This window comes from Ylistrum balloti, unplaced genomic scaffold, assembly GCF_031769215.1.
Source record: "Ylistrum balloti isolate Yb309-2 unplaced genomic scaffold, AGI_CSIRO_Ybal_v1 Utg370332, whole genome shotgun sequence".
Classification (NCBI taxonomy): domain Eukaryota; kingdom Metazoa; phylum Mollusca; class Bivalvia; order Pectinida; family Pectinidae; genus Ylistrum; species Ylistrum balloti.
The window spans coordinates 359987-605209 of record NW_026782241.1 but is presented as its reverse complement, the minus strand read 5'-3'; the positions used below and the strand labels follow the sequence as shown (position 1 = coordinate 605209).

The 245223-nt window shown below is 35.0% G+C and overlaps 7 protein-coding genes and 1 long non-coding RNA gene across 14 annotated transcripts; 5 read left to right on the top strand and 3 right to left on the bottom strand.

The window, feature by feature from the left end:
- Nucleotides 1-4165: 4165 nt before the first annotated feature.
- LOC132553494 (GRB10-interacting GYF protein 2-like) lies at nt 4166-28284 on the bottom strand. 2 transcript variants are annotated; one of them, XM_060217741.1, is made up of 29 exons: nt 28233-28284; nt 27119-27180; nt 26054-26273; nt 25782-25902; nt 25437-25542; nt 24661-24815; nt 24201-24329; nt 23283-23374; nt 21734-22321; nt 21231-21309; nt 20189-20290; nt 19827-19891; nt 19492-19613; nt 18750-18911; nt 18089-18240; nt 17368-17465; nt 17088-17237; nt 16198-16358; nt 15586-15745; nt 14820-14924; nt 13489-13617; nt 12804-12892; nt 11575-11686; nt 11207-11412; nt 10800-10917; nt 10555-10654; nt 9115-9161; nt 8598-8720; nt 4166-8014 (listed from the first exon to the last, which is right to left on the bottom strand). In XM_060217741.1, the coding sequence occupies exons 2-29, from the start codon at nt 27148-27150 to the stop codon at nt 7814-7816; spliced, it is 3924 nt and encodes a 1307-aa protein (XP_060073724.1). In that variant the 5' UTR covers nt 27151-27180; nt 28233-28284; the 3' UTR covers nt 4166-7813. The 2 variants fall into 2 exon arrangements, with proteins under 2 accessions (XP_060073724.1, XP_060073725.1); XM_060217742.1 differs by having other exon boundaries at nt 16198-16355.
- A 7201-nt stretch (nt 28285-35485) lies between these two features.
- Nucleotides 35486-137082, bottom strand: LOC132553540 (activated Cdc42 kinase-like). Of its 6 annotated transcripts, none has more exons than XM_060217793.1 (19): nt 111207-111547; nt 98690-98738; nt 78960-79208; nt 69871-70092; nt 67127-67279; nt 65035-65226; nt 64104-64201; nt 62659-62785; nt 61941-62090; nt 61636-61742; nt 61310-61461; nt 60459-60629; nt 59599-59734; nt 58955-59075; nt 58444-58665; nt 54783-56452; nt 53973-54725; nt 40696-40747; nt 35486-39653 (listed from the first exon to the last, which is right to left on the bottom strand). In XM_060217793.1, the coding sequence occupies exons 3-19, from the start codon at nt 79182-79184 to the stop codon at nt 39438-39440; spliced, it is 4767 nt and encodes a 1588-aa protein (XP_060073776.1). In that variant the 5' UTR covers nt 79185-79208; nt 98690-98738; nt 111207-111547; the 3' UTR covers nt 35486-39437. The 6 variants fall into 6 exon arrangements, with proteins under 6 accessions (XP_060073776.1, XP_060073772.1, XP_060073773.1 ...); XM_060217789.1 differs by lacking the exon at nt 53973-54725 and adding an exon at nt 137066-137082 and having other exon boundaries at nt 39566-39653; nt 54943-56452; nt 111207-111454; XM_060217790.1 differs by lacking the exon at nt 53973-54725 and adding an exon at nt 132051-132066 and having other exon boundaries at nt 39566-39653; nt 54943-56452; nt 111207-111454.
- Nucleotides 137083-170648: 33566 nt separating this feature from the next.
- LOC132553503 (sushi, nidogen and EGF-like domain-containing protein 1) lies at nt 170649-181098 on the top strand. Its single transcript, XM_060217754.1, has 4 exons — nt 170649-170831; nt 172949-173242; nt 178123-178215; nt 180859-181098. The coding sequence occupies exons 1-4, from the start codon at nt 170649-170651 to the stop codon at nt 181096-181098; spliced, it is 810 nt and encodes a 269-aa protein (XP_060073737.1).
- Nucleotides 181099-182136: 1038 nt separating this feature from the next.
- LOC132553492 (uncharacterized) lies at nt 182137-185143 on the top strand. The gene is made up of 3 exons (XR_009554352.1): nt 182137-182226; nt 182590-182660; nt 185066-185143. It is a non-coding gene; the product is annotated as an uncharacterized LOC132553492 (long non-coding RNA).
- A 7963-nt stretch (nt 185144-193106) lies between these two features.
- On the top strand, nt 193107-200324 carry LOC132553502 (G-protein coupled receptor 157-like). Its single transcript, XM_060217753.1, has 5 exons — nt 193107-193506; nt 197236-197435; nt 197997-198131; nt 199523-199699; nt 200229-200324. The coding sequence occupies exons 1-5, from the start codon at nt 193107-193109 to the stop codon at nt 200322-200324; spliced, it is 1008 nt and encodes a 335-aa protein (XP_060073736.1).
- A 4348-nt stretch (nt 200325-204672) lies between these two features.
- LOC132553534 (G-protein coupled receptor 157-like) lies at nt 204673-210714 on the top strand. The gene is made up of 5 exons (XM_060217781.1): nt 204673-204991; nt 206371-206864; nt 207136-207335; nt 208495-208629; nt 209431-210714. Exons 2-5 carry the CDS (start codon nt 206441-206443, stop codon nt 209638-209640), a joined length of 969 nt encoding a protein of 322 aa, XP_060073764.1. The 5' UTR covers nt 204673-204991; nt 206371-206440; the 3' UTR covers nt 209641-210714.
- A 537-nt stretch (nt 210715-211251) lies between these two features.
- Nucleotides 211252-226483, bottom strand: LOC132553501 (sialin-like). The gene is made up of 12 exons (XM_060217751.1): nt 226356-226483; nt 220879-220967; nt 219386-219597; nt 218521-218754; nt 217945-218032; nt 214548-214643; nt 214059-214189; nt 212985-213134; nt 212615-212747; nt 211899-212049; nt 211681-211771; nt 211252-211473 (listed from the first exon to the last, which is right to left on the bottom strand). The coding sequence occupies exons 1-12, from the start codon at nt 226481-226483 to the stop codon at nt 211252-211254; spliced, it is 1725 nt and encodes a 574-aa protein (XP_060073734.1).
- Nucleotides 226484-232367: 5884 nt separating this feature from the next.
- On the top strand, nt 232368-244455 carry LOC132553500 (sialin-like). Its single transcript, XM_060217750.1, has 11 exons — nt 232368-232434; nt 234669-234880; nt 235769-236002; nt 236216-236303; nt 237567-237662; nt 238445-238575; nt 240434-240583; nt 241478-241610; nt 242306-242456; nt 243209-243299; nt 243916-244455. Exons 1-11 carry the CDS (start codon nt 232368-232370, stop codon nt 244453-244455), a joined length of 1893 nt encoding a protein of 630 aa, XP_060073733.1.
- The last annotated feature ends 768 nt before the right edge of the window (nt 244456-245223 follow it).

The window sequence follows — 245223 nt, the reverse complement described above, 5'->3', positions numbered from 1 at the left end:
TTTAGTATTAGTGTTGACTTTAGTTAATGGTTTTAATTCTTTATGTAAATATTAGTAGATTTTTTATGTACATTGATTAAGTCATATGACAGTGTGTCTCTTTAGTGTTACTTTCATGTTTTTGTGTTGTAATGAATTTGTGTGAATTTCCCTTGTTATTTAATAATTTAATATTTATTGAATGGTATATTTTCATTTCACTTAATTGGTTCACCACCAAGTAAATAATTTTCGTTATTAGAAATCCCTTCTGATTTCGGATATTTCTTTCTGTCATCTCCCAAATCTGATATTTATTGAATGGTATATTTTCATTTCACTTAATTGGTTCACCACCAAGTAAATAATTTTCATTGTGAGAAATCCTTTCTGAATAAGGATATTTCTTTCTATCACCTCTGAAATGTTTAGCATGAAAAAGACACAAGGACATAACAATTTCTTTTGTGCTTTTTTTGTGACATATAGTTGTCATTGTACTGTCATGCAACTGCTTTTTTCAATGTTCTTTGACTTTCATTTTAACTCCTAAAGATCAGTTGAAGATGAAATTATCATGTCCAGAAGTATACCATGTGTTTATGTTATAGTGTAAATCCAAAACTTATAGCATAATTTGAACTTCATTTCCTAAAACTTCTGTTAAATATGTTTAAGGTGTATCTGTAATATATCATTTTTATCAGTAGTGTAATTGTTTTAAGTCTGTGTAAACATGTACATATTTTGTATTAAACCAAGTTTTTTATTCATTACCTCGATGTAATGGATGAAACTCAACATATTTATCTTTTTTTTCTGTCTCCTAGTTTTATTATGGTCACCAGTAGATGTTTCACAAGAAAACAATTGAAAAAGACAGATTAATCATGCATGCAGACTTAAATAGAACCAATCATTGATCACCTCCAGTTTTGAATGAACCAATCATTGATCACCTCCAGTTTTGAATGAACCAATCATTGATCACTTCCTGTTTTGAATGGGACCAATCATTGATCACTTTCTGTTTTGAATGGAACCAATCACTGATCACCTCCTGTTTTGAATGGGAAGAATAATTTTGTATCTGAAGTTAGCTTCTTTGTCTAACTATGTTTCATATTACTGACACTAATTTTTAAAAATCACATATTTTTGAAATGACAAATGCTTGAAAAGCAAGTCCATCCTGCAAGTTTGGATCAAGTTTCAGATATCTTGATGGCTTTATTTTTTGGATTAGACCATCCAGGGGGCTACATTATATTTTTGGACTAGACACATTAAGGACTAGTGTTAACTCACTTTTTAAGGACTATTTTGTCCTGAAGGGTTTAAAATGATAACATAAATTCCCAATTGGATTCAAAATATCATGTTTGGTGATTTGACATTTCAGCATCCACAAATCAGCCATGTTTTTGGCTGTTGTGCATCTTTTTCCAAGTTCATCACATACAAAGTCAATTAAATTGCAAGCTGGCCTTGTGATTTTCTGTTGTTATATGACATTGTCTCCAAGAGACAACCATAGAGCATTGTTGTCCAACACTTTCATGTGTTATCGTAATATAATGTGTACAAGTTATTACTTCACCTAGGAAGTATATTAACTGGGACACACTGGATTCAGGAAGTTAGTTAAATGTTAACAATATGAGAGTTCAACTCAACAGTAATTCTGTACTTACATATAAGCATACATCATGATATAAAGTCCTTAATTTTTGAGGGGTTTCATTTTCAATGATTTTATGGGTACTCTTTTATCTACAAAATCAAGTGTCCTCAAAATAGTATTTTTTTTGAAAAACTATGAAAATCGAACCCCACAAAAATCATGATTTTACAGTAATTGTTCTCCTGAATATTGTAACTTGAAGTAGTAGTCAGGTTCTATTACATGCGAGTATATCTTGTGGAATCTATTGAGTATGGATGTCAATACTTAAAGTAAATTATTTGTTCCTGAAATGTTATATAAAAAAAGGTTAAATTTAGTTGCTTTTTGATAATCAGCATTTGCCTGCCTGTAAATCTCAGTTGTTTATGAGACTGTAAAGTCTGCCGTTTCTTGATATGTTGTTACCAGGTAACAAAGTATGCCTGACGTAGGTCTCTTAAAAATGTGTTAGTTTGCAGAGTAAGAGACATAATGCATGGGAACAGACATACTGGTATCACTTTTATTTAAAGCTTTTTGAATAATATATGGCTGGACATGCACGATTTTGTTCATTTTCGTTTTCGAGAACAAAGTCAGTTGTCTCCCCTTATTTTGAAATCGTAGTATGAGGATCTGTTTCCATGCAGCACAGTGTATCATGAAATAGCAGCTTGTTAAAGGGTTATACAATTCATACCCTTTACAACAGGGACTCAGTTCCCAACCTCATGGCCCATGTGAATACCTGTTATTGTAATACATGTACATCAATATGGACCTTGGGGTTGAGATTTGGTGCTAAATCCTTCGGTCTTCAAACTGTTTTAAGGTTAAGATTCTATTGCTACTCAACACTTATAAGCAATAATGGTAGACCTTACATAGGCTTTGTTAACTCCAAGAACAAGACACTTGTTGAATTAAATTAGCTGTTTAATCTGTACCATTTCATATTTTGTTATGACGATGCATCCTTTTCATTTACCATGAAATGTTGTGACCATACAGTCTCACAGTTGATGTTTAAATTATTGATTATGATAACTAATTCATACACAAGTTTTCCTGTACATATATTTTCTTACCTGGTTAGATGTTAGATAATTTATAAGTGTTCCATATCATTTTTATAAATCAATATCTGTCTTATTAATTGTTGCTTAAATTATGAATTACAGATTGTTTAGCTTAAATTTAAGCCTAGATAATTGGTATTTTCAGCTGTGTGTCAAATTTTTAGCATCACATTGAGAAAAAGAAATAAAGAGAAAAAAAATAATTCCGAATTTTGTTATTTTTGAATGATGCCACTATTACCAACTTACACGTAATAATATATGGAGGAATATATCAGAAGAGCAATGTCTGTCCACTAATGCCCTAATAGACACCGCTTATATCCTATAATGATAAGCCAATGCAGGTTTATTAATGCAAAATATTACATGCTTATTTTCAGGATAGGCTTATTTTTGAAGTCCGCTAGTTTTCAAGTTTTTAGGGTATACTATGTCATTTTATACCCCGTTAGTTTTGCTACATAGTGATTGGTTACTACATGTCTCCATAAGTCTAACTGTATTGTGATGAATGATGAATATAAAAAGTATAACTGTCCAAGGCTCTGTGGGGCATCTATCTGGCAAATAGAATAATCCCGTAAAATGTGCTGCAAGATTTGACGAGTAAGAAATCTGCATTGGTGTCTTGAAAAAAAAAGCAATAATTTAAGTGTTTTCAGAATAGTCCATAATTTTATAATACTGAGGTGGAAATGCAGGCATCAGTGTATCTATTTAATTCATGTTGGTAACTTTGTGTAATTTGAAGCGGAAAAAAATAATTCACAACGATAACCAAATCCAAAATTACGAATAATGGGTAAATGGACAAGAGTGATCTTTGAACTTTAACCTCTTGATGTTTGACCACCAGAATGTGAAGAACTTGATGGTGATGTGTTGGTGTAGATATGAACTTAACTGCCCAGGGGTTAACAAGTACAAGCTTTCAATGCATGCACACAAACATAATTACTATAATAACAAAGTGAATGGAGGAGGATAGAATCAACACGACAGTTGGTTATCTCTAGAACTTGGTAGTTAGTCCCATAGTGAAACATATTTCAAATAATCTGACACACCTCAACCAGAGATCTATAAAGCAAGTCCTTCACAGACTTGTTTATAATAAGTCTGGGCAGCAAAGACAACAAGTTCTCTACCTTAAAATATGTTTGTTATAATGAAGTATCCCACAGACCCCAAGGCAAACATTTACAGTCATTTCGTAATTAGATGTTGAGAAAATCGGCGGCAAGAAATACCAAGTAAATCATTAACATAAACATTAGGGCATTGTCAATTATTGATGAATGACATAGGAAACATATGTCACTGTAGGACCTTCAGGCATGATGAAACATCAGGGTCGGTCTATAAAACTTACAATAAAACACATTAATGAAACATAACAAGAAAAATAAACATGTAAAAATAAAAAGACAAAATTACCATTTTATGAATTTTTTATTTGTTTTCTCTCATTTTTTTTTTCATCTTTCACAGAAAAACAAGATATATGTTTGCTGTACACAAACATCTTTTCTTTTTCCACCTACTTAACTTTCTTTATGTAACACCCAAAGTGGTAATCACCATACTTAACAATTGAATTGTAACATTTTTATTGAGATACATTGTCAGAATTACCCAAACTTTTTGTGTTTAACAGTCCATTACTACCAGTGTGAAAATCTTTGGGTACCACCATAGTAAAGTTTAATGTTTCCACAAATTTTCGTAAGTCCCAGAATAAAATTTATCAGTATAGGACTCTGAACTTTGATGTAGAGTTTTAAAATATGAATCTTAAAATAAAAAACAAAATCTATCAAAATAAAATAATGATGAGAAATTAACGATGTTTGTAATCTACTATATTTAGGCCTTGGATCATTGATATATTGTTATGCAAGCTTGTTAAATGGGACTATACCACAACAAGAGATACTTGTCAATATCACAAAACTGAATGAATTGACAATTTTACACTGCAAAGAAAGAGGGAACTTTAAGTTCAACTCAATAAATTGCTTGTGTTTAACATATTTTTAAGATACTGATTGTGTTTATGAAAGTGAGGTCAGCTGATCAATTAGAATTTGTTATAAATACAACAAAACATTTGTGACATCACAAGACTGCTGTTATCGCAATACTAAATATACTGTATACACGATTTCTTATTCTAACAGCAGAAGGAAAACGCCAGCTACTCCATCACAATGACTCCTCCGTAACACCTTCCAACATACATTCATATATAATACTGATTACGTTCAAATGGATTTTAACATGGCACATCTTTAGGCTGTGGTTTGTACTAGTTACCAGCAAATTAAAAACTGAAGACATGTTTTTTAGTCCAAAAAAGAATAGGCTACATAAAACATTGAACTTGTGTAATGCATTTCTTTGCCCTAATCAAGAAAACATTCAGATTTCTGTTTCCAGTAAGTTACGCCAAAGGCCTAGCAAGAGTTATAAGCTTAATATCACAATTCTCTTTAGAGTATTATTGAATTTAGAAAAGGTAAAATAGCACACGTTTTAATTAGCACATGATCAAATCTATTGTAAGTTATGGTCCATTTACATAATGTTGTCTTTGAATTTCATAATACTTTCGTCAGGTAGGTACTAAACATTGAAGTTTTTATATCACAACCAGCTGGAACGTTGATGTGTTGATATTTTGACAACTAGACTGTCGCCTTCGTCAGACCATTGTATAGGGCAAAGATGCTTCACACTTATCATCTGTCTGATGAAGATGACAGGGTAGTCATTGAAATGTCATATATGTTTTTTTCTAAGTGGTTGTGATATATCAGGTAAGTACATCCATTCAGTTGTCTTTGAATTATCAAAGACAAATTGAAGTTCCAGGTCCAACCTTCCTTGATGTATCACGAAGTAATTACAGTCATAATATTGTTGGGGAAATATTCAATGGATCGGAACATCAAAGAACATAATACAAAGAAATGTAGGCAAAATAACAGATAAAATGGTACATTTTCCATATGGTTTGGTAGACATTTTGGCTGGTAAATCAGTACATGTATTTAAAAGTACCCAGGAGCTTCTTAATTTAACATTTCTCAAGTTTAAACTATTTTCATCATCGATCGTACATCGTAAATAATCACAACTTTTAATAAGAAATTTTGCAGGTTGTTTTATAATTCAATCAAGACTTCCAATCCTCTCATGTTGCGTACTTCATCCATAGTAAGAGAGAAACTGTCTTATGAATGGTGAGGGTGAGGGTTTATAAAATCATAGTAAATATATGTGTAAAGGTTATCATAGTTTACACTGATGCCAGCATCACAGAAATGGCCACCTCATCTATCGCCTTCATCTAAAAACATGTTTTTCCTATTGGGAAACAGGTTCCATAGCAGTCCAGATAAAAAAGTGCTTTACCTCTCTGTCAATTATGTAACCATTCCTTTGAAGGAGTGGACGAATCAGAACTTTGATATAATGTAACAATTTTCTGAGAATGTTTGCCCAATCATAATTTACACTAGATGATGATGCCACTTGTGACCCCAGTGTACTATTATCTGACCACAGTTCACATGTTGTAACATGTACCAAACCAAAGAAAAAACGCAGCTGTTAACTGTTACACCCCTAAAATGAATCTCACATTGAGTTTTAAAATTTTAAGTAATACAACAGAACTTGTGTGAACTGCTCTTTGTATCTTGCCTGTATTAAGTTTATCCATCTTACCAATTCCATATGAATTTTATGTAAAATCATCTAACAGTAAACGTGTTAAATGATATCTAGATGTCTTTGATTAAGCAACACAAAAAAGAGCTCTTATATAGCAATTTGACATCAATAATCGAAATCAAACTTCTCAACAATGCTTAAACTCAGGAAAATAAAGCTAGCTTATGTGTGTATACAGAAATTAAAACCGCCTTTAAGATTTATCACAGTAGATTCAAGTGTAAAAACCTAGATTCAGGCACTGATTTTTTTATGTTTATCAATATTTAGTTCAAAGCAGTATTTCAAAAAGGCCATGCATTATACTGACTTCAAATATATTTATACCTTGGTTAAATGAACTTATCAAACTTCAGTATCCACCTAACACTTGGTAGATTATAACATCAATATCATCTGTATCTTTGAAAAACAAAAGAAAACCTAACAATGATAGCACCTGCACAGAATCTGTAGAGTACAAAAATGGCTCAATATCCCTACAGTGCTAACCCTTAACTAATGTAGCCTTGACTTTTGACCTTCATCAATTACAGCCAGACCCATATCACAGGAAGCTCCGCCACTGTTTGTGACAGAGTATAAAAATAGATTTAAAACTTGATTGGCATCAACAAAGTTATGCATCTGCTTTTCATCAACTGTGGTTATTGAGATATATCTTAGATATATCAAATATTTTTATAGCAATGAAAACCTTAAAATTTTCTTTTCTGTAAAACTCCTTTTAAAAACCTAAAAGCAGATCTAATGTTATTTATTGAAACGATAATGCCAAAACATTAGAATCAGAAAAATGTTTGGATCTCAATACTGTTTCAGTGGTTATTTTTTTTCTTATAGAAATTCTTATTCATGAACTTGTATGATGATTTAATATTGAATTTATTCTGTAATTTTTCTCTCTCTCTCTTTGTTTTGCATGTTAAACTCCTTTATGTTTTAACATGCAGATTTGGAATCATCCATCACTGTAACAAGCACAAAGTCTTTTAAATCTCGTTAGATTTGGGAATGGGAGATAACTCCCGGCCTGCCAAACCTTCAGGAGTGCCATATTCAGCCAGGCTTATATGTGTACACTTTGTGGGGCAGTGGTACACTGTGGTTGATGGGGCACTGCTTCTTCTCAAAGAAGAGCCTATGGGGTATCACACAGGAAGCAATCAGCAGCAGATTGACTCAGAAGCTTTGTCAAACTGCCCTTCAACTCATCTTTAAGTTGTGTCCTTCACCTTTACGTTTGTACAACTCAGCAATCGTGACAACGTTTGATTGTATATCAGACAACCATACCCCATGATAAAAACAGTATATAAAAGTCACCATGACAAAACTGTCTATTCCATCACTTGTTGATGTTGTCAATTTCACCAATGTTTTTACGGGCTGGGTCAGCATGGACGGTGAAACCGAGAATACTACTGTCAATCTTGGTCATCTTCTTCTTCTTCTTGCCTTTGGCTTTCTGGGTCTCAAACTCGTTGACTTGGTTTGAAGGCTGTGACTGGCGGAAGTCACGGGCAGGAGCAGGCCCCCAAATACTGTCCTGAAATTCAAAGATAAAATTGTACATATGTAGATATTTAAAAAAAAGTCTTGTGTACAAGGAATTGCCTCCATTTGCCAGTATTTAATATCATCTTAGAATAAAACCATATTTAAACTTAAAACTGCTTGTAAAACATGCATATGTATGGCTGCAACAGATAACTGACGAATAATTATCTTTAATTAAATGAATATTAATGAACTATCTTTTACAACAGGAAACTGCAATCATCAAGTACCCTTAGTTTCCAATATAACCTCAAAATAATTTCCTTAAAATCTGAAAAATTAAAAGTATCTGGGTCAGAAATTGTTTCAACAAAGCCTTGATCAATTTTACATCAGTAATCGTCATAATTAAGTCTTAACACAAATCTTATGTCTAATTAAAGGTAGACTATTCCAATTTCAATTTATGCTAAAGGTAGAATATATCATTTTCAATACACACTAAATACACTAATATAACTGAAAATTACCCCCGATATCATCACTTTAAATTCCAATATGATAAAAATCCTTAAACACTTTTATGCTGAAAAATCTGATAAAAATCATGATTTTATATATGATGTACAAACCTCAGGTTGATGCTGTTGTTGGCGACTTTTGTTTCTGTTTTGGCTCCTTCGCTCCAAAAATTGTTTAGCAAAGTCAATGGATGCCTTGTTCTCTCCAAGATAAGATCGTACGTAATCATGCACCTGGTAAATGTAAAAAGTCAGTAGAAAACAACTTTATTCTAAAATCATTGCCTCAATGTTGTATTTAATTCATTATATCAAATAAAATGATCAGTTACAAAACTTTGTTCTATAATCAAGAAAACAAAATAAAGACATCAATGCCTCTTACTGGTCATGCATTACAAGCCGTAAACAAGAACTTCCTTTAGTCATGCATGACGGTTGTGAATGGGCCTTCTTTGATATTGGTCACAGATTACAAGTTATCAAATGGCTCCGAGAGATCTTTACACAAGAGTTTAATATCATTTACGAAGAGTACAAAGTAAAGAAAATGATGACAGTATATATTATATAAAACAATGTTTGATGTCATTTTTCATTCTTTATAAAAATACAAAACAAGAATTACCTCATATGGAGAATCCACTTCTTTCAAGAAGGAAATAAATGTTGGGACTGTAAATATAATAAGTTATATATATTATGTTGTTGTTAAAGTTGATTTAAAACATTAATGTTAAAGTTAGATGGTGATTAACGTCCCATCAACTGCTATGGTCATTTAAGGATGGCCTCCCTATATATCAGGTAAGTGTATGTGCTGAGTGCATAAGCTTGTTGGGGGTGGGGAGAAGGCAGTTGTGATATGTATCAAATAGAACTGACATTCATCAGACAGTACTTGCCATTGCTGGAATGGCATTATGATATTAAAACAAATGTAATAACTGTTTATGTTAATACAATCATGTCACCCCTCATTTGACAAGAGCATATTTCTCTTGCTCTTTACATAACATTGACCAGACTTTGACCAATAACCTTGACCTATGGTAATACAAAGTGACTCCCTATCTAAATCCAATTATCTTTGATTAATTATATCATGCAAATTATTTACAAGCTACAAGATATAAAATCTCACTACACATTTTCTTCATGATGTCATTACAAGATACTTACAATTTATCTGTTAATCCAGTGACTTGTCCATTTTAAATAGTAACAAATAATTTAAAATTTTACTTTGACCTGAATTTGACCTGACAACATATATATGTAAACAGGTGACTTTCAAGTAACATAAAAATATCTGAAAATGATCAAAAGTTATGACCCAGAAACACAATTATCAAAACTTGGAAGTTTCTGTACGGATGATGAATTTCCATCAGTTGTTAAATGTGACCTCTGACCCTTTTAACCTTAAATGATAACCCCCTTAGTTAAATGTAGAACTTGATGTTATGATACTATGAGATAACTAGGAACTAAATCTGTTGAGAGCTTCCTAAGATCTGGTATTGATTTTTAACAGGACAAACGGACAGACATAGGTAACACTATATGCCCTTCCAACATCACCCGTGCCATCATGAAAAATTCACTTATTTGACCCAAGACATGAAGGTTGCAGTAGCCTAATTATCTTACATGATTTTAATATAGTAATATCTGTTACAATTAAAAAGTTATGGCCATAACAAGACTTTAATGAAAACTTGGTACATATTTGATCATTCAGGGATCTCAAAATTATAACCAAGAAAAGATTTCAATATTAGGTCTACTAAAAGAATAATTTTAAGAAGAACCAGTATTAATACAAGAAGTCTCCCTTCATTCTAAGAGGAGACAATTCTAATCATAGACATGACAACCCATGTACCAAAGGACATCACACTAAAAACACATTGTTTTGACAATTGAATTGAAATAATGATATACCCTCAATTATGTTGTGATGCAATTTCCTTACTATACCCTATTCCATATGTCTAGTTTGACCAATTAAATTATTTTGGAATTCCCTCTAAATACAGTGGTAAAAGATCCAGTGTACACTTACTGTCTACTGATGTGGCCATATTCCTGAGCTCTCTCTCACACCACTGAGTAAAGTCGTCCCCCTTGGAAATGCTGCCCTGAAATAACTTCTGGACTGCCTCCTACATAAAGACACATTTCAAATACTTAGCACACACATATAATCATATATATTATTAGTTTATCATATATAAAATAGTTAAATTATAGTTATTATGTAATGAGTTTGAGAAATTTCAGTAAGAATTTAGTGACTGAGGTCTTTACCTCCTCTTTCTTCAACTTGGATGGCTTTGGTTTGCTAGTGGTATTAGCAATTGGTGCTGACACATTGGGTTGGCCTCCCTTCAGGGCAGGAAACTCAGCATTGTTTGTCTGCCCACCACTAAGAAATCAAAATATATACACTGACCTCTGCTACTCAATAAAACTTATCATCTATATTAAATCATTTGCTTTAATGTTTTGATTTTTCAATTTACAAAGAGTGAGAGAATTTTACAACACTAGATGTGATTATATTTTACAACAGGAAGGAATGAACACACAAAACTTTATACTGTTATGATAATCAGTTTATAAGATTCATGTCTCTATCACCATTATTTTGGTAAGAGACTGAAAGACATTTGAGTAATTTTTTTACATAAGACCAGATGAGGATATCTTTTTACCTGTTCCTGGAGGAGGCAGCAGGTGCACGTTTAGATGAGATGATAGCATCGTCCCAGAAGCCAAGAGAACCTGCCCCATTACTGGTACCACTGTTCTGTTGTGAACTTGTCTGAGCTCTTACAGCATTTCCCCATGCCCCCTCACTGGCCCAGTGTGAGGGGGAGGTAACTCCGCCCCAGACACTTGCTGCACCAAGTGTCAGGTTCTACAGGGTACAAGATAGCATGCCATTTCATTCAAAATATAGAAACAGAACTATATTTTAAATAATATTCAATTTTTTCAAAAGACACATGTCAAAGGAAAAAGCAAACTTTAACTTTTTCAGCGATAATACTTTCTAGCCTATACAGAAAAATCAATATACCTTTGTCTGATTCTGTTGAGTTTGTTGTCGTTCACTTTTACGTTCTGTCTCCTGTTGGGACTGTTCTTCCTGGATCTCCAACAGAGTTTTTCCATTACCCTGAATGGGGATTCTGTATATCCACAAGTAAAAAGATAATATATAATGTTACCAGAGTCAGTTATAACAATTACATTTTTACATGCTTAAGTTGACTCAAATTAAGTTTGACTCCAGGATAGAATCTTCAACATGAGGCCCAAGGGCCTTAACGATCACCTGAGTTACAATGCTGTCATTCTTCTTGTGAAATGTCATAATAAAAGCAAGACAACTTGAAAGTGTGCATGACATTATCTGCCATACAATCGACAATTTTGGTGCACCTTTGGTCATGGAAGGGTTTTTGTAAAATTTCAGTGAAATTGGTTCAGGTTTTTTTCGAGAAAGTCAAAAATGTTTTAAATTTATTGCGCACCATATTGGACAAAAGGCTATTTCAATTGGTCTTCATGACCTTGTCTCAGGTGACCTAGAAAAACTCTACACTGGATCAATTAACAACTAGGGCTGTAATGAGTACCCAAGTACCAATATACAGGTTGGGTTTGAGAGAAAATGGTGAAGTTCTGAGTAGTCAATTTTTCTGAACATTATTTAATTTTAGTCCATTGTTGTCATCATAACATTGTCTATTCATCCTGGAGGTATGGGACAATGCATCTATTTATCCAGTTAAGAGGCCAAGGATCTATTTATCCAGGAGGTGTGGGACCAAGGATCTATTTATCAAGGTGGTGTGGGACCAATGATCTATTTAACCAGGTGGTGTGGGACCAAGGATCTATTTATCAAGGTGGTGTGGGACCATGGATCTATTTATCTAGGTGTGGGACCAAGGATCTATTTACCCAGGTGGTGTGGGACCAAGGATCTATTTATCAAGGTGGTGTGGGACCATGGATCTATTTATCCAGGAGGTGTGGGATCAAGGATCTATTTATCCAGCAGGTGTGGGACCATGGATCTATTTATCCTGGTATTGATAAAAACCTTAAATTACAACTTTGGCTCTAGTAAATCTATTTCTGGTTACAGATCATATGGACCAGGAAAAAAATTCTATGCAAATCTTCCATACAATAAACATATACACAAATTCTTTGTCTCCCTGACAATAACATGAGAGGTCTGTCATTTGTTAACTATCTTCTATAGAGGTGATGTTGTTTAATAAAGGTGATACCCACACTTGACTAGACCAGGATTTCTGTTGTTGCTGCTGTAAATTCATCATCTGTTGACGTTGTGCCTCTGCTTTACGTTGTTGCATTTGCATCTGTGGAGAACATCAGTTAAAACCAATTGAAAAAGAACCTTTTCCATTATTAAAGAAGGGAGGAAAGAGAATGTCAAACAAATGTGTAACATGTCTAAATATTTCCCAGTTTATGTCTCTGATTTTCTGGCATTTCTCTGTAACAGACAATTTACCAACAAAGAGACAAATGGACTTTATTAAATGTGTAGAAGTTTTTGCCTTGATATGAACCAGGAAGTTTTGAAAGCCAATTTCTACACACAGGTGACTGAGGTGACTGGTGCATAATGCATATTTGCTAATTTTGTTTTTGTATTCATTATCCTTAAGTTGGTATAGAGATTTGTCTTTAAGAATCTCTTCCCAAGAATAAAACTTAGAAATGTTTTCATTTAGTATATTGTTTGGATGTAAATCACACCAAATTTCATTTCAGCGTGTCTGCAAACTAAGTGAAAGTTGAATTTTAAAAACTTATTCCAACAACAAATATTCAAGTGAAAAAAAAAGACAACTTTGTACCAACATTCATCCTGTATCATTAGATATTTCACATAATAAGCAAGATATTGCGATTATGTTTGCATATACTAGAAGACTGAAAATACACATACAGATTCTTGTTCATAGCGTTCCCTCTCTTCCTGTTCCTGAATTTCCAATAGGGACTGTGTTTTACTGGACACTCCGCTGGCCCCCATAGCATTTGTCTGCTGGTTTGCCCACTGGGCATGGGACGGTAACTAAACCAAAAAAAATAAAATAAAAATGCATTAGTTTAAAGTTGAATATTCACCTGATAACACATTCAATTGCAACTGGCACTATCTTTCCCATATAACTTATGTGTAGTTGAATTATTCTTCACGGTAATACTTTTTCAATGAGAACTACAATAGTAAAACTTCTACGGTTTAACACTCTGGAGCATGAAAGAGTGTTTAGTTTTATCTGGTCAGTTTGAGATAAACTCTGAAGAAAGACCAGAATATTAGTCATCATATTTATAGAACTATTGAATCCAACAAGTCTCTGATGTTACTATCAAAATTCAATGAATTTTTACTTATTAAAGCAAGATTCATATCAAATTTTTCAAGACACATGTAGTTAAGAAGAGTATGTTTCGAGAAATTCAGACAATACTACCATATCTTTCAAGATGTATTACTATTCACTTTCAAGGTTGCATAAAGAAAGACAGAACAGAAATAATGTAAGTGGAACTTTTGCTCGACCCACCTCTACCATAAACACCAGACCTGTATTTCGCTGGGTCTATATGTACTATGAAGAGTACCTGTGTTTGGCACAGTCTATCTATGCTATGAAGAGTACCTGTGTTTGGCACAGTCTACCTGTGCTATGAAGAGTACCTGTATTTTGCACAGTCTACCTGTGCTTTGAAGAGTACCTGTCTTTGGCACAGTCTACCTGTGCTATGAAGAGTACCTGTCTTTGGCACAGTCTACCTGTGCTATGAAGAGTACCTGTCTTTGGCACAGTCTACCTGTACTATAAAGAGTACCTGTCTTTGGCACAGTTTACCTGTGCTATGAAGAGTACCTGTCTCTGGGACAGTCTACCTGTGCTATGAAGAGTACCTGTCTTTGGCACAGTCTACCTGTGCTATGAAGAGTACCTGTCTTTGGCACAGTCTACCTGTACTATGAAGAGTACCTGTCTTTGGCACAGTCTACCTGTACTATGAAGAGTACCTGTCTTGGCACAGTCTACCTGTACTATGACGAGTACCAGTATTAAGCACAATTAACCTGTATGATGAAGAGTGCGTTTGTTTGGCACGGCCTACCTGTTCTATTAGAAATACCTGTATTTGGCACTGACTACCTGTTCAATTAGAAATACCTTTATTTGGCATGGCCTACCTGTTCTATTAGAAATACCTGTATTTAGCTAGATCTATCTGTGCTTTACAAAGTACCTGAATTTTTGCCAGTTGATCCTGCATTTTTGCCATCTGTTCCTGCTGAAGTTTGCGAAGTGCCTCTTGCTGTTTGTGCTGTAATTCTTGTTGTCTTTGTGCTTCCTACAACATACCACAAACCACGATCAATAGAAAGTAATGATGGAACATCAGTTAAAATTCATGATCGATTATCTGTTAAAATTGGATAAGCTTTCCGATGTAATTTATCATTTACACGTTCGGCTGACTGTATGTTCAGTACTCATCGAAAGTGAATGCATTCTTCATTGCAGTAATATTTTATTTTTTTTTTATTATAGTATCTTTAAGCTAAAGTACCGGACTTATCAAGAATTTGCAAATAATAAATATTATTGGTAATTAACATATTCATTATACATAACACCTATCAACATAACCGTGTTTCTGTAATATCTAGTAACATCTCATTGTTTCTGTAATATCTTGGTACTAACTTGTTGTTTATGAAGTAACAACCCCTTATTTCTGTAATATCTAGTAACAACACCTTGTTTCTGTAAAATCTATTAGAGTAACCAACCTGTTGTTTCTGTAATATCTATTTTAAACCATCTGTTGTTTCTGTAACATATGATAAACATGTTCATCCTGTAATATCCAGTAACCATCCTGTTGCTTCTAGTAACATATCTGTAGTTAATTGTTATATAGATGTTTCTATTAATATTTTATTAATACCAGTTTATTTCTGTAATATTTGTTAATACATTGGCTGTTCCTGTATTATCTAGTAACTAACCTGTCGTTTCTGTATTTCCAGCTGTTTCTGTTTTTCCATCTCTTCTTCCTCCTGTCGTTTTATCTCCTGCTGTCGCTGTATCTCTTGTTGGCGTATTAGTTCCTGTCGCTGTATTTCCTGCTGTCGTAAGTCTGCTTGCTGTCTTTGTAGCTCTTGCAGTCTATAAATAAGACGTAGTAAATAGATTTGTTATTTCTGACTTGTATTTCCTTAGACAATATAAAATTTGATGTTTTAAAAGCTAATTGATATGCCTTCTGGTTTCATTGCTATCATCCTGATTCTCATTTTGAAAATGTAACCTTACCTGGGTTATTTACATGATGGGTATCGTTGATGAAGCAGCTGACATTTTCTGAACATTTTCTGAACAATAAAGATTTTTATGAGAGTCTGAATGGCTGTATTATTACAACTTTGGTATTCTACTGTGTTATTTTGTTAACTCTCCAGTATTCCTTGTCACTCATGATTAAAGATGCATTTGTATCTTGATGACACCAGCTGTACATACTTAATAGCCTTATTCAATTAACAGATAATAAAAATCATTTCATGTTAGTAAACACAATTGTTAATTTCAACTATGTAGTCACCATAAACAGATCTCACCTCATTTCTTCTTCCCTTCTTCTTCTTAGTTCCTCTTCCTTCTGTCGTCTGATTTTGTCTTCCATTTGCCGTCTCTCTTCTTCTGCTTTTCTCCTTTGCATTTCTTTCTCTTCACGCATTTGTTTCTCAGCTTCTTCCTTCTGTCTCATTTCCTCTAACTTCTGTGACCAATTAATTGTTACAATGAAAACATCAACTCAGTTTGATACAAGTAATTATCTCTTATACTCCAGACTACCAACAGTATAACACAGTATAACACAGTATAACACAGAGACTTAATGTGTTTCTGACTTACTGTTTTTTCTGTGTTTCATGATTAGGATGCTGTGTTGTACAGTAATCAGCATTTCATTTCTCAGAATCATCATAAAAGCTCAAATACAAAAGAATCTTCTCCAGATTATTAAATAAGATCACCTATTTATGGGTGATAAAGGGGAATCATGCTGAAGTACCAGACAGGAAACTGTAACTCAAAAGAGAATGCTATTATTAATGTAAACATGAGGCTTGCAATTTAGAAGTCTCTCGGTGAGGTTTGAATATCCCATTTTACCATTATGAGGGTATATTTTTCCTATCCTGCTAAGTTTTGTATGTGTTGTTATCTTGATACTCGGTGGTAAACGTGTTTCTGCTATAAAAGGGGAATGATTAACTCTAGGGCAAGACAAACAGTGGATACACCTGCCAAGGACAAGAGAAATGACAGCCCTGGTGGTATTAAGAATTTGGCTGTTATCAAATCTACAAGGATTTGGCAATAAAATTCATTACAAGTTTACTTTCATGTGTCGAGTGCTCGCCAATGTACCAGGCATGCATTTAAAGTAGGATGTTGATATTTCATTTTAACAATCAAGGGAACAACAAGAATATTTCTTTACCTTCAATTCCATATATTTCTGTCTTTCTAATTCCATTCTCTCTTTCTCTCTTTGTATTTCTTCTTTTTGTAATCGGAGTTCTTCTTGTTTTCTGTGAAATAGTTCTGATCGTAGTTTTTCCTCCTCTTCTTTTTGGCGTTCATCCGTTTCCTACAGAAAAAAATGCACATAATGTTGATGGCTGCTTCAGTTTTACAATTGAATTCATCACTCACTAGGTTTATCGTTAAATGATTATTTCCAAAATATAACGATCCTTTAACATTTCCATAATAAATACCTTTCTCGCCTTCTCAAGTTGAGCTTCTAAGTCTGCTGCAGATATCACAGATTTTGGATCTAGGTCCCACACACTGCCTGTTCCTTGCGATAAAAGATCTGTAAAATTAAAGCAAAAGGAAGCCATTATACATTTGTTCAGGACGTTTATTTATCTTCTTTGGGCGATTGTTAATGGTCATACATTTTCATTTAAGCATTTTAAAGGTTTCAGCTGCATGTGTACTCAGAATAAATATTTCATTTGTTAAAGAATGTCTAAACAAAATATTCACAGGTGAAAAAATAAATATTTGATCTTAATGAGTTTAACCTTAATCTAGATAACAAAAATTTTAAATCTTTTTGAATATAATTCTCAGCATTAATAAGGTTTCAAGAAAGTGTGTCTCTCAAAAATTATCAAAGAACAAGGACAAGAAACTGTTCCCAGATGGAGGGATGGACACATTGTAGATTTTGCAATAAATAGCTTCATTACTAATATACAGGATTATTCTTGCCCTCCATATGGTAAGTAACTGCAAGCAGACTATGTAATTCTATTTTCAAAATCTCCGCTATAATTGTAATATTCAGTTTCAACAATAGAAGGAAAAAGTGATCAATGAGGACTTTTTAAATGGAGACCAAATAATCTGGGAGGCACATACACTAGAAGTTAAATCCAGCAATAAGAAACAGATTTTTTTAAGGTGTGCTGATGACCATTTTTGACATACCTTGAACAGCTGGGTTAACACTTCCCCAAATTGACCCATCATCTGTCTGTGGTGGTGACTTGGTGAGGTCGGCGGGCTGAGACATTGAGCGGTGAAATGTGTGGGACATTGGTCTAGGGGACTCACCACCCACCCGCTCTGTAGGGGGAGACCTGAAAAGTATTACAATAATATATATAATGTTATACAGTGTTATTATATAACAAAAATGGGTGGGACCATTTTGAAGCAACTTTTATAGGCCTTACATACAAGTACACCCCCTTCCCAAAGAAAATGTGAGGCCTTGGGGTCATGAAATTTATATCTTTGGAAAAAGACCCTTCCATTCATAAAAAAGAATTTGATTCTACTATATCTGGGCATTGAAATTGTTTATATTTAAGTCAATCTGGCCACTTTTGGTCCCACCTTTTCGGCCTTTGAGATGGGCAACATAAGTCAACAATTTTGGTTTGCCTTTTCCAATAGAAGGATTTTATAAAATAGCTTCCAAATTTGTTCAGGATTTTAAGAGCTTACTGGTTACAGACACAAAATGCTTGATGCGTGATCATGGAATAAGGACGATTGGAACAGGTAACTTTGAAACTTTGTCTCAGACTGTAATATATACTTGATACACAAACTCAGATTTAGTTAACAGAGTAACTATATATACCTTGGAGACAGTTTAGGGTCGGACTGGACCGCAGGCACAGGTAACATAGCAGACTGTTTGAGAAGGATCTGTGTCGCCAGCTGTTGCTGATGTAGAGGTGGGAGGTTTTTAAAGTCTTCATTTTCCTGTAATTGTGTCATCACCTGTTGCATCTGAAAGTGTCTATAACAAACAAAATGATGATATGTAAGCTGTTTTCTAAACTTCTTATAGATACATATTTATTATTGATTAAAACTTAATACAAATGAAAATGAAAAATTTCGGTGACATCAGTAAACTGAACTAAAAACCATCTTTTCGTATATAATTACTGGACTAAGTACCATCCGTTGGTGCATAGTTAAAGACCTGAGTATAATTTGTTGGCATATACTTACAAATCGGAGTACCATCTATTGGTGTATTACTCACTTGAGTACTATCTGTCTGTATAGTTACCCATCTGAATACCATCTTTTAGTGCATAGTTACTGACCTGAGTACTGTGTGTTGGTGTATAGTAAATAACCAGAGTACCATCTGTTAGTGTATAGTAACTAACTTGAGTACCATCTGTCAGTGTATAGTAACTAACCCGAGTACCATCGGTCAGTGTAAAGTAACTCACCTGAGTACCATCTGTTGATGTATAGTAACTCACCCGAGTACCATCTGTAGGTGTATAGTAACTAACTCGAGTACCATAGGTCGGTGTAAAGGAACTCACCAGAGTACCATCTGTTGGTGTATAGTAACTCACCTGAGTACCATCTGTTGATGCATCATATGTTGTTGTAAAGCATACTGATGCTGTAGACGTTTAATGTGGTCCTGTTGTTGTTGTGATGCCAGGTCAGGACTTGCTGGCCTCTGAGGGGAATTCTTAACCAAAAAAAATAACAAATCAGTGATTGTGAATCTCATTTATGGTAGCCAAAGCAAAATGCTTTTATTTTACTGTCTCAATGACTGGTATCTAAATCAAATTTGAGGCAATCAAGGTTACATATAACATAAAAAAACAACTAGAGAGCCAAAATTTAATCAAGCAACGCTCTGTTTTTTCATGTTGTCACTTTTCCACATAGTTCTTACCAATAATGGAGGAGGTGCTGAACCTGGCAAAAATGGAACTCTTCCCCATCTCTTTATTAATTCTCCTGAAATTACAACACTTCTTTCAGATAATTTGAATAACGTGTCAAAGTACTAAGAGTATTGTTAAAAATATGTTATCTCCCATCTTCTGAAAAACTGAAAAATTTAGAAAAAATTTTTTTGTTAATCATCAAGTATTGGAAATGACTATTTCGAAAATTTTCTACATCAAGATGTAAATGAATACAAATGATCATCTTTCACAGCAGTTAACCAAACCGTGGGACTATTTCCATTTTTATCTGATAATTCAGAAATACTAATAAATGACCAACTAAGTGAAGGAACATGTCAGATACCTAGCGGTGAATACCGGTCATCACATCCCCGCTTCACTTTAAGATTCATGGTGAAATAGCCAGCACTAAACCATTCTGCCATCTCACTTGAGGCAAAGGGACCTGGTCATGGAGAAACAAAAGATATTGTTAGATTCTGAAGTTTGATGTAAATTAAAACCTGGAAGCTATTTTTGTCTTTGTATTTCCCAATAGAATTACAGGTCAAAGTAGAGTTATTGCCATCATTGTCTGCTGCATGAGTGAAATATTTATTTGTGCACTTTAACTGCAGAATATTTCTGTATACTTTCTTGGAAGGACCCCTTAAAAATAATGAAAAGTCATTAGAATAGGGAAAATCTAAAATTTCTCTCATAGTATCAAAATTTCAGAAGGGATATTCTTTAGAAACCAAACAAAATGGGATACTTTTGAGGTATGATGGGATATTCTTTAGAAACCAAACAAAATGGGATACTTTTGAGGTATGATGGGATATTCTTTAGAAACCAAACAAAATGGGATACTTTTGAGGTATGATGGGATATTCTTTAGAAACCAAACAAAATGGGATACTTTTGAGGTATGATGGGATATTCTTTAGAAACCAAACAAAATGGGATACTTTTGAGGTATGATGGGATATTCTTTAGAAACCAAACAAAATGGGATACTTTTGAGGTATGATGGGATATTCTTTAGAAACCAAACAAAATGGGATACTTTTGAGGTATGATGGGATATTCTTTAGAAACCAAACAAAATGGGATACTTTTGAGGTATGATGGGATATTCTTAACCAAACAAAATGGGATACTTTTGAGGTATGATGGGATATTCTTTAGAAACCAAACAAAATGGGATACTTTTGAGGTATGATGGGATATTCTTTAGAAACCAAACAAAATGGGATACTTTTGAGGTATGATGGGATATTCTTTAGAAACCAAACAAAATGGGATACTTTTGAGGTTTGATGGGATATTCTTTAGAAATCTGATGATTCCTTTGACCTTTTTCAACTTGGAAAACATCAGATGATAAATTCTATGTAACCTACCTTGGACATCTCCTTGGGGATCTAAATAGAACCACTTTTTTGTATTTTCATCTTCTTGTGAACTTTCCTCTTCTTCCTCCTAAAAGTTTATCAATGACATTTACTCAAACTCACCATTCATTCCACATCATACTTAGAGAATCATTTTCCCTGATTTAAACAGTTTAATATCTAGGATCCTTGAATTTTTTTTTTCAATCTAAATTAAGTTTTTAAAAAATCATCATTTCAACTTGTCAACATCAAAATAAGAAAGTTGAAACTGAACCAATTTGTTTTATGAATGCAATTGTCTATTTCCAGCATAGACAGACTAAAACATGACAAAGACACACCTATATCTATCCCCACATTTCACTAAAACATGACAAAGGTAGTCCTACATCTGTATCCACTTCAGACTAAAACATGACAAGGACACACCTATATCTATCTCCACATCACACTAAAACATGACAAATCTATCTCCACGTCAGACAAAAATATTGAAAACTTAGTCCTACCTCCGCCTCGACATCAATTGCCTCCAGGACCATATTCTCTGCTTTCTCCTTCAGTCTATCTAGAGCTTCTTGCTCCATCTGGGATTCTTTCTTGGATGAGGATTTTTTTGTAGATTTGGTTTTAGATTCTGCAGCAGATGGAGCACTTTTTTGTTTTTGAGCACTACTTTGAGTTTCACTGGATACTATTTCAGCAGTTTTACTTTGTACTGAAGTTTGTTTCGTATCTGAAGTTGACCCTGTTGAGAGATTTGATGGTCTCTTATCGTCCAACACTTTACTATTTGGTCGCTCTACCTCCTGTGATGAAAGCTGTTGACTAGACTTGCCTTGCACATTTCTATCTTTATTGTCTTTATCAATTTGAGGTGATCTGTCTTTGTCTTCCTTCACAGATGTATCTGTCTCTTCATCATCTTTCCCATTATTATATCCACTTTCAGTGTCATTTTTGTCTTCCTTAGAATCATGTTTGTGTTGTGAATTTGTGGGTGAATCACGTAGTTTTAATCCTGGAGCAGCCTTTCTGTCCTGATTATCATCAGGATCGCCCTTTCCACCTCCTCTTGCCATACCTTTTAACTGCAACTGAATAATGAATGTGACATTTCAGAACACATAACAGTGATCAGTCAATGGTCGTAGAGTAGAAACTTTTAATACTTTTGTTGCTTTAGACAAACCATGAAAATGCAATGAACAAGTCTTCAAATTAAAGAATTGTTAGTATAGATCTGTCTTATCAATTAAGTTTTTACTCATAACTTAATGCATTTAGTATGGGAAAGTTTGGAACATGAAAGAAAGTTCCCACAAATCTTCGATGTTATCCAGTACAAGTTACAAAATAAACTTTTCATACCAGTTTTTGTTTATTTCCAGCAATTAAGGAATATTGGAAACATTTTAAAGTGGCATTCAAGGATTGTGTTGATTTTTCAAATTGTACATTGATCTCTATACACTGAACAAACTAGGTGGTGAATCTATGTGACAAATTCTTCTTTTAAGAAAGACCACTCTCCTCTTCCTCACCACCGCAATTCCATGAAAATGACTTACTGGTAATATGTAAAATAACATATACATAACACTACAACTATGGCTATTTCTCTATAATTATCACTTTAACATTTCACACAATCCTTTTAATTTTACAATTCCCTGATCTGTTGATTACTTTTATTTTTATTCAGAAAAAAATATCATTTATACACATCAGAAAATAATATCACCATGTCCATTGTTGTGGCCAACAATTGCTGCCATAATGTTATCAATTAATAGATGTGAGGCTTTTAACAGCACGAGAGACAAAAAAAAAAAAAAAAAAAAGCAGCTTGACCAGCTCTAGCTTTAGGGGTGATTTAATGAATATAGTATTTTTTAATTTTCCTTTATGCTTTAATATGATAGAAATAAGAAAGTTAAAGAAATCTCAAACCCTCCAGATAAAATGAAAGGTCTATGGATTCCCAATATGTACTGCATTTTACTGAAGCAGCTAGGCCTGCAACCATACTAATAGTAAAATGTCTCGAGTGTTCACCTTATTAAACACAAATGCTCCACTGGAATCAAATGTGCCAGGCTCCTCTACATCATCTGAGTCAGGCATACTCCATTCCGGTAAGTTTTCACCTGTGGCAGACAAAACATTCTATCATTACCTCGGTAATTTCCTTATATGGTTAAATGGTAAATTTTTGTAGAACAGATGATCCAATTGGCCGTTGCTTCAATGTTAATCAATGCTTTTCTTCAGTAAGTTTATATCTCTCAGAATTGACATTCAAATGGGATACAACCCTAATTAGTGACTAACTTTAAAACAAGCAAGTGTATCACACTCAGAAATAAATGTTATTTATCTAATGGTGCAATTCTTTTTTGGAATGGGTCAAGGTCATTTCATTCTGCAAGCTTTTGTCAGGTTTCATCTAAAGAACCTACCAGTTGAATACATAATTCTAGGTCCTTTAGTTAATCAGAAAGAGTCATTTGTGCGTTTTAGCCAATGTGATCACTGTTAACTTGAATATGGGTCAAGGTCATTTCTTTTCACAAACTGTTACGCTTCATCCTTTGATGTTTCAGGCAAATACGATGACCCTTTATATCATAATCACTGAGAGTTTATCAAACAATAAAATGGATGATATAAACTCACTGGATCCTTCAGGCCAGGTGAGCTTTATTGTAGATTAATGAATCAATGACATCTGATTTAGTGAAATTGCTTTAGATGAACAGATAGTGACGATTTGTATACAGGGAAACTTCTTAACAGTCCAATTTTGGCCAGTCTGTCCAGAGGACAAAAGAAAAAAGTTTAAAACTTTGTTTTCATATATATTATTGTGAAAATAACTGTGGGCTAATGTTTTCCCTTCCTTCAATAGCACAGGTCTATTTTTCTCTAAATCAAACCTGTTCATGTTCTAATGTTCAAGTGTATATACCCTACCTTCATCATCCCAGGATTCACTATTTCTGCTCCTCTGGTATGTCCTGCCCCCACGCTGTACTCCATTAGGACGAGAATCAAAACCTCCTCTCTCCCTGTTGCTCGGATCTCTCCAATTTCCTCGAGCACCTGAATTTAGCAAACAGTTTCTCTTTCTAAACAGTTTTCAACACTGCTAGAACAGAACTGTTCAATCATTTATAACTTGAACAGATTAAACTTCTAGGAAACCATCATAATAAGGAAAAAGACAATCATGTTTGAAGTGTTGATACATGGGGAAAGTATGTGTTTGCTGTTTCCTTATAAAGGCCATGAGGTCAATATCCCTGTAGATGTAAACATGTCAACATTCTGCAACAGTAATCACAATAACATTGTCATGCATTGATTATTGGCAAATATCAACAGTATTTTAACACAACGAACAAGAAGGCATTTCCTAAAGTGAACTGCTTACCCCATTTAGATGAGCCAGTTTTGCGCCAATCTCCATCCCCTTCTTCTTCTTCATCTCTACCTCTCCAATTATCTGTATTACTGACGGATCGTGTGAACTCGCGACGTGGCAAACCCGACTCATCATACCTGTTCTGGTAATTACGTTTACTCCCTCTACAAGAACAAAAATTCTCAAAAAGTTTTGAATTCTGTATGGATCAGAATGTTGTATCCCTTAAGAGTGTTCTGACAGAAACTAGTATACTGTTTCTCACAATTAGTCAATAAAACTGAAATTCAACAAGGCCTATTCAAGATGCATGTAAAGTGATAAATTAGATAGATGGGATATGACAAAAGCAAGGACAGACTACTAATGAAAGGTAAATTGAACAGCAAACATTTAGATGATAGAAACTTTACTCTGCTAACAAATGAACCAAATCTTCAGAGTCAAACAGACGAAACTATATTCTTATTCATTTGTGACTTAACACAAAATTTAATCGGTCAATGAACAATAACACAAAATTTAATTGGTCAATGAAAAGATTTGCAACAGTATAACCATGATATACCCACCACAATTAGGACCCATGATTGTTAAAGATGTCAATGACTCTAATATATCATGAAAATGACACCCGAAATGTTTGTGTCAACCTAGATGGTCATTGGATTCTGCAATTTACTAGTATTATACTGTATTATGTAAATTTACACCTGTTTTACTTTTTCACTATGTCGATGATAAACTGAATTTCTACTGGTCATTAACATTAACGAAGTACTTACACTTCTTCCCATCCATCTGTTCTAGAGGGACGACCATAACCTCCACCACCTGTTTCTTCATATGATGTCCCTCTTTGTAAGAACCCCCCTTCACCTCTTCCACGACCTAATATAAGAAACCGACACCAATTCAAATAAAACTGAAAATTATTCAATTTAAATTAGTTGCAGTTGAGGAAATTCCTGTGGTCACGTATGACACTATATTAATCTGATGAGTTGAGGAAATTCCTGTGGTCACGTATGACACTATATTAATCTAAGAAAAATTCAAACACTCTTCATTTTTTTCTCACATAATTTTAATAATGGACTTTAATCTACAACTAATACACTACTACCTACCCAAGCCTCTGCCTCTGCCCCGTTCCGGACCCATTCCTCGACCACCCCGTACACCAGGAGGCCCTCCACGTCCAAACATTCGTAAAACTGCCATACTGTTTACACTCTGTGATAAAAGTCTCTGTAAAAATAGATCAGAGATATTTGCTATTAAAAACAATACTACAATTTAAATTCCCTTTTCAGAGATAAACATGTAGTGATTTATGAAAGTACAGCAATTCATAAGGTAAATGAATTTCAATGGTGTTAGAAAAAATCACTTTAATTACCTGCTCTTCCTCAGACAGTGGTATTAACGCAAGGGGCTCTTGTGATTTTTCAACCATAACATAAGTCTGTCCTTCCAACTCTTCTGGTACCTTACTGTTTGGATTATATAGTGCTAGCATCTCCTCTCGACCATAACGATAATCTGCCAACTTGTATTTACCAAAGCCTGGCGAAGGCGGAGGAGTGCCCAAACTGTTTCCATCAGACAAAGCTCTGAGCCTAATAAAATGATAAGCAAAAATATTGCAAGTGGATGTAAAACTGTGTTTAGTTATGAAGAAAATGAGTCTATTGATATTCAAGTTTAAAGCAAGCAATCAACAGTAGATTTATTGTGATGAAAATATAAGCACTCAATTACAAATGGTAACAGACTCAGTTCAATTTTTGACTCATTAACTTGTGAAAGCTTAATTCAACTTAGAAAATTAGGTCACATTTTTCTACCTTTTAAAATATACCTATATAGGAAATGGGCTTAGCAAAAAAAAAAAAACAACCCATTTTTCAACGGTTTCAACCATCTTTTGATCTCATTTTGCATAATTTGAAATGGGGAGAGGGGGGAAAGAGAAATGCAAGTAACAGTTGGTAATTATTGTTCAACTCTATATTTAAGTAAAATGACACCTCCAACCATAAATAGTCCAAAACGAGGAAATCCCTTTTAATTCCAGCCATTGTCTATATTTAGCCAAAACATGACATTCCATGTAAATACATCTATAAGAAACTACAGAATATCCTTATGTTGGACCTTTGTAGAGAGGGCAACAGTCAGCCAGCATTTCAATGTTCTCATTAAAAGCTGATTCACAGGAAAAAGTAGCTCTTTGTTAATAAACCATGAACCAAAACAAAAACATGAAAAAATATCAAATCTATGATGAAGATCTTTATATATTTGAGGATGATCCATCCTTCTCTACTTCTCTAGAAATAGTGATCAGTTGATGATAGGATAAATGCCATTAAAAAATATATAAATTTGGTCAGTTCTATATACTTCTCATCAATGCTGGTATAAAACTCTCCACTATTGGCTGAAAGACATAGGTACTTACCATTCTGGACCAAACTTCAATGTATCTGCCATCTCTTTTCCTCTTTTGTAGTAGTTCTGATTCTGAAAAAGAAATGTGAAAATTTCATCACCATGGTTTATGATCAGAGAAAATACCCTATTTCAAATTAACACTTGACATTCTCATTAAGTTCTCAACCTTGCCCACAAGATTTTTCAGAGAAATGTTGTGAAAGATTTATATTGCTGATGTTTATAGTTAGGTCAAGTGAGAAAAAAATATATACAGCAGAAGCCAGTGATACACCAGCAAATACCAGTTTACAATAACATCCTTCTGGTAAAAGGAATTTTATCTAATAGCTTTCGTACTCCTACAATTGAGCTAGTATACTTATAAATAAAAACCAAACACATGTTGCCATGCTTTTACAGCATTCACAGATGTTGGTATAGTCTGATAGTTCACAAATCTACTACCAGAAACCAAATGGTGTGCAAGCCATGATATTGTCTCATTTGATAAGTATCATGTTGTGTCTGGGAATAAATGCCTGGGGTTTGAGGGATTAGGTTGAGCTGAAGAAACCATAAGGATTAATCAAGACAAATTTGTTCTCCGGAAAAAAATACATGTAACGCCAATCGGTAAAACAAAAGTTCGTTACAAACCAAACATTGTGTACTTAATTTTGGATCACAACACTGACTTTAACATATCAACACTGAAGATAAAAATGTTTAGGACATACGCTATGTTGCGATAGACATGCCTAAATTTGCAACACGTTGATAACTTTCTGAAGTTTCACGTTTCCTTCATTTCCTGAAATGAAGACATTCAAATTAAAACAAATATCATATTGATAATTCGTTTATACATAACCCCTAGAGATGAAGAATATGGTCGGTGTTGAAGATGAACTTCCGTGCGTAGGGTCATGTAAAATCAGCTCGAAATCTAAGAAAACATTGCGACACACAAACACGAGATCACTTGACGAAACGTGCATCGTGATTTGGCATACGGTGAACCTTCGGGACATTTTAGTTGCCCTGGCACGGCATAATGATAGAATGTGATGCTAAATAATGAAGATAAATATACGATTTAATAAATGGGTAAGCCTGTAAGCACATGCATGACAAGGTACCTGATTTTTTTGCAATGTTCAACAGCCTGAACACGAAAGCACAAAACCAATATGGCCGTGTTTGTGTATGTATCACGTGACCTTAAGGGAGGCCCCGTATACGGAAACGGAAATGCTTAGTGTAGCAGATAAAAATGTCGGATACAGACACTAAGAAAATAATTTTTAATCCAAAATGTCAAAAGAGCAACGTGAATTCGAGTAAATAGTTGGAAGACCACTTTCTTGTTTTCTTTTTATTTAGCGTCCTTTAATCGAAACACCAGTACTCAACATCTTATGAGAATGAAGGACACGTGCTTATAAAATGTTTCACTGAAGCGTGTTTTGTTTTTTGTATTTAATTTGTTTCATATATTTTGCAAGATTTTAACAAGACACGTATATCGATGGGTTTCATCATCATCATCATCATCATCATCATCATCATCATCATCATCATCATCATCATCATCATCATCATCATCATATTCTGTCAAACCGTTTGCTTTGGTTTATACAATTTTATCTGATTTTTACAAATAAGATAAAATTGTTGCTTAATATTGAATCGCCATGTATGAGTAAATCTAAAGTTAAATTATCACGAAAAGGTTGTAGTTTTCTTATTAATAGATTTGGATTCCGAGTGTATAAGGGGCAAACACAAGGACAGTGATAAGAGTTGCCTCTGTGTTACTTAGATTTGCTCTAGAGAGGTTGTAATAAAAAAGCTGGCACGGTTTCTCAAACGGAAATAAAGTATATATATTTATATATATTTAAACCTTATATATGACAGCATTTTTATTTAGTTTTTCTGTTTTAATCCTTTTAAATTAATTGAGAGTGGTCCCAGAGAGTTCCTGATACAAATATCTGTCATTCCACATTTTTTTTAGTTGATGGAGAAAAATTGCATTCGAAGGAGATACACTGGTGTTTTTGTGAGTGGAGACCATGTAAAAATGAACAGATTTATGTTTACACCTCATTTCACATCTCAAACAATCAACGATTTAATTGTTTCTTATTTTTAAGATTCTCGCATGAAACAAAATAGAAAAAAATACATTGGGGTCTCCCTTTAACCGTTAAGAAAAAGGACACGTCGACAGGAGTATTCGATCCAAGAACCTTTGGAGTTTAAGGCACGTGACAATCTTCTAGTGTTTTTTGATTGCTTTGAATTTACATTACTTGTCTCCTAGGCCCCCGGTATTACTGAAAAGTTACTTAAGTCACAGCCAGTTCATGTTACACCACTGTAATGGGGCTTTGCTGGTATTGTGACGGATGCCTGGCTCTATCTTGTAGGGTATTTACGACGGGACTCCGGACAGTAAGTTGTTTTTTAATTAGTGGGGTTAGAACGAAAATATCGGGAGAAATCCAATATGTTGTTATGCTTACACAAAGACTGATGGATTGGCTTCCAGTCTACGCGACTCCTCCCGTGAATGTACTGGGAGTGACGTTTGATGGCCTCCTTTTGAGGGGCGAAGACACGCCCACCATTCTCCCCTTGAGGTATTTCTCCTATGAGTTTCATAAAGTCGTCTGTGCGGATGTATGCTCATTTGAATATATGGTGCTGTTTTACTTAAAATTTAATGCAACTAATAAAACAACCTGCCGAGAGGTTTTCGTGTTTAAAATGACAAAATACAAACCATTATTTTCGGGAAAAAGTTGAAATATAGTTATTTCGGTTGCACTATTATATTACAGTGCCTTGAAAGGAATAGGTTTGAAACGCAGCGGTTAAGATTTTCCCTACTGTATATAGAGAATACAAAAGTGAGATAATAACACGTCTTCAAAAAGAAGCCAGGTGTGATTTTTGTGACAAGTTGGGTTTGTCACATGAACAAAGGGCCTTGAAATGGTGTTCACTTAATCGCTTAATACCTTATTTGGAAAATAAGATATGTATATATATCTATATGCGGGGCGAGTATATAGAAATAAAGAACTACACAATTGGAAAGGGGTTTTGGAGAGAAGGGTGATGGACTGGAGACTGTATTGCATATCGTAGGTAAGTGATCACGCCATTTATGTAAACGGTATGTATTTTTTTACATGCAGAATAACCTGACATAATCTCGTCTGCTGACAGGCCGTAATAGTGGACATTGAACCCGTTAGACAAATAAACAGAAAAAAAAAAACACAGATAAATAAAAAAAAAAGAAGCCAACTTTATATAAAGGAATGATTTGATTCGGACAATATAATCTAGACTTTGAATTATATTATGGAATTCATCACGTTCCCAAAATAGTTGTACAATATTTTCCATTTCAGTGTTTCAAATGTTGCAGAGAGGACAGAAAGTTCCCGAGCCTTAAACCAGATATCAGATACACCGGTAATCAAAAGAATCCTTTTTATTCCAACGAAATTTTGGTTTTATGCGTTTCAAACGCAAATAATTGTTAAATTTATTGAATTATTGAAGTCTCTTAGTAGTTTTTTCACATGAAAGCTCGAAAAAATAGTTGTCTTTTTTCCATACTTTCTCTCTAATTCAACTCACGTATGTTTATGATCTTGTGATCGTATTGTCTGTTTCGTCTTTTTTATTGCTTTCGTCCCGGAATCTGTCTGTCGTGCTGTTGGTATTTTTGTTGCGGCATAGATAAAAAAATGTTACACTAATTTTTTTTTTTAAATTGTGGATAGATTGTTGGAATGATTCCAAATGCTGTCATTACATACGAAAGAAACAACAGTCGCCTATAGGGACTAAGAATGCGCGAAATGTCACGCATTATGTTATGACGTCAAACATGACGCGCACACACGCAGTGACATTTCAGCAGCCACAGCAGAATTTTTCAAGATGACATCAATTTCCGGTCATGGGTCCCTAATATGTGGCAGGTGTTTGAACTATTTCCCAAACGTATCTATCATCAGCTGTGGAACAGGTAACTTTTGCGAGTCGAATCTTGAAAGCTTATCACAGTAGCATTCGCACATTCGCCGAGGAAATTGATGTCAACAAGCGTGTACATTTATTTAATTAATGTGACTACAGGCGCCATGCATTAAAACATCAAATATGAGAAAATCCAAATATTATATTGTACAAGTATTTTGTTAAACATCTATTGTTATTGTCTAAATCTGCCGGAATGATTTCAGAATCTTGCCAAATCCGACGTCATTTCGGAACTTCACTTCTAGTCAGCGCTTGATAGTAGTTAGGGCTAGATAGATCCGGCATAAGAAGCAATAATATCAAACACGTAATCACATCACCGGGTAATCTTGGATTGTAATTTGTCTTTCAAGCATAAGAGACGTGGGAGTAACAACGCTACACAATTGTAGAAAATAATACTACATTCATTTTAATGACTTGCGCGAACGCTGATATATAAGTCATCTGCCCAGTACTAGTATCGTCATTTTTACTCGATCAATGCGCGAAGCCGAACTTAGGACCGAGCTCTGATAGTGATCAAAAACATTTTTCGAAGTTTGAAATTTTACTGCCAATATCTGAAGATATGAAAATTCGCGAAAAAAAAACTTAAAATAATAATAATAATAAAGTGATGTTTCTTTTTACAGTTTACAACAAAATCTCTCTTTACATGTTCATTCCTTTTTTTGTCTGCGAGATAATGGAGTGCATTGAATTGCTATTTTGCACGATTTTCTTTTAATGTGTCAAGATTGACTGGGCCAAACGTCAACATAAACTTTGAAGGCGAATAGTTTTAGGTCAGTCAAAGCAATGTTGTTCGCCGAGTGCAGTGGAAGTAAGAGTTGTCTCTCTTTGCCCATCAATCGACATCTAATGTCTGATATTCTATTTAACGGAGACATTCCAAAATCTTTAAGGTCTCTGCCATTTTTATAATTTATCATGTTGTGACATTCTTTTCCTAAATTCCTCTAGCGCTCTTGCTCGCATTTAACTAGCACTTATTTCATACTTGGATGATTTCATAATTTGAAGATAATTATAAAAAAAAAATCCCCCAACTGTGTTGAATCTTTGAAAATCAATCACTTAATTCGACCTTATTGCAATCTTTTTCTATAGAACATTAATAGCTGTTTTACTGTGAATTCTTTTGAATTTCTGTATTATTTCTAGCGCTTTATATATACATATATATATATGTATATATTTCTTTTCTTTTCACAGTTATGGTTTTATGCAAGGCTTGCCATCGCAGATTACACCCATGTTGCGCTAAAGCAGTTTCCATAGCAACATGCGAAGACAAGATATGCAATTTTTGTAGAACAGTTCCTGCAATTTTACTTTGTCCCCTTTGTGGACAAGCTGATGGTACGTAATTCATTACCATGTAAAATGCGATTTTATAGCATTTACGATGAAGTGATCGTTATGGGATTCAGTACGTTAAGTTGCATTCGCGAAAACGGAATCAGAAATGTTGCTGAAATAAGCAGGTGGTATATTTGGCATCAGATGTTAAATCATAAACGTTCACTAACTCAAAAAACTGAAAGCCTTCAACACAAGACATATCAGTTGAACTAAATCATATGTCAGGGAACGAATACATCGTTAAAATCGTGACTTGTACAATACATTTTGTTTCCCTTTTTTATTTTCTGTAATGATTAGACAGTTTGAAATAATTTCTGACACCTTCTTGTTATTCTGCGTACATTTCGCATGCGTATGATAGCTGAAGTGCTCACAACTGCGTTTAGGTCTGCCACTGAGAAGTCGATACCTTGCTCTCTCTTACAGATGAGATGGACATGCTGGCTCTGTGTCAGAGATGTAGTTACCAACTCCATCACGAAGGCACGTCCATCCATACTGACCACACAATACCTCTTCCGACATGACTGACCATTGGTAGGTGTATATTGATCCGTCTGTTTTCAGTACAGGACGTGTGTCCCCACTACAGGGGTGTGAATCAACTCATCCGTGTCCTTGTTGCGGGGTGTCAATTCATCCGTGTCCTTGTTGCGGGGTGTGCATCAATTCATCCGTGTCCTTGTTGAGGGGTGTGAATCAACTCATCCGTGTCCTTGTTGCGGAGTGTGAATCAATTCATCCGTGTCCTTGTTGCGGGGTGTGAATAAATTCATCCGTGTCCTTGTTGCGGGGCCTGAATCAATTCATCCGTGTAGTTGCGGGATGTGAATCAATTCATCCGTGTCCTTGTTGTGGGGTGTGAATCAATTCAAGCGTGTCCTTGTTGAGGGGTGTGAATCAATTCATCCGTGTCCTTGTTGAGGGGTGTGAATCAATTCATCCGTGTCCTTGTCGAGGGGTGTGAATCAATGCATCCGTGTCCTTGTTGAGGGGTGTGAATCTATTCATCCGTGTCCTTGTTGCGGGGCACTACACAGGCATATCCATGTCGATGTGAATCAATTTATGCATGTATTCATTATATAAGGATGTGGCACAGTCTGGGTATCAACTCACGTGTCGTCATTACATGTTTTGATGTATGGTAATTTTTATGCCTGGCTTAAGGAGTTTTGATTCAAATGTATCGGAAATACCAAGGTTTGAAGGCAAGTCAGAGATGTGTGAGCATGTACAGGTGCTTGTCTGTGCAATTTTTAAAAGATAAAAAGTATTTGTAGTTTATGCCTTCAGATTGGAAAGTTTGGTAACATTTAACACATTTGTCAGAATTGAGAAAGTTTGATAGCTTATCTAAACAATATGTGCAGATTGCGGAGGCCCCAATTCAAATGTCATATTTTAGTCTGGATTAAAGAGGTTTTGCTGTAAGGAAGTGGCGGTTTAAAAAGGCATGGTTATGATATAATGAATATGACTGGACTGAAATAAATTGGATGTAATGTTCCTGGTTTGTAAATGTCTTGTATTGAAGTAGTCAAGTTGTTTGTATTAAGGAGGTTTAATATCTAGAATAACTACAACTGTAATATACTGTAAAACCATTTATTTTATTTGGGAAGTTATTTTCCTTGGGTACTCTTAATTCAGTAATTCATAAACATGTTCAAACTGTTTAAGTATTTAAAAAAAACCCATGAAAAGTAAGCCCCAGAAACGTGATTTTACAGTAATTCTGTCCAATTTGAAAAGCTTTCATTATAATCAAAGTGCCTAGATTAAAGAGGTTTTGATGTGATGTAACTGTTGAGGAATTTGGTAATAATGACTGTTTTCTTTACCTACAGGTGTTGACACCCAATCACTAAGCATACTGCTGGACAGCTATCAGTCACCTGTGCAATGTCATCATTATCTTTTTATTTTGTAACCAATTGGAGCCTCTTCCATAAATGTCTTTCTCTCCAAATGCTGGAGTACTTTCAGAACAGACCTATGCAGGACAGCTTTTATCAGACATGGTTTTGTTCACTTTGTGTGTAAGCATTTTTTTTTGCATGAATAATAAAAAGAAAATCTTGTACCAACGTGTGAAAAATGAGTTCTTAGATTAATACTAACATTAATAGGCTGGTATATGTGTCCAGGGGACTCTCAGACTATTAAGTCAATAGAGAGACAAGATAATCCAACATCTGGATTACATGGAGACTTGATAAGGATAACTTGTGGAATACCAAACACAAATATAGAACACTGGGTGTGAGATGATAGTGGGTGTGAGGAGATGACTGTGGGTGTGACAGATGATTTAGGTGTGAGGAGAAGACTGTGTGTGTGACGAGATGACTGCAGGTGTGACGAGATGACTGTAGGTGTGAGAGATGACTGTAGGTGTGACGAGATGACTGCAGGTGTGAAATATGACTGTGGGTTTGACAAGAAGACTGTAGGTGTGACAGATGTCTTTAGGTGTGACGAGATGACTGTGGGTGTGACAGATGTCTTTAGGTGTGACGAGATGACTGTGGGTGTGACAGATGTCTTTAGGTGTGAGGAGAAGACTGTGGGTGTGACGAGATGACTGCAGGTGTGACGAGATGACTAGGTGTGATGAGATGACTGCATGAGTGACGAGATGACTGTAGGTGTGACGAGATGACTGTAGGTGTGAGAGATGTCTGCAGGTGTGAGAGATGACTGCAGGTGTGAGATATGACTGTGGGTTTGACAAGAAGACTGTAGGTGTGACAGATGTCTTTAGGTGTGACAAGAAGACTGTAGGTGTGACAGATGTCTTTAGGTGTGACAAGAAGACTGTAGGTGTGACAGATGTCTTTAGGTGTGACAAGAAGACTGTAGGTGTGACAGATGTCTTTAGGTGTGACAAGATGACTGTGGGTGTAGGAAAAGATAAATAAATTTTCAACAAACAACACAAATCACATGATAACATAAACTGAAACATTTTAATGGAAGAGAACATTTTGTATTAGAAAGTAAATGCTACCTAACACGTATATAAAATGTATAGGATGAGAGAATTGGCATATGTGAAGGAGTTCTGGCTTACTTAAGCCTCTCCTTATATCTGTCTTAAATAGTATGGCACAACATCAGCTTGCATATTCTAACAGAGCCTGGTCATTGATAATGCACGGTGTGATCACTGTCAAATAAAAACAAAATAAAGCCAATCACAAGCAAAACTGTCACATCTATATCCCAGGGTGAGAAACATATATGTCACTTTTGTTTGAGCACTCTGTTTAGATATATAATATATACTACTGTATACCATAATATTATGTTTTTTACTATATACTAATGATCATAATAGTTATTAATAGATATTGCACTGAATATGAGGTTGTGATAATTCAATTGATTAAGTAAAGAAAAGGCATTTTGAAATATTGAAACACACATCTGGTTTTCCTGTCTGGTAGGGCGACAAAGCAATCACAACTTCAATAATAATATTATGGCTGTTTCATAGATAAAAGTTTTTGCACTTTTTCCCCCCATCACAAAAATTTCTATGATCTGTTGAGAAGAAAAGACTTCAGCCTTGTAAGTACAAAGCATGAACTATCTTATAGATTTATTACATGAAAACAAAATTTGTAATAAATATGTAATCTCACCATTGAACTTTAACAAGTTCAGTTTTACAAAATGTACATCTGTATTTCAAAAAATGATTTCTAAAACTTTGAAATCTGCTGAAAAATTAAAATTTGTATTCTTGTTCACTACATTTAATTGGTGATTCATATATACTGAAATAAACAACAAAATATACATTAAGTACACGTTAATATTACTCATATTATGCTCTTATATAAATAAATATAATTTCTGCAAAAGACGACGCCTTCTGGGCTTAGTGGTCATGTGATTGTATTGTAGCTTACTGCAGAGCAGTATCATTAGGAGAAAAATAGTACAACATATCAAATTCCTTTTTTAGCAGTGCATTGTTGAATCTGTTTTAGATAAACCAGTAAATTCTAAAACAGATGATTGTTAAATGCCTCAAATGCCTAAATCCCTCCTCCAAATATGGTAGCTATTTTTTTTTTAAATTTCGGACTGTTAAGAATATAGATAGTTTATATCAACTGAGATTTTGCTCAATGACAATATGAGAATGTAATAAAGAGTTCCAATCATGGATTTTTTAACCAAGTTTTGATTGGGATCATCAGAGGATTGTCTCCGACAAGTTTCATCTAAATCATTATCCTTTAAGAAGAAGCTGGTCATCTGAAAAGTTTACGTACGGCAGATGTCACACAGCGATCAGCGGCTCACAAAACACAACGGCTATAGGTCATCCTGAACTTTTGCATCAGGAGACTTAAAAGCAAGATACGTCAGTAGTAATATTATATTATGTACTTACATGTTACACTCTATATCGTATATACCAGATAACATTTTATCATTACATAAGTACACAATTTCTATGGTATCTTAAACAAATGTTCACTTTGTATATCTTACAACAGACCTGGCAAGTTAGATGCGTATCATATATTTGGTATATATATACCTGTGTCTAAAACACAGCCTATATTGAGGATTAATTTCTGTCATTGTCTGATTCATCCCAGTAATTAAGATTAACCCTCCATCCCTTGTTTTCTGCAAGTTTTATTTCAATGTACTTTCCATATTACTGTAAAAACTGTAAGGTGTTTCTTTAATTAGTAAAAAAAATGCTCTTCCATTATAACAGAAATAACTGAACATTTTCACAAAACTACATTGACTGTCAGATCAATAGTCGAAGAAACAGAGAACATGTAAACTCATTAACACAGAGACTAGGCTCAACATAACTAAAACAGTAGGTGACTGTTTACTGTATTAATGTATAAAGTTTTTTCAATTCAGTGAAAATGGTTCAATTCTTCTCTAAAGACTGTATTTCTGATGTATCTTTGCAATTTTTAGTCAAACCTCGAAAATGGCGAAAAAAGTAACTCCTCCACCTTAACAACTTATACAGTAAGGTTTAAATTGTCTCCAGGCCTTTCTTACAGGGGTATATTACAGATCGTTATGATTTTCCCTATATGCCTTTCTGATTCCATATATGAACACAGGTTCATAATGTAAAGTTTCTATCCAGTTGAAACATGTATACATGGTTTTTATAATTTGAAACATTTTTATGAAAAAGAAAACAAATTTGCATTGATTACATTTGCAAATAATATAAGCTCAAAATAACTGGAACAGAAGTTAAATTATTTTCTGATAAAGTTGCTGTAAATTTCAAACCAAAATACACTTCTAAGACAAGTCTATACATGTTTTATGGCAGTGTGGAAGCATTTTATATATTAATGATCACTAGTTTGTTTGTTTCATAATTAAATGTTGAAAAAATTGATCATACTAACCTGTACATGTAGAACACATGTAGCACCGACATTAACAGATGTATGAGTGTTCTTTAAAGAAAAAACATGTGACGAACATTCATCAGGTAGGTACGGACATTTTATATGACACCTGACGTAAGAATTCCACAGGCCTAAAAGACCCCTGTTTTATACACACAACTTCATTCTCCACAATCAACTCAACAACAAGTAAACCATTAAGTCCAATGAGTCTCTATAATGAGGTACAAACCAGATTGATAGCACTAGACTTTTACACGCGCAGAAATCAAATGATTTAACGGTGACTTCTGATCACTTTCTCCACACAATATATCAGTAAAGTAAAGCAACATATTTATTGATGGAAGATAAAAATCTACCGTGACCGAGCTCCAATATCCTATAAATACTTAAACAAAGAATTCCTCATATTCCTTGTTATCTCCCTTTGTGACATCAAAATTGAAGTCTTTGAAAGATTTACAGAATAAGTATACATGAGATGAAATTCTATACAACAAAACTGTTCTAGAACAGTAACAGAAAGACTTCTCCTTTCACTCAGATCTGGTGACATCATTTTCACATTATCAAGCTCTGTTAAAAAAGGATAAACAAGTATTGAGCGTGGCATCAAAGGTGACTTATATTTCTTACCTCTGATTACCAATGAATTCAATCAATGTAAGGTTTGGTCATCACATCAACAAAATACACAATAGTTGAAATTTAAACGAAAGAAGTTATCTCCAGAAAGGAAGAAATATCTTAGCACTCCTCCATAATAGGTATTAAAAGCGATGACATATTCCCCACAAAATGTCTCCTACACACTCGTCTTAAATATCTGTACACAAGTGAAGTTCTGCACTCATGTTTATATAATAGTAAAGAGTATGTGTAGAAAATCAAGGCTCCAATGGCGTCCTCAGTCTTCACCAGCATGATGACCTTTCACCACGGTGATGGGTGAGTGTCTACTCTGACCTACCCCTATGATAAGGAATGGTCTGATCCTGCATAGACACACCTGTACAATTGGACTAATTGAACTCGCCCATTATAACTCCAAGGAAAAGTCAAAATGCTGGGTCAGACTACTTGCACTAAAGCAGTCCTCATGTCCACAGAACATGACTGAGAAGTGACATGGTCTTTGAGAGTAGCAGCAAAAAATAATTCCATTCCTCATATTTCGATGAAATTTTTTTGTGATAAATGTAACACTTTTCAATAGGTGAACACAATATTAAAAATCTCATGCCAAAGTTTTTAGGATCACAATGTTATGATCCTGTCTACAGTAAAGCTTGATTTGTAGCTGGCTTCTCTCGTTTGAATTGCAAGGGAACACATTAAGTACAACTAAGAGTTGCTCCCCTTGTTGAATTTTGCCTTAGAATTGTCAATGTCATAACAGTGTGAATGTTAGCTTTAATAAACCAACACTGTTTCTGACTGGTGTTCTTCTGGTGTAGCTGGAGAAGTTCTGTCTATCCAGGATCACACGTCCACACATTCAGGACTAGGCAGCGGACTAGACAACATAAAGTTGGCAGCACGCTGCACGTCCCAGTCACAGGTCATCAGCGCTTCCTTGCAGAGGTGGACATCACCAAGCTGAGCACTGAGCAGCTGTTTCAGTTTCACATACTTGATGGCACGCTGGACATCCCATTTAGTCTCCTCCAAGGCAAACATACAGTCCTGGACTGTCACCTGTCAACACAAACAGCAAATTTACATCAAACTTGCTACAAAAATTGAACCACATAGACCATCTCTGTAAAATTGTGGAAATTTGATGCATCTGTTGACATTTGCCACCTTCCATACTGGCCTACAGTGAATACTTCAGTGTACCACAATCAAGTACCATTATTAAAAAAAACTGACTTACCTCCATTACCCATGAAAATGTTGTTTTCATTGAAACCTTAAAATAATTCTGTATACGATTACAAGTGACATTTCTATATGATCTGTCTCAGTCACAAATGTGGTGGGCAGATACTCGTAAGAAAGGCAGTACCAGTACACTACAAATTTTTCCCTCTGTTCTCCTGATAATGTTTGTCCACATATGCTTTGTATATGTAATCTGCATGCCTGATCAACAAGGAAAACAGTTGCAGCTTATTATCCGAAAGATATGGTACATTATACATGCTGGGAAAGTTACTGATAGGGAATGTTAAGGTTACATTGCCCTTAGATCTGACCTCAATCAATATGCTGTTGTCACACAGCATTTCACCTTTAATGTCAGTTGTTATGTTCATTTTCTTAAAAATTCTGTATAACTGCATAATATATTTAATAGTGACAATAAATTTGACAAGTGAGTTTAATTTCATCTATTTTTTTTAAAGATAAGGTGTTTCATGAATATACATGATGATATCTTACATCACTCCCGAATTCCCATAGAAATATGTGTTATAGAATAGAATAACTTGTCTCAATCCTGAATGCTGACACTTAACATTGTGTTTTGAGCTGTTGAGGGTATTCATATCTGTTATTGTATTAAACAATTATAACTTGTTTGTACACAAGTCATTGTAAAATACCAGTAGTGTTTGAATAATTTGTTGTTTAATTAAAGTGACACTTTTTAAGTCTTTTCATAGTTTGTACGAGAGATGTGAGGCAAAAGACTTGTAGTCGCTAAGCTGTTCACACCCTCATGAATCAAATAAAGAATTTGATCAAACACTGTATTGAAATGCTAATAGAGTTGGAAAGAAGTATAACTTACCTCGTTACCAAATACTTTCTGCATGGTGTCTATTTCCTCGCAGTTCTTCTCCCTGATGTAAAGGAAGCAGAGCAGGTCTATGTTACAAACATCCATGTATCTACAGTGACTAATAAGCCATAATCTACTTCTAGCTTCAAAAGTGATGACTAATTTTGTGAAATACAAGACTGTGATACCACACAAAACATGACAGAGCTATAACACACAGCGACAGATAAGAAACTTCCACGTTTTGTAGCAATCCTGAAAATACTAATATCAACTAATCAATGCTTATAAAAAAGTTAACCCCCTAATTATCTATTTTTCAAGGGGGAAAAAAAAAAGCAACTTTTACATATCAGAGAGTTGACTTTTTTGAGTCTCCAGATCCTCCGCCATTCTCCCCTCCCTAACAAAACATTTTTTATGGAATGAAAATTTACATATCATATATACAGGCTTTCAAACACATTTAAATATCCATTTCAATCAACTTACTAGTGCAGACTTATTAGAAAAAAAATACTGATTTATAAAAAAAAAAAAAAACCACATATATAGGGATGCTGACATAGTCTAAATGTTCAAACAGCAGATTGTTTAAAAAGGTATCAGAAGATGATACTACAAAAGTAAGTATTTTATATACTGAAAGGTCAAACCTGTACATCACCTAAACGACCAGTGTATTACCTTATATATCACCTAATACACCAGTGTATCACCCAATGGACCAGTGTATTACCCAATGGACCAGTGTATCACCCCATGGACCAGTGTATCACCTAATACACCAGTGTATCACCCAATGGACCAGTGTATCACCTAATACACCAGTGTATCACCCAATGGACCAGTGTATCACCCAATGGACCAGTGTATTATCTTATATATCACCTAATACATCAGTGTATCACCCAATGGACCAGTGTATTATCTTTTATATCACCTAATACACCAGTGTATCACCCAATGAACCAGTGTATCACCCAATGGACCAGTGTATTATCTTATATATCACCTAATACACCAGTGTATCACCCAATGGACCAGTGTATTATCTTATATATCACCTAATACACCAGTGTATCACCCAATGGACCAGTGTATCACCTTATATATCCCCTAATACACCAGTGTATCACCCAATGGACCAGTGTATTATCTTATATATCACCTAATACACCAGTGTATCATCCAATGGACCAGTGTATCACCAAATGGACCAGTGTATTACCCAATAGACCAGTGTATTATCTTATATATCACCTAATACACCAGTGTATCACCCAATGAACCAGTGTATCACCCAATGGACCAGTGTATTATCTTATATATCACCTAATACACCAGTGTATCACCCAATGGACCAGTGTATTATCTTATATATCACCTAATACACCAGTGTATCACCCAATGGACCAGTGTATCACCAAATGGACCAGTGTATTACCCAATAGACCAGTGTATCACCCAATGGACCAGTGTATTACCCAATGGACCAGTGTATCACCTTATATATCCCCTAATACACCAGTGTATCACCCAATGGACCAGTGTATCACCTAATGGACCAGTGAACTTAATTGACCAGTGTATTACCCAATGGACCACTGTATCACCCAATGGACCAGTGTATTACCCAATGGACCAGTGTATTACCCAATGGACCAGTGTATCACCCAATGGACCAGTGTATCACCTTATATATCCCCTAATAAACCAGTGTATTACCAAATGGACCATTGTATTACCCTATGGACCATTGTATTACCCAATGGACCAGTGTATCACCTAATGGACCAGTGTATCACCCAATGGACCAGTGTATCAACCTCCAGATCAGTGTATCACCCTACAGACCAGTGTATCACACTACAGACCAGTGTATCACCCTACAGATCAGTGTATCAACCTCCAGATCAGTGTATCACCCTACAGACCAGTGTATCACCCTACAGACCAGTGTATCACCCTACAGACCAGTGTATCACCCTACAGACCAGTGTATCACCCTACAGACCAGTGTATCACCCTACAGACCAGTGTATCACCCTACAGATCAGTGTATCACCTGGACCAGTATTACCCAATAGACCAGTGTATCACCCTAATGGACCAGTGTATCACCCTATGTATCACCCTACATACACCAGTGTATCACCCTACAGACCAGTGTATCACCCTAACAGACCAGTGTATTACCCAATGGACAGATCCAGTGTATTACCCTACATGGACCAGTGTATTACCACCCTACAATGACCAGTGTATCACCCTATATCCCCTAATAAACCAGTGTATTACCAAATGGACCAGTATATACCCTACAGACCAGTGTATCACCTAATGGACCAGTGTATCACCCAATGGACCAGTGTATCAACCTCCAGATCAGTGTATCACCCTACAGACCAGTGTATCACCCTACAGACCAGTGTATCACACTACAGACCAGTGTATCACCCTACAGATCAGTGTATCAACCTCCAGATCAGTGTATCACCCTACAGACCAGTGTATCACCCTACAGACCAGTGTATTACCCTACAGACCAGTGTATCACACTACACACCCTACAGACCAGTGTATCACACTACAGACCAGTGTATCACCCTACAGACCAGTGTATCACCCTACAGACCAGTGTATCACACTACAGACCAGTGTATCACCCTACAGACCAGTATATCACCCTACAGACCAGTGTATCACCCTACAGACCAGTGTATCACCCTACAGACCAGTGTATCACACTACAGACCAGTGTATTACCCAATGGACCAGTGTATTACCCTACAGACCAGTGTATCACCCTACAGACCAGTATATCACCCTACAGACCAGTGTATCACCATACAGACCAGTATATCACCCTACAGACCTACAGACCTACAGACCAGTGTATCACACTACAGACCAGTGTATCACCCTACAGACCAGTGTATCACACTACAGACCAGTGTATCAACCTCCAGATCAGTATATCAACCTCCAGATCAGTGTATCACACTAAACACCTGTGTACAATCCTATAGACCTATGGATAATCAAATAGACCAGTGTATAACCCATTGGATCAGTGTGTCATTTATCAGACCAGCGTATCAGCCAACAGACCTGTGTAAAACTATAAACCTGAAAACAAAAGCGCACGGAAGGGGAGATAATTACTTCTGGAGTGACAAGATTAGAGAAGGGAAAGCAGTCCGGATTGTGGTACTAAGTGTGTTGGGAAGGGGAGGTAATAATTTGTCCAATAATGCAGCAGAAGAAATATTGATTGATAAATGGAAGTGTGAAGGGGCAATCAAACCTACTGACAGTGTGATCAGGCAATGAAGCCTATTGACAAATATAAATAGGCAATTTTACATACTGACAATGTGCATAGGTAATCAAATCTACCGACAGTATAGATAGGCAATTTATCTATTGACAAGTATAAATAGACAACATTTAGATTTCCAGACAAGAGATAACGCTACAAGTTATAAACAAAAAAATAAAATCCCATACCACAGGTAAACAACCCACAGGTATGTATTTCCACTTTGATCACAGGTAAGCAAACCCCCCCACCCCCCTCCCCAACCCCATATTACAAGTATTCATCTCAAACTATATCACAGTTTAAGCATACCACCTATATCACAGGTAAGCATCCACATCCATACCAAAGGCATTCATCTTCACCTAAACCACAGGAAAGTAACCCCACTCACATCATGGGTAGGCAACTCAACCTATATCACAGGTAAGAAAAATCACTGACACCACAGGTAGGGAACCTCCACCTGAACCACAGGAAAGTAACCCAGTCACACCATGGGTAAGCAACTCAACCTATATTGCAGGTAGGGAACCCCTTCCACACCACTGATATACATCTCCATCTTATCACAGGTAAGCAAAACCATCCACACTGTGGGTAAGTATACCAACCTATATCACAGGTAAAGGAAAATCACCCATGCCACAGGTAAGCAACTGTATATGATCTCAGTTAAGCACTTGCACAATAATTACTTGTAAGCAAACCATGCCCGCAAAACAGGGAATCAAGCCCGCCCGAATCATAGGTAAGCGATTCCACCCACAACACAGGTAAGCAAAATTACCTACACCACAGGTAATCCAACCCACCTACAACACAGTAAAGCTAACCCACCCACACCATGGGTAATAAAACCCACCCACACCACAGGTAATCAAACTCATCCATAACACAGGTAATCCAACCCACCCACAACACAGTAAAGCTAACCCACCTACACCACGGGTAATCCAACCCACCCACAACACAGGTAATCCAACCCACCCACACCAGGGGTAATCAAACCCACCCACAACACAGTAAAGCTAACCCACCCACAGCACAGGTAAGAAAGCGCACCCAATCAACAGGTAAGAAAGCTCACCCACAGCACAGGTAAGAAAGCTCACCCAATCAACAGGTAAGAAAGCTCACCCACAGCACAGGTAAGAAAGCTCACCAAATCAGCAGGTAAGCAAACCTATCCACAAGTGTAAGAAGGCAATACAAGCTCACCCCATGCTTTGTTAGTTGGCTAGATGCCATATGCATCAGTAGATTTCATGGTTTACAGAGCTCGAATTTTTAATGTTAAGTTGCAGATTATCAAAGACTTTTCTAATGAAGTATGTGCCCACTATTTTACCATAACACCAAACAAAAATTATGATGACACAATGTATCATACTAACAGTTATGAATATTCATTCCCCATGAAAGAAGTGATTTAAAATCAATAATCAAACTTAGGTATGGAAATATAAGTGGGTAAGATCTATGAAAGCTGAAGACCAGTCATTTAATGCCTCAAAACAATATCAATTAAAAAAAAAAAAAAAATCAAGACCCTCCTTTCTGGTGTATAAACATTTCTTACCTACCATTATATCAAATATATTTCAAAATAAAAGACGAAAGGTGGAGATGAAGCAACAAGCTTGTCCATGTGCCTGACTATATGATATAGGGCTGTGTATTTTATGCCAGTGGATAGTTGTAAGTATGAGTTCAATGCAAGCACTCTCAATGCTGTATAATAACATAATACACAAATGATATTCTCATCTGCATGACATACGAAATAACACATCACTCTGGTAAACATGTAAAACTTCATACGATGTCACAAAACAGGGATACAACAAAGATCTTCTCTTCCTCCAAAACACAAAACACCATCATACCTCACAACACAGGGATACAACAAAGGTTTTCTCTTCCTCCAAAACACAAAACACCATCATACCTCACAAAACAGGGATACAACAAAGATTTTCTCTTCCTCCAAAACACAAAACACCATCATACCTCACAACACAGGGATACAACAAAGATTTTCTCTTCCTCCAAAACACAAAACACCATCATACCTCACAACACAGGGATACAACAAAGGTTTTCTCTTACTCCAAAACACAAAACACCATCATATCTCACAAAACAGGGATATGACAAAGATTTTCTCTTACTCCAAAACACAAAACACCATCATATCTCACAAAACAGGGATACAACAAAGATCTTCTCTTCCTCCAAAACACAAAACACCATCATACCTCACAACACAGGGATACGACAAAGATTTTCTCTTCCTCCAAAACACAAAACACCATCATACCTCACAACACAGGGATATGACAAAGATTTTCTCTTACTCCAAAACACAAAACACCATCATATCTCACAACACAGGGATACAACAAAGGTTTTCTCTTACTCCAAAACACAAAACACCATCATATCTCACAAAACAGGGATACAACAAAGGTTTTCTCTTACTCCAAAACACAAAACACTATCATACCTCACAACACAGGGATACGACAAAGATTTTCTCTTACTCCAAAACACAAAACACCATCATACCTCACAACACAGGGATATGACAAAGATTTTCTCTTACTCCAAAACACAAAACACCATCATATCTCACAACACAGGGATACAACAAAGGTTTTCTCTTACTCCAAAACACAAAACACCATCATACCTCACAACACAGGGATACGACAAAGATTTTCTCTTACTCAAAATCAATATCATACCTCACAACACAGGGATACAACAAAGACCTTCCCTTACTACAAAACACAAAACACTATCACACCTCATAATACAGTTATACAACACAGGTTTTTTCATACTCTTAAACATAAAACAATATGACACCTCACATTACAAACAGTTAATGTTAGTTGTGGTGTTGAAACATGTCATCATGCAGATTAACCTATGTATGGTTTGACTGACAAATCAGATGAAAAAGATGGTGCCAGACACATTCCAAACCATGAGAAAAGAGTGAATTTGAATATTTCGATAACTGCTACAGGTTTCATCACCCAGTAACTGTTAGGGTTTCATCACTCAATAATTGCTAAGGTTACATCACCCAATAAATGCTACAGGTTTCACCACTCCATAACTGCTACAGGTTTCATCACCCAATAATTGCTACAGGTTTCATCACCCAATAACTGCTACAGGTTTAATCCCCCAATAATTGCTACAGGTTTCATCACCCAATAACTGCTACAAGTTTCATCACCCAATAATTGCTACAGGTTTCATCACCCAATAATTGCTACAAGTTTCATCACCCAATAACTGCTACAGGTTTCATCACCCAATAATTGCTACAGGTTTCATCACCCAATAATTGCTACAGGTTTCATCACCCAATAATTGCTACAGGTTTCATCACCCAATAACTGCTACAGGTTTCATCACCCAATAATTGCTACAAGTTTCATCACCCAATAATTGCTACAGGTTTCATCACCCAATAACTGCTACAGGTTTCATCACCCAATAATTGCTACAGGTTTCATCACCCAATAACTGCTACAAGTTTAATTGCTACAGGTTTCATCACCCAATAATTGCTACAGGTTTCATCACCCAATAACTGCTACAGGTTTAATCCCCCAATAATTGCTACAGGTTTCATCACCCAATAACTGCTACAGGTTTCATCACCCAATAATTGCTACAAGTTTCATCACCCAATAACTGCTACAAGTTTCATCACCCAATAATTGCTACAGGTTTCATCACCCAATAATTGCTACAAGTTTCATCACCCAATAACTGCTACAGGTTTCATCACCCAATAACTGCTACAGGTTTCATCACCCAATAATTGCTACAAGTTTCATCACCCAATAACTGCTACAGGTTTCATCACCCAATAATTGCTACAAGTTTCATCACCCAATAATTGCTACAGGTTTAATCCCCCAATAATTGCTACAGGTTTCATCACCCAATAACTGCTACAGGTTTCATCACCCAATAATTGCTACAAGTTTCATCACCCAATAACTGCTACAGGTTTAATCCCCCAATAATTGCTACAGGTTTCATCACCCAATAATTGCTACAAGTTTCATCACCCAATAACTGCTACAGGTTTAATCCCCCAATAATTGCTACAAGTTTCATCACCCAATAACTGCTACAGGTTTCATCACCCAATAATTGCTACAAGTTTCATCACCCAATAACTGCTACAAGTTTCATCACCCAATAATTGCTACAGGTTTCATCACCCAATAATTGCTACAAGTTTCATCACCCAATAACTGCTACAGGTTTCACCACTCCATAATTGCTACAAGTTTCATCACCCAATAATTGCTACAGGTTTCATCACCCAATAACTGCTACAAGTTTAATCCCCCAATAATTGCTACAGGTTTCATCACCCAATAACTGCTACAGGTTTCATCATCCAATAACTGCTACAGTTTTCACCCCCAATAATTGCTACAGGTTTCATCATCCAATAACTACCACAGGTTTCATCGTTCGACAAGATTTCATCAATTGTTATCAGTTAATCACACCATTGTATAGAAGGAACTTTAGAATTCTATACAACATGAATTAATTCTCTTTTTTCTACAGATTTTTATCAATGTTTGACAACTTTCTAGACTGTGATGTAAGGAATTCCAAACCAGCTAGGTTATTGGTATTTCAACACGTTATGAAAAATATCAAACAATATCTAAAATAAAAAAGCAGCATTCTGTGAACAATATATAGTGTGTATTTATCGAATATAGCAAAGTATTCCTGGAGCCACATGTCGTGATCAGAATAATACAGGCAGAGCTGTTTCCAGCAGTGTCTTATCACAATGATTTTTAGCAGTACAATGGAGTTCTGACTTTCAATTAATGAAATACCATCAGTAGAATTTTTATTCAGGATTTTGCAATTAACGATAAATGAGAATCGCTGTTATGAATATGAATTTACTCTAAAGAACATGTAACTGATCAGTTTTGTCTACTGAAAGTTGATAAATTTAAGTCCTTCAAGTGAAATAAATTTTTCTAAAATTCTTTCTGTATCCACAGACACGAAAAAAATTATCCAGGTACAATACAATATGTTAGATAGATTAAAAAAACATATCAAAACACATACAAATGCCCCATATACACTTCATATTTCAATAGACTTGTTAATCCCGACACAAATCATGTAATTTTTCTAAAATATCTCAAACTCTGTCAGAACAACTTGTAATGAATCAGACAGGCTAGAATGGCTTGAGGTTGGTGTTTTCTAATGTGTTTTAACAATAGAAGTAAAAGATACAATCTGTGTTTATACTGCCATACAATATGTATATACAATGTACAAACAAAATAAAATAAACAAAAATTCAATATAAATAAACATGTGAACTAATTAAAAGAAAATTGAGGTAAAATAATATTAGTATAAATATTCTTTTTGTATATATAAATATATATATGTCTTCACAGGAATGGACTCTTTTGTCTCCAGAAAAAGAAAATCGTTGATAAATGATTTTGAAAAACACAAATTTTTTTTGTGTGAATGTATTTTAGTCTTAGCATGAAGATAATTTACTCAGTGTTGTGCAACACATATAACACCAGTGCTATATGGTGTGACATTAAACGTTCCTGTGTAGATCTGTTCTGAATATACACATATATATACTGTATATACAAAGTTAATGCCAAATTAACAAAAACAGTTACAGAACATGTAAATAAACTCATAACACAGGTTAGTAGATAAAAACTTAATAAAAATTTCAAACAGAATGGAGAAAAAAATTAAATAAGATAACGGCGAAAAGATCAGAAAGAAATAGAAGAGCACCATTCCAATGAACAAAGTATAAATAAAAATAAATAAAAACGAACAAAAGTCATTAATCAACAAAAACAAATTATTAATAAAATAAAGATATTGAAAAGAATGAAAAAAATAAAAAGTAAACAGAAAAGTACCTTATTTAACTTTTAAATTTTTTTTTAAAACAGCTAAATATCAAGACAGAAAACTGAAAGATAAAGAAACAGGTTGATGTTTTGATGACTTTCCAGATAAAGATAATCACCAAGACAAGAATAGATAATCTCCGGATTAAATTCACTAGGACTAAGTCAGATTATCTCTGGATTAAATTCACTAGGACTAAACGAGATTATCTATGGATTTAAAGCCACTAGGACTAAGAGAGATAATCATTGGATTAAAGTCACTAGGACTAAGAGAGATAATCTTTGGATTAAAAAGTCACTAGGACTAAGAAAGATAATCATTGGATTAAAAAGTCACTAGGACTAAGAGAGATAATCACTGGATTAAAAGTCACTAGAACTAAGAGAGATAATCACTGGATTAAAAGTCACTAGGACTAAGAAAGATAATCTCCAGATTAAAAGTCACTAGGACTAAGAGAGATAATCACTGGATTAAAAGTCACTAGGACTAAGAGAGATAATCTCCAGATTAAAAGTCACTAGGACTATGAGAGATAATTTTTAGATTCATTTATGACTAAGTTAGATAATTTCTGGAATAAAAGTCACTATGACTAGGAAAGACAATATCCGGATACACTGAAGACTAGATTAAATAATCTCCGGATTTACTCAGGACTAGGTTAGATAATCTGGATTAATATTCGCTAGGAAATCTCTTTGGATTAATGTTATCTACTACTGATTATACATCACAGCAAACAGCCGTCCTCAGGTCTGTACATCACCCTGGATATGCATAGTAACACCTAAGATACCCTTCACCAATTGTCAAATCTTCTACTTAAAATCTGGGACACCAACACCTAGGTATGTGTACTTATATAACTGCTACAGGTACAGAGGTACAAAGTCAGGTTTAAATGTCGGCCAAGGTCAAGGACTTCAGCTGAGTTGACGTTCATATCTTATAAAATACATGCTGGTTGTTTCAAATCAAAGTTCAAATAAGATATTCATTGTACTATGAATGTCAAGTGTATACATATGATTGCACTGTAATGTTGGTGTGTGATGCTCTTTTGTATGAGAAATAACAAAGTAACCTAACTATCCAGTAATAAGCCCACGCCTCATGATTAGCCCATCCCTACATTTTCTCACTGTTAAGTAGTCAGTGAAAAAATCATCAAATGCCAATTCATTTTTTTGATATAAAAACCAAAAAACAATCACCTGACAAGTTGGCCTGCCAGGCCTATTACAGGAAAAGTATGGTAATGTAGACATGTAATGATGTCATGTACAGGCAACTACAAGGTGGTGTTCTGTACATGGGAGTACATGGAAAAGTATAATATCACAAGTCATATTCAGTTTTCATTACCATATTGATTAAATGTGAGTTAAAGACCTGTCAAGTTTACCTTTCATTATATTGATTAAATATGAGTCAATATGACTCATTGTGTTCACTTTTCATTATCATTAAATATTATAATTATTGATTAAATGCGAGTCAATATTCATATGAGGAATAAAGGTAGACCAGTTGATTCAATCAATTCTGTAACCATATTTCAAATAAAACATTTACTGAAGTTTCGGCTTTCTTTATGTAGTATTAGACAAATATTTTTTCTTTTAATAGTATTTTAACATAAGTTAACATTAAATAAATCATTGATGTACTTAAGGACAGATAATGTGTATATATGTGTACAATGGCTCTCATTCCGACTTCAGGGTTACATACAAAATTTGTGTTTTTTTAATGTAGGTGTTACATATAATCATGTGATTCATTCCGGTTCTGTGAATATAAATGTCATAGATATATCTCGAGTATATGTTACACACTGGTTACATACAAGTGAACAGATGGGACAGACAGACAGAGAGACATCTGGTTTCTAATTATCTAATGCTATTATCTATCAGAGTCCATTTAGAACCAGTCACCTTTTGTCCACATTGTTTCCATTTTCTACATTTAGTGAATTGACAAATGAATATCCATAAAAAATATTTTTATGATACCAAACATTTTGATCTAACCAGCACAACCTGAGAATTTCATATATTATACAAATGGTCTTCCTTGTTGCCAAAAATATATTATAACGATACAACAGATGAGAATCTATGCTGGCGAAAGTTCTTTTCTTGAAAATATTTTTCAGTTTAAGCAGTGTCAGGAAATACTGAATAAAACTTTGTATGGTTCATATACAACATGACAGATATTCATTTAGTAACTCCTCTATGTTTACATAGAATACATGTACAGCTAGACAGAGTACTGACAAGACGGTATGAGTCAGCCCATGGCACATCATTGCTGTTACTCTCTGCTCAATAATTGTTATTCTGGGACTAGACAGACGAGTCTCATAACAGGATCTTAGTTCTAGAGGAAGGTTTCTCTAGCTAGCACAAATCTAACACATGTATGTGATGGGATGTTTACAGTTGGACAAAGTATGACAAAGGAATTTAGAAACATTGTCTATGGTCAAACATTAAAATACTTTTTTATCTAGATAAAAGAAATTTCATTAGACAAAAAATTCATCCAAACTGGAACATTAATAAGTTTGAGAGTTTTAATGATCTAAACCAAAAAGATGACAAACTTACAAAAACATGTTTGTAATTACAAAGAAAAGGAAAGATTTAGTCAAAATCATTTAATTAATTTGAATTTTTGGAAAGTACTGAAAGCCATTTATAAAAAAAATTAATATAGTGTACTCAGTCAACGTGAACATTAAACCTTAATCAGTATGATTATCATAAAAATACATGTTTAAGACAAATCTCAAAAGTCTTATTGTTATAAAACTTCTATAACAAGAAAAACAGAGACAATGCTATAAAGAAGGACATCTCGACAGCCAGGTAACATATTAATACAGAAAGGTGAGAAGGGAGCCAGAACTATAATTCTCAGGTAAAAACAGGAGAAAAACTCGTTAATTCGAAGAGCAAATCAAGATAAGTAACAGCATGCAATGTGCCAAGGGAGAAGACTCCGTAGCTAGATTTTACCATGCAGTTCTCCATGGTTACATTGTTCCAGCTATATCACATTCAATGTTAACCAGTGTGGATTATAACTATCTGAGCTTTAGTTAGAGCTAATTCCATGTGTACCAAAATACAACCCATATTTTCTTATAGACTTCCACAGCTTAACATCCATTGTAATAACAGGCTTCAGCAGTTTAACAACTTAAATTTCATCTTTCTTTTACAGAGATTATCATGGCATTATGTAAACAAATTTTGAAAATCTGATTTCTTAAAAATAACATACCAATGCTTTAGAAATATTTAACTGTTTACATTTTTCCTATGTAACATATGAATGATCTACACTGATCACTCTGTAAGCTTTACTTCACGTGCTTTAGGCTCATTATTATGGACTTTTGCCCTTTCAGCAGAAAAGAACTTGCTATCAGTAGATACTACGTTTACAATGGATGCTTTTGCTGCTCAGGTCAAACAAGGGGACGTAACTGAGGTTTACATACCTTACCTCTCTGTCTGTTCAAATGAAAATGGAAAAGTTTGTAGGTTGTCAACTAGGCAGAACTAAGAATGAAATGATATCTGAGTGTTCAACATTTATGAAACAAGGAAAATTCCTATCAAAAAGCAAAATTACTAAAAAATAGAAATTATGATAAACTCTGGTTAAATAAATGATCAGAAATAAGGGAACAACAACTGAAAGTTTTGATGAGAAACAAAATGTGTTTGTGGTACGCTATACCGAAGGCTGAGTTTAGCTGATAACCTGACCCTGCAACCTTGTACCATGCTGGTTCAAAGTAGCCATACCCAGGACGAGACTTTCTTAACAGCAGGTACCATGTAAAGTAGGTCACTGTGACTCTCTTTTTGGATGTACTATGCATTGTCCTGAGGATGTACAGTGTGAGGAATGGCATGTGACTAGGTGACTAGATAGACACACGCACATAACACCATACCTATCTAATGCAAAATCAAGCAAATCTTCGTAGCTCACGCCATCAGATGATTTGTAGTTAGCAAGCATGATGGGCGAGATTTCTTCCGAGCCTTCCCTATCTGAAATTCTCTCCCCTGCCAAGATTAAAGACTTGACCCAAAATGGATCATGGCGATTATAAAATCCTAATTGTTCCAAGTTAACGTTATGATTTAGACGGAACTTCACACGAGGGAATGTTGAGGAGCCTGATCGGCACATAGGAGTATTATGATTTTGAGAAGAATTTCTTCTGTGTATCACAGGACTAGAATCATTTTCAAATACACTATCATTTATATTATCATCGTCACTTTCTGAGGAATCATCACTTGTTTCATCTACATTTCGAGAGGGAGTTGGTAAAGGAGGGGCAGGGGGGAGGTCAGAAGGTCGCCCAAGGTCAGAAGGTCGTCCCTGTCGGGCCGGGACGGCAGGAGCCCATGCAACAGAAGAGGAGGAGGAGGTAGAGGTTACACGGACAGCAGCTGCTGATGACGGTGGCAAAACACAAGACGACTGAGCTGATAAGCGACCTTCCAAGTTATTGCCGCAGTCGTCAGCATCGTCCAGCAAGAGCGGGTACTTCCGCTCCCGAGGTTTATTTAAGGTCGCTGATCGTGTCGCGGAGGTCCTAGGTGGCAATGGAAGGGGGTTTTGAATTACGTTCCGGGGACCTTTGCCATCGCCACTTACACTGTAAGACCTAGGTGGGACAGCAGGGGGTCTAGATCTCCCAGGAAACCCTGCCACAGATGACTCCCTACAGGGAGGTACAACATTGTTACACCCATTTACACGACTATTTGGGGCTTCGTCCCCATTTAAAATTGAACTAGAATTAATGACATGCTGCACATGGTTGCTTCCAGAGTCAACACTCATAGAATGGTGTAACTGCGGTTTTCTATATGGTAATTTAGGAGGTCGATTTGGGGGTCGAGCATTACCTTGTCCCGCCCGGCCTCCACGAATTGGAATAGCTCCACCACGTAACATCCGCAAAGGGTTTGTATCCACTTCCTCATCATCACCGTTACTGGTGGGCATGCTCTTACCAGGAATCCCTTGGGGTTCACGTAAATTCCTATTTGGAGCAGGTTCACCCATGTCTCCCACAACACCACGCTGGTGGTCCAGAGAGCGCCGTATACGGCTCTCCCTAGCAAGCTTGTTCATTATTTCCCGAGGGGAAGGTTCACTGAACTCCTCGTCAAACAAGCTACTAGATTTAGAACTAGAGTCCCTTCGTGGAGCCTCATCTATGTGAAGTTCTTTTGTACTTGAGGAGTCAGTGCTATACTCTGTTGAGTCTGGTAAGTCAATCCGTAACACTTCATTATGTCGTTTAGGATCATCTGAGTCACTATAGTCTGAACTACGAACTGATGTCCTTTCCGACACCTCATCCCGATCCTCCTGTATCCGGAGAACATCTGAGCCACCACTGCGAGAACTATCTTTGCCAAAACTCTGGTTTGATGCGACACTATGACTTGACCCAAAACTTTCGTTGAGGTCCCACTGAAGGTCAGCCACAGCAGAGGTCACAGGGATCCGTGGGGGTGGTTGTTGTGGGCGAGGCACGGGATCTACACGATGAATCTCAGGCCTCTGTTTTGGTGAAGGGACGGGTGGCTCATATTTTTTTGGAATTTCAACACGGGGTTTAGGAACAGGACGAGGTGGAGAAGGTTCCACTTTTTCTATCGGATCAAGGTCAACAAATAATTCCACTTCCTCAGTACTGGCTAAAGGTACATTACTTCTAAAGCTATTTGTTACACCCCTCTTTGATTCCCATGATGGCCTGGAATCTGTAGAGGTTTTTGAGGTCTCCCATGATGGCTTAGTCTCAGACGTATTCCGAGAGGTCTCCCATGATGGTCTAGAATCAGAGGTGTTCCGAGATGTTTCCCAGGTTTGCTTAGATTCGGATGACGTTCTTGTTGATTCCCAGGAGTGTTTGGTATCTACCGGCTTTGTTGACTCCCAGGATGGTTTTGACTCTGACCTTGATTCCCATGACGGCCTCGCCTCAGGTACAGGGGCTGGATACTTGGGTCGTTCCTTCCTCTGGTCCTCTTTCACAGACCCACGCACCACTAAAATATTGTATGCTTCCTGAGCCTCTGGAGGAACATCCTCAGTGATCTCCCCTTTGTGAGCAATTTCTTCAGAAAAAGTTCGTTTACGCTCAAGTTTGGGGCTTCTCTTAAAAGAGTTCTTTAACTTGGAGATTAACTTGGGGGATTCTGACCCACTCTCTGAGTCGGAGCGCATCCTCTCAGGTCCTGTGGGTGAGGTGGGGGTCTCTGTTGTCTGGTTTTGTGATGAAACAACAGCACATTCATTAGCCAAAGCAATAGCATCATCCATCATTTTCTCCTCAGAAGCAGACATAGGTTTGACCTTTGCCTGTTTCCTTGGTTCTGGTTTAGGGGGTTCCTTCTTAATCTCCTGCAATAGAAATGCATTGTTAATCCTACATACCTTCTCTGTTAATAATTCTACAGTTCTTGATAAAAATTACGAAAAAAAAAGACACTTCTTGTTAAATTCCCTAAATACTAGATCTCAATGAACTTTCAAGAATTATACCACAATTCTGTTTCAATCTCCTGAATAATACCTCAGTTCTTGTTAAATTTCTGATTTGTACCACTTTTGTAAATTTCCTGAATATGAGCTCTCCTTGAACTCTGAACAAAATACTTTAATTCTTGTTTAATTTTTCGAAGTAGTACCATAGTTCTTGTTTAATTTCCAGGATAGTGCCACAGTTTTTGTTACAACTTCTCTAAACATTATCAAAGATCTCTCTATATTCTGTGAATGATACCAAAGTTCTGCAGAGTTTATTTCATACCTTAGTTTTTATTTCCTTTTTTTTCCCTGTATAAACTAATCTAACAAAGTCACTGATGTAAAAAATATTGTGTATGTAGTTCAGAAGAAGTACCTACCATCTAGGATGTCTCTTATTTCTGATTTCCGATTATGTATTTGTTATATAATATTGTACAGGTATCTCTTAATACAGGAGATACCTACATACTTTTTGTAAATATGCTCATTTTTATGATCCAATAAAGCGAAGTGCAATATATACATATACATACCCGTGTTGCATGTAGGATGTTTGGGAAGGAAGTTGCTACTCAACATGGGTTACTGTTGTACACATCTGGTTGTCATCACAACTTTTTATTTTTAAGAAGACAAGGAAGGGAATATTTGATAGCCAACATGGGTTACTGACATACAAGTTCCTTGTCATGTAATCATAAGCTTTAATTCTTTATAAGATATAGAAGGTAATAAATATGTCATAGCCAATTTGTTACCACGGTTACACATCTGGTTGTCATGGAATTATGATTTTTTACTGATAGAAAGACATGGAATAGAATACTTGAAAACCATCATGGATTGCAGGTGTACTAGTCCTGTTGTCATGTAATCAAATTTTTATTGCTAAGAAGACATGGAAGGGGATATTTCAACAGACAACATGGGTTATTGATGTACACATCTCACTCTGCAGATTAACTACAACTTTTCATAGCTTAAATTGGGATTAAGCAACTGCGTACCTATTCACATCCTTTTAAGGGGAAAGATAGATATGCTATCCAATGTGCTGCCAACTGTTATCATTATCATTACATTCTTAACGGCCTGTCAACACATAAAATGTCATTAGGGCCATCAACCGTTGAACCTTGATATACTCTATATGTAATGTTTTAAAACACCAATGAATGGTTAACATACATATGTTGATACCAACTCTAAGGCAGGGCCTATCGTCCGTGATGGTGATGAGAGTTCTTCTGAAAACTAGTATTTTTAGTAATAATATCATAAATACATTTGGAGATAGAAAAGGCTTCATTGCATGCAGAAAGTTTTGGATGCAAAGAAGCATTTGATTGCACATCATGCACCCTACGTTAATATGTGTACATCCCCTGGCGTGCACGAGTGTAATTGCTGCAAGATCGTGAATCCCGCACCCTAGAAGCAACACGGGTAATCAAGAAAATTTTAGTTCATTCAAGTAGATCGGAAGCAAAAGAGATTTTCCATTTATGTTATAATGTAGTTCTGTTTACGTATATTTTCATTGTTTCAGGAGTTTAATAGTGCATAAAAGTATAGAAAGAAAAAGTTGGTAGGAGGGCATGGCTGTTGAAAACTTAACATGTTGAAGATGAATTACAATGTATCATTGGTAGAACACAAATGAACCTTAAAACCAAATTACAACCACAAAGAAATGTGTAATCTCTGTGAAAAATCTAAGGTGCCTTCAAGCTTCAAAATGTTTTTACACTGAATACACAGGCTGATCAACTAAATTACTTATATCAGATATCAAATGACTTGAGTGGTACATAAGTTTGAATTTCTTAACAGCCTTGCCCTGTTGCCATGGTAACACTTACAGATCTAGGAGGTTGAGCAGGCAGTGGGGGTGGTGTGGTGTGTTTATACTCCTTCACAGACGGTGGAGAGATGGACCCACTACGGTCGTTGAAACTGTTGCGAAATTGAGAGTCAGGTGACGGGGTGGAGTCGGAAGGAGAAGACGCATCCAACTTAGCTTCCTTCTCATTTAAGGCCTTTAACACCTCATCCATAAACGAGCCACCGAAATCAAAGGAAGACTGAAACAAATACAGACATTAACATAAACATAGGAAACATTTTTCCAGCTCGGTATTCATATACCAAAAAGATTTTTCTATATCACAACAAGATAATTCCCTACATTTCAACAGGTCTAAGTTTTCTAGACTTTCGTTTATCTCAACTTAGAAAATTTTGTAATTGGGTGCGATACATGAAATCCTACTCACTACTTATATAGAACTTTTGCAACACCATCATGTTTTTAATATCTAATTCTCTATTACTATTTTCCTATCCCAAAAGTCAGGAATGTGTTCAACATACCCCAATATCGGGCATCTTAAAGTCTGCGAAGAGTGAATCATCCTCTATATCCTGGTAATGAGGGGTGCGGTCTCCATCCATCTCATCCTTGAAGGTGCTATCTATTGACTCTTGGCTTATCCTAAAATTCAACAACAAACACAATTAAATGAGTTATTTACTGTATAGCATTAAAACTACCAAAATACAGTCCTTTTTGAAAAACTTAAAAACAAAAGCGTGCAGTCAATTTATATAACTAATTTTAAGGATTTCAAGCTTGGCTGTAATTGTGTAGAGAAACAGACAATGTAGGTTTGCACTAGAATTAGTAATTGAGAAAAGATGTTGGCCTTGGTAATATATCACATCTGTTGGGTGATGATGTTGTACAAGTAGATTTCAATTTATCACTTGGATGAAGGAAGTGTTGATAAAAAATACATCTCTGTGCAACAATATCCGGCAATGCATTCTGAAGTTACTTCCCCTTTAATTTGTGAATGTTCAAGATGTCTATATTGTGGTTTCAAATTTCAAATCCACTTCTACAAGTACAGAAATTCAAAGTCCATTTACCACTCCACAGCACTTACACCATCATGAGATCAACCACTGGTGGATGTGCACGAGTCGAAAGTTGTCATTAATTATGTAATACTCACCAAGAGTGTCCAAGGCCATTTGTGCCGACGCCATTAGTACCGCCGTTCAGTGACAGACCTGCATGATCGCCGTCTGGACTATGTCGGTGAAGGCTGAAGGACGATAGCCTATCACCTATAACAGGAGAATTTGCACCTGTATAATTCAATGGGAAACACACTTTGCAAATATTTAACAATTCTTTGAAATGGTATCAAATGAAATTTCAAGTAAATGATAAATGTTTTGTTGATTTATCTACCAACCATTTCAGATTTTCTGTTACTTAATGAAAGAAGCTGGTAAAATATCTAGGAAAATGTTAGGTATAAATATAATGCAAAATCACATTTTTTCATGAGACTTTATTTTGGTGGTTTTTTAAAAAAAATATTACTTCATGGATACTTGATTTTGTGGATAAATAGCACTCAATAAATCTACTTCTACATATACTTATTTTTGATAAATAAATCTGTGCATTAAGAATACCTCCATATTAAATATTATAAATCTCCCACATAAATCAATTATTATACCACAATTATTTTACAGTAGTTCTTATCATCATTGGAAAACTATATTCCCAAGAAGTTAACAAAACAGGTTAAACAGGTATAATGTAATAAAAGGATAGTTTGTAACTTAGGTTCCAGGTAATCAATTAAGATATAATATAACCACTTTACAACTACCATCATTTTTGTAAAAGAGTAAATTAATATGAACTACAAATGTTTAGAAAAATACTTTTATACAATTATAGCCTTTTGATGAGGTTGATAATGGTTTTATTAACCTAAGAATAATATAAAAAATAATCATTTAATTAACATGAAGATGAATTATAATCAGGACTCAAGTTTGCTGTTTTACTCACCTGCACTACCACTGCCAACATTCACCGGCAGTTTATCATAGTTGTCGCCTATAAATGACACATCCCCGAACACCGCACCATCATAACCAATATGACCCGTGTGACGTAAGTCATTTTTTGGACCACTTATCATCTCTGCTCGTAATTTTCTACTCGAATTCCGCTTTGATTCTGGAACAATATTACAAATTTTAAAGTTCATGTCAATTTTAAAGTTCATGTCAATAGCATGCTTAAAAAGGAAGGAGGGCAAATTATGCATATTACACAGGTTTTTTATGGTATGTAAACCAGAAAATTGTCACTTCATCTGGTTTTATATTCATGTACTATTACAGCATTCAATATATCTTTTTCTGTGATAAATGTTTCAACTACTTCAGCCATACAGAGTGATTCAAATACCTAAACTGAAACAAAGAGGCCTATAGGGACTGTTATAATTACCAGGAAACATGAACAGTTTAGTAGAAATGTTTGTCTGTGTAAGTTATGGTAACCTGATCAAATTTCATTTTTTTTTTCATTCACAAAGCCATATATATCATCGTCTGGATGGAAATGGTTGAAATCAATTATTTTGTAAACATTGATAGTTTACATTCTAGCAAGATGCAGACAGGTCACATGACCTGTATAATTTTAAAAATTAACTTGTCTGTTGCACCTTTGCACACATTAATGCAATTCAATCAAATCAGTTTTACATTTCTTAACCCCAACACAACATTGAACCAACTTTGGGCTTCATGTTTTATCAAAATATATCTTTGCACGTAAATGGATTATTCGGGCAAATCTGAGAGGCTGATACACAATGATATCATCGTAGACAAAACAATAGTGCCTACCTTTTCTGGAGATAGAAGGCTTAGGCAGTGACGTGATGGGACTATCAGGTTTTGTCTCTGCTATTGGCGTACAATTCACAGGATCAAAGAAGCCAGCTTTACCACTATTTAAAACTCCCCGGCACAGGCCAAAGGAAGGTGCATTGGCTGGGCTAAAAAAGAAGAAAATACTTATCAGATGTACACATTTACATGCATGAAGAAAAGACAATGTCAGATCAATTTTATAGATTTTTTTCACATTTGTACATAGCAAATTTTGTCAAAAAAAAAAGGGGGAGGTTGGATGAGGAAATGATGATTTTGTTTGTGTACAGTAATCTTACCTCTTATCAATAACATAGATTATATCAGAAGACTTGTAGTAGAGGAAGTCCCTTGGTACAGTGACTTCTGGGAAATCTTTCAAGGCTTTCATCTGGACTGGTCGCATCTAAAACAGTAATTAATTACCATTAGTGACAAAATAACTGAACTTATAGTCATCTTTTGAAACTTTACTTTAAACATTTTTGTAAGCCTGTAATTAAGTTATATCTGTTGTCATTTTTGTTTTTTGGAAAGTGTAAGGACAAATCATTTGTGTTTCAGATATTTCAGTTTAATTAAAAGTTCAGCAGAGAATACTTACAAATGGTAACTGAGTAAAAATATCATTGAACGTCGGCCGCTTGGCGGTATCATGGTCCCAACATTTACACATAAGGTCATAGTATTCCTTTGGACAGAGGTCAGGTCGCTCAAGTCGTTGACCATTTGGTGTGTCAATGGCTTCCAGGATCTAAGAGGACAACAATAAAACAATCAAGTCAAGGGGAAAGGGAAGTGATGGATTATGTCAAGGGGACATAACTAATGAGAAAAGGAAATAACGATAATGTCAAGGGGTGATTATCAGGGAGGACAGGAAGTAATGATATAGTCAAGGGGAGTAAATCATGGAAAAGAAAAAGTGACAAAGAATTCAAGAGAGATAGACTTGGTAACAGGTTTTCTGTATCTGTGACTCTTCCTATTGCTTGGAGTTTGTTTTGTGTTCTAATGACAAGGAGACAATGATGAAATGATAAAATTAAAAGGAGAAAATCACAGATGATGACAAATCTAAGGGAGATAATCACGGTAAAAACAAACAAGAAAAACATAACTACATATCAAACCTTAAGGAGGAAATATATGATATTCCTTATTTTAACTGAACTTTTCTCAGCTGTTGTAAACATAATTAACTGAATGCAGATTAGATGAAGTCACAATAAATATTTCTTTATAGGTAAAAATCCCTCCATGATGATGCAAGTGAGCTCACGTTTCACATGTTTGAATGCATTTTGAATCTGTAAGTTTACCTGTTGACCAGTCATACTAGCCCAGGGCTGAAGGCCATAACTGAACAGTTCCCACATTGTCACACCAAATGCCCAAACATCACTGGCTGATGTAAACTTGAGATAATTGATACACTCTGGAGCACACCTGTAAAAGAATTATATGAATAGATTTAATCATCAATAAACCAGGAGAAAAACATATTTGATTATTGAAAGAAATTTTAATTATCACTGAAACATATGTGTTTAATTGGGGTATCAGAAACTCACCATGTTATAGATGGTGTTTAATTGGAGTATCAGAAACTCACCATGTTATAGATGGTGTATAGTTGGAGTATCAGAAACTCACCATGTTATAGATGGTGTATAGTTGGAGTATCAGAAACTCACCATGTTATAGGTAGTGTTTAGTTTGAGTATCAGAAACTCACCATGTTATAGGTGGTGTATAGTTGAAGTATCAGAAACTCTCCATGTTATAGGTAGTGTTTAATTGGGGTATCAGAAACTCACCATGTTATAGATGGTGTTTAATTGGAGTATCAGAAACTCACCATGTTATAGATGGTGTATAGTTGGAGTATCAGAAACTCACCATGTTATAGGTGGTGTATAGTTGGAGTATCAGAAACTCACCATGTTATAGGTAGTGTTTAGTTTGAGTATCAGAAACTCACCATGTTATAGGTGGTGTATAGTTGAAGTATCAGAAACTCTCCATGTTATAGGTAGTGTTTAGTTGGAGTATCAGAAACTCTCCATGTTATAGGTGGTGTATAGTTGGAGTATCAGAAACTCACCATGTTATAGGTGGTGTATAGTTGGAGTATCAGAAACTCACCATGTTATAGGTGGTGTATAGTTGGAGTATCAGAAACTCTCCATGTTATAGGTAGTGTTTAGTTGGAGTATCAGAAACTCTCCATGTTATAGGTGGTGTATAATTTGAGTATCAGAAACTCATGATGTTATAGGTGGTGTATAGTTGGAGTATCAGAAACTCACCATGTTATAGGTAGTGTTTAGTTTGAGTATCAGAAACTCACCATGTTATTGGTGGTGTATAGTTGGAGTATCAGAAACTCACCATGTTATAGGTAGTGTATAGTTGGGGAATCAGAAACTCTCCATGTTATAGATGGTGTATAGTTGGAGTATCAGAAACTCACCATGTTATAGGTAGTGTTTGGTTTGAGTATCAGAAACTCACCATGTTATAGATGGTGTTTAGTTGGAGTATCAGAAACTCACCATGTTATAGGTAGTGTTTAGTTGGAGTATCAGAAACTCACCATGCTATAGGTAGTGTGGTGTATAATTTGAGTATCAGAAACTCACCATGTTATAGATGCTGTATAATTTGAGTATCAGGAACTCACTATGTTATAGATGGTGTATAGTTGGAGTATCAGAAACTCACATGTTATAGATGTTGTATAGTTGGAGTATCAGAAACTCACCATGCTATAGGTAGTTTAAGGTTAATGCTGAAGTTGCTCTGGTAGTAATCCTTGCCCACACCTAGTGCTCGCGACAAACCAAAATCACTGATTTTGACCTAAAAAAGAAGTAAAAATAAATGTATTATGTAGTTATCTACACTAATCACATCTAATACTTTTATCATTAACTTTATAAATATGAAAAGTAAGGAGAAATATCAGAATTTCGATTTTGCTTCACATGATATCATGTTTATGAAACAAACTATCAGAAGTCTATATTACTTTATGTGTAGATTATGATAACAAACATAATCTGTATGTTGCATGAATTTTACATGAAATGATAAGTTAAGAGAGACATTTGAATGTTTGGAGAATGGAGATCTATAAAATGTCATTACTGAAAATATTTGTGAGAATTTTTGCTTCGTAAAATCATTCAAATTGTAATAGACAATATAATCATACATATTTCAGCGGTACCCTTGGTGAATTTCATGCTGCAAGTATTGCTCTTAAACATGATTGTACTAACTAAAGCGTTGATATGCTGTGACCTGCAGTCATTTTTGTGGATGTGCAAATTATCATTTCGCTGATATGCCAAAAAGTGATTATGCGGTAAAATCTATTGTGCCAAATTAAATATGTTCACAGTATACTAGTCAGACTTGTTAACTCTTGTTTGATATGGAGGAAAAGTACATTTTGAAGGATCAAGTCTTGATATATAGTTCATATTTAGAAACCAACCTCACTATTTATAGTTATTTTCTTCTGAAGAAAAAGGTATTTTTTGACAAATTAGGTTCTATGTATGATAATATTCAGTATAATTCCCATAACTTCTGGTGTTATACATCATCCTTATATAGGAGTAAGACAACAGACAACTAAGTCTCTAAAATCAACAATATTCTTAACTAGTGCTACTATATTTTGATACCTTATTTTTACTGAAGACCAGGATATTTCGGACGGCTAAGTCTCTATGTATTAATCGCTTATTCTCCAAGTAGGTCATGCCATCACATATCTGCTGGGCAAAGTCACAGAGACGAGGAAGGGGAAAGTCCAGTCGCAAGGCCTGTTCCTTCAGACACTCTAGCAATGACCGCATGGGAGCTAACTCTGTCACCTACAAACATAGCATCAGTTATGAGTGAGTGATGATACACATAGGTATAGAAAGAGATGGGAGTAAACTTGGGCACTTAAATGTGGTGGTTATTTCATCACAGCTATAGCTATATGATTGTGAGTTTCCTCGCATGGTAAGTTAGGAAAAGTAATTTCGAGCTGTTATGCAATAGTTGGAAAATCAATGAAATAGCTTAATGATTATGATGACAATATCCACACAACAGTTAATGTCATGACACAGTATCCACACAACTGTTGATGTCATGACAAAGTATCCACACAACAGTTAACGTCATGACACAGAATCTACACAACAGTTAACGTCATGACACAGTATCCACACAACAGTTAACGTCATGACACAGTATCCACACAACAGTTAACGTCATGACACAGTATCCACACAACAGTTAACGTCATGACACAGTATCAACAAAACAGTTAACATCATGACACAGTATCCACACAACAGTTGCTGTCATGACACAGTATCCACACAACAGTTGATGTCATGACACAGTACCCACACAACAGTTAACGTCATGACACAGTATCCACACAACAGTTAACGTCATGACACAGAATCTACACAACAGTTGCTGTCATGACACAGAATCTACACAACAGTTGATGTCATGACACAGTATCCACACAACAGTTGCTGTCATGACACAGAATCTACACAACAGTTGCTGTCATGACAAAGTATCCACACAACAGTTGATGTCATGACACAGTATCCACACAACAGTTGCTGTCATGACACAGTATCCACACAACAGTTAACGTCATGACACAGAATATACACAACAGTTAACAACATGACACAGTACCCACACAAAAGTTGATGTCATGACACAGTATCCACACAACAGTTAATGTCATGACACAGTATCCACACAACAGTTAATGTCATGACACAGTATCCACACAACAGTTAATGTCATGACACAGTATCCACACAACAGTTGATGTCATGACACAGTATCCACACAACAGTTGCTGTCATGACACAGTATCCACACAACAGTTAACGTCATGACACAGAATCTACACAACAGTTAACGACATGACACAGTATCCACACAACAGTTAACGTCATGACACAGTACCCACACAAAAGTTGATGTCATGACACAGTATCCACACAACAGTTAATGTCATGACACAGTATCCACACAACAGTTAATGTCATGACACAGTATCCACACAACAGTTAATGTCATGACACAGTATCCACACAACAGTTAACGTCATGACACAGTATCCACACAACAGTTGATGTCATGACAAAGTATCCACACAACAGTTGCTGTCATGACACAGTATCCACACAACAGTTGCTGTCATGACACAGTATCCACACAACAGTTAATGTCATGACACAGTATCCACACAACAGTTAACGTCATGACACAGTATCCACACAACAGTTGCTGTCATGACAAAGTATCCACACAACAGTTGCTGTCCTGACATAGTATCCACACAATAACTGATGTCATATGACACAATATCCACAAACAAGTTGTGGTTGTAAGACAGTATCCATACAAGCAAGGTCGTATGTTAAGAGTATCCACACAACAGTTGACATCATATGACAAAGTATTCACAAAAAATTTGATGTCATACGACACAGCATCTACACATGTTAAGGTCATAAGACAACAGCATCCTTGCAACAGTGGACAGCAATTTGAGGGAAAACAATTATATCTTACCTTTTTTTTTAAAAAAGCAAAATGATATACATGAACAAAACAGAGACTTAATCACAGTCATAGTTGAAAATGATTAATAAATTTCATCAGAACGTTGTCACAGTCATAGTTAAAATGATGATAAGTTTACAGGAACTTTATCAGTTTAAATAAGATGATAAAATTTTTTACCAGCATCATGGTGTTTTCTTTGTCAAGAACGACTCCAAACATGCGGACAATATTTTCATGGTCAATTGTCTGCATAATACCCGCTTCCTTGAGGAACTCTGTGGTTCCATTTTGTAGTCGCTCCTTGCTCAGGCATTTAATGGCAACTTGGACCTGAAAATTGTATCAATAATAAAGAACTATAACAGTACACAGAGAATCATCCATGTAGTGTAAAACCATACAATGTAATTAAGAAATTCAATTTTATATATAGTAGATAATATGAGCCTTTTTTTAATTCAAATACAAAATGAAATCTAAAAATTAAATTTGAATCTGAGGACACTTCACAACTTACAGTACAAAAGGTAATACAACAGCATAATAAATTGGAAAACATAGCAGATACCTTAGTTTAAAGTTGACTAAAAAATTTCTTATTTCCCTGACACAAATTGAACAAAGTAAAATTCATTTATTGCAGTTAAATAAGCAAAAAATCATTCTAATTGAATGTACCAGCAGTGTTTTGTGATAAAGGGACACCTGAGAACTAGTTTGTGTAAAAATGATGAATTATGCACAAAATGTTGTCGGAGAAAAGTCGAACTTGTTCAGAATTTTAGACCTTGTGCATCTGTCAGAATTTTTTATACATTAAAAATCTGTCAGATGTTATTACTTTCTTCCTTTGTATAAGTTGAGAAGACGACATGTCAAGACTTTTAATATCAATTTGTGAATCTAAAGGGTAATATTCCTACGGAAATTTGTGAATCTGTTATGAAATAGGAATTGAGAACCTCACAAAGGATAATATCAAGGTACTTTTTTGCTTTGTTCATTCACAATTTTCAAGTTCATTCTACTTTTGTTCGGCAATATATTTGTTGGACCAAAACAACATTATGGTAGAGAGCTTTGACATATTTTACATACCTATGCCATGCAAGACGGTACTAGTTACTGTATTTATCATCAAATAAGTCCCATCCCCTAGGGTAAAATTTTATTATTTGAGGTTTGGGGAGGGCGTGGATGTGAACTACTTTTAGGTTACTTTTTTTTAAATTGATGATTTGATGAAAATGAAAAAGGGGGCTTTTTATAGAACGTTTTTTTTTTATAAATATGGTTACATATTGATATTGAAGAGAGTCAGCTTTATTAAATCCATAAATTTTCAATTCTTTTACAAAGTAACTGGTGCTTACTTATCAAATTACTTCTCTCGTATGAAATTATCTGTACTTTTCAGGAACATTCATTTATCTTAAGGGATTTATCACCAAATTAATGCTTGAAAAATAAGCCTAGGCCAGTAAACAACACAGGGGGTTATCAACCCAAAAATACCTCTTAAGAATTCCTAATCTACAGGACTTAAACCCAAAACATATAGAATGTTCTAAAACCATCTAGAAGGTTAGAACTGGAAAACATAAGGGTAAACAGCAGGTTCTGTGACAGACAAGTCTGTCTTGTAAGAGTTCTCCTTGAGAGACAACCTGTCTTCAAATCTTTAACCTTCAGTCAGGTTTAGAATAATTATCTGCTTCAGGAAATCTAATTTTATTTATCATATTACACAGTTATTTCATATTCTACGTATTATGTATCATAGTTCATAAAGGAAATGTCAATGAAATAAACACTACATTTCCTTGTTGAAAAATAGGTCAATCTTAATTGATCATCAAATTGTAATATAACATACAGTTATACACTGCTGCACACACTCAAGTCTGTAAATTGTAACCATTGTAGAATGTCTCATATCCTGTACAATTGCTAATTTATTTTTTTGTGTGATTTTTTATTTTTACATGAATTTCAACTCTTGTGGGTTTGACAATATACTATTTATACACAGAATTAAGTGCCAATGTAATAGCAAATTTCCCGAAAAACACAAAATCACATGATTCTGCAAATATACATTTTATATAAGATTTACAGTCTAGTAATCTAAATTAGTGATAGGTTGTAGAATCTGATCGGGAGAGGAAATGAAAAAGAAGATTGTGTTCATCAAAGAGAAGATTGTGTTCATCAAAGAAAAGATTCTGTTCATCAAAGACAAGATTCTGTTCATCAAAGACAAGATTCTGTTTATCAAAAAACCAAGTTTTTATGCAAATATTCATGAAAATATTTTGCTCTTTAAATCTCAAAGTATGGACCTTTTGACTCCACTTTACATCACAGTTAAGATGAAATTCTGTGATGTTACGAGATTGTTCTATTTTTAATGAAACAACAGAATCCTGCAGATAATCACAGCTCTAGGGATGGCATTAAACGTGTTATGCATGTAATACTAGAAACTGCAAAACCGTCAAATGCCGAATTGATTTGGTACTTGCGGGAAAAATTTGCAGCATGTTCTGACTTTTACCAGTTCTGACTTTTTGACATTTTAGTTTGAAGTTAAAAACAAACATTTTCATTACTGAAGGGCAAATTTAACACTGAGTGAAAGTTATGGGTAAGCCATTTCACGAACATATCTAACTGTGCTAACTGCAGTTTCTGTATTTTACATTATTAAATTACATTTATTGATATTGTGCTAAAATTTGATTGCACCAAAATAAGTGTGCTTACAGTAAAGGACAGCCAGTATTATGTATAATTTACAAAGTCATCTCAAAATTTAGAATTCCTGAATATGTCCTTGTATTACAAATCTTCTACATTTTTATTTGATAAGGTTGTTGTTGATTGGACCCAGAAGGAAAAACAGTAATCAAAAGGCTCACTTTTTCACCAGTCTCTGTTGTCCAAACTCCTTGTTGTACAACACCAAACTCCCCTTCTCCAAGCGTTTTGTTGATCAGGATGGAGTCTGCAGGGATGATCTGTTTACTGGGGGGTCGCATGTATGAGGATAGCCTTGATGAAGACCTATTTGCTCTATTCTCCGGTGGAGATGGACTAAGTGATCTTCCGAGTCCATCACTACCAGTCTTGGACAGGATTGCCTGGGAGGAAAAAAAATCAACATTTTTAATTATCATTAATAAAGCCAATAAGATCAGAAGCAATAGGGAAAGATATACCCTTCACAACACAATTAAATACACCTAATCCACTAAGAGAATTACATTATTATAAAAAATACTTGATAATGTGTTCTTAATGTCACTAAGTGGTGAAAGATGAATAAAACAATAATATCACTGGAGAATTTCAAAAGGCTAAGCTAAAGGGTGTACCCATAATATCTTGCACTTTCTGAAGAATGGCAGAATGTACTAAACCCAAACACAGGTAAGTAAGCAAACTAATTGACACTTAAATCTTTACAAATTATGCAGAAATTATATTAATAGCAACATGCATAATTATCAGGAAATAATTATCTGCTGGCCAAGGCAGCTCACCATTTTATACTAATGCAAGTTGATTATTTCTAACCATGCACTCTGGCAATGACACAGAGATTGCATTACTCATCAGTACACATGTACCCAACATATTATATCTTCCTTATTCTGTCTCTAAGGCAACAAGATTCAACAAAGTTCAATAAATACCCATAGATAGGTAACCAGACTGTCTTTCATTGAGAGGTTTCCACAAAGTTCCATAAATACCCATAGAGAGGTAACCAGACTCTCCCTCCCTAAAGAGGTTTCCACAAAGATCTATTCATACCCATATATAGGTAGCCACTGTCCCTCCTTAAGTGGTTTCCACAAAGATTTATTAATACCTGTATATTTGTAAACCAGATCGTCCCTCCTTAAGAGGTTTCTACAAAAACCCATTAGTGTCCATAGATAGGTAACCAGACTTTCCTTCCTTAGATAGGTTTCTATGATGTTTATACCCATAGATAGGTAACCAGACTTTCCTTCCTTAGATAGGTTTCTATGATGTTTATACCCATAGAGAGGTAACCAGACTTTCCTTCCTTAGATAGGTTTCTACAATGTTTATACCCATAGATATGTAAACAGATTAAAGTGAGCCAAGGTTCTCAAATTTTGGTTTTGTCATTGTTATGAAAATTTGAATTAAAATTCTTTGTATTAAATGGTTATAACTCTGAAAATAATTAGTTGGCCATAACAAAACCAAAATCTGGCCTGTATGTTGTTAATATACAACTACAAACCAAGTACTTCTATATCCATTGAAGATTGTAAACAAAGAAGGAAACTCAAAGATGGTCGAAGGTAATGCTATTTGTCCCAAAGAAATGGTGTGGGCATAAAAACAGAATCCTCAGAATCACCAACCCTTATGTAACGTCAAACAGGCACAAATAAAAATGAGTGTAATATGCTTCCCAAACATGTGAAGTTTCTTAAAGACACCATATTATTTTTACTGAAGGGCAATCAGATATTTAGTTTTTATATTTCATACTGTTACGTGAAAATTCTATAAAGAAGACAGAAAAAATGAAGACATGTACCCACAAAAATGGCAGATATGTTTGTCTAGGATAACTTAAGCCTTCTCAAATAACTCTATCAACAGATGACTAAGTATGAATACATCAATATTTGTCAGTGTACCAGAGCCCATCCAACAGTAGGAGGCTACAGTTTTGTTCAGTAGTATATTGTATCAGAACATGATAGCCTCATCTCCTCAGCAGATGGCCGCCATTTGATATATTGCAGTCTGACACCATTTTGTTTATCGTTTTTGCCATTCTTTTCAAAATAATGGACATGTTAAATGAATCTTCCATGAGGACATGTAAAAGTGATATTTTATCTCTACCGGAGAGTCAAGAATCACATTCCTGATCTACCATAAAACACCTGACTGAGTAAACCAGCTGTGGTGTGTGTTTCAAGCAACCTTTTAAGTCTTTATTTTAAGTCCCAGTCTTCTCAATGGTTCATTTTTTCTTGTAATTGCCACTGTAGTTTTTTCACTTCAATTTATTTTGAAGGTATCAAAATCTAGTTTACACATTCTATTTGATCCTTGAAAATAGCAAAAACCGAGTCCATCAAAAATGACAACTTTCACAGAATACAGTCCCTAATTAGAGGAGGAATTAATTGTTCTCTTTATAAATTCTTATCAATCAAGTCCAAATAAGGCAAATAATCAATTTTGAAAAAAATTGTGGTCACGGTTGATTGCAAAACTTTGCGTTCAGTTGGTTTTACTCAAAGTTAAAGGATGGTTTGGTTAATTTCAAATCTAACACCATTAGTTATGGGAATGACCACAATTTACGAGTCAAACAGCATGAACTGAAGGATAATTTGAGGAAAATTGTTGTTCCAATCACTGTTCAAGGTTACTTCCAGCTCCCGCAAGTTTGATAGCTGATTTTGACGTTTTCTCATGTGTCGCCAAAGAATATTCTTAAGATGCTCTGTTGGTGACAAATCTTAAGTGATTTCTACGGTCAATCTAAATTCTAGATGTTATCATGCTGCAGAAAAGTTCTGCTGGACCAAAGACTGTGAACTTGGGTCCAATCATTGCAATTATTACGGTGATGTCACAACATAGGACTAGTGCAAGGATGCCATACTTGAATTCAACCTGTTGTGGACTGTTTGGTTCTAACATGATGCCCAAACAGTGTACATGTTGTCTCTACAGCACTTACAAATCAATGGCAAAAGTATATGATGGTCATTCCTTGCAGTTAATTTGCAAGATGGCCGCTTCAGGGACGACTACATCGGATGCTGACTCAGTTTGATTGAAACAACTTAAAAACGGATAAACTGTCGTAACACTGTAACCAAAATGCTGTGCCTCTCGACAAATGTGGCTCTCTCTGGATCAAGTCAATGGTATTGATCAATAGTAAGATTTGGTATATACCAAGTCCCGAGAATCTAAGAAACTGATGTCAGGTTGACTTATAATGACATTCAGGCTAGTTGTCGAAAACCTTGTGGAGACCTGTTCATATAAACTTTTATACTTAAGTTATTTAGTAATCTTCTTTGATTTTGTGATGTAAAACAATTCCCATTTTCATACATGGAAAAAAAATCCATCATTTTCTTTCCATTAGTGTCCAGGTGTTGGCTAAGAAACATGCTAACATTTCTTTCTGTTGAGGATATAACTATCTCGATGCTTTCTGGGTCAAAAGCAAGGCTTCATACAGGTATCTCCCTTATACAATAGTCAGAATATTAAGGAGAGATCAGTGATTTTTGGGTCTATTTGAGCACAGGACTCATTATTTTTCTGTGGGACTCATCAAAATTATGGCAACTTATTCTATCTCTTAGTAATGGAACTCATTCTGAACTCACTTGGAAAATTCCTAAAAAATTGCTAGATTAGACACATCATTATAAGACATAGAATAGTTCTCTAATGTAGTGTATGTAAGCTTACAATTTACTCTTATGTTGTTAGAATGTGCAAATATGGAAATAGGGTTATAAAATGAAAGGAACTATGTCAACAGGATAGATTTAAATTCCAGTCACATTTTCCCCATTTTTCTAAATTCTAACTTATCATCCTAGAATGTAGTGGAAAGAAATCTTTCTATAGTTAAAATGATATAATGCAGTCATAATGTTCGACTGAGTGACATCAAATGTATTCACAATATGATGAACATCTTTAATGAAAGTTTGCATAGAAAACAAACATTGTAAAGAATTTAAATAGCCTAAAAAAGTATATCACAGAGCCACTTACTTCAGTATACCTGATAGTTGAATTATAAAGCAATATATAAATACGAGATTTTTTCTTGCAACTAACAAAGTCTAACAAGTTCTTCATTCAAAATTCTGTAAAACCAAAGGGAAGCAAGTTTGATGATATAACAATGTGAAGGTCTGTGTTGTATTTATATGTGATAGTGACAATGTGAAGGTCTGTGTGGTATTTAGGTCTGTGTGGTATTTATATGTGATAGTGACAATGTGAAGGTCTGTGTGATATTTATATGTGATAGCGACAATGTGAAGGTCTGTGTGGTATTTATATGTGATAGTGACAATGTGAAGGTCTGTGTGGTATTTATATGTGATAGTGACAATGTGAAGGTCTGTGTGGTATTTATATGTGATAGTGACAATGTAAAGGCCTGTGTGGTATTTATATGTGATAGTGACAATGTGAAGGTCTGTGTGGTATTTATATGCGATAGTGACAATGTGAAGGTGTGTGTGGTATTTATATGTGATAGTGACAATGTGAAGGTCTGTGTGGTATTTATATGTGATAGTGACAATGTGAAGGTCTGTGTGGTATTTATATGTGATAGTGACAATGTGAAGGTCTGTGTGGTATTTATATGTGATAGTGACAATGTGAAGGTCTGTGTGATATTTATATGTGATAGTGACAATGTGAAGGTCTGTGTGGTATCTATATGTGATAGTGACAATGTGAAGGTCTGTGTGGTATTTATATGTGACAATGTAAAGGCCTGTGTGGTATTTATATGTGATAGTGACAATGTGAAGGTCTGTGTGGTATTTATATGTGATAGTGACAATGTGAAGGCCTGTGTGGTATTTATATGTGATAGTGACAATGTGAAGGTCTGTGTGGTATTTATATGTGATAGTGACAATGTGAAGGTCCGTGTGGTATTTATATGTGATAGTGACAATGTAAAGGCCTGTGTGGTATTTATATGTGATAGTGACAATGTGAAGGTGTGTGTGGTATTTATATGTAATAATGACAGTGTGAAGGTCTGTGTGGTATTTATATGTGATAGTGACAATGTAAAGGCCTGTGTGGTATTTATATGTGATAGTGACAATGTGAAGGTGTGTGTGGTATTTATATGTAATAATGACAGTGTGAGTGACCCTGTGTGGTATTTATATGTGATAGTGACAATGTGAAGGTGTGTGTGGTATTTATATGTAATAATGACAGTGTGACGGTCTGTGTGATATTTATATGTGTTGAGGTCAGCCGTGTTATATTCCACTCTTAACAATTTCACAAACATTAAATCATAGCAGGAAACTCAATCATAATAATCTGACAAACACAAAACAATCAAGTAGTCATTAATTAAGATACAAATTAATGTTAATTCATGAAAAGTTAAACAAAGAATTAAGTATAATAAAGATTTACCCGAGCTCGTGCTGCGATACCTCTCATCCTGACGGACACATATATCCTTTGTTAGCGTAGAGAGTGGTACACATATACAGTAAATCCCAAAGGAGGGTGTGCATATACTTCCCCACACCGTAAACAATCCACACTGAACATGTATTATACCGGGGCCAAGGTATTTATATTTCTGGGTTTAATCAGGCAATCATTCACAAAACCTGAGAAGACAACATCCGGTAACATCCCATATACAAACAAGAACACTGTGACTTGTCATGAACTATTTCAGTGTAAGACGATCACATGTACTGTAGTGCACACACTTACAACTATACAGAAATCATTTTCCACAAACAATTAAGGTAATTTTTGAGGGTGTGCCGTGATTTAAAATGATCCACGTCATGTTATTGTGACTGAGCACTGGAGAAATGGTCGACTGAACAGATTACACAAACAGGACCAGGTATTATTTTGGCACCACAGACTACATCAGAAATCTGTTTAAATTCCTTCCAACTGATGACATGTATGAGAGTATAAATCCTTTGTCAACACTGGAATATCTCTCTGAAATATATATTGCCTTACAGTTGAAAACAGCTCTAAACCTACATCAATATGTGCCCGGATAGCACAACAGTGTCCTCAAAAATCAATGAAATGATTTTCAGGAGTGGCTATGAGTAAAAGCATGCAGCGCTGCTACACGTGACACAGAGTTTAGCTAAGCAGCGTACATCCCACACAGCTACAGAAGATCAGTACACACGGAGTAGTCATACAGGGACACAATACCACAATACTACCCTGTATGTCAGACACTGACGCTACCCTGTGTTTTAAACACCAGGCTACTCCGTACGTCTGCAGTTAGGAGATATTGCTTTATATCTTTATACATCCTAATATCAAGTGAATGTGTCAATACTGTTATCCACCATTACACTGAGCTAATGACAACACAGACAGGTAAAAAGTGACCTTTCACGGGTCAATCCATTGGAGCATTAACAAACAGGTATATATCTCAGGTACCCATTATTAAAAGGGATTTTGGTTTCACTTCGACTTAAAATGACTAAGACAGACTACAAAACAAACATTTTACCTTTACATTTCATATTTAAATTACTTAAATGAAATCTATAAAGTTCATGAAGTACATTAATATACCATTAGCTGTCCCTGAGAGGGAGCGGATCATTAAAGGTCATTACTTCCCCCAGGCATATTTTGATGGCAATCTATCATCACTTTCAAGTGCTCATATATACCTACCTAAATAAACTGGCACGTAAGTTGATAATAAATCCAATTTAGACCATATCTATCATTTAGAATTCATATTTAAAAGTGAAACTAAAAGTAAGTCAAAGTTATAGATTTTAAAAGACAGTGTAAAACCTATTCCAAAAGTCCACAACCACCTGCTGCTTAACTTTAAAAACAAAAATAAAATGTCGTAATTTTAGAGACTGAATGTAAGGCAGGTATATGTCATGTATTAATCGAGTTCAAACCATACCTATCCCATATAACCTGAGTAATAATTTAAGACCAATCCTCCTGTTTAAAGTTAAAAAATAAGGTTTTCTCTTCTGAACATTATTTAAAAGTATCAACTTGGGGGGGGGGGGAGGAGGGGGAGGGAGAGATAGAACTCCTCAAAAATAAAATAACTGTCATTACTGTAAGGAAATTAAGGTTTTATTGAAGATAATAGTAGGTAGACACGTGCGTTGTTAGTGTCTGTTAAGGTATATAGAAGATATTTGTGTATGAATTCTTGTTGATACTAGAATAACATGATCAGCTAAGCGATGTAAGTTACAATATATTATTGATGTACTTTTACTTCACAATATCATTAGCATAATAATGTTTGTTAGACAATTACTTGTACTATCTTTACTTAGGATCACAGTAAACTATAGCTAATGTTCATGTTCTTCGCATACATTAGCTCTGTTTTTATGTTAGCATAATTTACCCTGATGTTCTTTGCTACAGGAACATACTTTACCATCCCTACAACTCTTAGTTCTGACACTTCAAACCACAATTACCTCAACAAAACACGGAGAGGATTAATATTACAACACATTTAATAGGCCGAGGGAACCACGATTAAAATTACAGCACATATACGCCTGTCCCATTGTAGTGCAGACTACAACATCTGTCGCTCTTACAATCTCAAAGCATTTTACCATACAATAAAAAACTTCTGATCGTACAAAATGGCTGTTGAAATCTTGATAAAATGTGTAATCTTGATCAAATCTTTGTCAACAGTAAATAAATCACACCGTAGATCAAAGGATCTCATTGGCTGTAGTGGTGCATTATGTTGGCTTTTAAATAGGTCGCTGTGATATGGATCAGTCTGTGGATGTATAAGTAAGATAGATTTTACTTGCGATGAATCAGCCTGGATTCTGATGTTGGTATTACGTTTTAGAAGACCACTATCTGGGTGGCTTGTGGTGTCAAGGACATAATTTTTTTTTTTTTTTTTAAATCACAACACTACTGTAACTATATAGGAGGGATTCACTTTTTAAAAATTTCAGTTTTATTTCTCTGGGAAGGACATCAGAATAAATCTGACGGATATAAAAAAATTATCAAATGTGTAACAATATGGTTGATTTAATGAAACAGCAGCAAAATTTGTCACAATGAACAAGCCTTGCATCAGCTATCCTTTTTTTGGAAACATTGTATTTGCAATTGAAGAGAAAGAATCTGAGAAATTGGCTGATCTGGGCTGAACTTGTTGTGGTCTTGATGAAGACACTTTACCCTAATTGCTCTGACAGAATGTGACAGACTTCCCATATCATTTTCAATGAGGTAGTCAATGGCTAATCAAGGAGACACCTCAAAAATGACCCATGACTGTTCATAGGGTGACAATTCCAATTGCAAACAACTTCAGATTTCAAAGATTTAAACAACCAGTGTTCCTTGAGCCATCATACAGAGATGACGATAAGTATAATATATGGAGCATTATATTTAATGCTCTGGATTTTGATGATGTGGATTTCTTAGAGTGCTGTTGGTATTTTTTGCTCGGATATTCCGTTTACTTCCAGGAGCTGAACACTAGTGGTTCTATACAGATAACATCTACATCAGTTAGTCAGTGCTATACCAAAGCTCTGTACAACATTTCTGAAGTTCTTTGGGGAGGAAATTTATCCTGATAAATCTATGATATGTATCTACATCAGATTGGGTATAGTTTTAGAGGATGGGAGTAGCTGTTTTACACTGTTAAGAATTTGAGCACCAGAACATGGATACCATCTATCAAAACTCAGTAGCTATAACTCGGCCTTGCCTGTCCAATCTGATACATAATATTTCAACATGGAAGGAATTTTAATTTTCTTCATAAACACACTTTTATCTATAAAGTTGATATCTTTCTAGTTTAAGTTGAGCTCAATTTAGTTGATGCACTAGCTGAATGGTTGGTTCCCTTATAAATTCCCCTTCCACTAATATTCTCAGTGATAAACAGCTGTTCACAATCCATACCCCTACAACATTTCCATAGGCTCCACCTGGGGTTATCTACGTATCAGTTCTTTAACACTTTTTGAGAAATTAATTTTCAAAGATTACATTCTGTAATTAAAAAGTGAATATTACACATTAAGATGTTTAATCTGAACAATGCTTCATTTCAGACCAAAACTTTGTGAGATTCAGTACTGATGTGAATGATAAACACTGCAGCTTGAAATCCCAGCACACTATGTGTTACATATTACAATGAAGGGGAGATAATCACCTTTTTCAGTCTGCCGAGAGCCCCCTGTGGACATTCTTTTTTGTAGTGTCTTTTAAGACGCCTCATCTCTGGTTTTGTCATTCCAATTCCGACTAGGTCATCCTCCTCCACATACTTGAGTTGAAGAATCGTGGTAATCTTTAGATCCGAGGACAGAGCACAGTAGTACTGGGATAGCTCTGCCTCCTCCAGGAAATCCAGGAGGTCCCGTGCTGTGGTTCCCATGGTGATGGGCTTGTAACCTCACAACTGAAAAAATGGGAAAATATATTTTAAGTAATACAAAGTTATAAGGTATAGCCAATAAAGTGGTGTGTTCAATGCTGTATATGTACATCACTTAACTGTGGCACCACAACTCTCTGCATATGTCCTTAGCTGAGATACATGCAGTCATTGCATATGGAAGACAGTGTGAGATAGGCATTGGTCTATATGGTTAGGCCTGGACGGTAGCCTTTAGTTGGACCCAGTCCTGTTTGCCACATTAGTAGTCTACAGAAATGTATCCATTAAGTAACATTATTATCTTACTAAAATTACCACCCTTCACTTAAGATGTAGAGCAGATAGAGGTAGAATTATCACTGCTCTGTGCGTCATTTTCTGACCAGGAATTTTTCTGTCATTACAAATACTATAACATATCCTGTTGACCTAAACACCGCATGTTCGTAGTACAAACCAGATTAACACACCATGCAAGTCCTCTAATGAATCAAAGTAAGTATTTTTTCAGTAACCACATCATCATGAATGTTGCTTTTATGATAAATTTCAATGACAGATCCATCTTAAGACAAGAATATTACAATTTTACATATGGCAAAGTCATCCAAAGACTTGTACAGGAGATATCTTAAACCATGTCTATGACAATGTTACGAATGACAATTATGTATGTAATTTTACAGATATTACATTGGGTAAATAATTTATTTTCAGACATATCTTTTACACGATTCTTTTGCAGTCCAAACCTATGTTTATATAAATAAAGAGACGCCATTTACAAGATTCAGTAGTTGGTGATGAGGTAACAACACTTGTCCCTTTGCCATATCAATTAACACAGATCTCTTGACCTGTTCTGACATGGCTGATGTTCTCTTTCCTGCTTAGCTTTTTCCTCAATCATACCAGTGCTAACTCCCTGATGTAAACTAGGTCAAAATAACAACCTTTTATTGCTTTTCTATGGTAACATCCTTTCTTATTACTGTAATGCTTTTTCACAAATAGTACACACTAACCTCTGTTTAAGCTCTTTCTAATACATCATTTTAAGCTCTTTAAGTCAAAATTTGTGCCCTGAGTCTTTCAAAGTTGAAATTTGTGCCCTGAGTCTTTCTAAGTTGTAATTTCTGCCCGGAGTCTTTCTCAGTTGAAATTTCTGCCCAGAGTCTTTCTAAGTTGAAATTTCTGCCCTGAGTCTTTCTAAGTTGTAATTTCTGCCCGGAGTCTTTCTAAGTTGTAATTTGTGCCCAGAGTCTTTCTAAGTTGAGATTTCCACCCTGAGCATTTCTAAACTGAGATTTCTACCCTTAGCCCTTCTAAGTTGAAATTGTTGCCTTGAGCCATTCTAAGCCCATTCCAAGCTCAGATTTCTGCCCTAAATACAATGTATTAAAATTATCTGGCCCTTTCTGACATCCTTAAGACCATCTTATTTTAGACATCCTCTCTGTTATCCAGTATCATGTCTATGTGGCTGACAGGGACACGTGGATTCTGTCAACTGAACTCTTCCATTCCACCACAATATCAACAAACTGCAAGCGATATACACACGCTATCAGGCATTATCTAATCTAACAATTTTAGACAGAGGGCAAAGTCTCTAAATGTTTCTAAGGCTAAAAACAAGCCAAACTTATCTGGTGCATTTATTTGCTTTTTAAAAGACACTGGCTATTTTGCAGTCTTAATCAAGTCTGTCAAATTACATTACCAGTCAATGATACTTCAAGGAAACTTTGCCAGTTATCAAAAACACTCATCTATAATCAAACAATCTTTCCTTTCTTTTTAATGTCTTTAATACGTATATAGATATATTCTAAATACAGTGGTATGCTATGATTGTAAGATGACTGGGAAAAGAGACTCATAACTACCCTTATGGAATATAGAACAGCTGTAACACCATGAAGGTAATCATTTATACAACAGTAATGTTAATTGTTCCTCGACATGTGTGGCACTCACTTCACAACTTACTATTGGAACTCAGACATACTAACATCAGCAAGCCGCTGCTTGCCTTGACAGAAAACAGGTCATACTGATTTCCCATAGCACCAGAGACAGTTACAGTCAGCAACATCTATATTACAACTCATTCTGCTATTGGGTCATGGTGTAAGGATATACAAAGATTAGCTGGAGCTGTCAGCTTCACTTTCATCACTAATACAAGGGGAAGTAACTCATCATGATAACTTATTTAAATGCTGGCAGAGCAAGATCATGAGATTGTGATGCATACGGAGACTGAATTTTAAACAAAATTTTTAATCTGTAATATGATAAGAATCATCATCACAGGATTCAAATTTGTTAGTTGTAAATGAAAAAACAATCTTAATCATAACTGCTGACTCATTAGAAGCTCTACAACTGTTTCACACCGGATAATTCAAACCAGCAAACACTACTAGTCAAATTTACACATCCAAGAGATGTTTACTGAAGTTTTCCTGTAGCCTGTAGACTTAACCTTCAGGAATTTAGTCATGATCAAGGGACATCACATCAGATGTCGTATAATTATACCCGAGGACATAACTTTTTGCAAGTATACAGATTTATTTTAATTCATGAAAAAGGAAACATTTTAATAAACACAAACAAAAGACATATAATTGTATAAGGGGACATAACTCTCTGGAAATTGCTAAAACAATGTTACAGCTACAACAATACTCCAGGAAAGTCAATAAACACTTAACTCGTTAAATCATCAACACCTGCAGAATTAGTGAGTAAACAGCTGGTACAGACCTTGTACCTAGCTTTTCTCCTAACCCTATATACCACATAGTCTCTGTACAATACCAATCCTCCTTACACCACATACTCACATGTGCTTTCAATGGAATGCTACCAAATGGTGCCCCAGGTGTTTTATATATAAGACTGGTGCACCAAGGCTTCTGATGAAAGAGATGAAGACATACAGCATTAGCTATGTAATTAGTGAGGTGCATTCTATTAAAAATAACACATTGACTGAGTGGCACCCAGAACCAGAGTCTAGCTCAGGGGAACCAGTAGAAATTTCTAACCCAAAAATGTACTGATGCAGAAAACTGTTTGAGAAAGATGTCAAGCAGATGATTTAGATATTTCGTGGTTAGTTTAATAATTTGTAATCATGACTGATCAAAGCTTTAGCAAGGGAAAAAGACAGTTTACAGTGGCGCAAGTCCTCATATAAGAAAACAGAAATTAGATGATATAACATGAGAATATTGAAAATCTCAATTTTTAAAATGTTAGAATTTGGATAAATTCAATTTCAGTCCTAAAAGTGTTCAGAGTGGACAAAATACAAATTTAGTCCTTTAAGCATACAGATTTGAGAGAATAGAAATTGTAATTCTTAGATTCCATGTGATTGGGGTTTGTATTATAAATAAAGTCATTCTGAGGATACCCGATTACAAGTGTGTAGAATTGAACCTCACATCCAAAATGAGGTGATATAATCAATAACGCAGTACCATTTTCTCCAGTAAGTTTTATAAATAAATTCTGAAGGCAAAATTCTAGCAAACACTATAGACTACTGGTATGCTGTTTGCAAAATTGTAATCTTTTATCTAATCTGATTAAGCTTCTCCTCCCAGGTGCTACTAACTGTACTCTAATCAATAAGAGAAGATCCCATAATCTGACTAGGAATCTTAACCACATAAATGGACTAGTATCCATAATCACATAATCTGACTAGGAATCTTAACCACATAAATGGACTAGTATCCATAATCACATAATCTGACTAGGAATCTTAACCACATAAATGGACTAGTATCCATAATCACATAATCTGACTAGGAATCTTAACCACATAAATTGACTAGTATCCATAATCACATAATCTGACTAGGAATCTTAACCACATAAATGGACTAGTATCCATAATCACATAATCTGACTAGGAATCTTAACCACATAAATGGACTAGTATCCATAATCACATAATCTGACTCACTGTTGGTAGAATGTTAGCCAACACAACCTCATGTGAAGATCCGAGGTGTGTGGTTTGACACTCCCTACCTGCGGAGGTAAGTGTTTCTCAGGAAGCTGAGAAAAGACCCATTCTGTGTGGTCATTGTAAAGTGTCCTAGGGCAAAATGTGTCATCTCCATTATTCTTAATGGCATGTGACTGGCCTCCTGTATGTTGTTCAGAGATGTAACCACCATCTACTCCAAGGAGACAAAACCTCTAAATGACCCTGTGGCTGAAGGGCCATACACTCAGCAAACATATAATGACTCGCATAAGCTGACTAGAATCCTCTTCTCTAAATATCCCAACAAGATTTCCTTGATATGATTGACTACTTTACTTGTTCTGATTATGTTGATAGCTAAGTTTCCCCTTCTGTATAATGTAGAGAAAGCATTCCCTGTATTAAAAAGATATCATCACCACAGCCGGTATAAACTGGGACAATATAGCAACATTTTATAAAAGATTGGGAGAAAAACCCTTATAATTTCTTCATTTTTGAAAATATCACACTTTTAGGCTAGAGGAAACAGCGCATAAAATATCACTGTAAACATTCAGGTGCATTACACAATGTAGCATGTAAAAACCCAGAAGTGTATTTTATAAAAGCCATCCTTAACTGTCAGAGCTCTGTATTCCCTTACACAGCTATTAATCTCCTATGACACTTCATTTACAATGGGTGAGACAGCACACCGATAATATGCAAGCTTGACAATTTTTTAGGAATGTAATTTAATAATCACATGCAATAATGTCTACAAATCTACAATGCACCATATCTAGACCATTTAAATCTGAAATTCTTCAAAGTGTAAGTTTTAAAAAATAATAATTTTTTTTGATGATTTGGGACATGGCATATATTAACTGTCAAGCTGGCTATGATTGAGGTTGTGTATTATTATGTAACTGTAGACTCCCCCAGGTAAACAACAGCTGTGCAAGGAATATTTCTTGGGCCCTGTCTCCTTTACTGACATCTTAATGAGTATTGTCTTGTTTTCTTAATTCTCTCGTAAAACATTATATTTACCGACAGTACTGGAAAGATAATATCCCAAAAGTGTATCTGACAGAGCTCTCTCACAACTAGACTTTCACACTTGACTATAGTGTTAAGAGAGATCAAATCTGAAATGAGATAAGGAGATCATTCTGTAACAACTACCTGAGAGATCACTTGAACTATGACAAATGTGCTCAGAGATCACATGTTCTGTTACAAATATCCTGAGAGATCACATGATCTGTTACAAATATCCTGAGAGATCACATGATCTGTAACAAATATCCTGAGAGATCACATGATCTGTAACAAATATCCTGAGAGATCACATGTTATGTTACAGATATCCTGAGAGATCACAAGTTATGTTACAAATATCCTGAGAGATCACATGTTCTGTTACAAATATCCTGAGAGATCACATGTTCTGTTACAAATATCCTGAGAGATCACATGTTATGTTACAAATATCCTGAGAGATCACATGTTCTGTTACAAATATCCTGAGAGATCACATGATCTGTAACAAATATCCTGAGAGATCACATGTTATGTTACAAATATCCTGAGAGATCACATGTTATGTTACAAATATCCTGAGAGATCACATGTTCTGTTACAAATATCCTGAGAGATCACATGTTATGTTACAAATATCCTGAGAGATCACATGTTCTGTTACAAATATCCTGAGAGATCACATGTTATGTTACAAATATCCTGAGAGATCACATGTTCTGTTACAAATATCCTGAGAGATCACATGATCTGTAACAAATATCCTGAGAGATCACATGTTCTGTTACAAATATCCTGAGAGATCACATGATCTGTAACAAATATCCTGAGAGATCACATGTTTTTAATATGATAAGTGCTCTTCTGTTCATCAGAATTTTCTTGCTATTCAGTAAAGGATCTGTCTATGACCATTCTGCTATAATAGTTCGTAAGTGTTCAAATTAAGTGATCTGAAAAAAAAGCTAGTTGCCACAGTGTCTTGTTCAATTAGAGATATTGGTAACTCATGAATACCAAAACAGAGAAGGTAAATGAATGGGGATTTGGCCCTATTTTTCTATTTCAAATACTGCAATATTTATATAAATCTGAGTTCCAACAAGAGATCCCAAAGGGATCTTGGCGCCCACCATTTGAGGATCTGTTTTCAGTTCTTGAAGATTTTTTTTTGTTTGTTACAGGTGTTGTAAATGTTCATGAACTGGTCTTCATTGAATGTACTCAAAGATGGTACAAGATATTTTTATTAAGCACCTATTAGCAAATATCATTTGAAAAAGATCCCAAAGTATTATTAGATAGCAGTCAGCTACAGGTGGACAATGGACAATATGCTTGTGCTGTATTACTGTCGACATCCAAGATGGCTGCCTGTGGGCCACCTTGATTTCAAATCAGTCCAAAAAAGGTACAATGCACAACTAGGGACCAAGGGAAACCAATATCTATGAAATATCAGAAGGATCCATCCTGGACTTCCTCAGATATAGCAGTAACAAGATTTTACTCTCAAAATCCAAGATGGCCACCTGTCAGCCATCTTGATTTCGGATCAGTCCAAAAAGGTATAATGCACAACTTGGAACCAAAGGGAACCAGCATATGAAATTTGAGAAAGATCCATCCAGTACTTTCCAAGAAATAGCAGTAACAAACTTTTACTTCCAAAATCCAAGATGGTTGCCTGTCAGCCATCTTGAATTTGAATCAGTCCAAAAAAGGTACAATGCACAACTAGGGACCAAAGGGAAACTGCATATGATATTTGAGGAAGATCCATCTAGTACTTTCTCAGAAATAGCGGTAACAAACTTTTACTTCCAAAATCCAAGATGGCCACCTGTCGGCCATCTTGAATTCGAATCAGTCCAAAAAAGGTACAATGCACAACTAGGGACCAAGGGGAAACTGCATATGAAATTTGAGAAAGATCCATCCAGTACTTTTCCAGAAATAGCGGTAACAAACTTTTACTTCCAAAATTCAAGATGGCCACCTGTCGGCCATCTTGAATGCGAATCAGTTCAAAAAAGGTACAATGCACAACTAGGGACCAAGGGGAACCTGCATATGAAATTTGAGAAAGATCCATCCAGTGCTTTTCCAGAAATAGCGGTAACAAGAATTGTTTACGGACGGACGGACGGAGGGACGGACCACGGACCACGGATGCAGGGCGATTTGAATAACCCACCATCTATTTGAATAGATGGTAGGCTAAAAAAGTTTATTGTATCTTTTTAACTCAAAGTTAATGATATGTACTCAACTAAATTAAAAATCAAATGCATGAATAGTAATACATTTATTTACTCAAGTTCATTTGTATTTCATCAAATAAAGAACTTAGTAAATTACATGCATATATTCCTGCAAAGCTTTTCTGTGAGGCAAATGTCACAAAGCCTTACACAGTAAGTAAATTAATAATTGGTTTCTTTGCATCAAATATTAATGCAGTAATGTCTGGGCCCTACTCTGATGTGCGTTTTACTAGACAATTTTTTGTACACGTGCACTGCCTGATCTGTCTAACTATCCTATGTATGTACCAGTAAACCTATGTTTCAGTCTGATTTCACAAATGAAACTGAGAAAAAATCTAAAAAAAATTCGACTTTGGACTTGTATAAAATGTTGTGTTGTGCTGTACACTTGAATTCACTGCTATGATGTTGTACTGTACTTTTGGACTTGTATACAATGCTATGATGTTGTACTGTACTTTTGGACTTGTATACAATGCTATGATGTTGTACTGTACTTTTGGACTTGTATACAATGCTATGATGTTATACTGTACTTTTGGACTTGTATACAATGCTATGATGCCTCACTGTACTTTTGGACTTGTATACAATGCTATGATCGTGTACTGTACTTTTGGACTTGTATACAATGCTATGATGTTATACTGTACTTTTGGACTTGTATACAATGCTATGATGTTATACTGTACTTTTGGACTTGTATACAATGCTATGATGCCTCACTGTACTTTTGGACTTGTATACAATGCTATGATCGTGTACTGTACTTTTGGACTTGTATACAATGCTATGATGTTATACTGTACTTTTGGACTTGTATACAATGCTATGATGTTGTCCTGTATTTTTGAACTTGTTTACAATGCTATGATGCTGCACTGTACTTTTGAACTTGTTTACAATGCTATGATGCTGCACTGTACTTTTGAACTTGTTTACAATGCTATGATGCTGCACTGTACTTTTGAACTAAAATCAAACACTTTTATGCAATTCTAACCTTGCATCATTTACCAGTCAATGAAGTACAGCATCAGATACATGGCATCTGAATTTGCTGGACTGTGTTATAAGGTTACTAGCTGGGCTGATATTTGGCACTTGTTTCGTGTATAAACCTTTCACTAGTGGGACAGTTGTTGTAATTACACTATTGATCCAGTAGTTGTTACAGAGATCAAACTTCTAGGTTACAGACATCAGTGTTAGAGGAATACAAATGGTTCACAGAAACATTCATGGTAAAAGAAAACATTTCACTAAAATGCAACCACCCTTACTTTAACCAGTTACAAGGCACTAATTGGGCTGGTGTTTTATGATGCACTGGCCCCAGTACAGCTACAATATACAAGCTGCCCAAGTCTAAACATTTCCAAAAAATGCATCAGATCTGCAATTACTGTATAATCCAAAATAATCATGCTGCACCTGACAGGCCAAAGAAAAAAAAATCACAGACAGGAGAAAACAACACTGAAATAACAAACTACAGGTCTCAATAAATTGGTCAAATTTATAAACCCAGTTAAAATTTGCAAACATATAACTCGTTATAATGGTTAATGTTTTTCTTACCTGGGGTAAGATCAGTTGTATACGATGTCAGTCATGACCAACCATCTGATTGCGATGGCTACCAGGTAAGTTAGTTAACATTTTAACCATTGCAATGATTGGTTCATGTTTGACCTTTTAACCTGGTTTAAGATCAGTTGTGAACATTGTTTGTCCCAGCTGTTCACCTGATTATAACTGTTACTTTAGTTAACATCTTAATTGTTACCATGGTTCAATTTAGTTAACATTTTAACTGTTGCAATGGTTGGTTCTTGTTTGACCTTTTAACCTCTTGTATAACCTCAGCTATGTACCTTGTTAGTGCCAGCTGTTTACCAGATTATAACAGCTACTTTAGTTAACATTTAAACTGATACAACTGGTTAAGTTTGACCTTTTAACCAGAGGTTTAAATATCGTTGGTTTACCTTGTTAGCTGCTTTTACCCGTTGAATTGTCTTTTTATTCTCCCAGTGTAAGTACTGTTCTGACTTCCAATACAGTATCCACCAATGTAATTTCCACGTAGTTAAACAGGAAGACAACCTCCACACAATAATCTATGAACTTCTTAATTATCATCACAAAATGTACCATGATTTGACAAAAAATACACTCTTGATCATGAAAACAAATCAAACATAAAATGTTTGCTTCAACTACAAAAAACAAGCCACTCAAGCAATCTTTTATATCCTGGGGAAGGTTTATGTAGGACAAATTCCAAACTGATTACACAAAAAGAACAGTTTACGTAAGACAGTGTTACTGTTAACCATGAAACAACTTCAGTTCTTTAATTCACAGTTAAGAATTGAAAGCTACCACCTTCACGAGATATAAAGATTGTATTAGGTAAATGAAATGATTACTGATTTGATTCTTCCAAGAAATAATGTAATTTAAACTTACAATATGCAATAATATAAAGCAAATCATAGTTGATGAATAATTCTATGTTAAATCACATATTGTTCTAATACTAAATGTAATTCTGAATTGACTTTTTCTTCCTTTTTTTTTCAATTTGGCCATCATTGCACTCCAGTTGTATGACTTAAAGAAACAGAAATTTCTGTTGTAGCAGTTGAAGATAACATAAAAAAATAAAAAAAATTGTAGTAGTCTAATGTTCTTTTCTGAAGCTACACATCTGCATGGTGATATTAATTCTAAATTTCAGGTTGCTAACTTCAAGCCATCTAAGGTGAGAGAATGCATCAATAGAACTTCTTCTTATCTGTCCGCACCTTCTTTTTTTACTGCATCTTAAAAAGTTGTTAAGGAAAACTTTCAAACCAAACTAACACCAAACTTTGGTGTAAGAGAGATTTTGTACATCAAAACTTTAATATGTACCAAAAATGTACAAAGAAACCAAACAGATACCAAGCCTCGGCATAGCATAGAAGTCCCAGCTCAGATATTATGCAATGTCCTAGCTTGGTATATCAAACAATTCCTACATAAAGACCAGTATTACAACCAAAGAAAGCATGCCTTTCTGCTCAGTACCTGATAGCGTCAATGATACAATTGTTCAATTTCAACATATGTTCTATCGTATTGTATTTTGGATTCTTGACATGCCCAGTGATAATGATATAGCTGTGTACTGTACTTGTATACTTTGGAGTATGTTTGCGATGCATAACAATGATGGCTGGATTGATATTAGAGCCAGTAGCTCTATCTGCAACGTAAGTGTTACTATGCTATGCTGATGTGTACAAATTGTAAGTCTGTACACAGAATCCAGACAGACAGTTATGGACATTCCGTCATCAAAACAGCCTTAACACTAGACATGCGTATTAGTAGTTCTCCTCTGAATTGGTTAAAGATACTAGGGAGTCTAGGCAAATTCATTTCAGTTTTGGAGCTTATTCTGATGTTTCTCTCCATGCCTTTGAATATTTAAACATGCAGACTTAGGACTAAATTTATTTAGAAAAAGGTAGAAATTTCCAGTTTCGGGGTTCACTCTGATGTTTCTCTCTATGCCTTTAAACATTTAAACATGCCGACTTAGGACTAAATTTATTTAGAAAAAGGTAGAAATTTCCAGTTTCGGGGTTCACTCTGATGTTTCTCTCTATGCCTTTAAACAATTAAACATACCGACTTCGAACTAAACCTATTTAGAAGAAGGTTGCAATCCACACAGTAAAAAATCCCATCCACTACTGTAAGTTTAATCTCATATTGTAAGACAGCCCAGTCCTTGCTTATTGACCTAACCAGGCTAATTAACACACAATAAATATCAGAGGTTGGTAACGAGCTGAGATAATGAGAATCAAATGTCAAACTGATAAGAATTTCGGATACACTAATTAATTCATTAACCTAATCATTATAAAAATATAAAAAAAACTTTTGCCTGATATGGGTATAAGTACATGGATTATGAGCGACATTTTACATATCACTCGGAGATCAAAGCCATGGTATCTGGCTTTAACTGGCTTTAAACCCAAAGAGAATTTCTAGACTTTCTTGCTTATTTTATCCCAACGAAATCCAGATTAATTATCCCTAGCTAGCTGAAAGTGAAGAAAAAATCTTCTTGATAAATGAACAGTATATAGCATTGATTGACAATTAACCTTAGTAAACCCTGTTGATATTTTCTGCATTGTCTTTGAAGAATTCTATCTTACAAAAAGAAAGGGGGGAAAAAGTGCCACAAATTGCTAGGATATCAGTGTTTCAGGAATAAAAAACCTAAGCAACAGACATTGATAGAAAAGTGACCTATACATCACTCCAGACTTACTTCAAACTGTCAAAGGAGGCAAACTGAACAGCCCATGATGATAGACAAGTGTGCATCAATCACTTAGTGCAGTGTTGACCTTGACCTTTCCAATAGTTCCAAGTATATGCATGGCTATATATAACTGGACATCAATCAAAAAAATCTATCGACTGTTCGACTGTTCGGAATTGTTCTGACAGACTGGCTGTTATCATTGACAAATACCCAACAAATGCCTGTTACAACATACAAAATAGACATTGTCACTGACAGTCTGTTACTAGGGAACAAAATCAGATATTGGAAAAAATTTTCATCTGTTTTGTACAGTAAGGGACAATTAAATGTCTGCCACACTGTATCCATCCATAACATCTATTGATGATGAGCATTCAGAAATGGTTTCTTTATCTACAGAAAATATATCATGTATTCCCATTATACAGATTCTAAGGAACATTTTTTCTTTGACACTATTTCTTATAATTGAAATCTGATATTCTATATTTGGAAATTTTACAAAATCAAAATAAATATTTTGAGACTTTTTATCTAAAACTGATGAAATTGTAATAAAACAAAATGACTTGTTTGTGTCAAGGGTTAAATGAGAGAAAGTCAAATTTATCTTTCTGAGATAAATCATTTACAGTTTCATTTTTTGTATTTGCATGATATTATGCATAATGAGTCAGAGATGGGGATCAAAACCTAGAGCCTTGATATTTATCTCACATTCCTGGTACCAGCTGGTCCAGCTCAGTACCAGTCCACATGTCACCATCTCTACACAGATGTTTCTATACATACCCTTGGTATTCTGAAGATTAAGACAGGTCCTAATGAGATCCATATGAGTTTCCTGTCAGAATATAACATCTATATAATCCAACCTGGTGTTGCTCAAAAATGTTTGCATTCCTAGATCATTTAGATTTTTCGAAAATTTGATGAAAAAGTTTTTAGGCGATATAAATTTCACACATCACTCTTTTTAACTACAGAAAAAAGAATAGTAATAGTGACCCATGATATAGTCATTATGAAACAAACTCATGTGAGAGGTTAGCAAACTTTATGCAAAGAGGGCCAACACACTACCTCTGACTGTCAAGTAGTGGACTTCCCAATATATCATCTGTAAAGGAGACATACCACCACATCTTGTAGAGGGAGGTTTATAACAACTATACCAATTGTTGCTGAGAGACAGTATAGTTTAATCTTATACTCAGGCAGATGTTTAATACCTAACAACTACAAAACCTTATTAGCTTGGACAGTCAAAATACATTATGAAAAAGGGTTTGCTGACACCAAACACCAAATCCCTGGAGACAAGTGATATAAGACAAATTTAGAAAAGGTAGGCAAGTTTATCAAGTAACACCAAGTCCACCCCAAATTTATCTATAAAATGAAGTTGAAATATTTCATGTGTCAAAAAGGTTCAGGAGACTGTGTGACAGTTAGAGTTTTCCATGGAAGTGCTCCGTCTCCAGACAAATCAAGTTCATGTTTACAAACTAATTAATGTCAGTTTAGTTTAGAGGAAATGATCTCAGAAAGTTACCACATGAACAACTCTGGCAACAAGTTACTATAAAAACAGGGGGTCACTACACTCAAGTAAACAAAACCTACATTACCTCATGTGAGAAAGTCTTGGTTTCATCTTAACATTAATAGGTATATCATATGTATGCGTTACCTGTTAATTTATTATTCTTGTTAAATTATAACAAAAGAAAATTTACAAAAAAGATATTTGCAGTTTTCATACCTAATTTAAAAAAATGAATTAGCAAGTTAAAATATTCCATGCACTTCTGGTCTGCTTGAGGCACACGGTAACCTAACCATGCTTGTCATTATCTATCAGAAAGCAGTGCTACCATCCTATAATTATAATATTGTAGGACTAATCTGATATATCTATGTTTGTAGTATTTACTTTTTAAACAAATTTTTGCCAAGGATGTCAATCTGATTATTTCCATTGCATTTTGCTATACTCTCTGACCAGCCCCGACCTTGTAAACTTTTCCTAGTCCCCTTTCCTGCTCTCTGACCAGCCTGGACCTTGTAAACTTTTCCTAGTCCCCTTTCCTGCTCTCTGACCAGCCTGGACCTTGTAAACTTTTCCTAGTCCCCTTTCCTGCTCTCTGACCAGCCCCGACCTTGTAACATTTTCCTTGCCCTTTTGTCTGCTCTCTGATCACCTTTGACATTGTAGCATTTCCCTAGCCCCCTCACCTACTAACTGACCAGCTTGACCTTGTAAAATACCTCTTAGTCCCTTTGCTTGCTCTCTTATTGGCCTTGACCTTGTAAACCTTTTCCCTAGACTAGTCTTAGCCTAGTAGCTCTATGTTTTCCTGTCCCGTCAGTCAATCATATATTTCCTTCTTTTCTGCCTTGCCTGATAATTAATTTTTTTCTGGTTTTCTATTAGATACTTTACCCTCTTTTTTCAATTCCTTTATTTGGCTATGTACCTTGACCTCTGAACTCTTTCTAAAGTCCAATAAGAGGTTGAATGAATTGAAGCCTTTCATGATGTTATTGTGTTAACCTTTGACTTGATGAACTCCACCTAGCACCATGTCAGCCATGTGTAAAAATCTGTTTTATAGGGACTTCCCTCAGCGAATTGATAAGACCTTTCATGTGTTATTCTGGAGTCTGACAGTGATACAAACAAATGCCACCTGTCTGAGACAGTGTTTGGGTAGTTACTCTTTCACCATACATGACCTTATTTTTTCCTTCACAATGCAGACTAAGTGCTCACCTTAGCAACAACAATATTCTCACCTCAAGCACTGTTCGCATATCCAGATGATAATCCAATTTTTATGCAGATATTTCCTACATCATTTCAACAGATGAGTATCTGAACATTTAGTTGACACCACTCTTGACCACTACATATTCAGATAAGTACACATCTGCCTTGACCCATCACTGACCTCAAATATTACCTATAGCATACAGACAATACTAGTTTGTTAACATTCCACAGTGACCAACAAAAGTACAAATGTCATCTCGCACCTCCTATTTTGTGTATCAGCTACAGGTAAGTGGTCAGAACTGGCCACAGGTAGTCTTGGACAACTGACCAGGCTGCCTTAACAACAGCTGGTCATCACTCTGCCTGTGTGTATATTAATTTCAAATTATGAGATACCATCAATCCTTTTCGAAAATGGCTGTAACTATATTTTTAAGCAGATCTTTACAATAAAATGAATACATCTGGACATCAATTAAGTTAATTCATGGGTAATATAGCAGCACTAAACCTTAGTTCTACTTGACTAATTAAATCAGAGTATATCAAAGTGAAAAAAATGTCAGACTTTTTTAAAAAAAAAAAATTCTAATAATTAACAATACGTTTAATCATATCTTTATCCCTCCTCATCATCTCTATTCTACCCTCAGTCACATACTCAAATCAAATAAAAATGTGAGGAGGATTGGGCCAAAACCAAGGATACAGCACACAACATGGTATAGACACACAATGTCAATGCCAGACACAGATCACCTCTGCAAACTTACATTCCACCACGCGTGTCAATATTACCAACTTTTCTGGCACTCAAAAATCACCATGCAACATCTGGATTACAAACTGGTTTTAGTAGGATCATCTTAATTTATTAATTAATATTTTAGAGAAATTCAATTTATTTTTTTCATCAGACCTAACTCACATCCAATGGTATAATATGTGAATATACCAAATTGTTTTTTCAATGCCGTAATACTTTATATTTTACCTTTTATTTATTTACTTTATCAATACATGTACTTTGAGATAAACTTGTAAGTACCACGATCAATATCTTAACATGCTACCCAACTGTGACTGAACTGCTTACACAAACATGAAATTCTCCCCTTGAAACTCATTTCAGATTTGTTTGACAAGTACAGATAACACATGATCCTTGTGACTCACCTGTCTTCCTTAATTATTACTTACCTGTGAGTCACTCTCCCCTTGTACCTGCATGTACCTGTTTTGCACATGCATCTCCTATACAGAGGAGCATACCTTGATATCTAAAACTTTGTCATGCATCTAGAAGTATGTGCATTTTCAGATTTAATTGACTTCAAAAAGGATAACTTTGAAATAAGGATATTGCTGTGCAACAATATCAGATCATTATTTAAAATCCTAATACAAAAGGCTGTAATGAACTATTAAGCTACTTTATATACCATATTACGTTGAAATATGTCAAGCCATGCATGAGGAGTAGTTTTTTTTTTCAAAGTTATGTAATTGTACCCACATCTTCTACTAGACCTAAATGCAAACAACTACCATGAGGGATAAGCATGCCTCATTAATTAATCATTTCTATCCAGTTTGGTCCCATCTTCTGTCCTTTAGAGCCCTTTGCTATGCCCTTCAGAGCTATCATCCTTTGCCCTTTAGAGCACCATCCTCTGCCCTATTGAGCCCCATCCTCTGCCCTTTAGAGCCCCATCCTCTGCCCTTCAGAGTGTCATCCTCTGCCCCTTAGAGCACCCTCCTGTGCCCTTAGAGCACCATCCTATGCCCTTTAGAGCCCCATCCTCTGAACTTCAGAGTGTCATCCTCTGCCCCTTAGAGCACCCTCCTCTGCCCTCAGAGCACCATGCTACCTTATAACCCTATTCAGACCAATCCTACTCTTAATCATTGTTCCCACCCTGGTACCCTTATTGAGTCTAATCCTACTCTTACTAACCTTACCTTACCATAGAGAGAATGACACTCATCTGCCCTTCCCTCTGTCCCCATTGCACCATAGCACATTCGTTTGCCCTACCTTGCCGCCCCTATCAGTCTTCATCCTAACCTTCTGCCCCTAATTGGCACCTGTCCAGGGCCTTTTTTTCTCTAACTTTTGGAATGGGAAACTAATTGGTTTGAATTTGGGAAAAAAGTGTGATCAAATATCAAATTTGGAAACATAATGAAACACAAACATATTAAATCTAAGCACTGAAGGAAATACACAACTATCTGAACACAGGGCTGACTGTCAACAAATTGTATATTGAAGAGTACCATCCTGTGTGTTTTGCTATTATTAAGGGAATTTGAATGCTTAAGTTTGGCTAACATAAAGATTATACCATTGGGAATAGGGCCCAGTCTGTCAAAAATCCTGCAGAAAAAAAAACTCTGCTGTCCTACCCCTTTTGGGCCCCATTCTTTGAAAAAGAGATTCAGAAACATTTTATTTTTATATTTAAAGAGGATCCCTGTTGTAGACAGACATATTTTACCTGCTGCGGATAGCAAGTATTTAAGATATCCATTTATAATGTATTTGTCTTCTGAACTTTAGGTCCACAGCAACAAATATATGTAGCTGATCATTTAAGTCTCTGGGAAGCTTAATGTTCTATCATTAATTCAAAAGAATTTCAGTATCAAAAGCCTGCAATACAACTGACTGCTAAAAATAAAATGTTACGTCATTCTAATTTTTTATTTTAGAAACTGCACGTAAAGTTTTGGAATGGTGGTGTTTAGGTTTGCTAAGTTACCAGCCAGATTAGTATTACAGCAAGGTGTTGAAGTGCTTCTATTCATGTATATTTATGGCGTGCAACTAAGTGGCCAAATGGCAGATTGTTTGAGAAAATGTTCACCATAATTATCCCTAGGATTGTTGCCTTAACAACTACTGCAACATGTCCTATTGATGTGTTACAAACTCCACCTGCAATAACCCAAGGCAGCCAACACATAACCTGACTCAAAGTCCTAGTGTGGACTTATTATAGAACTAAAGCCAAAGGAAAATTTCATCATAATATAAAATAAGCTCTGGAGTCAACACCCCTCTTCACAGGGTGGGCTTATTACAGGAATAAAGCCAAGGAACCAACTCATTTAGTGGATGGGATTATTTCAAATAGAAGACAATAAAACCTTGGACAAAAGTATAACGTGATGCTAAGACAACATGTGGGCTTGTTATAGCATAATAAGCTAAGGAGTTAACTCATAACCCCTGACATAAAGTTATAGGGTGGGCTTATTAGAGAACTAAAGTCCAGGGAACAAATTATAACACTCATCAGATTTCATGGGTGGGCTTATTACAGAACAATGGTTCATCAACACACATGGGCTTATTGTCTGATAAATACTATTAAGACATTATTTTGCTTCCAATGATGATGTCTGGCTTTACTGTGATTAAATGACACCACATCAGCAGTTACAAATCTCCTACACAAGAGAAGAATAATGCAATTTAAAGCCAACATTTCTCACACCCTTCTAATTCTCCAAAGGTGTTTATAGCTTTATAATTAAAAGAAAGTCGGTCAGCCAGAGAAGCTGAAATGATTAAACATAATAACAAAAAATGCCCCGCATTTAAACGAAACCATATTCAGAGCATGGATGGAGCTCATCATTACAGAAAGATCTAACACAGATTTGTTAATTTGAAATCTTTTCCTCTATCATAACATAATTTTTAACGAAATTCTACATTTAAAGGACTTCGTGAGAAAGTTCTTGTAGCTTGGTCACTGCCAAAGTATGAAGAAGAAGCTGACAAGGTAAATCCAATGACCCCTTCCACATGAGTGATCCTAAGTTCATCTGTCACTAACAGGCTCCACACGAGTGATTTCACATTCCTAAACGATTATAGCTATACAAAAACATTTAACTTCTGGGAAAAAAAGCTTGCAGGATATTCGATATCAACAATTTCTGTAAAATTATTTACATCTCTTCACTAAAACTGGCCGAACTTTTGTAGTGGGAACTCCAACATCTACAAGAATACTCTGACATCTTGGGCTACATGACCACTGCAGGGATACTCTGCTTGACCACCGATAAGCCTCTATCTCTATATCTGACAATAAGCTTGTGTCTAGGCCCATAAGCACCATATATATTGCTTTTCAGTAGAACTACCAACAAATACTAGTTTTTCTCTAGGAAGACAAACGAGCCAGACAGAGATTAGTTAGAATGGTCACAGTAGCGTCTGGTCCAGCCCTAACTAAAAATTATATTAAATCTTTTTTTTTCCCAATTTTCTTTGACAGGTAACTGTGACCAATAAGCACTGTCTTCAGCATACCAAGGTGCCAAAGCAACTGCAAGCTGACAATGCTTGCACCACTTTGATATTTCCTATCAGTCTGGTTAGCTTTGCATGAAGAAATCATTTTTCCCTAGCAATTCCTCGTTGCTTCTGTGCTTGGTATTTGTTTTAATTAAAAGAAATGAAAAATCACCAAAAGTTTTAAAATAATGTAATTGATTAGAATCCCTACCGTAAAGTCTGTTTACAACTGTTATCTGTCCCTTCGATGATGAAGCAGTAGAATGATGGTCTCAGGTCAGACCTCCAATAAATACTAACAATATTCTCAGTAGTATACGTGACATGTCAAAATACTATAGTACACAAATTTAGGATCATGTTTCAGCACATTCCTACAGTGTCATCTTCTTTCATCAAAATCAGAAACCATATCAGAATATTCTATAAACGAAATTTTTACACATTTCTTTGCTTCCGGTCTGAAATTGTATATATTTTATGATTTTTAAATTTCTTCTTTTTTTTCTTCTCAATTTGATATAAATTCTCAGCACTGTAAATAGATGATAATATTACAAAGGGTGCATACACTGTTAACACAAGCAATAAAAGCACACTTGATTCATAAGAAGGACATCCTTAAGAAGGATAATTTTTTTCTCATAAAATATTAATTCAAAATCTGGTTGCAATAAAATATTGTTTTGGCTTTAATTTGATAAGAATTAAAGAAATTCAGATTTACTGCTGAGCTGAAGTGCCTTTCTTACCTTTCTGAAGTTATTTTAATCCCAGGATCAGCATTATAAGAGAGTCACCCTGTAAAACATAACACATACATGAATTAGTCTCTAGCACATGTAAATTATCAAACATCTCAAAATTTTTCATTAGAAATATGTATAAAATGTAGACAATGTCAAAAGTACACCCATCTAAATTTTAGAGAAATTTATATTTATTTTTACAAATACAAAATGTAGTCAATTCTGATAAAGAACCTAACAAGTGAACAGATCCCTTGCAGAACAATACTGTTTTATTCATCAAACTGCAAACGTCGGGGTGAAAAATAGAATATCAGTCATTGTCACTACTAAAGAACCTAAAATACTTTCTTTCTCACTCTCTATTAGAATGAACCAGTTCAACATTTACCAAGCAATCTAATTTTTGTTAAGTAAAAATGTAAGACTATGTTGATGTTTTTTTGCTGTGTTTATCATCCGAGAACAGCCATTATCATTTGAGGTGAGGTCTCCTAGTAGTAGCTGGTGGCTACTTCACTGAACAACATACCAGAGGTCCACCACATGCCATTCACAGCAATTAGGGTGTAAAGTGTTCTGTCTAATACTGGTTTGTTTCTCAGTTTCCTGATAAACATCTACCACCACAAGTATAGATCGTCATTCCACACTCTTCAGATCTTCAGTTGAAATTATGTAGAGCAAGACACTAATCAACTGAACTATCCCCCCCCACCCCCCCACCAAGATAATAGTTGAAAATAAAGACTTTTTTTACAGTATAAAGTCTCATTTTAAAGCATCATATGCATTGTCTGCTACTTACAACTCTACCATATTTATCCAGCTTTAACCCCATGTTTGACAATAAGCTCCTCCATTAATATATTGCCAGTTTATTGTCCTGCAGTAAGCCAACCCCATGACTTTATATGTTGACACCCACAGCTTGTACTTCAGGACAAAAACAATTTTTTTTCCATCAAGATTCCTTCAGGCTAATTAAATTTAAGTACATCTGAAACAGTGATGAAAGGGTGATGTATTCGTTAACTTTGTTAAATCTGTTTTTACAAAATATGAAAAATCTGTTATTCCAACATCAAACTAATTTTCTTCATGGTTAAAAATATTGGGATGTCTGTATATTTTGAACAAGTAAAAAAAAAGTTGGAACATCTGCAGAAACGCAGAGATTCCAAAATGTCTAGACTAGCTACTCCCTCTAAAACATTGAACTGGCAAGGGAGATCTTATGATTTTAGACTGTTTGACAAGTTTGATTATAATATTCAAACTCAGGGGTAATACTAATTACATAAAAATAATTCAAATGAAAAATTGTTTTAAATTTTTTTTTAACTTGTTTGTTAAAGTCTAAACCAGGACGTGGAGACTGTTGTTTTACCTAGATATAAACAGTGATACTCTGCTGGTGCTTTGTCTGACACATCTCTCTAGTTACCTTCCATTTGAAACAGAGACTACAAGAAGCCTGGAGAGTCAATCTGATTTAGTTATAACAGCCCTTATAACATGTCAGTAGTATTTTTCCACCATCAATCTAACACCAGGTACAATTGAATATTTTTGGTTTACAATCACCTTATATCTTTATATGTGAACCAGATTTACACAATTTCCCTGATAATAATCTCAGTAATAAACTGATAATGAAAATGCTCACCAGTTGATCAATTCAACAAGAACACCAAACTAATCCTGATCAAAGTTACATAGTGTTTATTTGACATAAATGAGGTCCATCAAGATTAATTATAGTCATCAGACTTTTCAGACATTTACTACTATGTCTATGTCTGCAAGGCCAACATCAGGATTAATTATAGCCATCAGACGTTTCGGACATTTACTACCCAGTCTCAGCATCAATATGATAACTACAGCCATTAGACTTTCCGAATGTTTACTACCCTGTCCATGGTAGGACCACCATCTGTTACATAACAAGACATGTGTATGAGTGGGTGTGTTAACACTTCCTGGGTACACTAGCTGACTCAACATTGCTTCAAACAGCTGGACCAATCTGTGGTTATCAATCTCACACTGAGTCCGTCATCTTATCTTAATAGGATGGGGACATGGAAAAAGAGTTGGTTCCCAATGAGATGGGGACAGAGTAAAGACAGGAGTTGGATTCCAATGGGATGGGGACAGAGTAAAAACAGGAGTTGAATCACAATTGGAGGGGGGACAAGGTAAAGACAGGAGTTGGATCCTAATGTGACAGAGTAAAGAGAGGAGTAGGATCTCAATGGGAAGAGGGGTAGGGTAAAAACAGTTTGATCTCAATAACAGGTTTATTCTTGAGGAAAAATAAAGGGTCAATCTTGAATCAATATCATGGGTTATTATTGAGGAAAAATGAAGGCCAATCTTGAATCAATATCATGGGTCATTCTTCAACTGATATCATTGTTAATGGGTTAATGATATAAGTAAGTAATGAGGGTTCTTTTGCTGTAAATAAAAACTGATTATTTGAGTGCTTCACAGTTAAGATAATATGGTATTTAATGGATCTATATTGCACAGTAATGGAAATTTAATTGAAATCCTATCAAGTTTCCCTATTTTTTTTTAAAGTTCAAAAGTAGTTTCTTCATGAAAATATCAAAGTATCATGTTGTTTTAAATTGGCTTTAAAATCTATCTGACAGCACTTCTAACAACAGTGTCGATTTACTGTATTTTTCCCCCTTTTCAACCCTTATTTTCATGTTTAGCTTAGTTGACAAGTTGAAATGAAGTCCATTATCAACAGAATACAAAATACATTGTTGGCCAACTGGTCCCATTCATAAGTATAGATAGCTGCTAACAATGGCCCTCTAATTCAGATATATCAGGTTTCTCCTTCATATATACATTCACACATTCTATCTAAGTGGGTCAAAGCATGGCTAAGTCCCAGGGTTAATTGACCTCGACCATATATGGTAGTGAAGGCAGTCCATTCCTCAGTGTAAATTAACCATCTCCTACCTCATGAGGTCTGTAGGTATTAAATCTAATCCATTCCTCAGTGTAAATTAACCGAAGCCAAACTCTTCATTCAGACAGATAGACAAACTTACAAATCCTACTACAACTGAATAGTAATTAATTCCTCAGTAAAAACAGACCAGCTTAACCTCATTGCTGTATAAATGGTAGGGATAGAGAAGATACAAAAGATTATAGAAAATTATTCCAACTTCCATCCTATCATCAAAACAGTTTGTTTGAATCTGTTAGCAGTCTACACCAGCTGTTACTGAGATAGGACAGTCTAAACCATCCCTTACTGGGATTGGACAGTCTAAACAAATCCTTTCTGAGATTGGACAGTCTAAACCATCCCTTTCTGAGATTGGACAGTCTAAACCATCCCTTACTGAGATCAGAGAGTCTAAACCATCCCTTACTGAGATGGGACAGTCCTAACCATCCCTTACTGAGATCAGAGAGTCTAAACCATCCCTTACTGAGATGGGACAGTCCTAACCATCCCTTGCTGAGATCAGACAGTCTAAACCATCCCTTACTGAAATCAGACAGTCTAAACCATCCCTTACTGAGATCAGACAGTCTAAACCATCCCTTACTGAGATGGGACAGTCCTAACCATCCCTTACTGAAATCAGACAGTCTAAACCATCCCTTACTGAGATCAGACAGTCTAAAACAACCCTTACTGAGATCAGACAGTCTAAACCATCCCTTACATGATCTTTACTGAGATAGGACAATGTGTTAGGACATTGTAAGTGAATTATCAATAGAAAACCCACAACAAGCATTCTACCAAACAGTAACCAACAACCAATATTAATGTATCTAAACCTCAGATTTAAGATTTTTTTTGAACACTCAATATCAAAACCTTTTTACCCATTTTGACCAACAAAAACTCTAAGGAAACATCCAATGTATACCAGCAAGGGGAAAACGTCTTCAAACTGTATTGTTTTAAGATATAAAGTAGATATCATTCAAGCTCTGCTTTGATAGGAAAATAAAAAAGAAAAAACACCCAAAAAACATCTGTACAAACTTTATGTAAACATAGTACTAGAGCATTTGGACCAATGTACTAGAGCATTTGGACCAATTAAAACAATCAAATCCCTCAAGCAGTGGAAATTGATACTGTTTAGAGAATGGAAAAAGGGACATCATCATATGATATATCCTGCCAACACATTCTTTAGCCTTATCAAACAAGCCAAATTATTCCAGACATCAGAATCACCCTCATATTCTCTATTCTGTTCATCAAGTCATGCATACTACCACAAGTTCTCAGTTCTAGTAATGTCATGGTTAGCACTAGGAACTGTTAAGGATCTAATTTTGGGAAAAAATGAATCCTGATAGAAACACTCAAATTATTATCTGCCATCCTAAACTAAAAGTGTTTAAATGAGATGTTGACATCAATCTAGACTGACAGTTGCTTATTAGTGATCTGATCTGCCAGTCAACTTTTTAAATGGACCATTTCCTTTCCTAATAGTAGGTTGTGTTGTCTGAGCCATATATTTCAATACAACTATAATTATGTACCAGACTTTTATTTATTTTGCAACAGTTCAAATGTCATTACCCCCAGACAATACTGAGAATTGGTAAGGTTAATAACATGAATCAGACAAATGACAGCTTCAAAATCATAAGGAGTCATAGGCCTATGGCACGAGGACCTAGTACTGATCAGTAAAAAGCATTGTCTAATCTAAAGAGCAAAAATTCTGTGCAAAAACTCCATACACAAGGGGGCACTAAAAATTTTACTACATTTAAATCTACCATCCAAAACGGTATAGATCAAAGGGCAATAACTCTGTAAACAGAGGGACATTGAAAAACTTCTAATACATTAAGATTCACCTTTCAAAACATGAAAAAAGGGCCATAACTCTGCATAAGGTACATAATAAATGGCAATAACTCTGTAAATAAAAGGGCACTTGCATCTTTAAGTTTAGAGTACATGAAACTCCACCATTCAAAAAGTACTACAAAACTACTGGGTATGGCTATTTCCTCTTTCTCTACTGACCTTAACTTTTCATATTAACCTTGAACATTTTTAGTCATTTTTCTAGAAAGTATTATTTAAGTCATTTCCATTCTTCTATCACACTTAAAGATGAAGAAAATAGAGTATAACTGAAACAATCAGTGAATGCTCCCCGAAAACATCTTCACTGGACACAAAATACACTAAGGGCAATAATTTTCTAATTGAAAGGTTCCAGGTCCTGACTTTGGTACATTCTATATCCTCTTAGTATGAACAATGTATACACCAAGTGTCATTATCCTAGTTTAAATGAAAGCAAAGTTATGCTCAGACATAAAATATTATCAAAGGACAAAAAGTCTGTAATTGTGGGCTTGGCAGCCCCAACTTTGTTGCACTTCACTCTGCCCTAGTATGACCAATGCACACGTCAAGGTCCATTATTTCAATTTAGAAGAAAGCAGAGTTGTGTTCCAGACACAAAATTTTAACAAAGGGCAATAACTCTGTAATTAAACAAGCAAAGACAATTGTACACTGCACACTACCTTAGTATAAACAATGTATACACTAACTTTCTTAATCCAAGTTTAAATGCAAGCAAAGTAAAATAATGCTGCAGACACAAAACATTAATAAAGGGAAATAACTCTGTAATTGAAGAGTCGTGGGCCCTGAATTTGGTACACTGTACACTTTCCTAGTATGACATATATATACACCAAGTATCATGACCCTTGCTTATCTGATGGTAAATTTATGCCCCAGAAATGACAGGTCAGATTGACAAAGTGGCAAATATATGCTCCACAGAAATATTTTGGAGAAATTTAACAGCAAAATAAACTTTATTTTTAAAAATGTGTTATCACAAACCATATTTTATTGCTAATTATAATTTAACACAATATAAGTTGTCAGTTAATGATCTGTAAGATAAATGATATAAACAATGTGAATTTTTACATAATTTGTTCTTTATAAAAATAGACAGAAAAAAAGAAACCCACTCACTGTAGAAGTTATGACTTTTAGTAATAAAAAGATGACTTTAACTGACAAGCACAGCTGAGCTCTAATTATGGAGAAATGAGTACAGGGACGGAACGTGTTTATAGACAGAAGATTAGAAAGTATTGGCCAACATTCCTGTGTGTACATTTTGAATGCTGTGTAGTTCATTAGTATGAGTAGACACACAAAGTGATATTCTATGAATAAAACAGCAGCTGTCTATCATTCTTCCAACAATTACAGGGTAGACTTGGTATAAAATTGTTTCCAGCAAAATTAAATACAGAGCACCTGTATCAACATCACTAAACTTATTTGTCACTTACTTCCCTTATCTTTGAATGATCATCCTGTATTGAAAGAGATGTCAAGTTGTTTTCAATGCCATGCCCATATAAGGTGATGTCTAATTAAATTCAGAGTCATGCAATATCAAATAGAGATATACAAGCAGTACATGAACTTGTTTTTCCAGTCCATAACATATTGAGTACTGAAGATTTTTGTTCAGTTTGAGAAGTTTAAAAATCAATTTTGCTCAAAATACTTAATTTGTGACAACCAAAAAAGAAGAAAAATAACTTTTACACGGTTTTCTTTAATCAATCGGCTGTAGGAAGTAAAATGTGTAACTTTTTAAGGAAAGTAGGCTTACCTACAGATAAGGCCTTACTCATGTCCCATAAACCTTCCACAAAATACATGTATGGTGCCAGACACCACTTCTCTACACCATTATTATGAATTAATGTACATGTAGAGGACAACTATATATTGCAGGAATATGTATAGGGGTCTTACTTAAGTGTTGATATGATAAGAAATTCATAAACAAACTAGGTCAATATTACATTCTTACAAGGTTTAGCAAATTTCACGTCACATTAGCCCAAGTGCAAGATTCTATTTATCATACATTTCTGAAAAATAAGTGAAAACTCAAATTCATTTCTCTATAGGACTTATTTCAATGTGGATGGTATGTTTTTCACCACCAAGACAATCATGTCACATCATCAATATTTCACTTGTTCATGATATATCACAAAAGTCTTAGTATGACATGGCTGAATGATATATACAACAGGCTGGTCATGTGATAAACATACTATGAATGAGAGATATATGTAATATCACTAACATGAACTTAACATATGTTTACAGTAGACAGACAAAATTTATTGATCAACTTTAATACATTTCTTACAAGAACAAATTACCTATACCCAAATGATTAAACGTAAAATTCAATTAACAAAAATATAGAGCTCCAATTTACCACTAGAATATAGAAATACCTCTTTTCGTGTATATATTATTAGCCCTATCCTACAGGTCGACAGTTTACCAACCTTGACAGCCAGTAAGTATCCTTGTGTCCCTGCAGTGTGTTTATAGATCCTTGTATGTATGTTATGTTAAATTGAATCACCACAGCACCAACTAAACGTTACACCAGATATTGTCGCCTGTATAAAGTCATACACATTAAAAGTCTATACATGCTGTAGTGCATTATCATATTATGTAAATACAGGAGTGTACTACCTATATACCTTCCATAGCTGTCCTAGATCTGTGTGTTTATACCTCAGACATCACAATACTACGTGCGTCTCTTGGTATATACATGCAGTAGGTCAGATTAGCTGGAAGTTGTAATGCACTTACCCGATTAGGTACCGACCTGTATGTGCAATGGCTGACAGATCAGTGGAGTGTGGAAGCTATTTATTATCCAGTCTACACAATTAAGTACTAGTTAACTTAAGTGGTCTACACAAGGTCTAGTTAACTTGACATGATCTACACAAAGCTTAGCTAACAGTATGTATATTAAACTTTACATGAATAACATAAGGTCTAGTTAGCTTTACATGGTCTACAAAAGACCTAGTTAACTTAACATGGTCTAGTTAGCTTTACATGGTCTATACAAGACCTAGTTAACTTAACATGGTTTACATGAGGTCCAGTTAGCTTTACATGGTCTACACAAGGCCTAGTTAACTTAACATGGTTTACATGAGGTCTTAAGTTAGCTTTACATGGTCTACACAAGACCTAGCTAACTTAGCATGGTTTACATGAGGTCTAGTTAGCTTTACATGGTCTATACAAGACCTAGTTAACTTAACATGGTTTACATGAGGTCCAGTTAGCTTTACATGGTCTACACAAGGCCTAGTTAACTTAACATGGTTTACATGAGGTCTTAAGTTAGCTTTACATGGTCTACACAAGACCTAGCTAACTTAGCATGGTTTACATGAGGTCTAGTTAGCTTTACATGGTCTACACAGGACCTAGTTAACTTAACATGGTCTACATGAGGTCTTAAGTTAGCTTTACATGGTCTACACAAGACCTAGCTAACTTAACATGGTTTACACAAGGTCTTAAGTTAGCTTTTCATGGTCTACACAAGGCCCAGTTAACTTAACATGGTTTACACAAGGTCTTAAGTTAGCATTACCATGTCTACACAAGACCTAGTTAACTTTACATGGTTTACATGAGGTCAAGTTAACTTTTCATGGTCTACACATGCTCCAGGTAAATTTACATGGTCTACACAAGACCTAGTTAACTTAACATGGTTTATATGATGCCTAGATTTACATAAGCCCTGTTTTACTTGGTTGGCTTACTCTAAGGCTACAAGACAGACTGACAGCATCTGATGATGAAATGTGCGTCACTGTATACTTGGAATAAGGTTTCATAATCATCTCACAATAAGTCCATCTCTTGTTATAAGCCCATCCACAAATACAGGATTTTCAGCAATATCACAAATGATGTTTTCTTCTGTTTAACAAGCCTATTCCCCTACTTTAAGTTAGAGGTAATGTTCATACATCCTAGACTTACAGGATAACACAGTCAGAAGTCAGCCGTCTCAGTGAGACACTTTTAACTCATCAACCATAGACCTCTAAACACAAGGCAATTGACCTTGAACTAAAGAAGGTAATTGAACTTATATCTTGTATATGTGTAGTTGTGTTATACCCCTGCTGTTCATCTCTGCCTAAGTAATAGTGCAGGTTTACTCCTTACCACTTCCATTTACTTTTCTGGCCTTCATGTACTGGGGCTTTTTTCCTTCTTGAAATATGCCAGATCTTCTTTGCAACGATGGAAACCTCATTTCCTGTGAGAACTTATTATGATTATGTATGTACATGTACCAAGAAAGAATAGAGTGCCAGCATGAAGTAACATTTACTTTCCTAATTAGAAAGTGTTTGAGGAACTATGATGACAATGTCTTTTAGACATGATAAACTTAATGAGAAATACAGAAGTGACACACCATTGCTTTGTATCTTGTCTCTTGACTTCATGTCATTTGAAATTATGCTTTCATTGGTGTATTTAGATAACTAGTCTCAATAGTGTATTAAGATATCTGATCTCACTGGTGAATTTATATTGCTAGTCTCAATAGTGTATTAAGATATCTGATCTCACTGGTGTATTTATATTGTTAGTCTCAATAATGTATATAGATATCTAGTGCAATTGGCTTTCAGATATATCTTATTTCATTTGAACATATCAAGTCTTGTTGGTGTATTCAAGTCTTGTTGGTGTATTTAGATATCAAGTCTTGTTAATGTATTTACATATCAAGTCTTGTTAATGTATTTAGATATAAAGCCTTGCTGGTGTATTTAGATATAAAGCCTTGCTGGTATATTTAAGCCTTGCTGGTGTATTTATATATTTAGTCTTGTTGGTTTTATTAAGATATCTCATTGATGTACTTGGATATCTAGTCTCATTTGTACGTTTTGACTTTGGGTATCTGGTCAGGATATCTGTGACTGTTTGTCTGGAAAGACTGAAGCAGGAAATGACAACACAAATGAACTCTACCACAAAGCTGCTGGATTACAAGGTCAGAGGATTAAGGTAAAAGAGAAAATGCCCAGTACTTTATAGGACAACAATGTGGTTGAAGTACAAGGTCAGAGGATTAAGGTGAAAGTGAAAATGTCTAGAACTTTATATGTAGATTTTGTTTATATATAGATCATATATGCGGCACCTATAAAACACACTTATCCTCAGGCAGTGTATAAATCCACTGTGACACAATCCCTCAGATACACAAAGCACAAGTCCACTTGTTCATTCATACAGGTAGAATTAACACCTGTGAGATGAATGTCACACCTTTCTAATGTCTTGGTAGTCTAAAAATTTAGAGGGCTGAATAGATGTGGTTTTGTGAACTGATGAAAGGCTGTAAACATGTAAGGGTTTTCTGTTTGCCACCACTATAAAAAAAGCCTCAATAACTACCAAGTAGTCCCTCTTGATTCCCTTACCAGGTCCTCCCTAAATACTAGACCTCTCCTTCATAGTTGATGAATCTTTACCCTAGACTGGCATCTACCCCTTATCCCTGGCTTTATCAGTTGGCTGTGCACCTTGTTTTTGTACCTTATTTCCGCCAACACATCCTGATTACACAAGAGTACTGGGTAACATGTTTTATCACTTCATACAAACTAATATAAACAGGGCCAGAATCTGTTCCTGTCTACTTCTATAACCGCACCTACTGATACTAATCTTGGCACGGTTTTTTAGGTTGATATGCAGTTACACATACCATTAAGATAGTCCATTCAACACAATATTCATATGTAGCATCTGTGTTCTTGTCAATATTGAGTCAGGTCAAAGGAGGTAAATATCAGCTGATTAATTAGACTATCTAATTAGTATCCTGTTACGATGATAAAATTCCATAATCTAATTAAGCTTAATATTGTTTGAGTTTAGGACACAAAATCAAGCAATTTCTGTTTCCTGTTTTCATAGTTTCCACTTCTGCAACAAAAACAGCTAACAACTATAAATTTCCACCGGGTGGCAATTTTCATAAGCCAGAAAAACACTGATATAACTGAAGAACAATAATTTATGATTTAATCTATTCTTCATGATATTTAGATAACTTGCATTCGTTGAACAAATTCTTGGAGTTTTTCTCATACCTGGACAATCCATCTTGCACTTGATTAACTTTTCTCTTTCCACACACATTTCATGAACAAAGTCACAAAAAATCTTACATCATGAAAATTGTATAAGCCATTTTTTCTGCGTCTGACAAGTACCTAGCTAGCTTGCTGTTACCATATCGAGCCAGAAAGACATATGCTGGGAAGTAAACATTTGATGGACAGATTACACAAAGCAACCTATGCAGTTAAATTTCTGCAGGATCCTAAACCGAAGCCTGGGAAATCTTTTTGAAATTTTCTAGATATTGTATATAAAAGACGTTCAAATGGTTTGCTAGCTGTTTTTGAGATCTCCCCACAGATACAGGGTATTAAGTCTCCTGCCATGTTTAATGGGCCAGAGATGAGAGTAGAAATGCTTATTTTTAATAACAACCATACTCCAGCTCTTCATCCTGTTTTCCACATTACAAACCACAACTGGAGAACTTGCCACCAGTCACACACAATAAGGGTGTAGTTTGTGCCTACACATCACATGAGTTGGCTGGGTGTATGTTGACTGTTTAAGTCATATCAATAATTTGTTATAAAAGAGATTTTTCACAGAAGTTTTATGGAGTCAGATTACATTATGTATAGCATCTGACAGCTGTAGGTTATAATCCTGATGGGCTAGATCCTGGCAAGCAGTTCCCAAGAAAATGTCACTATTTGACAGACAGACTTGGGAGTTTTAGAACTCCCCTCCTCACAACCCCAGGTATCTGTAGATTATGCAATAAGGTGAGGGGTTAATCCATTTATGTAACTTGGTCCTGGATCGAGGAAAGAATGGGGGATTATATTCTCTGTGTATCAAAGACTCCCACCCACAAAACAACATCTTTATGTCCTGAAAACGTAAACCTCTGTATGCATCCTGTCTGGAAAAAAAGGATTTTTTTTTCTGAAATCATATCCTGTCTGGAAAAAAGGGATTTTTTTTTTTTTTTGAAATCAAGTATTATTCTCACTGAAACCCACTGATAATCTGGCTATTTTGAAAGCATTTCATTTAGCAGTTAGACTCAGGCCCCTGTCTCTATAACATTAAATTATAAATGAAATTGAGGTTTAAACCGTTAGTTTCCCAGTTAAGTTTGATTCCAACATAAGTGTGAAACTAGAAGATAAACAAATGGAAAATAAAACTAAGCAATTCTGTATAAAATCTTTGGTGCTGACAGTAGCCAGTCTTCTTGGAATTGGCAAAGCTTTACTTTAAATAACTTTTACATCACAGAAATTATTAGAATTTCCCAGTTACAAGTTCTTAATGGAATATACATGTAGTTTTTCAAGTCAAGCACATATATATTAATTGAATGTTCTAGCTGGCATTGGCCTGATGGGGAGACCAATTGTTTCCCGATCTTGTACTGTACCTGAAGTCTACTAAAGAAACCTCTGTGGTGATATGTGGTGTTACAGATGCTGTCAGTTTACATACCACAAGTCTACTCACCTCAAAGTTCACCTCCACAATCTTCTGTAATCCCTGTAGATCAAACAGTAGTATCACTTCTGTTACAGCCAAACTACACACTGGGTTAACCAGTTATCCCTCGTTATATCTCCTCTTCCATCCAGTACCCACCAAATAATCCACAGAAAAAATTCACAAAATATTTCAGCAGTGTAAGATGCACTAATGTAATCCCATAGTTCATTCACTGACTTCCAAATCTCTGATCATCATCAATCACATACAGCCTGTAAACACAGAAAGGAAGATTCACCTGACTTTTTGAATGAAATTGATTTAAATTGACTGCTACAAATGAGAAGCTTGAATGCTACACTGACAGTGTTCTGTGAGGGAGGGTCTGCGTGGGGACAAAGATCTCCTCTGTACCAACACCAGTAATAAGATACTTCCCTTGGTTTATCTCAGACCAGCATGAGGCTCTCAGCGGGGGAGTTCCAACATATACACAGTTCGCTCAAACTGTCATTAGTTATCAAAAGGATGCTCTCTAATCATGTAAAATAATAAAATAATGTGAGGCATCCAAGGGGAAATGTCTTATGATATTTGTTTTGGGTCCTTTGAAATGGTAGCTTTGAAAACCTGAGAAAGTGTTTTTAATTGTTTCTCTTACAACTTCAAATACGAAATAAGTTACGAGAAAATGCCAGTTAAAGAAACATTAATAATTATCAATTGGCTAAAAAGTACAAGATATGATATACAAGGAAATAGAAAAAAATATATACTATGATGCCTCTGAATTTAGGTACCATAATTACTCAAGAGGACTCTGTCAAGGGGACAATACATTACATGTACCTATGACTCAAAGACAAAGCAGCATTTAATTGTGATTTTAATGAACATATTAATCAGAGGAGGCTTATTACCAAACATGGGCTTATTACTAGTCATAATGTCCATACAGTTAGCCTTACAAAAGCCAAGAGCAGCTGTTCTTCAATTAAAGGACAAATATATGTAATGTTAAAATTGTTCTGCCATACAGATGAGTGTAAATCAAATGCTATAAATTAGATATCACATGGTATGATGGTAGTAATTGTGTGAACATTAATTTCTTTTAAAATTAAAGATGTCACATGTCTAATTTTTGTAACCTACAATGAGTTATAAAGGTCTCAGCCTATCTTACCTACATGACTGTCGGCCTGGTAAAGTATACTACAGGTAAACGTCAGGTAAAGGTGAGACAAAATACCTGTATATTTACCTGTGGCCTTACACTTGACAAAAACTTCTTAAAGAAAATTGTAAACTGTATCTCATGCTCCTTTTTATGCTATTTTGAAATCACTCTCCTCTATATTATATCTAGAAAAGTCAACCTTAATGATAGCCTTTAGTCACTGTAGCATACATATGTACTTCCCATCACTTTCTTCAGTCAAGCATAAATCTGTAAATTAAACCACAAAAATGTTTAAAATGACAAGATATTCACACCAAATTACAGCAATAGATCCTTTATTTGTTTGATTTTAGCTGTAATAGATATGTACTAATAAAAACATGAAAAATCTTATCCCATCATATACAGAATTACCTCCCTTGTTTGAACTGTTCAAACTTTTGGCCTTGTATTGAGAATGTGACTTCTGTCCCCAGAGTGGGTATGACAGATAGCTATAACAACATAATAACTATCAAAAGGAATATGGAAAAATCCTGGGAAAATAAATCAGGACATCACAAGTATAAAGTTTTTAACAGGGGAGAACGTATGCAAATCAGTGGTGAAAAATGTATTATAAATACCCCTGGAACATACAAATGTACGATTACTGCTATTATGAGAAAAACAGCATGAACTCCTTAAGGTCACTGTGAGGCAAATAAAGTAAACAGATGAGGATAGCTCTGTCTATAGACAATGGTAGTGGAAGATTCTATTGATTTCATTCCATTAGCTTTTATTCTTTACCAATAATTTCAACATTTTCCATCAAGTTTCCAGGTCTGTAAGTTAATAAAGTTTTGAACAGTGGGGGAGGTCAGTGATGAAAAAATGTATTATAAATACCCATGGAACACACAATTATTGCTATTATGAGAAAAACAGAACGAACTCCCTAGGGTTGCTGTGAGGCAAATAAAGTAAACAGATGAGGATAGACAACAGCAGCAGAAAATTCTATTACTTTCATTCCATTAGCTTTTATTTTTTACCAATTTTACAACATTTTCCCATCAAGTTTCCAGGTCTGTAAGTTAGTTTGAATATTTCCGTGAAACCATTTCAATATTTCAAATCTATTTGTAAAGACTGCACTATTACTCAGTGTTATGATTTCACCACGAAATAACTGATTTTACGATTCATTATGAACAATTAAAATCTCTTAAGGAGGAACATTCCCCTATCTTCATTATTTCTGGAGACACCTTTGGGAAAGAATTTTGAAAAATCAGGAATCGCTTCTTGTCACAACTGACAACATTTTATGGGAAGCTAGATCAGTGATTGTATAAAGGCACCAACCTTCATCACAGTCGGGATGTTAACTGCCAATTAGATAATTGGTAGAACTGAATTATTGAAGCAGACATGATCTTAGACTAGAGTGTGTGGTAATCATGTTTCCTGGGGGAAGGGGCACCATAGGAATGGCATCACACTCTGAGGGGCTGGGGATGGTTGGAGAGATGACACTCAGAGATTTTATCAACACTATCAGATAGGAAAACTCATCTTCTATAGATCTGCTTCCTCATTAGCCTTAGGAAGGAAGAAGTAGATGGATGATAATAGAGAGGACTAAACAAATGATAGTCACGACTCCAAGGGAAAGCACGAGAGGGAAGGGGAGAGAGGAGGGTAGAGGAGGGGAGAGGGGAGAAGAATGGAGAGTAAGGGAGAGGGGAAGGAAAGGAAATAAAGGACAACTGAAAAAGAGGAAAGGAGAATGGGCAACAAGGGAGAGGGGAGGGAATGCAAATGAAGAATAAGAGGGAAAGGCAACGAAATGGGACAGATAAGGTATGAAGGAATAGGGGGGCATGGTGAGGAGGAGAAAATTGGGGTGGGGGTTTTGGGGGTGGGGCAAGAGAAGGGGATAAGGAGAAAGGGGGCTAAGAGTGAGGAAAGGAGAATGAGGGGCAAGAGAGAAGGGAGTGAAAGAGGACGGAGGGCATTAGAGAAGGATTGGAAGGAGAATGGAGGGCAGTAAAGAAGAAAAGGAAGGAGAATGGAGGACAGTAAAGAAGTGAAAGGAAGGAGAATGGAGGGCAGTAAAGAAGAGAAGGAAGGAGAATGGAGGGTTGTAAAGAAGAGAAGGAAGGAGAATGGAGGGCAGTAAAGAAAAGAAGGAAGGAGAATGGAGGGCAGTAAAAAGAGAAGGAAGGAGAATGGAAGACAGTAAAGAAGAGAAGGAAGGAGAATGGAGGGCGGTAAAGAAGAGAAGGAAGGAGAATGGAGGGCAGTAAAGAAAAGAAGGAAGGAGAATGGAGGGCAGTAAAAAGAGAAGGAAGGAGAATGGAAGACAGTAAAGAAGAGAAGGAAGGAGAATGGAGGGCGGTAAAGAAGAGAAGGAAGGAGAATAGAAGACAGTAAAGAAGAGAAGGAAGGAGAATGGAGGACAAAGGAGATAGGACGGAAGAGTATTGGTAGGAATGAAGACAGGAAAGTGGGGTTGGTGGAGATGGAAAAGCAATAAAAAGGTAACTGATTTTTTAACAATGACAAATCACCAGGATGGGAGAAAATTAGAGCACTGATACGTGGACTGGTGCTGAAGGATAGATAGTAGGGAGAAAATGAATGATTCCTTACAGGAAATTGGAGGGAGAGGCAGAATGACCTTATCCTGGTAATCTGTTCTCCTTACCACCACTATCATCCACAATGATGTAATACTATATTACTATATCATAAAGCCTTTTTCATCCATTTCCACAAAACAAGTGAAACAGCATAATTAATCATTGTCACAAATTGTAGTGTAAATGAGTCATAGAACACATATTCTGGCCTTATTAGATACTCATGTATGCCTCTCTCTCTCCAATAGACAGTGACACAAGGTAAATCAATGCACCTTACACTTTACGAAAGTGTTTCGTTTTCAATTCTTTTATTTGTGTTAGTTCATAGCTTGGATAATACAAGCTAACTAGGTAACCTTATATAAAAAGCTTACCAAATTGTCAGAATTTTAAAACTATTCATACCTGCACTGTACCTTTGACTCTTGGCTACTGCAGCTAAACCTGGTTTGTAGTTGTTCAAATTTAAAGTTATTCATATTGGCATTGTACCAACAGTATTTTACAGTAATATTCATAGTAATTTAACTGATTTCAATTACTTTGTACCCTGCCAGTCAACATGGCTGAATATCTCAACCTTCCACCTACTAAGTTGTGATGGCTATTGTAAATCAGCGTAAACAGATTGGATTGATGTTGCCCTCATGGTTCAATAGAGGCAAACATGACAGAGATTTTACAATATTCTGCCTACGAAAAGTAGGCATGACTCAGCTTGTGTATCATAAGCATTTAATTCTTCATAAAGTGGTTCCGAAAATTGTATTATAAACATTTGTGCCGTAGTTATCTCGCAACAAGTGCAGGGGCCAACATCAAATTATACTTCTTACACAAAGTCAGAGGGTGGGCTTGTTTTACGATAAAGAAATGGCACAAATTCATTATTTTTCTGAGCATTTATAGATGTGAACGGGCTTATTTACCAAGCAAGGACTTATTGTTGTGCAACTACAGCATTCAATCACTTTAATATTACCAATTAATATGATATGAATTATCTGATAATCATTTTCATTTAAACTTTTTAAAGTCTTTTAAATGAAATGGTCTTTGTGTTTATTTTTACATCATCGTTTAGCACATTTATGCTGTTAGACCACAAAATGACATAAAAAGACAATGATACCAATCAATAGAAATAGCAGATTTCAGAATATTAGACAGCATACTCTGGGTGATGATGACAAATCAGAGAAGCTGTCCTAACGTATCACCTCAAAGAGAAGGGATTCTTAGTGGTGCTTGGTGGAACACATGGAACCATTCTGTTATTGTATCTGTGGGTTTATCAGCGATGCCCAGGTCTTCTAATTCCGAACTCATTGGCAAATTGTTTATTCATGGACTTCCACTGGTAATGTAATAACATAATTATTTACATTAGAGAGAATTCTACCAGCACCTTTATGTTCCTGACACACACAGATGTGGGATATTTATCAGCTAGCCTTCAGTCATTCCAAGTTAAATCTACATACCGTTACTTCAATCTTAGAGCAATTCATTAGGACTTCTGGGACCTTTTATATTTCTGTATTATCCACTTGTTCATACCTCCCTTCTCCAGTTACCACAAATCTAGCTGTCCTGAAAACACATGCCTTTACTATTGTGATTGTTAAACAAGGCTTCCACTAATGCTCTTCTTTCCCAACTAACTTGTACTAGTTGACCTTGTCATAAAAAACATCCAGGCTATCTAACTATCATTGATTAATTTGGAAGTCCCACTAAACATACCATCACTCATCTGGTTGTCAAATTAGTTTGTCCCCACTAACCTCGTTGTCCCAATATCATACCAATACAAACCTGGTTGACCCAATATCATACCAACTCTAACCTGGTTGTCCCACTATCATACCAGCACTAATCTGGTTGTCCCAATATCCTACCAACACTAACCTGGTTGTCCCATTATCATATGAGCGTCCCACTTATTTGCCATCAATACCAATGCATTTTGGTTGACAAATCCTGTCACCACTAATCAGATTGTCCTTCTAATGTAAGTAATCTGACTGTCCCACTTATCCTACCACCACTTACTCTCTCTCATTAAAGTCTGTCACCACTCTACAGCCTCAGCTATAATCATAATACTGACATTGCTTATCTACACAACACTGATCTTACTATCAAACAAGGTATTAGCAGACAGACCTTGGGTAAGAAAGACATTTGTAAGAAAAGCTGATATTTAAACATTCAACAAAATCATCTTTATTGAGAAGGAATGTGGCTTGAAGCTTACTTGTAAAAGGTAGCTATATGATCTACTGAGAAGTGACATGGAAGGTTTATCTTCTTGGAAGAAAGGTGGCTGGATTATCTCCCAGGAATTAACTGTATACATGAAGGTATTTCTTTACAGATTTCAAGTACACTAACCACAACCAGAAAACTAACTCATCTTAAATGTCAGCACTACACCTTTTGTCTATAGTAGACCTGATCCATTGCTGCAATAGTATGGTAACATAAGTTTTTATTTGGCCAAGTGATATTGAGAATGTACACAAGATCCTGCAGAGATCTTGGTGCCCACATTTTTAAAAGTTGGATTTTTTTTTTTTTTTTTTGCTCTTCATTATTGAGAATTTTTTAAATTCTTAGTAACAAATAGTGATAATCAACATTAATAGTCAAATCCAAGATGGTTGTCTTTCCTAATCAACCAAAAATTAAAATGAACCAACATGGCCTATTTACAGAACTACAGTAAAACCGACCTTGCAGAGTGAAATATCAGGTCATGACCTGCTAAAACAAGGGTGAAAGGTCAAAACAGGTTAATGTGTGGAATGACCTTTTTTACATCATTTTCTATATTAGTGTTTTGCTAAAACAAGGAGTATAAAACATGTACATAAATAAATCACTTTGTATTAGTAGTTATACACAGTGCTTTATACATAACATCTTTATTATATCTCAAATTCATAATTCTTGAAGCTACAACGAGCAATTTGTGAACTATTCATTATCCCAGAATGTAAAAACAGACCTATGTCATTGTCTAGTTCCAATCTCCAAGCATCTGTTCCTAGATTTCTATTACAAATATATATACCATTCTTTTAACAAATAGCACTTTGATTAAGAAACCTGAGACTGTTACAGCAGGTAGGAAACATCATTGTCTTTGTTCTGTTATACCTGGTTCTAATCACATATTAAAAATAGCCATTAGAAATCTTGTCAGAAAGCTAAGAAACTTCAGAGAAACAGTGTTAAGTATATGTTGTTCACAGCTATAATGGTAAAGATATGTTGTATGGCCAAGCATGGCCTTTTGCGTTTTCAGACCCATCATGGTAGGGATGCACAATAGGTGTATGGTTATGTTGTATGGCCTTAGTGTTTTCAGGCCTATTGTGGTAAGAATATGTTGTATGGCCTTAATGTTTTCAGGCCTATTGTGGTAAGAATATGTTGTATGGCCTTAATGTTTTCAGGCCTATTGTGGTAAGAATATGTTGTATGGCCTTAATGTTTTCAGGCCTATTGTATAAGAATATGTTGTATGGCCTTGTGTGTTTTCAGGCCTATTGTGGTAAGAATGTGTTGTATGGCCTTAGTGTTTTCAGGCCTATTGTGGTAAGAATATGTTGTATGACCTCATGTGTTTTCAGGCCTATTGTGGTAAGAATATGTTGTATGGCCTTAATGTTTTCAGGCCTATTGTGGTAAGAATGTGTTGTATGGCCTCATGTATTTTCAGGCCTATTGTGGTAAGACTGTGTTGTATGGCCTTGTGTGTTTTCAGGCCTATTGTGGTAAGAATGTGTTGTATGGCCTCATGTATTTTCAGGCCTATTGTGGTAAGAATGTGTTGTATGGACTCATGTGTTTTCAGGCCTATTGTGGTAAGAATGTGTTGTATGGCCTCATGTATTTTCAGGCCTATTGTGGTAAGAATGTGTTGTATGGACTCATGTGTTTTCAGGCCTATTGTGGTAAGAATATGTTGTATGACCTTAGTGTTTTCAGGCCTATTGTGGTAAGAATATGTTGTATGACCTCATGTGTTTTCAGGCCTATTGTGGTAAGATTGTGTTGTATGGCCTTAATGTTTTCAGGCCTATTGTATAAGAATGTGTTGTATGGCCTCATGTGTTTTCAGGCCTATTGTGGTAAGAATGTGTTGTATGGCCTCATGTGTTTTCAGGCCTATTGTGGTAATAATGTGTTGTATGGCCTCATGTGTTTTCAGGCCTATTGTGGTAAGAATGTGTTGTATGGCCTCATGTATTTTCAGGCCTATTGTGGTAAGAATGTGTTGTATGGCCTCATGTATTTTCAGGCCTATTGTGGTAAGAATGTGTTGTATGGACTCATGTGTTTTCAGGCCTATTGTGGTAAGAATATGTTGTATGGCCTTAATGTTTTCAGGCCTATTGTATAAGAATGTGTTGTATGGACTCATGTGTTTTCAGGCCTATTGTGGTAAGAATATGTTGTATGACCTTAGTGTTTTCAGGCCTATTGTGGTAAGAATGTGTTGTATGGACTCATGTGTTTTCAGGCCTATTGTGGTAAGAATATGTTGTATGGCCTTAATGTTTTCAGGCCTATTGTATAAGAATATGTTGTATGGCCTCATGTATTTTCAGGCCTATTGTGGTAAGAATATGTTGTATGACCTTAGTGTTTTCAGGCCTATTGTGGTAAGAATATGTTGTATGACCTCATGTGTTTTCAGGCCTATTGTGGTAAGATTGTGTTGTATGGCCTTAATGTTTTCAGGCCTATTGTATAAGAATGTGTTGTATGGCCTCATGTGTTTTCAGGCCTATTGTGGTAAGAATGTGTTGTATGGCCTCATGTGTTTTCAGGCCTATTGTGGTAATAATGTGTTGTATGGCCTCATGTGTTTTCAGGCCTATTGTGGTAAGAATGTGTTGTATGGCCTCAGGTGCTTTCAGGCCTATTGTGGTAAAGAGATGTAGCTCACACCTATAGTGGTAAGGATACTTTGTATGGCCACAGCATGGCCTTATTGTGTTTTCAGACCTATGGTGGTAAGGATGTGTTATAGGTGTATGGTTATGTTGTATGGTCTTAGTGTTTTCAGGCCTATTGTGGTAAAGATATGTTGTATGGCCACAGCATAGCCTCTGTGTTTTCAGACCTATGGTGGTACAGAGCTGGAGGAAGTGAAAAATAATTACATTTCCATTGATAGAGCTGGTGTCTAACACAAGCCGGACTGATTGACAGCTGAGAGAGGTTTTGATGCTGGTGTACAAACTATATATAGACTCCCTTATACAGACACAGGGCTATACGTAATTCATGGCTGATAGTGTGGAGCTCTGGTACAAATTTGGATACAAATTAAAAACCTTTTAGAGTTACAAAAAAGTTACTTCAGGCTTATAAATGTTTTTCTTCATGAGAATATTATATTGTAAGCTGTTTAAGCGGTTCCAGTCTTTCAACTTTACTGTTGTCTGTTTACACTATATTTCAGGGAATTTTATTGATAAAGTATTAAAACTCCATTTAAACGAAAAATTGGTTTTTATTGTAAAATAGTGAAGGCATATTAATGGCACCATCCTTTCCATCATGCCATTTCAATATTTTACTTCAAAAACTAAAAGAAAAAAATCTTGAAGACTTATCAGTGAAGCAGTATATCCCTGACTTTGCTGATAGGGATGTCCTACAGACAGGAACCTGGCACCTAGCCTTTAACCAATGGCTGGGGATGCCTCTGTGATATCACCATGGTTACTACACAATCAGTCTTCTATCAGTTTTGGGCCAATGATTCATGCATGCCATTTGAAATTAATATAGAACTGGAATTTGAGTGAAATTTCAAATGAAGAATTTATGCTTATCAACATGATGGTTCAATTTTCAACCAGATAAGAGCTGGAAATTGGGATGCAATGGTTCAGAAAGTGCAGGCTACTACTTGTTTTTATGTCAAAATTCATTTTGTCTGAATCATGGTGCATGTATATTTATCCTAGCAAGGCTGTAATCTATCTCCATTCCAACAGAATTGCTTTTTTCACCCCTTTACCTCATAATAAATTAGCTTTTTGTATATTATACATAGTCAATGTTTTCTTATGCACAGGAATGTCTATAAAGCAACATAAAATGAACAAAGAGAAATAATGTAACTATATAGATAGGCTAGGAATGGACGAAATCTAAGTTATCCCCGAGTAGGCTGTGATTCATCAATGAATGAGCTGTGGTAATGTTCATCAGTAATTGAGCTATTATAACAATTATCTGTGAGTGAGCTGTTTATCCCTGAGCGAGCAGTAGTAATGTCTATTGATGACTGAGCTTATGTACTAGTGAGCTGTAATGCTTATCATTGAGTTAGCTGTGATGTTGATCAGTGAGTGAGCTATAGTACTATTTATCCTTGAGTGAGCTGTGGTAATGGTAATCGATGATTGGGCTCAGGTATTGTACAAGTGAGCAGTAATGTTTATCATTGAGTTACCTGTGATGTTGATCAGTGAGTGAGCTGTGGTAATATTTATCCCAGATTGAGTGGTGGCTATGTTTATCTGTGAGTGAGCTGTAATGTTTAATCCTGAGTGAGCTGTGGTAATATTTATCCCAGATTGAGTGGTGGTTATGTTTATCTGTGAGTGAGCTGTAATGTTTAATCCTGAGTGAGCTGTGGTAATATTTATCCCAGATTGAGTAGTGGTAATGTTTATCTGTGAGTGAGCTATAGTGATGTCTGTTAGTGAGTGAACTGTGATAATGTATATCAGTGAGTGAGCTGTAATGTTTCTCACTGAGTGAGCTGTTGTAATATTTATCTCAGATTGAGTGGTAGTAATGTTTACCTGTGAGTGAGCTATAGTGATATCTGTTAGTGAGTGAGCTGTGATAATGTTTATCTGTGTGTGAGCTGTGGTAATGTTTATCTGTGAGTGAGCTGTGGTAATGCTTATCAGTGAGTTAGCTGTAATGTTGATCAGTGAGTGAGTTGTGGTAATATTTATCCCAGATTGAGTGGTGGTCATGTTTATCTGTAAGTGAGCTATAGTGATGTCTGCTAGTGAGTCAGCTGTAGTAATGTATATCTGTGAGTAGTGGTAATGTTTATCTGTGAGTGAGCTGTAATGTTTAATCCTGAGTGAGCTGTGGTAATGTTTATCCCGAATTGAGTAGTGGTAATGAGGATGTAAAATGCAGTTAACCTTGTCTCCTTTCCTTACTTTTTCCAGATACAGACAGAGGATGTCCATTTCCATCATAACTGTTTTCTACACAAGTGAGGAAAAACAGAAATTTTGAGTCTCTTTAGTGATAGCACAAAAACCATATATCATACAAACTTTTACTTGTATAATGTGATTTCAGCTACATGTAGTAAGAGTGACTACACAGCTGACATTGAAACTTCCATACAACAAAATAGTTCTGCTGGAGCCAAACAAATTATCCCACAGTCAAATCATACCTGACGATTCCAGTGTATGAACAAGGGCAGCTGGCAGTATTCCCACTTTCAATAAATCAAATTCACTATCTTGAAGTTTGATTCATTATCATATTAAATCAATATTTCTGGTATAAATCAATACTCAACAGAGTGAAGAAGATGTTCCAACTTAAACACTAGAATTTATTCATACTCCAGGCAAACGAAAGCAGGATTAAAGTTGAAGTACACAGACCTAATAATTACAGAAACCACTACTAATGTCGTAATTCTATTATCTGTCAGCAGTGATAGGGTGCCACTAAACCTGCACCCAAACATCAAACTCTACAAGCCTGAATGAAGCATATCAACATATCAACTATATGTGCCAAACATCCATACAAATAAATAATGCAACATCCATAAAAATAAACAGACAACCAGTGGCAAGAACCTTGATGTTATTGTTTGCTGCTACTTCATCACAGACTGACTAAAGTTAGACAGGTGATTGGGTCGTGCAGTAGTAACACACTCGCCTTTCACCTCAGGGTTTAATTCCTTGAGTGGGCGTGAAAACGTATCAGAGTCACCTGCCAGACCATGGGTACTCTGGTTTCCTCCCAAAGTAGGACCCTTTGCCAACAAAAGCGCATGATTGATATAAGTTAGAATAACTTGTTTCACAATTGTTATCAAATTAAGTTTAATTTTGATATATAGTTAGACAATGTTTAACTAGATTTTTAAAGATTAAGATTGACTTCAACTATTCAGGCATCACTGATTAAATCATTACAAAATTTGAATATCTATATGTAAAATACGTATGTAAATGATAATTAATAAAAATGAATAATTGATTAAGACTTCATTAAACCTGAGTGTTCACTAAAGTCAATAGAAAGTTTGAAACAGGAAATATGTATAAAACAATTAAAAAATTCAACAACAATAATTTTCGAACACGTTTCAATGAAAACCCAAAACACAGCTCCATTAACCATCTCGACATAGCTGCATCGGACAGCAATGGCCCTGTCCAACACAGCATTGATTATTGAGGTTTTCTCTACACAGGACTAGGGGACTGGCTTAAGGCCCAATTTAACGTGAGATAAAGTCAGACCCTGGAATCAATAGCATGATATCTCTCACATCATTAGTCGTCTAATCAATTTCTTTGGTAACAATAGGCCTCCAGGTCAAAGAGTCAAATGTTGTAAGCATGACACCACAGAAAATGTCATTCAGACATCATGATGAGATAACCACTGATGAATTCTTAATTTCATTTCAGTTATAATTACCGTTACTTTAGTATGCCATAAAGTTATGGTAAGTATTACATCATGAGAATTGGTTTTACATGAAAAAGTTCTTTGAAAGCAAAAACAATTATCTAGAAACCCCAAATAAAATTGTATCATACATTATTTTGATCTTTTCAAAAGGAAAGGAAAAGAAAACAATGACTAGATCTGGGTTGAACTTGACCTTAAACTCCATGACATCTACTACAATACCAGTGTAGGTCACAGTGACCCTGCAGTAAAATCCTACGGGCACCAACATTGACGTAGTCACATCATTAGGATACAACATTAGCAGTCAGGAATGTTGATTCATAATTAAGTCTTCAGTGACAATTGATTAATCATCGGGGATGTGAAAATATTACCATAGCCAGGAGATCCCACCATATGTTGTTGTGTAGTGGGTATAACACTAAATAAAGGATGAATGGCCGCCAGACAGATGCTTCATTCTAACAATGGACAATATTATTGTTATCTCTTTACAGCTGTAAAATGGATAAAATCATTTCTTTTTAGCCTTGAACAAACCCTGAAGTTTTGATCATCAAAACAGTGTGGCTGTTTGAGTGAAGAGGTTTGGTAGGTGGGGTTGGTAGAGGGATAGAAGGGGAAGAGGCGGCTCATGGGAGTGGCAGTAAGGTAGAGTGAGGAGGAGTGGAGAAGGTGTTATAAACACACAGGATTACAAAATATATGTCGAACAAGGACGTAATATTATCTGATCCTGTGGGTTCTAACAGAATCTGATATGTCAATTTATAACTGGAGGGTAACATTAGCTTGATTCAATATCCTGGAGTAAAAACTTATGTGGCAATTATTGTTTTACAACAAGGTACAACGCAGATCAGAATTGGTTAACCCTTTGAATTCTGGTTAAATCAATAAGACTTCTGATTTTCTCATCTTAACAATCTTCTTCATTATGCAATAATCTGATTAGTTAAACATGATCCAATTTAAATCATTTTAAGGCATTAATGACTTTCATCAAAAGTAAATATTTCCTTTATCATATATAGCTTAGGTACATTTGAAATTCTGCAAGTATTGGCAGGCATCAGTTAGGAAGATTTAGGATCTAAAACCAATTTAAATCCCATCAGGAGAAGAACCTCTATCAGTAAAGTATTAAGACATTCCTCTACCATTTCCCTACCTCACTATCACTTATTCATTAATGTAACAGACAGCAACAGTCCAAGTCGCTTACTGAACTCATACTACCATACTGTACTAAGGAATAGCAGAATGTTCTCTTCAGCCCTGAGAATCTTGAGAATGAAAATATCTCATTCTGTGATATCCTTTTTTTTTCTTTTAAAGATGCTACTTGTAGTTTCAATGAATAATTTCAGAAAAAAGAGAAAGAAATAAAACAATTGAAGCTAAGTCTGTTTTCTTTTTTTTTTTTTTTTTTACAAATTTTAAATTGCACTAAAGTACACAAAAAGATGTGGTATTGCCACTGTAAGAAAAATAGAAATATTACACATCAAGTATAACTTTTGTTGAAGGAAATGAAAAGGAGGAAGGAAATATGTATATGACGCATTCTAAAAAAAAAAATTGAAAAAATAAAACAATGTCAATAGATGTTCCATTTATATATTTTTTTCCCTATGACTCTTAAGTTACGTTATCTTTTCAATAACGTAGGGACCTCAAGTCAACTTATAATAAGGATAGGTTTTCAGGTACACAGGTGCATTGATTTAAGGTATATTCTGTATTAGTGTGATATTACATACAATACATTATGTCAACACTTCAAATGGTATCAATATCTTTACCCCTGAATCAGGGTACAAACCCACTCCTCCAAAAACATATCAGTGAAATGTGAAATCTAGGATTTGCTTTCCGGATTTTCATGCACTCTTCTAACACAATTAGTAGAAGATTTGAGTGAGACAATTCGATAACTGCAAGGTTACTCTCATCAGGCAAAAGCCAGTGTGAAGCATACTTGCACTGGCGTAAGTAGTGTACGAGTAGGTAAGAATGGAATCAATGAATTTTTTGGCTGTGCTATAATATGTTCAGTAAGTTCAAAAATTGTTTATCATCTCATCACACTAATTTCAACCTTAGTGTACATAGGATAATAGTACAGTTGATCAAATCCTTACCATCTCGTCTTACTATTTTTGACCTTAAGAGTACATAGGATTATAGTACAGCTGAAAAAAATCGGTTGATTTCACATGCTGTGTATTATAAGCCTGAATATGCCTCACACAAGTCATTTGTCTGACAAAGTTGACCATGTCGTCATCGAAATGTCACACTTAAATCTTCTACTGGTTGTGTTATAAGAGCTTTCTTTCTTTTGATATTATAAACCTGAAGAAAATGTTCGGAAATCTATATCAATATACTGTTAGAAGTACACAGTACATTATCCTAACACCACGGGGATCATAATTATAGTACTGGTTTATGTATAACTGATAGATACCAAATTTAAAGGACTGTATTACATAGTGTTTCTTCTCAACATTAGTTGGATACAGTACAATGTAAAGCTAAGATATATCTGATCCCAGTACAATCCTATTGGTATTGTCACACTATCTCATATTAACATTCTGACTACAATGGAATTTAGATCTGGACTGTATCTGATTGTCTAGCAGAGCATTTTGATATGTAAGTGTAGTAGATGTACCACAATGAAAGGGTCAGAGGTTAAACTCTAACAAATCCTTAAACAAAATTTGTATAGCCTGTTATTTATTACACAATTACTGACCTTTTTCAAGTGTTTATTAACCCTAGAAGATGATATATACATAGTCTTGCTTCTTCTTTAGATGATGATATTTCTGGCCACGGAAAATATCATCTTCCAAGATTGATCAGTCCATATATTCACTTGAAAACAGGACAATTATTGTTTAATATATGATGACAGTCTGCACTTTTGATTGGTCAGAAACTGCAGCACAGATTACTAGTTTGTTATATTCACCTGTGAAATGTCGGACAGGATTTGGGGCAATTCTAATCACTTCATGTGCACAGATTTCAGTGCAGCTATCACAGACCCATAAGACGTGTTTTGTCTATGCAGCATGTAGAGAAAATTAACTAAGATTAGTAAGAATATATAATACTTCCTGTTCATATATTGTCCCCTGGACATTCCTACAAAAGCTTATACATTAATGACAAAAAAACAAAATGTATTGAGTTGAACAAATCTTAGCAAAGTCAGTTAATATATACTTTATAGATAGCCCCTTATTGTCTACATGATCTGGTCCAAGCAAAAACATGTCTTTTATTGAGGTATAAGGAGTTTTATATCCTTGTAATATCTAATGGTTAGTGCAGTAGTTAGTTAAACCTATCAACCCAGTCTCAAGTTAGAGAAGCTCCTTGACGAACACTAAGGAGATTTTATGGTCGTAACCATGATCTTATTGAGAGATATATGATCTTTCCATCATTCAATATGAAACAAATGTGTTTGATTCTCTTTTAAGTATGCTTGCTGGTCTTTCTGTTAAGTGCTGATATTTTGGCCAATACTCGTAATGCGGTTATCATCAATGAAACAGATGATGCCCAACCCCCCACGACCACCTGTCCCAAGACCTTGTATTTTTTCAAGTCTTTATGTAAATTTCCTGTGATAAATATTTTGTCCTTGTTTCATTGATTGTAAGTTTAACCAGTAAGTTCTAATTTCTGTATTGTTTCTGGTCCACCACCATCCTATATGTAAAACATTTAACAGTTAAAAGTTCACCTGTCGACAAATCCCATCCCCTAAACACACACAATAGTTTTACCCTAATTTAGTTTTTCCCACACTTGTATGCACTTGAATGGATGACAAGTAGATCACACCTTCAGACCTTGAATTTCATGTCTGCATACCTGAACACAAGATCTACCTGTCCGTGGTATGCATTTACCTGCATGATTGGCCAGAAATGATTACAATTTAACAAGTTGTCTACCGGGGAAATCAGCCTCACCTGCATCATGAGAACAACAAACAAACCCTAATATACCTTAAACACACCTAAAACCATAACCTTTCCCTTTAAAATATGCAAGTATAAAATTCCACTTTTTTTTTTTAATTCAAAAAATTTTTTTTTTAATATTTCAAATAAAACTCCTTCAAATAATGGCATCTTTCTTCATTTCTGACTAAATTTAAATGCTCTACTTTAGCATTGGACAATCCATCTAAACACTCCGTTACATTTGTTTAGGTTTCACCTGAACAGAAAGTTCAACACTTTCAGAAATGTACTGTTTGTGTAGTGACTTAGTGTAAACTTAGTAATATTTAACTTGACAAACTTGCAGTCCATTTCACAGGATATCAATTCATATCAGTAGTGTTTAAATTGGCTAGGAGTACTTTGATTTAAAGTAGATATTTTTCTTGTAAACATTCCTTTACAAATATCAAACGTTTCAGGATTTACAATCAAACACCGACTGTCCTGTAAAGTGGAAAATAAGTACTGACTATATGAAAGCCCAATATAAAATCTATATAAAAAGAAACTACAAGTAGAAAACCGATATTCCACTATCAATTACACCGTCAATACAATTAAGGTAGTTTTTTCACATCCTCACCAGATCTTACAAACCTTGTTGAGATAACCATGGAGTAAAATTCTGTACTTAATCATATCCTTCTCATGAGAACAGATCCTAATTCAATGCCCTAACTAATACTTATATTAGGAAGGTGTCCCCAATACCTGAATCAGCTGTCCGTAAATCAACCTCCACAGGTGAGGTTATGATTCGGTCAATATTTACCTATGTTACCTGTGTCCTTACCTGACCTCTATTGTCCTGGAGTGTAACTAATGCACTGTGCACTTTTACTTAACCATTCACAGGTAAAACATATGTATATTATATAAATTACCTCCACAGGACAAACATATAGAGCTCAAAGATGACAAACTACAATTAATTGGTACCACATCTACAAGTAAACAGAAGATGTAGCAATATATCTAGTAAACCTTGTGTCACCTATAATACCGTACTATGCCTAGTAAACCCCTTGTGTCACCTACAATAATGCACGATGTCTAGTAAACCTCTTGTGTTACCTATTATACCGTACTATGTCTAGTAAACCCTTGTGTCACCTTTAATACTGTACAATGTCTAGTAAACCTCTTGTGTCACCTTTAATACTGTACTATGTCTAGTAAACCTCTTGTGTCACCTTTAATACTGTACTATGTCTAGTAAATCCCTTGTGCCACCTATAATACCATACTCGGTCTAGTAAACGTCTGTGTGTTACCTATAATACCGTACTATGTCTAGTAAACCTCTTGTGTCACCTATTATACCGTACTATGTCTAGTAAACCCTTGTGTCACCTTTAATACAGTACTATATCTAGTAAATCCCTTGTGTCACCTATAATACCATACTCGGTCTAGTAAACCTCTTGTGTCACCTATAATAACGTACTATGTCTAGTGAACTGCTTGTGTTACCTATAATACCGTACTATGTCTAGTAAACCTCTTGTGTCACCTATAATACCGTACTCGGTCTAGTAAACCCCTTATGTCACCTATAATACCGTACTATGTCTAGTAAACCTCTTGTGTCACCCATAAAACCATACAATGTCTAGTAAACCCCTTGAGTAACCTATAACTTTGTACTTTCTCTCATAAGCCCATGTATAACATCCTATTTTTAGTAAATGCCTTTCAGTAACATTATATTGAAACATCAATGAGATCAATTCTTTTCAGGAATATATGAAATTCAACATAAAAACTGTAATATGGCCATTTTATTTACAAGATGCCAAAATTCTGACTGTACATAAGTTTACCACACCTATACCTCTGCCTGGCATGCACCATATCAGCTCTAAAAGCACCATATCAGTCCAGCTTGTGCTTATCAGCTTTACTTTAAAACTAGCACATTTACCTTCATGCTCCAATAATCATAGAGTTTCTATTTTGTCTATTGATATTTGTTTAAAGTAGAAATAAAGTGAAATTGAACTTGTTTTATATTTGTTGTCATTTCTATTTTCATATTTACTAATTCAACGAGAGTGCCGTGGACACAATATATGCTGCCACAAAATATCAAGATCAAGACTGGTCCTTTTAATCCACTTCCAGCACATCCATCCATTGTAGTAGGAAGTTTCGTGAAAATCTGATCATTAGTTTAGGAGGAGTTGCGTTCACAAAGCTCCACTAAGAGCAAGCTATAGATACAAAGTTGAAAATGGCATAAATCTTACAAAAATCAAAGAACTCTAAAATCGCCCCTTCATGCACATCTACCAATTGTAAGTAGTAACATTGAGCAAGTTTCGTGAAAATCTGATGATTAGTTTAGGAGGAGTTGTGTTCACAAGAAATGGACGTACAGACAGACTGACGGAGAAGATGACACCAATATATGACCACCTCCGGCAGCGTATAAAAATGTAATGTATGTTAAAATCTGTAAATATATGTTAAAATACAAGCCTTTGTATATTCTCTCCTTCTATTTTATATTGACTAACCCATATCTGACCGGAGTTCTAAGGATCCTACCAGAAAGACTATGGAAATGGTTACGTGACAACCTCAGTAGCATAATCCACACAGATTTGGAACTATCTTCCAGCTTTGTGATCAACATGGAGTGCTTCTGTTCCAATAGATGATACCTACATAACTAATGCAGTAAGTTACTCGAACTGCATTTGTCCTTGTATCCACATTTAACATCTGACCAAAGCTATGAAGATCCAGGGCTTCTTCTTGAACAAGGATATAACATTTCTTGGTACTCCTTCTGAAACTGCCATTTCCGTCTTTACATAATGCAGAGTTATCTGCTTTTGTGACCAGGCATTGATCGTTATTTCATTTGTTTAACGTCACAAATTTGTGAGAAAACAATATATTTTACTTACAGAAATGAATGACTTATTTAACAATCAATACCTACTGGTAAGAGTAGATAATGCTGCATTGCCAGAAGAAGGAATAGATATGTGGGTGCAGGGACATGATAACATAGAGCAGAGGTCCATTCCAAGATAAATACGGTAACATGTATTATGCCCTTAATGCATCCTGTGCATATAAGGATTCCAAAGACATGTAGTTACCAGATAATACACTATAGATTGGATATAGTTGAGACCCTGATCCTAGTGCATATAAAGCACTCACTCTACTTCTCGACATGACAGATATTAAACACAAGTAGTGATATAAAGTCACAATAACTCAAGCTTTACAATCAGCTGTGTTATAAATATATATTCACATTTACCTACAGAATTAAAAAAATAATGCATGCCCCTAAACAACATTGATGGAAACTCAACAAAAAATATCAATGTGAAATCGAAGAAATGGAATAAAAACCAAACTCAAGTCTAACCAAAGTTTGAAATTTAGTAAATATAAACATAATTGGTGAAATAATTAAGATCCATGATTACTGATGTTTCAGCCCAGCTAACTTAAGGTAACTAACTGTACACATGGATAATTACAGGTGTTCATTAGACACCAGCAACTTTCTGGTAACTACAGTAGTTCTTTGTACACAGGTATAATTACAGATGTTCATTATACACAGGCAACTGAGCAGTTATAAATACACAGGTAACTTAAGTAATTCATTATATACAGGTAACTAAACTATTCATAATGATCAAGACACTGTTATTCATTTTACAAATGTAACCTTATAGTTGTTCACTGTACACAGGTACTGGACAGGTGTCCTTTATATAAAGGTTATGGTTTTGGCAGTTGTTCATTATAAACAGGTAAGTAGCTGTCATTTTTAATTTGTCTTTTTATACAGGTATGAATCCTGATGGTGCTGATGACATTTACCTACCGGACAGAGGAAGCCAACTTTCATACACTTTTTCAACATAAGACATTACAAATTTTATTTTAAAATATTACTGAAATAAAACATAGGTAGGATGTGAGAGATTACATAAGTGATAGACATATCAAGCCCCAGGAACCATTCTATTAGTTCTATATACAGAATATGACCTTTCTTTATTCATGGGACAAATGATGATCAAGTGAAACATGTCTATTTTATAGCACCCTGTTACAATAATATATTTAATAACTCCTATTCTAATATATTATTCTGTCATCATCGTATATGGGATCACATCAACATAACAATTTCATTTTATATTGTACAAAATTTTTTAAATTCTCCATGAAATAAGGAGAAAGATGATCAGAACATTATACATATTGCACATATAACAGACTGTCACACAGTCTACAAACTACAAACCTGAAAACTGTAGCTTGTTGTTGAATTTTTAAATTCTCTGTCGGCCCATCTGTTATATATTCCTTGCTGTGAGACTGTAAAAGGCTGTCAGGTTCTCCGCCACTAGGTTTTCACACAGACACCCAATAAGTTCCCCTCCAGTGACTTTGTCCCTCCACACTTGTCTAACAATCACTGACACTTACTGTCCTGCCCTATATCCCACAAATGGTCTTTTTGTTCTCGGACTGAAGACTCGTACAAGGAAGCAAAAGCATGCTAGTATGGTTCATCACTATGGCCACCTCCCCAGCACCCATAAAATCAATACTCTACGGCAGCAATGACTAACAACTCCATCAGTGGCCAGTCACCTTGACATTGATATCACACAGTCTAACAATAACTTTCTCTAGTTATCTTAAATTTAACCTCATAAATGAAACTGTAAAACACAGAAATCTCTATGAAGTACTTGTAACTATATTTATCCTGCGATAAAACCAGGGATCAATTATACCAATTCTGACTCCACGTCAGGGAAGTCAGGGGTGGGCATGTTACAGGACGGCAAACCCAAGGGTCCAACATACAATTTCTCCATGTCAGGGAAGTCAGGGGTGGGCATGCTACAGGACAGCAAACCCAAGGGTCCAACACACAATATGTGACTCAAAGTCAGGGAAGTCAGGGGTGGGCATGTTACAGGACAGCAAACCCAAGGGTCCAACAAACAATTTCTCCATGTCAGGGAAGTCAGGGGTTGGCATGTTACAGGACAGCAAACCCAAGGGTCCAATATACCAATTCTGACTCCATGTCAGGGAAGTCAGGGGTGGGCATGTTACAGGGCAGCAAACCCAAGGGTCCAACACACAATATGTGACTCAAAGTCAGGGAAGTCAGGGGGTGGGCATATTACAGGATGGCGAATCAAGAGTTCAATATACCAATTCTGACTTGAAGTCAGGGGTGGGATAATTACAGGACTTTACGTCAGAGGTAGCCCCATTACAGAACCATAAGCCCACAGGTCCAACATGTAAATCATGACTCAAAGACAAGCTTGGGCTTCTTTATAGAATAAAATCCCTAGGTTCCAACATACCAAAAGGACAACAAAAGAAATCATATTTGTATGTATTTCTGTAAAAGTTGAGAGTACAATTCATCTTATTAGCATCGCCAGTGGGAATTTCCCTTTAGTCAAATGGTTATAGGTCTGCCCAGAAGATAAATGGTAGATGATTAAAACCCCAGCAAGGTATTTTTCACTACTCCTCCTTTTTACAGATTTGGTGTAGATGACCTCTCTAACTGTATAATCTATAGGAGATTCAGATGCTTCCTTGGAGAAATTGAACATGGTTGCTTTTTTTCTAAGTGTCAAAAGATTTTGTGAAAGAAGGGGTAGTGCAGAAGTTGAGAGTACAGGTCACCTTACCGACCTCTGCAAGTGGGAATATCCATTCAGTCATGTGGTAGAGTGTCCTGACTAGAGATGGTAGGGTCATGAAAGATCTATGTAATATCAGAATTCCTACTGCTTATTACTTAAATAATATGCACTTGTCACCCTGTATTGTGGATGACAGTCTGAAGTTCATGTAAAGTATAAAAAATATTTTTCAATAGCGTGCCACATGTTGTCCCCATATGAAAAGGCTTGATGCAGTTTGATACTTCGATTGTGCGGTGGTTTCAGAAGTTATGTAATACTTATCCCCTGCAATAAAAGCCTTTTTTTTATAAAAGATATTTTGAGAAAAAACAAGATCTAGCAGACATTTAAAGTGGTCCATGTCACTACCACGCTACTGTTGAAGTGCTCAAACACAGACATCAGACATGTTAATCAAATATTCCATCAATTGATTTTTCTTGTAAATTATACGCTGATAGCGATCTTTGAGGCAATAGTTTTGTAGACATATGAATAAACCTAAGGCCTGTAGCACTAGACTACATAATAAGGACATTACAGTTCTATTGATATGCAAATGAGCATTTGTACTGTATCCAAACAAATTCTTCATTACAGCAGACTCTGAGACCATTAGAACAAAACAAATTAATATTTCTAATAAATGGAAAATTAACATTAAGCAAACAAAGGTTCGCTATCTGACTAAGTGGAACATATAGTACTGTATATTTCATGCTTACAAGAAAAGAAACTTAATATATTGACAAAAAGTCCAACAGGTCTTAAGTGTTGCCCAAGAGCCAGGCATCAGCTAATAATAAATGAACAGAGAGGTTACAATACCCCATTTGGGACAGTGTGTTGGCCTTCATTACCTCAGGTGATCCGAGACGTGTGGGTTCTCTACAAATGGCAGTTTCTGATTCTAAGGAAGCAGAGAAACAAACCAGCTAATGCTGTGACATAGTGTTGTCCTTGTGAAAGACATTCTGCCTCATTTACTCTGGAAGGTTTATGCTGTTGGCTGTTGTAGCCCCATTTACTACTAGAGTACTGACACACCTCAGGAAGGGCCCCTCCTTTGTGTTGCACTATTAACCAGAGTGTTTCATTGATATTGAATTTTTGTTTATTGTTTTAAAGATCAATAAATAATTTCAAATCTGACATCCACCTTTGACCTTGTGACCTTAATCTGTGGTTCATTTGATTTCAGTTAATAAGGCTTCATTATTTCATAACAAAATGTCAGTTATGCTTCATTACATCTTAAGTACATATTATCCAGTCACATTCAGAATTAATCTATTTTTTCACTGTAAATGGCCATTTCTATTCATAGTAATGGTGACCTTGACCTTTAAATATGAAAAACAGTGGAGAGATAGCACTTCCTGTGAAGAAGCAATGGAGAACGCCTGCACATAAACATTGCAGATATTTTGCAGAAACTGATTTCTATTTGTAGAACAAATTATCCTGACCTTTGACCTCAAATAAAAAAATTCCCTCCCACGCCAACACTTCATTGGAAGAAGTATGAGGCTCAACAGGCAGACAGACAGATGGACTATAGAGCTGTAGCAACATTGATGTGGAGCACTGACAAGGAAACCTCATCTCAAAATGACCCTGGCTGTTCATGGGATGATAAAACCAACAAACATATAATCAAAAGGTTGTGGCCTAGAGTACCTGTACCACTCATGTTTTACTAACTGTTATTGAAGATATATCTTACCTTTGTGACATATCATGTATCATTACAAAAATATCAAATGATATAATATTGTATGCCACCATAAAAGTTAAATAGTTGCATTTCATTCCTTAAGTAAAACATCAAAGGGACTGGAAACTTCATTGATTCCTATCACTCCATTCCTTTTTTAAATGAAGAAAATAAAAGCTGAAGTGTTCCTATTCTGTTAAGCGACATATGGCTTGGCCAAGATAATACACATTTCACTAACAGGATCTAAGATGAGAAACAGCCCAGAAATACAAATTTTGGTATACGCATTCATCACAATTAAGTGCAATGATGACTGTTGATGAGAACAGTTGCTAGAAATAGAAAAGAAAAGAAATTGAGGTCACTGTGACCTAAATTTGGTCAGAACAACTTGGATGATATATAGGACATTATAAGCTAAACTAATGTAAAAAGAGAAAAACAGTAATGTGAAAGAAGAAGGTCTAAAGAATCCCTTGTTCAAGTTATAATACAGTATATATAATAATTACCATAACCTTATTATGCATATCTTCCATTAATTCCCATTCATTTGTATATATTATAAATGAAAAAGAGAGCCCAATAAACCACTTGTTATACCTACTCACGATCAGAAATACATCCTTTTTTATTGATGGCACTGAATTGGATGGCCGTTTTCAACTAGTCATGGTGACATGCCACATTAGCAAGGCGGTATTCTCTATTTATAGCTATGATTTTGGTTCCTTTTCATAGTGGGTTTACTACTTTTATTCCCATTTGTTGTTGTTGCGTTGGCCGTGTTTTTTTCGCCCCATTTCCTCCGTCCATGTTCAGACATGTGGCTGTGAGTTTACGTTGTTTTTTTTATCTATTTCCTTTGTGTTTTGTGCTGATTTGCTGTTTGTTACGTGTTGCTTTTGTTTTATTTTACAATCTCTTCACAAATTTTCAGCATTTTTACTTTTCAGCAATTGAACTAAAGTATCATTATTATTTCTTCTGTTCTTTGGGTCTCTGTTGCAGACTGATTATAATGACTAGGTATGGTCTTTGCCATGGCACTGTGGATGAGTGCAGTCATTTTTATAGTGAATCCCACCTATTCTGTGTATCCCCAGTGCTGTCTTGTTCAGAGGAGAGGCCCTATGATGTTTGTTTACCTGATTCTCCCTCTGGCTACATCTATATGTCCTTTACACTGGACTGAAGGGTAAATCTTCTGAGAATCCCGTGTCTGCGCCTGCACTACAAATTGGTTTATCTTTTGAGCAGTTTCTGCTCAACGTCTTACCCTAATCCTGGAGTTAATTCTGTGTTTGCACAGGGTTTCATGGGACAACAAAACCAGCATGTAAGTGTTTGGGGGCTCACAATCCTAGCAGTTACAGTGCCAACCCATACATGCCTGGGTCTGCTTCCGGAGGGAGTGCCAGTTTTCCTTCGGCTTTTGGTCAAGGATCAAAGGCCGAGGATTCAATCCTCAGTTTGGCCAATCCTCAGGTCACTCCAAACCCATGGGTTCTTCTTCCTACCCTCAGGGGTTTGGATTTGGGCCCTTCCAATTCCCTTATTGGAATCCTTGGGGCATTGTTTCTCCCTCTTAGTAGAAATACAGTGGTTTGTTGGTTATCCCTCTCCATGGTGGATCATGTGGTCAGGGATCTTGCCACATCCGGGGCTTCTGGTGAGGACAGACCACCTTTACTGACTTCTGACTACTGACTACTGAGATCTTTAGCTTCAATTTCTGATGACCTTTTTTTCTCTCACAGTTGATGGCTGTTCCCCCCATCTGTTAGTTAGTAGAATGTGTTGCATCCCACGTTGTCTGTTCATGGGCGATTTTTGTTGTACAAATTTTCTTGTAAGTCCAAATGTAATACTTACCATATATTTATTGAGTCCTTCCTTCTTTTAGTTTCAATATTCTTGCCTCCCCTTTCCTCTCTATCCTGTGCTTTCCTCTGTGGCATTAGTGATAGAGAAGAATGTATTTCCAGTCTTGAGTAGGTATGAAGGCAGATAGAGGGGCTCCCTACGGGGGTTAATTGGGCTCTCTTTTTTGTTTATATTATATACAAATACACGAGAATTAGTTGAAGATATGCATACTTAAGTTATGTAAGTATTATATCATGAAAATTTGTTTAAAAAAAAAACTCAAGTTTCTGTCACTCAGCTGAGGGAGCATGCTCCTTTGGCAAGAGCAGTTGTTTACCATGCCAGAGACTAAAGTGCAATTCCTGTTGGGGCACTCGAAAGGAATATTTTTAACATTACTTAAAGTAACAGTGGATTTCATGAGTACAAGCCATTTAGCAACAAAATTAACAGCCAACAAAAGTATTTTTTTGAAAAGGCCACAAAAATATGAGCCCAACAAATATATATGTGATTTCACAGAAACCACAAGGTTATCAATATGGAACCATTAACCATTATTGGGTAACTATGTACGGTCCGAAATTGATTAACTACAAAGATGTAGCAAGATTCTTTAAAATTTAATGCAGTTACAGATATCTACAGTTCTGTAGTCCATTGTTATCTTTTGTCCTTGAAATTATCCCAGTTATTCAACATCAGACATAAATCTGTAATCAATGTCTGTATGATTACGTGTTGCTAACACTTCACGAGGCCTACAGATCTGATATGGCAAGATTTTTGCTGATTATGCTGATAAAGAGCCACCTACACACTCAATGTCAATCTAAACCAAAAGAATCAAATTTTTTCTTGTGTTTAATGAATTCATAACATTTTTCACGGAATGAAAAAAAAAAACAAAAAAAAAAAGAACAAGTAAAACTATAAACTTTATTCATCTTACAACAATAGCAAAACAAGTTATTTCAACTTATACTAATCACTCTTGTTGGCCCGGATGTAAGCACACGAGGGGTCTTATTGTGGGAGGAAACCGTAGTACCCGTGGAAAACTCACGTGGTCGGGCAGGTGACCCCATACCTTTCCACATCCGTTCCAGGAGTCAAACCCTGGATGCCTAGGAGAAAGGCGAGTGTGTTAACGCTGCACCACCCAGCCACCCCATGAACAAGTAACAGCTATGTAAATCAAAAGTTGATTGTTTTAAATAGGGTTAGAAGTCTGATCAAATCAAAACTTTAGGCAACACAAAACTGTTACTTAGTTCTTCAAGAAATCTTGAAAAATAAAAAGTAGATCGAGTGAGCAAGAGAATTTTTTTGTTTTTCAAATAATATTCATTTTAAGATTTCAAGAGGCAAAGATAATTCATCATAGTCAGAAAACAGGTTATTTATCGTAAAAATCTATCTAGATCCTTTGAAAAACTCAATATGTAACAAATCAATGCATATTTCATGTATCTGCAAAAAAGCCATTTGCAGACATTTGAAATTACTATTGAATATCTGGAGCTACCAGCAATGACAACAATAAAAATAGTTATATGATACAGACAGTGCTGCCTGGTGCTAGATATAGGGCGTCTGACTGATGACGTGGACATGATTGGGATCTGGTTTATCTGTAGTAACTCTTGTCTGATACCTACCCTATAATTATCTCCCTTTACATAAAATTCCTTAGACTGTCATTATAAAAGGCAGCCTTATAAGTGCCAACTCATGGTTACAGACACATCTATATCATTTACAGTCCTGCAGAATATCTCTATCCTCAAACACCAGTCACAAAATCACACAAATGACTAGCAAGTATTGAAGTTCTAATGTAACTATCTTCAGAAAACTTTATCACAGCTCCTGGAAAGTTGACTTCAATATTTCATAGTGATGAAATTCTAACCCTTCTTCCTGTAGAATAATTCATCGCAATTGACATAAGGATTGAACATTGAAATAGCTATGCAATACATATCTAAGACATTTACCCAGTTAGATTATTGTCTTTCTGAATACTTCACCAGATTATTCCCAATTTTGTTAAGGAAAAGACATATCTGTCTTGCTTGCATGGAGAAATTCAAGACAGCTTATAAATATACATAATCATTCTGAAAAAAAAAACCCAAAAAACCCAAACCCTCACATGTTATAGGATCACATCATGGGATAAGGCATTACTTTTGTAAGACACTTCACTGATATCAATGATAGCATAATGTAAATAGTTGTCTATTTCACAGAAAGAAATTATGTGGGACAAAACAACCAATTGTACTTCTGTGTTGTATACTAAGTTTAGTACTCCTAAATGCTTTTGCTGAACTTCTAATGTAACAATCAGTTGAGATATCTGTCTACATTGCACAGAAGTAACTGATTCCATCAACCTCATTCAATCACACCACCTATATAGATCTTGTGTGTACATACAAATCTACACATATCAATTCTATTAATAGACCTTTGATAACATTTAAGATGCAGTGGTTTCATTGTTAACTAAACTTTCATTAACTGACTTGCACCTGAACCAGCCAGGCTTTTATACCTCAGTTAGTAGAGAGTTAGCCTACATAACCTCAGGTGAAAATCCTAGTTATGATGTGGTTCAACACTCCCTATCCAAGGCCTATCCAGAGCCTATAGAGGGCTATCCAATGCCTATCCAGAGCCTATCGAGGGCTATCCAGGGCCTATTCAGGACTATCCAAGGCCTATCCAGGGCCTATCTAGGACTATCCAAGGCCTATTCAGGGCCTATCTAGGACTATCAAAGGCCTATCCAGGGCCTATCCAGGGCTATCCAGGGCCTATCCATGGCTATCCAGGAGCTATCCAAGACCTATCCATGGCTATCCATGGCTATCCAGGAGCTATCCAGGGCCTATCCAGGGCTATCAAGGGCTATCCAGGACTATCCAAGGCCTATCCAGGGCCTATCCATGGCTATCCAGGAGCTATCCAGGGCCTATCCAGGGCTATCAAGGGCTATCCAGGGGCTATCCAGGGCCTATCCAGGACTATCCAAGTCCTATCCAGGACCTATCCAGGGCTCTATCGTTGTGGTTCTGCCCTTTGGTAAGACACTTTACTCTAATTGTTGAAGAGGCTTGTGATGGGCCTTCCATATGCTGTTCAATACCACAAGGAGATCCCACCCTGGCTGTTCCCATGGTGATAAACCCAACAAACAAATGTACCTGCCTTTAAAGACCCATTTCTTATATTTGTCATGATTTCCTTTAAAAGTGAATATACTTTATTCAATGACCATTTGTATGAAATAAACGAAGTTAATGTTTCTTAAAGCAATTATGTTTTAAAATGAACTTGAATTACAGGTAACATTTTGAACTTTTTGGTGGTCAAGCTTTTGAATTAAGGTTTAACTATCATTCTCTGTATTCTATCTTAGACTAATGGATAAAAATTAAGGAATTCAATTAAGGATGAAATCTTTTTATCATTTTGGCCATGGCCATATGAAAAATTTCAGTTGTATAGAAAAACAGGTCTGAAGTATGGTGTCTCCTTCAGTTAACTGATTTGTCTCATTTAATGTAACATACCTGTAGTATCAAACAGACAAATACAAATTTACATTGATCTCAAGACAGTGTTTAAAGAAATGGAAATTTATCAGACACATAGCCGCAGACTGTTTAGATAAATCTGTCCCTGCAAACCACAGGTATGTCAGTGATTGTATGTCTGCATACATAACACTCCAACATGTCACACCTTGTATGATAACGATTTTTTTTTTTTTTTTCAAAATGATTTAAAATAAAGTTTTACACTTGTTACAATTATAAATCTATATAAAACACAACCCACTCATAGAATTTACTACGTCACACATAAGTATGACCTTGTAGAAAACATAAAAATCTTTGTGAACATTTGCACACCCTTTAAGACTGTTGTAAATGTCTATCTGTTACAACGCCTCCAGTGTCCATGTTAAATCAAATCTAAATTGGTTGTGATGTATGAGTCAGTTGATATCCTGATCCTTGTGGCATGTTTGTAATCAAACATCTACACTACACCAAAATACTTCTAATGTTTAAAGATTTTATGGGCAAAATGTATTCAACAATTCAAAAATGTCTATTATAACAATGATGTAATCTGTCTGCCATGTTTACTTCATTCAAATAATAGCACAGTTCAGAATATACAAATATATTTAACATTCTTATAAAATCATCTGATGAAATTTATGAAATATATTGAATTAAAAGGCCTATATACACCTCCACATCTGTCATTTCTTTTAATCAATCTTGATTTTCATTATTCACTTCCTCTGTTTCCATATAGACCCTTAATAGCACTGATGTGTCTAAGGACAAAACAGCTGTATGATTCAGTTTTATTCATTATTTGGCTCAATTGAATCTGATTCTGAATTTGTATTGAAGTATTGAATGGTGCTATTCACTTTTGTGTCTTTCTTACAATCATTGAGATGCACACCTACATGGTTCCTGTAACATAATCACTCAACCATGTCGACCAATTGATGAATTTGTTCTACTGACCCTCCAAAATAGAGACAGACAGCCTATATTTCTATAAATCTATCTATACATTAAGAAAGAGGCCCATGGGGCCTTAACAGTCACCTGAATATAATGACCTATAACAATAGTAGCAGTAGAAGTGGAAACCGTTATCAAATTATCTGAGCAATAAAGGCATACTCTTCCTCATATTAAATTCCCAAAAAAATATCAGGTGTTGTCCTGGTAAACCATAGTCATGTTCAGGGCTCTCGATCTGCCAGATTTGGGGCCGATATTTGGCCCCATTCCCAATGCAATATTGTATCTTTTCTTCCCAATTAAGACCCCAAGTTTTCCCAATTCTAAGGAAAACACCATTATTTTTCCCAATTCTAAGGGCCCCGGGCCCCAGTCCCAAAATGGGGTGTGAGAGCTCTGATGTTACAAAATGGCCGCCATGACTGCCATTGAACCTTTGACAATACCAAAAACATTATAAGCTTCCGTTTCTTAACATCTTCACCAATTTTCTATTCAATTGCACCAAATGAACTGATCAAGTTTTAAATGTGTTTTTAAAGATGGTAGTCATGGCAGCCATATTGGATTCAGACCAACCCAAAAAATAAGAATACATGGTCAGAACTATCTCAGGAATTCTTCCAGCTGAATCCAACCAATAGAACTTCAGTATACATGTACTTTAGTATTAAATATGAAAAGTTTACATATGGCGCACACCAAATGACGACAGACAAAGCATAAGTGCTATAGGTAATCCTAACCCTTTGGGTCAGATGATTTAAAAAGCTCACCTTTATGGTTTCAGTCATAAACTTGAATTGGTCTCTCAATTCTTCTGGACTGCTAGCTTATTAATATCCTCTTGTCTGTTGACCTATTATTTCAGATACTGAAACAAAAATGAAGTAGAATCATGTACTACAAGAAGACATTCATCATCCTCGCTCTGACTTAATTATTGTACATATTAAGTTATGTTTCTCTTTACCATGCTTTGTAAAGGAGAAATAAACTGAAATGAGTCTTGAATCAAAATTTATCTCTTTCAGTTAGAACAAAATTCTCTCTTGTTATACACAAAGTACAGCACACTTTTATGACAGAGCAAATCAATGATGATAATAAAGTTATGTAAGATTTATAACACGGAAAAAGAGAACTTGCTAATAAAAGTTCACCTTGTTTATTATTTACTTTCATATATCTTACAAAGGATGTAAAAATAAGATGGGGTCTATCATAAGGATATGAAGCCTATCATATCAAGATTTTGGGCTCAAGCAAAGGCTTTGGAAGTTTACGATCCCAAATTTTTTAAAAACACCAGACTACAAAATCGAGGCTCGACATTCTTCGATAACAACAAAAGAAGTGCAAAGGCAACAGGATATAAAATCTAACAAATAATCACGGAAATCCAGTTGAACAGGTAAATGTGTGGTGCATTGGTTTTGTGGATATTGCACTAATTCTAAAATTGGCACCCAAAATCTAAATTCCAAATCAGACATGAAAAATGAAGTGACCTTTCTGACCATATCAGATTAGCATGGGTAATCTTTTTCCAACAAAAGACCCCTGGTGCGATGCAATCTTAGCCAGCAAGATTCAGTCATCAACATAAGTTGATATAACTTCTTGTTTTTATAACTGTTTTAAATAATTAATATTAGTAATTACCAAAACAAGGGCCATCAGAGACAGTTATGCTCACCGAATAGTAAAGAATTTAAGTATGAAAAATAACAAAAGGCAATCAGAGAGTTAGGATTCCTGTGCACTGCCCTCCTTTTCCTTAATATCTCTCTATCTATAAAGTTTCATGTTGATACCTCTTATAGTTTTAGTGTAATGCTCCAGACAAAATTTAACTATGAAAAATTACCAAGGGCAATAACTCCTTAATCATGTAAAAGAGAGTGATGGTTCTTATGCAATGTCCTTTTCCTTATAGATATCTATCTACCTATACAGTTTCATGTTGATACCTCTTATAATTTTAGTGCCCTGGACAAAATTTCAGTATGAAAAATAACAAAGGACAATAACTCCTAAATTATGCAAAATAGGGTGATGGTTCTGGTGCACTGCACTTCTGCTTGTTGAGATCTATCTACCTTTGAAGTTTTATGTTGACATCTCGTATAGTTTTTGTGTTATGCACCAGACAAAATTATGACAGGGGACAAAGCAGCAATTATATGCTCTCTCTTCAGGGCAATAAAAAACTCCATACAAGCCTGGCACATGCAGCAGTGTCACCACACAAATTTTGTGATTATTATTCAATTATACAGAACAAAAACAGAAGAAAACAATCACCAACTGTTCTGCACTTTGCAATTAAAATAATGTCCTGTGTAAATTCCCAACTACACACGCTACTGCTAATTGTAGCCGATGCTGTCACCTGCCAGGTATTCCAGGTCGCAGCCAGGTATGAATGCCTACCTGTAATCAGCCCTTAGACACAAATAAACCTGCAGTGCAGCTGCAGATAATGGGCATCATACAAGTTTACCAAGGTCATGGTTTCATCTCAATAGCAAGACATTGTCAGGGAGAGTAATGGATGTTTTATGATATTCATTCAAGTAGTGAAATTCATTTATATTTAATGATCAGGTAAAAATAACATCGCAAAAGCGATCAATCAAATTTATAGAGGCCATAGTCTCACAAAGAGCAATAAAATACTTTGTTATTCAAGTTGAATCAATTTTACACCCAATGTAAGATAAAGCATATTATTCTATATCCGTGCAGATTTCTTTATAAATCTGAACAGTTACCTAACAAAGAAAATGTTTATAGAAGTTTAAAATGCTCTTGATTATGAACAAAGCAGATCATGACTTACTATACTTTTTCATTTTGTTCAAGACACATTCAAATTACTCAAAAATATGTTGACCAATGGAAATGGCAGTTTTTAGTGACTGTTAAAAAAATTCCTGATTCTCTGATAAGATGTAGATGTAGAAGTCCAGAAGCATAACTTTTATAGCTTTGCATGACAAAATATATTTTTTACCAAAACACAAAAAATAGAAACTTTGCAAATAACAGATTTGCATTGAGTATGTATAGCCTTTTTCGTATTAGATACCAGTGTGTCAAGTATAGATAGACTAGACCATATTTATTCTACAAGAATTAAGCCCACAGGCCAACACTAACTTAACATTAAAGATAAATTATATTACTTACAGAACAATACAAAAGTTAAGAAGATTTGTTGATAATTGTGCTGAGCAGCAATAATTCTGAACTGGCTATTTAGTATTACAGTGGAACCCACTTAATGACACGCCTGTTAATGTCACTTTCCTGTTAATATCACATTTCTTTTTAGTATTATCAGCCTTTTCTCAGACATTAAAATTTATGATTATTTCCAAATTTTTATCAATTGTTATTGTTTTTAATTGCTTTAATAAATGTAGGTTAAAATGTCATAAATAACAGATCGTTTCTTTTTATTAAATAAAATAGAAATATTATATGAAAAGGATAAAGATAAACATTATCCTGAATGTCTTAATATCAAAATTCATACAAGTAAATTATCATTTATTCACAAATGAATTTACAAGCTTTTCAAGAGGTAAATTACAAGTGAAAGATAACTAATATTGTTTTTCACGAAAACAACATCCTGCTTCAAAACAAATCACAAATGTCAAACAGAAAGGTTTTTGTAATAAAATAATGCAGACTTTCAAACATATTGCGTTTCTGAATAGATTTTGTTCAAAATAACAAAGCTCTACCAGTAGTTCTTTATTTCAAAGCCAATAAGAGAGCAAACTAACCTGAGTATTTCTGTTCACATGGATATTGTTTCGATCAATATCCTGTACAGGTAATGGCCGAGTTGGTCAAATCTGAGATAACACACACACATATTTTATGTTGCATTGCATGACCCATCTCATTAAGGTATATATTTGTCGGTGGAATCATTCCTCAGAACGTATACATCACCAAGCATCCAATCATGCATGAATTTTACTTGGGTTAAGTCCACACCCCATAACTTATATCATATTTGACAGGTGTACTTTTCAATTGCCTTATCACTGATAATACTCTTGAAACCGTAGTTGTTAGATCAGTGTCCCCAATTACCCCTGATTGAGGGTAAAAAAAAACCCCAAAATTGGCAAAAATCAGAACTTAAACCCCTGGTTTTTAATGGACTCCCTTATATAAAAGAAAAAAAAAAGAAATTTATAACTGACACCACCTTCCCCTGGTTTTAAAATCCCAGGGGACTGTTAGATACATTATCAAACCATGTAGGTATCAGAAGTGATCAAGTAATTCTCATTCACATGTCTCTTCCTAAGACAGGCTACAAGCTCTAAATTTTGTTAAGGAATACTCTCTACATTTTTCTACTACCAGCTTATCAGACATATCCAAGAGACCAGAATTTCTAGACTTAATCTGATTTATAATTATATATTCTAGAGACTAGAGCCAATCTACCTTCTTCTTTGTTCTGATATATTTTGTCTTCATTCTTTTCATTACTTACTTTTACTGCCCTCTTCTTTTGTCATCTTTTAATTTCAGACAAATAATTAAATCATCCTGATCTTCATCATCATCCTCATTCTTTTTGTTATCTTTCTCCTCTTTAATATATTCATTTTGTCATCCTTCCCTTGAAAAAATGTTGACAGTCCTTCATCCCATTGTGTTTTTTTTTTCTTTTTCAGCTTTAAATATATGGTCATTTTCTCTTACTAATGCAGAAAAAATCAAAGAATTTTCAACATATGACATGAATGTTAATATGTCTAATCAAGGTCATCATTTCAACCAATTTCATAACATTTAGTTCCAACATGCTACTGACCAAATGGTTACTTAGACGTGGTCTGAAGTAAAAATGTATAAACATTTTTTTGAGGGTTTCTGTTTTTGTGGATAGAATAAAATCACATTGAAAAATAAGTTTATATTAGAGAGAAAAATATAGTTTTTCCTATGACTTTGGTGAAATATGCTAGCCTTTTGCTTTTCAACTCTTGGTGAGAGCACAAAAGTTTGAAACATCAAAAAAATTCCTCTAGAGTCTTGTAACCTTGGTAAAATACTAGCCAAAATGTGCCACTCAGCTAGAGAGAACTTCTATTTAGCTGGACTGGTTGAGCAGTGGAATAGTAAACCAGAGGACCTGGATTTGAGTCCTAGCAGAGGCCATAAAATAAATAATGACTTCTGTTACATTGGCACCCATGTAGGGATACAGAATAACATTTAGCCATGCCCCATATGTGATGTAACCCCTGAAAACTTGACAAGACATTTCCTTGATGAAAGTACAAACTCTAAAAAGCCCCACCTATGTAATATACGCAGATACTTCTTTGGGACTGTTAATAGTAAAAATGTTTATACTTGCATAATGTGCACACCAAAACCAAATTCAATCAAAGTTTAACTTCTGGAGCCAAGAATTCAATCTCAGAATGTTCTGCTAACAAGTCAGACCAACGATGATAAGTCCAATACTTGAAAGTATTCTCTTTAAAATTTGTTTTCATTTGCTGACTTTTAATAACCTTCTATTTAATTACAGGTACAATACAACTGAAGAAAAAAAGTCTAAGGTTTGTGCATTTCATTTTTGTTTTCTTTGACATCAGATACTTAATCTCTATCATTCACTTTCTTCTCCAATTAACCCACTACTATTGATCTTATGTATACAAGCACCTGTCTTCACACTAGGCTTAATCAATAGTGTTCAGTGTTGAAATCACAGGAACAAGTCATTATCTACCTATTAATGACCAATCTAGGTAATTACAATCTTCGCAAGTTAAGTTTTCTGTCATGTCTTGCTGAAATATCATGTGCGCACCAGCTGACACAAATTGAGGCCCCAAATCTGTATATGCAAGAAATCTGTATACAGTGCACGGAATTGAATCACACAAATTGTACTGTAGACATGCATATGTGTATCGTCAAAAACAGAAAGGTGCATGCACTTCAACGCTTTATCCTGATTCTGCATGATACTGACTCGGATCACATTGATATATACAGCAATTACCTTATATTTTATGGTTGTTCATAAATTCAATCATCAAATCTGTACCTGATAATACCAACAATCTATTCTGTAGCTACATAATGTTTAATATCCGCCACTTCGGATATTTATTTTCTTTAAAACAAAAACAAAAAAATGCACATTACGTGGGTTTTTAAGTTACTATAGCCACAATATACTGCTTGGCTTGGGAGAACTTCTATTTAGTCCAACTGGATGTGCGTTGGACTAGTAAGCCAGTAGCCTTGGTTTGAATCTCAGTATAACCATTGACAAAAATAATGACCTCTGTTTAACCTTGAAACAAACTTGAGATGTATTTTCATCCCAAAATGGTATGTTTTGACTTCTCCAAAGTCTGATTAGTTTTAGATTAAGGTGTGACACCCAATTTGTTCTTGACACTTTGCCATCTTATCTTGTAATATTTGGCAGCTGAAGGTGTTAGTATATAATATCAATGTATACATTGACTGACATACAGACAGATTGAGTACAAATCTAAAGTCTCCTCGGACTGGAACTAACAGTAACAAGTAATCAAACAGCTGATAATAAACCTCTTCACATGTGTTATATAGATTTCTTGTTCTTGTGTAGATTGGTCATTAAAGTAATAAAACCTTAGTGATAATAGATAGTATACTACAGTCCTAAACCTCTAATACTGTAATAGTGACATACCCTGGGCCTATTGGTTATAGAAGTCGTTGAAAAGGAGAAGTTGACACTGGACAGACAGAGGGAGTGAGCACCAGACCCTGTGCTTCAGCTACAGCCATTATGACAAAAATAAAAGAGCAACATATTTGCTGACTTTTTGAATTCCTGTGGAAGACATGCAACGATTAAAAATTTCAAATCCCAGAAAAAGATTAATTGATCATATTGATAAACTAACATCTGATGACAAGATGACTTTAAGCTGCTATTTCTCTTTAACCAACTACATTGTTGAAATTATGAATAATTGAAAATATCTGTTCAAGATTTATATCACTTCTTAAAACTCCAGTTTTTTACAAGATTCTAAATATCTACAAAATCACATGTAATTTATCTCATATTCTTTAAACACTCTCCTTTAACATGTATAATATCTTGATTAACAATATATTTTGCAGGTAATGTATTTAAGGAATGAATTAGATCAAAATGATATCATTTGAACATTTTTTGTTTCTTGTATTGTGTAAATATCATGAAAAGTTAAAAGCTAAGGAAGGCTATTATGCACTTGAAATGAACATACCCCAATATAATTTATCAAACAGCACTGCAGAATCTCTTTTTTAAATCCTAGGTCCACATGGGCTTGAAATTGAGTAGCATTTTCCTTTAAAGGCAGATTCATGATCTGCATACGCCTGGAATTGTTCCAACATACATTTTTATCAACTTGCACCATATTTCATTCACCATTACCACACAAATCAATAACAAATTTGTTTACAGGATATTTTTTCCTATTTTCTAGCTAAAAGTCCAGTTATTGGAGATGGTATAACAAACCATTGCCAGGCTTCTGTCTCCATCTCTCTCCAGTTTCTAAATTATCTTTATCAATCTTGGCAGCGATCAGTTATAATATCTAGGAGGCTACAATATTTTTTTGTTATTCTGGAAAACTGAAAGTATATGATATGAAGTTTTCACACATTAAATGTGCTACTGTTTAGCAACTACATCCAATACATGTATATTAGGGAGTGCAATAGCTGTGGTTTGACGCTCCCTGCATAGGCAGTTTGTTTTCCTCAGGAAGCTGAAAAATGGACCAGCCTGTACTGATGGGATTGTGTCCTTGGGGAAGATGTTTCACCTTAACCCTTTCGGCGCCATAGGCAACTAAAGTTGACATGCAGACAGGCCACCGTAGGCGACTTTGGTTGACAAAGTTAATATCTTTATTTCAGTAATGCTGCCATTGTTTTTGGATATTTTCCGGAACATATTTGGCGCTGAGCTGTACATTGTGAGAGATAACTGGCGCCAAAAGGGTTAATTGCTAAGGATGGCATACAGTGGGCCTCCCATAAGTTGTTCAGAGAGGCAGCTAAAACCACCCTCAAAATGATCCTAGCTGTTCCCCAGGCTTCAAACCCAGCAAACAAATCTACCCTGTTTATCTATTAGCCTGTAAATTAACTAATCAGTGAAATAATGTTCTACTAATTAACAAAGAATATTCTATCAGAGATTTACCTACAGTAACCATAGAAACAATAGTAATGGTTAACGAGTCAAAGAAGTGAGTCCAGTCTACAAGGATACGTCAGACTCACCTTTTATTATTGTAGTGATTATAGTCAAGTCAATATAAAGGGGATGTAGATATAGACCAATCACTTTAATGGCTGTACTCTGTTTGATTAAAGCATCAATATATGCAACTTCCACTAAAAAATCAAAAAGCAAAATAATCTGTTTATATTATCAATATAGTGAAAATTATCTGAGAAATACTCAAGACAATATCATGCTTTTGTAATAATATGAAAGCTTTTGAATTTCATTCTCTGAAAAGATGGCACCACTTATGATTGTTGGGAAGTCGAAGTCTATTTTGTTGAGAGGTTGGTATTTGTTGTAAACACATATCTACATTCTACCTGTGATATATGACATCATGAAAATGTGCTCAACATAAGGGAAATCGCATGTTACTTATAAATGTGCTTCCTATTCCTATACATTTGAGTATTTGCAGACTGGTTAAAAGGTTATTCATGACCGTCTTCTGAACTTCTTATAACATTGGTTTGTATTCAGTGGGATCCATTTTCATGAAACTTAATATAATATTTGTTTGTATTTTCATTTGTTCTGATATCTCCACAAAGTATTTTTTTGATAATACCACTCAGCATGAATATGCTTTATTGTTATATTAACACAATTATCAAGTTGAAGTCTTCTCCTAACTTTGTAAATGTAGTAAATTTGTCAAACGATATATATATCGGGGCTTATATAATTAAACTTAAGTGTGAACATTCTAGTCAGAATATGAATAAATTGGTAAAATGATACGCAGAATTGTTTTGTGAAAATTTGATAATCCACAAATCGTTTTCTACTTTAAATTTTTTTTATGACATATATTATTCATGATTCAAGCAAGTACAAAGTTCAAACTTTCTATTTTATCATGTTTTCTGGCCTTAATAATGCTGTATCTTTAGAACAACAATTAGCACTACTTCAGGTTCTATCCTCAAAAATAAGTTGACCACATTGGGCATCAGATACCTTTAAATTACCTCACTATCAACTACAGCAACTTTTCTGCACATGGAAATTCCGTTAATTGAGTTAATTCATAATCACCAATCCCTTTCAAATCTATAATTAAATCCCCACAAACTTATCTTTATGTAGGTGATCAGATACCATATTTATTTTACCTTTGCTGAAATTTATTTTTAGATGAAACAGGTGTTATGCTTACAACCACTTTGTGTTTGTGACTCATAACTCCCAGTGCGTACTGCCATTACAGTTCACAAGGGTGTGATGTTCTCGGGGAGCCACCTGATAACAACTCTGCATCATCAACACATAAAATATATTTCCAACTGTAGTCCTAGCTAGTTACTCTACCACTATGGATCTTTATGTCAGTCATTCTGAACTAAAGAGAAGTCTACACATCTCATCTTTTCCCTGTGTGGATGGACAAAACAGCTGTATCATAATTTGGTTGTCTTGGTTCTAACCTTTTAACATCTACCTGTTCTATAGTCTCTATTTACCATTTAAGTCCTCGGAGCATTATAGTGCCGTGAAATAAGTGAAATAAGGTTTCAGCATAATACTTGAAAATCCCCTCTAGCTGGTAGTGGTTGGTAACTACATCACAGAACAACATACAGGAGGCAGGTGCCATGCTATCAACAACTATTAAAAATCTCTCACAAGGACACAACAACAACATCACAGCAGGCTTTGTGGTCTCAGCTTTCTGAGAAACACAAACAAATTAGTAAAGTTAGAACCACACACCTTGGATCTTCTGATTTTAGTCTGATGATCTCCCATTATATACTAAAAATAAAAAACTTTGACAAGTTACCCAATTAATATCTAAATATGGTCTAATGAAATGATCAATTATCAATATAAATCAACAGTTATCTGCATAAGATACAACTTCCTAAAGGACGGGCTTTATTCGACAGAATTCCAAGTCTGATATCGGCACCACACTTCTAATGACAAAATCCATATTATTTCAGCTCTTTTTGTGTTGAATGAATAACCCTAAAGTACAATGGCGCTAATTCCACCTTGTGTGTATTGATTCTATTGACACTTTCGTAGATTCACAATTTATCATTATGCTAATTTATCCCATTTAAGCAAGTCTATAGTATTTTTTCTCTCAGCATGAAAGCTAAATAGTGCTGTCCCATGTACACTTTGATGTCAGCCAATCCTCAGAGGCTCAGTTTATTTGCTTTAGGAAAATTATATTACATCATTTGGGAAATCACCTTAAAAAATGCAATTAAACTGAAACTTTTGTGTTTTTATAATTTCTCATTTAGAGACCTTATCACACCTTTTATCCCAAGTCATATATAGCCATAAATCCAATTCTCTACAAAGAAAAAAAGCCCTGAAGATCCATAAATGACCTAGTTTTATGTCATAAATTGTCAGAATGTCAGGTAACAAATTCAGGTACTAGAAAAGCTATAGTATAGTATATTGTATCTCATAGTTTCTACAACTGTAGAATTACAGAATATATTGAGATATCTGAAAAGCTACAAGTATATTTGAAAATAATGTAATATAATTGATCATCTCATTGCCTGCAAGTACATGTTCATATGTCTAAACATAAAAATCTGAGATATACCTTTCTTAAAGTTTCAAGTGTTTTGATATAAATGGTGCACATATACAGGTTTGCAGCTTCTAGAAAAATGTGGACATTAAACAGAAACATGAGAAATTCATTTTTTATGATGTGAATTTTAAGTTTAACCTCATATAATTGTAGGAAAATTAAATTGTAAAAAGTGAAGTAAGGTAGCTGACACTTAATTTTCCACATCACCAATTACACCTTCAAGGGACACACATGGTAAGTCATACAGGCAGAAAGATGTAAAGGTGAAGTTACCTCCCTTTCATTCATTTGTGCATATTTTTCTGATCGTAAACAGCACAACAGTTAAATGAGATTATCAATGTAAATTAATTTCTGACACATTGGCGGCATTTTTCTTATCACCATAAAGAGTTGCGAGATTTACAATGAACTTCTAATAAGTACAGGTAGTTTGAACACACAATTTTTTTTAATGAACATTATAATGATAGTTCAGACCTTTCGAATCTTGTCTTACTATTGATAGGGATATAGGACATTGTAATAATAGCTCCATGTTGGCATTCACAGTGATTGTAAACGCTGCTGGTAGCAGGTTGTAAATGACCAATATAAGCAACTAATATTGCCAAGTATACGCATATATGTAACTTTGATATTTGGGATTTTTTTCCCGTCTTTTTCTGCTCTCACACTGTACTAAGTTTGAGGCTCCAACTCCGCTCCATAGCATGTGATTGGTATACAGAGTATGGAATGTTAGCATATTTGTTTCCAAAGAACAACATATCTACTGTAAATTTGAGTGTATAATGCACACTTTTTTTGGCAAAAACTGTCACGTCAAAAAGGGGGTGCATAATATTCACAGGAACATGCCATTCTATGAGTTATCATTCTGAAGTTCTCTGTTCGCCATATTGGATTACCTCCCTTCACTTAGTTATATTTAGAGTCATCGGTCATATATGATAAATTTGAGATAAAAATAAGAAAGAATAAAATGAATTCTGAACGTTTTAATGCAATTCATTATTTTATATATATATATATATATATATATATAAACAACTTACGATTGAAGCAGTTCAGGCAGTGAAGTTACTTTTCACTAAAAAGTCAGCGATTATTATCGTTACTTTTTACTATTGGTACACTTAATTAAACAACTAATATCTATATTTAACCAAACATGCATCAGACAAAAAGTTTCCAAAAGGAATAACCTTTTACTGCCTTTTATTTTCTTTTTTCTTCCCCCTGAACATGAAAAGAGAATATTTAATGGTTTCCTCTTTAGCATCATATATATGTCACAAGTTTGTCTGAATATCTGTTTTTTTCACAAGTGAAAAAATAAAGAGATATTCCCTTATACAAGTGAAATAAGTATAATATTGTGAAACTGTTAGATTTTTTTAATTACATTTAAAAAAAAAATCAAATGAAAGAAAGAAAAGGCTGATCCAAACAACCCTGTTCAAAAGACGTCTTGAAATATCAGCATGTTCTTTACCACCAGATAGTTTTAAGTTACACTTGATAACAAGACGATGCTTGAAAAGACTGATTTATGTAGTATTCCACACTTTTATGCTGTTATCAGGTAAGAACTGAATACGAAACAGTTTTTATATACCCTATTAGTAAAGAACACATACACACCAGAATTCCTTGATGGAAAACCTACTTTAACAACATTCACTACATTTTGGCAAACTTCCTTGCCATGGACAGGGAATTACCACATGCAAATATCTGCATATATTACTCCTAAAAATGGTCACAGGACTCTCATATAAAGTTATCCTGCAACATGATGGACGCAGATATTATATACAATACCCTATTCAATTCATAATAGTCTCTTACTACAAATACAATGTCTTTTGAAAATGATTATGTTCCTGCTCCATTTTGATTTTGAATGAACACTGACATATTCTATCGATCTTGATATTTGGAAATATCCATTTCTATTAATAGCATTAAGAGCATGTCTGTTTCAATTCAGTTGGGGCTTAGAGTATTGTCAATTGAAGTTTAGTTGGGTATGAGTATAATCTTAACTCTGCCAGTCTGTATGTAAACATAATCTATCGTAACCAAGATCGATATCAGAGATTTCTTTGGCAGACCTTCCAGATTGATACAGAACATTTGGAATGAGGCATCAGCGCTATCCTCTACAAGTCAGAGTGGAGATGATGCCACAAGTCCGCAAGAGTCCAACAGCTTGGAAAAAAATCCTATGCCCCATTCTGAGAGCATTCCGAAACTGAATTGCCTCAATGTTTATCCATGGTTTAGGCATACATTGAATAGTAGGGACGGTATTAAGTGCGATGTTTGCCTGCAGGCAAAACCCCATTCACAATAAATGAAGGTTGCAATAACTATCAGAACTCCACACTTTTACACCACCAAACTTCAAAAATGATAATGTGTTAAAAGTCACAGTTGAGATAAAATATTGACAAACAAAACAGAAAAGCACAGGATGAAAAAAATATATTCACATATTGTTCAAATACGTACAGTGTACATGATGTGTAAACGGGATATTGCAGCTGATGTTTTTGCAAATTTAATGGAACTTCAGCAATTAAATGGAGTGAAGCACAACCATGTGTACAAGAGGCCACAGGTTATAGTAGAGTTTGAAGAATGTATTGAGTATGTTCTGGGAAAGCAATACATGAACAAGTTAAATAAAAGTGATTTTATTGGTATTGTGATTGATGAGCCGTGTGATATTAACGTTGAAATGAAACTTGCAGTTTATATGAGATATACAGAGAATGATAAAGCTTATACTTCTATTGGGAATGATAAAGTTACTGAATGCACAGCAGCTGGTATTGAAGCAGCAATTCTTGATTTTCTCATAAGGGAATAACAGGGGAGGATATTGAAAAGTTGTTGGGTGTAGGAATTGATGGCGCCTCATGACAGGCAGTCTCAATGGACTTAAAAACTTAAAGAAGGTACTCATAGTTCTTTTAGGTTCATCGTGTAGCACATAGGTTTAACTTGTCTGTATCTCAGGCAGTAAAAGACATAGCATATTGTCATGAATTTCACATTTGAATACAAAATCTTTACAGGATCTGTTCTGATTCATCAGTCAGGTATGATAAGTTGTGGGAACTTCAGATTTTATTGCATGGAAAATCACACCCGATCAATGAACACACATCAGTATGGTAGTTATCAGTAGAATCAGTTGTTAAAATGCACAGCTATGATTCAATTTACATGTCACTTGATGACAAAAGTCCGAAAGCCTTCAGACTTTTTCAAGTTCTTGGTTACCAGTCTGTTCCTCCTGCTGACTGCTTTGTTGATAGATATTTTGACAGAGATAGGTATGTCGAGTCTTAACTATTCAGAAAGATTCTGTAAACTTATCATACATTATACATAGTGTGCAGTTAACTAATGACAAGAAGAACAGGTCAAACAAAGTCAAGAGGTCTTGTACAGCATTGGGCCTGGGCCTCAACCAGGTCAAAGGTCAAAGTACAACTTGATATTGTTGAAAATAATCAACAGAGACAGATTCACAGATCTCAGAGAGTTATACATAAATAAATCGATCAGTAACCTTGATGACAGATTTCAAGATGAAAACTTGAACATCTTAATGTGTTTCAACACTCTTCTGAACCCTAATAACTACCCTGCAAATGCAAATGATCTTTAAGGTTATGACAATGACCAACTTACAGAGCTTTGTGACCATTACTCGGGCAAACTTGATAGAGATAAGGCAGTATCTCAATTTGCCCAATCTAAACACTATTCAGTAATAATTACCAAGCTTTAGTATGTATATATATAGTACCTACAGCCATCTTGGTGTCCCAAATTTTTAGTCATATAGAACCTCTCTCAACTTTGACAAGTTTGTCAAACTTCTGATAAATGACTGGAGTAATATTTATCCAGACTATGTGACACTGGGCAAGATTGCCCTCATTATCTCAGTGTCTTCTACTCCCAATGAGAAAGGATTCTCTGTTTAAAATTTCATCAAAAACAAAGTCAGAAACTGGTTAAATCCTGAAAGATTGAACATTAAATTGATAGGTCCAAATATAGATGAGTTGGACTTTGCTTAATCTGCCAAACTGTTCAGAAACATCGAAGAGATTGCAGCACTGTTACAGAATGAAATAAACCTTTACTACAGTTGGCCAGCCAATGTTGATTACATTGTTATGAACTGAAGTGATGAGATGACTGAGATTGTAATCAACAAATCATCAACATGTTCAATCTTAAGTTATCATGATTCAATTTTTGTACAATATTTTCATATGTGTTAAAGTGAAGACTTGCAATCACTCAGATTTAGAAGAGTGTACTGTAATGAGTGCGCTTAATGAAAGACAAACATCGAAAACAGCTGTTGTAATGTATCCGAAAAAAATTGAAAGTTCTCAGTTCTGTTTTAAACTTGAATATCAATGAATAAAGCAAATCATGTTTTATGACTGAAACTAAATATAATTATTTATTAGCAAAAACATCAATGTTAAATATGTGGATTCCCATTTTTTCTTCATGAACTCCCAAGATTTTTGGCTGACAGTTCCTTGGACCTCCAGTTTTAAAACGAGAGTTAAATCCCTGAGTGAACAGAAAGCGCTACTCTTGTTTGCCAAAACTATGAAAATTATATCATCACTGGAAAAATTATGTAAGACTTCTAATATCATCGCTGTAGTTTTTATCAAATTGATAAATTCCTATCTTTCACTGGCAAAAATGTAATAAATATCATTAATTGCCATGTAATGCAAATCAAATGAATCATTCACTGATTTAATCATTTTCAGTCTTAAAAAAATAATTATATAAAATAATATGTATAAAAAAAAGAGCCAAGAAAAAAATCCTTGGCTCTACATTCTGTCTTAAGTTTAAGATTATTCAAAACATTTTAAAATACTTCAAGAGCAACCTGGAATTTCAGCAAATTTAAGGAAAACAAAAAAATTCCTGAGAAGGTCAGAGGTCAGGGGCCAGGGATCAACAATTTGGAGTGGTACACAGCTGCAGGCATGATACAGATAAAACACCAGATATGCTTTTGAAAATCTGCCAGATTCTGTCCCTCAATATATGAAAGAAGTCAGATATGATGTTCCTGCTTCAAAATCATTATCTTCATTCAGATTTAAGAGTATAAAATGTGCTGTTTATAGATGTGGTCCATTACCTGTGGTGGAATATGTGCCGGCTTCTGTAGTTACCATAAAATATCACTACCTGGATGTTAATTTATGCTGCACTACAGTACAGCAGCATTCAATGGTAGTTGGGAATCCTTAGAAAAAAGAAGACAAATATTGTAACTATTGTATTCATACTTGGTTATCGATATGACAAGTACTAAACTACAATCTGTATCTATTACTGTCCAGTAGAATTACAAATGCACATTATTCTTATCCCGTAATAAGCCCACCTCCTTATCAAAGGGAGCTAATCAGGTAATATGTGCTGGTCCCCTGGGCTTATTACAGAATAAACGTGGTATGATGTGACCCTCTACCCATAATTAATACAATGAAAAGCCTAATCATGATGCTGCTTTACTTTACCTTTAAGTCGATAACGATCATTTTTCACATTTTCAGTTTGTCTACATCAGATACAGTAGAATTATATTTGCAAAGATCTGTTTAGTTAATTCTTTTTCAGATCTTATTTACAGTCAGGGACATTTTAGGACATACCAGGTTTTGGTAGTGAAGGAAAGCCTGACTTCCTGTAGAAAAAACACCAACCTGCAGCCTGAACCTGGAGACTGCTCCATGTAGCCTCAAACCTATGACCCAGAGGTGAAGGACTATATACATGTAGATAGTGATACAGGTGGTCTGAAGCCTAAACCAATTGGCCTCCATTTTTGAGGAGCTCAAATTTCATGGTTTTACAAAAATACTTGTATTTGTTACCACTTGATTTTGCGGATAAATTTCACACTGGAAATATGATTCATGTAAATTTCTATCTGTTTTTCATTTGGTGGATATTTAAATTCATGGATTAAAAGTAACCATGAAGTCAACAGAAATAAAACCTCACAAAAATTGATAACCTTACAGTACTTTAAATATATTTATCTTCTTTCTAATTAAACTGACATTTTGTTGAAGATGTGCACTGCATCCATTCAATATGTAAGGAAGGATATTGCCACAAAACTATACTTCAAAAGAAATTATAGGATTTATTTAAACTTTTTGGGAATGCATTTTTTTCAATAATTTGAATTTTTGACCCGTTTAGTTTCCTAGTTTGACATGTACAAGTCCAATGATTTCTCCTTGTAAACTATGTCTACAGATTGTTTGAAGCATTCCTTGTACTCGTTCAGGCATGATGTAGTAAAAAAACAAGCCTGGTATCTGAATACACAATGGGAGGGTAACTTACAGACACAGTATCAATTTTCTACTCTGCTTATATCTGACTACCGGTTTGTTTATCTTGTCTACTGTTATGGAACAAGCATTGGAATTCCTGACACACATTCCCACCTTTAAGATCATGTACAATTTTAACCTCAATTTGTATCCTTAGTCAGGAAATGAAAACTTTCCTTCTTAAACAGAAAAAAAATTAAGAGCCTTATGGACAAGCACCTGTCACAGAGCCAATGCAACTCTGAAAGTAATGTTTTATAAACTATCAGATTAGAATCTAAGAAGTATAAGAAGAGTTTTTTTTTATTTTGATGGTTATTCTTATTTTAAAACAATTCAGTGATTGGGGGATGAATATTCTTGGTCAACAATGTGTTTAAGCCATGCAATATAGAGCTGTTCTTTGATTCTTCTCATGTTTTTTCATTAAATTCAAGAATAATGATGCGCAATCATTATTTTGTTTCAAAACAAATAATTTGATTCAAACAAACCATTTTGTTTTAACATAATTAAATTTCTAAGGTTCTTTTACACTTAATTTTTACTTATTCCATGGTACCGGTAAAAAGAAGTCGCTTGGCTTTTGTCACTTGGCTAGTGTCACCTGGCTATTAGATAAGTATTTAGTTATTTATTTGTTTTGTTACTACAAACTTCACCACAGATCTCCCAATGGCAATGACCTCAATATCTTCTCACTGGCGATAGATACAGATTCTCCGGTTCTTTATTGCCTATACAATATTTCTTGTTTATAAAACTTGTACGCTATCACTGATCCCAGCTGGAAGGTGGAAACTTCATAAGATTCCAAGGATCTTCCTCTGAATCCACCTGAATGCCAGTTTATCAAGAAATGTTCTTATCACACACACTGGGTATAAAAAAGATAACAGGACCTGTTCTCATCATTGAATCTAGAGCTGAAACTTATCCCTGTTGAATGAAGCTCCAATGATAAGACAGAAGAACAGTCCATCATGTAAATTCTAATTCTGGCAACTTACCATTTCTATGTGTCATCAATCAGTACAGAATACACACTACACAGGTAGTCTAGTACCTAACAAAGACACAGGTAGTCTAGTACCTTACCAAGACACGGGTAGTCTAGTACCTAACCAAGACACAGGTAGTCTAGTACCTTACCAAGACACGGGTAGTCTAGTACCTAACCAAGACACAGGTAGTCTAGTACCTTACCAAGACACAGGTAGTCTGATACCTAACCAGGATACAGGTAGTCTGATACCTAACCAGGATACAGGTAGTCTGATACCTAACCAGGATACAGGTAGTCTGATACCTAACCAAGACATGGGTAGTCTGGTACCTAACCAATATACAGAATCTGGAACCTGGTGCTTAATGTAAGTAATCCAGATACAATACACAGGTAATGTGGAATATTACCTTATCAAAGCACAGTACACAGGTAATGTGGTATATTACCTTATCAAGGTACAGTACACAGGTAATGTAGTATATTACCTTATCAAGGTACAGTACACAGGTAATGTAGTACACAACCCAATCACAGTACAGTACACAGGTAATGTAGTACACTACCCAATCACAGTACAGTACACAGGTAATGTGGTACAATACCCAATCAAGGTACATTATACAGGTAATGTGGTACACTACCCAATCACAGTACAGTACACAGGTAAAGTGGTACATTACCCAATCAAGGTACATTATACATGATATGTGGTTACTAATCAAGGCAAAATATCAACACAGGTAGTATGGAACTTAATCCAGTATAAAGGTACTCTGGTACCTAATGTGTAATACACAGGCAAGTGGAACCTAATCCTGGTACAATACAAAGGTAATTTGGTGGTATATAATCCAGGAACAGTACATCTATGGTGTCTAGTTTACAGGTAATCTGGAACCTAATCCTGGCACATTACACAGGTAATATGGTACCTAAGAAATGTATAATATTAACACTGGTAGTCTAGAACTGAATCCAACACACAGGTAATGTGGTACCTAAGAAAGGTATAATATATGCAGTATTTATGTAAATACATGTATTAATGCACTTATGGATTTTAATGGCAAACAAGAACCTCCTACAATGGATTCACTTAAATTAAATCCATTCTGTCTATCACTTTTAAAAGAATTAGCAGCTTTAAATACACAACGAAAATCAAAACACAAGTTTGCATTTGATGATCCTAATGATGAAAATACACTTTAAGATTTGAACAATGTAATTGTAGCTGCACATATAAGGCATTATCCCAAATCTGGTCTTCACATTTCCTGCATACAAAAGTAACTAGTCGTCTTGCTTGAAAACAAACCCAACCCACATGTTATCCAGTCTTTTCCAAAAAAAAAAAAAAATATATTAATTAATCATGCTTCAGTATTACATTCATTCAGATTGCCAAGTGATGAGGATAGAATATAGACTTCTCTCATTTAAATAGGCATCATTGCTAGCTCGACTAGTTGTTCAAAAAAATCTTGACGAAAGGTTCTTATTACCATTCTCAGTGTTATCAAATCAGGACCACTGTTTTCAGTGTGGTTTGTCTGAGAAGTGGAATTAGTGGTGTGTGAACTTCAAAGACCTTCTGATTAATTTCCCCTTAATACATTGATTTTTCCAAACTAAAGGAACATATTCATTCTCTAATCATGAACAGTCTGGTTAAACTTCAACAGGAAATAAGACATATATTGGCCATGTCTAACACATAAACCCACCAGAATTGGAAATCAAGGACGCAACAGCGTCTTCATCAGCTGCTTATATTATTTTACCTCCTACAATTAAACCAACTGGGACAGATATCTACCAACTGCTGCAAGTGTGTTGATTTGGATTTCCTGAATTTGAATTTCCATTTCTGGATAACTGCTCTCGCTTCACATTCTATAATTTACACATGCAACAGTTGATTCCATATTCAAGGGTTCATTTTTCCACCCAATATAAAAAAATTGTTAAGCAATATGTCAACTGCTGACAGCTAACCTCACACTCAAGATTGTTTCAGAGTTTTCTTGTTCTTACAATAATCTCATTGGAAAATATTTTATGCCTATCGTGCAATGATTCTTTGAATGTGTTTGTTGCTGTTATTAAGAGAATTTCAGTGCATCTTCGATGAAGCAGAAGACACTTACCCTCCTGAACATCTGGTCTATTCTCCTTTACTATTTTATGAGTCTCGGTGTAAATCTTTCTTTTTCTGTATATCATATTTGTCAAAGTTTTGTGGACTTAAGATTTTTTTTATTAAAATTACGTTGAATGACGTGTCAGTATTTTCTTCGTCGTTTTTCTGGTTGCGTCGTATGAAAGACACTGCCGTTGTCAGAGAGAAAACACCTAACTGGCAATTCTAAGAGTCAAGGATATATGGCAAACATGTAGACAGGGACTTATATATAAGTGCGAAATGTAACTAACCAACCAATAATTCGTGTCGTGGTTCACTGATTAGGATGGTCGTTGCATGTCAAGGTGTTATATACGACAGTTTTGCCTTGCGACGCACATTGTCACATTGTTTTGAGTGAAAGTTTAGGTTGAATGGCATGCGACACCAGCACGGTCCGAGTATAAACAATAACACAATTTGTCATGCATGAACAAACAACAAACGGTAACTAATACCTACCTTCGACCGGGCGTCCGCACGCACGTGGAAATTCACTGAAATTTTTTTTTCTGGAAAGCTATCCAAAGAAAGATAACTCTAGTGTAAATTAAACTCGACCATCGAATTATAAAGAATCATTGCCATTTCATTATTTGCGAATTTTATAAATCATATATTATTTCCACCATCATAAAAATATTCATCAAAAATTATTCGAAGTAAAAGAGAGAAAAATCACGCTTTTGGACTTTATAAAAAAACCTTTCAATAATTAGAGTTGCAGTACTTGTGGTGCCCTTCTAGGATTAGACAGTGATGTTCAGTGTGAAACATCGAGGCGACAGACTCTCTGAAGAAAATCGAAATTTCTCGAAAGATATGTCCGAATTCATATTAGGTGTTGTTTACTATCATTGTCCTGTCTTTACAATGTTTATCGTATCTCGATGCTGTTTGTCTTGTCCCTATTTCCAAATGGTTGCATTTTTCAATGCCGACTTCCATTACTCCGCAATCAGAGATCAATCCAGTCACAAAATATGCTTGTAGTTGTTCCCTGTCCTCTGGAGTTGAATTGACCTTGGTATCGTCTTTTGAAAGTTTTGTGGTACAGTTACACATATTCTGGAGGTCATTGATGTAGACAAGAATTACTGTCTGCCCAAAATACTTCATTCTAGGGGTCCCAGAAGGGAGTATTTTGGGCTTACAGTTAAAAGTGGCGGTGATTATGAAGCAGGAAAATCTCAATTTGTATTTTTTTTGAGAGAGAGAGAGAGAGAGAGAGAGAGAGAGAGAGAGAGAGAGAGAGAGAGAGAGAGAGAGAGAGAGAGAGAGAGAGAGAGAGAGAGAGAGAGAGAGAGAGAGAGAGAGAGAGAGAGAGAGAGAGAGAGAGAGAGAGAGAGAGAGAGAGAGAGAGAGAGAGAGAGAGAGAGAGAGAGAGAGAGAGAGAGAGAGAGAGAGAGAGAGAGAGAGAGAGAGAGAGAGAGAGAGAGAGAGAGAGAGAGAGAGAGAGAGAGAGAGAGAGAGAGAGAGAGAGAGAGAGAGAGAGAGAGAGAGAGAGAGAGAGAGAGAGAGAGAGAGAGAGAGAGAGAGAGAGAGAGAGAGAGAGAGAGAGAGAGAGAGAGAGAGAGAGAGAGAGAGAGAGAGAGAGAGAGAGAGAGAGAGAGAGAGAGAGAGAGAGAGAGAGAGAGAGAGAGAGAGAGAGAGAGAGAGAGAGAGAGAGAGAGAGAGAGAGAGAGAGAGAGAGAGAGAGAGAGGAATATTCCTTAAATCATTGTCGTTTGGATTGTTTAGTTTAAATATTGCCGTCGACAGTTGCTGAAGTGAAATTTGAGCTAAATAGGTGTCGCGTTAATCTTAAAGAGCCAGACCCACTCCGTTATAGATATTTTTTCATATTTTATTGACTGGAAATATTGTTGTATTCTAATAGATAATATATAAATACAGACTTGAATAAAGTTTCGAACTTGAAATTGAGAGGGTACCGGAGATATAGGTGCCGGAATTAGTCTCGTTAATCAACACGAGGATATAAATATTGACGAGGAAAAGTCACGTGATACGTTCAGACGCGGTAAGAACCAAAAGAAAAATGGAGGAAGATGTGAGTAGTACGTCCATGTGACATCGCTTGTAATGAGATTTTACCGATAAATGCAATCAATACTCTAAATATCCTGTATGGAAATCATCTAATGTATGTATTGATCACATCTTTCAATGCTTAGATATGGCACAAAAACGTACAGATTACGAGAAAAACCAGATTAATTGCAAAGAGGCTCTAAAAACACGTTTTCTTCCCCGCTTCCCTCGCACGCTTTCTGCCATATTGGAAGACGGCAGATTTATAGACAGTTCTTTGCACGTGCGTATAAGGTCAGGACTTCCCGCATAATTATAAATTAGCACTGAGTCGTTTCGAATTCTTTTTTAAAACTATTTATTACGTTAGATTGGTAGCGATTTACTTTAAAGTTGCGGTATTACAGGGTTAGTTTATACTTTATTGGAGACACCCATTTCCAACCATTGAGTAATATCTCTTTAATGATTACATCAGAAAATGATTTACTAATAAATGAACGGGATAAAACAAGATATTACGAAGATGGATGTATCTGTATTAAAGGAGCGGATACAGGCGAAATGGAGGATGAGACGGGAAGATGGGGATAGAAAGTAACAAGATGTAGAACATAACTGATATTAGATATACGTGTAGTGTATTGATATATGTTCTTAGAGATTACAAGATTTATTAAAGAAATGGTAGAGAAGCATGTGGCATGGAAAAGTTGTAGAATGACGACACGACTGTCTGATGAAGTGTCAAAATGGTTATTCAATAAAATATTTCTCCCACCATTCACAGCCGTGTTTCCCGTTTTAGCCGCGAAAAAATCAGCATATCACCCCGCTACCCTCAGAGGGTGTGACAGAGAAATCTCCAACCAGAGTGGTGATTTTTTTTTTTTTTTTGTTGATGTCTTACCCAAGGCTCTCCAACCCGAGTGGTGTCTTTTTGTTGTTGTTGTCCAACCCGAGGCTCTGCCGAGGGTTAGACTACAAACAAATCACCCCTCGGGTTGGAAATTTCTCTGTCACACCCTTAGGGTAGGGAAAGATTCTATTAGTCACCACACGGCTCCCGTACGAACAGGCAATAAACTATGTCACTACAAGGCTCCCGTATGAACAGACAATACATTATGTCACTACACAGCTCTGGTGAAAACAGGCAATAAAACTGCCAGTACGCGGATCCCGTACGAACAGATAATAAAATGACACAACGCTATGGCAACTGGATAGAAAAAGTGACGTGCAACATTTAAGCACAACTCGGTAAAAATAAGCAGTATTAAAGGTTGTCATGCTTTAGAGTTACATCCGAAACATAGAGAACGTTGGCTGTCATCTTTGTTTCCATAACTGTTTCCATGTAAGTTAATAAACGTGATTTGCGAAAACAGAGACCAGACAATTCTACTTTTTCAGCATCGAAAAGGGACATTTTCGTAGCGAAAGAACAGATTGAAGAGGATGGCCGTTGTACTGTTTCCGATATAATTCGTTTGACTGACATAGTAACATACCAACCATTTATTTGAATGTTAACGATTCTTCGTGTACAATGGATCCCATTTGCTAAAATATCAGCAACAAGCCAAAGGTTTGAATGGTGCTAAAATATTTTAAAATGTGGCCATTTATCTGTGTATATAAAAACTTTCTGAGTACCAAAAGAGCATAAACGATAATCAATGGCTAAATGGGGAAAAAATAAGGCCAGTGCTTGGTAAATGTATAAAACTCCAGAGGTCAACTTTGTGTGATATCTTTTTCCAATTCTGCAAGAAAGGGGAAGTTATAAATTTTAAAGCAAAACAAAAAAAAAACAAAAAAACAAAAAAAAAACAAAAACAAAAACAAAAACAAAAAAAAGCAAAATAAAACCAAAAATTAATTAATTAATTAATTAATAAGAAAAATAAAGAAAAACATCAAGGTTTATCACAGCAAATAATTCATCCCAAAGAAGTAACACTTTACATGGCGTTTGTGAAACAAGCAAAGTGATTGAAAGACAAATTGACCACCAGACCATTCGCCAGTTTCTGTGACATTTTTTTGATTCCATTGCTGAATAAAACACTCTCTGGAGTAAAAGTTAACGTCAGGTAAACACATACGTAACATCAAACACTGTCAGTTTCAATAGTCTTCATTTTCAGTCAATGTTGCAAAGTAAATGGAATACATGGTCAGTGTCTTAAGACTTAAGTTGCATTTCGGCTTGGGCCACAAAGACAGAAATGTCCTTCTTCACCCTCGCCAAATTTTACATAGTTGATATTTTAAAGATTCTGGCCATATGTTCGCTATATATATTTTGCAATGGGTTATCTAGGCTGTTGCTGATCCACAGATGATCCGCCTTAACACTCTATTTCCAATGATAGACATGTTGTATAACGTTCTCTTTCGATAAAATATTTCATCTTTCCAGGTCGCATATAACTCCCTAATTTCTATGGTAAATCTTGTGTTCTCCTCACGGTATCATCGCCCAGTGTGACCAGTAACGCAACAACTTTTCTATTGGATTCTGTAACATCGAAAAGTGAGGTTGATATTTTTATCAAGAAGTTTGTTTTAAAAGTTGACTAGATTAAAGTAGTTAAAGAGAGCAGTTCGAAAAATATATTTCAGCACAATACACGCATAATTTATATTCAGTACGGAGTTCTCAGAAACAGAGAGAATATATCAATTCATTAGGGAGTCATCGAAAATTGATTCAGTATCACCAATTAGCAGGGCGTCATCAGAAATTACTCAATATAGTAAGTCAGTAGGGAGTATCAGAAATAACTCAATATAGTGAGTCAGTAGGGACTATCAGAAACTACTCAATATAGTGAGTCAGTAGAGAGTATCAGAAAGGACTCAATAAAGTGAGTCAGTAGAGAGTATCAGAAAGGAATCAGTATATTAAGTCAGTAGGGAATATAAGAAACTACTCAATATAGTGAGTCAGTAGGGAGTATCAGAAAGTACTCAATATAGTGAGTCAGTAGGGAGTATCAGAAATTACTCAATATAGTCAGTAGGGAGTATCAGAAAGTACTCAATATAGTGAGTCAGTAGGGAGTATCAGAAATTACTCAATATAGTTAGTAGGGAGTATTAGAAAGTATTCAATATAGTGAGTTAGTAGGGAGTATCAGAAATTACTCAATATAGTGAGTTAGTAGAGATTATCAGAAAGGACTCAATATAGTGAGTCAGTAGGGATCAAATGTTGTTTAAGACCAAATTTGAAGTAATTAATTTGATTAATAAATAGAGCCTATACTCATTATAGAAATCTGTCTAACGTGCAATGGCGTCATGGCCAGTCTGTTTTCAACAATACAATGTGGGTTGGTTAAACATTTTCCTGATCCAAGTGATAACATATCGGTATGATGACAACAGATTAAACAAATACATACATATAGGGAAAATATTATAATGATGTCAAACATAATGAATAATGATATTTTCAAAACAAGACATAGACAAGGCATTTTCTTTCAGTGATAAGCAAAACTTTAAAATCTTTTTCAATGTGTGGGTTGATGTAAAATGTGTTTGGTTCTTAAACTAGATTTGTATCTGTTCTGTACAAGCCTTATATACCGCATTCTTAATGAGTGATAAACAAAATTTTTTAAAAAGATTAAAGATAAATAACGCGGTGTTTTGAAACACTTCCTTGTAGAATCAGTAGTGTAGGATACCCTTATGGCCATGGACGTTTTTGTAGTCCTACTGACTGTCTGCCTTAGTGGTGTGGTCTGTTTAACCTTGGATGACCTTTACCCATACGATATAACATCAGATGACCAACTACTATATCGAAATGATGACGGCAGTTCTTCCGAAATCCTGTTTTCGTTTCCGTTTTACAACAACAGTCGGTCTTCAGCATTCGTAAGTACACCAGTATATATGCTGACTATCGGTTTTCCTCCATTCGTAGAAAAGCAAATATCAGAATGATTTACAGATCATTCCAATACGGCCGTTAGTACGCCGTAGTTGGCATTCAATAATAGGCGATGCTTGAACATGAATTGACACCGAATTCCGACAACTGTTGTCCGATAGCACCGTCAACACTTAACTCAAAAAAGATACTTGAATACGAGTTTTAATGGAATTATGTTGTTCCTGCACCTCCCCATCTAGATTTTTGTCATCAGATGTCTTAAACGCTTAAGAAAAGATTCTCAGCAGGGAACCTTTAGTTGAATCCCAGTTCCTAGTTCCGTTTATGAAAAAAAAGAAACTTGGAACCAGATCCTGGTTCCGTATAAAAAAGTCGAGTTCACATGGTCTTATCTTAATTCGGGACAGGAATCGAACCCACAACCTTTCACACAAAAATTAAGACTAACTTCCTTAAACGGAACCGGGAACCATATCCCAGTTCCGTTTAACATTAAAGGGAACAGAAATTCGAGTTTGAGTTCTCTTTATAACGACTATTGGAATCATAATTTTTATCTCAAAGGTTGTAGATTTGATTCCTGTACCGAATTAAAATGATAGCATTCATATTGGACCTCTCGTTTTGTCAACATATAAGTGTTTCTTAAACGGAACTAGGATCTGGTTCCCAGTTCCGTTTAAGACAAAACGGAACTTGAGTTTGAGTGCTAGTTCCGTAGAAGACCTATTCCTTTACAAAAGCTATGGTAGTCTTAATTTCTATCTGAAAGGTTGTACGTTCGATATCTGTACCGAATTAAAATGATATCCTGCGAATTGAACCTTTCGTTTTGTCAACATATACGTTTTTCTGAAATGAAACTAGGATCTGGTCCCCACATGTTTTTCTTAAATGGCACTAGGATATGGTTTCCAGATGTTTTCCTTAAACGGAATAAGAATATGGTTTCTAGATGTTTTGTTTTTCTGAAATGAAACTAGGATCTGGTCCCCACATGTTTTTCTTAAATGGCACTAGGATATGGTTTCCAGATGTTTTCCTTAAACGGAATAAGAATATGGTTTCTAGATGGTTTTTTTTCCTGAAATGAAACTAGGATCTGGTCCCCACATGTTTAACTTAAATGGCACTAGGATATGGTTTCCAGATGTTTTCCTTCAACGGAATAAGAATATGGTTTCTAGATGGGTTTTTTTTCTGAAATGAAACTAGGATCTTGTCCCCACATGTTTTTCTTAAATGGCACTAGGATATGGTTTCCAGATGTTTTCCTTCAACGGAATAAGAATATGGTTTCTAGATGTTTTGTTTTTTCTGAAATGAAACTAGGATCTTGTCCCCACATGTTTTTCTTAAATGGCACTAGGATATGGTTTCCAGATGTTTTCCTTCAACGGAATAAGAATCTGGTTTCTAGATGTTTTGTTTTTCTGAAATGAAACTAGGATCTGGTCCCCACATGTTTTTCTTAAATGGCACTAGGATATGGTTTCCAGATGTTTCCCTTTGAACGGAATAAGAATCTGGTTTCTAGATTTTTTTTTCTGAAGTGAAACTAGGATCTGGTCCCCACATGTTTTTCTTAAATGACACTAGGATATGGTTTCTAGATGTTTCCCTTTGAACGGAATAAGAATCTGGTTTCTAGATTTTTTTTTTCTGAAATGAAACTAGGATCTGGTCCCCACATGTTTTTCTTAAATGACACTAGGATATGGTTTCTAGATGTTTCCCTTTGAACGGAATAAGAATCTGGTTTCTAGATTTTTTTTCTGAAATGAAACTAGGATCTGGTCCCCACATGTTTTTTTAAATGGCACTAGGATCTGGTTTCTAGATGTTTTTCCTTAAACGGAATAAGAATCTTGTTTCCAGAAGTTTTCCTTAAACGTAATAAGGGTCTGGTTTCCAGAGGTTTTTCTTTAAACGGAATAAGGATCTGGTTCTCAGATGTTTTCCTTGAACGGAATAAGAATCTGGTTCCCAGATGTTTTTCCTTGAACGGAATAAGAATCTCATTCCCAACATCCGTATGACGCAGTTTAGTTCACTATTTGACACTCTTGTATCTTTATTTTGTTTGCCTTTTACTTCAAATGTCTTGTACAATTTGCAAATGGTGAGACAGGTGGAGAGCGTATTGCACTGGCCTCTCACAAATATGATGAAGCGAATTACGCAGTGTAATTTCAACTAAGTGATCACGTGGGTCTTATCCGGGTTCTCAGATTTCTTTATATGGGAATCTAATGCGTAGTTTAACACAAAGGTGTGCTTTTTTGTGATAATCTATCGGTATTAAAACACTGAAAAAGATAGACACATAAAGGAAATTTTATTATGATGCATCCGCGATGTGTTGTTAGACGTCAATATCAAATGTCGTGCTTTTGTTCCTTTATTGCATTAGTACGTGTTCTATACAAGCCATATACACCGCATTCTTTATGAATGATAAAAAAAGATAAAAGATAGATAACGCGGTGTTTTAAAACACTTCCTTGTAGAATCAGTAGTGTAGGATACCCTCATGGCCATGGACGTTTTTGTAGTCCTGCTGACTGTCTGCCTTAGTGGTGTGGTCAGTTTAACCTTGGATGACCTTTACCCTTACAATGTAACATCAGATGACCAACTACTACATCGAAATGATGACGGCAGTTCTTCCGAAATCCTGTTTTCGTTTCCGTTTTACAACAACAGTCGGTCTTCAGCATTCGTAAGTACACTAGTATATATGCTGACTATCGGTTTTCCTCCATTCATAGAAAAGCAAATATCAGAATGATTTACAGATCCTTCAAATACGGCCGTTAGTACGATAGACCCGTCAACACTGAACTCAAAAAAAAAAAAACTTGAATAGCAACTGTACTAGTTCCGTATAAAAAAAGCCGAGTGCACATGGCCTTATCTTAATTTGGGACAGGAATCGAACCCACAACCTTTCACACAGAAATTAAGACTTACCACCTGAAACGGAACTGGGATTCAGATCCCAGTCCCATTTAACAATAAACGGTATGAGACCGATTCTCTTTAATAACGGCATATAGAGGCTGTAGGTTTGATTCCTGTACCGAATTAAGATTATAGCATGCGAATTAGCCTTTCGTTTTGTCAACATATACATATACGCTTTTCTTAAACGGAATTAGGATCTGGCTCCCAGTTCCGTTTAAGGTAGCCGTACTGACTGTCTGCCTCACATGCGTGCTCAGTTTAACCTTTGATGACCTTTACCCATTCAATGTAACATCACATGATCAACAAAACTTCAGAACACGCAGTCTAATTTTAACTACGTGATCACGTGGGTCTTATCCGGGTACTCAGATTTAATCATATAGGAATCCAGTGCGCAATTTAACACAGCGAAGTGCTTGTTTATGACTACCTACATTAAACTGTTCTCTCGAAAAAGTGTTAAATATTTTCTACATTCAATCTTGAAATAAGAATATGCTTCAACTTAAAGAGTGTCGCCAAATCACCGGATTTCGTCAGGTCAAACTGATACTGGACATATCAGGATATGCTTCACTCGTTAAAATGCTAAGATCACGTGATATAATTATTCGGTTTGTTTTGAATTTAAGTTATGATAGCTATTCAGTAAAATCGAATGTAAGGTTTTTACCCTTGACAAGCTTCTGGCCTGTCTTACCTTTCAAATAGTTCGTAAATGGTGCATTTTGCCCCATTGCAGGGCTTTAAAAGGCAACTAAAATTGGGGGATTTTCTTTACTTTTCTAACCAAAAATTTTCTTTCTAATGTCTCTCTTAACACTGCCCCGGTATTGGCCATTGTTCGCCCTTGTGAGGAAAGGTTTAGGTTCTGTCCCCTAGCCGAGACCTTCAAATGGTAGTTACTACTACTCCCTGCTTTATGTTCAGCATTTTGGTTGTTAGTAGCATGTTACCGGCCAGGGTGTCCTGCTTGGTGCCTTCAGCAGTACACATCAGTGTGGTAACTTCAGTTCCATACTATTACCAAAACATCGCTGCCTCTTACAAACAGTCGACGCATACGCTTACCTCGCTTCATACAGAGAGACTATTTAAATAGCCATGCTGTTGATAGGACGTTAAACGATACATAATCAAAACGAACTAAGATCCCTGTTTTGTATGGTATGGTCAGATGTAGAGACTGGCGACTCTGTTTGAGACGTTTCTTTTGATTGGTGCTTGATGCTTATACCTAAAAAGGAAGTCCACAAATTGAAGTGTCAATTTTGTTAATGTGTAATTGAGAGAAAGCTGTGTGAAACATATAGGTGTTGTGATAAATTCTCCAGGAAAAAAACACCGATGCGGACATTTACTGTAATATACTGCCACTGCAAGTTTGCTTCGAACGAAATATTCCTACAAACTTATTTGGCCGTTGAAAATTGACTGTTTAAGATTGACTTTTGGAGATCGGCCGTTGAAGATCGACCGAAGCTTGACTGTTTATGATTGACCAATGAAGATTGACCATTAAAGATTGACCGTTGAAGTTTGACCTTTAAGATTGACCCTTTAAGATTGACGGTTAGAGATTGAATGATCGTTGAAGATTGGCCGTTAAAGATTGACTGTTTAATATTGACTGTTTAATATTGACTGTTTAATACCGGCCGTTGAAAACTAACTGTTAAGGATTGACCTTTGGAATCTGACTGTTTAAAATTGACCGTTAAAATTGACTGTTTAAGACTGACCGCTTAGGATTTACCTCGGAAGATTTCATTCTGAACGGAATCGAGATTTATTTGGCTTTTCAAAGTTTCATGATTTATGTAAACTAATGTGAATAAAAAACAAATATATTTAATTGTTGTTTTGCAGGTGAACACTAATGGTGATATAACATTTGGTAATTCGTTAAGTCAGTATCGTCCATCTGCTTTCCCACTGCCTGGTAACTACGTGATGGTTGCCGTCTTCTGGACTGATATTATTACATATACCGTCGGAGAAATCTGGTACAAACTAAGTTCAAACCAAGATCTCCTGGACCGAGCAACATCGGACGTACGATCAGCATTTACAGATCAAACTGATTTTAGTTCGTCCTTGGTATTTGTTGTTACCTGGAATGAAGTACCGTATTACGGAGCGTCAGGAGATAACCTACTCCTGGTATGTATTTCATATGGTGTAATTATTCCACTGGTATAAACATATTCTGTTTCCACTTATTTTTATTTCTTTTTCCCCATTTCAAGCTATACTGCGATATGTACATGACATTTTTTGTTTTTGTAATGCTTGATTTGCAGTATCTCGTGCTATATTCTATAGTACATAGTTTTTCAAATACACAATTACTTCGATCGAAATTATCAATTTATATCGGAGGTTCACGTGAAACGCAGGTACAGATGAATATTAAAGATAAAGGTAAAGATAATATCACCATGTATTTAAGAATTAAAAGTTTATTTTGTTTATTTCATGATCTGATAAAGCCATTGAAAGGAAAGGAAAAATTATTAACTCGAATGTGTATACAAGGAATAATACATAATGTCACTGTATAATTTACATTATTTACAACGTCACTGTATAATATACATTATTCGTAATGTCGTTAGTAATACTATACAAGCTTGTAATTCATTATGTCACTGTATACTGTACAGACTAGTAATTCATTATGTCACTGTATACTGTACAGACTAGTAATTCATTATGTCACTGTATACTGTACAGACTAGTAATTCATTATGTCACTGTATACTGTACAGACTAGTAATCCATAATGTCACTGTATACTGTACAGACTAGTAATTCATTATGTCACTGTATACTGTACAGACTTGTAATTCATTATGTCACTGTATACTGTACAGACTAGTAATTCATTATGTCACTGTATACTGTACAGACTAGTAATTCATTATGTCACTGTATACTGTACAGACTAGTAATTCATTATGTCACTGTATACTGTACAGACTAGTAATTCATTATGTCACTGTATACTGTACAGACTTGTAATTCATTATGTCACTGTATACTGTACAGACTTGTAATTCATTATGTCACTGTATACTGTATAGACCTGTAATTCATTATGTCACTGTATACTGTACAGACTAGTAATTCATTATGTCACTGTATACTGTACAGACTAGTAATTCATGATGTCACTGTATACTGTACAGACTAGTAATTCATTATGTCACTGTATACTGTACAGACTAGTAATTCATTATGTCACTGTATACTGTACAGACTAGTAATTCATTATGTCACTGTATACTGTACATGTAATTCATTATGTCACTGTATACTGTACAGACCTGTAATTCATTATGTCACTGTATACTGTACAGACTAGTAATTCATTATGTCACTGTATACTGTACAGACTAGTAATTCATTATGTCACTGTATACTGTATATACCTGTAATTCATTATGTCACTGTATACTGTACAGACATGTAATTCATTATGTCATTGTATACTGTACAGACCTGTAATTCATTATGTCATTGTATACTGTACAGACTAGTAATTCATTATGTCACTGTATACTGTACAGACTAGTAATTCATGATGTCACTGTATACTGTACAGACTTAATTCATTGTCATGTCACAGACTGTAATTCATTATGTCACTGTATACTGTACAGACTAGTAATTCATTATGTCACTGTATACTGTACAGACTTAATTCATTATGTCACTGTATACTGTACAGACTAGTAATTCATTATGTCACTGTATACTGTACAGACCTGTAATTCATTATGTCAGGCTGTCATTGTATACTGTACAGACTAGTAATTCATTATGTCACTGTATACTGTACAGACTAGTAATTCATTGTCACTGTATACTGTACAGACCTGTAATTCATTATGTCACTGTATACTGTACAGACCTGTAATTCATTATGTCACTGTATACTGTACAGACCTGTAATTCATTATGTCACTGTATACTGTACAGACCTGTAATTCATTATGTAATTCATTAATTCATTATGTCACTGTATACTGTACAGACTTGTAATTCATTATGTCACTGTATACTGTACAGAATTCATTATGTCACTGTAATTCATTATGTCACTGTATACTGTACAGACTTGTAATTCATTATGTCACTAATTCATTAATTCATTATGTCACTGTATACTGTACAGACTAGTAATTCATTATGTCACTGTATACTGTACAGACTAGTAATTCATTATGTCACTGTATACTGTACAGACTAGTAATTCATTATGTCACTGTATACTGTACAGACTAGTAATTCATTATGTCACTGTATACTGTACAGACTAGTAATTCATTATGTCACTGTATACTGTTCAGACCTGTAATTCATTATGTCACTGTATAGTGTACAGACTAGTAATTCATTGTCACTGTATACTGTACAGACCTGTAATTCATTATGTCACTGTATACTGTACAGACCTGTAATTCATTATGTCACTGTATACTGTACAGACCTGTAATTCATTATGTCACTGTATACTGTATAGACTAGTAATTCATTATGTCACTGTATACTGTACAGACCTGTAATTCATTATGTCACTGTATACTGTACAGACTAGTAATTCATTATGTCACTGTATACTGTACAGACTAGTAATTCATTATGTCACTGTATACTGTACAGACTAGTAATTCATTATGTCACTGTATACTGTACAGACTAGTAATTCATTATGTCACTGTATACTGTATAGACTTGTAATTCATTATGTCACTGTATACTGTAAGACTTAATTCATTATGTCACTGTATACTGTACAGACTAGTAATTCATTATGTCACTGTATACTGTACAGACTAGTAATTCATTATGTCACTGTATACTGTACAGACTTGTAATTCATTATGTCACTGTATACTGTACAGACTAGTAATTCATTATGTCACTGTATACTGTACAGACTAGTAATTCATTATGTCACTGTATACTGTACAGACTAGTAATTCATTATGTCACTGTATACTGTACAGACTAGTAATTCATTATGTCATTGTATACTGTACAGACCTGTAATTCATTATGTCACTGTATACTGTACAGACTTGTAATTCATTATGTCACTGTATACTACTGTAATTCATTATGTCACTGTATACTGTAATTAATTCATTATGTCACTGTATACTGTACAGACTAGTAATTCATTATGTCACTGTATACTGTACAGACTAGTAATTCATGATGTCACTGTATACTGTACAGACTAGTAATTCATTATGTCACTGTATACTGTACAGACTAGTAATTCATGATGTCACTGTATACTGTACAGACTAGTAATTCATTATGTCACTGTATACTGTACAGACCTGTAATTCATTATGTCACTGTATACTGTACAGACCTGTAATTCATTATGTCACTGTATACTGTACAGACTAGTAATTCATTATGTCACTGTATACTGTACAGACTAGTAATTCATTATGTCACTGTATACTGTATATACCTGTAATTCATTATGTCACTGTATACTGTACAGACATGTAATTCATTATGTCATTGTATACTGTACAGACCTGTAATTCATTATGTCATTGTATACTGTACAGACTAGTAATTCATTATGTCACTGTATACTGTACAGACTAGTAATTCATGATGTCACTGTATACTGTACAGACTAGTAATTCATTATGTCACTGTATACTGTACAGACTAGTAATTCATTATGTCACTGTATACTGTACAGACTTGTAATTCATTATGTCACTGTATACTGTACAGACTAGTAATTCATTATGTCACTGTATACTGTACAGACCTGTAATTCATTGTGTCACTGTATACTGTCCAGGCTAGTAATTCATTATGTCATTGTATACTGTACAGACTAGTAATTCATTATGTCACTGTATACTGTACAGACTAGTAATTCATTGTCACTGTATACTGTACAGACCTGTAATTCATTATGTCACTGTATACTGTACAGACCTGTAATTCATTATGTCACTGTATACTGTACAGACCTGTAATTCATTATGTCACTGTATACTGTACAGACTAGTAATTCATTATGTCACTGTATACTGTACAGACCTGTAATTCATTATGTCACTGTATACTGTACAGACTTGTAATTCATTATGTCACTGTATACTGTACAGACCTGTAATTCATTATGTCACTGTATACTGTTCAGACCTGTAATTCATTATGTCACTGTATACTGTACAGACTTGTAATTCATTATGTCACTGTATACTGTACAGACCTGTAATTCATTATGTCACTGTATACTGTACAGACTAGTAATTCATTATGTCACTGTATACTGTACAGACTAGTAATTCATTATGTCACTGTATACTGTACAGACTAGTAATTCATTATGTCACTGTATACTGTACAGACTAGTAATTCATTGTCACTGTATACTGTACAGACTAGTAATTCATTATGTCACTGTATACTGTTCAGACCTGTAATTCATTATGTCACTGTATAGTGTACAGACTAGTAATTCATTGTCACTGTATACTGTACAGACCTGTAATTCATTATGTCACTGTATACTGTACAGACCTGTAATTCATTATGTCACTGTATACTGTACAGACCTGTAATTCATTATGTCACTGTATACTGTATAGACTAGTAATTCATTATGTCACTGTATACTGTACAGACCTGTAATTCATTATGTCACTGTATACTGTACAGACTAGTAATTCATTATGTCACTGTATACTGTACAGACTAGTAATCCATTATGTCACTGTATACTGTACAGACTAGTAATTCATTATGTCACTGTATACTGTACAGACTAGTAATTCATTATGTCACTGTATACTGTATAGACTTGTAATTCATTATGTCACTGTATACTGTATAGACTAGTAATTCATTATGTCACTGTATACTGTACAGACCTGTAATTCATTATGTCACTGTATACTGTACAGACCTGTAATTCATTATGTCACTGTATACTGTACAGACTTGACTTGTAATTTCATCTTGAATTTGTCATCTTTTTTTTTTACTTACAGAGAAACACTTTCCAAATTGTACTTACCACTGACGGCACTAAATCATTTGTGATGTTCCATTACTACAGACTAGACTGGGCGAATGGTGCTTTGGTAAGGCTGACTTATTTCACTTATTAGAACATTGTTGTATTGAATTTCAAAAATACAAATACTTTAAATAAAAGCAAAATGTTTGTTATATTATTTTTATCAATACAAACAATAAATGAATATCAGGAATTAAAACAAAATGATTCTTGCATCAAATTTAGTGGATACAACAGACAATAATTGAATATTATGAATGAAGACAAAATTATTGTTGTATCAAATTTTATAATTACTTTTAAATGCAATAATTTGTATATATATTTTAGATATAAAAGACCTTTGCTTTTAAAGGATACATTTTATTACTGTATAGGACATATGTAATTGCTTTATATGGTTTTAATAACTGTTTTTGGTTTTTCATGACGTTATTGGGTTTTTAATAACTGTACTTGGTTTTTCATGACGTTATTGGGTATTTAATAACTGTACTTGGTTTTTCATGACGTTATTGGGTATTTCATTATTTTGTTGTGTGTTCTATCGCTTTTTTATGTTTGCCTATATTTTTATAGAAACATATCCATTAAACAATTCACACACAGTGCGACACATCCTCCTGTACAGTGTCCGTTACGTTAAAATCATCATCAGCATTGTAATCGATTTATCATCATTATCATTGTTCAACACACACCAGCATACTCTTTCACACACACCATTGCACATACACATTCAATAATTTGACATGTTTTACATCAGCACTCTATATTCATAGACATAGATGAGAGAGAGAGGGGGAGAGAGAGAGAGAGAGAGAGAGAGAGAGAGAGAGAGAGAGAGAGAGAGAGATCCTGGACAAGAGCATATATATCTTACATATTAATAATTAGAATTGTATATCAGTTGTGTTGCATGTCTGATTCTCATTTGTGCTGATAAAGCTTTCTTTATTCAAGGAATATGGAATAAAAGTGCATCTAAAAGTATTTCAAACTTTGTAAAAAGTTCTGACAATTCCACATGATATGAACCATTGTTTCTTGTGTTAATTAACAAAGGGGACAGAGTGGGCTGGTGGATAACCCTATTTTATAAAAGTAAAAAATTGGTTGTCAAGATATGATAATCTATTCTATATTGAAACTACTGTAATATAGTATCTCTGAAAGGGGTCCATTAGATATCTATTCATTTGAAATTATGAAATTGGGCCATTTCTTCCCATTAGTTTCAACCATTCGAAATAATATATTTCTTTATCATAAGATGGTACAAATTTTTGATATTTTCATTATTTTTTTTTTAGAAAAAAATCATTGTTACCAAGTATTAGCGGATATTCGATTGTTTTTTTTTTTTTTCAAGATAGACCCCCATCTTTTTTTTTTTTTTTTTTCAGATAGTAGACCATGATATTTCAGAAAATTTGTGTTGACTTGATATATTTGGATAAATTCTTTAAAAGTATAGAATGTATGAGTATCAATGTCTTTAATTAAGTCATTTATTATAGTTAACTCTTTACTGTGCATTGTCTTGTAAAATACAGGCTTTCCCCAACAGTCAAATTTGTATTATACCATGACTAAGTTTTCTAAATAAACTTTTCCTGCATTTTCCTAACCCCATTCCAAAAATTAATCTTGTCCAAGCCAGGAAGACATTTTTCCAAAACTTGTTTTTACATTTTTTGACATACTTAATTGTATTTAATGTCATAATTGATTCGATATTCAAAGGTGGGTTGATGAAAATTATTTTTCTTTTTTTTTTTACTTTTTTTTTCATTAAGTTTTATGGTCGCCATAGTGATCTCATTGAGAAATACTCTATTTCTTTGTGTGATATGGAGCTGGACGTGTTTAATGAGCATTTGTTTGCGTGTTGGTCCGCTGTTGTATACATTGTTCTCATTTGAGGACGTGACATTACTTACTTGAATTGACTAAAGTCTACATCGTCGATGAAGCAGAAGACGCTTAATCTTCCGGAACACCTGGTCTTATTCTCCTTGTACTTTTTCAGGAGTCTCCATTTAAATATTTCTTTTGTTTATTTTTTGCCCTTTGTCCATCTGTATTTATTTATTTGCTTAATTACGCATTTTAATTGCTTCATCGGATATCTTATTGCTTCATTTTTGATTGGGTATTTTATGACCTTATTAGGCATTTGTAATGACTTTATTGGGAATACTATGGTTTTATATGGTACATTATTATTCTATTGGACGTTTTATAACTTTATCTGTTATTCCATTGCTGAATTGAATTTTTGTTTCATTTCTTTCCTTTTTTCTTTTGCTTAAATCGTATTCTATTGCTTTATTGTTTCGTTTTGGGGTTTTTTCCTCTTGTTTATTTTTTTTCTTTATTTGGCATTTTAATGACTTTAATGTTTATTCTGTTGCTTTGTTGTGTGTATATTTTGTTGCCTTTATTGAGTATTGTATTGCTTTGTTGAGTATTGTATGACTATATTGGATATCTTTATTGCTCTTTTTTGTTATTCTATTGCGTTATTGTGCATTTCTTTTTGTTAGTTGGCATTTTAATGACTGTCTTGGGTATTGTATATATTTATTGGGTATATTTTTATTGCTTTAGAGGGCATTTTATTTCTTTATTTTGTACTTTTTCATAGCTCCAGACTAGATAGGTGGAAAATAGTGTTGTATCAATACAATGATTTTGCTTTTAGGTTGGGTTTAACGCTGGGGATGGAGTCAACAGTTACACCGTTAATGGTTCCATGTCTGATGATATCGTCAACCTAGTTAACAGATCTAATACAGGTGTTCCTGGCAAGTTCCTCTTCCGCGTTGACGGAGTCGAAATACAACCGGCTGGTCAAAATATCACTAGTAGGTATCGCCACAAGATCTTCAAATGGGATATCTGTTGTAGAAAATCTGTAAAACGAGTTAATCGATGGAAGTGATTAAACAACAGATAGATATATTGTTCAATTTATGATAATTTATCATGATCCGTTACATCAATCTATCATTTTAATAGGTTAGTATTTTAACCTTTATCAGGAAAAAAACCGATGTAAAGTTAATCATTGATTGTTCATAAAGTCCTTGCTTTCTGGCTGAACTGTTGATAAAATGGCCGTTTAAAACCAATTTTGAATGTAATATGCAGAAATAAAGATGTTCATTTTGCGAATCCACTTTCATGATAATTTTAGAATCAGTCGTTCATATAAGACATTTAAGAACTTTATAGGGTCTTTCGCAGGATCAATATATGGGATGTATACTGTATCTGCAGTTTGGTATAATATTTCTAATTATTAGTAAATTGATGATGATGTGAAAATTTAATTACATTATTTACAATGATCTTATTACAGTTACTACAATATTTGTCTTTTAAAAAGTCTTAATTAGAAGGAAATGTACAATGTCGAATTTGTTTCGAGATGAACCAATTATATTGCAATATACTGTACATGAAATATGTCTCTATATAACAATATAACAATGACCTTATGTACTATTGTATATTATATCTAACCTGCAATAACCTATGCTTTGCAATACGCTACTTTGCATTTATGACCTAGTGATATTCACGTGATTTATCGTTATCGTTCATTTGTTTTTTTAAACATATATGTTAGTTTGATATTGACCCTGCATGTCATTTTATTCCCACCAAAATTTTCTCATTGGCTACTGATATAAGGTAGGTAGTCTATTTCTGTATTTCTGTCTATATTGACGACACTGTCACAACTACAAGGCGAACAGTAAGGTAGGTAGTCTTTTTCTGTATTTCTGCTCATATTGACGATATTTATAATGTATATCTATATGAAGATAGATAAAAAAAAACCTCAAACCATAACAACGCATTTTATTCTATATTTCGTAAAGCAATTATTACAACAATAAAATATCGATACAACTTTTAATCTATATTTAATTTCACAGTTATTTTTATGTTAATTGTGACGTCAGATAATTTTACTGTTAATGAAATATGTTTATTACACATCTTCTCTGTTAAAAAGTTTGTTTCCGGTTAAGTGGGAATCTGGATTCAAAATTTCCTGATGGTAAGATATACGTTCATATATATTACACGTGACCAACGATAAAATATTGAACATGTCACAATAAGGCGCCATCAAGGATGTCCATATGAAAGAAATAACCAAGAATTTTTTTACATTATGACATATTTGGGAATAAGATACACTATACATATTAACGGGGCTTGGTCCCATTCCATGAGATTTAATCCTTGTAATAAATTGTAATATATTTTGATGAATGATAATTGAATATCATAATTTAACCAATCGTTGGCATATTTTGAATGTTGGTATAACATCACGAAAAATATTGAACTTAGTAAAGAAAACCAACCAAAACTTCAGGTAAAATGGCTTTTGTTATGAAATATTATGTTTTATTAGAAATCTGAAGAGCACAAACGATTCCACATCAAGTCAGCTCTTAAGAGAAGACCGATTCGTCATCAAGTCTGGTAAGTGAACATAAGAGTAAGTTCTACACGTGTATTTAATTACAAGTGCATGAATTCTGTTTTATGGCATATACAACACCTAATTAAACAATTATTTTATCATAAGGCCAGGTATATAAAACATGCTTGTCCAATATTTGAAAAGTAATTAAAAAAATAATATACACATCATTTGACAATTTACGGGATTCAGAAAGTTTACGAGAAAACTTCTGTCTTAATTGTTATGTAACGTTAAAGCACACTCAAGCTTAGTGGTATGTATTAAGAAACACCAGATGGGGATATCGCAACTAATGATAGTCAATGAAAGTGGGTCCCTCTGAAGATAAAAATCAGAAATTCAGAAAGCCGTCACAAAAATCTCACACTTGATCGATCTGCATACTCAAAATGTACAGGTGTATTGCACGTGTTTACAGGTAAACTGCGTTGTTACACGTAATGCGCACTTGTGATGACGCCATATCTTAAGTAGAATGCATATGTGTGTAGGCATTCGAGGACTCGCTGTGCAGTCTGAATTTGAAGTGTATATAGTAAATACCGACCTCACACGGAAACGTCTGAAGTATCTTCCGATAACAACTGACACTGACACATATTTACAAAGAGTGTATTTTAACAGCTTTTACATAAATACCAATGCACGATCTCTTCTTGAGCATTTCTCAGATAAGTTAGTTTTCACTACATCGATAAAAAGAAAGAAAAATGAGACTTTGAGGTTATCTTTGTAAGAAGGGCAACAACTACCAAACGATGTCAATTTTCCATTTTTTCTGGGCCCAAAATTAATACGAATATCTCTCTACATTATGTGATAGAACTCGCCATCGATTTTTTAAAATATATATTTAACCAGGGTTACATATTTAGACAATGTCTGGTTTACAATATGGCCCTGCAACAATAGATATATACAAGCATGATAACAATTAAAGATGATAGTATAGCAATGCAATATAGTACTTGTATCACAGTCATGTTACTTACAATATTGTGGTTATCATAAAAATTTTAATGTAATTTATTTTTGAACACTTGCATAATCAATTGATTTCATCCAGTTCAAACACGCACTATCATAACACACATTGTTGTTACTGTACTGATGTGAAATAGAGACTAAATATACACTATAGATTATTATAAATATGCTACACATTATTTATATGGGATTTAAATGACATAGATCAAGACCAAAACAGAAATAAAGAATTACCGTAACAATTATCTTTATTTTTAAAGTCTTTGTTGCCCGACAACACATAAGGGAATAACATAAAACAAACTGAAAGAGAAAAGACAATTTAATGCTTAAAGTCTTAAATGGTTATATTATCACTAAATATTAATACGGTAAATTATATTCTATGATAATAGACTATCATCTTTCAGATAACCTAGAATTTTATAAATCTCAACAGTTTTAAAAAGGGACTTTAGACTTCTAACGTTGTGATAAAAACTTTATCGAGTAGACAGAAGGTCAATGCAGTCCAATAAAAATGTTTAACGGTGAATGACTCATCACATTGCGATACGAAAGTTTAAGGCAAGTTCATGAATGTTTTACGAATGAAAATATTTTCGATATGTCTATTGCTAAGATTTTGTAGTACAGAAAGAAAATCTGAATAGATAACAGCTCTAATTACTTTGTTTGTTTAAATATGTTCAAGGGCGAGGTAGATAGCTCGCGCTTCCGCCGCGAATATTGAGGCGTTGTTCAGTAGCCGGCATCCATAGGCTTCATCTTGTGCAACCATGGCCGCGGCAACCTTTTCATTACCTTTTGAACCACCAGTATATAAATGTAGAAATGTTTTATATTCTAACTGCAATTTCGAGATTGATGACCGAAATGTGCAACTGTCTGGGTCTAGTCAACTGCAGGTGAATTCAAGGCCCCAAAGAGCTGATTAGACAACCAGCGTACACGTTAAGTTTCCAGTTCAATTCTTTTAAGTTCCCACTTTAGGGTAGCTATGTCCGTCACGTAAAATGATAAGGACCGTCTTGTTCTGGTTTACCTCCAGAAACAACACAGATATTAACTTAACTTGTGTATTAAAAAATCCAAATATCATCATATACAGTGTAGGAGGTGTATTACGTCCAGTTTCTCATCCAGGCTCACATCAGACTGGTATGCCTATTTAAGACCTACAAAATGTGACATACATGTATGCACGACAATAAAGTAAAAACATCATTACAGAAAGGATACAAATATAATATATACACATAATCGAGTTTATCATATGTAGATAGAGTGTTACATTCCTATCCATCCTTCGAGAAGAGGTTCCGAAGGGATAATTGAAGTATCCGTTATTTACAGTAATAGAGAAGATTTTTCATATGCATGAATGACATTATTGTACTTTTGATACTTCCAGACATGGCAAGACAAATGATACGAATGATTAACAATGAATGTGGAAACCGGGACTGTGTGGTGCATTCGTTGATGTGAATAACTGGACAACGTCGTGTTGTAATTTGGTTGTAATGATTTACATGTAATTAAAGATTATACAATCGATTGTACAATGGCATTTCCTGTTTTTCTTTGTCACGGTTTCTTGTAAGTCTTCAATGGGTGAAGAACATTTTGACATTTATTCGATCACTTGGGATTTTCTTCAGTTGCCTCTCAGATTTTGAAATAATTTCCTTAGCATCACCGAAGAGTTCTAGAAGAACGAAACAGCTGTATGATGCAGCATCTCTATGACAAGCCTTAGAAGGACGAAACAGCTGTATGATGCAGCATCTCTATGACAAGTCTTAGAAGGACGAATAAACTGTATGATAGAGTATATCTATGACAAGTCTTAGAAGGACGTAACAGCTGTATGATGCAGTATTTCTGACAAGTCCAAGAAGGACGAAACAGCTGTATGATGCAGTATTTCTGACAGGTCCTAGAAGGACGTAACAGCTGTATGATGTAGTATTTCTGACAAGTCCAAGAAGAACGAAACAGCTGTATGATGCAGTATTTTCTGACAAGTCCTAGAAAGACGTAACAGCTGTATGATATAGTCTAATTCATTATTGAGCACTACAGTATCTAATTTTAAAACATAATTGTGATATCATCAATTGTTCTTTTTCACTTGGAACGAGCATGTTACCTGTATGTCCTATATGGTACACGTGGCAGTTTTATAAATGTTTCTTTTATTGGACTGTCACTTAAAATGACAGATACAGGTAACTCTTGTATCTTTCTATTGTACTAATCAGAATACAATAAGATTAGTACGAAAAAAAAAATTATAATTACCAGTAGATAACCTTGTTAACTTGGTACTGTCAAAACGAAAATATTATCATTTGATAAGTTATATCCAAATCATTCCTACAACAGAAAAAAATTGTAGTGTGCCAGCTGAAAAAATGCACCAATAAAACCATAATTATATATTAGAAGATTTTGACATGAGTGACACGTGAAAAAACCATTATTTCCAAAAAAAAGACATATTTTCAGCATTCATGTTTTCATCTTTTTCACAAAACACTTTCACTGTTTTATGAAAATGATGGAAATGCTTCCTTATGTTAAATAAAATGCACCGTTTCATTTAAGAGCGAATTTTTACTAAATCATTGTGTTGGTTGTGAAAGAGAAGTTTCCTAGTAGATTAAAGTATATATGAACTCGCGCTGTGAAGCCCTTGATTCTTTGAATATAGCATATTGTTTTAAAGGGAAACGCCCCTTTTCTCTAAGCAATGAAAATGAGCCTATATTAATCGTTTGTTTTGTGTCCATTATAACAAAAAAAATTCAGTTAATTAAAAAACTCATTTAACTGGAGAATATCCCTATCGACATATTCTGACCACCACCTAATTTGTAGTTGTTTCGTTAAAGATAGCATCTGTTCCAATAATAATTCATTACTTAAGAACACAAATAGTTTTTTAATTGTAAGCTTGGAAAGAGGATATCCTGCTTCACTGTCGGAGGAGGCGATGAAAATACAATCACAGAATTGAACTTAGCAGACTAAAATTATGCCCTGTGCAGTTCACTATTTTGATTTTAATCATCACATACAACACAGATAAGGTAAAAACACGTGCTGTTACTTTTGACTGTGTGATGATTAACGTTGATTAGTTGAACGCAAGGAGGCCATGTCGTCGTAGAAATTTCAGATGGCGAACTTTGGTAAATGTTCATATAAAGTCTGTTGTCCAGGACCAAGTTTATGGAATCGTTATTAAAAAATATATGTTTTTTTTATTTTGATACAAAGGAAGTCCGTGTTTAAAGATGAAAATAAGCATTAAACTATACACACAATATACTATATACAGTTTTAAACTTATCTCCGCAACACATTTTTTTTTTGCACAATTGCTATTCTTTCGTTTGTGTTTAATCAATTACGATTTAAGTGTAGAGTAGACAGACATCTGATGCTGGAAACACAGCAGCGGATCTAGGATATCGGAAAGTGGAGGGCAAAAATAGTTTAATCTCAGAATATTCACGATTCTGCTGTTTGATTTACACGTGAATAGTATCCAGTCTTAACGTGCAACCTCTTCCGATCCATCACTGACACGTCAGTTCTTCTTACAACCAGAATAAGTACGACACAATAACCATAAGAATGCATTAGAATACAAAACGAAACAGAACCAATCAGCTTGGTTATCTAACGTAAAATGTCTATGTCTATTCGGCTCAGTAGCTTATATTTCATTTAAAGTTCTTAATTAATATTGGTGTCTTCATGCTGTAGAAAGGCAATATTTGAAATTAAAGCATCGAACAGATCCATTTTACACCACAATACAGTAATTAAATACGATAATGGTACAATCATCAAATTCTCTGTGTTCACTATCTTGTATCTTCAGAACTAACTGTTTCACGTTTTTCGGTGAAATGTTGATATCGTGTTAATCGTATTATATGTCCACAAAGTGACACCACAGTAAAACGATATTATTTATATCAATTGTGTGTGTGTTGTACACTTCAAGTTACATCTCTTTGTTATTCCTATATCCATAGTCGCGTCCCAATGTCCAGTTTGACCAATCTATTTATTCGGGAAATTCCTCTCAAATTTGCGCTTATAACATCACGTGACATTTTTGAAAAAGAGACAGTTCATTTGTATACACGAACATGTGATAACTCAAATAATTTATCATTTTGAAAAAAAACATAAATTAGGATTAAAGGCACCTAGATCAGGTTAGTTTAAGCAAAAGGCCAAATGGGCCTGTATCTCTCACCTGGTGTAAATATACCATCCAAATAACATGCCTCTAGGTCTTTCAGTTTATGAGTAGAAATTGTATAACGGTTTTAACAATTTTGACCCTTGTGACCTTGAATAGTAGTCAAGGTAATTTGTTTTCGCAACTGTTGTCGGGTTTTATCCTGGGCACATACCAGCCAAATATCATGCCTCTAGGCCTTTCAGGTCATGAGAAATAGTCGTTTAAATGTTTTAACAAATCTGACCCCGGTAACTTTAAATATAGGTCAAGGTCATTTCTTTTCGCAACTTTGTAAGGCTCCATCCTAGTAACATACAAGCCAAATATAAAAACATTTGGTCAATTGGTTATTGAAAAGTTTCTTAAAGGAAAAAGTTGACGCATGAAGCCGGACCACGGACGCTGCGTCACAGCATAGCTCATTTGGCCCTTTGGGCCAGGTGAGCTAACGAGGTTTAGTGAGTGTTGAAACTTCACCATTATTGTTCTGACAGGGGAACCACCTGTCTCAACCTTCAAGCGATAGAAGGAAATCAGATAGTGGTAAAATGCGCGAATATATCTTCAGAGCTGTAGAAACTACTTATTAACATCCATTGACGGCGGAATCTCATATAAATTTATCACCGCACTGTTTTGAAATTGACGTTCAAAACTTCAATTGGGACACTATAGACTTCCGCAATATCTACAAGAAACAGCGATCAGTTTGCAACAATATTACAAATCAATATTCAGTTGAACGTAGAACGCATTCTTAAAATTTTGTTTTGTTTAGGGACGTTCTGCAGCTGAAGTCATTTATGGCGATACCGTATCTCATCAAACTGAAAAGGAGTTGTAATTCTGTATCAATACTAAACAAATGAGTTGTTTAGCAAATTATAGTGTATCATGCACATCACTTGTAGATGATATAACATTAATGATAAAGGAGCTGTAGCAAACATATTGTCATAGAAAGAACATCATAAAACCTACCATATCTGAACTCCATATATCAGATCACAATAGCATTAACACATTTTCATCTACTTACGATTTACTTACCTTTGTATGTATGATTATATGTTGATCTAAATATAGTTTACATCCACACGGTTTCAATGGTACATACGTATGCTGTTAGACTGTTTAAACAATGATATGAGATACTGCAATCAGGAAGTTTAAGAGTTGTCAACATCACGATAGGCTGATAACTCCTATTAATCTATATCAATAGAAATATTGTCAAATTGATATGGCTGATATGTTACAGGTACGTATTTGTTTTATTTACATATACTTCAGAGAAAACTTTACCTTAATTGTATATCTTATCAATGTGTTCACTGAAAGTATAATTTTAAGTCAACACTACACCATTCGACACGATTATTATCGTTTATAACAAGACAATTCTACGACTTAAAGTCCCCGATGACCCACTGCCTCACCAAGGTGAACCCATCGCCACACCCTAAGTATGAAGTTCCAGTGACAAGAAGTGTAGGATATAGAGCTCGGACAAACCTTGCATTTTATGTAGGTCAAAGGTCAAAATAGTGCTCAGAGTGACCTACCTTTGTTAAACGATACACAGTCTAAAGACGGTGAACCCATATCTCAAGTAAGTAATGCCGATGATACTTATGTAGAAGATAGAGCCCAGTCCCGATACCGGAAAATCACATAAACGGATAGACACAACGCAATACTATAATCCCCCCCTGCCCCATTCCCCCCCCCCCCCCCAACCTCCGGTTCCCATTGGGGGACTAAATAATACAATAAACATCATCGTAATTCTTACTCTACACCAATAAAACGCAGAGAATTTATGATACAAAGGAAAAAATATTCTGAAAGCATAGAATTACTTCAAATAACGGTTTGATTTTATACCCAATGCATTGAAATACTTCAAACAAATAAATTAATTATCCTTAACGCCTTAAAATACAACCAGTAGATTAAAGATTTATAAAAAAAACAATGGAATAAAACAACCAAAGGAAATATGTAAACCCAAATCAATGAAATTCTAACATATGAAAGATTAATACTAGACATCTGGGTTACTACAAAGTAAAGATTTGTCCGGAAAAAATATACAAAAGATGTACACGTGAATAACACGAATTACTAAAATACTGCAAAGGAAGACAGGAATGAAAAGAAAAGATTGATACTTGTTAGAAACGACTATGGATTTTGGGATCTTTCATTAAGGTATACTTGATAGTATTTCGTTGGAACGTAAAATACAACACCGACGCCAATAAACATTTAACAACTTATATAATAAATCAACAAATTCAAGATACAAACTTCACAATAGGAGATAGACCGATCACATGCCTTTCCCTACTCACAGTGAGTGGATGTCACTTCCCTATGGCAGCGTCCTTACTTTCGGATCGTGATCACACTGGGTCACACCGCTCGCGTTCGGGCTCTCGCGGTCATGGTGTACACACACAGAGTCAAAGTTCACTCGTACACCCACTGGTTAAACACTTAAACAACACATGAGGTCTTTGTTTTCTTCATTATTGTGTCACGAACAGTCTTCTTCTCTCACCATCTTCCCGCCTCCTCAACCCAATCCAATCGTCCGAACCCCTCGGACTTCTTCCCGATAACAGTGCCTCAAGTCAACTCGGCCCACAATCCTTTAAGGGCGCACGACACTAAATTTTTACAAGCACAAATAAATTATATTTATTCTGACAATACTGATAAAACACTGAAAACCAAAAAAAAAAATTTATATCGAAACGAATTAAATATTTCAAATTGGAGATTTATACTGATACGCCAGAAAGTCTGCTAAAACAAATCAAAGATTGATACCGAAACCAATGAAATATTACAAGGTGAATAAAACCGCAGGTTCTGAAAAGTTGTGTTTGCGTTATTGTCGATAATTAAATTTCTTACATGGATCAACGGAAACCCAATGGATGTTATGTTCTCAAAAAGAGAACCGAGCAAGAATCGAAAACACACTAAACTTCATTACACAGACAGTTAGATAATTGCCCAATTAAGTCTTGCTGATTTCTGTGCATTTTTCTCACCTATCAATATTTTTTTAAATTTTCAGTAATGAATTCATCGATTTGAGTAAAACAAATCCTAAATATCGATCTGAAATGTAAACGCCACAGATTTGGGGAGAAGAGATGCAACAATCTAGAAATGGAGGAAAAACATGAAAGCATCATGTTTATTGTACTGTTTTGTGGTAAGCTGTTTCTGGTTGTGAAACTATGACGTGCGACATATTTAACATCTCTTGTTACCTGTCAGATTCATTTAAGTAATCCTAAATTCATCATTTAGATGCATTTTCTTGTTCTTCCTCGTTTATCTGTGTAGAGGTATCTTCAAGCATTCCTCTATACACCTAGTAAAGAAGCAAAATATGCGAGTAAACCAACCGAATCATAGAATATCTTATTCTGTATTTCCTAGATTGATAAACTTCATTGGCGCCATATGATATAGGTAGGATATTTTCATCCCCATTGCTTCCTGTTCTTTCTTTTTTGTTGATGTAACAATCACAATGAAAACACAAACAGCCAGTATAAAATTCATGTTTAATCAGCTATATAATTCATACCTATATTTAGATATTGATAAGATAATTCACCCAATTGTTATTACGTTTAAATTCAATATATATATAATATTTAAATAGTACACATGTAGGAAATTTACAATCTAGCAGCATGATTAATCTGCTATTCGTAACAACGACGGGACTAACAGAATGAAGGTTACAGGTAGATCGACCTGATTGGCTCTTAAAATGTAAGTAACATGGAAAATGGCAACTTCAGAACTTTTTTGTCTTGTGAATAATCACAATTGAAAATTTATTTGAATATCTTACCTGGAGGTAAATTTTAAAGTATCGGTTATGTGAGATGTATTTAATTTGACGTTGTAGTTTGCTATGATTTGTCTAAGGTGCTTCTGAACGTATTAGGGAAGAAACTTGGACATTATCAACGAAACAATAGTTCTTATAGTGTTACTCCATTTATAATCTAGAGGTATATCGACAGATCCTTCCTTTTAAATTTGTATTACGGTGAGATTGAACCTACAATCTCTACACTTACCGTAAATTACATACATATCATATTTGTGTCGACCAGGAAACAAGGTGTTAAAACACAAGGTTTGTCAAGATTAATGATGTCCTAAACTCAAACATGAAGTCAACAACAGACACCCTCATTGGCGATATGTACAAAACATATTGCAAAGGGTTGTCTTTTTCGATGATACAAATTTTCTCGGTTTTACTAAAATCATAAAGCAAGAAGTCATGAAACAGACTGGTTTTCTCTGAGTTTATGTTCAAGGTATGTTCTTCGAAAATAGTGAAAAATTATATCCCTTTAATAAAATACGTTATGTACAAGACATGTGCTGTACAAAAATATCAAGAAAACACCAACATTGCAACATAATCATAATTCAAACTAAAATTCCATAAAACTAGGGCAAAATATAAACAAAAGAAATATTTACATGGAGACTCCTGAAAAAGTACAAGGAAAATAAGACCAGATGTTTCGCCATATAAACCTTAGTCAACCCAAGTAAGCAATGTCACGTTCTCCAATGAGAACAAGGTATACAACAATGGCACCAACAGGCAAACTAACGAGCATCAAATACGTCAAGCTTCATGCTACACAAAGAAATAGAATCTTTTTAATTAACATTATGGCGACCATAAAACTTCCCCATAATAAGTTAATGTTTGGTTGTGGTTGTAACATTACAACGTCCTTGAGGTGATACCGGAAGAATAGATAACGAGATATTATTAAATGCATGTTTTTGTAACTTATTTTCTTTATGATTAACTAAGCACTCAAAATAACAGAACCTGACATTAGAACATGCACTTGATTAATTCCTTTAACCTATCCAACAAACAGTATTCAAATTGCAAGCGCTCCATTTTTTGACACTTTATGGCCGGCAAAGAATACTAGAAAATGCTGATTCACTTGAAACGCTGAAAACGTTTTTCAATAGTGAATCGATACAGAAACCATAATTTTATCTAATCTATTTTTCAGCACACGATGTGAAAGGCATCGGTAACGAACCAAAAAAGAACAACCAACGATAAAGAAAATACAATATTGTTGGTGCTGTTAATTCAGTAATCATGTCTTCTGACCTAGAAACAACAACGTCTATAATTACATTTGTCAGTGCGTTACTCTCTGTTCTAAGCGGCTTCGCCATTCTGTGGTCGTACCGACAGTTTCCAGAGACACAGAACTACACAAGATACCTCCTGGTCTGTCTCACAGTTGCCGACATATCTACGGCATTTGGTAATTTTATTAGTACATTTAGGTGGTTTAGCATTGGAATCACGGACGGAAAAACCGATGCTTACTGTGCAGCCCAAAGTTTCATTACAACGACTTCAACTTTGAGTTCGTTTTTCTGGACGACAGCCATAGCAATTTACCTGTTCTGTGCAGTCGTATTGCGCATCAACATTGCTGAGAAACGCCGCGCACAGGTTCTCATGACAATTATTCCTGTACTTGTTCCAGGTAAATTTTTCATATCCGGGGTGATTTTAATTCCCATTTCACTTTTGTTAATTGTATAGATAAAATGACATTGTTTCCCTTATATATAGTGTTTGCTTGTACCAGTTGATTCGCTATCCCTTGGTTGTTCCGGATCTTTCAACAACTTGGGTCATTCAAGGACGTCGTCCATTATATTCAAGCTGCAAACTTGTGGTGAATGCTTGTGTTTTTAAAGGCTGTGGTATAATTGATTTGGTTGTATATTGTATCTCTGTTACAGAAAGACTGTGAAATCACTGAAGCTTTCAGTGAATTCGTGAAATCCCTAATTCACTTAGTAATTTCACGAAATCACTAAAATCTTAAGGAATTTCCTGTAATTACTGGAATAATGCTTCAGTTATTTCACGAAATCCCTGACTGTCCTTGGCGTTAAATAATAGCTAAATAAATGTATTCAAAATGTTTTTTATGTACATTTATACGTTTATGATCGTCCTCCCTACATTGTATCTGTAAACACATTACATATGTTGACAAATTAGACTACTGTGGCACCTGCTATTACAAAGTATGTTATTTGTGTACTTTTTTCATTACTCGTACATCTTCCTCATCGAAAGCTGTATAATGTAGATAATATCCTCCTTACAATGTCTGTATACACATTACTTATTTGGACAAGTGGCATCTACTATTACAAAGTCTGTTTGTTTTATAGCACTTGCACCTGTTTGTCTGACACTGTTTCTTGCTTTTGCTGCAACCACAACAAAAGAATTCCTGTCTACCAGAAGTTGTAGATTTAAAAGCCTGACGAAGTGTGGTTGTACTTTCCATGTTAACATTATAGTCATTCAATAGTCGCTGTGGACAGAGATCGAACTGATTCCTGGCATACTTAACTTTCAAAACGTCAGCTTTCAACGCAATTATATACGTCGTTTTCATCCCGATCAACAATTACTCCAAGGATATTTCTAGGGTGGCCTCTACCTCTGTCCACCATGGGAATGGACACGGCAACATTATCTATAGCTTCATCTGTCTTTATGTCAGTACGGGAGCGCTTCACCATCCTTTCTCCCAGGAATAGCTGAGCCGCTCACGCTGATGGGTGATATCTTAAAGCCGTCTGTCAAAGGAATAAGAAGTGAACGGGGGTTCAGTGGTGATAGTGGTCGAAGGAGGTAGTTCAGTAGTGGTAGTGGTCGAAGGAGGTGGTTCAGTGGTGGTAGTGGTCGGAGGCGGTGGTTCAGTGGTGGTAGTGGTCGAAGGCGGTGGTTCAGTGGTGGTAGTGGTCGAAGGCGGTGGTTCAGTGGTGGTAGGGATCGATGAGTCAGCTCTGGTCGGAAGTGGTGGGCGATGGAGGGTCCGAAGATCATCTGCAGACTGAAGGCTGTCGAGGATATCAGGGGGAAACTAGATGATGTCAAGCCGAGTCTCCAAACATGGTCTTGTATGGTGTTTGTATGCCTGCATGATGGGTACAGTTCCTCTTTTGTTGAACAAATTTGAGTCCCACTGTCCAGTCCTCGGTGTTGTTGTCACTCACCCAGGTTCAAGAATATCTTTAATGTCGCTATTTGCTCGTTCAACAGAGCCTTGGCTTTGGAGGTGTCTAGGATTGCCATGAACCATGATGAGTTCAGGCCACAACTTTTTGAGCTCCGCGATGCTGTGAATTCTGAGCCGTTGTCGCTCTGAAGGATGGCAGGTGCACCGACGAGGAGAAAAATGTCCAGCAGTTTAAAGGCGACTTCTGTTGCTCTCTTGGAAGATATTGGTCCAGATGACAAATTTTGTGAGGTGGCACTGGTAAACAATGATCCACTTGAACTGGCCTTGTGGTGAAAGACTGCATGTGAATAAGATCCACTTGAGCTCGAGAGTTAAATTACCTTGACAAAATAGGTAACAACAACACATGTAGTCTTTGGACGTTTCCGCTGCTCTTGACACACAATACAGTAGGACTTAAACAGTTCACGTTGTGATGTTGGCGTACTTCTGCCCAAGATGTTTCAGCATCCTATCATGACCGCCATGGCCCGTAGCAATCTGGGCTTTGCTGACGATGTCGTATGTGTTTCTAAGGTAGCATAGTACGTAGGGCGTTCTTCTTGTGATTTCCTCTTTTTAATCAGTTTTTCAACATCAACTGAAGAACTCCATACTTTTTCAAAGTATAGTAGTGATGACTGACTTGATGGTGGAAATTTCAGCTGCATCTTTTATATTCTCAATGGCCTTGAAGTAAACTTCTTTGGGAATAAGTGTCTTTTGACACTGAGAGTATTTGTCAAATAACTTCGCCTAAATTCCGTCTCAAAGATAGGTGTGCCATTATGATGAACATAGAAGAGAGGAGTAACCCATTCTGACTTCCACACGTATTATATAGCCAGCAAGTATTAATTGATCTGCTTTAATCTTTGACCACTGGACCTTAATTGCTAGATCACATGCCTTGTCATTATTATTCAAAGTGAGATCAAAGCAGTGAAAGGATTCTGCTTAAACCAAGTTTAATAATCTAACTGTAACATATGTTAAACCAAGTTTAATAAAAGTTTTCAGTGAACTTCTGTTTCACAATTTCCCTAAAAAAGGTCCAGTAAATATGTTTAATGCAACACTACGTTTTTCAGTAATTACAGGAAAAAGATGTTAGTGATTTCGTGAAATTACTAAATGAATTCGGGATTTCACGAATTCACTGAAAGTTTCAGTGATTTCATGAAATCCCTGATTTTACAATCTTACTGTAACATATCGACAGGGAATGTTTTGGACGGCCTCAAGATGTATGCTAGTCGAGTGCATGTGTTGCTTGTGTATTTTTCTGGAAGTCTGTGGCATGTTCGTGCTTCTGTACTTGTAAAAGGATGGAAGTGATACCGACTTCATAGTGCTCCTCACCGCAGTACACTGACGCAGACAAACATCACGACACCCCTCGTCTCTCCAAAATGTCGAACGTTGTGCATGATAGCAACTACTGTTAAACACTTTGGCATGTCTTGGCCAGATGACAGAACTCACAATTTATGAATTTATGATCACATTTGTTAAATATTTTGGCTGTTCATTTCGGGATTTAGTATCCTGGTATCCATGACTGACTAACGGTTTTACAGTACCATCACCTGGTAAAATTCCCACAGAGTCACTTCAAAAATGCCAACCAGTCCATTCGATCATTCAATATTGAGCGAGAAGTGGGGAGGACAAAGTAACATTTAGATAACTATAGTATGTAACAAAGAGGTAGTATCAAGAGAGACATTAGGGGGGGGGGGGGGGACGGGAAATGGTATCTAAAGTTTATTCGCCATTTAATATTATACTGTGAGAGTACCAGGTACAATTTTCATACCCTATCAGCCATGTACTTGAGGATTATGATTGGGGTAGTATAGGATAGATAAACTGTGTTGGTTGTTAAAGGAGATAACGGTACTGATTTCTTTACCTAAACGTCATTTTCGTGAATTGTCTCTCTATCTATCAAAAACTATGAGACATTAAAATATGATTTTACATCATCATGGATAAATTCGGTCCTAAGCATATTTATCAGAACGAGCGCAAATTTTTGCATTGACATACAGCAAGCATATTCTTATTCTGTTCATGCACATGACTGTGTTGAACTAAAACATTTTAATCAGTTGTTAAATGGATGTGATATTGTACTTTAGTATTTATCGTGGTTTAAATTTCATGACTATATTTGTATCGTAGTGACAATCACAAGTGTTGCTTTGGCTTACGATGTCCTTGGCGAGGACGATTATAATGGAAGTGGACCCTGGTGCTGGATAAAACAAAACGCAAGTCACCAGATCATGTGGAAGCTTGTAACCGGCAAGGCCTGGGAGGGAACGACGTATATCATTACGTTGGTTATATATGTCCTGTTAAAGTTCTTCAAATGGAGAGAGGTAAGTGGTGTAATGCAATGCATTTGATCTCAGCCCGACAGAGTGGATTCTCTGGCTCATTAAACAACATTGGGAGTAACCCCGAGTGCTGAAATATCCTCTAAGAGAAATGGTTAAATAATTTGTTTCTTTAAATCACCTTTCATAAGATGAAGTTACCAGATCATAATAAAACTGATGCCATTCCCCCATTTCTGACTTAGGTAAGAAACAGAGTATTCCCCTGCTTTCAGAGAGCTGGAAATAGATAGCAGGGTTTCTTAATTGTATTACTTAACGTCATATTAAATGTTATGGTTATAAAACTCGCAGGAAAGTGTTTTTGCAGTCATGTCAAAATGTGACGTCGCACCAATGCAAGACATATATTCCCCGAAGTTAACAGAAAACAAAACAGCAATCTGTCCTAGTGAAAGAGATGTTATCTAAATGGAAAGAATACCAAAGGATAATTAAAGGTGAAAATACCGGTATTATATTAATCAAAATATTTTGCAAATGTATCGCCTTGCTGGGTGTCTTTTAACCATTGTTGATTTCATTTTCACTCTAATTTATCAGAATCGTCGAAGTAACAGACAGTTTAGGTGGAGTAATACGGATCCCCGTTTACGGGACGCTGACAGCATCTTTGAGATATCCTGGTTGTTTCTACTCGTTGCGCGGATTTGGGGGACATTAAGGTTTACTTTACAGGTATAAATTTCTAAGGCATATAAGCGAGTAACATCATTTGGAGAATGTGTTACACGTGGTTGGGTGTCCACAGGTCATGTGACTCACTGGAACTGACACAATGTACAGATAACACAAGATTCGGCGTATAAGGACATGATATGAAGTGTACAACAAACTATTTTCTAAAATATAATTAAAAGATACAATAACACGTTAAATTTCAGATTTTTTTACCACCTGACAGTATATATCCTTCTGTGTATAACAGTTTATAACTAACTCTTGAAGCAAACAAATTTATCGCGCCACGTTAGAGATGTTTAAAGTGTGCATAGGCTATATCAGTAAACATACAGGAGAGAGTTCAACCATTAGACAGATATGCTTTTTGTTTTTAAATGTTCAATATTATTATAGTTTCACAAAGAAAAAGAGCCCAGAAGAAATAACATAATTTCATCGCCCTTATCATACCAATGCATTTTGTTATGCAAGTGTTACCTCTGTTGAAGAATAATGAAAAAATATTTTCTACCTTAAAGATATTAAAACATATCTTTCACTTTACAATAATTGACAACTGTAACCTCGATTTGATATATCTATCATTATAAATTGTACTACAGTACAAAATAATACTGAAATGTCAACGGAATCATAATTCAAACTCAATTCGAGTAAATGAGGACATAATATGAACAAAGGAAAAAAGTACACGGAGAAAAAGTAATTAAATTAAGATCGGGTTTTTCATAAGAATAAACGTTGTGTTTCATCGCCAAAACTCGACATGTCAATCTTGGCCAATCCAAGTAAGTAATTTAATGTTTTCTCATGAGAATAAGGTAGACAACAATGGGACAGCAAAGCACAACAATGAACATTTAAAACTGCTTAACTTCAACAATAATATTCTCCACGAGATCACTCTGAAGACAGTAAAGCATCCCCTTAATTTTCCTCAACTGTATCTCTCATTACCATGAAATGTGAGTTTTGTCAGTTGTCGAAATCTTCCAATAAAATTATGTATCGGGAGAAATTTGACAGGCCCACCCTAAAATCCGAACCAAGTATCGAGTCTGGTGAAGAGGGAAAAGGAATTCCTGTACTGGAAACTAACACTAAGCAAAAATACCTGAATTTCTAATCAACTTCAATATGTAAACACCATTGGTTTGGAAAGCAGGAGTATGGCTTTCCAGAAATGGAAATTTCACAAAAGGTCCAAATAGGGATGTTGAAAACATCACGCTTGTCATACAAGCTAGTGTTAAGCTTAACTTGTTGGTCATTAATTAAAATGAAGAATTATAAAAGATTCGCAAGGGAATAAAACTGGGGAAGCCATCAACATGATATGCAAGTAAAAACAAATTGTATATCTGTATCATTTTCATTACTTGCAGACAGCCAACATCAGCCTTGGTACCGGTATGAGTAACGCATTTCTTTATATGCAGTGTATCGGGGACAGCTCACAAGCTTTCTGGAATTTTCTCTTCTTTTTTACACTCGATTCGGAACTGCGGACGCGGGCTTGTCCAGGAAGATGTCGCTCAAGAAGAGATCGCGAAAGAGATCTGGTGAATAGGTTTCTTGTTGAAGACCTGACTGACTATTAATCCTTTTATATACATTGGGAATGATAGTAAAAATACGCGACTTTTACTTTGAAATTAGACACGATGTTATAGTACTTAAAATTATACTTGTAGATTTTGCTTCATTAATTATGACAATAAAGATAGCTGGTTTATATAATTTGAGAAGCTGCCTGATTCAGTGGTGCCAACTAAGGACCATGCCATGGTGCATTTTCATAAAAATGCTGTGTCATTGATACATTAGACTGATATCCCTCCGGCTCCATTATACAGGCATGAGCTGTTTTCTCTTGGTTTCTTTGTCCTTTTTCATAAGTAAATCTCTCATTTGGTCATATTTTTTATTTTGGATTACATTTTGGTATTTTCTTATTTTCTACTTCCTTGAGCATTCATTGTTGTGTACTAGTCTTCATGGCTGGCTTGAGGGGAAATTACGTTTAAGAGAAAATACAAATGTTGCTTTCTAGGATTATAGGACACCAGTAAATATGCTTATTCCTTGCAGAACAACAGAGCGTTTAGGACCGCAGAACAAGCATGGCAGAGTTTAGGACCACAGAACAAGCATGGCAGAGAGTTTAAGACCACAGAACAAGTATGACAGAGAGTTTAGGACCACATAACAAGCATGGCAGAGAGTTTAGGACCACAGAACAAGCATGACAGAGAGTTTAGGACCACATAACAAGCATGGCAGAGAGTTTAGGACCACATAATAAGCATGGCAGAGAGTTTAGGACCACATAACAAGCATGGCAGAGAGTTTAGGACCATTTATGTAATACATCTTACTGGTTATTATTTCGTTTTATCTGTTGTTTACTGATGTATTTATTTCATCACGCCTCTGATAATAATAAGGTATTTACCACTGTTACGTGATATTCTGAAGGTAAGCTGTACTAAGGGTACCTGTTGTCTTTACTGCACGGTTGTGAGATTTTTCATTCTTACCTTCCTTTCATCTCACTGTCTTACGTTTATCCTTCATGTTGAACGACCGTCCAAGTGTGCACGGTTATGGGTTCTATCTTCAAGTCATGACACACCAGGCTTGCTTATAATTCAGCATTGGATGATATACGTCGAGTAATTAGGCCGTTGTTAGTAGTATGTCACTTGGACATTCGCCGTAGTCAGCTCAAGATATTTTACTATAACTGCAAAAGAAAGCGTCCGATGGTATCGTCATCATCCGTAGACACCAGCTTCATTTTGTAACAATAAAAAAGGGCTGGATAGTACTATTATGGATAACCAGACAATATTTCATAATGTTTTGAACTACTTGTAGAATACTAGTATTGATATTATTACCTAACTCCCACCTTCCAACACTTGGCACTTTCAGTGTAAAATTTTGCGGATTATATATTTTGACTCTTAACTCGTAATTTTGTTCATCATAAAAACGACATTCAATTCTTCTGTTATATCTGTGTATTGGCGATTCAAACCGATAATCTTTATATCAGTCCAAATTAAAATTACTTTTCATTTTTAAATTGACGAAGGATATTTTATTTTCTATTTACTTAACGTTTAAAAAAGCAGTCAGAATAGCAATTTGGCTTAAGTTGGAAGGATCTTTTACATATATAGTAAAAAATGAATTTAAAATCTCTATGTCTCGAAATTAAATTCATGAAGCATTGTTCAGAATAGACTGTTAACATAATTTTCAAATTCACCTGAAAAGAGAATTGAAATATTGTTGTCTTCGAAGATCATAAAAGAGCTTTCAGTAATCTATGAATAGATCAATATGTTTACTGTTTTTACGACGATATTTATTGGTTTCCCAACCAAATTCTTTATACAGTAAAGTATTATAAGATGTGCCTAGCAATAATACATGCAGCTATTATCTTAATTGATTCAGTTAAGTAATAAGATTTATTACTACAGTTAGCCCATTAAGCATCTGTAAATTCTAGGATTGGTATAATGACAGCGTTATTATTATTTTCCCTAATTCATATTTTTAACTTCGTTGAATGCTGACACGTTTGTATGATTTGTCATAAATATTGATGTGTTAATGCTATGATCGAACAGCAATAAAATTATTTATCTATAAGATGTCTCAAAAGCACAACTGAAAGATACTAGGTGGTTTTTTTTTCTAAAATGAAAAAAAAAGATTTTGTTTTGTTTATGTTAAACTCAACACTCCAATCATCAGCCCACAATTGGATATTTTCTGAATCATAGTAAGTTGCCAGTTATTGAAGTTTCACTATTATCTATCACTACATATAGAAATGTATCATGACGTAATTGGTTGAAATATTCGTAAATTATTTTAAAATAGAATCGACCAAGGACCGATAACCGACCTCTGGTGGACCTCTGAGTAACCATTTTTTAATTAAGGAAAACACACATCATGACAAATTTTAGCTTACTATGAGATTAATAAATCTAAATCAGTTTAGTATTATTTACCATGGCATTGTGATTGCAGTCATATTGTTAGCGTATTGGTAGCGGCATTTTATATTAAAAAAAAAAACGTGAAATAGAGACTTTTTCTGTCTTGATACAAGATTATGACATTATCATGCCAGCCTTATATTTAATATATGAAATAAATGTTGACTTACAATCACTGAAATGATAAACTGTCGCAATGCTGATTATGTTGTGTTACCAGAACGAATGTTTAAGTACTAATGAATTCTTTATCGCAGGACAAATTCTCTACGTCAAAAATCAGTTTTATTACCTGATTTGATAGTTTCGTGGTTATTAGGAAAATTACCATTTCGTGGACATTTAATGCCGTTACCCAATAAAAATGTTTTCTCTTGTAATTCGAATCCCTCATATGTTCATCATTTGGGTTAAAGGGTCACGTACCATTTTACTTCCAGAATCATGATATTTTAACGGATTACACTTCGGTAGTCATGATGAAATACCCACGTAATGAAATTGATGTGCATATTATTTGTGATTTTAAACCTGAAGTCGATATGTAATAATGGAAATTTGTACATAAAGATCTTAATTGATAACCATTTGGTTCAACACTGGGTGTATGCATCATTTCTGAGGTATTTGATTACATATGCACACAACAAATCACGCGTGTGTAAACGATGGCTTCTCAGAGTGAGTAATGAAGATGTAAACACATGTCCGCTTAACCATGGAACAGTTTAGAGATAGTTGGTAACAGATTGAGAAATATCGCATTAAAAAGCATGCTTACACTAAATTTTGTTACATATGAAGACTCATGAATAATGAATATCTTAAACAAGATGATTGCTTTGGTCTAAGAAGAGGAGAGCAGGGGTCATCCTAAGAGTTAATCACGTAATGAGTATTTGAATGAGCAAATGATGAATATAAAACATTCTATAATAAAATCCTACTGTCAAGAATACTTGATATGAAACTGTTGTTGCGAAGTGTACAACTCTTCATGAAAAAGTAGTAGATTATGATGATGACCTAAATTCCAATAGATCATATTTAAGGCTGACTTAACAGATGTCCAGGATGTAATATTTAATTTGAGTTCCCATGTCATTTAATCCCTGGTAGTCATAGCCATGAAATACACTAATGCAGAATACGTATGATACGTTTAAGTGTTAAATAGCGTTAAATTAGTGTCGTCAATATGTGAGTAAACGATGAGAACGCAAATTATTAGCCAATGAAATATGTCATAAATTGTTCTTGTTAACACAGCCACTTAAAACAGGATGCACTTAAAAAGATGCAAATGTATATACGTACATGCTGAAGCCTGTAATAAAACAGAGATAAGGTCCTTTTCTTTAAACAAGACTTTATAACATAGGGTAGTTTTAAAATGACATCACGCTCACGCTTAAGGAAAAATGCGGTCGAAATGTTCTGAAAAATAAACAAAAATAATAATTAAGCGTCGAGTATGAACATCCTTGTGCGTAAGCAAACAATATCACGGCTCTGTTAAACGACTGTGGTATGTCAGGGCCTGACTTCATGAGACAAAGACTTTCTCATGGGGGCGAACGCTCAACTGCAGGCCAAAAGTGAGGCATTGTCAATAAAGACTTTACAGAAAACGATAAATTTGTAGAAAGAAAAATAAAATCCCATATTTCAATTATAAACAGATGTAATATAGGGGACAAATTTAAAGTGGTTTCGCGAAAAATTTAATTGGACAAAAATGACATTCTGGATGGACTCTGGAATAGTATTATGACATAATTGGAGGTTTGAATGATATGCCCATTCAATTTCTCAAAATTTATTTACCCTTAAAAATCGAGAAAATAACATCTAATAATAATAATGTACCCAATTTCAATATATCGTCCTCATATGGTATCAAGTAATGCAAGTTGATGAAAATTATTATGGTCGTCATAGTGATCTCATTGAGAAATATTCTACATTTTGATGTGATATGAAGCTTGAGATCTTTGGTGCTTTTGGTTCAATTGTTGTGTAACTTGGTCTCATTTGAGTTGCTCTGATTGACCAAGATTTACATTGCTGATGTCATCGATGAAGCATATGACGCTTACCCTTTTTCAGAATAAGTATTGAATAAGTATTTCGTTTGCTCATAGTCTGCCTTATTCTTATTCAACTTGAGTTTGGATTATAATTACGTTCACATGTTGGTATGTTCTTGTTCGTGGTCAATATTTGATTTTCATTGAAGTAGATTGTAGGGCATGTTTATGACCTAATAGTCTTATTGTTGCAGGGTGTTGAGATGTGTCTGCATATAAATTCTAAATCTAATCTAAACGTTCATATAACGCGAAGAGAATTACCCTAGAGAAACACATTTTAATGATAAATGTTCCGGATATAATAATGAATTATGCGAGGATCATGGACTCTATTTATAATTTCATTGCGCAAGCGCACTAGATTTTCGTCCTGAAGTACAGATCCGTTTATCAGGATATTGTGAAATGACCAAGGAATATATTGTTCTAGTATGAGAGAAGAGCGGTGTTCGAGCATTTATTCGAATGTTGGTGGTCAGATTGTTAAATGCATCTCATCGGCACACCCTTTCATAAGAAACGGAGTTCCACACCAGAAATCTGTATGACAATGAACGTGATCTCATATAGTGATTAAATGTGTGCGTGTTATTACGTAAGAAGTTCATTCGCGTGTGTTTAAAGGACAAGACAGGAAGTAAGAGGGCGGACTTGTCAACCAGAAACATACATTTAACGGACATGGAGATGGTATATCATCATTACTATAACAGTGGATTTAGTACATAGATCGGGTATTGTAAGTATCATATTTTATACTGTAAGGTGCTGATGTATTATAGGTTGAAGTTACAGGAATATTTTTGCTTATTTGCTTTCCTACTAAGTTTTGTTTCTTCCTACTAGATTTCTTAAAATGGTATAGCTTACAGCCTGATATGTATTATAAATATATGGTGATTATCAGAAGTCATCGACAGATTATTTTCTTTGTTAAAGTTACTTATTCATGAAATAATTGAGAGCATTTCTTGTTACTTAAATTTCTATTTACATATTTCTGATCCTATTGCTGCAGACATTTCCCCGATAATTAGGTGAACTTTGATCAAATGCGTACATTAATGGCGACACCAAAAAGTCTGCACTGCCTTAAATACGATGACCGGAATATGTGAAACTGTATCTTTATTCCTTATTTGTTTTGGCAGTTTTCTTACTGTCACATTTAGCTTTAAAAACGATTCTGTCGGAGTAATGTAACTGATGGGACTATGTAAACAATTTTAGAATGCATAGCCGTTTGGGTTTCCATCATCATCTGTAGACATCTAAGGACGTATTCTCCAGGCATGCGAGATGAGCTCATGTGTCCTGTGTGTTTTCGGTAGACTATGACATGATCGTGATAGTAGATAGTAGATAGTAGCATTTTATAGTGCTACCACACTGAATTATACTGCCATAGGTAATAAGCAGGACATCCCACCCAGTTTCCAGGCAATGGGCTAACCAGTGGTTGCACCACTGCGTCCAGCAGAGAGTTGTTACTATCATTGTAAAGACAGGAGGCAGAACCTGAATCCTTCTTCACAGGAAAACATCACAACCCTCAAAAACGTGTAGCAGTGTCACAGGAGACATTATTACAAGTTCCCCCTTTACTCTGGTAAAAGGTCCCTTTTCGGAAAGTGTATTGGAAGTCTGTGGGATGAACTCCGCAAAAGACTTAACGTATCTTGCAATATACGACAAACAAGGTCCTTCCTATCTATCAGACTGACTGCCTCCCCAATGTGTAAAAAGGATCATGCAAAGGAAGGTTTCGGTAGACATCACTTGTTCTGTAGAATATAGTCGTTTACCTTAGGTTTACTCCTAACATCCTCGATTTTTTTCCAAGTTTTGATAACTCTTCCTCGTTCACATTGTTTAGGGAAATATGAGCTGTTTAAACATAAAATCTTGTACAATAAGCATCTTTTCCTATTTCACTTGTGCATCATTAGCACAATAAAGCTATAATTGTCTCTAAGAAATATGGACAATACCCGAAATGTTATGTATAAATCAATATTTCATCCCTGTGGTTGAGTAACGACGTGACTATCATCCTGTTTTTACTTGTTCACTTACTTGCATGGATCTATTATTCATGAATTTTTGTTTCGTTTTCAGGATTCGGTCCTGTAAAATTAGGTATCTTCTTCCAATGCTTAACCCAAAGTGGATCTAGATAGAGCGAGCTATGGCCGAAGCAGCATATTTACAAATGTCACGTGACTTACGTATATCAACATGCACTATAACGTGCATTAGTGGGTTACTCTCCGTAATGAGCGGTCTCGCCATTCTGTGGGCGTACCGACAGGTTCCACAATCACGGAACTACACAAGATATCTTCTGGTCTGTCTTACTGTAGCAGACATCTTTACGGCATTTGGTAATTTTATCAGTACATTTAGATTTTTCGGAATGGAACAGAGTCGACCAAACAACGATGCTTACTGTACAGCCCAGAGTTTCATTACAACGACTTCATCATTGAGTTCGTTTTTCTGGACGACAGCTATAGCAATATACTTGTACTATGCAGTCGTATTGCGCATCAACATTGCTGAGAAACGCAGCGCACAGGTTCTCATGACAGTTATTCCCATACTTATTCCAGGTAAAATTAAGTATAACACTTTAATTCATAATATCAACCCATTTAGTAATAAAGACGTCTTGAAATCTCTATATTTGCTGAACCACTGTTTGCAGACATTCATAAATAACAAAATTAGTAAAATTTGAACTAAAGCGGGGTCATCATTGGGTGTAGACAATTTATAAAGATCTATCATAGAAGATTGGTTTGCTGATACTAGACACATTTATAATGATGACTACTACTGATGGAGGAAAATGTATTTTAATAGAACATATTTTTTCTTCAGTAACCATCACAGGTATTGCTTTGGGGTACGGTGTCCTCGGGGAGGACGTTTCGTCAGGGAGTGGACCCTGGTGCTGGATCAGAAATGATGTAAACAATCAAGTCATGTGGAAACTTGTTACTGGCAAGGCCTGGGAGGGAATGACGTACATCATCACAGTGGTTATATATGTCCTGCTAAAGTTCTTCAAATGGAGAAAAGTAAGTAAACATTGGTGTGTTTGAAAGGCATGATAGAGACAACTAAGATAACAACACCATTTAAGTAAGATTTAATCTATTGGTGTTACCAGGTTCATATATTGTCGACGCTCTTTGTCAACATTTACCAACTGCAGAAACCGTTTCTCACTTAACTGAAAAGTAACAAAAACAAATAACAAGAAAATACGAACATGTCAACGTCATCATAATCCGAACTGATATTCAATAAAACCAGAACAAAATATGAACAAAAGAATAATTTATACGCCATGTAAATCTAGGTCAATCCGAGTAAGTAATGCTCCGTTCTCAAATTAGAAGGTATATAATATTATATAAATATATCTCAATGCGGATAAGTTTTAAGTTGCCATATAAGAATGTTTGTTTTTCTCGCAACCCACTGACATTATAATGTGTAAAAAAAAAAAGTCTGTAAAGCAAGGCAACTTAAAAACAAATTAAACAGTCGCATGGAGACTCGTGTGGAAAAATTATGATTAAATTTTACAGAATCTTCTACTCAATCAACAACTACTATATATGTTTTCAAAAGACCTTGTGAAAAGCTCACTTTCCTTAATTGCCTCCTAGGATTAGCATTTAGGCTCATACCGTCACTGACGAACCCTACATGGAAGGACGAAAAAGCTATGTGATGCACTTTAGTTCACTGTTTGGCTCTAATGTTACTTATCTAATTTTCTACTAAATCTTGCCATTTTTGTGTTTTTGTTTTGTACAATGTTCGATTAATTTTGTAACTTTCACGTGTCTGGTATTTTGAAAAGAACGCCAAGTGCATGTGTATATAAACCTTTTGTAATGAGCTAATGATGGTGGCAAGCCCCACCCAATACTCCATCATAGTAATATAATATAAACCCTGACTTACTTAAATCTGTCGATAATGAAGGTCCCTAACTCTTTGTTGCTTTGCTGATGTCATTAGTTTAGCAGCACAAATCTTAATAGCTTTGAATTAAGAAATGAGATATGTTCAACATCTAATTAACATTTAGTTTTGCCTGTGTTTGGAGAAGTTTAAAAAGTAAACATAATAAGCTCAGTTAGACAACGTTGATTTATTTCATTTTGTGAGGTTTTTTTACATGTCCATTCATTGATCGATTATGCGATGACCTATATCCTTCAGAATCGCCGAAGTTGCAGACAATTTAGATGGAGCAATTCGCATCGCTGTCTCCAGGACTCAGACAACATATTTGAGATATCATGGCTTTTTCTACTCCTTGCGCGGATTTGGGGGACCATGAGATTCATTTTTGAGGTAATATATATAATGATTTGATTCTAATATAATATTGTACAAACTTAACATGTATGCCTTCCAGTCAATTTTGCTAGATGCTTGTAATTTCATTGGGGTTAATTCTATCTTCATATGACCCAGATACCTGACCCTTGGTGAACATACTCTAGACAAGAGAGGCAGTTGTGTGTGACTCTGTTAAACCAGTGACCATTTCATTTTGGTGGCTATTTTTGTTGTTCAGACAAATAATTCTGATAGCACCGTTTTGTTCCTTATATTAGACCAAATCTATGTATTCATTTTTCATCAAAATTGGGCATTTGAATTGAACTCCCCGCTGCGGGTATCAAACAAACATGATCATCAATATTCACACAAAGTTCCATTTCAATCTGACCGACGCTTTTCGAGTTATAGTCTGTTACATTCTACCTAGTCACGGACTCTGGCAGCCACCATATTTTATGTCGAAAAAAGAATAACTCAAATCCGCATAGCCATCTACTCTCATGAAAACACTCGCTTGAATTTTTCGAGAAATGTGTTGGACAAAGCTCGGCGGGCGAATAAACATCATAATAGTAAGAAGAAACAGGATAAAAAATTGTTTTGGGGACTATGATTATGAGAAAATAATTCTACAGCCCCTACTTAAATTGCCTTATTACCATACTCGTCCTATTTCATACTTTATTATTTCAATGGTTTAACTTATTATATTTTTGTATTATAGCAACACATGTGCAATTATATCGAAATATCTTTAATCTCTTGATTTCATGTGTCTTAATTAAGTCGTATGATAATTATTTGCAGCTAGCCCAGATCAGACTAGATCCAAGTGTGTTCAACGCATTTCTTTACTTGCAATGCATTGGGGATAGTTCACAAGCCTTCTGGAATTTTCTCTTCTTCTATACATTCGATCCGGACATGCGTCAGCTAGTTTGTCCACCAAGATGTTGTGTACGCGGAGGTTACACTAGTGTTACAGTTCCAAAAGAAATTTGCCTGGAAGCGTTATGACATCCATTGTACTGAATCTAGCGATAAACTGTTTATTCGAACCGGTACACTTAACGATATGTCATCTAAAATCAACATGTTTCATATTCCCTGTCTTCAAAAAAATCTTGACATACCGTTATAAACTTTTGATGGAAGCCATGTTTTCCATTTGTTACTCATCTTAATTGCATCATTTTCTGTGTTATAATTTGCAATTGGTACAGAAAGAATGGTGAGAAGGTAGAACAGAAAAAAAATCTGAAAGGATTTAAAATCTTGACATTGGTACACTTTTTCGTCTCTATATGTATAAAAAAATGTCCTAACTCACCACTTCATAACTTATGAGTCTGTAAAACAAGATATGTCTCTTAGCAAAATATACAATCAATACAAATGGAAAAAGAAAAGACATAAAAAAATCGTGCTTCAAATCTGAAGTATAAGCTCTATTTTCCGAAGTGTCACGAAACTTCTAATTTATATGAAAATAGATAGTGTAAAAAGTTGCCATACATAATATGCAGGTGTCCTAATGTAAGAACACTTCGATGCAAGTACAGAAAATAAATAACAACGCTAACATTTATTGATAAGTATACTATATGTTAAACTCATAGAACAGCGTCAAGTTCAACGGAGCAGTTTCGAAGCAGTAGGTGCTACCGCTACGACATCATTGACAACGTCAACGACATCAAATATTTCCAAAATCATATTATTTATTTAAACATTTATGTATTTTTTGTATATAATGTATCATTTCATCTTCATGGCTGTCATGTATCTACATTTAAACAATATCATATTATATTTAAGTATGTAGGTAAACATCTGTGATTTACACAGTGAAAGGAGTATCACTTCGTGATTGAAGTGCGAATATTTTTATCCAAGCAAATTATACATATGGAAAATCTTACATTGGTTTTCAAGTCTTATCTGTTACATTTAGAATCTTGTTTTCTTCCCTTATCGAAGAGCATCAAAGATTGAATAAAGCAAATTCTTGTATAAATGGTTGAGTTTTGCTGACTTTGGTCTAAGGGGCTTTGCAAATATAGATAATAAAGTTAAATCTTTAAAATCCTATATAGTTGTATTTTCAGTTTGAATGATTCTATTTCCACCAAATCTGAATTGAAACGTCCTTGAAAGGAGTTGGTTTTTCAAATAGAGCTTCTGCACTCTCTGGAGACAGAACTCCAGGAACTCCATTTCTTTTCTTAATATTTGTCACTTGTTTTCTTATTTGCAATTGAACTTTCTTTCAATGCATTTTTACTATTTCTCATCTTCACCTCTCGCCTTCATATGACTCTTGAGGTGACGAGAAGAATCATCTATATCTATATTTGGTTTGACTTTGTCTTAATAAAATTGACAGCTCCTCTGTGTAATAATAACTAAAATGGAATTGTCTCTTGAATCAAAACCGCCACCGCGAAGCCATCAAGTGTTTTTATTTTTGTTGATTTTACAAATGAACAAAATGAAATTAATTTCGTATATATGTTTGAGCTGGTCTTAAACTTAGTAAAGAGGCAATGAATACTTTTAATACAACTAAATGTAAAGTAACTATATTTCTTGTGTTGTTGTTGCTATGGCATTACCATTAATTCCTTCTTAGACTCCTTCATTATTACCAACGTTCCTTTTGATATTGTCTGTTTTTTGTGTCTCCACACCGACATTGGTGTCAATCACAATGCCATTTTGTTGGTCGACATTTTGATCACGAGCCCAAGATTCAATTTCGCCTGATACAAACAGTCCAAATATTAAAGCTCCGAACAAGTCCAATGCAGCACAAACGTAGAATACCATTCTCCACTCCTCAGATGTGTCCTGTTGATGATAAATAGATGTCATTACTTGAGATTACTTTAGATATTATCCGTTATTCAAATAAGTATTTTTAGATCCACTGGAAATACAACAGTGCTGCAAAAGGCAGGTAAGATGAAAAAAAAAGAAAAGAAATTATTTCGGGTTTTTCTACTATATAAATATCGTATTTTGCTGACTACGTTGTTACAACTAAGTCGTATTTACGTTTGGGGTGAGGGCTCCTACTGCGATCGGTGCTATCATTCCTGGTACAGTGGCTGCAGTGTTCGTTATTCCATACAATATACCACCAAATCTGAAATACAAAACATTTCCCTGACTTCATCAACATCATCAGTAATAAAATAACCGATACAGATGGCCAAATTAAACTGAAGCTAGAAACAATTTGACCTAAAACGGAACCAATTTCCGAAACTTACTTCGGTGCAAAATCAATACTGTTAACGACGTATCCAGCCCTGCAAAGTCCTGTGAAGAAGACGGCAACAGACAAAAAAATCACGGCCATATCCCGATTCTCACAAGTGGAGAATCCGGTAGCCACAGAAAAAATTCCCGCTCCAAGAAACGCTACAAAACAATATAAACAATAAATGGTTAGTATCACAAAGGCATTTCAGTGAAATATTTCCATTCATCGATCAATTATCATTTTTAAAATCTCTGAAAAAATTACTTCTGAATCTTAAAGCAGGAACTTATAAAGTTCTTTGAATATAAGCAAATGGTATATTTTGGAAACAATGAGTTCGTTTGGATTTCTGATCTACAACCCTAAAAAGCAACGTAATACCTGCTGATGCATAATATGAACAACCAAGGGAAAACAAAAAGTTAAACTCAAAATAGATGTAATGAGGTGAATTCGAGGACTAAACGTCAACCAGCACTGCCTACTACTTTATATATTGTAGAAAGCGACTTCTATCTAAAAGAGTTCGTCACAACTTTAACATCAAATTCTGTTGGACATTGTCGATTATTTATTTTGTGATTTGAAGACAATGTATCATCAATATATATTCTGGTTAGCTCTTCGGAAAAGGTCAACCTAAAGAGGAGAACAGAACATGACTTTAGGTGGTAACAACAGTAATTTTGGAGGTTTTTTGTCAATAAGAGTTATACCCCCTACCTGACACTTGGTACATACGCCTCGTGGCTGCAGTGGAGAGGATCTTGTGAGATCTTAATATATCAGAGGTTTGTCCAGCTAGCAAACCAGCCATAGCTCTACAGAAATAAGGAACTGCGGACAACGCACCGTTCTGTAAAAATACACCTGCAATGTTTTTTATTGAAAATATCACATAACCTCAGTTTTGGTTTAAAAAAAATCAAATGTTTACTTAAATTGCTTTTGACGCTTCGTCATTTCACAACTTTATAAAGTATTACGTTCTATAACTTCAGTAAATTATTCGTGTGTATATGTATACATTTGCGTGCTGTTTAACCAGAATACTTGCTCACATTTGTTTGTGTTTTCATTTTCAATGACTTACTTGTTTGATGTCAAATTTAAGAACTGCCTTCATAAATGCCGGAAGACTGGTGAGAAGTGTGTAATTGGTCCAATTACTACATACGTGAGCTGTAAGACACGCCCACACTGCACGTGACTTTACCATGTCTCTCCAAGGCACTTTAGCTGTCTGTAAAACAATTTCATATTTAGCTGATGGGAATGAAAGGAAAGGTAAATATACAGTAGAAACGTACATAACAGTATGTCGATAGTCGACAGAATTTTAAGCACGATGAAAGTGAGTGAAATTTTCCTGTGAGAAAACCCGTTACCCCGTCAATTCTTTCAGAAGAAATAAGAGTACATATCTATCTGGAAAATTATATGATCACCTCCAGGTACAAAATGGACATTTCCATACTCAAATAGAAAAACATTGAACAAATGAGAGATATTGACTATGCAAATAAGTCTGAAAAAGGAAGTCGATTATTAGGTAAAAATGATAAAAAAATGATATTAAAAATGCATTTATCCATCATTACCTTGACTAATGTGTTGTACTCAGTAATGTTTACAGTGTAACGGGTCTATCATTACCCTGACTGTTGTGTTGTACCCAGTAATGTTTACAGTGTAACGGGTCTATCATTACCCTGACTGTTGTGTTGTACCCAGTAATGTTTACAGTGTAACGGGTCTATCATTACCCTGACTGTTGTGTTGTACTCAGTAATGTTTACAGTGTAACGGGTCTATCATTACCCTGACTGTTGTGTTGTACTCAGTAATGTTTACAGTGTAACGGGTCCACCATTACCCTGACTGTTGTGTTGTACTCAGTAATGTTTACAGTGTAACGGGTCCATCATTACCCTGACTGTTGTGTTGTACTCAGTAATGTTTACAGTGTAACGGTTCCATCATTACCCTGACTGTTGTGTTGTACCCAGTAATGTTTACAGTGTAACGGTTCCATCATTACCCTGACTGTTGTGTTGTACTCAGTAATGTTTACAGTGTAACTTTGATACGGGTCCATCATTACCCTGACTGTTGTGTTGTACTCAGTAATGTATACAGTGTAACTTTGATACGGGTCCATGATTACCCTGACTGTTGTGTTGTACTCGATATGAGACACAATGTACTCTCGTTCTACAGCTGAAATCCGTCTGTGTTCCTGTGGCGAGTCTGCCACCATAAAAAACCACAACAGGACCCAGAGAAACGTCATACCACCTAAAAATATCAGCTATAATTGAGTGCAATTGAATAAATAAATCTAGTCAATTCAAGAATATTGATTAAATGATAAAATAGCCTTAATGTCTATGCTAACAATTATCAGTTTTCCATGCAGTGATAATTACTTTGTGTCATTGAAATGATAAAAAAATATCATACATGTAATTTACAGTTTAAGAATTAAGAACATTAACATTAGAGACCTACATTGGCGTTGAAAAGAGCACTATATAGTTACGATTACTGAAGCGACACTTTCATTAAAATGTTTAAAAATTGATAATTGAATTAAAACACTGACAAAGACTATATCTATAACTTATACTATACTAGACGCAAAAACATATCTCACCTGTCACGTAGAAGATTGATCCCCATCCGTTATCGAAGCCGTAGTCGCATAACACTCCAGATAACGAAAAGGTAGCGACATTTCCAACCATTGTACCTATACAAGGCAATTTGTAATGCATTGTGTTAACATTTGTTTTTCGACATTAGAACGTCTTATTTCCTACATGTATGAACATTTGAAGATGTTTGGTATTTTAGAATGCAGTGACATAATCATTTTGTAAAAACTCAAAAAATAACAACAAAACTGACATTAATGCACCTTATCAGAACAGAACTGACCACAACGGACTTTATCAAAACAAAACGGAAAACAATGGACTTTAACACAACAGAACTGACAACAATGGACTTCAACACAACAGAACTGACAACAATGGACTGCTTCGTCATAACAGAACTTACAACAATGAACTTTATCAGAATAGAACTTGTACAATGGACTTTAACACAAGAGAACTGACAACAATGGACTTTAACACAAGAGAACTGACAACAATGGACTTTAACACAAGAGAACTGACAACAATGGACTTTAACACAATAGAACTGACAACAATGGACTTTAACACAACAGAACTGACAACAATGGACTTTAGCACAAGAGAACTGACTTGTACAATGGACTTTAACACAATAGAACTGGCAACAATGGACTTTAACACAACAGAACTGACAACAATGGACTGCTTCGTCATAACAGAACTGACAACAATGGACTTTAGCACAAGAGAACTGACTTGTACAATGGACTTTAACACAAGAGAACTGACAACAATGGACTTTAACACAACAGAACTGACAACAATGGACTTCAACACAACAGAACTGACAACAATGGACTTCAACACAACAGAACTGACAACAATGGACTGCTTCGTCATAACAGAACTTACAACAATGAACTTTATCAGAATAGAACTTGTACAATGGACTTTAACACAAGAGAACTGACAACAATGGACTTTAACACAAGAGAACTGACAACAATGGACTTTAACACAAGAGAACTGACAACAATGGACTTTAACACAATAGAACTGACAACAATGGACTTTAACACAACAGAACTGACAACAATGGACTTAAACACAAGAGAACTGACAACAATGGACTTTAACACAATAGAACTGACAACAATGGACTTTAACACAACAGAACTGACAACAATGGACTGCTTCGTCATAACAGAACTGACAACAATGGACTTTAGCACAAGAGAACTGACTTGTACAATGGACTTTAACACAAGAGAACTGACAACAATGGACTTTAACACAACAGAACTGACAACAATGGACTTTATCAGAACAGAACTTGTACAATGGACTTTAACACAATAGAACTGGCAAGAATGGACTTTAACACAAGAGAACTGACAACAATGGACTTCAACACAACAGAACTGACAACAATGGACTTTAACACAATAGAACTGACAACAATGGACTTTAACACAACAGAACTGACAACAATGGACTTTAACACAACAGAACTGACAACAATGGACTGCTTCGTCATAACAGAACTGACAACAATGAACTTTATCAGAATAGAACTTGTACAATGGACTTTAACACAAGAGAACTGACAACAATGGACTTTAGCACAAGAGAACTGACAACAATGGACTTTAACACAAGAGAACTGACAACAATGGACTTTAACACAATAGAACTGACAACAATGGACTTTAACACAACAGAACTGACAACAATGGACTTTAGCACAAGAGAACTGACTTGTACAATGGACTTTAACACAATAGAACTGGCAACAATGGACTTTAACACAACAGAACTGACAACAATGGACTGCTTCGTCATAACAGAACTGACAACAATGGACTTTAGCACAAGAGAACTGACTTGTACAATGGACTTTAACACAAGAGAACTGACAACAATGGACTTTAACACAACAGAACTGACAACAATGGACTTCAACACAACAGAACTGACAACAATGGACTTCAACACAACAGAACTGACAACAATGGACTGCTTCGTCATAACAGAACTTACAACAATGAACTTTATCAGAATAGAACTTGTACAATGGACTTTAACACAAGAGAACTGACAACAATGGACTTTAACACAAGAGAACTGACAACAATGGACTTTAACACAAGAGAACTGACAACAATGGACTTTAACACAATAGAACTGACAACAATGGACTTTAACACAACAGAACTGACAACAATGGACTTAAACACAAGAGAACTGACAACAATGGACTTTAACACAATAGAACTGACAACAATGGACTTTAACACAACAGAACTGACAACAATGGACTGCTTCGTCATAACAGAACTGACAACAATGGACTTTAGCACAAGAGAACTGACTTGTACAATGGACTTTAACACAAGAGAACTGACAACAATGGACTTTAACACAACAGAACTGACAACAATGGACTTTATCAGAACAGAACTTGTACAATGGACTTTAACACAATAGAACTGGCAAGAATGGACTTTAACACAAGAGAACTGACAACAATGGACTTCAACACAACAGAACTGACAACAATGGACTTTAACACAATAGAACTGACAACAATGGACTTTAACACAACAGAACTGACAACAATGGACTTTAACACAACAGAACTGACAACAATGGACTGCTTCGTCATAACAGAACTGACAACAATGAACTTTATCAGAATAGAACTTGTACAATGGACTTTAACACAAGAGAACTGACAATAATGGACTTTAGCACAAGAGAACTGACAACAATGGACTTTAACACAAGAGAACTGACAACAATGGACTTTAACACAAGAGAACTGACAACAATGGACTTTATCAGAACAGAACTTGTACAATGGACTTTAACACAATAGAACTGGCAAGAATGGACTTTAACACAAGAGAACTGACAACAATGGACTGCTTCGTCATAACAGAACTTAAAACAATGGACTTTAACACAAGAGAACTGACAACAATGGACTTTAACACAAGAGAACTGACAACAATGGACTTTAACACAATAGAACTGGCAAGAATGGACGTCATCATATCATAACCGACAACAATTGATTTCATCATTACAAAACGACAACAATGAGCTTTATCACAACAACCTAGCCACTATTTGAATCAATTATAATGTGCCTTGCTGGTTAATGCAAACCTTTGAAACATAAAGTCCACCAGCAATGAGTACAGTGTCTAGCAGAGAAAACAATATTATTAAGGACACATATTAATTGTCTAAATGAACTTGTCTTGGTATCGTCTGGGATACTTGGTAGCCGAAGACGTGTTCTTAATACAGTATTAGAAAACAATACAAGATACATATTGCAACATGTGAGACAAGTATGCCTTTCAATAACACCTGGAGGGAGGGAAGAGCGTAATACTGACTTACCTAAATAAGCTACGGAAACTAGTTTGCTGCGTTCTAAAGGCGGTGCCCATCTCCCCAATATTGACTGCATTGCTGGAAAAGATACACCCTGCAAAAGATGTACCTATAAGTGATCTTGTCAGTTTTTAATAGTCGATGATTGCTTGTAGTAGCAAGTAACAACATCACAGAAAATCATTCCAGAGGCTCGCCGTCTGCTTTCCACCGTAATTATAAAGCATTTTATCCAAGAACACAATCCTAACAGAATTGTTTTGAACAATTGGATTTTACATTACAAAAATGTAAGATGTTATTTATCATATAATCCGTATTTCTGGAAACTTCTTGCGGCGCTAAAGACATGTTTTTCTCTACTGTGACAATCATGTGACGTCATCAAGACGAAGTTTTATTATTCACGTATATTCGTGATATGATCGTTTGACATAAGACAACTGGCCGGTTATGTAATAACTTCCACTTAAGGATAAGTCATAGACAGCTTAAGTGCAACTGGAGGACTGGCAAGGTTTTTCTTTTTATCCAGAGACATTCTGTTCATCTTTGCCTTGTGTGTAGTTTTTTTAAACTTACTGTGACGAGGCCAAGCAATACGCGTAAGACGTAGACAAGTAGCATTGATGTTCTGGCACAAACTGGCGTGAGAAGTGTACAAAAGGAGGCAATCAACAAGGCATACCCCAGCACGCGCCTCCCACCAAACCTATCAGAGAACCAGCCACCGATGATCTGGGTACAAATGTATCCATAGAAAAAGGACGCCAACATAGTCGATCGAATGTTTTTATCCCAGTCAAACTCAGCATGCTGTTTCGTGTAACCAAGAATAGACAGAAACATCAATATGCAATATTCCTTTAATGTAATAAAACATATTTGAAATGTTTGTCTTCCTATTTTCATGGCTTAAATACATTGTGATGTCATACATGTTAGTATACATTGTACAATTGTCATAGCAGTCAGAACGTATTTTCTGAACTAATCTGTCTGATGTAAAAGGGATTCTGTTTATTGCTATCTGTCTAATATGAGTTATCGATAATAAACATTTTCTAAATAATAATAAACATCACCTGTACCTCTGAATACAATCGTGAAGATGGCAGTGTCAAATGTCGAGGTCCTTTATAATTTACTCTCAACGGTTATAACCGCCATAAGATAAAAACCATAAAGATTTTCTTTTTCCTTGACCTTACTGTCAAATGTCCAAAAATGAATGGGTAAACACACATGTGCTGTCCCGAAAACATTGCGAGTTCCGAATCATTTTGGATATCAGGATTTCGGTAAGATGTTGTCCTTTGACCTCTATCTAACCAATGTACCACCACTACGTCAATAAAATAACGACAAAATATCAAAAAACTTATTTCTATAACAAAACATCTGTTCGGGCCAAATCAATCATGATTTGCTTTGATGAAGGATTTACCTCATCACTTCGGACGTTTGCAGCCTCTTCAACACATATGCCGACATCTGACTGGTTAACCAGTATGGACCCATTAGTGGGGACATCCGAAGATTTTACCATACAAACAATGGCCACGCTGAAGTTCACGCGGACGGCGTATACACAAACAAACCCGAGAAAGGCGATGTAAGCCAGCAGCCATCTCTGAGAACAAATGCATGGGACAGCTGCTGAAAATAAACGAGTTCGTGGATCATTTACAAACACTATAAACAATGTTTGGTAAATGATAAAACGAATTCCTATCATAGACCTGGGGATTGACTGAAGGTGGTCGATTTTTCATTTTGCACTTCTGAATGATGTTATCGTAAAATTCTCAATAGGAATAGGCCAACATGTAAAGCCTGTGAAAGCCGTTCTCGGTAGAAAACAGAAAACAACAGAATACTCACACTAAATTGAGTGTAAAAACATACATATATGAAACCAGGTATCTGCATAACAGTATGAGGATGGCTTGGAATTATGATAAACATGAGTACTTATCATAGTGATCACTAATTTCTGATTTTAAAGATTAAAGAGGTTAACATGAATGTCTTTCTGGTATTCAGACTTGATCTTGCGGCCGGTACAGCCAAATTGTCCATACATTTACCAGTCTGTGTCTGTCCTTCCCAGACAGTTGACAATACCACCAAGACTTGCGGCAATAATGATACAAGAACCAGAATTAAATAAAAGCGATTATTATCAATGATGAAACCCTGAACTAACCTCAATAATGACTTAATCACTTTGTTCTTATTTCACTCTGAAAAAAACTTTTATATGGACATAGAATATTATAGTGGTGATTCTGTCCTATCTCAAGTGCATTTTTACGTTTCGTTTTCTCATTAGTCTCAATACTTAATTCTGTACTTAAAGATATTGTTATGTAATCACTATATCAAATTATAGATCAAGAAGAAAGGACGTTCTCCCAATGTGTTACCATCATATATACATATCATAGGAGAGATATATTGATTAAATATTTTCGGGCTGTATCATTGACTAGAAACGTTTTCCTGCGCCAGATGTTTACAGGTGAAAATTGACAACACCACTTATATATATATATAGAAACAATAACATGGCAAATAAAGTCGTATGAAATCGCTGCTAACGTTTTCCGGTCTTGTAACCATCTTCATGGCCGAAAAAAGGTTAGCGGTGATTTCATACCATTTTATTGGCCATTAATGTTGATTTTCTATATATATGCTACACAAAGTTTTTATCTTTTTTGAATTATATATATATATCTATACCTGATACAGACTACTGTGTCTGAACAAATGGCGCCTATTTCACTAGCTTAAATACGGAACATTAACTACTGTAGCACTGAATAAGATGCCTGGAATCAAACAGAACATGACTCCTGTTATCCTGATGTATCACTCCCACAAAATAATTGATGTTGGTATATTTTTATCATATCATTTGATCAGTAATCTTACCTGTTTTCGTTCTTGGTAGATTTTCAGATCGATTTCCATGTTGATATTTAGGTAAAAAGTCTGTGCGCTCATCGATACGGTTCATTTTCCTACACACATGAAATGTTTTAAGTATTAAAGTACATTTTATCTATCGAATCTGTTTGTTATACGGTCTCTGATTCGTGCGATCCTTGACACGTATACAAAGTATGCCAACATAAGTGTGACGACAACATCACGGTTAATGGTTTTATATAGTAGTTTAACATTTTTTTGGAAATCATTAAGCAGGCGAAAGGCTTGAGAGACAGCCTATGTTAAATATAGTAATACATAGGTATATCACTGGTATGGTCGAATTTATTAGCACTCTTTCTGGTAGTACCTGGACAGCTTCAGTATATGATGTTCGCTAAAATATCAGCCTCCTGCAGTAAAGTACTGTCACACTGCCATCTAGGTCGTTAGAAATCGATATCAGTTGCATGACTTGTTTCTATATTGAATAAATACTGCTTATTTTTGATAAGATCGCGTTTGTGCAATAAAAACAGATCAGCGTCCCTGAGTGGTAAAAAACAGAAATAAAAGTCGCACGTTTAAAAAACAGTACACTACTCAAATAAACGTATTGTTACACCGTTGATGAACCGTTTTATTCTACACATAGAGAAGAGTTAAAATTAATTTAGCGAAATCCTTCAGTTATAATTCAACGTTAATCATGTAAATAAATATAATTGCTTTCAGCATGTTAGGAAAGTTATCAATACTTTCATTTACCTTTAAAAAGAATTCCTATAAAATGTCATCGTATAGTGAACAGATAATAAACAGGTGTTTTTTTATCTTTTACACATTCAGGTAACAGTGCATACATAGCCCACCTCGTACTAGTACAGAGTACACATAACCTCTCTTATACCGGTACAGTGTACACATAACCTCTCTTATACCGGTACAGTGTACACATAACCTCTCTTATACCGGTACAGTGTACACATAACCTCCATTATACCGGTAAAGTGTATACATAACCTCCCAATAACCGGTACAGTGTACACATAACCTCTCTTATACCGGTACAATGTACACATAACCTCCCTTAGACTTGTTAAGTGTACTCAGATATTTCAATTGCGAAAATAGAATCTTATTGTCCAGCCAACGGCCTTGTAATGTCGTAAGTACATGTAATTTAACAAGTCGGAGACGCACATTTCTTGCTGTATCATCATTAATAACTCTTGTTCCACAGTCACGGTGAATAAGTAGTCCATGATATTATAACTTACATTCCTGTCTGCTGTATATTATAAAAATAAACTTCGGTATTCAATGATGAAAAAAGGACCCAAGGATGCGCATTCCTCTAACATTATAATAAATGACCCTGGTTCCGTAAAAAAAGGTTGAAAAAAGGACCCGAATATATCATAACGAACATTCTCTGCATTAATAACGAACAAATAACAGAACATAAACAATATCGGCCTACTTGCTCTCCTGGTTGGGTAATTACCGCTTTATACCTAAAACAAAACTCATTAGAACATATAGATATTTGAAATATATTTTTGTCCAATCGACCTCATGGAACTATTTTAATGTGTTTTCATATTCATATGGTCTGTTAATTCCTCCTTTCATGGTAACTCTTTATTTCTGTTGATAAATCCTTAACACGATATTCAATGTTAATATTTCTTTTATCACTATTGTATACTTTTCATTTACACAGATTACTACAATGATAAGTTAGGTGAAAAGTCAATATGTAGGTCAACAAAGGTCACAGGTCAAATAATCAATATCAATTAATATTGTATCTTTTCATTAGCACATCTTACTGCAATTTAAATTTATGCCAAAATTGCCTCAAAGATCAATGTTTGGAGCCAAGAAAGTTAGGCCGATTCCATCTTTATCGTTGATATTTGACGTCGGCTTCATTCTTTTGTTTCGATGTCGATAAATCCTATGTAATATTTGCGAGGAATGTCAATTATAGTTGATATATCAACACTCCACTATTTTTCTCCGAATGTATCCGTTCTGCAATAACTCCACAGTGACTTTTTTGCATCTAACTTTTTTTTCCGTTTCCCTGACTTTACATTCGCTGTATTCCTTAGATATTTTGTAACCACCCAAAATATATTACGGTATCATATTTTACTTATACTTTGACGTAAGATGCAAAGTCATTTTCTTTTTACTCTTTTAACACGCCGCCATTTCGTGATCAAATACATTGTATGTGTCAAAATATATACCGTTGTCCTGTTAACCGTATTTCTAGCAAAGCTCTGTCATATAATAGAGCAAAAGGCATTAATAGCATTCATTGAAAATTTTCTACGATGAAATTAAAAAATTGCTTGTTTACATTTAATATTGCATAAAGTCATTAACAAGTCATCCATACTATTAAACGCTTTAATGGCAATATCTTCTTGGTTAAATTAATGACATAACACACGGCTTTGGATAGGATTGTACATCAAGACAGTCATAATTGATGAAAACTTTAATGTTTCAAGAATGTCGTTAAACGATGTTAGTGAGAAAACATCAAAGTTATTAGTTTGTCCACAGTAGCAATATATGCTATATAGGATTATAACACATACAGAAACATATCGATATGTATGTAAAATGTTGACTTAAATTAAAAATTCATGAAACGAAGGCAAGATATGAAATTTACACGCAAACCGTTGAAAAAATGAAAAAAAAAATCAATGATCTACTTAAATTATTTACACGTAAGAAATACAGGGTATATTCATATATACACAAGGTACGAGATCTCCTAAATGATAAATACATATCAATAAAATTTGCCTGAAATATATTTCCCCAGATATTTGTTATATACCTGTAAGATATGCGATCTCCATAACATATACATAATGATAAAAGATAGTTTATTAAAGTGTCACATGTTGATCGACAGTAAAATAATAGTAACAGTTGTAAAATATACAAGTAAAAGCGATCAATATCTAGCCATAATTGTTTGATTTATGAGACACTGAAATTCTTAATACATTTTAAAATTATTCTATTTTTACACTGGGTCTTAGAGTAACACATATTATTGCAAATATTGAATCCTATGATAGAAATAGATATTTTAATGATAAAAGAAAGTAAGTAGTAGACTACTGTAAGCATCTAAGTGTATTCAGCGATTCGAATGGTAGTGGAGCTGCATAATTGAAAATATCAGTTAAACAGTAACTAAACAATTACGAGACAACCGTAAATAGAAAAAAAATATCCTTAATAGAAGTACACTATATCTAATGTAAAGATCCATTAATATTTTGAAGAACTTTGGGATGGTTGTAACATTGCTGAGGAAGAACTTTGGGATGGTTGTAACATCGCTGAGGAAGAACTTTGGGATGGTTGTAACATTGCTGAGGAAGAACTTTTACAAAAACCACAAACTTGAACCTAGACGTGTTATCATTATTCTATCCTTTCAGGTGCCGGATGGGAGAAAATGTGTATAGACCATATTTGTAATGATAACATTGAGACGCGAATTTTGATTGGCCGACCAAACATCGGTTGTTGCTAAGGCTACTGAGCACACAAATGAAGCGATTGAAACGTGTTGGATTGAAGACGAATGGTTACTACCTAACTGATGTAATACTTTATCTTGTATCTCGATGAGTTATCTCAAATGTTAGAGAGATTGTTGTTTGCCGGGATGTTATAAATGTCCGGCCTACCCTACTACATATCACATGTATCGATCTACAGATCTATGTCAGATACGTCTCTAACTACTAGGCTTATTATTCTATGTAATGAACTTGATATGACCTTAAGATGCGTCGGAACACCAAATACATCATCATTCGTTTGTCTTCTTGTATATACATATATTCTGTAGTAACTGTTTGTTTAATTATTTTATATATTTGACCTTAATACAACCAGGTCAAGGTAATTGATTCAAACAATACGGTTTTCAGCTAATGCCCATAATATTGTTGAGAAATGTTTAATATTTAAATGTTTTTTAAGACATATGAAGAAGTAGTTTCAAATCTATATCCAAATACATTGCTGTTTCAAAAACCTTATCCTTCTCTACTTTCACTGTAATCTAATTCTAGTGTGATAAGATTTAATGAAGGTTCCAATTTCTGATATACATTGGAATACTTCTATACCATTTGACGATTACCGGTAAAAGCATATTCAAAGCGAACATAAGTACATGACTTAGACATGTAGCATAACATTTAGTGGAGATACAAAAAAAATAAATTTTATTTTTAAATTCAAGTACAAGCGATTCATCTCAATCCAAACTGCAGTATGCATTAAAACATGCTATCAAGTGACAATCTAAAAGATAAAAAAACTGTCAAGGATAATTAATTGGGCCATATGATTGCTGAATGTCGCTTGAAAGTCAAACCAGTGACATTGTAACCTGCTGAAATATTAAGGTAAACCATTGAAAATTGATTTCAGCTATCAAATACATAAATGACTTGAAATGTGTTCGTACTCTAAGATTCATTCAAAAACTGATTGGCGAAATACCAGGTTAAAAAAAAAATATCCAGACATACGATCTCAAATTTGTTCATCTGAAATGATCGACATGTGTATCGGACATGTGACTGCAGTTAAGTTTCTGACGACATCACTAAATCACTGAGACGCTTGAGTTGGATTAGTGTGACCCAGAAGTACACATGTATTACATAAAATCAGCATATGAAAGGAAATGACATTTCGATGAAAATAGAAATAAAAATATATTTTTGAAAGGGATACATTAAAGTTTTTATTGTATTGATCTGATATTTGGTCTATAGCATATACGGATGAAGGGCTGCCAAGTTTATTTTAGTGAATGATATTGACCTATTAAACTATTATCCTATATAAACATGAGGCCCGCCCGGACACTTGATTTTGACTTTCATACGAGGTCATACAGCTTTAGGGGTCATATGTTTAACTCTTCAAACAATTTTTTCTCATTATAAAGGAGACACAAAGATTTAATGTTTGGCCTCGTATAACCTTGACATTAATTCAAGTAACAGAGGTCATGTATACTGAAATCTTAAAATTACTTTTCTCAATGACTAGTGCCCGGCCTAGAAACTTTATATTTGGCCTGTAGCATGCTGAGGTGAAGGGCTTGTAAGTTTGTTCAAACGAATGACATTGATCCTCATTCAACATCACAGGGTTCAGATATACTAAAATCTTTTAACAACTTCTTTATAACAAAGAGGCTTTGGTTACATTTTTGTGTATGAAAAATTATTAACCTAATCTGTCTAGTAACAAAACGAATGTGAACAAGTAGGGGGTCACCTGTCTGACCATGTGGTTTTTCTCTAGTTTTCTCCCACTTTTAGACTCCTCATATGCCTTACACCCGACAAAACAAGAGTGGGACATGATTAAACAATTATGGTTTCCCTGAGCAACAGCAATTTTCAAACCTCTTTCCAAGTTCCAAAAGTGGATTTGAGCTTATAATATGCTTGAAATGATCCCTGAAATGGTCCTGACCATGAGTTGTTATATTTTGAGTTGGCTTGAAATCCAATATCGCCCCCATGGCCGCCATCTTAATAAACACAGTTTCAAACTTCTGAATTTCACTGGTACCATGAAGTTGAAATTTTGATAAGAACGAGGAGTCATTTTCGCCTTAATAACTTAATATTCTAACTACTACTACTATGCAGTTATATCCTATAAAGATCTTTATAGTCATATAACTTTTAAGGATATGGGCCTCTTGTTTGACAGCCCATGGGTAAAATGCTACAAAAAGAATCATCCTTTACACATCAATAAGGCTAAGGGCATATTTGACCAGGGGCAATGTTGTATTGAAGAATTATCAAGCTCAGCTGAATGATTCTGACCCACTGTCACAGGGGTCAGATTATAGATTTTTACCAAATTGGGGAAATGTTACAGTTGTATATGGTATGCATAATACTTTTGAAATATTCAATAGATGTTTAAACTAATCAATATTTCAACATCATCAATTTACCTCTTGACAATAAACAAAACGCCCAGGATATTCACGCAAAGGTATTCTCCTGCAACATAGAGAGCAATGATTTGTTGATTTCTTACTGTGAAATATAAATGTGTTACGGCTAAATAACTGACTGAAATCAAAACTTCATATATGTACTTGCGATATTCAAAGAGAAGTTAACAGGTAAACCAAGTCAAAGACCAAGGTAACATTTTAACTAGAATGTATGATATTGACAAATATTTTGTTGTACAATGTTTACCTAAAGCTCGCCAGAACCAAGTTATCATAAGTTGTAGATGAATGTTTAAAAATTTTACAGTGATATTAGGATTTCAGAAAGAGATCAATTTGTTTTAATGCTTTCGTTGTTTACAGTCTGTTTAATTTGTTGTACTTAATTTGCTGTGATGTCCTGTTAAGTTACTTTTTTTAATCAAATAGTGTAGCATTTTAATGATGCCCTTTGTCATACAGTACTTATTAAATATTCAACCTGTTAATTTGATTTTCTTGATAAATAAAGGCTTTTGAAAGATTATGTCAAAATCCGATAATAATGGCTATTTTACATCTATATTCTGGTGTATGATATCTGATATTTGGCATATAAAATTGACCTATTGTGAAAACAAATCATATCCCTATTATTTTGAGTGAGTGTCATTAATTATGGTAAAACAATTGTTTCACACACCCTTTCCTGATCATATGTGCTCACAACATAGACGATATACAATATAATGAAATTATTGATTCTCATCCAAATGTTCAACAGCAATGCTAAGGCATTTAATAATTTGAAAATTTGAAAATTTGAAAAGTAGAAAATAAACATTACTTTTGCATATGTAGGGTGTGAATACTGTAAAAGCATATTTTTTAGGGGGTTCAATTTCATGCTTCTTTTCAAAATATAACTATTTTGTGGACGTTTGATTTCATGGATAAACATAGTTTTATAAATGTATATAAAGTAATTGTTCATGAACATATCAATGCGTGGATAAAGAGTACCCAGGAAAACAACGAAAATTAATCTCCCATGAAAATTTATGATTTTTCAGCATCTGAGCCAGTACCTGTACCGTAATTCTTATCCGTAAATGCTATACACTTACATTTGTGATGTACACGTACAATAATTTAAGCTGCCTTTTTCTAACCAAGTGATTTAATTATTCATCACATTAAATTTCAATCGGAGACATATTGTTGTGGTGTATATCACAACAATGACTTAAAGTTCCTCAGTCATTATCAGTGAAGTCTTCAAAATGAGGTCAAGAAAAAAGGTGTGTTAGAATTGTAATTGATATTCAGACCGAAATGACCTTTTTTGTTAACCTGCTATACCATGCTGATTACATACGTCAACATAGCTAGATCTCTTTACCATCATTTCATCTTTAATAAATTGTTCAATAAGCTTTTATATAAATATCACCCTATCGGTTACTCTTTTCACTAGAATAAATCTAGAAATAGGAAACATGTATGATGCTTCTAACAGATTTTAATGAGATAGCAATCATATAAACAAGTATCAGATTCTAGCTTAATGACTGTTAGAAGTAGGACATACATAAGTATACCGTAAATGTGATCATATGAACTACTATGGCTTTTAAGGCAAAGGACATTCACAAACAGTAAGCTTTAAACTAACTGGTTTGAATTTGTTCATAATGACAAAGTAGCAACCGTGTTGTCATATAGAGAAATGTTAAGACTTTTAAATTTGGAAATCAACTTTTTTTTTTAAATCATACACATCTTCTCTCACCTTCTTATTGTATGTATATCAATTGTTTTGATTTTTTGTAGTGTCATATGCTGTGGAAATGAGGCAAGTAATTTCACATCCATGCAAGGCATTCACAGACAAATATCTGCAAATCATGTTTTGATGTAATGTATGGATGGGAGGATTGTGTTTGGGGATGACCTGGTTTATCTGATCGAGAGATGGAGACCCACGTTCTACGACAAGTTTATCTGGTAATTACTTTACACAACATGTGTAATTACGAACATGAAATGTCTATATCCAATATCCATTTAGATATGTTAGAAGTTCAGATAAAAGGATTTTTAAATTGTTGTTTTAGGTTGTTAAAACTTTTACCTTGGTAGATCTATAATTGTCGAATCCTTCCGGTCTTGTTGTGATCTTTGTCATCAGGCTTTGTTGATGAAAATACAACAGCTTTGGTTTCGGCTTTGAAATTAGAGGACGCTTAAAGGCAAGAAAAGAAGAACAGATAAACTTACAAATATAACTGAAAAACCTTAAATAAAGATATGCATTTCCGGATACAAATTAAGATGTTATTTGTCCGAATGTTACTACACCAATATTACAACACATCAGAAACTGGTATAGCGACAAGAGAAATTCTTTCACAAGCTCTTGGAAGTACAGCCATAGAAACCTTGACTGAAACCTGTTCTATGTTTGATATTTATAAGCGAGATGTTACATATTCTTGCCCTTTTATTTGTTTATTTGAATAATGAAAACAAAATAGTTGTAATCAAATTATGACTATATTCATTATCGAAGACATACGTATGTTGATGCAATTCAAAATAAATTAAGATGGAATGTTAAACACGAGATAGGCGATAGGGAAGATAGCCATACGAAGACAGCGTGACTTCTGTCCTAAATAGAAATGTCACCATGTTAGGGATTGCTATCAGTAGACACCACTAGTACCAAAACTATGTAAACCTGTCCCAAATAAAATGTTACATCAATCTATTTCAAACCTATTACTCTAAGGATGATGGACAATACCGTACTTAACAAGTGATAGTTGTGGATATCTATGTGTGTGGAAGATCATATCATACTGTCATGAGTGACCATAAAAAGACTGACGATGGTAAGAAAAAAATTAATTCTACAACTTGACCTTTTTATAATTAGATATAGATTTGTAAACCATACTTTGATATTAATTAAAAATTAGTGACAATTGTTGAAAAATGATAATCTTTTATATCATAGTCTGGCTACTACAACAACCAATTAGTAATGTCTATCCGTATTATTGAAAAATCAACAGGTTAATAGGTTTATTGTTTTAACCCTTCTCACTTAACATAAAAAAAACAAATTGTGATAATATAATATAAAGTTCATCATAAATTTTCTGTAACATTGATATGCAAACTAGAGACGAAACAAACACAGGTCTAATATACATTAATCACAAATTCTAAACATAATTATCGGGATCTCCTTTGGAATGGTATGAACAAACTTGTTTATTGATATAGAATGTAAACCTTTGATATATTCTCTAAGTCACATTCACAGAAAAATCCTATCGTTAGAAAAATTGATAGTGACTGTGATTCACATTACACCAGAATCTTTACACCATGTGCTTAATAATAAATGTACTATAAAGCCCAACATATTATCCTATTGTATCGCGTTGTAACATTAGTTTGGGCTTATGTTAAACTAAGGTATATGATACATACACCTGTAATCATCTTATTTTTGGCTTTTTCCATTTTCTGAGACATGTTTGTTTGTAATGCAACTCAAAAACACATGTTATGTTTTATATGTTTAGTTTGGTAAGGCGATCACTGAACACGACTGTTTCTGTCAGTCTCAACAGTCAAAGAAAGCAATTAGCTGTTAGTGTTACAACCGTCTGCATTCTTCATTGATAATACTCTTTTAAACAGGATTTTAATTCAATTTCTTTCTCCAGTAACTTTCCTTATCATTTAACTGCCTCACTTTTCTTCGTGAACATGGTCTTATTTACTTAGCAAGCATCACCTTATTTTCCTGGTACGTTTCCCCTTAAAAAGTAATGCCAGGCTATTAAGCAATAGAAAGGATTACATTTATATGTTTTAAGTCTTTCACAAGACAATACGTTCCAACCTTAATCACTTTTATGAAGTTTTTCGAACTCTAATCTAAACAGTTTATTTATGAGGAATCAAAAGATGAACAAGAATTTAATGGGGAACTGTTATGGTCTAACTCTCATCAATTTTTATCAAGCTGTCCGGACTCCAAACTCTCATCTAAACTAAAATATTTGTGAGGAGTGAAAAAATTTACCAGACTGAATTTACTGGGAAGCAGTCACTGTCCAACTGTCATCAAGTTATATCAAGCTGTCGGACCTCCAAACTTTCATCTAAACTGTATATTTATCAGGAATGAGAAGATCGCCAAAATACTGGTTTTTCTGTGGAACAGTGTGCTCCATCCTTTATTAGCAGCGACAATACGCTGAGAACAACATATCTAACAAAGTTCAATCCCACCGAAAACATATTGATAAATCTTCAATTGGTCAACATCGAACAGAAGAAGTCAGAAACAAACACCACTTCTTGCTATTTGATAAAATAATGTGGTAAATGTTTGTAAGAATACTAAGCAGCGAGATAATTAAAATGTCATTTGTTCCCCAGATAACACTTTAACTTCTGGTTCACCCTAAGTCTACGAGATAAACAGTTTATATAATGACCGATAACCACCAGCAGACAAACTGGATATCATTCGATACCATGTTCACCTGGTTAAAATTGCTACTTATATCTCAGATTTTGTCACCTACTTAAGAATGTGTATATCTCAGATATGGGCTCGTGATCTAGATTGTTATTTATACCCTCGACCTGGTCACTTTTCCAAAACGGTTTTATTTCACACTTAGTCACGTGACTAAAATCATTGTTGACAATACATGTTACTTGGCTAACAACAATGGTCATGTGACCAAAAATGCTGTTGATATCTGGTGATCTAGACAAAACTGTCTTTTTCAGACCTGAACACAAGACCGAGCTTGCTACTGAAATCTCAGACCTGGTCACCAAAGATTGTTGATATCTTGGACCTGGTCACCTGACTAAGACGTTGATATCTTAGACTTGGACTTCTAAGATTGTTGTTGATGTATCAGACCAATTTCATCTGGCTATAATTGTTGATATATCAGACATAGACATATCGCGATGACTGTACCAGTATCTGTAATATACTGTTGTTTGTATCGCGGACCTAATCCTGTTACCTTGTTATCTAAGACCTATTAAACAACTGCATGGGTTTGCCAACATTATATCGACCAATACATAATAAGAGTGATGATGAAGTTTAGTTTGATGATAAGATTCACTTTACATGTGTAGAAATAACTTTTGAAGACTCATCTTATGATTTGCCAATAAATATAACCGAGTAAGGTAGATTATAAATATGTTATTGATAATCACGTTCCATTGCAAGCGAAATCTGCTGGACCTTTGACCAAGATGGCATCATTATGTATCAGCATGCTACTGCGGGTCAGGTGTACTCTAATTAATACAGGAACGTGTGTAAACATACAACATCACTTTGTACATTGTATGATGATATGGATAAAAAACACATTTTGACATATAAATATATCGTATCAAGATGAGTGATATTGAAGAAAGCTTCTTACCAAAAGATCGAAATGAAAGTCGATCGAGAACGTTTAAAGGTAAGTCCATACGATACATTTAACAATTTCATCAAAATTACATTTATAATTAGATTATGAAAATATTCTATCAACTCGATCTTTGTTCTCAGCGAGACTTGCTCGATAACCAATGAAACATTACCTATCCATAACAAACTTTGTCAAAAGAAGCTGAGCATCCTTCATAATTACGATCTTTCATATCACTGGTAAATGATAAATATACTGACCTTTCCCATTGAACTTTGATCTCTAGACATTTCAAACGTCCATATTAACAAATTTGTATTGCTGACTGGTCTAGTTGTTCAACCCCTTTTTTATTCCAGCTTGCCGCTATTATTCTCAGTGCTAAAATATTAGGAATACAATTTAGTTATTATTTGAAAAAACGGTCATGGATGAAATGAAGATTTTGATAATCCCCAAACCGTCTTATATCAGTCTTGAACATTAGGTTTTGAAAAATATCTTTTCCGTTAGAAAATTCAGTAGTTTCACGTCTTATTTCATTCTAATAGTGGCTTGATTCAGAATAAATACATGTACACATGCAGTTGATGTTCCTCGAAATTCTCATGTATCTAAAAGAATTTCGAAATTTATGGAATTATGAGGCTAGTGCACCTCCCCATTTAAGGTAGGATATTTTTAGATCAATTTTGGTTTTCTCAGTCGCCTAATAGAATTTCAAGATTTAAGCTCTTAGCATCACTGACGAGTCTAGAAGGATGAAATAGCTGTAGGATGTTTAATTACATGTATTTGACTGTACTGTATGTAATTCTAAATCTATGTTGGAAGATGTTATTCACTTGCGTGTATTTTGTATACCCATGTGGAGAACCATACACAATATTACAGTACCGGAATCATTTGATCCTCTTGTTATGAATTCAAGAAATACGATAAAAGTATATGGTTACGATGCATGAGAATACCATGAATGTAAAAGCCAAGATGAAATTTCTTATTAACGTTACCTTGGTGCTCTTAATTTTCGCGTGTCAATAGTTTCAACGAATGAAAATTTCATGATCTGGATGTAAAATAACATCCATGACACACTTGTCTCATTATTTCACTGATTAATGTACCGCAAAAAAATAATCGGTTAAACGTTACATTCGTGGGGATTGATGGTGACTTTCTTTCAACTCTTGGCTGATTTGTTTTTGTTTTTGCATGAAATTGGATTTAGGGAAGAGCTTATCAAACAAAAACAACAAATAATAACAAAACAAAAACAAAAACAAAAAAAAAAAAAAAAAAAAAACAAAAAAAAAAAAAAAAAAAAAAAAACAAAAAAAAAATAAAAAAAAAAAAAACAAAAACAAACAAAAAATATAAAAAATAGAAACAAAACAAACAAAAACTAAAAAACGTTTTCCATGTTGCCTGAATTTAAATAATCATTAACCTTTTCCATCGTGTATGCAAACCAGAATTAGATATAATGGATACAACAACGAAATCTCCACGTCAACCGATTGCCACATTCTTGACCTTCAACGCAAACTACTGTGACAGCTTTCAACTGACATTTCTGATAATCCTGATGATTATATTGCAAAAACTCTATTGACCTATGTTTTATATTATGGATTGTATTCAATAACCTGCCTACACCTTTCAATAAAAATTAAGATTTAGATACATAGTAACCAAATATTGCTTTATACAGATATTTCACCTATTAAAAATAGCAAGTTATGTTAAAGCTCTTTTGTTCATATTTGCCCTAGTTTTATCGAATTGGAGTTTGGATCATGGCATGGTTATGTTCATATACTGGTATTTGTTTATTGGTTTTTGAAGCCTAGGAGGTAACTGAGGAAAATTAAATTTGATCCGAAAAAAAATGTCAGGTTCTATTTAGATGATTGATGGGGAGGTGAACTAGTATTACAACTTGTATTTTTTTTTATATATCTGGTAAGTTCAAAAGATCGCCAAGTTGGTGATTATACTATATAGTATACTGAACCGTTTCACTAAAACAAAAACGTGGCATGCATCGTTCATTACCATAAACAGCAATAACATAATGTTAAAGAATAAGTCTTGAGATTCCGTTGCAATAAAACTGAGTCTCATTTGAGAACTTTCACCGTCTTTTAAGCGGAAGACGCTTAGCCTTCCAGAATACCTGGGATTCTTCATTATAATCAAAGTTTTCTCTTTTATTTGTATATATTTCAAGGGAGTAAGATTTTGTTAACATGTCGATATTTGTTTGGTTTTTGTTTCAGAAAATGTCCCGTGCTTCTTTTCCCAGAGATGGTTGCTGGCGTACATTGCCTTTCTGGGGTTTGTTTGTGTATACGCTGTCCGTGTGAACTTCAGCGTGGCCATTGTTTGTATGGTAAAATCTTCGGATGTCCCCACTAATGGGTCCGTGCTGGTTAACCAGTCAGATGTCGGTACATGTGTTGAGGCGGCTTCAAACGTCCGAAGTGATGAGGTAAGTTCCTGTAAGATTCAAATATTGGTTGATATTCTTATTAATTGTGAAATATAAATTGCAGACAATATAAGTCGCTGAAGCAGAAGATGTTATTCCATCTGGAAGACATGGTCTTAGCCTCCTTGCATTTTTTCAGGAGCCTTCGGACAAATATTTCTTTCGTTCATATTTGAGAAGGGACAAATTCCAAGTTAAATCTGTGACTTGATCTAAAAGTATTATAACTGAAAGTTATTGAAAGACGAAACAGGTGTATGATGCAGTTTGTTTTTTGGTTTGCCTCTATTAAACCTAATTTGTATATAAATTTGGTTTTCTCCTGTATGTTTTGCACAATGATTTCAAACATAATTTAGGACATGTAACTGTGCTATCGTTTTATTAGAAAAATATCATTCTCATGTACATCTATCTCATTCATTCTTGGTTAACAAACTTTAGATTTAGATCAGATTACAGAATAAATAATATGAAAACTCTATCATATCAAAAACAACACCGATTTGTTAACAGAGTCTTAGTTCAAATACCAATTCGATGAATATAAACCAACATAACAGACTCCTGAATTGTACAAGACAAATAGGACAATGTTTTCAGAAAGGGTAAGCGTTTTTTGCTTCATCGATGACATATGAGTTGTGAATATTGGTCGAAAAAACTAAGCCACGTTCCGCAATAAGAACAGGATAAAAAAAATCCAGACCGCCAAGCATACTTGCGAGCATCAAACACGCCCAACTTTATATCGTTAATAGAATATATTCTGAATAAAATCGTTATAACGACCGTAAAACTTTAAAATAAATTCATATTTATAAACTAAATTTGTGTTTTCTTTGGTAAGTCATTATATTTAGGTATGTTTCCACTCCTTTTATACAGCATGCTGAGTTTGACTGGGATAAGAACACACGTTCCACCATGCTGGCCTCCTTTTTCTACGGGTACATTTGTACTCAGATTTTTGGCGGCTGGCTTTCTGACAGGTTCGGCGGGAAGCGCGTGCTAGGGTATACAACACTTATTGCAGCCATTTGTACACTTCTCACACCAGTGTGCGCCCGTGCATCTACAACGCTCGTTTATGTCCTCCGTGTGATAATCGGCCTCGCGACAGTATGTATCACGTAAGAACCATTTTGAAATAGCAAAACGTTTGTAAACTTTTAAGTCTTTACCGAACGTTTATCAATGACTGAAATATTATCTCGTATATGTATCACTGACAAGTTAATACTCATATATGAAAGCACGTTCTAAATGGTTTTAACATTTACATCGGGCATGAAATCTTACAAAATGATATAAAGATGCATGTGTATTTTTCAGGGTGTAGCCTTTCCGGCCATGCAGTCAATTTGGGGTCGATGGGCGCCGCCTTTAGAACGCAGTAAACTCGTGTCTGTTTCTTATTTAGGTACTTAATTTTGTTTAATTCGTCTCTTTCGACCGTTTACATGGATTTACAAAATTACACTTCTTCATTTGATTAAACTCCAATTTATCAACTTTTTGATATTTCAGATACAACATTTATTGTTACTACTGACTGACAATGATGGTATTCCATAAAAGAACGGTGTTGTTGATTTTAGTTCATGCAACATTTAAATATTAGTTTTAATTCATCTAACAAGAATGAAAAGTAGCCGTATTTTATGGTGCGGCGTCCGTCCTAATAAACAAAAAGCCCAGAAATATAATATTAAGATAAAAGTCTTCTTATATGAATGCCGACAATGACTTTTCAAAAATGACTTTGACTTATGCTCAAATTCGCCGGGATAAAATTTGCTAAGCAAGCTTCAAATTTGGTAAAAAAAAAGATTCATACAATTTCCTTCAAATTTATCAAATGGTATAGAAGCATGATATTCCAGAGGTACAATAGGTTTCTAGGATGAAGCACAACAAATGTTGCAGGAGTCAAATTTGTAAAAATCTTCAAACAGCTTCTTCAAATGAACCAAACTCCTCAGAATCATGTTATATTTCCTGTTCAAAAACGAGACCGTATGTCTTCCCTTTCCTTGGAATCGTGATGGCGTCCTTCATCAAGAAAGAGCTTCACAACGGATTAATCGTGACATCTTTTCACTTAAAACAAAGATACAAAATAACTATGGGTCGTGAAGATCAGACGTGACGATGAACCATATTTCGATATAATTTTGCATATAACTATTGTTCACAAGTTTACTTGTGCCGGACACAAAAGTCTAATTTGATAAGAAGCAATAAACGCGTCAGTTATTTTATAGGGGTGTTATGTAAAGTGATAAAGATAAATTAAAAGCAATATCTCTTCAAGTTTCCGTGCAATTCTTGCTTCACAAATAACAATTGACAGGCATAACAGGGAATGGTAGGTTCCTAAGATAAAGCACATCTTTAGGGAAAAACTACCATCAACAATATTCAGGGTCAAATGGGTCGAATTGTTGAAACCATCTTGTAGCTTTTTAACCACAACAAGGAATATCAATGAAGTGAGAGGTAAATACATTGATTAAAGAATTCAAATACTAAGTAAGCGATGCAGGTCTATTTGGCCCCTTGTTTAAGAAAAGCTTTACCAAAAGAAAGAGAGAAAGACAAAAAGATAAATAAATAAAAAAAAACTTGTGTTAAAGGCTTTATTTTACTGAGAAAGTTTATTTGTTGTTGTTTACTCACAAAGGCACTATGTTTGGAAATATTGCAACCTTTGCCTCCTCCGGAATTCTGTGTGATTATGGATTTGACAACGGATGGGGGTCCATTTTCTACATAACTGGTAAGTCCTGATACATTGTATAAACCATATGTTTATTTATATGTATACACGGAATATTATCATAAAGTTTTATCAGTTCAACCTCGTCCCCGTATCATCATAAATGATAAATCCGTTCAAAATCTAAAAAAAATATATAAACTTGGAGATATATATATACAAGACAACTACAAATTATCCTTATTAACCTATAGGTGAGGCTATGCAAGGTCGGTATAGTGATAAAGAAGAATATGCATACCGAGACCAATGCATTATACGAACAGATATATCAGGACATAAACATCACGAAAAACATTTTTTGTTGATATAGAAGCGATATTTTATATCTAAAAATACATACAAAACAAAAAGAAAACAAAAACAAACAATAATGAAACAAAAGTTGCCCAAGGAAGACATGCGTAATGCATGAGCGTACATACAAAAGAAATTATTGTAAATACTACTTCGTTCACGTTAGATATTTTAACGATAATATAAATTTCTTTTCTAGATAATATTGTCAGTTGAATGAAAAAATAACTCACATCATCAAAGCAATTATGATATCGAAAGTCTTACATTATCACTACAGTGATATTGATACTACGCCCTGTTTCCTCTCCAATAGTTCTCAGATTCCAATAGCCGTTTTATGTAACACGAGTGATGCCAAATTGGCTGATGTCTACAACAGAAAATAGATGATGTCTAGCGCGTGCTTTCATGTAACGGTTATTCATTTCTTATCTATGTTATCTAGGTAAAGTTTTGTAAATAAGCAATCGCTATTCTTACAGGTGGTCTGACGTTTCTCTGGGTCCTGCTGTGGTTTTTTATGGTGACTGACTCGCCACAGGAACACAAACGGATTTCAGCTGCAGAACGAGAATACATTGTGTCTCATATCGAGTACAACACAACAGTCAGGGTAATGATGGACCCGTATCAAAGCTAAACTGTAAAAATTACTGGGTACAACACAACAGTCAGGGTAATGATGGACCCATATCAAAGTTACACTGTAAACATTATTGGGTACAACAGTGACGGGTAATGATACACACTGTCAAAGTTACACTGTAAACATTATTGGGTACAACACAACAGTCAGGGTAATGATGGACCCGTTACACTGTAAACATTACTGAGTACAACACAACAGTCAGGGTAATGATGGACCCGTATCAAAGTTACACTGTAAACATTACTGAGTACAACACAACAGTCAGGGTAATGATGGACCCGTTACACTGTAAACATTACTGAGTACAACACAACAGTCAGGGTAATGATGGACCCGTATCAAAGTTACACTGTAAACATTACTGAGTACAACACAACAGTCAGGGTAATGATGGACCCGTTACACTGTAAACATTACTGGGTACAACACAACAGTCAGGGTACAAACATTACTGAGTACAACACAACAGTCAGGGTAATGATGGACTGTAAACATTACTGGGTACAACACAACAGTCAGGGTAATGATGGACCCGTTACACTGTAAACATTACTGAGTACAACACAACAGTCAGGGTAATGATGGACCCGTTACACTGTAAACATTACTGAGTACAACACAACAGTCAGGGTAATGATGGACCCACTGTAAACATTACTGAGTACAACACAACAGTCAGGGTAATGTTACACACTGTAAACATTACTGAGTACAACACAACAGTCAGGGTAATGATGGACCCGTATCAAAGTTACACTGTAAACATTACTGAGTACAACACAACAGTCAGGGTAATGATGGACCCGTTACACTGTAAACATTACTGAGTACAACACAACAGTCAGGGTAATGATGGACCCGTATCAAATTTAAACTGTAAACATTACTGAGTACAACACAACAGTCAGGGTAATGATGGACCCGTATCAAAGTTACAATGTAAACATCACTAGGTAAAACACAACAGTCAGGGAAATGATGGACCCGTTACTGAGTTCAACATTAACACAAATGAACATTTTGTAAGTTAAAGCTTGTAATTTACCTGAAGTCACTTGAATATTGAAAACAAATCACATATATCCGTTGCATATGATTAATTAATTTTTTCATGTGACAAAAATCGTTTCTCTGCACCTGCATTTGAATGTTGACAGAAGAAATCGGTGCCATATCTTAATATCTTAAATAGTTCGGTTACCTTGACTTCCTGCAATAATTTTCTATTACACATGGTACAAATCATTGAAAAATAATCTATGTATTCTGCATTATGTGTAAAAAAATACCGACATGTCAACAAAATCTAAAAACGGTAAAACTATGTCAAATATGAACTAAAGAAAGATTTACACGGAGACCTCTGAAAATGTACAAGGAGAATAAGACTATTTGTACTGGCAGGGTAAGCATCTTCTACTTCATGGACAATACCCACCATGACATTATTGGTGAATCTAATTAAGTAATATAACGTCCTCAAGCAGAAGCATAATTAAGAACAATGAAACAACCGAGAATCAAACACGAGCAACTTCATACTGACCGTTTGTTAGAGTTAATTAGAGAGTGAAGGAAATCTTCTTTACAAAACGCTATGATTATGCAAAAAATGCAAGATCTCATCATAGTTTATATAACTCCACTCATCTTTTCACAGTCAGTAAAATTGAATGTTAGATTAAAAAAAAGTTTCATTTCATATCACATGTATCTACAAAGAAAGCAAAAAAAAATAAAATCCTTTCGAAACAGAAGAATATACACGATTTTGTTTTTGTTTTTGTTTTTTTTTTTTCATTTGACAATTCTTGCCTTGCAGACGGCCAAAGTGCCTTTCAGGGATATTGCAAAGTCGCGTGCATTGTGGGCATGTCTTACAGCTCACGTGTGCAATAACTGGACCAATTACACTCTTCTTACTAGCCTCCCGGCATTTATGAAAGCAGTTCTGAAATTTGACATCAAACAAGTAAGTCATTAAGGAAAATTAAACATACTTTATATATAAATGTCTCAACAACCAAATAGTTTTATTGTCAAGGTTCATTACGACTACATATTTACAGAAACGTTGAATTCATCAGGGGCAAATTCACATCTGACAGTAGCTGTAATAAATATAACAGCTCTAAGATTGTATAATATGTACACTAGTGAATACTTCCCTTCAAAACAAATTTAGAAGTAGTAAACTGCAGCATACAGTTGTTTCGTCCATTTAGGATTTTCATTTATGATAAGGATCAATACTGTTGAAACATCAAATTTGGTAGAAGGTAATGACAACACAATTAGTGTACAAGTCTAGGGCATTTTAACTGATATTTTACTGTTCAACTACTCCACAGTTAGTGCTACTTGTCTGTACATTCTCCTTTATGAGCGTTACCTCACGTCACGCCTCGTGTTTAAGCAGCATCTCTACATCAGTTAACTTTAAGGACATTTGAATCTATCAAGAAAACCCAAACAAACAAAGCAAATACAATCAAATACCAAATGTCAACAGAATTTTCATTTAAATTCTAATTCGATGAAACTAGGGCAAAAGATATAAACAAAAAAGAAAACTTTTATTGAGACGGACAATAAGAATAAGACCAGGTGTTCCAGAAGAGTAAGCCCCAAATGTTCATTTAGATGCTATGAAAGTATTCGATAAAACAACTTATATGTAAACGTTATTAGAACCAGTCACTTTTTAATGTTTCAGAGATACCATGTTTTGTAGTTTAAAAGTATTATCCATTACATAGGATTTCGCAGTTATCTGAACTCAATATTAAATAAAGCTTTCTATCATTATAATGATTATCCACATAAAAATCTAACGCTGGTGATTCACTGACATCTATCATAACAGAACGGACTGCTGTCCGCAGTTCCTTACCTATGTCAAGCTGTGTCCGGGTTCCTGGCCGGACAATCCGCTGACATTCTTAGGTCTCGGAAAATCCTCTCCACAACAGCCACGAGACGAACGTACCAGGTAATAGGTAAGCAGCCTATGGTTAACAGAAATAGGAAGAAAAAAATATACAACACAACAACACGGTATACTATGTACAGTCACATCTTCATCATTTTCGTTGATTTAATGCTTTTCGTGAGGTTCAACCTTTACGTTACGATACTATCAACATGGTTTTATCCACTGGGATTAAATTCGTGATTTCAATAGGCAAACTAGATGCAATGGTTATTTTCGTGGTCAATGAATGTTTGCATATCTGACTGAATCCGCTGAACACTTATATTAGTTGTAAGTTGATAATGTTCGTCCAGAACTTGACATGTACGAATATGGGACAAAATTATTGATATGGTTTCAGAGTCTACCGAAACTATCTGAATTTATATTTGTTTTATTTAATTGTAAACGACGCATTTATTGTCAATACTGCGTCTATGTTTCTCTGAAAACTATTATTTATCTGTGTATATCTGCAACAACTGCCTCATCTGTATCCATGCCCCTGTAATTAATACGTGTCTGCTGATTACCTGTCCTTGATTATCATTGTTAGTACCAATTTAAGGTATATTCATTTTAATTCAATCTAACTTAATATCACAATTATAGTACACGTGTAAACTGATGACTAACATAAACGCCATATGTAGAAAATTTTTAGCCAAAGAATACTTAATCAATGCTTGCAGTTTAATTTTTGTTTTTTTAAACTTACAGCATTTATAGGAGCAGGTGTGTTTTCTGTTGCTACTGGTTTCGCTACATGTGAGAAACGGGACATGGCTGTTATCTTTCTGTCTATAGCCGTCATGTTTACCGGACTTTCCAGGGCAGCATACGTCGTTAACCATGTGGATTTTGCACCTATGTAAGTACTTAAAACAAGCCGAGATAAAGCCATTCAGCTTTCTGTCCATCACAGCGTACATTGTAAATATGTAGATTCTGTACTTAAGGACTGCACAAAAGACACAGGAGAACAGCTCCCCGTGAAATATAAGTTAGAATTAGACATTAATCACAGACGAAGCATAAAACGACCTGCAGCAAAATTTTATTTCGTCATCACAAATCTGGTTTATGGCATTTAATTTGACCACTTCGAATTTCCCTCATAGGTCTTCTATACTTCAACAATTCAAACCTTTAGCATCAGTCGTCGGTGTTTCAGGGGGAGCTGAATTGTTAACACAAACGTATTTGTTAGTATGAGGCGGTTACCAATAGAAGTTAAACTATAATAGGGTTTATTTTAACTTATAGATATTTTAAAAAGATTGTACACAAGTAAATAACACCTTCCAATTCAAATTTAGAGTTAGATACAGTAGAGTTAAAGCATGGATTAACCTGCGTCATACTATTGTTTATTCTTTCTATGATTCGTCAGTGATGCTAAGGGCCTAAAATTTTTTAACTTGGTGACTGAGGGTCCCTGATGAACATCTAAAGTAATCGAATGAAGTGTCAAAATTCAGACGGGGGGATGCACTAGACCCATAATTTCTGGTAATTTTAGAAGCACATCAAGTACATGTGTATATTGAGAACCATGCCACTATTTGAATATATTAAAACGTGTCACGTAATTTATAAATTGAGTGATATTATTCATTACAGGTACGCAGGTGTACTCTATGGAATAACGAACACTGCAGCCACTGTACCTGGAATGGTTGCCCCGATCGTGGCAGGCGCGCTCACACCAAACGTAAATATAGCGTTCTTATTATTTAGTTCTCAATGTTGTAACGTTTTCTTTAACACATCAATCTTATTGCCCAATATACTATATTGTAGAAATTTGACCATAATTCATTAATCGAATTTCCGATTTTTTCTTTTTCAAAAATAGAAACTGGTTATTGTTTACTTAGTGGTTAGATTTTCCGGAAACATATCATATTTTCCGATCTGTAATGTTCTACAAAATAAAAAAGATACATTCACATTGGACTTTTTATAGGAAGACATGTCGAAAAAAAAATATCGAGAAATAAGTACCAGCCCTGGTGTAGAAACTGTTCACATTTGGTGCGGAATGGCTTAATAGTGTATCTAGTGACAAAGCAGGATCAATAACAAGCCTACCGTCCACAACACACAATATTCGAGAAAGTGTTTTGACTTTAACGACACTATAAAAGTAAAGCGGTTTTCATTCATTTTATTTTATATTTTTAACAAAGCTAAGGTCATTCACCAGTGCAATATCAAATGTTAGAATATTATAGCCATTATTATAAAAAGACTAGTATTTATCAACGACTTCGAAGTTTCAATGCATTGTATATCTATATATCTAAGTCGTCTAATTATACCAACAGGACACCCCGGAGGAATGGAGGAACGTCTTCTACGTCTGTGCCGCCTTTGATTTGTTTGGCGCTTTGGTCTTTGGGATGTTTGGTGTTGGTGAACTTGAACCTTGGGCTCGCGATCTAATAGTCGACAAAGAAATTGACGCTGTAATCATCACCAATATCGATGTGGAAATGGCACATGACACAGACAATGTTAAAACTATTGCTGATAAGAATGAAGCCGAGACTGAAGACCTAGAAGATAAGGACGAACTGAATGGTAAGAGCGACGCATTGGAGCAAAAGGGAGACAATTCTATGACAGAGACTAACCCTGGTTCTGTAGTAGAAACAGATACATCACAAAATCAAATTAACGGAATGGTCGACACACTGACCGACCAAGAGGATTTAAACGATGATTCTTTGAGTGAAAACCAAGGTAAAAGTGATCCATCAAATACATTATATCCGGAGCAGACTTTATCTGAAATCGTATTGTGTGGAACCACTGTAGGTTTAGATAGTTTGATTGAAGAAGAATCGAAACAGATTAAAGCATGAGTGGCATAACTGGTCGGTCTTCAGCGCTGATGACTTTATATATGTATACGGATGTTTGTTGATGTCTGATATAGATTGAAATATTTATTCTCGAAAATAAACAATATTTATCATATCTTTATTTTCAGTTTTAAACACCAATTTGGTGTTGTTTACAGATTGTACTAAAACATACTAGTGAATAGCATCTTTCGATACAAATTCAGAATAAGATACAATAAAACTTAACAATGCAGTAAACTGCATCACACAGTTGTTTCGTCCTTCTAGGACTCATCAGAGATGTTACATCACACAGTTGTTTCGTCCTTCTAGGACTCATCAGAGATGTTACATCACACAGTTGTTTCGTCCTTCTAGGACTCATCAGAGATGTTACATCACACAGTTGTTTCGTCCTTCTAGGACTCATCAGAGATGTTACATCACACAGTTGTTTCGTCCTTCTAGGACTCATCAGAGATGTTACATCATACAGTTGTTTCGTCCTTCTAGTACTCGTCACTGATGCTAGATCACACAGCTGTTTCCTCCTAAGACTCGTCAGAGATGTTACATCACACAGTTGTTTCGTCTTTCTAGGACTCATCAGAGATGTTACATCACACAGTTGTTTCATCCTTCTAGTACTCGTCAGTGATGCTAAATCAAACAGCTGTTTCGTCCTAAGACTCGTCAGAGATGTTACATCACACAGCTGTTTCGTTCTAGGACTCTTCAGAGGTGCTACATCATACAGCTGTTTCGTCCTTTTAGGACTCGTCAGGA

Bases quoted from the DNA above. Each gene is read 5' to 3' on its own strand.
- LOC132553500 (XM_060217750.1), top strand. From the start codon at position 232,368: ATGAGTGATATTGAAGAAAGCTTCTTACCAAAAGATCGAAATGAAAGT. The intron at 234,881-235,768 runs GTAAGTTCCTGT...CCTTTTATACAG, and splicing joins CAAACGTCCGAAGTGATGAG to CATGCTGAGTTTGACTGGGA. The intron at 240,584-241,477 runs GTAAGTCATTAA...CTATCATAACAG, and splicing joins TGAAATTTGACATCAAACAA to AACGGACTGCTGTCCGCAGT.
- LOC132553534 (XM_060217781.1), top strand. From the start codon at position 206,441: ATGGCCGAAGCAGCATATTTACAAATGTCACGTGACTTACGTATATCA. The intron at 206,865-207,135 runs GTAAAATTAAGT...TTTTTTCTTCAG, and splicing joins TATTCCCATACTTATTCCAG to TAACCATCACAGGTATTGCT. The intron at 208,630-209,430 runs GTAATATATATA...AATTATTTGCAG, and splicing joins CCATGAGATTCATTTTTGAG to CTAGCCCAGATCAGACTAGA.
- LOC132553502 (XM_060217753.1), top strand. From the start codon at position 193,107: ATGTCTTCTGACCTAGAAACAACAACGTCTATAATTACATTTGTCAGT. The intron at 198,132-199,522 runs GTATAAATTTCT...CATTACTTGCAG, and splicing joins CATTAAGGTTTACTTTACAG to ACAGCCAACATCAGCCTTGG. The intron at 199,700-200,228 runs GTGAATAGGTTT...TATTCCTTGCAG, and splicing joins GAGATCGCGAAAGAGATCTG to AACAACAGAGCGTTTAGGAC.
- LOC132553501 (XM_060217751.1), bottom strand. From the start codon at position 226,483: ATGGCGGCCATGGGGGCGATATTGGATTTCAAGCCAACTCAAAATATA. The intron at 219,598-220,878 runs GTAAGATTACTG...GTTTATTTTCAG, and splicing joins TCTACCAAGAACGAAAACAG to CAGCTGTCCCATGCATTTGT. The intron at 214,190-214,547 runs GTGAGATATGTT...TGATATTTTTAG, and splicing joins ATCAATCTTCTACGTGACAG to GTGGTATGACGTTTCTCTGG.
- LOC132553503 (XM_060217754.1), top strand. From the start codon at position 170,649: ATGGACGTTTTTGTAGTCCTGCTGACTGTCTGCCTTAGTGGTGTGGTC. The intron at 170,832-172,948 runs GTAAGTACACTA...GTTGTTTTGCAG, and splicing joins ACAGTCGGTCTTCAGCATTC to GTGAACACTAATGGTGATAT. The intron at 173,243-178,122 runs GTATGTATTTCA...TTTTACTTACAG, and splicing joins CAGGAGATAACCTACTCCTG to AGAAACACTTTCCAAATTGT.
- LOC132553540 (XM_060217793.1), bottom strand. From the start codon at position 79,184: ATGGGAACCACAGCACGGGACCTCCTGGATTTCCTGGAGGAGGCAGAG. The intron at 59,735-60,458 runs GTGAGTAAAACA...TGAATTATACAG, and splicing joins TGTTGGCAGTGGTAGTGCAG to GTGCAAATTCTCCTGTTATA. The intron at 40,748-53,972 runs GTATGGTGTTAT...CCTTTACATCAG, and splicing joins CTTGATTTTGCATTAGATAG to GGAGAAGAACTGCGAGGAAA.
- LOC132553494 (XM_060217741.1), bottom strand. From the start codon at position 27,150: ATGGCAGATACATTGAAGTTTGGTCCAGAATG. The intron at 26,274-27,118 runs GTAAGTACCTAT...TCATTTTATTAG, and splicing joins TTGAAGTTTGGTCCAGAATG to GCTCAGAGCTTTGTCTGATG. The intron at 13,618-14,819 runs GTACTTTGTAAA...TTTTTGGTTTAG, and splicing joins ATCAACTGGCAAAAATTCAG to TTACCGTCCCATGCCCAGTG.